Raw genomic sequence first — 288,358 nt, 5'->3', positions numbered from 1 at the left:
ATCATACAGATAGTATCATAAAGATAGTATCATACAGATAGTATTATCGAGGGAGCATTTTGTTACAATGCGATACGTATCATAGAAATAGTACCATAGAGATAGTATCAATAGAGACAGTAGCATAGAGATAGTATCATAGAAATAGTACCATAGAGATAGTATCATAGAGTTAGTATCATAGAGATAGAATTTTGATACAATGCGATACTTATCATGAGATAGTATCATAGATATAGTATCATATATATAGTATCATAGAGATAGTATCATAGAGATAGTATCATAGAGTTAGTATCATAGAGATAATATCATAGAGATAGTATCATAGAGATAATATCATAGAGATAGTATCATAGAGTTAGTATCATAGAGATAATATCATAGAGATAGTATCATAGAGATAATATCATAGAGATAGTATCATAGAGATATAATCATAGAGATAGTATCATAGAGATAATATCATAGAGATAGTATCATAGAGATAGTATCATAGAGATAATATCATAGAGATAATATCAAAGAGATAGTATCATAGAGATAGTATCATAGAGATAATATCATAGAGATAGTATCATAGAGATAGTATCATGGAGATAATATCATACAGATAGTATCATACAGATAATATCATACAGATAATATCATACAGATAGTATCATACAGATAGTATTATCGAGAGAGTATGTTGTAACAATGCGATACGTATCATAGAGAAAGTATCATAGAGATAGTATCAATAGAGATAGTATCATACAGATAGTATCATACAGATAGTATCATAAAGATAGTATCATACAGATAGTATTATCGAGGGAGCATTTTGTTACAATGCGATACGTATCATAGAAATAGTACCATAGAGATAGTATCAATAGAGACAGTAGCATAGAGATAGTATCATAGAAATAGTACCATAGAGATAGTATCATAGAGTTAGTATCATAGAGATAGAATTTTGATACAATGCGATACTTATCATGAGATAGTATCATAGATATAGTATCATATATATAGTATCATAGAGATAGTATCATAGAGATAGTATCAATAGAGATAGTATCATAGAGATAGTATCATAGAGTTAGTATCATAGAGATAGAATTTTGTTACAATGCGATACGTATCATGAGATAGTATCATAGATATAGTATCATAGTTAGAGTATCATAGAGATAGTATCATAGAGATAGTATCAAAGAGATAGTATCAAAGAGTTAGTATCATAGAGATAGAATTTTGTTACAATGCGATACGTATCATGAGATAGTATCATAGATATAGTATCATAGATAGAGTATCATAGAGATAGTATCATAGAGATAGTATCATAGAGATAGTATTTTGTTACAATGCGATACGTTTCATAGAGATAGTATTCCGTTATAATGTTATTGATGTAACTTGAAGTTTAACGGCTTGCTTATATATATCAACTTCTTCGGTGATCGTCATTTACCGTACACAACACTTTTAAAACAAATGGATGTATTTCAAAAAAATCAGAAACCATGGCAATATGCGTAAACGCATGGATTTTTCAACTCTAGACTAATCTAAACAATAAATCTTCCAGAAAATCCTTAATGAGAGACATTGTTGGCTCTGCATTCCAAAAACTAGCCACCATAACTATCTTGTCGAACACAACAAATCACATCTCTCATGGCAAGCAAACCCTTTCCGTGACAGCAGACATTAATCTATCCGAAAAAAACCTCAACATGTATAGTACATATATTATAATTATATAATTAAAAAAATAATCCCACCAACGTCTGTTTTGTTATTTCATTTGTTTGTTTTGTAGATTACTCCAGAAATAAATCCTATTTTGGCAAAGAAGTGAATTTTGTCCCGCAGAACGTCGGTATAGTATTCACATCAACGTATATAACGCTGCGTTGCGTTCTTGTTCATTTATACCAACTATTAAAGTAGAATGCTATCACTGTAACGCTGTCAGAGCGGTTGGTTCCGCATACGCACCAATACCCATCAGCTCTCAACAATAAAGCTGGTAGTAACAATTAAGAACACATTTAGTGTTAATGCCCTGGGTTTGTTGTAATCATAACATATTTTTAAAATTCGATTGTTTACGAAAGAGCCTGTAGTTGTGGTCGAGATGGAAAAGGCGCCTAGGACGATGTCATATTCACACGTATTATTACAAATGATTCCAATAAATAAATATCAATATCATCTAACGACTGACTGTTTTCTTCCTCAAATTATGTTTCCAGCGGAATATTGTGTGAGGAAGGAGTCCAAACAATCATTCACGGAATGCTGGTCTCGACTTTGATGGAAATTGAGACTAACCTTAATCTAAAAAGGTTACAGATATAGCGACTTGCACGAAATATGACCCCTAGTGTTGATATTGAATGAATATCGTATCTGAATCCATGTAACATCAATCGTTGTGGATTTTGTTTCTGATGGACCAATGAAGCTTCATTTTGCACATTCATTTCAGAAATGAAGACGCTATCTGTTATTAATGCTCGAATTACTTTTGATTAATCGGATACTCGTGTTTCAATCTCATACCAAGATACACCGTGATAAATGCAATAAGTTTTAAGATACGATTCATTTAGATGTGTTGATGACGGAAACGATGTACTTGAATGGCTGATTGTGCATGTTTACTTTGTGGCCTGCTTATGACAGTGTCCTTGTACGCAAGACTACACACAGCAGTGTGCCTCTAAAAGAAATGAATAACTGTGAAATGAATTACTTTTGTTGTTTTTGTTGACGCTTGTGAATCAGCAAATGAGATCACTGACCGGAATCTGATTGAGTCATTTAAATACAACAAAACGAACACGTCGGCGAATGTTCATTAAGTCATTAATTGGCTAATGAAATGGATAATTCAGCGTTTACTCTGGCCTGAACATTAATAAGTTGGTATTGTTGAGCAAAAACTGCAAGACTATCTTTCCTTTAATTAGTGGTCTTGTGTTTTGACGGATATACATCAACATAATTATGCAGTAATTTATATAATTTTTATTGAACTATTTATTTATGTGATATATTGAGTTGTTTTTAAAACAATTGAAGGAAAAGCAGCATTTAAAATCTTTTCCTTCAGTTGTGATATTATACATTGTAAATTGGTCGATTTTTAACAACATTTTATTAACGAATTATTGTCTGACGTTTGCTGCTAATCTGTAAATTTATTAATAACCTGAAATATTGTCTTCAAAGCGGTCTTCGAAAACTGATGTCTCGTGTAAACGGGAGATTAGTTGATAAGAGATCATTTCGAAGGAAAGGGTAAAATAGTTGAACATTAAATTTCTATTTTTTGAGAATAGGTCTGGAAAAATGCATTGGAAAATAACTTAAATTGTGTGCCCAAGTTAAGCTTGCAGGGTGCATAACTTCAAATCACTATCAATCTATGTTTCAAGTTCCAATTCCTTCAAGGGGTTTCTGGACAAAGTTTGCATTATAAAAACAATCAAGATAACTCTGAAATTGAGTGACCCAGTGTTATAATTCTTGCAAGGTGCACGACTTCACATCGCTATCGTTCTATGTTCAAAGTTTCAATCAATTTCTTCAAATATATTTTGTGCGAGGACAAAATTTGCATTATAAAAAACAAAGAGAGATAACTCTGTCATAACGTGTTCAAGACTTATAAATCCTGCAATGTGAACAACTTCACATCACTATCTATATATGTTCAAATTTTTAATCAATTCTTTCAAACAGCTTTAGGGCTGTAAGCAGATAGACCTGCATACTTTTATAACCGTAAATCGGAATCTAGCATCGGTAGGTCCACAAAATATTTTCTAACATTTGACGAATTAATGACCGCACGGGCATATCAATCCCAGCGCTGTTAGAACTGCGGTGGTCAACGACCTTATTTACATTATGAATCTGCTCTAATACGAGTTCGTAAATATGGTATGCATTTTGCATGAGTAGCTTGCTAAAAGTAGCGCTATAGTGAGTATAAATAATTTGTTAGATTAACAAGTGCGAATAAGCTGCGTTTTATGCGAAATTACGCGTTAAAATTCATCGAAACGCAATATGTTAATACCGACGAATAAAAAAAGCAAAATAAAAAGTAGAATACGCAAATAGTTTGAAGATGAACGCGCATATGACTAAAAATAAATATAGATTTATAAAAGTGTTAAGATTTTGGCCGCGGTCGGGGAGCTAGATACTTTCGGTTAAAAAATGAATCTAGGTCAACGGATTCGGACAGGTTTACTTCCCGGATATTAACCAGACAAACTCGGTAAAACCCGGAAAAAAACATGGATCCTTTTGAAAATTCTAAAGTATAGTCATGTTATGCCGAGTGGAACGGAAGGTATGTGAAGATTTCTCAGTTTGTCTAAGTAATTTCAGCCCAGAGTTTTGAGCGTGTTGCACATGTTTCATTTTGTCCACGAGTGGCCTAGATTGAAGGCAATGATAAGTTACATCAATACATACAGAGAAACCGTAGTTTGTTGTTGATTCATCCAATTAGAAATTTTGTGCGAGGATTCTGTCGTTGTAAAAAGAGACCTTCAATATTAACATAATTAACATGTCCAATACTTTTTGGGATGCATTTGGTTTAGGGGACATACGATGGTAGTAAATTGAATACGACTCAGTCATGTTTGAAGTGATTTTACTAAAAATGCTTAGTATTCAGTTTATCCGTGACAATGCATTCATTATGAAACAAAGGTTCTAGATAAGGTTTCGTATGCAATAGAATATATCTCCATACTTTTGTAATTATTTGGGTATTCCACATATTAAGTAAGCATTTCAAGTGACTGTAAGGCCAAGGATTTGCGAGGGAACTCAAGAGCATGCGTATGCGTATGCTATCTTTAGATTTGTTTTACAGTTACATGACTTACTCACAAAACGTAGCAGACCGAAATCTTTTCAGCGCTTTAAGCGTTTTGGTTTGAGTAAGTGCCAGGATGACATTAACATGAACTAATGAACAAGGTGGGATGACTGTTATGAAGTCCCCAAAAGTTAAAAATGCATACGATTTGAATTTGCTATCTATATTTTGACTTTGCTATCTATATATGTACCAAGTTAAAAACAAGTGCTTCAATCAGTTGTTTTTTTGTAAATGCCTGGACTATGTTTGCATTATTACAAATTTGAATAAGGGAAATCAATTTGCAATTTGCACATCTTCACATCGGTTGCAAACTATGTTCATAATTTCATTCATCTCCGTCAAGTACTTTATTTCAAGTTCTGCTCCTCCATTCTGCATTTGGTTGAATGAAAGTATAATAACAAGAAAATAATTGATGCATAGCATCAAGTCGGCATGATAAAAATAGAAGAAGAAAAAACATGCATGAAGGTCACCAAAAAGTTGTTATTTACTTCAATGATAAAATGTAAACATATTTTCGAAAGGTTTTATTGTCGATGATATTGTCGGTAATATTGTAACAATTGAGTGAATCATCAGGATTTTTTTTCTTTTGAGTGGCATTTTCAAAACAAAAAATAAAGCTTAATGTTAGTTTTTCAAAACTCCTTTTGTAGCTACTCGCCAAAACCATTACTGCGTAGCAGATTGAGAAACATATAGGTTATTGTTATAGTACCGTGTAACCTTCATCTATTCGGGGAAAAGTTGGTATAAAAAGAATAAATATTTTCAATAAAAAAACATTCAGGTTCGTAATTAAAATTTAAGACGTCTATATCAATGAACATAGACGTTTTTAAAACATGTTAAGTTTCATTTAGGACAATATCAAATAAAGTAGGTCCTCTCTGGACGCCGACTAAGAGGACAAGGAGAAAGAGAAGAAGAAGAAGAAGAAGAAGAAGAAGAAGAAGAAGAAGAAGAAGAAGAAGAAGAAGAAGAAGAAGAAGAAGAAGAAGAAGAAGAAAAAGAAGAAGATGAAGAATGCTAAATACAGAATATCATCGGGAGACATAACATATTGAATGAAATAAGTTTACAGCAAAATGAAAAAAAAAAATGAAATGCTATTCATTTAGATGAAATTTAGTTTCAGTTACTACTCTTGCAAAATCGTTTTTTTATGTAAGTAGGGTAAAAGATTCACATGATTAATTGGAATATGAAGCCAAAAATAAAGTTAAATGTTTACAATAAAGTTGTGGTTCCAATCACAAATTGTTCTGACCTTGACTATAGAATGCATCATTTTATTGGCGACAGAACTGTGAGAATACAATACACGTCTGTCATTTTCAATTCCAACTTGATATATCATAATCCTCGTCTTGCAAGATACGTACAAAATTACTACAATTTGTTGTAACACAGCAGAACAAATGCACGGGGTTGGAAAAGGAAGAAACGGTTTGCATTCATCATCGATCGCAATATATCACTTTGTGTTGATCTTATAAGGAATAATTTCTAAAGAATGGGCCTTCCTGGAAGGGTGATTACTCAAATAGGAATAAATCGTCAAAGCAGACTAAGCAAAATATATCGGCAATCGAATTCCTCGTTAAGGGTGATAATAATAGGCAATAAATCCCTGCTGATGATTAAAATCACATGTACAGATAGCAACATCAATGTTGTGCATTACTGTCATCATTGACATCAATGTTGTGCATGACTGTCATCATTGACATCAATGTTGTGCATATCTGTCAATGAATGTGCATGACTGTCATCATTGACATCCATGTCGTGTATTACTGACATCATTGACATCAATGTTGGGCATGACTGTCATCATTGACACCAATGTTGTGCATATCTGTCATCATTGACATCAATGTCGTGCATGACTGTCATCATTGACATCAATGTTGTGCATATCTGTCATCATTGACATCAATGTCGTGCATGACTGTCATCATTGACATCAATGTTGTGCATATCTGTCATCATTGACATCAATGTCGTGCATGACTGTCATCATTGACATCAATGTTGTGCATATCTGTCATCATTGACATCAATGTTGTGAATATCTGTCATCATTGACATCAATGTCGTGCATGACTGTAATCATTGACATCAATGTCGTGCATGACTGTCATCATTGACACCAATGATGTGCATATCTATCATCATTGACATCAATGTTCTGAATATCTGTCATCATTGACATCAATATCGTGCATGACTGTCATCATTGACATCCATGTCGTGTATGACTGACATCATTGACATCAATGTTTGGCATGACTGTCATCATTGACATCAATGTTGTGCATGGCTGTCAGCATTGACATCAATGTCGTGCATGGCTGTCATCATTGACATCAATGTTTTGCATGGCTGTCATCATTGACATCAATGTCGTGCATTGTCGTCATCATTGAAATCAATGTTGTGCATATCTGTCATCATTGACATCAATGTCGTTATCTGTCATCATTGACATCAATGTCGTTATATGTCATCAATGACATCAATGTCGTACATGGCTGTCGTCATTGACATTAGTGTCGCGTATGGCTGTCATCATTGACTTCAATGTCGTACATGGCTGACGTCTGCTGCGAATTCATTAACATTGTGGTTTTGAAACCATGAACTTCATAGAAAAGTAGAAAAGCACTGTGTAAAAACGAACGCTGCGCAGAAGTATAGCAAAACAATATATGCCTACCGGAAAACAATATATGCCTACCGGAAAACAATATAAGCCTACCGGAAAATAATATTTGCTTACCGTATTTTATGATCATTTTTGTTTAAAAGATACTCTTGAAGAATTGTATCAGATGTCATGTATAACTAAATACATTATTTAATGAAAACGAATAATTTCCATTCTTAATGGCATTTGTCGTTTGCGATTTTGTTGTGTAACACCCGACCTCATTGCTCCATATCATTACATTCACAAATAATGCATAGTTTCTACACGTATCGCCATTTTAGCAGCTAAAGAAATTCAGAATAAGCCAAGGTCTGAAATAACACTTCCTGTCGGCCCGGTCAGCTGCTCTCACCAACATTCATCACACTTGGACGGAGGTCGGCAAATAAGCCATTCTGGGAGTTGATTAAATCAGTTGCACTAGCAAATAGCTTCATCTGTACCAACTTCTCTTACAAACTTTATATAATCATCTAGAAACTTTCTTATTTATGGTAAAGTTGAACGTAAATGGTTTTCCTACTTCTAAGATTCAATATAACAATCAATGAAATTAGTTTCGAACTTTAGCACCAATGCTAAGTTTATTGAACATTGCATGTTTGTTTTTTAAATAACCACGATGTACCAGCTAGAATTTGGGATGTAAAAACTGTGTAAAATACTTGCAACATATGGATACATCATCATTATTATCGTTGACATGTTCATTGCGCATCATTATTATCGTTGACCTGTTCATTGTGCATGCTTTTTCTGCTTGTTTCTGAAAGATTCCAAACTCTACATGTCTTATTAATCTCAGATATTGGAGTATTAAACGACAAAATATTTCAAATATCTTTAAACAAAGCCGCCCAGGTTTTCACCTGAAACTTTTAAAAACATACCACGAAAACACTAAACCTGGCAAATGAAAACGATGATAGATTACTTGGAACGAACCAATTCAGTTGTGTCGAAACAAACAATTGGTAGATGGGCTAAAAGCCCCGCAACTCAGAAACATTCAACCTCATAGTACTCGAACAGCATCCACATCTGATTATCATTATTATAATTGCGTGTGCTTTTGAACTATTTTATAAACATATTTATCGAACGAAAAACACAAGATTAAATTGAGAAATGTAAATTAGCATTAAATGTATCTTCATGGTTTGCCTTTTTCTATTTCTACTTTTGTGAGTATTGTCATGTAATTGTAAAACAAATTAACAGAAAGATCTTAAGATAATATATGTTATGAATTCCTTCGCAAATTGTTTTGTTATTGTTTGTGTATACTCAGTTAAATCTAAACTATGTAGTATGAGTCACTTGAAATACTACATTTAATATGCGGAATACCCAAATAATTACTTAGGCATGGAGTAATACTCAATTGCATATAAAACCTTGTCTGGAACTTATGATGGTTTCATAAACAATGCACTGCAACGGATAAAGCATTTAGGCATTTTCTTAGTAAAATTTATTCTATACTTCAAACATGACTGAGTCGTATCTAATTCACTACAAAGGTATGACCCTTAAATCATCCAACACAATGCATTAGATGTGTTAATTAAGCTTATGTTTGTTTTTTTCTACAATTACAGGATCTTCTCGCGAAGTTTCTCTGGATCAAATCACCCACACTTTATTATTCCCTGTATGTATTGATGTATATTAACATTGTCCTCAACTATTGTCACTTGTAGATAAAATGAACAAATTTATATTAGTGGTTTATAAATATGCATATGATACATGCTCAAGACTTTCGGCTTAAATTACCGTGATAAACTGAGCATTCAAACACTTTCTGTTCCTATCGGTAATACATGACTATACTCACATATCATTGCAGGTCGAAAGCCTGTCAACGCTTTACGAGCTTTGATTTTGAATGTAAAAGTGTATACTATGCATTTAAGAAGTTCAAGGTTGTATTTGATTACACAAAGAAATGGTTTGATGCTACACAGTCGCACAACCTTAATCATATATTGTCGAGAAATAGCCGTCAAGACAATAACTTATTCTTACAGGATAAAATGAACTGCTATAATTTAATTTAAACATTTTGGCTTCACAGCTTACGTCAAATGAGCATTTAATTGCATCTACATCACGATCCATGATTTTTCCGGGTTTTAAAGAGTTCTCCAGGTTAATTTCCGAGGAATAAACCTGTCTAAATCCGATGACCCAAATTCTTTTTTTAACTTTTACTATCTAGTTCCCCGGCCGCGGCCAAAATCTAAACACAGATACATATACGTATAAAAATGTACATGTATTTATTTTGATTAAGTGTACGCTCATTTTGAAACTGTTTGGGTATAATGCTTTTTATAAATGCGTTTTGTAATTCGTCGATATTAAAAAATGTCTTTTCAATGATTTCAATTGCGTAATTACGCAATAACGCAGCTTATTCGCACTTGTTAAATGCATAACATATCATCAGTAGGCGTAACATTGCTACTTTTAGTAAGCTGCTTTATATGCAGAACGCAGGCCGTAGCTTATAGAAAAGATTGGTTAATGCGAAAAATAGATGTAAATGTTTATGTAAAGTATGTCGTTGACAGTTCTAACAACACTGGGGTTGATACGTCCGTGCACAAAACGGCAATTGTAGTCATGGCAACAGGGATGCATGTTTACAATTTTTAATGGACAAGGATACATTTATAAATTGCAAGAAAATATAATTATTATTAATAACACATTTCTTTCATCTTTCCCCTATCTATGTTGTGTAGGAACCGTTTTGATGTCTGTATATAGTTAAACAATCGATTTAACAAGTTTTACAAAGAAATATTATCAAGACGCCTATAACGATTGTCTACATATTCGCTACCTTTTAATTTAGACTGGTCGCTGGTCAGACGTAGTGGTTATTTCCCTTTGTCAAGGGAAAGCACTGCGCTATGAAAATCCTTATATTTTCACCCGCATACATGTCAAAAATCTTAACCATATCAAACACAGGATTTATTAACACCCTCTCAAATGTTTAAACTTATGTTTACTCTTATTCGAAAAAAAATAATATTGTTGGTGCCTTGCAATAGAATTCGTCTGGTTGATAGTTCGATTTTCCGCCAAGAGCATTGTTTTCGGTCATTGTGCTCCGAACCAACAGACAACTTAAACAACAACACTACAATGAAATAGCATGTTCCTGTAATCATTTAACAATTATACATTAAACAATTTTTTTTTCATGCTTTTTGGTGATATTTCGTGTTTTATCAGTGAAGTAACATGAATGATAATATATGTGAACGCAGTGAAGACATCTTTAAGAACAACTTTAAAAATAAATAGTGTTAACTTCGCTTTGATCAAAACTGAAGACATCACTTTTGTAACAGCCAATAAATCGTCGAAATGATGATTTGACATTTAAAAAACTGTATACATCTTTTTGAAATAATGCGGTTCCTGGCCTGAAACAGCTCCTGTAAAACACAATTTACCGGTCGATGATGGTTATCGTTTCTATGAAAAACATTTGCTTCGACAAAGTACAAAACTATTACAAACAAAAAAATGCTGGAACATTAATTCAATGTAAGATCATCTATTTAATAATCTAAGCTGTTTTGTCTTTTGTATATGTAAAATTTAAGGGATAAGAATTTTGGAGTCTATTATAAGACCAGAACAAATGTCGAGATAAGAATGTTAGAACACATGTTACAAGCATATATTCGGAATAAGAATGTTGGAACAGATGTAGCCAGCAAATATGTCGGGAAAAGAATGTTGAACTATTATTTATGTAACCTTTATTTATGTCTTGGCATAATAATGAGGCGTTAGAGAAATATTGTATTGTATTAACTATATCTGAGTTTCAAAGCCATCGATCTATTATATGACAGCCTATTTCAGTCTAAAATCACTCTTAATATGTGTACAATAGTAGTGCAAATTTAATTTAATAAGCTCTTGTTCATGGAAATGGAAAACTGCAAAGTCCTTTCGATTTACACGGAGAGATAACCACGATTCGGGTTTTTTTTAGAAAATAGTTAACATTTATCGTGTGTGTCATAGTACATATATTTAAACCTATCACATATATTTTTAAATAAATTCATCTTCTCGCTGATAATTATCATCCTTAACAGATATACAATTTGCTTACCTTAATGATGATAGCGTGTTTCTAATTCCGTGGTGTTAAACAAATAGAAGAATAACACCGTACTTCTTTCTTGAATTCGTTATACCTGCCCGTGTGATAGTTAATAGTTATCTCTTCGAAATCATTGAAATACCACCGAGTCCGAAGTTTGTACGTGAAACCCACTGTGACACAGCTCAGATACGTCCTTCAGATGCCGACAGCAAAATGCGAAGAATTCTCATGAACAAGTATAAACGAGGCAATACGTTTTTCTGACTTAAGCACAAATACTCATGTTGGAAACAATTTTGAGTTCCTAACGAAAACGAATTAACAGAGCGCGGTTCCGAAATCAAACTCTTCTTTACATGCAGAGATTATGAGCTGTCTTCCTCCACAAAATTTTCCCGGCAACAATATGCAATGATCACGCCGACAACGCAACGTTTTGTTAAACTGGAAGACGGTCTCCGATACACCGTGAAATAAAGCATCAGTGTTCTGTCAGATAGCTCGCAATGGAATAATTGTACCAATACCGTTCTATAGCTTTTTGACCGATGAAGACGTGTATTGGGTTTTGATTGGCTGCAAAGAAAAGCTATCGTCGGAAAGCGCTCCAAACAAGCTACTGATGGACAGAAGAACCCGGTGTTAACTTAATAACGCGCTGCTGTCGCTGAGGTATCTCGCAGACCTGATGATGTGCTGAACAGTTTCTGCTTTTAATATATAAGTATCAGAAGTTGTATGTGATTGAAAATTTACTCTTGACTAATTAGACCGTCTTTAGATAGGAGACAAGGGCAATGGAGTGTTCAGTGATAGATTCCGTCGGTAAATAATACATTACAGCCAATTAACTTCTGAAAATATTTCTTAAGTAGATAAATTGTACTACAATAAATAAATTAAGAGAGTTCTTCAAAAACGTGTGACAACAACTGATAAACAATTACATGCAAGTTATTTATACAGAGAAAAAATACCATTTCTGTGCATGATGCACTCGGTGACATTATGTAAGGCCACAACAAATACATTATTTGTTCGTCGGATTTGCCACATTAAAATCGAATAACGAACAAAATAAAACAAAAAATAAAATCGCTTGCTAGCTCCTACTTTTTTCTGGCAAAATCCGTAGAAAAAATGATCAATTTGATCAAATGACCAAAAAGGTTAGTAGTTTGGACCCTTTTTTAAGTTTCAATGTTGACATATTGACGTTTTTAAAAAACATGCAAAATCTTAACCAAACTGTTTTATTCGAACATTAAAGGCTCATAATTTCATTTATATGTAAAATAAGGTTATCTTCCTTGATTGATAAAGTATGTTCGATAGTTGGAAACACTTGTATAAAGCTACATTGCAAAACGTGAAGTATTTGCTTGAATATTGACTTAAGGATGTTTATATGAAAACTCTTAACTAGAATTTCTAAGTCGAAAAAAGGACAATAATTTAATTCGCACTTTTTTTTATCTAACTTGGTTATTCATGTATTCGTGTAGGTGGGATGGTTGAGCACCGTTGTAAAAAAGTCTCATTGTAATACACCAAGAAGTTGATTTATAAACCTATGTGTACTTACATGCAAAACCTTAACAAAAATGTCTAATGACAATATTTTGCATTATGTGCAAAAAAGAGTTATACTACGTAACTTGATTAATGAAGTAGGTAACACATCTCTAAAGTTAAAATACAATACATGATGTATTTGTTGCGATAATGATTAAAATGTGGTTACATGCAAAACCTAATCTAGAATTTCGAAAAGTCGAATAATAAAGGCCCATATATTATGCATTGAACGTTAAATTGAGCTTTTTAACTTAGTTTTTCAAGTATGTTTGATGGTTGAGCACCATTGTCAGTCCAGTATGTTCCTCGGCTTCATTTCACATGTATCAAATCACAAACACTGACACTGTAACCGACTGACCGCGGATTCGAACCCTGGACATTTGGATTGGTAGACTTGCGTTTTACCATATGTACTATCTTGGCCGGTGTAACGTTGTAAAGTGACTCCCATAGAATAATGATCCCCCGATCATTATTTTATATAAAATAGTGACTCCCCGGTTATAATATTATGACCGGGGGTCCTTATATTATGACTCCCCCACACGTAGAAAAATGACCCTCACATAGAATTGTGACCCCCTATAGAATAACGACCCCCTAACCCAAACCCTCACCCTAACCCATCTAAGGTACACTTATAACATAACTATCCCCAGCGGTAGGCATAGGAGGAGAATATGTCATACAGAAAGAAGATGTTGAATGTAGAATCAAGAAGCTTTCTTTTCAGGCACTCCAAATTGAATAGTACTGTAACATTTGGAGTGCCAAGAATTTGTTGGATTCCTAGGCAACAGGTATCAGGTGTTGCAGTACATTTGGAAAATACTTTTCACCCGTCCTTGTAAATCTAAAAAAGCTTTCATTTCGCAAAAGAAGTTCATATAACTAAATTAAGGTTGCTAAATCAGAGTTTGAATAATTCTGAAAACTAGATGTGCCTTTAATTGCAGCAATTTGAACTCTAACTCATAATGTCAATTAAGCTGGTTATGCAATACTGCAGTTCCTTGGTGTTGGGATTGCTTTATTTACTTGAATAAACAAACAGTTCTTGTGTTGGAAAGTACAATGTATTAACATGCATTTTTCTTGCCCTGACTCCATCCAAGCCTTAAATCTTAGATCAACATGTACTTGGGGCTATGTGTAATATCAATGAGAACTATTAATTATGTTCAATTTAGTGCCACTTATGATATTTCATTCCACATACAAAAACACTAACATGTTCAAACCAATATCCTATGTTATGATAAAACCATTGCCAAGTTTGTAATTTGAAAAGACAAGAAATTATATCTGGTCAGGGTTTGACATAGTCGTTCTAGACAGCTGGACTTGTTTTGCAGTTACTTTGAAAATCTTCAAAAGCCAAACTGAACAAGACTTGAGCAAAAAACTCACAATACCAAAAGGGGTTTTAAAGACTTATGAGCTCATTCTCACATCACCTATACCATTAGTTCTTCTCTACAAACTTAAGTCAACATAATAATTGATGTTTTACATAAATATTGCAATGAATAAAACATATTGCAATAAGTGCCAATAACATAGCAATTAAGTATGATCACTATAGGCCTAAACATGAGATTTCAACATTTTCCTGATAAACAATAAATAATGTTACTTAACAATTTTCTCATTTTTTACACAAGCTGAAAAAATGGTCTCTTTTTGAATACATATTTCATGGCTTTCATCATTCAAACTAACATTTCGCTTGTTATTTCAATATTCAATGATTGTGTAAACATTCATAAATGATGGTTAAAATTAACATTCATGCTAATCATTCCTACCAAGAGCACCTGACTGACCAATCAGTATCCAATTTTGGCGCTGAATACACGCTGAAAACTATAAAATATATAAACTTTGCTTAACATAAGATTTTTTTATGAATTATTTACGGCTTACATGAAGTAAAGCGATAGATTTGTCAAAAGCCGTGTACTTTGCCTTAGATTTCAACTCTGAGAAATCAGTTGGTCAAGATTTTTAGGAAAACTTTAGGATATTAGAGAAAGTTCTTTATTACCGTGGATAGAACTCTTAAATGCGGGATTTATGGTCTTTATTTCACAAAAATTCTCCAAATATTAAGAAAGTTATCTTTAAAAACCTTACCTGAATCGAGACTTGTTGACATTTGTTGCCGTGCACTTTACCAAATATGTCACGTGGGTTCTCCACCGTGATTTAAGTGCAAGAAAAGTCACTGATTTGAATAAATTCATTATAATGTAAGGTCACATAAAAGATATATTGTGCTTTTTAAAAATATTTTTTTTTCATCTGTTTAAAATTATGTCAACTGAAGTGCATTGACATTTTATTATGAGTTTAAAGCTGCACTCTCATTTTGACAACTTTTTACTTTTTTGTCTTGGAACGACAATACCTAGTAATCTTTTTTAATGGAAAAACACGAAATAACTGCTATTAATAAATCATTTGTAAACTATTGGGATCATCAGAAGTAAGTTTCAATGCATTAATTGTACACATTGATACCAAGTTGATGTCAATTTTCTACAATTTTCTTTAAATTTTTGCTTTTTCATCATTAACTTAGTACAGCCCCTTTAAACTGTACCTTTTAATGTCTGTGACTTATCAAATATTTAATAGTAATGGTTTACAACCAAGATTTGTTTTAATTATTCAGGTTTCAAACTGCATTGTGTATGCGATTGGAAATGTAATCTTAAAAGCTCACCTAGTATATTTTTTTACAAATAACATTCACCCTGCAAGGTACTCATATTTGGATGATACAAAAAGATTTGCACAGTCATTTATGTATATTTGCATTTATTGATAAAGGATACCTTTTTCAAATCTTTGAATTAGATTACAAAGTATAAGTTATATAAATAAATATTTATTCTTAACTTTATCTGAATACATCCTGAATCTGAATGTATACGCAAGCTAATGCATCAGTCAATTGTAACCATGCCCCCCGCCCCCCGGTCCCGGTATAGCAGGGACTTTTACTTTCGGTCCAGCCAAACCCAGCTAAAGTCCACGACCTGCGGAGATAATCTGATGGTAAAGTCCCCACCAAATGCCCCGCACCCAAAGGACATTAGGTTAAGCCCAATCCACACTGTATTTTCCGGGAAGACCTGGCACTGCGGGGCCACCTGAAAGGTAAAAAATGGCCCATTTCGCCGGCTATCCCCGGTATACCCCCGGATGTGAGAGCCGTGGTTACAATTGACTGGTGGATAATGATATATAGTAATCCAAGCTCATGCCAAGATGATTTCTGGTCTGACATCGCGAGGTTAGATATTCCTAAGCATAAAAAAGCCTTGACAGCATTTGAGAAAGACTGTTGTGAGATTAAATCTTCATTATAATAATAATAATAATAATAATAATAACTTTATTTAAAGAAGGTAACACATTAAGACATAGGCATCATATTATAAACAAACATAACACACGACTTATTTACAATGTGGCCTTCTGAAAGAACATACACACGCACACACACATAAATGCTTAGAATGAAAACGCAAGCATAAATTTATGTTATTTCAAAAGGGTACGTATTAAAATGTTATACGAAAACATAAAGAAACATGAATATAATACATTAATTATAAGATCAATGCCGAACAATACATCAATTTGTACCTAAAGGTTAACAAATCGTATCATTAAAATTTATTAACTGAGTAAGTAGGACAGTCACACATGTATTTAACACCTTAATCGAGATATATATAATGTAAAAACAATAGTCATGGAATTATGCGTACAATTCTTACAACGGTTTTTGCAATTGATGATGTAAAAAGAACTTCTTGCAGCAGGCTTTAAATGTATTTTCCGTGTTCGATTTACGTATTCGTTCTGGTAAAGAGTTCCAAACTGTCCCGCTGTAGCATGCAAACGAGTGTTTCTTGTATTGAGTTTTATGTCGAATGTGGGCAATGTCTTGTCGCGTAGAAGATCGTAATCCATATCTTGTATTGTTTGATAACTTAATAATGTCTCTTATATAACTCGGTGTAAGATTGTTAATAGATTTATATACCATAACAGCCGTTTGATATTTGCAACGGTATTCAAATTGAAGCCATTCTAATTGTTTAAATAATTCATGCGATGGCGTTCTAATAGGCTTAAAGAGAATAATTTTAGCAGCTCTTTTTTGAAGCATGGTTATTCGTTTCGTGTGCGTTTGCTTGCTTTTCCCCCAAACACTACAACAATAGTCAAACATAGGAAGTATATACGATTTATAAAACAAATGTCTCGTTTGATCCGTTAAAAAGTAATTAAGTCTTTTTAAAAGAGCTATCTTTGCAGTTACTTTCTTGCAGACAAAGTCAACTTGCAGGTTCCATGACAATGATGAATCAATAACAATTCCAAGCAATTTCTTCGAAGTTACATTTTCAATAAGTACATTGTCTACGAATAATTTGAGTGCACATGCATTTCTTAACTTTGCATTTGAACCCAGCAACATGCAATTCGTTTTCAATGGATGTATTGCCATGTTGTTTATTTTGCACCACTCCGATATTATATCTAAATTTATTTGCAACGTACGTTCAATTTCCTGCGTATTTGAACTTTTTGCATATAGTGTAGTATCATCAGCATATAAGTCAATCAAGGAATTTTCTATTTCAAAGGTAATGTCATTAATATATAAAAGAAAAAGAATAGGTCCAAGAATGGATCCTTGAGGAACTCCAGACCTTATACATCTTCGTGAAGATTGGAAACCCCCAAACTTTACAATTTGGTGTCTATCTTTCAAATACGAAGTTATCAGTTGAACGGTATTATCACTGAAATTGTATAATTTCAATTTATGTAAAAGTATTTGGTGATCTACTAGATCAAAAGCCTTTCGTAAATCAAGGAAGAGAGCACCTACATAGTTTCCATTGTCAATTCCATCAATCCAATCATCAATTATTCTTATCAACGCTGTGTGACAAGAATGATTTTCTCGAAACCCAGATTGAAATTCATGTATGATTTTCGTATTTTTTAAAAATGTTTTGATTTGATCTGCCATGTGCCGTTCAAACACCTTTGACAGTGTTGGAAGGATAGAAATTGGTCTATAATTATTTGGATCATTGCGACCAGAAGATTTATATATAGGCAAAACCTTAGCCTCTTTAAATGAGTCTGGGAATATTCCTAGCCGTATGCTATTATTTATAATGGACGTTAGTGGTATAACAATACAATCACCACATTGTTTTAGGATATTAGGCCCTATTCCATCTAATCCTGTAGCTTTCGCCGTATTAAGCTTATCAATATACATTTTTACCTCTAATGGGGTGATGTAAGATATATCAAAGTACTGACCCTTTAGCAAACTATTTAATTTAGTACCAAGTTTTGAAAAATGTGTTTCATCGAACACTGATTTACTGATACAATCGGATATGTCAGTAAAATGCTTATTGAACACGTCTAATATTTGTGCATCGCCAACAACATTTATTCCGTTTGAAAGAAGGTATTGTGGTAATATTATACTATTATTGTTTGTAGTGTCATTATTATTATCATTCAACTCTCTGAGGTTCTTCCATAACACCCTAGAATCTTTACAGTTTTTAACAGCTTTATTGTAATAATCTTTCTTGGTTTGCCGTACTAATCGAGTAACTTTATTTCTTGAAAGTCTATATTCCGACCAATGTTGACGTTTTTTCAATCGATTTCTTTCTTTTATAGCCAACCTTATTTCGTCAGTAAACCAGGTTGGTTGTGTTTCTAATTTTATTCGTTTTTCTTTCAGTGGCGCATGGTGCGACAACACCTCATTCAGTCGCTTATATAAAACTTCCATGGCTTCATTAGGGTCTTGAATTTGTTCAACCTCATTAATATTTACCTTGTTAAGATCAATGCAGAAGGAAATATCATTAAAGTTTCTGAACGACCTATATTTTAATGTATGATGTCGATGCGTGTTTTCTGAAATCTTTTGTAAACGGGCAGCTCTAGTGAAACAAACAGGAAAGTGGTCACTTATACTTAAATTTGATACGAATGCTTCACATACTCGATCCACTGAGTTCGTATATACATGATCTATAATAGAAGATGTTTTCTCTGATACTCTTGTAGGAACATCTATAAGCTGATTTAATCCGTATTTCATAATACAATCCTGCCATGCAGTAATTTTAAATGTCTTACATTCGGCATTATAATTTATATTAATGTCTCCGACGATATGATACTCTAAATTTATTCCTCAACATTCTTTAACTGATTATTGAACATATTAATCCATTCTGACTTACTATCAGGTGGTCGATAAATGAAACACATTAGAAATGGTTTGGTATTGCAAAAAGATACTTCAATCCACATTGCTTCAATGTGTTCAGACTCAAGTTCTTTTCTGCGAATAAATGGTATATTTTCCCTAATGTACACCAATATTCCACCGCCCTTTTTAGTTTTTCTATCTTTACGTTCAAAAATATAACCAGGAACGTTTATTATTTTGTCTGATATTCTGTCAGTCAAAAATGTTTCACTGAACCCAAAAATATCAAAAGTTTTGCGCGATGACATAAAAATAATATTTGATTTCATCAAACTTTGGCAATTAATGTTGGATATTCAAGCACGCAACGTGTAAACCTTTGCAACGAAAAGGAAAAGGGTCATCGTGCTCATTTATAAATACTTGTCTTGATATTGTTTCATTAGTGCTATACTTGTGGTTGCATTTTAGGTTGTTGCTTTTAGCAGAAATATTATGTCTAACACATGCACAATTATAAAAATTACACTCTGAACAAATATTAAGCAAATTTTCAAACCTGTTCTTGCTAGCAAAATTGATTGTGTGACTGTCAGTAAATGCCTAATAGAAACGTCGTCGACATGCTTCTGTTGCATGATTATCCATATTGCAGTTCATTACTTTACTATTCCACAACATAAGGACCTTTATTGAATATTTTGATTTTGTTCCCTAAACGCCACAAGTCAACTGATTAATTAATACAAATTCAATTATATCTCCACAATTTTCGGCACTGCATTGTTAAATAAAACTCAAAAGGTACACTTGTAAATTATTTAACCAAATACCTTTCCCTCAAATACTTCACAAATTTATATTGATCTATCAACAACAATGCATCACCATACTGTATCTCTGACTGATTTTTGATTTTCATTCTTGGCTAGAAAACAAAAAGTGAGCACAAAGCGTCTTCAGAAAAAGAACTTGTAAAGTATGCACCTGACAATTGTAACCACGCCCCCCCCCCCCGGATTTTCATCCAGCCAATCCCCGGTAAAATCCCTGCCCTGCGAGAACGAACTGGTGGTAAAATCCCGTGAATAACCCCACACCCCGGGAATCTAAGGTAAGAGCAATTTCCTGATATATTTTGAGGAGAGACAAAACCACCACAATCACCCAGCATTGCGAGGACACTAGTTCTGGCTTCCATAACTGTATTGTTGATATTTATTTTTTTGATGTTTACAACACGTCCAAAAAGGTAATATATAATGTGTTCGCTGAAGTTCTTTAGCTACGAGGGCACCTGAAAGGTAAAAACACAGCCCTTTTCCCTGGTATATCCTCGAGGGGGCCGTGGTAACAATTGACTGGTGCATTATGTAAGAGAGGAAATCAAAATTGAGCATGCAAGATTGTTTTATCAATGCCATGGCGATGGTTTATCACAATGTCATGTACTAACACTGAGAGTGGCTCCAAGATTTTTCTATGCACATAGGTAAACAATCATCTTATTCACAGATGCTGTGCACATATCCATATATTTGGCTTCATTTAGAATGAAACTTCATCAATAAGTATGCGCATATTTGATCTTTTTTTATCTCCATTTTGCAAAATTGAAATCACATGAGTTTTTCAAACGAACTTGTATTGCTTGAAAATTAACGTGTCAAATTAAAAATGCTACCCTCGGTAAGATGAAAATAAATCCGTTTGATGGTGGTAAGCATTCAATGGCAGCTTTATTGATAAATTTCCTCAATGAAACACTATGAAATTCACATCATCAACATCCGGAAATAGTGATAACATACATGTCTGAATCATTCGGCCGCTCTGATCAGAGTAAATTTTGAGGTCAATAAGTAGACTGGTACCCCGATTTACTTTTCCTCAAAAATATAAAGTTATACAGGTACGCGGCATATGGTTTTTAGTTAACATTAATAGTATTTGAACAATAAATACCAAAAATCATGTTGCATTTAAAAAAAATGCTAAGTGCCATGCGATGATTAGTTAAAAAAACTTTGTATCGAAAAGAAAAAATCACGGAAACATGCAAATTATGTCGAAAAAAAGATCAGGGACCGACTTCGGAATACTAACATTGTATACAAAGGATAACACTACTTTTTTTAAACCAACTTTCCTGGTTGTTTTCTACTTAGACCGCACGCTTTATTCGCTTTTAATACGTATGAATTCACAAGACATTTCGAATGCGCGACGGGCACCACGGTTAGCTGATACTTATTTCTTTTCGGATAAAAGCGAAAGAGGGTACCAGTATATCAATACAGAGCATTGAACGGAAAAACCTCGATGCGTACTTTTCCAATATGTTCATATTCTTATTGCATATAATCTGACCGTATGCAAGAACATTCATGTGGTTAACCCGATTAACTCACTCGCTACGTATGCATTTATTGTGCTTCATTAAAAGAACATACAGTTAGCTTTAATTGTTAGGATAACTATTTTTATTGGATGTTGTGATTGTAATCAGTTCTGGTACTACTTTGATTATTCAAATTCGCTAACGGCAATCCAATCAAAATACAGCGTATGAATACATTACGTCAGTGAACCCTCAGATGCGGCTTGAAAATGCAGACATCGCGGTTATGGCTATGAACTAGGCCACAAGTGCCCTAGTCCAAAAACCGAAGTATCTGAAGCAAAATGGCTTATTTTTTTGGTTGCATTTATTTCAAAAACAACATTCGTATACTCTTGACAAGGGAAACAGAATGATATAAGTCAGTGTTGTCAATCGGAAATTTCATGAAAAGTCACTATGATGGGCGTTACATGTTTTTAAAAAATGCGCGATTCTTTTGACCTTAGAGTACTACCATATGAGCTTCGGTGAACGATTTGGTCGACGAAAAACGATTCAATTTACTAACGACTTAAGCAGTCTTTTTGCGAGGAAAATTCCGAACAAGTTTATGAAGTGAAAAAGGGGGTCTTTCCGTGAAATATTTCACACACCTCCTTCATTTTGTACAATTCAGATCTTTTATATTCCTGTTTGGTTTAGCAAAGGGTTGTTTCGTACAATTAATGAAAAATTGAAGTATCTGGAGTAAAAAATGGCCTAATTTTTTCGCTGCATTAATTTCAAAAACAACATTCGGATGCTCTTGACAAGGGAAACAGAATTATATATTCAGTTTTTTGTTGTTGTTTTTTGTTTTATTTATATATTTATTTAATCACTAAGAGGTGATCCTTTTATTCATAAAAACATGTACAAATCATAAAGATGACAAATAATGAACAAGAAGATCATGATATACAACTATTTCATCTTAGAACATTGCATTTTTACTAAATTAATAAAACTTGTTGTTTTTAACAGAATATTCTTAGTTGCTTTTAAATTTCATAATGAACTTGTTGAGAATAGGACAATGAATTCCTTTATTTTTATATAATGTTTGAATAATCAAAAGGTCGGCATTTAATAATGCACAGTAGTTAACAAATTTCTGCCTTCTTTCAGATAAAAAGTACGATTTGTAATTACAGTAACCTATTTGAGATAGAATAGTATTGATAATATTATATTCTTTGTAATCAATTTTATATCCAATTATGAGTATCTCGAGGCTTTTCATCTGTTTATATATATTACAATGTTTAAAGGTGTCATTTATCTTCGACCAAATATGAGAAAGGACCGGGCAATTAATAAGAAAGTGGTCATAGTCATCGACTTGGTTGCAGTGATTACAAAGAGGACTTGCTGAAATATTGCAGCGGAATAGGTTTAGATTTGTAGCCATTTATGTGAGTTTGTATCTTTATTTACATCTCATCATTGCACATACCATAAAACACATACAATGTACAATAACATTAAAAACAGTGCAATGCCATTCCATTCGGAATTATAATAGTATTATATTATGTAGTAGTTTGAACTTAAACTGTTTAACTTTATTTTCTGATATTATCCAATGCAAAATAAAATACCATGATCACCAGTTGATTGGTTTGTTGAAAGTTTCTTGCCAGTATTTATGTATAAAGGGGTTTTCAAATACAGCGTTACAAAAAATATGATAAATATCTTTATTGGTGAGATCGTCTAACTGCTTTTGACTGTATTTAAGATTTAAACTCGTTTTAACCTTTGTTTTTACAGACTGAGTCGATTTAATTGCATTTTCCAGTCGTTTGGGATAGCTTTTATTATTGTGTTTACCTCTAAAATCCAGTAACATTTCACTTTTAAAGTTTGCACAATTCTTTTCACGTCTATCTCACCTGATAATGAAATTATATCGTTTAGAAACATAAATCCGGAGTCAATCCAATGTTTGAATAGTAGACATTTGAGCCGCAACGCGCGATTTTGGGCCTTCGGACATAACTAGTACAAATGAAATAATCATAGATAAAAATGCCAAAAATAGTGATTTTTGTATGTTAATTATTTTCTTTCAAACACTTTTTTAAGGATTGTCATTGGCGAATTATTTTCTTGTCGATTTATGACCATTATTTTTCTCATTTTCTCCATAGCAACCACAAATTTCGTCCCAGCTTAATTTAACTGCATGCATTGTCTGTAGTTAAAATGATCCAATGGATTAAAAATACAAAAATGAATCAGTATTTTTTCCTGGATTAATGTTTCAGAAAGATTCTGTGTTTGGAAAATTAGATGAAAAATAGATGAATTATAAAGTAGTTGCAATATTGATACGTTATATGTGCAAGTAATTTCAGTAATGTACTTTCGTAATAACGTATGTGTGACGTCAAATTTGGCATTCAAAATGCGCAGTACATGGTTTCACATATAAATACGTATCTAACGCAATTTAAGTGATATTGTCATGAAATTTTCAATATAACTACCTGAAATGCCATTTAATTCTAATCCCCAATAAAATAATGAAAGCAAATTTATGTCCGAAGGCCCAAAATCGCGCGATGCGGCTCATTTATTATTGAATTTAATATATTTATTTCCCCATAAAACTTGAGTTCGAATTGAATAAAAGTCATTCTTAATATTGTTTGACCTTGAAATTGTTTTAAATTCTAACCACGTGTTGATCAAGTCTCAGTAGAAAACAGAGAGTTTTACGTTTTGTCCAGATAGGGATTTAAGTGAGTCTAAATTCATATGAAGACAAGATAATTTGGTCCAAACTGATAAAGAAAATATGATGCGATTATTTTCCAATTTGCATTTGATTTTGATTTTAAGAAATTTACCCATTTAAGTTTCATGCTTTTAGAATAGGATTTAAAGTCAGGAACTTCCAGACAACCTTCGAGTTTATTTCCTATTAAGGTTGTACGCTTCATTTTATCTCTTTTGTCATTCCAAATAAAATTAAATATTAAAGAGTTAACCGTTTTAATTACATGATTGGGAGTAAAAATATTTTGCGCTAGATATGTGATTTTATAACAGTGGTTTTGCCAAAAATGTTTAAGTTTCGTTTCTTCCAAATGCTTATCAGCTTTTGACATTGTTCATTTTTTTGCGCCAAGTATAAATTAATGCATTCAGTTTGTTGTTTCCAAAATAAATATCTAAGTATTTTTATATATTTTGACGTGAAATTGACATTGTACATTTTATCCATGCCATTGTAATTTGAAGAACCTATCCATAGACCTTGTGTTTTAAGTATGTTGAGCTTCAGCCCGGAAAAATTGCCGAATGTATTAATAATCTCTAGGGCTACTGGGATTTCAGTTTCATTTTTAAAAAAAATAGGGTTGTGTCGTCTGCGAGATGAGTGATTTTTAAATGAGTGTTTTTACATTCACGCCTTTAATCGCGCCATATGTTCTTATTTTAAATGCAAGGACTTCTACAATTGTTATAAAAGCTATCAGATATCCAACCATTTTCAGAAATTCTAGAGGAAATATTTATGTATAGTGTTTTTACCAATTGCAAAAAAGAATTTTTGGAACCAAACTTAGCAAGAATGTCGAACATAAAAGGCCATTTAATGGTATCAAACGCCTTTTTAAAATCTAAAAACAAAATGGCTCATTGCAATTGATATAAATCAGCGAAATCGATGATTCCTTTAATTTGTCTTATATTGAAGTTAATGTTTCTACCTTTTATGTACCCCAGTTGGTCATTATTAATTATTGTCGGTAAAGCAGATTGTAAACGTTTTGCAAGTATTTTCGCGGCATTTTTATAGTCTAAATTAAGTTAGGAGATTGGTATCCAATTATCTAGATTTTCGGGATCTCCCTTCTTATATAGTAAAGAAAAAAACGCCTTGTTTTTGAATATAAGAAAGTCCACCTTTATCATATCCTTCATTTAGAGAATCAATTACAAGATTGCCAATTAAATACCAAAATCGTTTATAAAACTCAGCTGTTAGACCATCTTACCCGGGGCTTTTATTTAGTTGCATTTCTAGAAGTGCGTTTTTGCCTTCATCGTATGTAAACCGACCTTCACATGTATTTGCCATTTTATCACCTATTGTATTTTCTAAACCAATGTTGTTAACATAATTTAAATAGTTCGTGTTAATCTCTAAGTGTGACGTATAAAGGTCTTTAAAGAATGCCTTTTCTGCTTTTAGAATTTCGTCTTTATCGGTAACTCTTGTATTACCAACTTTCAGCGAATTTATAACTTTTTTAGTTTGCCTCGACTTTTCTAATCCTAGAAAATATTTGGTATTTTTTCACCTTGTTCAATGAAATCGACCTTGGGGAGAATTTGTGCTCCAATGGTTTTAATTTGATAAATATCATTTATCTCTGTTTCCATGTTTTGAATAGGTATCAATAGACTTTCGTCTTGATCTTCATCAAAGGTTTTTTGAAGATGTTAAAGGGTTTTTTCTTATTGATTCAACCGATTATTTCGTTCTCTCCCTATTTTTCTTGAAAAATCTATAGTAGTATTACTTATTTCAATCTTACATAGTTCCCATTTTGTTTTACTTGTTATATTTGATTGAATGATTTTTCTTAAAACATTTTCCATATGTTTTATATATTTTGCATTTTCAAGAAGAGAATTGTTAAATTTCCAGTAACCTGGTCCACGTTAAGACTGCGCTTTAAGTTTAAGAGAAATGGCCATGTGGTCTGTAAATTGAATTATTGCTGGCCTTATATCTGTCGAATACACCTGTGGTACTAAGTTTTTTTCTATCAACCAAAAATCTTTTCTACTTTTATCCGTTTGATGTTTTCGTCGCCAAGTAAATTTTTTTTTTGTTCATTATACAGCTTCCAAATATCACATAAGTCATTTCTTGAAATTGATGTCTTTAAATTTTAACCGGACATTAATCGCGTTCGTAATTGTTTGAGTTTGATCTTTTATCATTTTTGTTCCAAGTTTTATTTCAAACAACTCAGTTCATGTAACATGACAGCATGAGCATGTGAAAAAGAAATACATAATAACAACGAGGCTGTTGTAAAAAGTTAACATTCCATATTCAAAGGTACAAAGCAAATAGAACGAGAGAGACATATGTTATACAATGACTTATATGAATATGTCGAGAGTGATATTCGTCTCCAATGCTATTGTTTGCTTGACACAAAGGACACTTCCTTGATGACATATCAAGTCCAATCCAGCTTCCTGTCTCGATAGGGAGACGATGGTTTCTGGTTCGAAATTTAATCATAAACTTTAACAATTTGTAAGGTGAAGTTTTTAGATAGTTCTCAATTCCGAACTCGTTCTTAAACAATTTATAGTTGTTGCATTTACTGGAAGTGTTAACAATGCTATACCATTCATTTAAAAACAAATCTATGAGTTTCTGTTTAACATTGCAAGTCAACCATTTATGATTTGGAAATATATGTGAATCCCATATATTATTAAGACCACATTTTATGAATATTTTTTGACAAAAGAAATTCATAAAAAAGTATTTCTACGTATGTTTACATCACAAATATAATTACTTAACATTATCGTATACATAGTTGTTGCTAATTTTGGGTACAAGTTTTGTCCAATATGAAATCATTCTAGTCTCTATGTCATTTGATAACGGTTTGACGCCCGTTTCACCGTATACTATGCAAGACTTAACACATAAAATATATTTCAAAAATTTAATTTGAACTCTTTCTAAAATTTCATTATTGCCATATCCCCAGCATTCACAACCATATAGAAGTATAGGTTTAATCATTTTATTGAACAGATCTATTTGCATATCAATCGGCAGGGCTAAATGCTTACATTTGCTTAGGAGGCAGTGCATAGCTTTAAGTGCCTGCTTTGATATTTCAACCTTAGCTTTATAAAAAGAGCCACTGTTGCTAAATACTAATCCTAAATATTTAAAACTATCAACCACGTCCAATTGATTGCCTTTATACAGAAATTGATAATTACGTCTTCTGCCTTTCTGAATAACAAGAATTTTGGTTTTAGAAGTGTTGACAGTCAGTTTCCATAGGTCACAGTATTGTTCATAAAGGTCAATAGCATTTTGAAGATCATCAGCTGATTCAGATATGATGACAGTGTCATCTGCATACAAAAGTACAAATAATTTCAGATAGGCGATCAAATTATTATCTAATGGGTGAGTATTACTACTGACACCGTGCAAAACTGTACTATTTCGAAAATATTCATGCAGATCATCTAAATAATAAGAAAACAATAATGGCGATAAATTCTCGCCCTGGCGTTAACCAATGGAGCACGGAAAGTAGGTTGAATTATTTCCATTAACAGACACACACGATTTTGCATGATTATATATCGATTTCACAACATCCAAAAACAGGCCGTTGATATTGTATGACATTAGCTTGAACCATAGTAAAGATCTATTTATAGTATCAAATGCACCTTTGAGGTCTATAAAAGCACAGAATATATTTTTTTATGCTTTTGTAACAGTTCAATTATACAATTTAACACAAACATGTTATCAACAGTAGAATAACCCTGCCTAAAGCCAGCCTGGTATTGATTAATTAGATCGTATTTGTCACCGAATTTCTGTAATCTCAAATTTGAGACGGAGGTAAAAAGTTTTCCTTTACAGCTTAGTAAAGTAATTGGTCTATAATTCGTAGGATCATGTATTGATCCTTTATTCTTGTATATAGGGTTAATAACACCAATAGTCCAATTTCGAGGCACAATACCAGACTTAAAAACAATATTAAACAGTTTTACATAAATATCTTTCATAAGTGAAAATGAATGAATAATATGCTCATTCAAAATATTATCAATTCCACTAGCTTTATTGTTTTTCAAAGATTTTACAGCATTTCTAATTTCTTCTTCGGAAATATCACAATTCAGTATGTCATTATTTGCATCAAAATGGATATTTTGTACATTATTTTGGATACCTGTAATATTATTGGTATCGTCCGCATTGACATTTCTAAAATGTGTTTCTAAATCGCTTAAGCTAGCAACAATATTTGCTTTCTTTTTACCGTTTAAAATTTTCCAAAATTTTCTAGGATTTGAGGTTTTCAACGACTTTAACTTTGTAACATTATAATTTTGAAACGTTTTGTAAGAACTTCTTAGTGACTTTTTGTAACATTTGCTTGCTTGTTTTAACACACTCTTGTTCTCATCACATTTTCGTAACTTGTATTGATATTTTGCTTTAATACGCAAATTCTTTCGTGCATGACTACAGTTCTTATTAAACCACTTTGGCACCTTTTGACTATTATCACTATATACACGTTTTGATTTCCTAACAGCAAAACTTTTACTGCAACTCGTATGATATACATCACAAATACTTTCTACAATACTATCAACAGCTTCAACTGAGTACATATTAGTTTCATCTAAGGCACATACATTATTGTAAATGTCATTAATTTTGTCTACATCAATATTTGAAACGAAAATATTTTCTTTCCCTTCATCCCAGTAGTTCACTTTGAGGATATTTACAATAAAATGGGTATTAATAACTCTTCCAAAATCAAACACAACTTCGATAGGGCAATGTACATCTGAAAGAAGTGAACAAAAATCTAAAACTTTTAAGCTTATAACATTATGAAATAAAGACGGCGAACACATGAAATAGTCCACTGTGCTGCTACCTTTACATGTAACATTACCAGAGTTATCTCCCTTCACTCCGCCGTAAAGTATATATAATCTATTTTGATTCAAAAAGTCTATCAGCTTATAGCCGTGATTGTTAGTCATATTATCATGATTATTTAAAATGTTCGTCACTAATTAATTCGTCATAAACGTCTAAAAGATTATTTTCACGGAAAATATCATAGTCTGGCCTAACATAGTCTTGTAATTGTTTTGTCCTCGAGTTCCAGTCACCAAACAAACAAACATTTGAAAATCTATGAGAAAACGAGTCAATTTCGTTCTGAATTTCAATAAATGCATCGTCGTTACAATAAATAGAGCCCTCTGGCGGCAAGTAGACTACGCCATATAATACATCACCACACTTTGTTAATTTGTTATGTAGTTTAAACCATAATATATATCTACTGGGTGTATCAATTACAGAAACAAGAGTGTCTAAACGTTTTTTGACAGCTAAGCATAAACCGCCTGATTTTCTAGACGCAATAGTTTTCCTATGTTTGAAATGTAAATTGAAATTCTTAAATTCTCAAATGTCTAAGCTATCACTTTTTGTTTCCTGAAAGCCAATGATATCATAATTATCAATAAAACTACAAAACTCCGGATTGATATGTTTTGATTTAAAGCCGCAAACATTCAATGAAATAAATTTGAGACCATGGCGCTGTAAACACACATTTTCACTGTGGTATATAGTATCATTTAGGTCACTATTCACGGTCAAGTGCTCTCCCTGTACGTCCTATTGTGTTTGTCCACGAGGACCGTTGGCTGACTGGTCAGGACCGGACTGGGTTAAATCCATAATATTTTCCTGAGGCCCGTCCTCACTGTGAGAAATGATGGGAGTTTCGTTTTCGTCACGAATGCGTTTCAACTCCGTGTTGTCAAGGGGGGATCGTGGGGATCGTGGGGATCGTTCGTATACAGGTCTTCTGCGCGGGGGGTTATCGGTTAGTTGCTCGTCACCAAGAGTCGCAAATCTATTTGGTGTTCGAAAGTCTAGCACTTGTGTTTGCTGCGGTGGCCGCCGGTCAGTATCACGCGCCCAGTTGTTCTGGCGTGGTGGCGGTCGTGGTTCATATGCTGTGCGAGATGATGTCCGAGGCCTAGGGTATTCTAGCTGGTCTGTATCAAGGTTATAGATTCTGTTCCCTACGTATAACTGATCACGGACTAAATTACATTTATCTTTGACAAAGGGGTCATTTCTGAACTGTCTTAGAATAGGGATCAGCTTGCGGCGCCGTTCGTCCATTTCCGGGGGAAAGTGTTCGTTGATATAGTGGCCAGACCTTTTCTGATTTAACATAATTCCGGCCTTGCGGATAATTTCTCTGTCACTGTATTTTTCAAATTTTGCGATCATTGTTCTAGTCTTGCCGGTTGGGTTGGGGCCTCCTGGATTGTGATGTACTATGGCAAACTGAATATCGGCAACATGTATGTCACTGTTTTGATTTATAGTAGGGTCATTTTCTAGGTGTTCGGTTAAGAACTTGTGTTAAGAGTATCGTTATGGTCACCACCAATTAATTTTATGCCTTGGCCTCTTTCGGATATTATATTTAGGATACGATTATAAAATGCGTTACGTATTCTTTTATCGTTAGGAGCATATATATATATATGTTAAGTAAAGTATATATATTTTCATTTATTTCAATGTTAAGGAGAATATATCGTCCATCCCCATCAGAAAAATGATATATACTACTATGTGTAAGTTTCTTATTGACAAGAAATGAACAACCTCTGCTTAAATTATTTCCAAAGCTATGCCACGTATTCCAACTACTTAACTCGTTGTCAATGGAATAAATTATATTCTCAGTAAAATGAGTCTCTTGGATAAATGCTATGTCAGCTCGTTTATTATTGAACCATTGTATAAATCTAAGACGTTTATTTTTTTATCTCTTAGTCCTTGGACATTTAAAGAGACAATATGTAAAATATTTAATTTAATTTGTGTCATTGTATTGTTGTAGTTCTTATTTGAGATACATTTTCACACCTATCAGATAGGAAAAAAGTATATATACGAGCAATGCAAGCTCGTAATATATAAATCTGCTTACTCGAAATCGAAAAGCAAGAATATTTCTAGTACAATTACGGTTAAATAGACTTTTAGTAAAAAAGTACATGTTGTTTTGTATAGAAAATGTAAAAAAATAAATAAATATTTATATAAACATTGAAGCCAGACTTCACACTATACTAAACAAAGTGTGTTATGCATGATTACCTTTCCGGTACTGATAAAGGACAAACATATTTTGAAACAGACAATAGTCCCCCGCGGCGAACAATGACCGTTATGTTCACGGGTAATAACAGTATGATCATGTTGATTGATAATTTAAAAGGCCGTACGATATTTCCTAATACACATTGCAATGCAATATAGTTTAAACACTAACAGTGCAACATTTTCTAGTACTACAATCTTTTAAAATGTAAAGTGCAATATTTTCTCATTTCTTTTGAAATAAAATATTTTCTAGTACCATATACAAAACGATGCAATATGTTAAAACACAGTGCAATATTTTCTATTTTTACCAACGTTAAATTGTGCAGTATACAACCATCATTTACGTCTTTGGAAAAGCAATAAAACCGTTCAATATTTCTTAATCTCACATGAAAATGCAATATGTTTAGACACTGTGCAATCTTTTCTAAACAGTACTTATTCTTATATTATATATTTTTCTTTAGTGTATTTATTATTTAATATATCTTATAATTAGTATCAGCATCAACTATGGTTCTGATATAACCATCACTAATAAGAGTCAGGTTTAGCGTTTCTGCTTCGATTTTTTCTTCGCTGTTGATCGTTCATGCAAGACTTTAACAGGTGTTGGAGGTGACCTGTCTTGTGACGTAGTCTTGTCTAATTTAACTGGGGTCCCCGCGTTCTCCTGTTGAATAAACCGCTCCATTGACGGTTGTCGGCTATCTACACTCGAGATCCTCGTGTGGTTATGTTTAGTGGTAGTCTAGTCTGGCAGCCGGTGAACGACAACGTGGTGTTTTACTTTCTATGCTCTCGACTTTTGTCGGGCTAGTACGAGGTGTTTCGTCGTCGCTTAAATCGCTCTCCTCACTTGGACAATTCGGTTGTTTATGGCCTGATGTATTGCAGTAATTGCACACCCAATCATTAGAACAACCTTTGAAACGATGTCCTTGTTGTGGACATTTTGAGCACTTCTCATCCCGGGTACACCTGTCAACTTGTTTTTGGCCGAAATACTGATTATTTTCAATTATTTTGGACCGCAAGAAAAAACACTGTCTTGAGAGGGCCGCTTACGTCCATCTCAAAAGTCAGATATGAGTCAGTGTTGTCAATCGGAAATTTCATGAAAAGTCACTATGATGGGCGTTACATGTTTTTAAAAAATGCGCGATTCTTTTGACCTTAGAGTACTACCATACGAGCTTCGGTGAACGATTTGGTCGACGAAAAACGATTCAATTTACTAACGACTTAAGCAGTCTTTTTGCGAGAAAATTCCGAACAAGTTTATGAAGTGAAAAAGGGGGTCTTTCCGTGAAATATTTCACAAAATGCGGTAGAAGTAAATATTTGCATCGCCTGCATCATTGAAGTAGCCTAAGCGTCATTCGACGCAACACAAGTTTCAACGTAACAAATTCTTAATTTAATTGATGTTTGTAAAAAAAAATGACGGTAATACCCCTTTTTCTATTCCATTTATTAATTCTTTTATTCCACTTCTCAGTGATTTAACATATTATATAAGTGACATGGCATGTAATGCAATTAATAATATAAATAAAACAGGTTAAAAAAATACATAACGTATAACCCAGAAAAAGAGTATAAACATGCTTATTTCGGTAAACAGGCGGTCATTTTTATTCCCGACAAAATAAAAACACTCAATAATACTGTTTTATCTTAAATGTAAGCCTCTTGAGTGAAATTCAGCTGAAAATTGGTGAAAATGTTCTACTTTCGTTTGTAAACATGCGTTTGTCTGATGGGAGAATCGGTTGTATAACTCCACAAACAATATGTTTACAAAATAACCGAAATACGTGTGAAGATTAAACATATTTATATGGCACTGCATTCCCCGATTTCTCAAATAAGCCCTCATAATTGTGATATTAGATAAAATAACGAGTCATACTTACGTTTTACGATGATATCCGTTCTTTTGCTCTAGCTCGGAAGTGTCATTGGATCTTTTTATACACAGCTCCTAAAAGAGCTGGACCCACTGTTTCGCATCCGTGTGGATGTCGTATTCCATTGTGTACCAGCCTAGCATGCTTTAGGCCATATCCGTGGGTGTCGATGTCGGTAAATGTTAAATTTGTTTAGCTGCAAGGCGTTTGAACCTCTCTAATCGCAGCATTGATGTAGCGGAAACGTCGAACCATAATTCTGCGCCGTACAGTGCTGTGGGGATGCTAACTTTTGTCACGAAAGAGGCTATTGTCAAAGGGTTAACATCGCCATCGGATTTTTCAATTGATAGTACACTTTAAAAGGATGAGTATGATTTTTCTTAAGCGATTGTGGATATTATCACTGCAGTTTCAAGTTCACACCGAATTGTTTAGCAGAGTGTAGGTTGACCAGTGTTTGCTGCCCAAAAGGTACTGTATTACCTACTTATCTGAGGTGGGAGAAAAGAATTTCTAGCATGGTTAAATTATTGGATCTACTTATCTGAGGTGGGAGAAAAAGTTTTCTCCCACCTCAGATAAGTAGATCCAACAATTTATTCATGCTAGATATTCTTATCTTGCCCACGGGCGAAGATAAAATGCCCGTATGGAACTCCTTTTTAACGGTCACCACATTATAATAACCTTCCTTGTTTAAGACTGTCGTCAGTAGCATCAAGGAAACCTTCTCTTATGGTAATATGTAGAACGCTTATTAATTATTTCTCGCTTCAAATGTCACCATAAAACAGTGTTCATGCACCATTCAAGAAATAATGCTTCATTTTCCTTAGAACTATTTAAAAAGACCGACTTGACTATTAACATTAACTGGATCACTTCGCGCGTATCCATGACAACCATGTGCTATCGCATATCCATACGCAATTATTTTCACTAAGCACAAAAGAGTTCCACCAAAAAAAAATACATTTTTAATTAACTTTGTTTATCAGAGGTGGGAGAAAAAGCATCTACCATAGCCGCTCGTGTCAGATAGTTTCATCCCGACCCTCGCTCGGGGTGTTTTGCGGAGACTCGGTAAACCTCGTTTCCGCAAAACACCCTACGCTCGGGTCGGAATGAACCTATCTTACACTCTCGGCCATGGAAGATACTTATATTCCTTGACATTTTTTTAGTTTGTTACATACTGTGTCAGTGCAAACCTTTTATAAACTTTATTAATGCATCTATGTTCCAAATCATAACAGTTCATACAAATTGTGAAAAAAATGTTATTTCACTGATAAAAATCCATATTTCGTAGAGAAACATGGAAGAAAACTCCATATTTCACCGAAAAACATGTAGAAACTTTTGTATTGTCATTGGGCCGATTGTTTAGAACGTTGATAACGGAATACTGTAGATGTGAATTGTTAAAAGTAAAATACTCTACAATGTGCTGTTATATTTACTTAAAACAAGCATAGCGTAAACAGTTGTTTCACATGTGTGTCCATGAAAGTATTGAATATTTTATAGTTATCAGCGACCCAGTTAAAAACATTGTTGACTTTAACAGTGTTGTGAACAATCGGCCCAATGGTTTATATATTTGTTATGCTTCGTCTATTGGGGCTATTGTCGACAGCAGGTCGAGTGCAAAAGCATTGTTTTTATGCTCTTCGACTTATATATTTTCATTTGAACTTCACAATAGGTGAGTACGTATGTTTATTATTCTGACTAAGTACTGAAATAGTGTACATGTTAAATCGTATATGTTGTGGAAATTCAACATAGTGGAGACAAATGTACATTGAAGATGCTAGGTTTGTCAATTAATTAGTTTTCCTATTTTATTTGCGTTTTAAAAATAAAAAAAAAATGATGATTTAGTGACAGAACTTCAACGTGGCTAAACATCCGATTTAAAAAAAACAACTCGAAAAACAAGAGTTAGATAAATTATAAAAGTAGCAACATACTGTGAATTTCAATGAGAGCTGGCAAAACAATTATATCCACTGCATATGTTTAATCAATTTCCATTAACGGAGAAAGGGTGTTATTCTTTTGTAGTTTTCTCTGAGAAAATGATGCCTTTCTGTTTCAACAACAACAATGAATGTTTATTCGGAAATATAATAAAGATCTTGTTTTTCAATGAACTGTTACGCTCATCAGCAAGCATATGAAGCTTTCTGACTGCTTGAAAATGCAATTATGTTAAAAGTACCCGGTATTACCTTTGCATGGCAGCACTGGGTTTTCATTAATATATATTGTATTAAGAGTAAACCCATCAACACATTTTGAGGAGCGTTTCAAGGGTTATGTTACGTTTTTAGATGCAGTTTAGAAATGCGACAAAATGATACTTAGTACCTTCTTATCTAAGTAATCTATGCAGGAAACATCATTATTACACAATTCCTTCAATGCGACGTAAAATATTGTTTACTTTTATTTCGGCACTTATAGCGGTTGTTCGATCTTTTTTTTCGAAATAGTCAGTACGGTTGTTATTTTTTGTAAAATTGTCAATTACTTATTCTTCTGTTTAATACCGATATTTTAGTTAAAAAAATTGGCTCTGTTCGTAAGTTCAAAAATGTATGCGAAAGCGACTAATAAATAAGTCGCTTTCGCATATTTCTTTATATTCTTCATATTTCAAAAATATACCTTATTTCTACAAATATATAGGGTCCCAATAAAGAGATTTATATAGAAAATCAGAAATAATTGTTTTCAATTAAACAACCGTTGAATTTTATTGCATTTAATTAAGAAATTTGATGAAAAAATGTATAGCTTGTAAATGCATCATGCTTATAAAATAATACCCACATATTTTCTGTAGGCATGTAATGCTCTTTTGCTTAACGTTCCTCCTTGAAACTAATGAACAGGTGCTTCAAATGTTTCAAATGCACATCTCGATTGGCTTCAGGTAAGGCCACACCAAATTAATCTTTTGTTCCTCGATCTTTTACCAAAAAAAGTTGGAACGAGCGAGCGAAAAAAAATAAAAATATTCTGTCAGTTTTCATAAATCCCGAAGCGAGCGAAGAGCGAAAAATATTTTTTCTTATAATCAATATAAATAAGAAAGATTGTTCAATATAATTACCCTTTAACCTATTTTAATGCAATCTTGAAATGAACCTCTACAGGACATATTGTTCGAATAAATACTATTATTCTTACGTTTTTAGTAAACGCATGATATGGATAACCCAAATTTCTAATAAAATTAAAACATATTTTAATAAGACGATCATTCATAATAAAAAATAACCTTGCTTTTAGGAAATTTGAACCGACTGACAAAACACTACCTGAATCACTTTTACATCATATGCAACTGTATTTAAGCATTTATTAGGCCACACCAAATTAATGTTTAGTTCCTCTGATTTTTGCCAAATAAAATTGGAGCGAGCGAGCGAAAAAAAAAAAAAAAAATTTTTTGTCACTATTCATAAAAACCGAAGCGAGCGAAGAGCGAAAAATATATTTTTCCTTATATTCAATATAAATAAGAAAGACTGTTCAATATAATTACCCTTAAACCTATTTTAATGCCATCTTGGACTGAACCTCTAATGGACATTGGGAAAATGTCGGAATACATACTATTTATTCATCCGTGTTTAGTACAAACATTATATGGATAAATCTAATTTCTTTTATAATTAGACGTACTTTAATATGACGATCATTCATAATAAGAAATAACCCTGCTTTTAGTAAAAAGTTTGAAACGACTTATATAAATCTACCTGAATCATTTTAACATCATATGCAACTGTATTTAGACATACTAAGGATTGATTTTGGATTTGTAAATAATGATCACTTACACAGGCATCATCAAACATCAGACTCCATATAACATAGACTAAATTTTGTTTTTATTATCACAGGAAATGCAATGACATGTGCTTATTAAAACCAAAAGAACAAGGGTATTTTTCAGAGTACTTTTTTTGGTTATTTAGATGTTTTTATGCACCAGCCAATTGTATATGCCCCCCACATCCGGAATAGCGGGGATTTTGACTTCCGGTCCCTCAAAACCCGGGTAAAATAGCCGACCTGCAGGGACACACTAAAATCCCAGCCAAATGGCCCCGCAACCCCGGATACCTATGTGAGGCCCATTCCCGACTATTTTCAATATGAAGTCAAAACCACATTCACTAGGCACTGCGGGCCACCTGAAAGGTAAAAACACAGCCCGTTGCCTCCGCTGTCCCCGCTATACCCCTGAAACGAGGGCGAGGGCAGTGGTTTCAATTGACAAGTGCATTAGTATGATTACAATCCCGGATTATGCTGCAAATAAAAACAAAATATAAGATGATAAACTTAGGCTTACTTATGTTGAGGTATATCCAGACCATTGTTTATATCGCTATTTGTGAAAAATTATTTGTTCAAAACTGTTGTTGTGTCAGAATTTGATCAAAAATGAGCTTGATACATCAATATGGACCAAACAATGACTCATGTTCCAGTTAAGTTGACATGTCATCTTCAGCATCGCCGTAAGGAGGAAAAATGTTGGTCCCTTGTATTATGACTTGAATAAAATAGTACTAAGTTGGATCATTCCGATTTCCATTCAAAACGAGTCAATAATTACGCAATATAATCGCTACCAGTCTCAGATACACATGTTTTATTGCATAATGATTGCTTTAATTAATGATCCTTTAGTGCATGAGACAATCAACAATGACTTCAATCATGCTCAAAACACATTTATTGTCAAAAATAAGATTTAATTTTCAAACTTCGAGCCACATTGTTTATACCGGAAGCCGCCATTTTGATTGAATTTATTGAAACCCATGCTAAACCGATCGATATACAGTATAAAACACTACGCATCGGTAACTTCCCTTTACAAAAACACGAAAACTAGAGTAGAAAAATTATACTTGATTATTTTTAGCCTTTTAATAAACTATTACCTGAAAAAATCTGCTTGGCGATCAAAATGGAGGTGCGAGCTTTTTTTTACATTTTCAAATAAATAGGAGCGGTAAATCCGCGGAACGAAATACCAATTTGGTGTGGCCTTAGGATTGATTTCGGATGTTTAAAAAATGATGTTTTACACAGGCAGCGTCAAACATCAGATTCCATATACATTTTAATTTCTGTCTAAATTTCGTTTTGAATTTCATAGTTAATGCAATGGCATGTGCTTATCGAAATAAAAAGGACAAGGATATATAAGACTTGTAAAAAGTACAAGGATATATCAGACTTATAAAAAGTACAAGGATATATCAGACTTATAAAAAGCACAAGGATATATCAGACTTGTAAAAAGTACAAGGATATATCAGACTTATAAAAAGCACAAGGATATATCAGACTTATATAAAGTACAAGGGTATATCAGACTTATATAAAGTACAAGGGTATATCAGACTTGTAAAAAGTACAAGGATATATCAGACTTATAAAAAGTACAAGGGTATATCAGACTTATATAAAGTACAAGGGTATATCAGACTTGTAAAAAGTACAAGGATATATCAGACTTATAAAAAGCACAAGGATATATCAGACTTATATAAAGTACAAGGGTATATCAGACTTATATAAAGTACAAGGGTATATCAGACTTATATAAAGTACAAGGATATATCAGACTTATATAAAGTACAAGGGTATATCAGACTTATATAAAGTACAAGGGTATATCAGACTTATAAAAAGCACAAGGATATATCAGACTTATATAAAGTACAAGGGTATATCAGACTTATATAAAGGACAAGGATATATCAGACTTGTAAAAAGTACAAGGATATATCAGACTTGTAAAAAGTACAAGGATATATCAGACTTATAAAAAGCACAAGGATATATCAGACTTATATAAAGTACAAGGGTATATCAGACTTATATAAAGTACAAGGGTATATCAGACTTATAAAAAGCACAAGGATATATCAGACTTATATAAAGTACAAGGGTATATCAGACTTATATAAAGGACAAGGATATATCAGACTTGTAAAAAGTACAAGGATATATCAGACTTGTAAAAAGTACAAGGGTATATCAGACTTATATAAAGTACAAGGGTATATCAGACTTATATAAAGTACAAGGGTATATCAGACTTATAAAAAGTACAAGGATATATCAGACTTATTAAAAGTACAAGGGTATATCAGACTTATAAAAAGTACAAGGGTATATCAGACTTATAAAAAGTACAAGGGTATATCAGACTTATATAAAGTACAAGGGTATATCAGACTTATATAAAGTACAAGGGTATATCAGACTTATAAAAAGTACAAGGATATATCAGACTTATTAAAAGTACAAGGGTATATCAGACTTATTAAAAGTACAAGGGTATATCAGACTTATTAAAAGTACAAGGGTATATCAGACTTATAAAAAGTACAAGGGTATATCAGACTTCTTTTATGGTCAGGGGGTTGTTTTTATAATCCCAGATTATGCTGTGAAAGAAAACAGAGTGTTTATATCCCTGTTCGTGAAAAGATGTTTGATTGAAACTGTTGTGTTTTGTTAGAATTTGACGTTCTATGGTCAAATTCTGGTCACGTGCATCATGACTTGAATCAAATAATACTAAATTGAGTCATTGTTCATCATTCCGATTTCCATCCAAAAAAACAAACAATTATAACAATGACTTCCAGCATAGTCATAACATATTTATTGTCAGTATACTTATTAGTATTTTATGGCAATGAAATATTTCCTAAACTAATGAAAGTAATTAGAATTTAAAACGTTGCGTACACGTATAAGGAAAATAAATGCAACATTTCAAAATATTGCATTAAAAACGGTTGAAAAAAACCCAGTATCGCAAACAAATGTTTTTGCTCTTCTCTCTAAACTCTATACATGAAAACATAGAATAAAGAATTTTGATTTGTCTCATGAGATAAACTCTAAATGATATTTCATAGATTGACGTCATGATAAACTTTATTAATTGTTGTTAATAAGTTATATCAGACAATCGGAATGTAATAAAACACCAGCATCCTTATTCTTATGTAGACCATTATCATATTACCCCGAACATACTGTCAGTCCGAACTGGAAAAGATGGCACGCGACAATCTTGTTTACGAAACTAGTCCTAATTACATTCTGTGGTAGGGTTATATGTTGTTGTGCCTTACCAGCACAGTTAGCTGTACAACCTATTTTATTGAAGAAAACAGTCCAGAGCGGTTTAAGTGAGAATTTTCAGTCCAATTTTGAAGATGGTGGCGAACATGTTGATGCAGTTTCGACTCTTCTACCTCATGCTTCTTTCGGAGGGTTTTCAAGTCCGCAGGTATTGAAACAAAAATTAATGGAGGAAAACCTCCGACAAATCTATATAAACAAATGTAGTAAGCGACAGTTTGAGACTTTTTGCTCAAAAATACATACTTAATTGCAATATATTCTCGTTCTTTGCATGTACAATTTCCTGATCCTCTGTTTGTTGTTGTAGAACCTTCCCAGTAAAACAAATGTTGGTTTAAGCACCTCATTGTTCACCTGGTGCTTCTTCATGCACATTTTGAGACCTCATTCTGATTGACATTGATAGGCACGTATGAAGAATGACACATTGTACGACAAAGTGCAAAACAAATAAGTAATACATGTCTCAGTCCATAAATTGGGTCGTCTGCCTTCCTGTCCGTATAATACCACTATCTACATCTGAAAGCCTTTTTTTCTTTGTTTCATATTGAAACTTAATAATCTAAATATATTTTAGATTATTAAGTTTCAATATGAAACAAAGAAAAAAAGGCTTTCAGATGTAGATAGTGGTATATTTAAACATTCCATTCATTTGAGGAATGAATTGCGGAACTGATGTAATTATCGGGGTATGAAGGCTTTTTGGGTGGTTAAAGTTAAAGGACTCCACGCGTACTTTGACAAACCCAATTGCGTTCATATCCCCTATAATGACATCACTTACGCTTTTTGGGTGGTTAAAGTGTGTGGGGTCCGAAAGACTCCACGCGTACTTTGACCAGCCCAATTGCGTTCATATCCCCGATAATGACACCAACCCCGCAATTCATTACTTATATTTACACCAATAATTAAAACATGACGTCACAATAACGCGGGAAATGATCAACTACTTAAATTACCTTTGTAGTTATTAAACGTAAAATTGAAACTCTAATAGCAACAAAACATTTAACATATCATTAATAAACACTTTCTAAGATGTTGTTATTTTTTTACGGAACTCGCTGACACAATAACAAGATAAACAATTTCCATGTATATTGTAATGCGATGATTCGCGATCCGAACATATCTGAAGATATTGCGTTCATTGGATGATAACCACCGCGATTGCCGAAAGACAGTTCATTTAAGGAATGGAAGCTGAGGTGTAAATATTTAAAAGTATACCTTCAAACTGTTGAAATATCGCTTATGTTTAAGCAACAATGACTCCAATGTATAAACATGATTTCCAGAGACCCCCCCAAAAAAAAAACAAAAAAAAACAACAAACAAAACACACACACACACACAAACACACACACACAGACACACACATGCGCACACGCACACGCACACACACACACGCACACACACCTAGACACACTAGACCACCCCCGCACTCACTTCTGCGCCGGATTTAGGAACATTAAGTTAAAAAAATGTTCGATTGCAAACAAAATAGCGGAATTGTAAAAGAATAAGTACCGATTCTGGTACCAACGTTTGCCTGGTTAGTGGACGTTTTCTGTAAACGTATTCTTTGATCGTCTTCTTAGTTGGGATAATCACGTTAACGATAAAATTTAAGTTATTGAACAGATTAAGGCGTGCGATGCAATGTTTACAAATAAACGTGTTGATTTTATTCACAATTTTACGCATTTTCTGAGCAAATATAGCATTTCTATGCATGTTGTAACTTGCTGAACACGTGATACAGGTGTAACAGGTTTTTGTGACAGTTTTTATGGAATAATTGGATATTTAATAGATTTGTGTTCAATTAAAATAGTTTAAATGGGTTATATTTTTGATAATCAATATAAATTTCGGTTTTGATGGATAAAAGAGAGGATAAAAGTCAAAAACGGAAAGATTGTGACAGTTCAAAAACATCATGAAAAGCTCTTAAGGCACTAAATCTATTATTGGCAAATTGCAATAAGATTAATATCAAGCAGTTAGTTGTCGAGGTGCTTGAAAGGAAAGTGACGGACTTCGAGAAAGAATTAAGGAAAGTGTGGGTCGCACTTGAAGATCGGGCGAAGAGAACGGACAAACGTGTGATGAGGTCGGAGGATCGTGTGGAGTCGGTGGACATGGGGACGGGGCTGCTCTCCATTAGGGTGGTAGCACTGGAGAAGCAGCGAGAGGAGCTACGTGACGATCTTACATACATGAAGTCACAATCGATGAGAAACAATCTGGTTTTCACTAACATCACAGAGGACAACAAAATGGAAATGAGGCGGTCGATGTCACGGAGAGGAAGCTGCGAAAACATCTGCAGGACGCCCTTAAGATTGCTAAAGAGACGGTGGAATCCATCCGGTTTGAACGCGTTCACAGAACGCCGCGGGAAAAGTTAGAAACATTGTGGCCAAGTTCACGTTCTTCCAAGAGCGTGAACTGGTACGTAGAGAATGGAAACACCTAAAGGGGACGCAGTTTCACATGTTTGAACAATTCCCGAAGGAGGTTACCGATAAGCGGCGGGGTCTAGTGAAGAAGATGAAGGAGTTCAGGGAGAAGGGGAAGAAGGCGTGGCTCGCGTACGATACGCTCTACGTGGACGGACGACCGATGAGGGACTAGGGGCACGCCGGGGGTGAACTTTCTATTACCTCTTGGAATGTGCACGGACTTACTCATGAAAAACAACAATCTTCTGGTTTTTTAAATATTATTTCTAGTTCTGATTATTTTTTTGTATGAATCATGGACCAATTCTTCTAGCAATGCATCTTTAAATGATGTACTTGAAGTTAGCGGCCTAGCGGCGTGAAGTTAGCGGCCTAGCGGCCTAGCGGCGTGAAGTTAGCGGCCTGGCGGCCTAGCGGTCTAGCGGCCTAGCGGCGTGAAGTTGGCGGCCTAGCGGCCTAGCGGCCCGGCGGCCTAATTATTTTTTTCTATTTCCAAGCAATTGTTTATGCGTTTTTTTTTTTAAAACAATGATAAATCAAGGTTTTTTTATTCATATAGTTACATAGCGGCCTTAAATTGTAATCTATTCAGAATATTTTTCTTTACCTTTTATTCTAAAACAATTTTAAATTAACTGTTTTATGCACAAATTATCACTCTGAAGCGTTTTTCAACTTTTTTTCAAAAAAGTCGATCGAGCACTTTAGCGGCATCGCGGCCTAGCGGCGTGAAGTTAGCGGCCTGGCGGCCTAGCGGCCTAGCGGCCTAAAATGGTATCCTATTTCAAAACATGTATACATGCATTTTCTTCTAAAACAATGACATATTAACTGTTTTAATGCACAAATTAACACTTTGAAGCTATTAGCGATTATCAACAGTTTTCTTCAAAAGCGTCGATAAAGCAGTCAGCTATTTCAAAGCATTAAACATGGCTGTTCTTCTAAAACAATGATATATTTAACTTTTTATGCACAAACTATCACTCTAAAGCGTTTTTTTTAAATTTTTTTCAAAAATGTTGATCGAGCACTTCAGCGGCTTAGCGGCCTAGCGGCGTGAAGTTAGCGGCCTGGCGGCCTAGCGGCCTAGCGGCCTGAAATGGTTTCCTATTTCAAACCATGTATACATGCATTTTCTTCTAAAACAATGACATATTAACTGTTTTTATGCACAAATTAACACTTTGAAGCTATTAGCGATTATCAACAGTTTTTTTTTCAAAAGCGTCGATAAAGCAGTCAGCTATTTCAAAGCATTAAACATGCCTGTTCTTCTAAAACAATGATGTATTTACTGTTTTTATGCACAAATCATCACTCTAAAGCGTTTTTTTGTTGTGTTTTTTTTTTTCCAAAAAAATTCGATCGAGCGCTTCAGCCGCCTAGCGGCGTGAAGTTAGCGGCCTAGCGGCCTAAAATGGTTTCCTATTTCAAACCATGTGTACATGCATTTTCTTCTAAAACAATGACATATTAACTGTTTAAATGCAAAAATTAACACTTTGAAGCTATTAGCGATAATCAACATATTTTTTTCAAAAAAATCAATTAAGAAGTCAGCTATTTTAAAGCATTAAACATGGATGTTCTTCTAAAACAATGATATATTTACTGTTTTATGCACAAATTATCACTCTAAAGCGTTTTTTTTTCAAAAAAGTTGATCAAGCACTTCAGCGGCCTAGCGGCCTAGCGGCCTAGCGGCGTGAAGTTAGCGGCCTGGCGGCCTAGCGGCCTAGCGGCCTAAAATGGTTTCCTATTTCAAACCATGTATACATGCATTTTCTTCTAAAACAATGACATATTAACTGTTTTTATGCACAAATTAACCTTCTCCCTCGAACAAGCGGTCAATTTTTAAAGCATGTGAACATGCCTATCCTTCTCAAAAATATGTTGATAATCGCCTCAGAAGGATAGTCTGTGCATAAAAACAGTAAACATATCATTGTTGATGATCGCTTCAATTTGTTAATTTGTGCATAAAAACAGTTAAAATGTCATTGTTTTAGAAGAAAATGCATGTATACATGCTTTGAAATAGGATTCAATTGAGGCCGCTAGGCCGCTAGGCCGCTAATTTCATGCCGATATGCCGCTAGGTCGCTGAAGTGCTCGATCGACTTTTTTGAAAAAAAGTTGAAAAACGCTTCAGAGTGATAATTTGTGCATAAAACAGTTAATTTAAAATTGTTTTAGAATAAAAGGTAAAGAAAAATATTCTGAATATATAACAATTTAAGGCCGCTATGTAACTATATGAATAAAAAACCTTGATTTATCATTGTTTTAAAAAAAACGCATTAACAATTGCTTGGAAATAGAAAAAATAATTAGGCCGCCAGGCCGCTAGGCCGCCAACTTCACGCCGCTAGGCCGCTAGCCCGCCAGGCCGCTTACTTCACGCCGCTAGGCCGCTAGGCCGCTTACTTCACGCCGCTAGGCCGCTAGGCCGCTAGGCCGCTAACTTCACGCCGCTAGGCCGCTAGGCCGCTAACTTCAAGTACATCTTTAAATGGCTTTGTCTCTCATAACTTTTATCGAAAATTTCAACATAGAAATGCACGTAGATGTAGTGGAGGAATCGTATTGTTTTATAAAGAACACCTGAAAGATGGGATTGAAATAGTAAAAAATCATCATGATACTATTATATGGTTCAGGCTAGACTATAATTTTTTTAAACTGAGGAAGATATTTATTTGTGTGGAGTCTATTTATGGGGTGAAGAATCGCCACCAAACAATAATTTTAATAACGTTGATCTATTTGATACGCTTGAGAATGATATATATATATATGTATAGCAATTTAGGCTGTGTAACAATATGTGGCGATTTAAACAGTAATTGGCAAAAAACATGATTTTATCATACATGATGATGTTAATTTTTCGTTCAACGATACTGATTATGAACCTGACAGTACCCCCGTGCGGGCCTCTGTAGACACTGTACATAATAGCCACGATGTTAACTTATTAGATTTGTGTAAATCCTCATCTATGCGCATTGTTAATGGTAGAGTAGGCCAGTCAAATAATGTGAAGTTGGCTTGTACATTGTACATAGAAATTCAACTTGTAGTTCGCCAATTACAAGTTTGTAGTTGGGTATTCAGCTTGTAGTTCGGCTTGTATATTGTACATAGTAATTCAACTTGTAGTTCGCCAATTACAAGTTTGTAGTTGGGTATTCAGCTTGTAGTTCGGCTTGTATATTGTACATAGTAATTCAACTTGTAGTTCGCCAATTACAAGCTTGTAGTTGGATATTCAGCTTGTAGTTCGGCTTGTATATTGTACATAGTAATTCAACTTGTAGTTCGCCAATTACAAGCTTGTAGTTGGGTATTCAGCTTTTAGATCGGCTTGTACATTGTACATCGTAATTTAACATGTAGTTCGCCAATTACAAGCTTGTATATCGGTATTCAGCTTGTAGTTCGGACCAAATACATCAGCACACATTATATTTGAATTACAAGCTAGTAGTTGGGTATTCATCTTGTAGTTCGGACAAATACATTAGCATACATTATATATGAATTACAAGCTAGTAGTTGGGTATTCATCTTGTAGTTCGGACCAAAAACATCAGCACACATTATATTTGAATTACAAGCTAGTAGTTGGGTATTCATCTTGTAGTTCGGACCAAATACATTAGCATACATTATATTTGAATTACAAGCTAGTAGTTGGGTATTCATCTTGTAGTTCGGACAAATACATTAGCATACATGATATTTGAATTACAAGCTAGTAGTTCGGTATTCATCTTGTAGTTCGGACCAAATACATCAGCAAACATTATATTCATCTTGTAGTTCGGACAAATACATTAGCATACATTATATTTGAATTACAAGCTAGTAGTTGGGTATTCATCTTGTAGTTCGGACCAAATACATCAGCATACGTTGTATTTGAATTACAAGCTAGTAGTTGGGTATTCATTTTGTAGTTCGGACCAAATACATCAGCACACATTATATTTGAATTACAAGCTAGTAGTTGGGTATTCATCTTGTAGTTCGGACAAATACATTAGCATACATTATATTTGAATTACAAGCTAGTAGTTGGGTATTCATCTTGTAGTTCGGACCAAATACATCAGCACATATTATATTTGAATTACAAGCTAGTAGTTGGGTATTCATCTTGTAGTTCGGACAAATACATTAGCATACATTATATTTGAATTACAAGCTAGTAGTTGGGTATTCATCTTGTAGTTCGGACCAAATACATCAGCATACGTTGTATTTGAATTACAAGCTAGTAGTTGGGTATTCATCTTGTAGTTCGGACCAAATACATCAGCACACATTATATTTGAATTACAAGCTAGTAGTTGGATATTCATCTTGTAGTTCGGACCAAATACATCAGCATACGTTGTATTTGAATTACAAGCTTATTACATAAGCCTCAATATTGCGGTCATGGTTGAGCGCTTTTTTGCATGTAACTCCTCAAGTATTCGGTTTAGAGCTTCGATTCCTATCCCAATTTGTTTGAGAGGTCTTACTCCCTGAATCGGGAGAGGTCACATATTGGGCGCATCTAGTATAAATTAGAACCGAGTCTAAAGCGTTCGAATGTTATTTAAGCCAAGTCAAAAGTTTATTTTCATATCATGTTATTATAGAACAAAACTTTACTCAAAATTGAACATATTGACATGGCATGCAAGTAAACATAATCAAAAGCATATGAAGAAAAGTATAAAAAACGACGATTGAAACTAATACATATAAATAAGTAAATATAATTATGTGACTAGCTTCGTCTAACCTTAGTAAACGATAAAAAAACATAGCCATATCATACAAAATTAACTTTTATTACAAGCCATCGGAAAATTAAATGTTAACATAGTATCTAGGAATATATTGAGTACGTTAATCTCTATATTAAGGACATATCAAATAGTGATTATATTATTTCAACCACATTAATGTTACATTTAGTACAAATTGTGTCTTCTCGAAATATTGGAGATGTCATCAGACGACTACACGGTATTGTGTTTAAATGCTGTGGAGGGAAATAGACTGGTCAGCTTTTTTAAGAACATGTAATGATCTATTTTTTAGAGAAATGTTTACAAACCAGTCTTACAATTATAGTTGACTGCGCATGCGCCAAAATGTTGGCGATTATATCTGCAGACCGTCGGGACCCGGGATCCGGGACCTAAATTTCAAAATTAGTTTTGTTATGTTTTATAAGCGATGCAATGTTTTAACTGCCCTGTGAATCGTTTGAAACTGATTAGTTTTGGAAGGAATTGAATAATATGCTGCATGCATATGATTTAATGATCATTACATACGTATAATTATAACTTGCTGCCACTTGAGTTCTCATGTGAAAATACTCAATGTTATATTTTAAAATGTGCATATTTTGGTAAAAGTTGTTGTTTGAGCAACCGTGTAAGAGGAACAATAGATGACACCACATGTTAAATCGACCATGAGTTCTTGTAGTGTCATATAAGATCTGGACACCAGGATGTGGTTTATCAAGTAAATCATGTTTTCACATAGGCCCGGCCAAATTTGACACAAAGACCATAATGAAACGTTCTTATTTTAAATCCACAGGATGATGCCACATGACAACAGTCAAAGGCCTGAAGTTTTCAATTTATGCTTTCAGTGAACACTAACCGTAAAATGAAGCGTACGGAGTAAATTTAGAATCATTTCCATTAAACAGTTTATTTACTTGATAAACCACATCCTGGACGATCTTATATGACACTACAAGAACTCATGGTCGATTTAACATGTGGTGTCATCTATTGTTCCTCTAACACGGTTGCTCAAACAACAACTTTTACCAAAATATGCACATTTTGAAATAAAATATTGAGTATTTTCACATGAGACCTCAAGTGGCAGCAAGTTATAATTATACGTATGTAATGATCATTAAATCATATGCATGCAGCATATTATTTAATTCCTTCCAAAACTAATCAGTTTCAAACGATTCACAGGGCAGTTAAAACATTGCATCGCTTATAAAACATAACAAAACTAATTTTGAAATTTAGGTCCCGGATCCCGGGTCCCGACGGTCTGCAGATATAATCGCCAACATTTTGGCGCATGCGCAGTCAACTATAATTGTAAGACTGGTTTGTAAACATTTCTCTAAAAATAGATCATTACATGTTCTTAAAAAAGCTGACCAGTCTATTTCCCCCACAGCATTTAAACACAATACCGTGTAGTCGTCTGATGACATCTCCAATATTTCGAGAAGACACAATTTGTACTAAATGTAACATTAATGTGGTTGAAATAATATAATCACTATTTGATATGTCCTTAATATAGAGATTAACGTACTCAATATATTCCTAGATAATATGTTAATTGGCCCAAATTGACAACATTTAATTTTCCGATGGCTTGTAATAAAAGTCAATTTTGTATGATATGGCTATGTTTTTTATCGTTTACTAAGGTTAGATAAAGCTAGTCACATAATTATATTAACTTATTTATATGTATTAGTTTCAATCGTCGTTTTTTATACTTTTCTTCATATGCTTTTGATAATGTTTACTTGCATGCCATGTCAATATGTTCAATTTTGAGTAAAGTTATGTTCTGTAATAACATGATATGAAAATAAACTTTTGGCTTGGCTTAAATAACATTCGAACGCTTTAGACTCGGTTCTAATTTATACTAGATGCGCCCAATATGTGACCTCTCCCGATTCAGGGAGTAAGACCTCTCAAACAAATTGGGATAGGAACCGAAGCTCTAAACCGAATACTTGAGGAGTTACATGCAAAAAAGCGCTCAACCACGACCTCAAGATTTGAGGCTTATGTAATAAGCTTGTAATTCAAATACAACGTATGCTGATGTATTTGGTCCGAACTACAAGATGAATACCCAACTACTAGCTTGTAATTCAAATATAATGTGTGCTGATGTATTTGGTCCGAACTACAAGATGAATACCCAACTACTAGCTTGTAATTCAAATACAACGTATGCTGATGTATTTGGTCCGAACTACAAGATGAATACCCAACTACTAGCTTGTAATTCAAATATAATGTATGCTAATGTATTTGTCCGAACTACAAGATGAATACCCAACTACTAGCTTGTAATTCAAATATCATGTGTGCTGATGTATTTGGTCCGAACTACAAGATGCATACACAACTACTAGCTTGTAAGTCATATAAACGTATGCTGATGTATTTGGTCCGAACTACAAGATGAATACCCAACTACTAGCTTGTAATTCAAATATCATGTGTGCTGATGCATTTGGTCCGAACTACAAGATGAATACCCAACTACTAGCTTGTAAGTCAAATAAACGTATGCTGATGTATTTGGTCCGAACTACAAGATGAATACCCAACTACTAGCTTGTAATTCAAATATAATGTGTGCTAATGTATTTGTCCGAACTACAAGATGAATACCCAACTACTAGCTTGTAATTCAAATATAATGTGTGCTGATGTATTTGGTCCGAACTACAAGATGAATACCCAACTACTAGCTTGTAATTCAAATATAATGTGTGCTAATGTATTTGTCCGAACTACAAGATGAATACCCAACTACTAGCTTGTAATTCAAATATAATGTGTGCTGATGTTTTTGGTCCGAACTACAAGATGAATACCCAACTACTAGCTTGTAATTCAAATATAATGTGTGCTGATGTATTTGGTCCGAACTACAAGATGAATACCCAACTACTAGCTTGTAATTCAAATACAACGTATGCTGATGTATTTGGTCCGAACTACAAGATGAATACCCAACTACTAGCTTGTAATTCAAATACAATGTATGCTAATGTATTTGTCCGAACTACAAGATGAATACCCAACTACTAGCTTGTAATTCAAATATAATGTGTGCTGATGTATTTGGTCCGAACTACAAGATGAATACCCAACTTCTAGCTTGTAATTCAAATACAACGTATGCTGATGTATTTGGTCCGAACTACAAGTTGAATACCCAACTACTAGCTTGTAATTCAAATATAATGTATGCTAATGTATTTGTCCGAACTACAAGATGAATACACAACTACTAGCTTGTAATTCAAATACCATGTGTGCTGATGTATTTGGTCCGAACTACAAGATGGATACCCAACTACTAGCCTGTAGTTCAAATACAACGTATGCTGATGTATTTGGTCCGAACTACAAGATGAATACCCAACTACTAGCTTGTAATTCAAATATATTGTATGCTAATGTATTTGTCCTAACTACAAGATGAATACCCAACTACTAGCTTGTAATTCAAATATAATGTGTGCTGATGTTTTTGGTCCGAACTACAAGATGAATACCCAACTACTAGCTTGTAATTCAAATATAATGTATGCTAATGTATTTGTCCGAACTACAAGATGAATACCCAACTACCAGCTTGTTATTCAAATATAATGTGTGCTGATGTATTTGGTCCAAACTACAAGATGAATACCCAACTACTAGCTTGTAATTCAAATACAACGTATGCTGATGTATTTGGTCCGAACTACAAGATGAATACCCAACTACTAGCTTGTAATTCAAATTTAATGTATGCTAATGTATTTGTCCGAACTACAAGATGAATACCAAACTACTAGCTTGTTATTCAAATATAATGTGTGCTGATGTATTTGGTCCAAACTACAAGATGAATACCCAACTACTAGCTTGTAATTCAAATACAACGTATGCTGATGTATTTGGTCCGAACTACAAGATGAAAACCCAACTACTAGCTTGTAATTCAAATATAATGTATGCTAATGTATTTGTCCGAACTACAAGATGAATACCCAACTACTAGCTTGTTATTCAAATATAATGTGTGCTGATGTATTTGGTCCAAACTACAAGATGAATACCCAACTACTAGCTTGTAATTCAAATACAACGTATGCTGATGTATTTGGTCCGAACTACAAGATGAATACCCAACTACTAGCTTGTAATTCAAATTTAATGTATGCTAATGTATTTGTCCGAACTACAAGATGAATACCCAACTACTAGCTTGTAATTCAAATATAATGTGTGCTGATGTATTTGGTCCGAACTACAAGATGAATACCCAACTACTAGCTTGTAATTCAAATATAATGTATGCTAATGTATTTGTCCGAACTACAAGATGAATACCCAACTACTAGCTTGTAATTCAAATGTAATGTATGCTGATGTATTTGGTCCGAACTACAAGATGAATACCCAACTACAAGCTTGTAATTCAAATATAATGTATGCTAATGTATTTGTCCGAACTACAAGATGAATACCCAACTACTAGCTTGTAATTCAATGACAACGTATGCTGATGTATTTGGTCCGAACTACAAGATGAATACCCAACTACTAGCTTGTAATTCAAATATAATGTATGCTAATGTATTTGTCCGAACTGCAAGATGAATACCCAACTACTAGCTTGTAATTCAAATATAATGTGTTCTGATGCATTTGGTCCGAACTACAAGATGAATACCCAACTACTAGCTTGTAATTCAAATATAATGTGTGCTGATGCTTTTGGTCCGAACTACAAGGTGAATACCAAACTACTAGCTTGTAATTCAAATATAATGTGTGCTAATGTATTTGTCCGAACTACAAGATGAATACCCAACCACTAGCTTGTAATTCAAATATAATGTAGGCTAATGTATTTGTCCGAACTACAAGATGAATACCCAACTACTAGCTTGTAATTCAAATATAATGTGTGCTGATGTATTTGGTCCGAACTACAAGATGAATACCCAACTACTAGCTTGTAATTCAAATATAAGGTATGCTAATGTATTTGTCCGATCTACAAGATGAATACCCAACTACTAGCTTGTAATTCAAATACAACGTATGCTGATGTATTTGGTCCGAACTACAAGCTGAATACCGATATACAAGCTTGTAATTGGCGAACTACATGTTAAATTACGATGTACAATGTACAAGCCGATCTACAACCTGAATACCCAACTACAAGCTTGTTATTGGCGCACTACAAGTTGAATTGCTATGTACAATATACAAGCCGAACGACAAGCTGAATACCAAACTACAAGCTTGTAATTGGCGAATTACAAACTGAACTACGATGTACAATGTACAAGCCAACTTCACATACCTAATTAAAATAGTTATACATATTTTTCCTACAATGGATGTTCCGTTATAGATTATTTATTTATGCATGAGCGAAACTTTTCAATGATTAGTGACTTCAATGTTTGTGCATTCAATCAATGGAGTGACCACTCTCCCTTGCAATTTAAGCTATTATGTAATTATGTCACCCATGATGATCAAGAAAGATCAGAGATGAAATATAGATGGAGTAATGCCTCCTTCAAGGGGAAGTTATGTCTCCTTTACTATTTTCTCTCTTTGTTGAAGACTTAGAATTATTTTTACAGAATGGTGTAGATTCTGGACTTCTAATTGATGATATTGTCCTTATATTGTTGTTATTTGCAGATGACATGGCTATCGTAGGAAAATCACCTAAAGAAATACAACAACATTTGGATAGACTTTTAAAATACTGTAATAATTGGGGTTTATCTGTAAATATACTTAAAACAAAAATTATGGTTTTTCGTAAAAGGGGAGGGCTATTGCCATCAGAACATTGGACCTACAATGGCCAGTCTATTTAAGTTGTGAATGATTTTAATTACTTAGGAACTGTTTTCAACTATACTGGTAATTATGCTTTAAACCAAGAACATTTAACTGGTAAAGCTTTAAAAGCACTAAATGTATTATAATGTAAATGTAGGGAATATGACCTGAAACCAAAGATTCTATGTCAACTATTTGATGCTTTTGTAGCTCCTGTTCTAAATTATGCTTCGGAAATATGGAGTTATACCAAGTCTAAAGAAATTGAAAGAATTCATTGAAAATTTTGTAAACGTCTATTAAATGTTAGAAAAAATACATGTACAGCAAGTGTTTACGGTGAGCTTGGCAGATATCCTCTTTATGTACATAGATTTGTTAGAATTATACAATATTGCCTTAAGGTTGTAAGAAGTGATAATATCATAATGCGCACTGTATATAGGTATGCATTATCAGACTGTGTAATAGGAAAGAATAATTAGGTATCAAATGTTAGAAAGCTTTTGAGCGAGTTTTGCTTTGGGTATGTATTTGATAATGCCAGTGTACCAAATGAAAAGTATTTTTTGTGTGAGTTAAAAACTAGAATAATTGATTGTTTTAGGCAAGAAATTGTTTTAGGCAAGAGTGGTATCGCTCTCTTGATAGTCCAGTCTTGTTTTTGTATAAAGACTTTAAAACCACTTTTGGTTATGAACATTATTTAGACATTTTACCTAAAAGCTTACGCCTATTCTTTTGTAGACTTAGACTTTCTGTTCACCCTTTAAGAATTCAAACGGGTAGATGTAACCGTAATCGAATTCAACGTGATGAAAGATATTGTTTACGTTGTAATAGAAGAGATATAGAAGACGAGTTCCATTTTATTCTTATTTGTCCATGTTTTAATCTTATTAGAAAGAAATACATCAAACGTAATTATTATATACGTCCGTCTGTACTAAAATTTATTGAACTGTTAAATTCAACAAATAGACAAGAACTTATAAAACTATCTTTATTTGTCAAAGAAGCGTTATGTATAAGACGAACAACTCTTTAATATTGAATTATAACAATGATTCATTTTTTGTTATATTTTTTGTTCATCCTCACCTAATTTGAATATGCCCATACATCTGTATTCTAATTTACTCATTATTGTATTACCTGTGTTCTCACCATGTGTTCAATTATTATATGTATATGGTTAAGAAGATGATGTACTTTGTACAAGTCTTAATAAATTATCTGTTCTGTTCTGTTCTGTTCTGTCAATTAGTTGATGCCCTCGTTGGCTCAATACTAGGTTTTGTGTCTGAGATTTGGGGATTCGGAAAATCAAAAGAAATCGTGCGCATTTATTTAAAGTTTTGTAAAGAATCTTAAATGTACTTAAATGCACGCACTAATACTTCAAATTGTGCGATTTACGGGGGACTGGGCCGTTATCCCATATGTGTATTGCGATATATTATAATTTTAATGTATTGGTTCAAAGTTATTGAAACAGATTATGTTATAATTCAGGAAATATATAAGTCTGTTAAAGACTGTCAAAATGGTAAACATAATTGGGTTACTGATGTTAAAGATATTTTAAGCAATCATGGCTGTGCATATGTGTTCGATAATCCACAGTCCTTGAATTTCTTGAACTAATCAAATAGTTGAAATACTCTTTAAAGTTTACCTCTCTTCACAATTCTGTATATTTAACAATTAAGACTAATTGCACCAATGAATATAGTCTAATGGTGTAGAGTTGTACTCGAATATAATTTGTTTACTAACGCTATATAACATTCAAAAGTGTCTGGATCATCGGAAATATTCGAGTTTTGTTTTGAGAATAAGTGTCATTTATGTTCGTTGGATTGAATGTATTGTAACTACTCGGAACGAAACAGAATTTGAAACTTGGGCCGTTTTGTAATATGAAACTTATCCAAAGATGTGAACATTTCGTATCAATCATACCAATACGTTAATCATCATCATATATAATGATATATCCCCTACATGGTATATTCCAATCATCCTCTCCAGACAACATCACATATAATGATATGTCCCCTACATGATATATTCCAATCTTCCTCTCCAGACATCATCATATATAATGATATGTCCCCTACATGATATATTCCAAACTTCCTCTCCAGACAACATCATATATATAATGATATGTCCCCTACATGATATATTCCAATCTTCCTCTCCAGACATCATGATATGTCCCCTACATGGTATATTCCAATCTTCCTCTCCAGACAATATCATATATAATGAAATGTCCCCTACATGATATATTCCAATCTTCCTCTCCAGACATCATGATATGTCCCCTACATGGTATATTCCAATCTTCCTCTCCAGACATCATCATATATAATGATATGTCCCCTAAATGATATATTCCAATCTTCCTCTCCAGACAACATCATATATATAATGACATGTCCCCTACATGATATATTCCAATCTTCCTCTCCAGACAACATCATATATATAATGATATGTCCCCTACATGATATATTCCAATCTTCCTCTCCAGACATTATGATATGTCCCCTACATGATATATTCCAATCTTCCTCTCCAGACAACATCATATATAATGATATGTCCTCTACATGATATATTCCAATCTTCCTCTCCAGACAACATCATATATAATGATATGTCCCCTACATGATATATTCCAATCTTCCTCATCAGACATTATGATATGTCCCCTACATGGTATATTCCAATATTCCTCTCCAGACAACATCTTGCCCAACAGTCATTTGCAGTTTTAACAGTACTTTGATTAAATTTGCAATAAGTTTTGCAATTATTGACGAATGTGTGCTTACAAAGTATAACCCCTTTTTGTTGACCTTTGCAAGGCAGTGGCCACAACATTTTATTATCCATGTGTGTTCTGTTTGTCGCATTAATGTTTACTATGGCCTGTCGCAAATCATGTTGGAAATGTTGACATTCTATGAAAACAATTTATATCCCGTCGTGCTGGTAACTAAGCATTTTAGCATGTAGGAGAATAGTATGAATAATGGTTTACGTATTTATAAAAAAGGTATTGCCAAAAAAGAAAATAATTGACTATTTCAAATTCAAGTGATGTTATAGTAAGAGTCAAAGCTTAATTCACACGATTTAATACGATCATTAAATGATAAAGTTGACTCAGTTTTATCGGTGTGAAATGCACTTGTTTAATAAATTCGATATAAACACTCATCTGAGATCCCCTTTATAGTGTAAAAGGGTACATTTTTTTATCTTTATTAATTGTTGATTTTTTCAAACATTTTATAATATCAATGATGTGCCTCCTTTTGTATATTCCCTTAGATTTGTATAGTGGTTGCTTCCCTTCAGTTGCCACTTGATAAAATGCGTCTGATCCTGGGGTTGTTTTGATCTCATATCAACAATGATTTTTATGCATTTATTCATCATTGATAAAAACATAAATAACATATGTAGAGTAATATGTTTCCTTGCACATTGAAAAACTGCATATTAATATACACATGTGAATTATATTCAAAACAGACAGTTGGATAATCAATAAACATTCTCATATAGCAAGTAAATATAACAACATCCTAGTACAGATATATGATATTTATCGTTGGTATACACATTCATTATTATCATTAACAAGTAGTATCAAACATTGCAATATCAAACTATTCTCTCAGCACATATTTACAAGAGACATGTACTAAATTAAAGACCCAAACGAAAAGGCACACAGACGTTGTGAGCAAAGTTTAAACAAGACATTAGACCCAAGGAGAATCAATGGAAACCTGGTGTTAGTCTTTCGCTATCCAGGCCTTTATTCCATTGGTGCGGGGTTCAACAAAATTTACCAACTATTTGTTAGTCCTATCTGACTTGAACCTGTTATACAGATTGGATCGCTGAAAAACAGTGAATTCCAGTCAGCCTTTGAAAATTTGAATTGCTATAGGCAAGGTGAAACTCCAATATACAATTGTTTGCAACAATGTTAAGATTCCTAGACCATTTTATCGCTGTTTTATTAGTTGATACGGTAAACGATACGGTATACAATACATCAAATAGTAACATTTCACTATACATTTTTAAATGGTCATTGAGTAAAACAGTAAAATTAAAACCTTTAAATCACGATTTTTTCATTATCAAATTGCCTAGGGAAGGCCACAAACCAGGGAATATAATACTAAGTAATACATAGTTTCGTATGTATTCCGTAATGACGTATACGTGATTGTCATAATATTTTGTACGCATGCAATGTCATTTGATGTCCATTGTCTTTTTAATGATTAGAGCAATAATTTCAAAGGAAAACAAAATAAGTTAGCCCGTTGATTAAAGGTTGAATTTAAAGATTCAAGAGAGGCACTCGAACATATATAAAACATACATGATATTTTGTACCTAAGATCATACGATATATAGTAAAATTTGCAACATTGTTTCGTATGTTCAGATATTATCCGCTGTTAAGAATGTAACCATCGTTTCGTCAAGTGGTAAATCCGTCATAGTTCAGATATTCACTTGTTTATTTGGAATATTTACAAAATAATACGAGTATATGTTATAATTCAATACAACTTATTCAGTCTTGCATCAAGCGCAATTAGTTATTTATTTCAGACTATCAATCAAGGCTGTTACTGGTATGCAAATATTTTCCACAACATTCATTTACGAGTTCAAAGGTCGTGACCTGATTTATAAATAAAGACCCAGTAGAAAAAATATACATGTAAAATAACAATACAACGTCGAGACAAAGAATCAAGTCAGACTGTAAAAAAGGCCCTTTTAAATGCTGGAAAAGTGTGTGTGTGTGGGGGGGGGGGTGTGCGTGCGTGCGTGCGTGCGTGCACGCACGGCTCAGAATGATGAAATGTTTTAATTTTCATCCATTTCATTGGAAACTAAGAGTCAATTTAACACGAGAACAATTTCCAACACATAAGTGCGATTACTCATGAAAGTAATTAAAAATAGAAGTAGTAATGCACATCATATAAACACAGTAGACATGCACATAAAACAAACACAGTTGACATGCACATCATACAAACACAGTGGACTTGCACATCATACAAACACAGTAGTCATGCACATCTTACAAACCATAAGACAGCATACAAACACAGTTGACATGAATATCATACAAACACAGTAGACATGCACATCATACAGACACAGTTGACATGACAGCATACTAACACAGTAAACATGCACATCATACAAACCATAAGACATGCACAGCATACAAACACAGTTGACATGCACATCATACAAACACAATAGACATGCACAGCATACAAACACAATAGACATGCACATCATACATGGACATCAAACAAACACAGTTGACATGCACATCACACAAACACAGTAGACATGCACATCATACAAACACAGTTGACATGCACAGCATACACAGACAGTATACATGCACAGCATACAAACACAATAGACATGCACATCATACATGGACATCAAACAAACACAGTTGACATGAACATCACACAAACACAGTTGACATGCACATCACACAAACACAGTTGACATGCACATCACACAAACACAGTTGACATGCACATCACACAAACACAGTAGACATGCACATCATACAAACACAGTAGACTTGCACAGCATACAAACACAATAGACATGCACATCATACACAGACAGTATACATGCACAGCATACACACACAGTATACATGCACATCATACACACACAGTATACATGCACATCATACACACACAGTATACATGCACATCATACACACACAGTAGACATGCACATCATACAAACACAGTAGACATTATTATTTCTTTTATTATTATATCCCCATTTATATAGCACTTTTATCATAAAAAAACATACGTTCAAAAGTGCTTAATAAACAAATATACGTATATATACAAAAACATATATAAAAAGAAAAATATAGATAGAAGGCAGATACATTGTTTTATAACAAGAGAACCATGATGGCCCTAAATCGCTCACCTGAGTAAAAGAGTTTAACCTTATTTATCAATATAGCTTGTTTCTCAAAGATTATTGAACAAGAGCCGTCAGACGAATGCCCCCGAATGTGACATTGACATATGAACAAGTACATAAACAGTTGCTCTTGCATTTACGTGTCAAATACATATGGCAAGTTATTTTAAATTGCCTCTGAACATAAACAAGAGCTGTCACAGTATGTGACGAATGCCCCCGAAGGTAAACAAGGTCAGTACATGAAAAATTGATCTTGACTTTACGTGTCTAATACATATGCCAAGTTATTTTAAATTGCCTCTAAAAATACCACCCATATTTGACAACCTACACTCTTATGACCTTATATTCAGCATTCCATTGTGAATAAACACTTAGTGTATCTTTCACCTTAGAGGTAGGGACATGGGTCTTGAACGCGACACGTCGTCTTGGTATGTCGAACACATGTGGCAAGTTATTTTAAAATCTGTCCATACAAGAAAAAGTTACAGCCCGGACACGACAACCTATACCCTATGTCCTTATATGCTGCATTTCATTGTGAATAAACACCTAAGTGTGACTTTGACCTTAGAGGTAAGGACTCGGGTCTTGCACGCAACACGTTGTCTTTGAATGTAAAACGCACGTGGCAAGTTATTTTAAAATATGTCCATACAATAGGAAGTTTCAGCCCGGACATGACAACTTATACTCTATGTACTTATATGCAGCATTCCATTGTGAACAAACAAACACTAAGTGGAATCTCCAACAAAAAGAGAGACCATATAACAAGACTTGCTGCCCTTGCTTCAAGAGTAAACTTTACATAACTATCAGATTTTAACAAAATGTATTTATAATGAACTTGTAGCCCAAGGGCCGAGGCCAATTTTTCTCCTGGGGCATAATTTGAATAAACATGGTAGATAACCAGTCGACAATGTTACACACCAAATATTTAAGCACTAGGCTTCATAGTATTTGCCAAAAAAGCTTTGTATTTTATCCTTTAGATTGCCATGGCAACCAGAGTTCCGCCCGGAATTCATTTCTTTGAACAAATTTGAAAAACACCAACCGAGGATCATTCCTATGAAGTTTCATCAAAATTGTCCAAGCGGTTTAGGAGAAGAAGATGATTATAACCAATTGTTGACATTTTGCTTTAGGTTGCCATGGCAACCGGAGTTCTGCATGGAATTCATTTCTTTGAACAATTTAGAAAAAGCACCAGCCAAGGATCATTCCTATGGAGTTTAATCAAAATTGTCCAAACGGTTTAGGAGAAGAAGATGATTATAATCAATTATTGACGACGGACGACAGAAGACGGACGACAGACGCCGGACATAGACCGATCACAAAAGCTCACCTTGAGCACTTTGTGCTCAGGTGAGCTAAAAATAAACACTACGGTACACACAAACAATCTTTAAAAGTCCTCAGATGGTATTAAAAAGTATAAAAGATAAGAAGCGATCTTAAAACAGTACTTAAAAGACACAGGCCGAGTACACACATCATAATCCGTTCTTAAAAATGATATAAAAAGTACAAATACTTTTGATGTGATAGATCGTGTACAATTTACAAAACCAGTGGAATAAAACTTAACGCAACATTAATACAACCAGTAAAATGGACATACGAAACAATGGTACTAGAATAACTACAGAATGATAAAAAAAATAATAATAAAAAAAAAAAAATAAGCAAACGTGAAAAATGAAAAGTTAAGGATAACTGTGAATATGACAATTAGTTCCCATAAATTTCAATAAAGAAGTGTGTCTTCAGGGCTCTTTTAAAAGAAGCATACGTGTCACAGTTCCTAATTCCTTTTGGAAGAGAATTCCACAGCTTTGAGGCAGCAGTCACGTAACTTCTGTCACCATACATAGCAGTCCGACTTCTTGGTACGCGTAGTGTTATAGAGTTCTTGCTTGATCTTAGGTCTCGTAGGGGTCTATATAATACGGGCTGCTGTGTTCTGAACATTTTGAATTTTGTTCATCACGGTCTTAGGTATGCCATTCAGCAGCACATTAGTTTAGTCGAGTCTTATTGTGATTAGAGAGTTCACAAGAGATTTCGTGGCGTCATTAGTCAGGTATGGTCTGATGTGACCTATTTGCCGTGAGTGACCATAGCAAAATCGACAGACCGAGTTCACATGCTGTTCTTTGTCCATCCTTGAATCCAGCATTGCTCCAAGACTTCTGACGCATGTGGTTGGCTCAGAAACTCCAATATTAACAGAGATATCCGAAACGAGATTAGCATTGCGTTTTGATGTAAAAAGTATTACTTCTGTCTTGTCTGAGTTCAGTTTTAACATGTTGTCAAGCATCCAAGACACAATATCATTGAGACAGGCCTCAACATGACGCAATGCCTCGACCTGGGAACCCGTATCTGTTGGTTCAAAAGATAAGTACAGTACATAATAATCATCGGCATAAAAATGATGCTTAAATCTATGATTTTTACAAATGTCACCAACTGGCTTGGTGTACATGATATAGTTTTTGGGTCCTAAAACCGATCCTTGCGGTACGCTATAATTCATCAGTACTGGTCTTGACAGTTAACCATCAATACACACAGTTTGGTAGCGATCTCTACGATATGAGGACATCCATGCGAGCGGTTTTCCTGCAATTCCGAATTGATGCTCCAAGCGATTTAAAAGATTGTTGTGATCAATGGTGTCAAAAGCTGCAGACAGGTCGAGTAGAACAAGTACTGTGACTTTGTTTTTGTTAAGGGATTGGAGAATGTCATTCTGGACTTTGATTAAAGCGGTCTCAGTGGAGTGGAGCTTTCTATAGGCAGACTGGTGTTCCTCGTGTAGGTTGTTCAGTGCAAGATACTACGATTTATTTGGAGATCGTAAAATGATCTTCTTTACCTCTTCTTCTGGAGCTGCCGTAAATTCTACAAGCTGGCATACAGTTGATGGTTGATCAACAACTTGCGTACCTGAAAAAAGAGTCAGACTGATCGGTGTGTGTAGTTATTTCACTATGTATACTTTCAATTTTATCGATAAAAAAGTCACTAAAGTCCTGAGCCAGTTCTTTCGACTCTTTGTTAGAAGGCAAGACAATCTCATTCGACCCTCTCATTAAATGTTTGGTTATCTTAAATAAACTCTTGTGATCTCGCCCACATGATTCTACCTTGTCCGAGTAATAACTAACCCTAGCCCGTCTGAGTAACTTATTCACATAGGCACATTGTTTTCTCTATATTTCATGGTCAATCGTGAGTTTAGTTTTGAGCCATTTACGTTCTAACTTTCGTCTTAAATGTTTGGCATCGTGAAGGTCTTCTGTATACCAAATACATGTAGGTCGTAAAACGATCGTTTTAGTCCGTAGTGGAGCAGGTTTATCAATTAAAGATGATAGTTCATTTGTGTATGCATTCACAAGCTCTTCGGCATCAATGGATTCCAAAATGGCACTGAGAATGTCTGAATACAAAATGTCATTCCTGAAAGAATCCACGTCGATTGAGCGTAGTTCTATATAGGAAACTGTTTTTCTTACAGGGGCTGGCTTAGCAGCCTGAACGGTAAAGGTAACAGCATAATGGTCTCGTGCCACTTTACCCGTGTTGTCAGAACGTCCAGGATCTGTGATCGCTACATTTGATACTATTGCGTCTCTATCCCTGGTGATGACAACATCCAGTGTGTGGCCGCCGACATGTGTTGGTCCATTAACATGTTGCTGCATGCCACATTATTCAAGAGTGCTGGTAAACTTTGCAGCATCCCGGTCTGTTGGAATATCAAGATGGAAGTTTAGATCTCCAACTATCATAATGTTCTTGTCTACCGTTGCATATCTGGCCAGAAAAATTGGCCATTCCTCTTCAAGGAATATATTCGTCTTAAGACCGTTTTGCCTTGTTGGGGGTGGCCTATATACTACCGCTCGGTGTAGAGAGTAGCCGTTGACGACTAAATTACAGTCCATATATTCAAAGTTTGAGAAGTCATTATCACGGCTTGATGCAACAATGCGAATGTCTACTGCAGTTTTTTATATGAGAGCGATGTCCCCACCACGCCTACTGCCACAACGAGGGTCGTGTTTGACTTTATAGCCACTCGGTACAAGTTTACTGATGCATGCTTTATAAACCGACGTACCTAGCCACGTTTCAGTCACAGCAACAATGTCAAAGTTAGTTGACATAATATAATCACAGATAGACACTGTTTTGTTTTTAACTGATCTTGGATTGATACAGCATATCGACAAATAAGTCTTCAATTTCGTTGCATTGCCAGGTTCACATTTTATCATAATAATGTCTGATTTTATTTTCCGGCCCTTATCTTCAGTTACAGTGATTGGTAAAGTTTTCATATTCCGAGTGTGTAAAACAGTGGAAATAGCTTGAGGCAGAGTTTGTAGGTTATTTACATTGACATCCTGATTAGTGTCAAAAGCACGTCGGACTCTATCCTGTCCCCCTCGGGTGCCTCTATATCTTTAAATACCTAACTGTTTTAGTCGTGACAAAACGGGAGGATTAGGTCTACCCATTGTTAATTTTCCAATAATATTGAAATTACTACTATCATACTATGTAATCCGTGATACGTGTTCACCCTGCATTGCTGGAGGCAAAATACACTGTGATAAGAATCTATTTAAATATCTAATATCGTTATTAAAACTTAATTTTAAATAAAACCACAATGTAAAACAACATAAAAAAGTATAAAACTATTCAATGCATGAACTATTTCTTTTGTTATGATCAAATAACAGAGAGCTCAAAGAAATGCAGCCTACACCTGGCGCACGCATCGTTATATATCATATATCGACATGCGCATCATACAATCACGGTAGACATGCACAGCATAAAACACAGTAGACATGCACAGAAGACAAACCCAGTTGACATGCACATCATACAAACACAGTAGACATGCACATCATACAAACAGAATAAACATGAACATCATACAAACACAGTAGACATGCACATCATACAAACACCGTAGACGCGCACAACATACAAACACAGTTGACATGCATATCATACAATCACAGTAGACATGCACAGCATAAAACACAGTAGACATGCACAGAAGACAAACCCAGTAAACATGCACATCATACAAACACAGTTGACATGCACATCATACAAACACAGTAGACATGCACATCATACAAACAGAATAAACATGCACATCATACAAACACAGTAGACACGCACATCATACAAACACCGTATACACGCAAGGCATACAACACAGTTGACATGCACATCATACAAACACAGTAGACAGGCACATAATACAAACACAGTTGACATGTACATCATATAAACACAGTAGACATGTACATCATACAAACACAGTTGACATGCTAATCATTCAAACACAGTAGACATGCACATCATACAAACACATTTGACATGCACATCATACAAACGCAGTTGACATGCACATCATACAAACACAGCAGACATGCACATCACACAAACACAGTTGACATGCACATCATACATGCACATCATACAAACACAATTGACATGTACAGCATACAAACACAGTTGACATTCACATCATACATGCACATCATACAAACACAATTGACATGCACAGCATACAGACACAGTAGACATGCACATCATACAAACACAGTAGACATGCACATCATACAAACATAGTTGACATGCACATAATACATATGCACATTATACAAACACAGTTGACAAACACAGTTGACAAACACAGTAGACAAACATAGTAGACAAGCATAGTAGACAAACACAGAAGACAAACACAGTAGACAAGCACAGTAGACAAGCATAGTAGACAAACACAGTAGACAAGCATAGTAGACAAGCACAGTAGACAGGCACAGTAGACAAACATAGTAGACAAGCATAGTAGACAAGCATAGTAGACAAGCACAGTAGACAAGCATAGTAGACAAACACAGTAGACAAGCATAGTAGACAAGCACAGTAGACAAGCATAGTAGACAAACACAGTAGACAAGCATAGTAGACAAGCACAGTAGACAGGCACAGTAGACAAACATAGTAGACAAATACAGTAGACAAGCATAGTAGACAAGCACAGTAGACAAACACAGTAGACAAACACAGTAGACAAGCATAGTAGACAAACACAGTAGACAAGCATAGTAGACAAGCACAGTAGACAGGCACTGTAGACAAACATAGTAGACAAATACAGTAGACAAGCATAGTAGACAAGCACAGTAGACAAACATAGTAGACAAACACAGTAGACAAGCATAGTAGACAAGCATAGTAGACAGGCACAGTAGACAAACATAGTAGACAAACACAGAAGACAAACATAGTAGACAAGCACAGTAGACAAACATAGTAGACAAACACAGTAGACAAGCATAGTAGACAAACACAGTAGACAGGCATAGTAGACAAGCACAGTAGACAGGCACAGTAGACAGGCACAGTAGACAGGCACAGTAGACAAACATAGTAGACAAACACAGAAGACAAACATAGTAGACAAGCACAGTAGACAAACAGAGTAGACAAACACAGTAGACAAGCATAGTAGACAAGCACAGTAGACAGGCACAGTAGACAAACATAGTAGACAAATACAGTAGACAAACATAGTAGACAAGCACAGTAGACACACACAATAGACAAACATAGTGGACAAACACAATAGACAAAAGCAATAGACAAACACAGTAGACAAATTCAGTAGATAAGCAAAGAATACAAGCACAATAAACAAACACAGAAGACAAACATAGTAGTCAAGTATAGTAGACAAACGCCGTAGATAAGCATAGTAGGCAATCACAGTAGACAAACACAGTTGTTAAGCACACATGACTAGCATAGTAAATAAACAAAGTTGACAAACTCAGTATATAAGCACTCTACACAAATTCAGTATTCAAAAACAGAATACAAACAAAGCATATAAACACGTAAATAAAAACAGAACAGAAACACAGTATAGAAGCATGGCAGACAGACAGAGACAACAAACACAGTAGACAAACACAGAAGACAAACACAGTAGACAAACATAGGAGACAAGCGCAGTAGACAATCACAGTAGACAAACATATTAGATAAGCCCAGTAGACACAAACAGTAGATAAACGTAGTAGACAAACATAGTAGACAAACATAGTAAACAAACATAGTAGACAAACATAGTAGACAAACATAGTAAACAAGCACAGTAGACAAACATAGTAGACAAACATAGTAAACAAACACAGTAGACAAACATGGTAGACAAACATAGTAAACAAGCACAGTAGACAAACATAGTAGACAAACATAGTAAACAAACACAGTAGACAAGCATAGTAGACACACGTAGTAGACAAACATAGTAGACAAACATAGTAGACAAACATAGTAGACAAACATAGTAAACAAACACAGTAGACAAGCATAGTAGACAAGCACAGTAGAAAAACACAGTAGACAAAAATAGTAGACAAACATAGCAGACAAGCCCAGTAGACACCCACAGTAGACACACATAGTAGACAAACATAGTAGACAAACATAGTAGACAAGCATAGTAGATAAGCCCAGTAGACACAAACAGTAGATAAACGTAGTACACAAACATAGTAGACAAACATAGGAGAACACATAGTAGACAAACATAGTAGACAAACACAGTAGACAAGCATAGTAGACAAGCACAGTAGACAAACACAGTAGACAAAAATAGTAGACAAACACAGTAGACAAGCATAGCAGACAAGCCCAGTAGACAACCACAGTAGACACACATAGTAGACAAACATAGTAGACAAACACAGAAGACAAGCATAGTAGACAAGCGCAGTTGACAAACACAGTAGACGAACATAGTAGACAAACATAGTGGACAAACATAATAGACAATCCCAGTAGACACACACAGTAGACAAACACAGTATACAAGCATTGTAGACAGACACAGAAGACAAACACAGAAGACAAACACAAAATACAAACACAGTAGAGAAGCATAGCAGCCAAACATAGTAGACATACACAGAAGACATACACAGTAGACAAACACAGGAGACAAGCATAGTAGACAAGCGCAGTTGACAAACACAGTAGACGAACATAGTAGACAAACATAGTGGACAAACATAATAGACAATCCCAGTAGACACACACAGTAGACAAACACAGTATACAAGCATTGTAGACAGACACAGAAGACAAACACAGAAGACAAACACAAAATACAAACACAGTAGAGAAGCATAGCAGCCAAACATAGTAGACATACACAGAAGACATACACAGTAGACAAACACAGGAGACAAGCATAGTAGACAAGCGCAGTTGACAAACACAGTAGACGAACATAGTAGACAAACATAGTGGACAAACATAATAGACAATCCCAGTAGACACACACAGTAGACAAACACAGTATACAAGCATTGTAGACAGACACAGAAGACAAACACAGAAGACAAACACAAAATACAAACACAGTAGAGAAGCATAGCAGCCAAACATAGTAGACATACACAGAAGACATACACAGTAGACAAACACAGGAGACATACACAGGAGACAAAAACAGAAGACAAACATAGAAGACATACACAGTAGACAATGCCAGTAGACAAAGATATTAGACAAACACAGTAGACAAACACAGTAGACAATCGCAGTAGACAAACACAGTAGACAATCGCAGTAGACAAACACAGTAGACAAACAGGGTAAACAAACATAATAGACAAACACAGTAGACAAACATAGTAGAAAAATATATCAGAACACACAGTAGACAAACACAGAAGACAAACACAATAGACAAAACAATATACAAACATAAGAGACAAGCATAGTAGACAAACACCGTTGACAAGCATAGTATAAAAACACAGTAGACAAACACAGTTCATAAGCACAGCATAAAAGCAAAGTATACAAACGCAGTAGACAAACAGAGTTGACAAACACAGTATACAAGCACACTACACAAACAAAGTATTCAAAAACACTATACAAACAAAGCATACAAACACGAAAGATAATACAATAGACAAACACAGTATACTAGCATAGTAGCCAGACACCGAAGACAAAAAAACAGACAAGCACAGTAGACAAACACAGTAGACAAACACAGTAGACAAACACAGAAGACAAGCATAGTAGACAAGCACAGTAGATAAACACAGTAGACAAAGCCAGTAGACAAAGACAGTATACAAGCACAGTAGACAAGCACAGTAGACAAGATTATACTATACAAGCCTCAATTCTTCTACCGGCATCCGGCGATAATGTGAGTTTCTTATTTCAAATAAAGCTTATGCGTACTAACACATTATATGATGGTTTGAGATCGACTTTAATCATTACATAAATATATTAGTCTAATGAATTGCATGAATGTATTAATTGTAAAATATAACTCATTTGTAGTATCAAGCTATACCATACACATTTTATAGTTTTAAAATAGACTCAACGACGTCGGTTGATTTATTTAAGTGAAGTGCGGTATTTTAATTGCCGCTTTTTGCCGTTATCAAGTTCCCCTCATTTCCAATGTTTAACATGAAACCATAAATCATAATTCAACTAAAATTTAGCTGCATAAAACAGCTGCTGTACAATTACCCAAGCTATTAAACTAAACTAGGAGCGGTGATTATATCGGCACATCGGTTTCTAACGGCTCCCCATGACTGAAGCACCAAACGGCTGTTCTGGTTTTGGTAGATTGAGGTCACACTCATTAACATACACGTCAATGTCACCGTCAGCGACAACCTGTCAGTAGCATTGGTTCGATTAACATGTCCTTTACATGTTTGATTTTGACATTGTATCTAACTAACTAATATACCACTCACAAGTATGTGGATATGTTGATTTGTTTTGTTTAGCTAGATGGCCGATTGCTTAACTTGTCGAACACGAGTTTATAGGATTAATCAAATATATTAAATTTTGACTTTCGTTGTCGCAAGTATTTATTCATACCATAGGGTCATTCCAACACAGTAGACATGCACATCATACATACTCAACATACAAACAAAGTAGACATGCAAAGCATACTAACACAGTAGACATGACTGAGAAACAGTGAATTCCAGTCAGCCTTTGAAAATTTGAATTGCTATAATAGCTTGAATAGGCAAGGTGAAACTCCAATATACAATTGTTTGCAACAATGTTAAGATTCCTAGACCATTTTACCGCTGTTTTATTAGTTGATACGGTAAACGATACGGTATACAATACATCAAATAGTAACATTTCACTATACATTTTTAAATGGTCATTGAGTAAAATAGTAAAATTAAAACCTTTAAATCACGATTTTTTCATTATCAAATTGCCTAGGGAAGGCCACAAACCAGGGAATATAATACTAAGTAATACATAGTTTCGTATGTATTCCGTAATGACGTATACGTGATTGTCATAATATTTTGTACGCATGCAATGTCATTTGATGTCCATTGTCTTTTTAATGATTAGAGCAATAATTTCAAAGGAAAACAAAATAAGTTAGCCCGTTGATTAAAGGTTGAATTTAAAGATTCAAGAGAGGCACTCGAACATATATAAAACATATGTGTTGAGACCACTATATACTCAAAACATATGTGTTGAGACCACTATATACTCAAAACAGAGTTGTTAAACCGTAAATGATATTTTGTATCTAAAATCATACGATTGAGTAAAATTTGCAACATTATTTCGTATGTTCAGATATTATCCGCTGTTAAGAATGTAACAATCGTTTCGTCATGTGGTAAATCCGTCATAGTTCAGATATTAACTTGTTTATTTGGAATATTTACAAAACAATACGAGTATATGTTATAATTCAAAACAACTTATTCAGTCTTGCATCAAGCGCAATTAGTTATTTATTTTAGACAGTCAATAAAGGTTGTTACTGGTATGCAAATAGTATCCGCAACATTCATTTACGAGTTCAAAGATCATGACCGGCTTTAGAAATAAAGACCAAGTAGAACAAATTATACCTGTAAAATAACAATAAAACATCGATACAAAGAATCAAGTCAGACTGTAAAATAGACCCTTTAAAATGCTAGAAAAGTGTGTGTGTGTGGGGGGGGGGGGGGGGGGGGGAAGAATACGAATTTTTACAGTATGCGATATATTAATTATTTCAGCCATTTTATTCGATACTAAGAGTCATTAAACACGAGAAAAGTTTCAAAGACAAAAGTGCGATTACTCATGACAGTAATACAAAAACGAAGTAGTAATGTACATCATACAGACACAGTAGACATGCACATAATACAAACAGAGTTGACATGCACATAATACAAACACAGTAGACATGCACATAATACAAACACAATAGACATGCACATAATACAGACACAGTTGACATGCACATAATACAAACACAATAGACATGCACATAATACAAACACAGTTGAGATGCACATAATACAAACACAGTTGACATGCACATCATACAAACACAGTAGACATGCACATAATACAAACACAGTTGACATGCACATAATACAAACACAGTTGACATGCACATAATACAAACACAGTTGACATGCACATAATACAAACACAATAGACATGCACATAATACAAACACAGTTGACATGCACATAATACAAACACAGTAGACATGCACATAATACAAACACAGTAGACATGCACATCATACAAACACAGTAGACATGCACATAATACAAACACAGTAGACATGCACATAATACAAACACAGTAGACATGCACATAATACAAACACAGTAGACATGCACATCATACAAACACAGTTGACATGCACATCATACAAACACAGTAGACATGCACATAATACAAACACAGTAGACATGCACATAATACAAACACAGTAGACATGCACATAATACAAACACAGTAGACATGCACATAATACAAACACAGTTGACATGCACATAATACAAACACAGTTGAGATGCACATAATACAAACACAGTTGACATGCACATAATACAAACACAGTAGACATGCACATAATACAAACACAGTAGACATGCACATAATACAAACACAATAGACATGCACATAATACAAACACAATAGACATGCACATAATACAAACACAGTAGACATGCACATAATACAAACACAGTTGACATGCACATAATACAAACACAGTTGACATGCACATAATACAAACACAGTTGACATGCACATAATACAAACACAGTTGACATGCACATAATACAAACACAGTAGACATGCACATAATACAAACACAGTAGACATGCACATAATACAAACACAATAGACATGCACATAATACAAACACAATAGACATGCACATAATATAAACACAGTTGACATGCACATAATACAGACACAATAGACATGCACATAATACAGACACAATAGACATGCACATAATACAAACACAATAGACATGCACATAATATAAACACAGTTGACATGCACATAATACAAACACAGTTGAGATGCACATCATACAAACACAATAGACATGCACATAATATAAACACAGTAGACATGCACATAATACAAACACAGTTGACATGCACATCATACAAACACAATAGACATGCACATAATACAAACACAGTTGACATGCACATCATACAAACACAATAGACATGCACATAATACAAACACAGTTGACATGCACATCATACAAACACAATAGACATGCACATAATACAGACACAGTTGACATGCACATAATACAAACACAATAGACATGCACATAATACAAACACAGTTGAGATGCACATCATACAAACACAGTTGAGATGCACATAATACAAACACAGTAGACATGCACATAATACAAACACAGTTGACATGCACATAATACAAACACAGTAGACATGCACATAATACAAACACAGTTGACATGCACATAATACAAACACAGTTGAGATGCACATCATACAAACACAGTAGACATGCACATACTACAAACACAATAGACATGCACATAATACAAACACAGTAGACATGCACATAATACAAACACAATAGACATGCACATAATACAAACACAGTTGAGATGCACATCATACAAACACAGTTGACATGCACATAATACAAACACAGTAGACATGCACATAATACAAACACAGTAGACATGCACATAATACAAACACAGTTGACATGCACATAATACAAACACAGTAGACATGCACATAATACAAACACAGTAGACATGCACATAATACAAACACAGTTGACATGCAATTATACAAACACAGTAGACATGCACATCATACAAACACAGTTGACATGCACATCATACAAACACAGTAGACATGCACATAATACAAACACAGTTGACATGCACATAATACAAACACAGTTGACATGCACATAATACAAACACAATAGACATGCACATAATACAAACACAGTTGAGATGCACATCATACAAACACAGTTGACATGCACATAATACAAACACAGTAGACATGCACATAATACAAACACAGTAGACATGCACATAATACAAACACAATAGACATGCACATAATACAAACACAGTAGACATGCACATCATACAAACACAGTAGACATGCACATAATACAAACACAGTTGACATGCACATAATACAAACACAGTAGACATGCACATCATACAAACACAGTAGACATGCACATAATACAAACACAGTTGACATGCACATCATACAAACACAGTAGACATGCACATAATACAAACACAGTAGTAATGTACATCATACAGACACAGTAGACATGCACATAATACAAACACAGTAGACATGCACATAATACAAACACAGTAGACATGCACATAATACATACACAGTAGACATGCACATCATACAAACACAGTAGTAATGTACATCATACAGACACAGTAGACATGCACATAATACAAACACAGTTGACATGCACATCATACAAACACAGTAGTAATGTACATCATACAGACACAGTAGACATGCACATAATACAAACACAGTTGACATGCACATCATACAAACACAGTAGACATGCACATAATACAAACACAGTTGACATGCACATCATACAAACACAGTAGACATGCACATAATACAAACACAGTAGTAATGTACATCATACAGACACAGTAGACATGCACATAATACAAACACAGTAGACATGCACATAATACAAACACAGTAGACATGCACATAATACAAACACAGTAGACATGCACATCATACAAACACAGTAGACATGCACATCATACATACAAAGTAGACATGCACATCATACAAACACAGTAGACATGCACATAATACAAACACAGTAGTAATGTACATCATACAGACACAGTAGTAATGCACATCATACAAACACAGTTGACATGCACATCATACAAACACAGTAGACATGCACATAATACAAACACAGTAGACATGCACATCATACAAACACAGTAGTAATGTACATCATACAGACACAGTAGTAATGCACATCATACAAACACAGTTGACATGCACATCATACAAACACAGTTGACATGCACATAATACAAACACAGTAGACATGCACATCATACAAACACAGTAGTAATGTACATCATACAGACACAGTAGACATGCACATAATACAAACACAGTTGACATGCACATCATACAAACACAGTAGTAATGTACATCATACAGACACAGTAGACATGCACATAATACAAACACAGTTGACATGCACATAATACAAACACAGTTGACATGCACATAATACAAACACAGTTGACATGCACATAATACAAACACAGTAGACATGCACATCATACAAACACAGTAGTAATGTACATCATACAGACACAGTAGACATGCACATAATACAAACACAGTTGACATGCACATAATACAAACACAGTTGACATGCACAGCATACAAACACAGTAGACATGCACATAATACAAACACAGTTGACATGCACATAATACAAACACAGTTGACATGCACATAATACAAACACAGTAGACATGCACATCATACAAACACAGTTGACATGCACATAATACAAACACAGTTGACATGCACATAATACAAACACAGTAGACATGCACATCATACAAACACAGTTGACATGCACATAATACAAACACAGTTGACATGCACATCATACAAACACAGTAGTAATGTACATCATACAGACACAGTAGACATGCACATAATACAAACACAGTTGACATGCACATCATACAAACACAGTTGACATGCACATAATACAAACACAGTTGACATGCACATAATACAAACACAGTTGACATGCACATCATACAAACACAGTAGACATGCACATAATACAAACACAGTTGACATGCACATCATACAAACACAGTAGTAATGTACATCATACAGACACAGTAGACATGCACATCATACAAACACAGTTGACATGCACATAATACAAACACAGTTGACATGCACATCATACAAACACAGTAGTAATGTACATCATACAGACACAGTAGACATGCACATAATACAAACACAGTTGACATGCACATCATACAAACACAGTTGACATGCACATAATACAAACACAGTTGACATGCACATAATACAAACACAGTTGACATGCACATCATACAAACACAGTAGACATGCACATAATACAAACACAGTTGACATGCACATCATACAAACACAGTAGTAATGTACATCATACAGACACAGTAGACATGCACATAATACAAACACAGTTGACATGCACATCATACAAACACAGTAGACATGCACATAATACAAACACAGTTGACATGCACATAATACAAACACAGTTGACATGCACATAATACAAACACAGTAGACATGCACATCATACAAACACAGTTGACATGCACATAATACAAACACAGTTGACATGCACATAATACAAACACAGTTGACATGCACATCATACAGGCACAGTAGACATGCACATAATACAAACACAGTAGACATGCACATAATACAAACACAGTTGACATGCACATAATACAAACACAGTAGACATGCACATAATACAAACACAGTAGACATGCACATAATACAAACACAGTAGACATGCACATCATACAAACACAGTTGACATGCACATAATACAAACACAGATGACATGCACATAATACAAACACAGTTGACATGCACATCATACAAACACAGTAGACATGCACATAATACAAACACAGTAGACATGCACATCATACAAACACAGTAGACATGCACATCATACAAACACAGTTGACATGCACATCATACAAACACAGTTGACATGCACATAATACAAACACAGATGACATGCACATAATACAAACACAGTTGACATGCACATAATACAAACACAATAGACATGCACATAATACAAACACAGTTGACATGCACATAATACAAACACAATAGACATGCACATAATACAAACACAGTTGACATGCACATAATACAAACACAGTTGACATGCACATAATACAAACACAGTTGACATGCACATAATACAAACACAGTAGACATGCACATAATACAAACACAGTTGACATGCACATAATACAAACACAGTAGACATGCACATAATACAAACACAGTAGACATGCACATCATACAAACACAGTAGACATGCACATAATACAAACACAGTAGACATGCACATAATACAAACACAGTAGACATGCACATAATACATACACAGTAGACATGCACATAATACAAACACAGCAGACATGCACATCACACAAACACAGTAGTAATGTATATCATACAGACACAGTAGACATGCACATAATACAAACACAGTTGACATGCACATCATACAAACACAGTAGTAATGTACATCATACAGACAAAGTAGACATGCACATAATACAAACACAGTTGACATGCACATCATACAGACACAGTTGACATGCACATCATACAAACACAGTTGACATGCACATAATACAAACACAGTAGACATGCACATCATACAAACACAGTAGACATGCACATAATACAAACACAGTAGACATGCACATCATACAAACACAGTTGACATGCACATAATACAAACACAGTTGACATGCACATAATACAAACACAGTTGACATGCACATCATACAAACACAGTAGACATGCACATAATACAAACACAGTTGACATGCACATAATACAAACACAGTATACATGCACATCATACAAACACAGTAGACATGCACATAATACAAACACAGTAGACATGCACATCATACAAACACAGTAGACATGCACATAATACAAACACAGTTGACATGCACATAATACATACACAGTAGACATGCACATAATACAAACACAGTAGACATGCACATAATACATACACAGTAGACATGCACATAATACAAACACAGTAGACATGCACATAATACAAACACAGTAGACATGCACATAATACAAACACAGTAGACATGCACATAATACAAACACAATAGACATGCACATAATACAAACACAGTTGACATGCACATAATACAAACACAGTAGACATGCACATCATACAAACACAGTTAACATGCACATAATACAAACACAGTAGACATGCACATAATACAAACACAGTTGACATGCACATCATACAAACACAGTTGACATGCACATCATACAAACACAGTTGACATGCACATAATACAAACACAGTTGACATGCACATAATACAAACACAGTTGACATGCACATAATACAAACACAGTTGACATGCACATAATACAAACACAGTAGACATGCACATCATACAAACACAGTTGACATGCACATAATACAAACACAGTTGACATGCACATAATACAAACACAGTAGACATGCACATAATACAAACACAGTAGACATGCACATCATACAAACACCGTAGACATGCACATAATACAAACACAGTTGACATGCACATAATACAAACACAGTTGACATGCACATAATACAAACACAGTAGACATGCACATAATACAAACACAGTTGACATGCACATCATACAAACACAGTAGACATGCACATAATACAAACACAGTTGACATGCACATCATACAAACACAGTTGACATGCACATAATACAAACACAGTAGACATGCACATAATACAAACACAGTTGACATGCACATAATACAAACACAGTAGACATGCACATAATACAAACACAGTAGACATGCACATAATACAAACACAGTAGACATGCACATCATACAAACACAGTTGACATGCACATAATACAAACACAGTTGACATGCACATCATACAAACACAGTAGACATGCACATAATACAAACACAGTTGACATGCACATCATACAAACACAGTTGACATGCACATAATACAAACACAGTAGACATGCACATAATACAAACACAGTTGGCATGCACATCATACAAACACAGTTGACATGCACATAATACAAACACAGTTGACATGCACATAATACAAACACAGTTGACATGCACATAATACAAACACAGTTGACATGCACATAATACAAACACAGTTGACATGCACATAATACAAACACAGTTGACATGCACATAATACAAACACAGATGACATGCACATAATACAAACACAGTAGACATGCACAGCATACAAACACAGTTGACATGCACATAATACATACACAGTTGACATGCACATAATACAAACACAGTAGACATGCACATAATACAAACACAGTTGACATGCACATCATACAAACACAGTAGACATGCACATAATACAAACACAGTAGACATGCACATAATACATACACAGTTGACATGCACATAATACAAACACAGTTGACAAGCACATAATACATACACAGTTGACATGCACATAATACAAACACAGTAGACATGCACATAATACAAACACAGTTGACATGCACATAATACAAACACAGTAGACATGCACAGCATACAAACACAGTTGACATGCACATAATACAAACACAGTAGACATGCACATCATACAAACACAGTTGACATGCACATAATACAAACACAGTTGACATGCACATAATACAAACACAGTAGACATGCACATAATACAAACACAGTTGACATGCACATAATACATACACAGTAGACATGCACATCATACAAACACAGTTGACATGCACATCATACAGACACAGTAGACATGCACATAATACATACACAGTTGACATGCACATAATACAGACACAGTAGACATGCACATAATACAAACACAGTAGTAATGTACATCATACAGACACAGTTGACATGCACATCATACAAACACAGTAGACATGCACATAATACAAACACAGTAGACATGCACATAATACAAACACAGTAGACATGCACATAATACAAACACAGTTGACATGCACATAATACAAACACAGTAGACATGCACATAATACAAACACAGTAGACATGCACATAATACAAACACAGTTGACATGCACATAATACAAACACAGTTGACATGCACATAATACAAACACAGTTGACATGCACATAATACAAACACAGTAGACATGCACATAATACAAACACAGTAGACATGCACATAATACAAACACAGTAGACATGCACATAATACAAACACAGTAGACATGCACATAATACAAACACAGTTGACATGCACATAATACAAACACAGATGACATGCACATAATACAAACACAGTAGACATGCACAGCATACAAACACAGTTGACATGCACATAATACATACACAGTTGACATGCACATAATACAAACACAGTAGACATGCACATAATACAAACACAGTTGACATGCACATCATACAAACACAGTAGACATGCACATAATACAAACACAGTAGACATGCACATAATACATACACAGTTGACATGCACATAATACAAACACAGTTGACATGCACATAATACATACACAGTTGACATGCACATAATACAAACACAGTAGACATGCACATAATACAAACACAGTTGACATGCACATAATACAAACACAGTAGACATGCACAGCATACAAACACAGTTGACATGCACATAATACAAACACAGTAGACATGCACATCATACAAACACAGTTGACATGCACATAATACAAACACAGTTGACATGCACATAATACAAACACAGTAGACATGCACATAATACAAACACAGTTGACATGCACATAATACATACACAGTAGACATGCACATCATACAAACACAGTTGACATGCACATCATACAGACACAGTAGACATGCACATAATACATACACAGTTGACATGCACATAATACAGACACAGTAGACATGCACATAATACAAACACAGTAGTAATGTACATCATACAGACACAGTTGACATGCACATCATACACACACAGTAGACATGCACATAATACAAACACAGTAGACATGCACATAATACAAACACAGTTGACATGCACATAATACAAACACAGTTGACATGCACATAATACAAACACAGTAGACATGCACATAATACAAACACAGTAGACATGCACATAATACAAACACAGTTGACATGCACATAATACAAACACAGTAGTAATGCACATCATACAAACACAGTAGACATGTACATCATACAAACACAGTTGACATGCACATAATACAAACACAGTAGACATGCACATAATACAAACACAGTAGACATGCACATAATACAAACACAGTAGACATGCACATAATACAAACACAGTTGACATGCACATAATACAAATACAGTTGACATGCACATAATACAAACACAGTAGACATGCACATCATACAAACACAGTAGACATGCATATAATACAAACACAGTTGACATGCACATAATACAAACACAGTAGACATGCACATAATACAAACACAGTAGACATGCACATAATACAAACACAGTAGACATGCACATAATACAAACACAGTAGACATGCACATAATACAAACACAGTAGACATGCACATAATACAAACACAGTTGACATGCACATAATACAAACACAGTTGACATGCACATAATACAAACACAGTAGACATGCACATAATACAAACACAATTGACATGCACATCATACAAACACAGTAGACATGCACATAATACAAACACAGTAGACATGCACATCATACAAACACAGTAGACATGCACATAATACAAACACAGTTGACATGCACATAATATAAACACAGTAGACATGCACATAATACAAACACAGTAGACATGCACATAATACAAACACAGTTGACATGCACATCATACAAACACAGTTGACATGCACATCATACAAACACAGTAGACATGCACATAATACAAACACAGTTGACATGCACATCATACAAACACAGTAGACATGCACATAATACAAACACAGTAGACATGCACATCATACAAACACAGTAGACATGCACATAATACAAACACAGTAGACATGCACATAATACAAACACAGTAGACATACACATAATACAAACACAGTAGACATGCACATAATACAAACACAGTTGACATGCACATCATACAAACACAATAGACATGCACATAATACAAACACAATAGACATGCACATAATACAAACACAATAGACATGCACATAATACAAACACAGTTGACATGCACATAATACAAACACAGTTGACATGCACATCATACAAACACAATAGACATGCACATAATACAAACACAGTTGACATGCACATCATACAAACACAATAGACATGCACATAATACAAACACAGTTGACATGCACATCATACAAACACAATAGACATGCACATAATACAGACACAGTTGACATGCACATAATACAAACACAGTAGACATGCACATAATACTAACACAGTAGACATGCACATAATACAAACACAGATGACATGCACATAATACAAACACAGTTGACATGCACATAATACAAACACAGTTGACATGCACATAATACAAACACAGTTGACATGCACATCATACAAACACAGATGACATGCACATAATACAGACACAGTTGACATGCACATAATACAAACACAGTTGACATGCACATAATACAAACACAGTAGACATGCACATAATACAAACACAGATGACATGCACATAATACAAACACAGTTGACATGCACATCATACAAACACAATAGACATGCACATAATACAAACACAGTTGACATGCACATCATACAAACACAATAGACATGCACATGATACAAACACAGTTGACATGCACATAATACAAACACAGTAGACATGCACATAATACAAACACAGTAGACATGCACATAATACAAACACAGTTGAGATGCACATAATATAAACACAGTAGACATGCACATACTACAAACATAGTTGACATGCACATCATACAAACATAGTAGACATTCACATCATACAAACACAGTTGACATACACAGCATACAAACACAGTTGACATGCACATAATACAAACACAGTTGACTTGCCCATACTTTAAACACAGTAGACATGCACATAATACAAACACAGTTGACATGCACATCATACAACCACAGTAGACATGCACATAATACAAACACAGTAGACATGCACATCATACAAATACAGTTGACATGCACATCATACAAACACAGTAGACATGCACATCATACAAACACAGTAGACATGCATATCATACAAACACAGTAGACATACACAGCGTACAAACCCAGTTGACATGCACATCATACAAACACAGTTGACATGCACATCATACAAACACAGTTGACATTCACATCATACAAACACAGTTGACATGCATATCATACAAACACAGATGACATGCACATCATATAAACACAGTTGACATGCACATCATAAATGCACGTCATACAAACAAAGTTGAAATGCACATCACACAAACACAGTTGACATGCATATCATACAAACACAGTTGACATGCACATCATACAAACACAGTATACATGCACATCATACAAACACAGTAGACATGCACATCATACAAACACAGTTGACATGCACATAATATAAACACAGTAGGTATGCATATAATACAAACACAGTAGACATGCACATCATACAAACATAGTTGACATGCACATAATACATATGCACATCATACAAACACAGTAGACATGCACATAATACAAACACAGTTGACATGCACAGCATACAAACACAGTAGACATGCACATAATACAAACACAGTTGACATGCACATAATACAAACACAGTAGACATGCACATCATACAAACACAGTTGACATGCACATAATACATACACAGTAGACATGCACATAATACAAACACAGTAGTAATGTACATAATACAAACACAGTTGACATGCACATAATACAAACACAGTTGACATGCACATCATACAAACACAGTTGACATGCACATCATACAAACACAGTAGACATGCACATAATACAAACACAGTTGACATGCACATCATACAAACACAGTAGACATGCACATAATACAAACACAGTTGACATGCACATAATACAAACACAGTAGACATGCACATAATACAAACACAGTAGACATGCACATAATACAAACACAGTAGACATGCACATCATACAAACACAGTTGACATGCACATAATACAAACACAATAGACATGCACATAATACATACACAGTAGACATGCACATCATACAAACACAGTAGACATGCACATAATACAAACACAGTAGACATGCACATAATACAAACACAGTAGACATGCACATAATACAGACACAGTAGACATGCACATAATACAAACACAGTAGACATGCACATAATACAGACACAGTTGACATGCACATAATACAAACACAGTAGACATGCACATAATACAAACACAGTAGACATGCACATAATACAAACACAGTAGACATGCACATAATACAAACACAGTAGACATGCACATCATACAAACACAGTAGACATGCACATAATACAAACACAGTAGACATGCACATAATACAAACACAGTAGACATGCACATAATACAGACACAGTTGACATGCACATAATACAAACACAGTAGACATGCACATAATACAAACACAGTAGACATGCACATCATACAAACACAGTAGACATGCACATAATACAAACACAGTAGACATGCACATAATACAAACACAGTTGACATGCACATCATACAAACACAGTAGACATGCACATCATACAAACACAGTAGACATGCACATCATACAAACACAGTAGACATGCACATCATACAAACACAGTAGACATGCACATAATACAAACACAGTTGACATGCACATAATACAAACACAGTAGTAATGTACATAATACAAACACAGTTGACATGCACATCATACAAACACAGTTGACATGCACATCATACAAACACAGTTGACATGCACATCATACAAACACAGTTGACATGCACATCATACAAACACAGTTGACATGCACATCATACAAACACAGTTGACATGCACATCATACAAACACAGTTGACATGCACATCATACAAACACAGTTGACATGCACATCATACAAACACAGTAGACATGCACATAATACAAACACAGTAGACATGCACATAATACAAACACAGTAGACATGCACATAATACAAACACAATAGACATGCACATCATACAAACACAGTAGACATGCACATAATACAAACACAGTAGACATGCACATAATACAAACACAGTAGACATGCACATCATACAAACACAGTAGACATGCACATAATACAAACACAGTAGACATGCACATAATACAAACACAGTAGACATGCACATAATACAAACACAGTAGACATGCACATAATACAAACACAGTAGACATGCACATAATACAAACACAGTAGACATGCACATAATACAAACACAGTAGACATGCACATAATACAAACACAGTAGACATGCACATAATACAAACACAGTTGACATGCACATAATACAAACACAGTTGACATGCACATAATACAAACACAGTAGACATGCACATAATACAAACACAGTAGACATGCACATCATACAAACACAGTTGACATGCACATCATACAAACACAGTAGACATGCACATAATACAAACACAGTTGACATGCACATCATACAAACACAGTAGACATGCACATAATACAAACACAGTAGACATGCACATAATACAAACACAGTAGACATGCACATAATACAAACACAGTTGACATGCACATCATACAAACACAGTTGACATGCACATCATACAAACACAGTTGACATGCACATCATACAAACACAGTTGACATGCACATCATACAAACACAGTTGACATGCACATCATACAAACACAGTAGACATGCACATAATACAAACACAGTTGACATGCACATCATACAAACACAGTTGACATGCACATCATACAAACACAGTAGACATGCACATAATACAAACACAGTAGACATGCACATAATACAAACACAGTAGACATGCACATAATACAAACACAGTAGACATGCACATAATACAAACACAGTTGACATGCACATAATACAAACACAGTAGACATGCACATAATACAAACACAGTAGACATGCACATAATACAAACACAGTAGACATGCACATAATACAAACACAGTTGACATGCACATCATACAAACACAATAGACATGCACATAATACAAACACAATAGACATGCACATAATACAAACACAATAGACATGCACATAATACAAACACAGTTGACATGCACATAATACAAACACAGTTGACATGCACATCATACAAACACAATAGACGTGCACATAATACAAACACAGTTGACATGCACATCATACAAACACAATAGACATGCACATAATACAAACACAGTTGACATGCACATCATACAAACACAATAGACATGCACATAATACAAACACAGTTGACATGCACATAATACAAACACAGTAGACATGCACATCATACAAACACAATAGACATGCACATAATACAAACACAGTTGACATGCACATCATACAAACACAATAGACATGCACATAATACAAACACAGTTGACATGCACATAATACAAACACAGTAGACATGCACATAATACAAACACAGTAGACATGCACATAATACAAACACAGTTGACATGCACATAATACAAACACAGTTGAGATGCACATAATATAAACACAGTAGACATTCACATCATACAAACACAGTTGACATACACAGCATACAAACACAGTAGACATGCACATAATACAAACACAGTTGACATGCACATCATACAACCACAGTAGACATGCACATAATACAAACACAGTAGACATGCACATCATACAAATACAGTTGACATGCACATCATACAAACACAGTAGACATGCACATCATACAAACACAGTAGACATGCATATCATACAAACACAGTAGACATACACAGCGTACAAACGCAGTTGACATGCACATCATACAAACACAGTTAACATGCACATCATACAAACACAGTTGACATTCACATCATACAAACACAGTTGACATGCATATCATACAAACACAGTTGACATGCACATCATATAAACACAGTTGACATGCACATCATAAATGCACGTCATACAAACAAAGTTGAAATGCACATCACACAAACACAGTTGACATGCATATCATACAAACACAGTTGACATGCACATCATACAAACACAGTATACATGCACATCATACAAACACAGTAGACATGCACATCATACAAACACAGTTGACATGCACATAATATAAACACAGTAGGCATGCACATAATACAAACACAGTAGACATGCACATCGTTTAAACACAGTTGACATGCACATCATACAAACACTGTAGACATGCATATCATACAAACACATTTGACATGCACAGCATACATGTACATCATACAAACACAGTATACATGTACATAATACAAACACAGTTGACATGCGCATCATACAAACACTGTTGACATGCACATCATACAAACACAGTTGACATGCACATCATACAAACACAGTAGACATGCTCATCATACAAACACAGTTGACGTGCACGTCATACAAACACAGTAGACATGCACATAATACAAACATAGTAGACATGCACATCATACAAACACAATAGACATGCACATAATACAAACACAGTTGACATGCAATAATACAAACACAGTTGACATGCACGTCATACAAACACAGTAGACATGCACATCATACAAACACAGTAGACATGCACATCATACAAACACAGTTGACATGCAATTATACAAACACAGTTGACATGCACATCATACAAACACAGTTGACATGAACATCATACAAACACACATCATACAAACACAGTAGATATGCACACAATACATACACAGTAGACATGCACATCATACAAACACAGTTGACATGCACATCATACAAACACAGTTGACATGCACAGCGTACAAACACAGGTGACATGCACATCATACAAACACAGTAGACATGCACATCATACAAACACAGTTGACATGCACATCATACAAACACAGTTGACATGTACATCATACAAACACAGTTGACATGCACAGCGTAGAAACACAGTTGACATGCACATCATACAAACACAGTAGACATGCACAACGTACAAACACAGTAGGCATGTACATCATACAAACACAGTCGACATGCACATCATACAAACACAGTAGACATGCACATCGTACTAAAACAGTAGACATGCACATCATACAAACATAGTAGACATGCACAGCATACAAACACAGTTGACATGCACATCATACAAACACAGTTGACATGCACATCATACAAACACAGTAGACATGCACATCATACAAACACAGTTGACATGCACATAATACATACACAGTAGACATGCACATCATACAAACACAGTAGACATGCACATCGTACAAACACAGTTGACATGCACATCATACAAAAACAGTTGACATGCACATAATACAAACACAGTAGACATGCACATAATACATTCACAGTTGACATGCACATAATACATACACAGTAGACATGCACATAATACAAACACAGTAGACATGCACATCATACAAACACAGTAGACATGCACATAATACAAACACAGTAGACATGCACATAATACAAACACAGTAGACATGCACATCATACAAACACAGTAGACATGCACATCATACAAACACAGTAGACATGCACATAATACAAACACAGTAGACATGCACATCATACAAACACAGTAGACATGCACATCATACAAACACAGTAGACATGCACATAATACAAACACAGTAGACATGCACATCATACAAACACAGTAGACATGCACATAATACAAAAACAGTTGACATGCACATAATACAAACACAGTAGACATGCACATAATACATACACAGTAGACATGCACATCATACAAACACAGTAGACATGCACATAATACATACACAGTAGACATGCACATCATACAAACACAGTAGACATGCACATCATACATACAAAGTAGACATGCACATCATACAAACACAGTAGACATGCACATAATACAAACACAGTAGACATGCACATCATACAAACACAGTAGACATGCACATAATACATACACAGTAGACATGCACATAATACAAACACAGTAGACATGCACATAATACAAACACAGTAGACATGCACATAATACATACACAGTAGACATGCACATCATACAAACACAGTAGACATGCACATAATACATACACAGTAGACATGCACATCATACAAACACAGTAGACATGCACATCGTACAAACACAGTTGACATGCACATCATACAAACACAGTAGACATGCACATCATACAAACACAGTAGACATGCACAGCGTACAAACACAGTAGACATGCGGAGAAAAATCCGAAGCCGTATGCGTAGTAAGTCTCAAAAAAAAATTGGAATTACATAAACAGTTTAAACGCTAGAAATAAGACCGGTGATGTTAACATTGATGTATTTTCTATTTCTTTAAAAACTTAAATGCTAATAACGTTGATGCAAATGAGCATGTTGAAGCTGAATTTCCAAATGTGAGCATAGACCATAATCTTAACAATGAAATTACAATTGATGAAATTATTGTTTGTACAAATAAATTAAAGTCTGGCAAGGCTACTGGTCTTGATAGGGTATCAAATGAATATATTTAAGCGTCTTGTGATCTGTTAATTCATTCGAACCTGAAGTTATTTAACATCGTCTTTGACAGGGGTTGTATCCCTGAATCTTGGCTAATTGGCTCAATTATACCAATTTATAAAAAAACGAAGGAGAAAACCTATAGACCTGGAAAATAATTTACTGCTGTGTTAAACAATAGGTTAACTAAATACTTAGAATGCTTTAATTTTCTTAATGAAAATCAAGCGGGCTTTAGAAAAGATCACTCTACTGTTGACCTCATTTTTGCATTACATACATAAGCTGAAATTTGTAAACGTAAAAATAAAAAGTTGTTTTATTTATTTCCAGAAAGCTTTTGACTCTGTGCGGAGAACCTTTGAAGTAAATTGATGTGTTATAGCATTAATTGGAAAAAAATGTTAAAAATTATGGATATATATATATATATATATAGTGTTATCAAATCTTGTATTACGGTTAATAATAAGATGTCAAACCTTTCCACCTGTGCTAGAGGTGAACGCCAAGGTGAAAATCCTTCACTGATACCTTTTTTCTGTTTTTAAAAGATCTAGAAAATTATTTATTGACAAAAACGACATAAGTTTAGTCCTAGCTGATGACAATTTCGACATCCATATAAAACTGATTGTTATATCAAATGCTGATGACACTGTAGTGTTTGCATACACAGAGGATATAAATATTGACAAAACTAAAATAATGGTATTTGGAGATCGGTTCCGTAGAAAAGGAAACTTTATCATAAATAATCGCAAAATCGAGGTGGTGGATACATTAAAATATCTTGGGAGTTTTTTTCTCTAAAAACAGACACATGGTAAGTTTTCTATAGTTCTTTTTGTATGTTATGGTTATATATTTATCAAAATCGAAATCTTTCGAAAAGCCTGGTCCTGTGCAATATACGACTATGATGGAAATGTGTCTCCTCTTTTGTATAATAGCACAATTCTCGCCGAAAGTTGCATGATCGCTCACAAATGTTCAGTAATGTGGTACGATTTCAAACATAAAACAACAGGTAGAAAATAAAAATAAAAACTGAATCGAGCGATTTCATTGAAATTACAGCATCTAGTATTGTGTAAAATATCATATTATATCAGATATTGTTACGGAGATATCCATACTTTTTGATGACCTGAATTAAGGTGTACTGGGGAGAGATGAAGCAAATAAATAACTGCACAGGGGATAGCTATTCGGTGTACTGAGGCTAGTAACCATATATTAAAAAAACGAGACTGTGATAATGATCTCGACTTTTAGCCTCTACGCAAACTCGGGGGGAAATTGTTCGATGGTGTCAATATCGAGGGACGAGACTGATGTACTTAAAACTGTTTATAACCAGATTTTCACATGTCAATCTCACCTATGAAACTGATATTTCAGTAAGGGTTGTCATATCTTGACCAAACTTGGTCTATAGGAAGAGTTTATGGATACCTTTCATGGGATTGCGTCATTGTTACTAAAAATAGAAAAACGGTTGAAACTGAATAACTTTAGTTAGGGTTGACATATCTTGACCCAACTTGGTATAAAGGAAGAGTTTATGGATACCTTTCATGGGATTGCATTGGGGTCCCTAAGGTCAAGGTCAAGGTCACTGTTACTAAAAATGGAAAAACGGTTGAAACTTAATTACTTTAGTTAGGGTTGACATATCTTGTCCAAACTTGGTATAAAGGAAGTGTTTATGGATACCGATTGCGTTTGGGTTCCCTAGGATCAAGGTCAAGGTCACTATTACTAAAAATAGAAAAAACGGTTGGAACTGAATAACTTTAGTCAGGGTTCACATATCTTGACCAAACTTGGTATAAAGGAAGAGTTTATGGAGACCTTTCATACGATTGCGTTAAAGGTCCCTAGGGTCAAGTTCACTGTTACTAAAAATAAAAGAATGGTTGAAACTGAATACTTTAGTCAGGGTTCACATATCTTGCATTCATATAGATTAGTTAACCATGATGTGTTTTTCACAAGCATCAACGTTCGAGTCGCAAATGTTTAAATATTTGAAATACACCGGTAATCTGATCTATTGAGGAGCACAAAACATATGGCTGAAGGATTTATGTGGTGTTTGCTATACATATATATGGTATTGCTCTGTAAATCAAGTTGTTGCACACAGAGTCATCAGTGAGGAGTGAGGTTTTGTGATCAAATTTGAAGCCAGTAAAGCTTTTTCAGACCTTGGGTCGTCGATGTTGGTATTACTTAGAACAGAATAATGGTTTCTGCTCGTTCACTTCAGTGAGAAATTATGTATTATGACCAACCTTGATATTTAAGCAGTCTCTGGTAAAATGTGATACGTCTTGCTACAACTTGCACACTACTTGGATACTTAATTAGTATTTAACGCACGAATGATAGATATTTATAAATATTTTAAGACAGGAGTAAACGAAAGTTTTCGAAATAGATATACATATATATTGTATATAAACAGTGTTTCTATCATTTTTGGCCCATTTTACCTTGACCTTAAAGGTACAGACATTGGTTTTGTGCGAAAGACACCACCTCTCATGGTGAACCTTCATTGCAAGTTGTTTTCTTAATCCTATAATACATGGCCATAGAACACACGGACTGGAGCCCGGACAAGGATCATTTCAATCTTTGACCTTTAACCTTGACATTGACTTTTAATGTACATAATCGTGACCTTGACCTTTGAGGTACATACCTGGGTCATGTGCGCAACAAACCACCTTATCATGGTGAACCTTCGTATGAAGATTTTTTAAAATCCTATTATGCATGGGTAATATACAGCAATGGCGACAATAATTTCTACTTTTGGACCTTTCACATTGACCTTACCTTTGAGGTACTGAATCGTGACCTTGACCGTTGAGGTTCAGACTAGGGTCTTGTGCGCGACAATCCACCTCATCATGGTGAACCTTCAAAGCAAGTACTTGTTTTTTATCATATAATGCATGGTTAAGATACAGTCCTGACAAGAATCATATCAACTTTTGTAGGAAGTTTTTTTTAAATCCTTTAATGCATGGTCAAGATACAGCATGGGCGACAAGCAATGACCTATACCTCTGATGTATAGACCTTGGTCTTGTGCACAACACGCCCCCTCATCATGGTGAATCTTCATGGCAAGTTTTGTTTTAATTCCTATTACGCATGGTCAAGATACAGCCCGGACAAGAATCATTTTAACCTTTTACCTTGACCTTTTACGTGTATGCAACACGTCACCTCACCATGGTGACTCTTTTTTGTTTTGGAAACTCCCATAATGTATGGTCAAGATACCTTGGTCTTGAGTGCGACATGAATCTTCATGGCATGTTGTTTTGAAATTCCTATATTGCATTGACAAGACGCAACCCGGAGATGGATTATTTTAATCTTTGACATTTAACCTTGATCATTGAAGACCTTAATCTTTGTGCGCGACACGCCACCATATCATAATGAACCTTTATGGCAAGTTTTTTTGTAATCCTATTATGCATATTCAAGATTCAGCCCGGACAACTTTGAGGTTCAGATATGGGCCGTGTGCGCGACATGCCACCTTATCATGGTGAACCCTAATGGCAAGTTTTGTTGAAAATCCTATATCATGCAAGAGCAAAGTTCAGCCCAGAGAAAGTTCAGTATAGACGCACGCACGCACGGACATACACGGAACCGCCATCGTGACAACTATGTCTCGTGCTCACTGCAAGCGGGCGGGCTTGACAAGAACTATTTCTCGAACCACCAACCAACACTCAATCTACCCGAGTCGCAAGAGGGTAAATAGAGACGTAATTGTTGTATTTTTTCATTTTTTCTTGATCGTTTTGATAGTCTTCTTCGGAATCTATAAGGCCACTTAAATTGATCAGCTGCTCGTCGGTTTACCTCTTTTTTCCTAAATGCAAAAATTCATTTAAATTTTTTGTGCTCGCACCTACTATGTTGGCGAGACTGACTTTCTCTCGAAGAAATTCTTGAAAAGTTTACAAAAAAGGTTAAATATATGCACTCAATTTTCTGATCCAAATTAAAAAATCATTTTCTTGGATAGAACATACTTATTTAACTGTCTGAAATGTGTTTAACACATACAGATCATGACACATCTCTTTGTCGATTACAGGCTTTCAAGTGACCCATAACAAAAAAGTAGGAGGATTTTGTTGAAATAGTAGTGTTAAATAGTGATGTTTAGAGCAAAAAATAGGGATAGTAGGGCTCTTTAAAAGAAACGAACCTCAAACGTTACAAGACCCATAACCCTGTCCGCTTTCCCATTTGAAGCTTTCATTGTATTCATTTGTTCGGTTAGAGATTCTATCAGTTTTTCTAACTTGTCATTTCTACTTTCATCGACCACATTGACTTGTACTTCATATGGCTTCCTTTTACGACGAACACCATACATGGCTTGAGTTGTATATTGAAACTCTTTGATTATAACTTATGCCTCTTCTATGGCACACAGCAAAAACTAAAATAATGATATTTGAGAGAGGTAGAAAAATAAATTACAAGTTTACCTTTGATTATACAAATTTAGAAATAGCTGAAACCTTCAAATATCTAGGTATAACTTTATTTAAGAATGGCGACTGGAATAGAACACAGAAACATGTAGCAGAACACTCCATGTATGCCTTACAAATTTGTTTATTATTTTTAATCAGTTAAACCTTAACATTAAAGAAGAATGTAAACTTTTTGACTGTCTTATTGGCACCATACTAAACTATGGTGCAGATATTTTCGGATACCACCCCTCAAAAGACATTGAATTAATTCATTGTAAATTCATGATGAAAATTCTTAATGTCAGAATTTTTTTTTTATCTGCATTATAAGGAGAATTAGGCAGACATCCAATGGTAGTAGAGCGTAAAATAAGGATTATCAAATACTGGATAAGAATATTGAATTCTGATAATAACTCTCTTTCCAAGCATACTTATACAATGCACGATATCGATAACAATAATAACTATAACGGATTAAGTTGGGCTTCCCATGTAAAAACTATATTAAATGAAAATGGAATGTCTGATATATGGTACACTCAAGATATACAAATAATCCCCATCCAGTTGATAAAGCAAAGAATCATTGATATATTAAAACAATCGTGGAATACAGATGTTAACGAATCAAACAGATTAGAAGCATACTGTTGGTATAAAAATGAACTTAAGCAAGCAAATTACCTAGGTGCAATCGAACGAACAAATTTAGGATAGCAAAATTTCGAGTTTCCTCACACGATTTATTGATTGAAACGGGTAGACATCATAATATACCGAGGGCAGATAGAATTTGTACTTATCGCAACATGAATGTCATTGTAAACGACTATCATTTTCTGCTAGTTTGTTCATATTATAATAATTTAAGGATAGAATACTTTTAACCTTATTTTTGCCATTGGCCTACAAAACAAAAGTTTATAACTTTGATGTCATCAGATTCAAGAAAAACTTTACGAAATATTAGTAAATTTATGTACTTTGCATTTATATTACGATCACGAAATTAACATGATGTGATAACAAAAACCATTGTTACAAATATGTTAGAAATTATGCAACTAGAGAGCTATTGACCATGTCTTTGCTTTTTACGACAAAGTCACATAATTTATGTTGGCTATGAATGTTGTAAACGTTTAATGCTAAATAAATTTTATGTTATTAAACGAATTGTTTGTAAAATGTCTTTTCGTTTTTTTTTAATGAATATCGATATTTCAAAAAAGGCTGTTGTTAACATGAATGTTATATATGCTGTTGTTAACGTGAATTCTTCTCATTACATGCTTATTTTATTTAATAAGTAGTTTGAACTACTCTCTCAACTGTGACGATAATGCATTCAACATTGTACTGTTATTCCAAATGATATTTCTTTCATGAAATGAATGTATATCCATCCATTTGATCGATTTTAAAAAATTCCTGGTATAGCAACATAAAAAAATGTTAAATTTATATTCAAGGTAGGCCGTCATGGTAATAAGTCAAAATTATCCATTGTACCCCTGTATGAGACGGAGTCAACCCTCATATCTTTCACCAAATGTTAATAAAACGTGGATAAATTCAATTGATGCAGTGATGAATACATTCGAATGGAAGACAAGATATACTTCAGCCAATTCCATTCCGTGTACATCCCCCGGTCAAAGAAAGTCAACAGTCAAGAAATGATTGAACGTATGTGAACTACGTGTTAATGTACAATGAATCATTAAACTATTGAACAGAAAAAATAAATAATTACATGTATGTATAAGTAAGAAATTGTGGCCGGTAGATGGGACAAACCTACTCCTATATCTGAATATGAAAGGAAAAGTCAAGTTTGCCATAATATAGTAGATGAATTTCATTTTTTTAATGTACTTTATTTAGTTATTTAAGAAGACAATACATACATAAATAAATATTATCTAAATAGACCAAATACAACCAAATTTGTACAACTTTTACAAATACAAATAAGACTATTCAAAGGAATTAGCAATGTTTATCCACGAGGCTTTTGAATTGAGAGACCGTGCTATATTTATAATGATGTTAAATACTCAATGATTTTTGTAACCACTGTCACCTCACTATGGTTTTCTTGCATATCGGACGTGTGTTTCCGGTCATGTGACCAGTGCTGGAAAACCCCATCTTACATACCCAATGTAAGATGAGTCACGCGCAACAACGCGCCACTTCTTATTTCATTTGTTGTATGGTTGATGAAAAATGTATTTTGGCAGTCTAATAAAGCGCAATCAAATATATATGTTAGCAAGACTTTTAATAATAATTGAAAACAAATAATCGTAAAAAACACTATTTTTAGTTATTTAAAATTACTGCGCTCTATGACGTCAGTAAACAACGTCGCACGCACTTTTTGGTGTAATTGTACAAAAGTTCGTTTTCAACGTGTTATTTCCACAAATTGATAAATTTAGATATGCAAGAAAAAATATCAAGCATGTTTTTTTCCGGTCCAGATGGGAAAAGCCGAGTTAGCGGCCACGCAGAGTGCCCGAGGGTCGGATTTTTCCATCCGTACCGGTATGTAAAAATAAGTAAGTGTACGTGTATTAATATATATTGTGACCTACGATCGATTGATAAAAATGCATTTAATTATATATATTATGAATTCCATTGATGTATGCCCATGGGTCTATGGCCTATATGCATTTGAATAAACTATGAAATTTTATTATCACAATTCCAGGCTTATGATTCCACTTACGGTGTCTGGTTGGTGATATATTCTTCTATGGCGTCAAAGCTATCATCCCCCCCCCCCCATAACCCTGTCCGCTTTCCCAATTGAAGCTTTCATTGTATTCATTTGTTCGGTTAGAGATTCTATCAGTTTTTCTAACTTGTCATTTCTACTTTCATCGACCACATTGACTTGTACTTCATATGGCTTCCTTTTACGACGAACACCATACATGGCTTGAGTTGTATATTGAAACTCTTTGATTATAACTTATGCCTCTTCTATGGCACACAGCAAAAACTAAAATAATGATATTTGAGAGAGGTAGAAAAATAAATTACAAGTTTACCTTTGATTATACAAATTTAGAAATAGCTGAAACCTTCAAATATCTAGGTATAACTTTATTTAAGAATGGCGACTGGAATAGAACACAGAAACATGTAGCAGAACACTCCATGTATGCCTTACAAATTTGTTTATTATTTTTAATCAGTTAAACCTTAACATTAAAGAAGAATGTAAACTTTTTGACTGTCTTATTGGCACCATACTAAACTATGGTGCAGATATTTTCGGATACCACCCCTCAAAAGACATTGAATTAATTCATTGTAAATTTATGAGGAAAATTCTTAATGTCAGAATTTTTTTTTTTTATCTGCATTATAAGGAGAATTAGGCAGACATCCAATGGTAGTAGAGCGTAAAATAAGGATTATCAAATACTGGATAAGAATATTGAATTCTGATAATAACTCTCTTTCCAAGCATACTTATACAATGCACGATATCGATAACAATAATAACTATAACGGATTAAGTTGGGCTTCCCATGTAAAAACTATATTAAATGAAAATGGAATGTCTGATATATGGTACACTCAAGATATACAAATAATCCCCATCCAGTTGATAAAGCAAAGAATCATTGATATATTAAAACAATCGTGGAATACAGATGTTAACGAATCAAACAGATTAGAAGCATACTGTTGGTATAAAAATGAACTTAAGCAAGCAAATTACCTAGGTGCAATCGAACGAACAAATTTAGGATAGCAAAATTTCGAGTTTCCTCACACGATTTATTGATTGAAACGGGTAGACATCATAATATACCGAGGGCAGATAGAATTTGTACTTATCGCAACATGAATGTCATTGTAAACGAATATCATTTTCTGCTAGTTTGTTCATATTATAATAATTTAAGGAAAGAATACTTTTAACCTTATTTTTGCCATTGGCCTACAAAACAAAAGTTTATAACTTTGATGTCATCAGATTCAAGAAAAACTTTACGAAATATTAGTAAATTTATGTACTTTGCATTTATATTACGATCACGAAATTAACATGATGTGATAACAAAAACCATTGTTACAAATATGTTAGAAATTATGCAACTAGAGAGCTATTGACCATGTCTTTGCTTTTTACGACAAAGTCACATAATTTATGTTGGCTATGAATGTTGTAAACGTTTAATGCTAAATAATTTTTATGTTATTAAACGAATTGTTTGTAAAATGTCTTTTCGTTTTTTTTAATGAATATCGATATTTCAAAAAAGGCTGTTGTTAACATGAATGTTATATATGCTGTTGTTAACGTGAATTCTTCTCATTACATGCTTATTTTATTTAATAAGTAGTTTGAACTACTCTCTCAACTGTGACGATAATGCATTCAACATTGTACTGTTATTCCAAATGATATTTCTTTCATGAAATGAATGTATATCCATCCATTTGATCGATTTTAAAAAATTCCTGGTATAGCAACATAAAAAAATGTTAAATTTATATTCAAGGTAGGCCGTCATGGTAATAAGTCAAAATTATCCATTGTACCCCTGTATGAGACGGAGTCAACCCTCATATCTTTCACCAAATGTTAATAAAACGTGGATAAATTCAATTGATGCAGTGATGAATACATTCAAATGGAAGACAAGATATACTTCAGCCAATTCCATTCCGTGTACATCCCCCGGTCAAAGAAAGTCAACAGTCAAGAAATGATTGAACGTATGTGAACTACGTGTTAATGTACAATGAATCATTAAACTATTGAACAGAAAAAATAAATAATTACATGTATGTATAAGTAAGAAATTGTGGCCGGTAGATGGGACAAACCTACTCCTATATCTGAATATGAAAGGAAAAGTCAAGTTTGCCATAATATAGTAGATGAATTTCATTTTTTTAATGTACTTTATTTAGTTATTTAAGAAGACAATACATACATAAATAAATATTATCTAAATAGACCAAATACAACCAAATTTGTACAACTTTTACAAATACAAATAAGACTATTCAAAGGAATTAGCAATGTTTATCCACGAGGCTTTTGAATTGAGAGACCCTGCTATATTTATAATGATGTTAAATACTCAATGATTTTTGTAACCACTGTCACCTCACTATGGTTTTCTTGCATATCGGACGTGTGTTTCCGGTCATGTGACCAGTGCTGGAAAAACCCATCTTACATACCCAATGTAAGATGAGTCACGCGCAACAACGCGCCACTTCTTATTTCATTTGTTGTATGGTTGATGAAAAATATATTTTGGCAGTCTAATAAAGCGCAATCAAATATATATGTTAGCAAGACTTTTAATAATAATTGAAAACAAATAATCGTAAAAAACACTATTTTTAGTTATTTAAAATTACTGCGCTCTATGACGTCAGTAAACAACGTCGCACGCACTTTTTGGTGTAATTGTACAAAAGTTCGTTTTCAACGTGTTATTTCCACAAATTGATAAATTTAGATATGCAAGAAAAAATATCAAGCATGTTTTTTTCCGGTCCAGATGGGAAAAGCCGAGTTAGCGGCCACGCAGAGTGCCCGAGGGTCGGATTTTTCCATCCGTACCGGTATGTATAAATAAGTAAGTGTACGTGTATTAATATATATTGTGACCTACGATCGATTGATAAAAATGCATTTAATTATATATATTATGAATTCCATTGATGTATGCCCATGGGTCTATGGCCTATATGCATTTGAATAAACTATGAAATTTTATTATCACAATTCCAGGCTTATGATTCCACTTACGGTGTCTGGTTGGTGATATATTCTTCTATGGCGTCAAAGCTATCATCCCCCCCTCCCCCCCCCGATAAGTAGATTCAAATATTTGGCCACGCTGGACATCCTTAACGTGCTCATGGCTAAAGATAAAAAAAACTCCTAATGAATAACTCTCCTATTGTCATTACATAATTGCCTCCCTTCCCGTACGAAATTTTTCAAGTTACGGGCGGAGATTTTTTCAAGGCGTAGTTTGAATAATATAATGTTTAGTGTTAGAGGCGGAATATGTAAATGAGGTGGGACGGAATTCAAATTCAGGTTTGAATTTCAGGTTACGGGCGGATTTTCAGATTTAGCTTGATTTTTAGTTACGGGCGGAATTTCAGATTACGGGCGAAAATTTAGAATGAGACGGAATTTCGGTCGTGGGCGGAATTTCAGATTACAGGCGGAATCTCAGATTCAGACGGAATTTCAGTTACTGGCAGAATTTTAGTTTACGGGAGGATATTCATACATATGTCACATGGAGTTAAAAACTTTTAATTGTATGTGCGCAATAATTTACATGCGAAAACTGAGTTAAATTAAAGGAATTAATAAGAGCTGTCACAGTATGTGACGAATGCCCCCAAATGTGACATTGACCTATGAACAAGGTCAGTACATGAAAAGTTAAAGATCAAACAAATACATATGGCAAGTTATTTTAAATTGCCTCTGAACATAAAAAAATACCACCCATACGTGACAACCTACATTCTTATGTCCTTATATTCAGGTGTGACCTTGACCTTAGAGGTAGGGACACGGTTCTTGCACGCGAAACGTCGTCTTGGTACGTCGAACACATGTGGCAAGTTATTTTAAGATCTGTCCTTACAAGGGAAAGTTACAGCCCGGACACGATAACCTATACTCTATGTCCTTACATGCAGCATTCCATTGTGAAAAAACACCCAAGTGTGACCTTGACCTAAGAGGTAGGGACACAAGTTTTGCACACGACACGTTTTCTTGGTATGCCGAACACATGTGGCAAGTTATTTTAAAATCTGTCCATACAAGGGAAAGTTACAGCCGGGACACGACAACCAATACTCTGTATCCTTATATGCAACACTCCATTGTGAATAAACACCTAAGTGTGACCTTGACCTTAGAGGTAGGGACACGGTTCTTGCACGCGACACGTCGTCTTGGTATGCCGAACACATGGGGCAAGTTATTTTAAAATCTGTCCATAATATTCTGAGTTATTGAGTCGGACGGACGGACGGACGGTGCGATTTTAATATGCCCACCTTCGGGGGCATAAAAACAATGTGAATAACCACACTAAAGCTTACTCAATTTATTCTGCATTTCAAATATAAAATCGCAAAATATTAAAAGTTAAATTATCATATTGGCTATAAAAAGTAATTCCAGTCTCACTTCACAGTAGAATTAGTACTTCCTTATTGTTCATCAATCAGGTATTTATCGCCCATACGTGTTCCTCTTAGTGGTGGCCAGATTTAAATCTACTTCAGGCAGCATTTTCCGTCATATCACATACTCTGAAAATAAGACATTATCTTTTTTTTATTAAACCGAAAGTATAAACTTTCTTATCATAAGAGAAACTAAAGCGCCTTTTTAAAAAACAACAACACAAAACAACAACAACACACTTATAAAAGTGGTATAAGACGAGTGCTATATTGCTCAACTCGTAGGATACCTTAGTCTTCGGTAGATAATTTTGCACAATGATTTGAAAAAGGGTAACCATGAGCCTTTACTTCTGTTTAATGTTTATATTTTAGGCAGTCTACTTGTAATTCAGTACCTATCTTCGAGTATTGCCAGTGGCCAAGCATATATATGCTCTCTTGCCTCACCAGGGCGAGGTTTCCCAATACCAGTTCCCCATGGAGTTCGCCAGTTTGGTAATGGTGAACATCTTGTCAATGAGGTCATACATCAAGTTGTCTCCTTTTGCCCCCTTTCGGATAGCAGTGGTACATGTTTCGATCTATAAACCTCACTGTGAGGTAATAGCCTCACCTGTAAATAAGTTGAAACTTGGGAAAGTTTTCTTATACATGTACTGTATAATGTAAAAAAAGTTTAAATGATTTCCTTTTATTGAAATTGTTTATTTCAGGTTTATTTGATAGTATTGTATAATTTACACACCTGAATTGAAACATGATCTATGGATAACCCTGTAACACATGTCAACAATTACAGAAATTAAGTCATACGTAACATGCCATTTAAATTGCATGCCATAGTACAAGGCTGGTTGAATTGTATTTCAAATAAATGGTTATTAAAGTCAGTTTAGTTAAGAAAATGTTATTTATATTTTTCAAAGTCACGAACTTCTGAGCGTGAGGTTTTATTTGCCATTATAATATCATAACATTATGACTAAACAAACAGTTATAACTAAATTTGTAGTGTTTCTTGCAGCACACACACATTTAAAACGAAAGCTTTAAATGCGGGGTTCCTTTTTTCTGATTAATATCGTTAATTACACATTTTGTTAGTATTTAAACTGGAATTTCAAAGATGGACTCATTAAAGTAGCAAACGACTCCTGAAATAACAGTTTGATCAACATTCTGATATTTGAATGAACATTTTTTTTTTTGGGGGGGGGGGGGTGAGGGGGCAGACGACGTGATGACTGACGGTGTAGAAAAATTGAAATGTATTCTTACCACAACAGAGTTGCCTGGGGTTACAGGAGTGGAGATGGTTGGCATGCCATGAGTTTTCTTGCGAAGATGACCTTCTAAGTTGCTCCGATAACTGTAAAAGATGTTTGATTAATTGCAACAATCACCTTATAACAATTAAATGATGACTTATTTTACCTGTGTACACAATCCATATTATCTTAATATAACTGCTCTCATTTTTACCCTTATTTTATCAAGAATTTCATCTTTATAAAATATATTTGGTACATTATTTAATTAAGCACTTTAAAGGTTTAATCGGGAAAGCCATTAACTTCGCTGTGAAATTTGTTAATGGAGATGCAGTCTAATTCTGCGTGTGAAAGTGGCTGCTGAAATATCAAGAACATATGTATATGCAGTTATTTCTGTTTAATAAGTTTATTAATTTGAAGATTGTTTTTAAAATTAAGACGGAAACCGTTATTCTAGCATAATGCAGAACTTAATTAACATTTTGTTGTCTAAACGAACATATTAAAATGAATATATGTGAACTCGGTAGATTCCGGCAAGCTTCATTATGATAACACCGACAGCATTTGTAATAACTCGAAAACTTTCGCGGAAAGCCGAGGGTTTCAAAATGCTGATATTTTTTTTTCGTTGCACATATGAACTTCTTTGTGTAGTTTAATGATTGCGAGAATGCTTTCCGGGTGAAAATTATGTAACAAGGCAAATATAAGGTGATATGGTTGCAGTAGACACATTATTGATACCCAACCAAATATTTTGTAAAGCATAAACTAAGCATTCTAAATCGCATCGATGTAAATCAAACATAATAGTTTTAAAAGTGAGAACAGGAATACGCAATTTCAAAACCAGGACTGGTAAAACGAGAAATAGAAAAGTTACCTCCATCTTTCAAGTCCACGTACCCCTATGAATTGTTGCTTTTAAATATCCGCCAGCCTCACACAGCATATATAAAAATATTGCATTTTATATCGCGATTCAAAATTTGTAAGACTCTTCATGTCCGCGTCGTTCTTATCAATCACGGCTTATGTTCCATCTGTTGGTCAATACACACAACCATACGTTTTAACTATAACGTTACTCACGCAAGTTCAAATGTTTTCTTGGTAAAAGTCTAGTTATCCGTTATTAATGACGGATCAAAAGCGCGGTACAAACAGGCTCAAGACCACAGTTATCTGCCCCCGCCCCCCGTTGATCCGGATGTTAATACAGAAAAAAGAGTACTGGTGTTCAAGTATCAATATTTTATTAAAATTGAATGAAAAAAAGCAAAAACTGTTCTTTTTGCAGAGAACTTGACTGAATTTGACACTCTATTGCAGAAATGGATAGTTTTCAGTGTAAATATTGGAAAAATCATAGCTTGTGGAAGTCTGAAAATTAGTTGTTTATAGCCGATTGACTCCTTGAGGGAAGGGTTCTGTATTTGAACTCAATTTTGACAGTCGGGTCAATGGTCAACATGGTGTTTTCTTGTGATTATATTTTGTGTCTTGAATTGTTCTAGAGATGCCATGTCCTTGTTTTTCAATTGGGATGTGTATAAAGTCAAAAGCCAGGTTAGTGTCTATATGAAACATATAGTAAAAATAACTGTGGTCTCACGCCATGTATGTCTATCAGTAATGGTTTCTGAGTGGGCATCTTGTGAAACACATGACCGGAATAAATAGGTTAAGGTTCACAAAGGGCAATTCGACCTGATTTTCGCAAGATAAGGCGAGTTTTATAAACAGCTGGATCGTGTACCCTATTGACAGCCCATGAGGCTTATCGGTGAGTCAAATATTGTAGCACAGTATTGTACATGATGACCTGGAATCGAGTGAAAGTCAATAATTTATTGGCGCCGCACTGAAGTGCGCGCCTATTATGGAATGGGAATTTATTTTAGTTAGTGGTAGGAGCGGTTTTTAAGTTGATTGACAGTTGGGTTTTACTGTTGTTTTATTATGATTAAAAATGCAAATGGGTGGCGATTGCATGGGTGTTAAAAATGCTATTTATGGTTGAATAGATTGTCTTCAATTTATCTTTAAAATATTATATCGGAAGAACGACAAATAAGTTTAATAACTGCTCCCGATTCGTTTACGTTTTCCGATTGGTTACCTGTAATGTCAGGTGCCGGAAATATAAACATTAGGAGGAGTTCCGAATGAAATGTAAAATGTGTTGACCGGTATTTATGTGAATGGGAATAATTATGTTTCATGTTGTTTTGTTATGTTTACTGCATTGATAAACCATGAGGTAAACTGTTTTCTTTAATTTAATCGATATTGGAATTAAATGTTCACCTAACTTTATTTGTTAATATGTTGAAGGTGACATTAGTAAAAATTTATTACGATTGCCCCCCGATTTGTTTTATTTTTTAGAACACTACACATATCCGGATGTTGCTATTTTTAGAACCAGAAGGTATTTCCCCGCTACTGTATAGTTGGAAACTAGGTGATGTTTTCTCATGAATATACGTTTAATATAAGTAAACACTAAAAGTGCACACTGAAAGCTGATTACGATACATCTAACAATTTGAGTCATTACAGTAAAACATGGATTATAAGTGAATTATACGCGTAAGAGAAGATTTTCTGTCGAAAAAACGAATGTCAACAATCAGCATGGAACTGGGATATTCGTATCAAAGTGCTATTCGTGTAAGTATCCTTGAGTAGTTGTGTACGTTTATGTGTTCAAAAATGTTTGTTTTTTAATTTATCTTTGGAAATCTTAAATCATTTTTATTTGCCAAATGTTAAGACAGCGTGTTAATATTTTTACATGTACTATAAATACCAGGTATACATGTTACATACTTTACATCTACTTATAATGCACCAGTCAATTGAAACCACGCCCCCCCCCCCCCGCACCCAGGTCGAGGAATAGCTGGGACTTTGACTTTCGGTCCAGCCAACCCCAGGTAAAATCCTCGTCCTGCGGGGATGAACTGATGGTTAAATCCCCGCCATATGCCCCCGTACCACAGGGAGCCTAGGTAAGGCATATGCTCTGCTATATTTTGCTCAAAGACAAAACCACCGCATTCACCCGGCGCTGCGAGGTCACCTGAAAGGTAAAAACACAGCCCATTTCCGCGGCTATCCCCGGCATATCCCCAGGCCTGGGGGGCTGTGGTTACAATTGACTGGTGCATTATACAGGTTACATATTTTTAAATGTACTTATGTACATCATTTATGTATATGATATGAGTATGTTATTTTTTATTTGATTGTTTTATCTTAGAAAAATATTAGACTTAAAATTTTGTTTAAAAATGATGTGTTTTGGTATGTGACCTATTTCTAACATACCATAATACATGAACATACCCATTATTTGTTTACAAACTGCATATTTTCAAAATAAACCTGTAAGAAAAGATGTTTCGGGCTGGAAGCCACGACAGCTTGGACAGAAGCGACATTCATTTGCTTGGTGTAGGTCTCGTTGAACGCCATACTGTTGTGAATCATTATCAACCATATGCACAACAACTACACATTTGTGCCTACCAACCCTCACTCTTGGCTAAAACGGATATTAGTGCAGAATGTATAATTAATACATGTACATTTGTATTTTACGGTTGTAGTTTCTGTTGGTTGATAATCAGAAGTCTAATTTCTTTCAGGCAGAAAAATGACTGAATATTACTAAGTCAACAAATCGGGGTTATATGAAGAATTCCATCCTGCATTAAATACTTTGTTGGATCATTGAGACAAGGCAGTCACATCTAAAAGAGATGATAGCCGACTGGGCTTAGTTTAGTTCACTTGCTATAAGTGATTTGTACGTGAAGTTAGCGGCCTAGCGGCGTGAAGTTAGCGGCCTAGCGGCGTGAAGTTAGCGGCCTGGCGGCCTAGCGGCGTGAAGTTGGCGGCCTAGCGGCCTGGCGGCCTAATTATTTTTTCTATTTCCAAGCAATTGTTAATGCGTTTTTTTTAAAACAATGATAAATCAAAGTTTTGTATTCATATAGTTACATAGCGGCCTTAAATTGTTATCTATTCAGAACATATTTCTTTACCTTTTATTCTAAAACAATTTTAAATTAACTGTTTTATGCACAAATTATCACTCTGAAGCGTTTTTCAACTTTAAAAAAAAAAATCGATCAAGCACTTCAGCGACCTAGCGGCGTGAAATTAGCGGCCTGCCGGTGTAACGTTGTAAAGTGACCCCCATAGAATAATGACCCCCCGGTCATTATTTTATATAAAATAATGACCCCCGGTCATTATTTTATATAAAATATTGACCGGGGGGTCATTATATTATGACTGGGGGGTCATTATATTATGACTCCTCACACGTAGAAAAATGACCCCTCACGTAGAAATGTGACCCCCTATAGAATAAGGACCCCCCCCCCAATCCAAACCTTGACCTAACCTATCTAAGGTACACTTGCACAACATAATTATCTTCATCCATAGACATCGGAGGAGAGATGGCACCCGTCCGTGCATGCGTCCATACTGCACGTTTTTTTTTGACCGCAGTTAGATGGAATTGATCCAAGCTTCAGGGATTACCACTACCGATGCCTATTTGTGTGGAAAGAAAAAATGGTTAAAGTCTCCGACCGAGAATCACTTGCCCCTCACCGTTGTGAGTTCGACGCCTACCAGGGTCGTGTATGGGTGACAGGCATACAAACTGTGCGCTGCTCAGTTTATCATTTAAAACATAGGCGATGGACTGCATAGGAACGTTCCATCAACAAAATACGCAACTACTTGTTGTAATTTACGGCCTGTTTGAATATCAACAATCAAAAATATTTATAATCACAGAACTAGCTAGTTTTCAGGGGGCGAGGGTGGCTGGATTTCAATCTAGTATCGTTGGACTTCTTACCAGAACTCGTCTAATCCTGATCTGATGTAACATACTTCGATAGCTTCCTCGCCTAAGAATCGAATCTGTGCAACTGGATTAGGAGTCAACTATATAAACCTCTCTGCGATTGAAATTAAATAATTATTAATTATACAAGCAGAATCACTGTAAGTGCACTGTAAGTGACAAGTGTTTGTTAGTGATTTGAATCATTTTCGTAGTCATCAAAGTTGTATAGTGATTAAACGTCCCACACAGATTAATGGAACTAGCAATGATGAATGACTTAAAAATATTATCCCTTTTTTCTTTTCATGACCATTCGAAAAGTGGTTTTAGAAATCATTTAGCACAAAAAGGATAAGCAATTCATGCAAAAGATCTGAGTTACAGGTTAATTACAGCAACCTCTTATTATCATAAATGTTCTTTCTTCCCCAGGACTGTGTACCATTGGAACAACCTACCACTTACTGTTGCCCTCCTCCCTACCCCTGAGCAGTTCAGTGCAGCTATATTTAAGAAATGAACGCCTTCTCGCGTCGGTTCACGATTATATGAATACAACAAGTCTCGTGCATAGTTCGTAAACCCCGAAGGGGTTTACGTTAACTATGCACGCTACTTGTTGTATTCATATACCCGTTGAACTATAGCGAGAAGGCGTTCATTTCTTATATTTATATTATCATTTATATTATTTCTACTTATATCAAAAGAATAATAGTCGATTTATTGGATTATCTTCTAAGAAAATCGATTGCATCTTATTAACACGACGATCGCGTCCGTTATTCGGAAGAGCGGTGGCCAGCCCATATGACGTCACGGAGACTTGTTTATTTCGTATGTGCCAATCAGATTGCGTGACGAAATATCTCGCTCATTTTTTGAAGGAATTTAACATTAACTTGAGATATATTTTAACCTTAATTAGAAGACGTGTCGCGCACACCACCCAGATCCGCTCGTCAAAGGTCAAGGTCACACTTGGAGTCGGCGCAAAATCCGTGTCCGGAGCATAACTTCTATATGGATGGAGGGATTTTAATATAATTTGGCATAAATGTTCTCCATGGCAAGGCGGTGTGTCGCGCGAAAAAATTATGTCTCTGTGGCAAAGGTCAAGGTCACACTTAGAGGTCAAATGTCAAATAACAAGTTCAAGGTTACATAGACCTTAAAACTGAAAACGGTTTCCGCTCAATAACTTAATTATTGTTCAACCTTCAGCTGCCAAACCTGATAGGATGATCACCCATATTGAGTAAATGACCCCTATTGTTTTTGGGGTCACAATATCAAAGGTCAAGGTCATTATCATTCTTTCATCTTCACAAATGTCCATTATGAATCTTTCTGTGAAAATTTAAACCTACAAAGCGGGCTCGACATCTGCCCGTGGGCATGCAGAATGTATTTCTAGTTAACCCTTTTAAACATTCTTTTAAATCTTTTTAAACTACTCTTTAAACCTTCTTGCGATTTTGACGCGCAACCATGTCTACGTCCCCGGGGGTGTTTGACATTACCGGAAGACAGACAGACAGACGGACGGACGGACAAACGGACAGACGGACGGACATACTTCTAATTTTGACCTAATATGACTCAGTTTTAAACTCACTCGAATTAACTAGCATTCTGACCAAATTTTATAAAGATTCATATAAAAATGTGGCCTCTAGAGTGTTTTTACTTTTGTGTGAATATAGATACGGGTCTTGGTAGCATTATCGTTGAATTTGCTAGATCTGATTTTATCACATGACATCGCTTGTTTTTCATGTAATATAATCATTACGAATTTCTTTATATTTAACACGTGTAATATAACTTTGACGTGACTCATTTCCGCCAATACATTCCATATAGAAAAAAGGCGTGAAAAGCGTGCGTACTCATAGCGTTAAAAAGGGTTTATTTTATATGTTTTATTTTTATGTTTTAAGTCATGTGATAAAACGAATCTCACATTCGTTGTCAAAAAATATAATATTTTATTAAACTCGTTCAAGAAAATGTTATAAAGCTCGCCCGAGGCTCGCTATGTAACATTTTCTTGAGCTCGTTTAATAAAATCTTATATCATATGACAACTCATGTGAGATCCTATATATCCGTGGTTCGGGAGTGTTGTTCGGTATATAATAAGGACAATTTCATAAACGAAAGGACTTTTTATTTAAAACTGTATGGAATATAGAGGCGAATCCAACAAAACGTCCCAGGGTGTTGACCTGTGCTTTGGTAAAACTACATGTCACATATGTTTATATCTTAAGCTATTATTTTAGTTAGTAAATCACACAAGGTATATTTAGCACGCATTGTTATGCTCATCAGATGCAATATGTTAAACCAAATTTAGCATAAATTGTATCGTTCTCCACTGAGTTGTTGATTTATTCTTGCACGTGTCACTTATCAATTAAGTATGTTTTCGACATCGCTCCAGTCACATACTATATTGAAAATATTTGCATCCACCTCGTCAGATAACCCACGCAGCCCTTCTACATTGTAAGGCGTGTTAGTAAAAGCCTTCACATATACAGTCTTTACACTTTTGTCAAGTTTTAATAGCAAGGCTTCGTCTGCGTAACAATTCACTAAAGCAGCATCTAATATGTCATCACTTATAAGGGCGTGGTATCTTTCTGGAATGTGGTTCCGAATTCGTTTGTATGGCTTTCTTGAGAACTCTTCGCCATCTACCTCTAGCACCGGGACAAAATGGTCGCTGGAATTCTGAATGTACACTGCTCGACCCCTTAAATTACCACCAATGAGGCCTAACGGTTTGTATTCTAACCAACGCCACTGTTCCTTACTGCCATACTGTGAATAAACATACACAACGCTTCTGGTGAGAGTTGCAAAAGCAAATATCTCCACTTCTGTTCCCCAAGTGTTTTCGGAGGCCATCATTGACGTGTCTAGATATCTGGAAACCGAATCACGTGTAATGCCTTTCATTAGAGTTTCGTTTTCTTTCATGAAGTCAACAATCGCTTGCCTTATCAAGCTATGGTGTGTTTGTACGCCAAAAACTAAATAACTGAATGTTCTAAACAAACAATTGCCATCCCCACGCATGTTTACAGTTTTAGTAGGTTTGGCGTCTCGTCGTATATATTTGTCTGGACCGGATGCATACGTGTTTTTGACTGCCGACTTAAATACACTCGAGATTTGTTCCTGCCATTCTTGATTAGATGGTCTGAATTGAAATGGTTGGGGTTCTTGATTAGTAGATTCTGTAGAATTGGTAGGTTGTGTTGCAACATCTTCTCGCGATACTCTTCTCTTTTTTGGAGGGAGATTGCAGTCGTCAGATTTATCGTTTCTTTTTGCAGGTCTTTCAAACGCTTTCTCGTTTGCTTGGGTTCCTGTTTCTTTGTTTATTAGACTGTGGTCATCTTTTGGACCTTCAGTTGGTCGCTTTTCTGTGTTATCTGTAGCAGCATCGTCATTACTCTGCCTATAGCGATTCAGTCTGTTCCCACTTACACTTGTTTTCATTCCTTCTAGGAAATAAGTGCCTTTTCCAGTTACTTTTGTTATTTTGAATGGTCCTTTCCATTTTAGACCCAATTTCCCTCCTTTTCTCGTCAATTTTCTGGTGTTATGAAGAAGGACTTGGTCGCCGACTTCAAAACCTGCTGTATCGTCTTTAGGTAGTGAAGAATCGTAATATTTCTTCTGCTTCGATTGTGCCGTTTTAATATTGGACGATGCTTCTTTTCTGTTGCACGACAGTTTAATGAACGAGTCTATTCTTTCCTTTAGTGACAATTCAGAGTCTTGGTTATCATCCGATTGCATTGCTAAGTCTAGTTCTATTGGTAAGCGTGCGTGCCTTCCAAACACAAGATAGAATGGTGTTTGTTTCGTCGACTCATGTTTAGACGTTCTATAGGCAAACAGTACGTATGGTAACTTAATGTCCCAATTTTTCTGCGACAAATCTACACTGTGCACAAGCATATCGCACAAAGTCCTGTTAAATCTTTCAGTATGTCCTCCTGTTTGTGGGTGATATGCTGATGCAATTCTATGTTCTATCCCAAACTGCTTGCAAAACTTTTCATTCAAGTCGTTGCAGAATTCTCTCCCCTGATCCGTTATTAATACGCTGGGGCAACCATGTGTCGTGACAAACTTTGTGAATACTGATAGTACAGTTTCAGATGACTTGTCTGGAATCCCTTCTGCCTCTACCCATTTTGTCAAATATTCTGTTATAACGACAATGTACTTGTTTCCTGAAATGTATAAATGTAAGCATTTTACAATACTTATTTTAATCAACGATGCATTGTCAAAGACAATACTAGTATATCCCCAGCCGATAGATGTTTCTTTTCAAGTTTGAGTTTGCATAGAAACTAGAATTTCATTCTGCATGTCTACGGGCCAGCATCGCAGTTTTAAGATGTTGCATAAAAATTCCCTCATGCATATAGGATATCCTCTAGAAAAGCACTTCTAATGACCTCTGTTATCTTTACCTTTAACTGGAGACCTGGTTGATGCGTGCGACACTAGATCTCATGGTAGTTAACATTTGTGTGAAGTTATAGTAAAAAAAATCTCTTCATGCAGTTACCAGATATGCCCTGCACAAGCATTTATCAGTGATCTCTAAGAAGACCTTTACCTTTGACCCATAAACCCAGTTCATGCGCGCAGAACTAGAACTCATGGAGGTGATCACTTGTGTGAAGTTTTTACAGAAATTCCTCCATTTTCATTCAAATTGGAGTTATGGTCCGTAAAAATCAGGACGGACACATGCACGCACATATAGCGAACATCAAAACCTGGCGACTAAGGGTCGAGTTCACCGAAGGTGGGCTCGACAAAAATGGAAGGAAAATAAAAAAGCACTACTCTGTTTCTTAATAATATCTTTCTCAAGTTTACAGTTGATATGTTCTATACAAACTACTTTAAGAAAAAAATCCCCCATTCATTTCGCTTGAAAATTGCAAATTGCTAGTCAAATGCTATAACTCTTAAAAAAAATAATTGAAATCTGGCCAATAGTCTTCAAGAAATAGCCCGGAAACAAAATTTGGACGGACGGACAGACGGGACAGACGGACGGAGGGCAATCCTATCTCGGTTACACCGGTAGGGGAGTTCCATAAAAAAATTCAATGTACTTTTGGAGATATAGTGGAATCCAGTTAGGTTAAAGATGTGTTGAATGTTTTTTAAAGCAGACAGACAGACGGACGCAAAAACGAAAAAAATAAATAAATAAAAAGACGTGCATAATCTCCATATTGCCCTTTATCACTATTCCAAGTTTCATGAATTTTTTTTAAGTATTTTGAAGATATCGCGGGATCCAGATTTTCGGACGGACGGACGGACAGACGGACGGACGGACAGACTGACGGAGGGCATTCCTATAGTCCTCGTAGGGGACTAATAAGCCTGATCATATTTGACTGACAGGTCATAAACAGCTGGTACATTGACATATCAGCTGGCAACCGTCGACGGCGTTTAAGTTACAGAACTATCAAAATTTAATTTAATAAACTATGGTTTTCCCGTAAAAATACAGAACTATCAAAATTTAATTTAATAAACTATGGTTTTCCCGTAAAAATACGACATATATTTACAGTGCTTAAAAAGAAATGCAGTTGCTTTCGCACATGGCCCTGTTTCACATGGGCGGTCGCTTTGCTTGTAACTAATCGTAAACTGCGTAAAATCTATTTCAGTTTACCACCACTCAACAGGTGCATTACCGATACGTCTCTACCGCTCCAGTAACTAAAAATCTCAAGTTAAACTGACTACAATGTATTACAACGTTTCAAATGAGTACGGTGGTACAGAGGTGAAATACCCAGTAGGTTGTTTTCCACCATCATTTAGCATTAACTTCACCGTCAAACCACGTGAAGACTGGACATGGTGATTTTATCAATATAAGTATATTGTAACTTAGCAAACTGATCCTTATAGAAATATGAGTCGCATCATTACTTTTATGCATAATAGTGACTAAAAATGAGCAGTGCAACCGTTGGTACTATGTGAAGGGCGTTTTCTATGTGTAGGGGAGATGTAAAATTATGACCCCCAGTCACAGTTTATGACCGGGGGCACAATATTATGACTCTGCCTCACACAGAAAATAACCCTCATATAGTGGTTTGTGTGAGACTCATTTTCCTATGTGTGGAGGAGTCGTAATATTATGACCCCCGGTCACAGTATTATGACCCCCCGGTCATAGTATTATGACCCCCGGTCACAGTATTATGACCCCCGGTCATAGTATTATGACCCCCGGTCATAGTATTATGACCCCCAGTCATAGTATTATTACGGGGGTCATAACATTATTATGCCCTGTGGTGCCGCATAGCGGTGTTGCCGCATAAAGGTGGTCGGACTCGTTTATGCGGTGATTTTCAACGCATATAGAGGGTGACCACCTTTATGCGGCGACATGCCACGCATAAAACAACTAGATATGTGTCCATAGGACACTGGTGCACCCCTACATGATGCTTAGTAACATGTTATATCATTTGATCTTTAGCGCATATTAAGTTTGTCTTAAAAAGGTTGTTGTGCTCAAGCATGAAGAAAACTAATAAATAAATAGCAAAGTTTTAGTCACTTTTGGGAAATTTCAAACTTTAAAGTCCCATAAGGCTTTTATTTTTATGTTAAAAATGGGTTTAACATTTGTCTAAATAGGGAATGTCAACAATAAAACGTAAAGAAACACTCACTTTTAATTATCCTACATGTAAACATATAGTAAAAAGAATTAAGGGAGGTAATAAAATATTTTGTTTTCCTTATAATGCTTATTGGATATACAAATCTGTTAAAAAGCTTTAAGAAAACAGTTATTTCTTATATAATTTAACTTGAAAAATATATAATTTCTTTAGTATACTTTAGTCACAAAAATAGTGGCAGCCACTCCAAACACAAAGGCCTTATGAGGCTTTAAATTTGAAGGTCAAGGTCATTCAGAGGCCAAGGTTATCTTCATATTAATTTTTTGAAGGTCCAGTTCAAAGCTTTGTTGTGTTCAAATATGAAATTAATAAGTATATTAATACCAAAATTATTACTTCACAAATATTTCCTTATATAATGTATAGTGAATAAAACAACAAAGGGCCATAATTCTGCTAAGACTAAACGCAGCAAAAATTCCTGTCTGTACGATCATCAACATATTAAGGTTGATCATCTGTGAAAGTTTGAACAAAATCCCCCAAGCGGTGTAGGAGGAGTTGCGTTCACAATTTTTTTTCCATATATAATGTATAGTGAATAAAACATCAAAAGGCCATAATTTTGCTAAAACCAATCACAGCCAAAATTCCTGTCTTTACGATCATCTACACATTAAGGTTGATCATCTGTGAAAGTTTGAACAAAATCCACCAAGCGGTGTAGGAGAAGTTGCGTTCACAATTTTTTTCCCTATATAATGTATAGTGAATAAAATATGCCCCCACTTAAGATGGAATGACCTTCGGAACTTAAGACTTTTTCAGAGGAAGAGAGAGTGAGTACATAAAACTAGATCCTGGTCTGGTTGAAACTTCATAGAAGTAACTAGTAATTATCGTTTATGTTTTAATGGGTTTCTTTATGCGGCGAAAGGGGGCCTTTCTGCCGCCTAAACATGCCCTCTGCATGCGTTGAAAATCGCCGCATAATTTTGTTTGACCATCTTTATGCAGCAACACCGCTATGCGGCACCACAATGCCCCGACATATATTGTCTACGAGTCAAAGTCACCAGGGTCTACCAAAGCAGCCCAACAAACCGACAGACAAAACTTACCCTGATAAGAGGTTTCTAGAGGACCTATAAGGTCCATGCCCACTTGCTTGAAAGCCTCGGCGGGAACTGTGATAGGTCGCAGTGGCTTCTTTGCTTTCTTCAGGTTCACCTTTCTTTGACAGTTGTCGCAGTTCTGTATAAACGTGTGTACATCTTCGAAACATCCTTTCCAGTAAAACCTAGTCGAAATCTTTTCCCATCTGAAACAAAGCAAACATAACTATTAGTCCAGATAAGTTACCAAAATACAGTCAACCTTGCCTTAGCGACTCACTGATTTAGACAACTTCCTGCCGTATACGACCCTGTTTACGACCGCCTGACGTAAAAAAATCTATATAAAGTCACTGACTGAATTAAAAGACTCCCTGTCTGACGCCACAAACGACCGTAATGTTTGCACCCCGTGATGATAATATGGCTTAATTAAACGAATTTCATGCATTTTTCAGTCATTAACATATAGCGCTTCGGATCTTGGATTTCTTACCAGCGTGTTAACTTTACTGTGTGCTATGGCAAAAATGTTTATTTTTCTCTTTTATTATCTGAGTTAAGTCAATTTAACCATAACTTCTAATATGTCCAAAATTGGACGATCTGTGGATGCACGAGTTCATTTTATATAATCCGTACGAACAACTTTTCTTGTGAGAAAATCGAATTGGAGCTACCAACCTAATTAAAATTTCGAAATTTCAAAATCCCTGCTCCTTTTAGTATTACCAAACAATAATAAAATATGATGGAAATATAATCTCATATAAACCTATCCATTACCCGATGAATAAACGCGGGATTTGAAAACTCAACCGATGTGCAGTAATATGATATCACGGCAGACAAAATGGCTTGCAAAACAAGTAAAAAGGAATTAGACAAATAATAATGCAAATACGTATACATATTCTAAATAGGGAATATCTTATATCAATTTAAATACCATAATCCAAGAAAAAGACAGGCATCAGGATTTACAAGAACAAATAATAAATTGAAACACTTGACGTTAGTGGACCTGAATTAAAAGACTCCCAGTCATACGTGACCTTTTTGTTAAGGTCTCACGGAAAGTCACCTATTACAAGTTTCACTGTAGTATCATTACTAAAAATAAAGCTAGCCATGGATGCACCTGAGACAAGTTGAAATCCAATACATGTTGTTCTAAATGTTCTAAATGACGATAGAATTATTAGAATTAGTTTTGAGTTTACATAAGCAACTTTCAATGACTGTGGCGTAGTGGTATAATGGAAGAATGCGGAACACTACACATGTTATGATCATGGGTTCGATCCTCATAAGTGCACAGATACAACCTTTTCCTTTTCGGCGGAATTCAAATACTTTCCTGGCATTCTTATAGTTTACTTGGAGGATACTGTCTACTTATTATGTGTACTCGGACCTTATTTGAATTATACATGCAAAATCGAGATAAGTGAGGTTCTCGTGATTTAGATTTTTACATAACATTACTAAATACAAACTATGTAATTCTTTCCAAAAATGAAATAACAAGAGCTGTCACTGTAAGAGACAAATGCCCCCCTAGCACATTGACCTTAATTTGACCTTTGACCTTGAAGGATGACCTTGACCTTGAAATGTTTGAACTCAAAATTTGCAATTCTGTGAAGTTTGATTCAAATCCATTCAATAGTAAAGAAGTTATGGCTGAGACACGAAAAAATTGAACTTTGACCTTTAAGTGTGACCTTGACCTTGGACCTGGGGGACCCGAGAGTTGGATGCGACACACCGTCTCATGGTGCTTTACAATTCTGTGAAGTTTGATTCAAATCCATTCAATAGTAAAGAAGTTATGGCCAAGACACGAAAGATTTGAACTTTGACCTTTAAGTGTGACCTTGACCTTGGACCTGGGGAACTGAGAGTTGGACGCGACACACCTTCTCATGGTGCTTTACAATTCTGTGAAGTTTGATTCGAATCCATTCAACAGTTAAGAAGTTATGACGAAGACACGAAACGGGACGGACGGACGGACGAACGAACGAACGGACGAACGGACAGACAGTGCAATCACTATATGCCTCCCACTTTGTGGGGGGGGGGGGGGGGCATAAAAAAAACTTCCTCACTTGAGGTTCGAACCCACAACCGCTATCGTCATAGATCTGAACGATACCACTGGGCCAGCGACTCTATATGAGAAATTAATATCTGTAATTTCATTAAGTACAGAGCATTTTAGAGGACAATTAAATTAAAGTGAATATGCTAATGCATCAAGTAAATAAAATACTTATCAAAACAATAACATTTACCTGGAGTCATCCGATCATTACACCCCTATTTATTGACAATAAACTCGTATCTCATAATCAGCTTTTTTAAACGGACTATACTTTAATATTGCACACTGCATATCAAAATAAACCAGTATCATTTACTATTGGCATGAAAAGCGGACAATATATAGACAAAACACTTTATTTCAGTTTTATCTAATAATGGAATGATCCAAAGACCTGTTCACCTATATTATAAACTTTAAAATCAAGTACCGTTATATATTCTTTACCTTTTTCAGTATAATGGTTTTGTCAGCGAAAACCAAAATATTGCGTTCGGACTGTTCTCACAATATATTTACAGTTATTATAATCGAAAATTAATCATAACTGATACAAAGATCTAGAGCTTAATGTTAGTTTGTAAAACGACTCATCTGATACGCCTTATTTATACATACATGACTGTTTTAAAGCATGAAATAACTTTGAGAGTATCCCCTGCCTGTCGGTTGTTCGCTCTCAGTGTCCGTGTCCGTCATAATCCGTACAAGTCTAATAACAAGATAGTTGTCTCGTTATAACGAGATACTTAGTCGTTTTTACGAGATATTTATCTCGTTATTACGAGTTCAGTCACGTTTTGACGCTTTTGTTATTCAGCTTTCGTACTAATTTAAATAATCTTAAATGTCATATCTAACACAGGCTCACAGGAATCACAAGTTCCTTTTTGGTCATGATAATGAAATCATTATATCAAACTTACGTTTTTGAAACTCCCAAATGTCCTCCGTGATCTGATGCATGCATGCTCTGAATGATGTCATCTGTCTTCCCTTTCTTAACAACTTGCAAACGTTTTGATGAGCTGGTTTTCTTATAATACAACCCGTCATCAAAAATAAAAGGTTTGCACTTTCTACGAAAATTCCTCTTTTTGTTCTTGTCTTTTACAGAAACGGGATACTTCCCATTTTTTACAAACTCTACAACATCTGTGTAATCTTTCTCGTCCATGCTGCAAGGTTGGACTGACTGCTTACCACAGACCTTTATATATACACGCGTTTACGTAGAACTGCTTTCGGTGTCGCTGTCGTTTTCTTTGATGTTGAACGAGCGGCTTTTCTGAGGTAAATCAAAGGAACTATTTTTAGAAATGATGCAGTCTGCATAAAACATAAAAAACACCGCTCAGTGACATCATGGACTTTGATGTAAGTCATGGCACGAACAGTGACTGCTTAAATAGCTCCTCAAAGCCTTGCATTTTTAACACATTCGTTTTAAGCAATGCCTCCACGGTATGAACAAAGGCTATCTAACGTCAGATGAAGTAGAACAATGTTGTCTTTGAAGTTGAATCATATACAGCTACGTTAAAGCGACTTATGTATATTGTATTACATTGATGATAATTTAAATGAAATTCAAATGGAAGCAATTTTATATTTCATTTCAATAGATGTAGACACAGCAGCTTCTGCAGCAGTAACATGCAGCGGCTCCAGAAGCAAAAACAACAACAACAAATATAAAAGCCATAGAAACACGACAGTGACTTGAATTGATATAGATATGTTAGTAACAGGCTAAGTGGGGGGGGGGGGGTCAATATTTTACAGATAAAATCGGGGGGTCATTATTTTATAAGGGGAGTCAGTATTTTATAGAAAATGGTCATTATTTTATATAAAATAATGACCGGGGGGTCATTATTCTATGGGGGTCACTTTACAACGTTACACCGGCCTAGCGGCCTAAATTGAATCCTATTTCAAAGCATGGATACATGCATTTTCTTCTAAAACAATATTTTAACTGTTTTTATTCACACATTTACACATCGAAGAGATAATCAACATTTTTAAGCATATTTTATATTACAAGGAGTATGCGGTGTTCAGATGAAAGCATGGAAGATGTTTATCTTTTAACTCGCTATGCGAAATGTAAATGATAAAGGGAACAAAAACAATTCAATAATTTTGGATTTTTTGGCTGAAAGTATAAGGCTAAGTTCGAAATTACGCTCCACTAACATGTTTAAGTAGAATATTCCGTCCCAAAGGTTTCGTAGAAAAAACAAAGTACGAAATTCCGTGTAACACAAATGTTAAAGTATATAATACGCCCGTAATTTGTTTACGCCTGGAACTTCAAATATGTTTACGCCCAGAATCCACAAGAAACTTGTAGGGATATCGGGCGGAATAATGATTCCGTCCATACTCCAGGCGGAACTCACCGATTCCGTGCCAATTCCGCCCCTTTATTTCGTATGAGTTGTTAAAGACCGTCGTCTGTAGCACAATTTAAACATTGTCATATGGTAGTATTTGAAATGTGAAAACTTTGTAATCCTTGTTTCCGCATAACGCGATAGGTTCGGGTTGGACAGGAAAGGCCATGCAAGATACAAATGATCATCTTACGAGGGAAGGTCATTTTCATGGTAGTCAATGATTGGATAGTGAAACAATTATCTTTCAATCAATGATAAATCAACAAAGATTGGAATATTTACAGTTTTCATGGACGCACATATTAAATTATCTTACTTTTTCGATATCCCTAGCTTTCCACTTAAAAACTGTTCTAGTAGTATTATGTCAATGTACGGTAAGGACTTTTGAGTTTACTTTCATCACTACTATTGTTAAGGAGGCGCTTTTCTATTTAATATTCTCAGGTTCACAGTTTATACCATACTTATATCTATATTTAATATAGATAGTTCGGTATAAACCCCTAGGGAATTAACATGTATATTTGCCGCTAGGACAAATAGTGTTTAACCCCTATTAGAGATAATAAATATATTTACACCTTGTCTTATCTAGTTGTTGCTCTCGCAGAAGCAAGGACAAGAATGAATAAAATCCGCTGGTTTGCTGTATTTATACTCACGATATCACGTGACCACATTGGACGGTCCTAACCGGTTGGAATAGTCCATTTTCAACGTTAAGTCTTTTTCCGTAGGGGTATTGCCTTATATTTTCATATTTTCAGAAAACAACAGTATAAGTATAAATCGCTGTCCGCATCATGATTGTTAATTTTCAACCATCTCATTTCAATTTACGATCATGTTGTATCAATAGCTGTTGTTTTTATTGAGTAATTCACTCTCTAAACTATTTCATACCCCATATCAAAAGTTAAGCATTAAGCGCATATTAAAGATATCCAAATAGTAATCCAAATAATAGTTGATAATGAATATTTACTATTTACTATTCCCTCTTGTTCTTTTAAAGAATACTTGCTACAGAAATATATTACTTTTATAACAATTGAAAAACAGCGGTTTTCTAACTATTCAAACAAAAGTGAAAGTTTACAATTGCAAAAATATATACCTTACTGTAAAAGCAGCAGACAACAGTTTAACAATGTATCGCGTCTACGTGTCTTCCAATATTGATCACGGTAGATAGATTTTAAGCGAATTGAACCCAAAATATAGTAATCCAAATACATGTAGTAAATTGGTGGTAAGTAGAAAAACGAAATAAATCGCCTTGCATCTTACCTACAACCCGGCGGGTAGTCATTGGAGCCACAATTTCGTTATGCTTTGAAAACTCTCAAGCGCGTCCTTCGCTATGGTGACAATTAGTTGAAGTAAACGGCCAGTACAGTCCGTTGTTTTCCTTTTTCGCGAAATAAAACTGATTTATAGTGCTTCACGAACCCCAACACCATATATGGGGAGAAAGTTTCACATGTGCGCTAAAAATGAACAACGTTAAAAAATAAAGAACTTGCACGTTACCACTGAATATTCGATAGAGTGAAGAGCAATGCGAAGAAAATATTAACAAACAAGAGCTGTCGTAAGAGAGCGCATTCGACTACGCCGCTTTGACTTAGAAGTGAATACAATAATGACGTATGTGCCTGTCAAAAGCAATAACAATCAAATTAAAAGTAAACAGTGGCCATAACTCTGGGGGGCCCAAAACATAATCTCATGAAAATTCTCTATAAAATCTTTATATATACCAAGTTTGCTCGCAATATGTCGACCCTTACTTAAGTAATGCAATACCAACCATTTTTCTATTCATAGTAGCTTTGACCTTGACCTTGATAATATGGGCCTCAAAACGCAATCCCATGAAAGGTCTCAATAAACTCTTCCTATATACCAAGTTTGGTCACTAGATGTCAAACCAGCCCGACCAAACAATGACACAAGTAATTAATTCTTATAACTTGTTTTCCCTTTGAGAAAATCTGGTTACGAATATAAAAATGTGCTTGTCAAAAGAAATAAAAAGAAAATTTAAAAATAAATCAATCAAGGGCCATAAAAATCAACAATAGCCATAATTGCTATTTATGGTTTTAATGGTGTTATGTAACCTTATTGTAAATTGGTCGTCATTAATTGTGCGAAGTATTAAGTCAGTTGAATGAAAGGTATAGAAGTTTTTTTAAGTAAAATCCAAACTTGCCCTTGAACTTTAACCTAAGTTCGTAAGTCAATCAGGGGCCATAACTTGTATTAAGGATAAAATGGAGTTATGTAACCTCATTGTGTGATGGTCCTTAACAACTGTGTGAAGTATTAATTCAACTGAATGAAGGGTATAGAAGTTATTTATACATATCCCAACCTGCCCTAAAACTTAGACCTAAGTTCCAAAGTCAATCAGGGGCCATATTTGTATAAAGGATACTATGGAGTTATCTAACCTCATTATGTGATGGCCCCGAACAACTGTGTGAAGTATTAAGTCAATTGAGTGAAGGGTATTGAAGTTATAAGTGAAGATCCCAACTTGCCCTAAAACTTTAATCGGACGCCGACGCTGGTGCGAATAGTATAGCCCTCCTATTCTTCGAATAGTCGAGCTAAAAAGGAGATCAAGTAGACCCAGCATGTTTAGCACAAACCATTCAGCTTCATAACCTATAAATGTAGCCAATGGTCGGAGATTGTATAACCATGCTTTGATTCACTGCCATGTGTCAATTAAAAGAAATTAGGCATGTAATTAATAATGAGTAGGCACTTCCAAATTTATGTCATTTGCCCTATATTAACGAATAATTTGAAGATCGGGAAATGCACTTCACTTGGCAGAAATACGTTCAATACGCAATCAATATAGAGGAAACCACTCACAATAATAGGCCTCTTTGGGGTCATGCATTGACTGAAGGTAAATAACTGCCGTCTATATAGCATTATAAAGCAAGTAATTCAATTTTGTTCTCTCTGATAAAACACTAGATATGATCTATATGTAAAATATCTTTACGAACCATGGGAACTGTGGCGAGCTAGCATATTGTCATCGTGGGCATTTTGTCCTGGGACTGCACTTTCCTACAATTTGTTAACCCAAACTAAACAAATCTTGTATTAAACCTGACCAATGGAAATAAAACATTTCTAATTATACACAATAGGACAGACATAAACCAATGAATTTTCTCTATAAGCCGATGGGAGCAACGACCTACGTACTAACCGTGTATTATACATATACCCAACATGGGTGTGAATACACATTCAACTCTCATTATAAAATCCAATACATGGACATGAAATCATATAACTATATACAACAGCGATACCGCAAGAGTATAATTCATACACATTCTAAATATCAATCTTACGCCATAGCCCTAAATTTGTAGTTTTCGGTCGTAAACATTAAATGCGGTTGTTACCGCCGACAAATCCCAAGGCTGAATGAAATACGCGGCTACAGCGAGCAAGAAAACCTCGTGCAAGTAATAACTCACCTATTGGCGAATAAATAACCATGGGAAATTAATGTTCGTCTGTTCACCACATTCAAAAGCCGAAAATTACATTTCATTCTGTCTGAATGTACTATTTATTGCTCATTGACACACATACATTTGCACAAGGTGCATAAAGTGGTTATGTTTTTCGTTTCCGTTAAGATCGCAATTCATTTTAGCGGTGGATACTTATATCGTATGAAGAGCACAGATGGTTAATAAGTCACCGAACATAATACTTTGACTGTAAAAGTCATTATCGTAAGTGGTGAGCTCATTGCGAAGAAAGACCCATTCGTCAATGTTCGAAACGGCCTGAATTATCGTTCATGCGTCAGGACGCAACTTATAGAGCACCTATGAAAGCTCTATGCGCCAGGACATACCGCATGTTTAGAGCTCCGCGTGAAGCTCTATGCGCCAGGACATACCGCATGTTTAGAGCTCCGCGTGAAGCTCTATGCGCCAGGACATACCGCATGTTTAGAGCTCCGCGTGAAGCTCTATGCGCCAGGACATACCGCATGTTTAGAGCTCCGCGTGAAGCTCTATGAATTAGGAGTTCTACGCAGCATAACCTATAAACATACGTTACTTAGAATGTATTGGTGGAATGGAGTCGATGTGCGTTCTGACACAAAAGTATTGCATCAATTCACTGTTTCCGTGTAAAATCAACTACGATCATTGATCAAAATTTAGGTGCTGTTGGGGTAAAAAGATGTTGATTTCCCCATAAATGCAAGTTATTTGTTTTGTTTTTATACAATATTCATTTACTCCGAGCAATTGAATTTCTGTAAAAAAAGGATTATTCGTGACCGATTTGGTATACGTAAGCGATTGACATTATTAAAATCAAGACAAGTACAGTTACGTTTGAAGTGAAATAATAAATAAAAACTAAAATGATATACTACTTAATACGATAATTCAATATTGAAAGAACAAATGCAAAACTGTGCTTAGATTTTAGTAAAAATGCAGAATATATATGATTGTAAAAAACTGGCTTTAAGGTTATTGCTAGCAAAACTTACAGTTGTATTGCTTTAAATCCGAAAATAAATACCTTTTGCATTATAGCATTACGTTCACAATATTTCACCTGCAGCTAGAATCGTGCTGTAAATTTAATTAGAACCATGTTTCAGTTTGAAAAATCGTCAAAGGTTCTAAGGTACGATCTACATGTATTTATTAAACATACTAGTTGGGTACCACAGATGACAAAAATAAGAAAAAGGGTGTTCACAGTGACATACGTTTCACATTATTTTAAACATTTGATGCATCAAGATATTCAACCAGGTCGTTGAGCTATGCTGTTCTTAGACGATCTCAACAATTTGCTAATCAAGAGAGCAAAACCTATATTGCTCACCTGATTAGAATGAACAACAAGTCAGAGGTTTTTAAGAATGTTGCAACTTGCTAAGGACAGGGACGTCATTGATTTTTAAGGATGTCATTGGCTGCTTAAGAAGTAAATGGTTGCTAAGTAAGTCAATGTTCTTGGTTGCTCTAGAATTATGTGGTTGCTAAGGAAATTATTGGTTGCTAATGAAATCTTTGGATGCTTAGGAGGAAAATGGTTGCTAAGGAAGTCATTGTTTGCTTAGGTACGAGTTTTTTTTACATATATACTCCTAATTAGCTCTGCAAATTGAAGGTAACATATAATGAAGTTATTCCGGAATTCTACTGGACGTCCACGACGTCATTTCCAGTGTGCACGGTATACAAGTAGAGGCATTTAGTGACTTCATGACGAAGAGTGCCATTGGATAGTCCTGAAGTGTTCCTGCCTGGGATGTCCTTATATAGCTCCAGAGTGTCATTGGGTAGTCCTGAGGTATTCCTGCCTGGGATGCCCTTATATAGCTCCAGAGTATCATTGGATAGTCTTGAGGTGTTCCTACCTGGGAAGTCCTTGTGAAGTTCCAAAGTGTCATTGGATAGTCCTGAGGTGCTCCTGCCTGGGATGTCCTTGTGTAGTTCTGGACAGTCATTGGATAGTCCTGAGGTGTTCCTGCCTGGGATGTCCTTGTGTAGTTCTGGACAGTCATTGGATAGTCCTGAGGTGTTCCTGCCTGGGATGTCCTTATATAGCTCCAGAGTGTCATTGGATAGTCCTGAGGTGTTCCTGACTGGGATGTCCTTATATAGCTCCGGAGTGTCATTGGATAGTCCTGTGGTGTTCCTGCCTGGGAAGTCCTTGTGAAGTTCCAGAGTGTCATTGGGTAGTCCTGGGAAGTTCCTGCCTGGGATGTCCTTGTGTAGTTACAGAGCGTCATTGGGTAGTCACGGGTGTTCCTGCCTGGAATGTCCTTGTGTAGTTCCAAAGTGTCATTGGGTAGTCTTGGGGTGTTCCTGCCTGGGATGTCCGTGTGTAGTTCCAAAGTGTCATTGGGTAGTCTTGGGGTGTTCCTGCCTGGGATGTCCTTGTGTAGTTCCAAAGTGTCATTGGGTAGTCTTGGGGTGTTCCTGCCTGGGATGTCCTTGTGTAGTTCCAAAGTGTCATTGGGTAGTCTTGGGGTGTTCCTGCCTGGGATGTCCTTGTGTAGTAATAAAGTGTCATTGGGTAGTCTTGGGGTGTTCCTGCCTGGGATGTCCTTGTGTAGTTCCAGAGTGTCATTGGGTAGTCTTGGGGTGTTCCTGCCTGGGATCTCCTTGTGTAGTTCCAAAGTGTCATTGGGTAGTCTTGGGGTGTTCCTGCCTGGGATGTCCTTGTGTAGTAATAAAGTGTCATTGGGTAGTCTTGGGGTGTTCATGCCTGGGATCTCCTTGTGTAGTTCCAAAGTGTCATTGGGTAGTCTTGGGGTGTTCCTGCCTGGGATGTCCTTGTGTAGTAATAAAGTGTCATTGGGTAGTCTTGGGGTGTTCCTGCCTGGGATGTCCTTGTGTAGTAATAAAGTGTCATTGGGTAGTCTTGGGGTGTTCCTGCCTGGGATCTCCTTGTGTAGTTCCAAAGTGTCATTGGGTAGTCTTGGGGTGTTCCTGCCTGGGATGTCCTTGTGTAGTAATAAAGTGTCATTGGGTAGTCTTGGGGTGTTCCTGCCTGGGATGTCCTTTTTATAGTTCCATTGTGTCATTGGGTAGTCCTGGGGTGTTCCTACCTGGGATGTCCTTGTGAATATCAGACTGTCATTGGGTAGTCCTTGGGTGTTCCTGCCTGGGATGTCCTTGTGTAGTTCGAGAGTGTCATTGGGTAGTGATGGCGTAATCCTACCTGGGATGTCCGTGTGTAGTTCCAGAGTGTCATTTGGTAGTCCTGGGGTGTTCTTGCCTGGGATGTCCTTGTGTAGTTCTGGATAGTCATTGGGAAGTCCTGGGGTGTTCTTGCCTGTGATGTTCGTGTGTAGTTCTAGAGTTTCATTGTGTAGTCTTGGAGTGTTACTGCCTGGGATGTCCTTTTTATATTTCCAGAGTGTCATTGGGAAGTCCTGGGGTGTTCCTGCCTGTGATGTTTGTGTGTAGTTCTAGTGTTTCATTGTGTAGTCTTGGGGTGTTACTGCCTGGGATGTCCTCTTTATATTTCCAGAATGTCATTGGGTTGTCCTGGGGTGTTCCTTCCTGGGTTGCCCTTGTGAATATCTGAGTGTCATTGGGTAGTCCTGGGGTGTTCCTGCCTGGGATGTCTGTGTGTAGTTCTAGCATTTCATTGGGTAGTCCTTGGGTGTTCCTGCCTGGGTCGTCTGTGTGTAGTTCTAGCATTTCATTGGGTAGTCCTTGGGTGTTCCTGCCTGGAATGTCCTTGTGTAGTTACAGAGTGTCATTGGGTAGTCACGGGTGTTCCTGCCTGGAATGTCCTTGTGTACTTCAAGAGTATCTTTTGGTAGTCTTGGGGTGTTCCTGCCTGGGATGTCCTTTTTATAGTTCCAGAGTGACATTGGGTAGTTCTTAGGTGTCCCTACCTGGTATGTCCTTGTGAATATCAGAGTGTCATAGGGTAGTCCTGGGGTGTTCCTGGCTGGAATGTCCTTGTGTAGTTCAAGAGTATATTTGGGAAGTCCTGGGGTGTTCCTGCCTGGGATGTCCTTGTGTAGTTCCAGAGTGGCATTGCGTAGTCCTGGGGTGTTCCTGCCTGGAATCTCCTAGTGTAGTTCCAGAGTGTCATTGTGTAGTCCTGGGGTGTTCCTGCCTTAGATGTCCTTGCGTAGTTCTGGATTGTTATTGGGTAGCCCTGGGGTGTTCCTGCCTTGGATGTCCTTGTGTAGTTCTGGATAGTCATTGTGTAGTGCTGGGGTGTTCCTGCCTGGGATGTCCGTGTGTAGTTCCAGAGTGTCATTGGGTAGTCCTGGGGTGTTCCTGCCTTGGATGTCCTTGTGAAGTTCTGGATAGTCATTGGTTAGTCCTTAGGTGTTCCTGCCTGGGATGTCTGTGTGTAGTTTCAGAGTGTCATTTGGTAGTCCTGGGGTGCTCCTGCCTGGGATGTCCTTGTGTAGTTCTGGACAGTCATTAGGTAGTCCTTGGGTGTTCCTGCCTGGGATGTCCTTGTGTAGCTTCAGAGTGTCATTGGATAGCCCTTGGGTGTTCTTGCCTGGGATGTCATTGTGTAGTTCCAGATTGTCATTGGGTAGTCCTGGGGTGATCCTACCTGGGATGTCCTTGTGTAGATCTGGGCAGTCATTTGGTAGTCCTGGGGTGTTCCTGCCTCGGATGTTCTTGTGTAGTTCCAGAGTGTCATTGGGTAGTCCTGGGTTTTTTCTGCCTGGGACGTCCCTGTGAAGTTCCAAAGTGTCAGTTGGTAGTCCTGAGAGTTCATGCCTGGGATGTCCTTGTGTAGTTCCTGAGTGTCATTTGGTAGTCCTGGGGTGTTCCTGCCTGGGATCTCCTAGTGTAGTACGTACCACAGTGTCATTGGGTAGTCCTGGGGTTTTCCTGCCTGGGATGTCCTTGTGAAGTTCCAAAGTGTCATTTGGTAGTCCTGGGATGTTCCTGCCTGGGATGTCCTTGTGTAGTTCCGGAGTGTCATTGGGTAGTCCTGGGGAGTTCCTGCCTGGGATGTCCGTGTGTAGTTCCAGAGTGTCATTGGGTAGTCCTGGGGAGTTCCTGCCTGGGATGTCCGTGTGTAGTTCCAGAGTGTCATTGGGTAGTCCTGAGGTGTTCCTGCCTGGGATGTCCCTTTGTAGTACCAGAGTGTCATTGGGTAGTCCTGAGGTGTTCCTACCTGGGATGTCCCTTTGTAGTACCAGAGTGTCATTGGGTAGTCCTGAGGTGTTTCTGTCTGGGATGTCCTTATGTAGTACCAGAGTGTCATTGGGTAGTCCTGAGGTGTTCCTGCCTGGGATGTCCCTTTGTAGTACCAGAGTGTCATTGGGTAGTCCTGAGGTGTTCCTGCCTGGGATGTCCCTTTGTAGTACCAGAGTGTCATTGGGTAGTCCTGAGGTGTTCCTGCCTGGGATGTCCCTTTGTAGTACCAGAGTGTCATTGGGTAGTCCTGAGGTGTTTCTGTCTGGGATGTCCTTATGTAGTCCAGGAGTGTCTTGGTGTCCTTGTGTAGGTCTTGATGAAATGATTAAAGTCTATTAAATGTTATTTTTTCTTTCCGGTAAATTGTAGTTGAATTTATCTTACAAGGAATGTCACTATCTTAGATAATGGCGGCACCTTCTGATGACGCCGTGACCTCAGAGAAGGATGTATTTCTCCAGTAAGGCAATGTGAGGTCGATTGCTTTTCAGGTTTTAAAGAGCAGGGTTCTCAACGAAAGACAACCTAGACATGCGAATTGTGATAATGAAATTAACATGTTTTTACTAATTCATCACTTTAACATGTTATTGAAGGTTTACAACTATCAAATATTCTTTTACTTAAATAAAACGCTTAGATTACTTCATACAGTGTGCCTCATTTAGCAACTGTTGTGCAATTTTTATATTTGCGGTTTGTTATTTTGTTCTTTCGATAAGTTTTTAAATACCATAACATGTTAAGGAATTTATTTAACTGTGACAAAAGGCATAACTTTAATATCACATGAACTGATTCAAGGTTGAGCCATTCAACTGATTATGGTGCTACTATGTTTAACAAATGTATTTCCAAATGATAATATGAACTTTCGATTACTGTCCAATAGAAAATCGAAATGCTTGGGTCGAATCGATTCGCTTATCGAAAGCAAATTGAGTCCGATTTTCAAACACTAGTAGCTCTGGCGTGTATATATTTTGATAAGTCCTGGAGTGTTCTTTGGTCCTTTTAGATTGACATTGGGAAGACCTTGGACGTCTTTGGTTAGTCGTTGGATGTCCTTGGGTAGTTCTTGTTTGTCCTGGGTAGTTCTGGAGTATCCTTGGGAACTTATGGAGCATCCTTTTAATTCCTGGGACGTCCTTGGGTAGAAATAGAGTATTTTTGGATAGACCTTCATTGTGCTTGGGTAGTTCCTTTAATAGTCAATGTGTAACCTTTATGTAGTTTTGCCTGTGTTTTGTGTAGTTTTGAGTGCCCTTGAGCAGTTCAATTTCTTAAGGGTATTCTTGCAAATTTCTCGAATGCTCTAGAGTAAAACTTGAGTTTCTTAAGTTTTGTTTTAAGGGTATTCTAGGTTAATTATAAAATAGCATGGTCGTTGTGGGGTGTGCAGTCAAGGGATAGTCTAAATGTCTAAAAGACATTAGTATTTTAAGGGTGTCAATTCTTTGGTGTCAAAGAAAAATGATGACACCCTTGAGTATTCCTGGTGTTCTGTCTTGTCATTGGCTAGCTTAATTCTGTTCTTTCATATGGTAGTGTCCTTTTGTTCTGGGTTACCTAAGGTAGATCTTGGGTGTAAGCGGGATGTCGAGGTGTAGCCCTACTAGTAACTAGATACTTGTTGTCTGGGATGTCTTGGAGTGGTCCTGGCATGGCCTATGGTAGTTAAGGGAAGCAAAACATTTTGTTGAATCAAGCTTCAAGAATATTTGGTTGAAAACATTAATATCATCAAGTGCTAACAATGTTGTATGAACATTACATACAGTGACCTTTGTGTAACTCGTTTGGTGTCATTTTGGGCCCGTGTGTCTCTAAACATGGTAGGTTTCATTGTACAGTTGAAATTGAATTTGATTTCTGGAAGGAAAAACCTTTAAACTAAATGCAATATTTCAGAAAATGTTGTCAAGCATTTGAATTTATTTCAGATTTAGCTACTTGAACTTGACATTAACATAAGTGATCTGTTGTTTTTTTCCATCAAAAGTGGGTTGCAATTGTGGCCTCTAATAGTTGCAAAAGTTTATTTCAAATATTTCACCTTGTGATCTATACTTTTTGACATTACCCATATTATCAAAATGGACTTAAAATAATTTCAAAGGCTCACGTCTAATGTTTGTGAAATTTTTATGACGATTAGTGTTAACGAAGAACAACATCCAATCGAAATTGCACAGGGGAATTAGAAACAAAAGTCGGGTAAAAGATATATTTTTGGACCTTTAAACTGTTAAAAATGTATGTTTTGCGTTATGTTGGTCTAATATAAATAAGTTCTTGAAATATATAGGATGTAAGGTGAAGAAAAAATTTCAATCCTGAGGTCCACACGATGCTTTATTAAAAAGAAACTTATTGGAACTATCAACAAAATCTACTTCGGCCACTTACTCGTTATATGCTATGTGGTTACGTGGATGGAGCAATTAAGCGCTTTGCCTGTGCAGTTGTTGGACTCTTTTTGAGGTTTTAGACTGGAATCTCTAGAAACTCTAAACATTTTCAAATGAAATTTCATACAAAGAAAATTAAGCTTCTGTTTCCCAATAAATGTGATACAAGAATCATCGAATGAAAAATAATCAATGTTGTCACCAACATATAAACCGCAATGTTGTTTTAAGTGGAAAATCGCCACTTAAATGTGTCAATTTTAATTGTTGCATTACCTCCCTTTTCTGCGGTTGAATATTTTTTAGCTTAACAGTGTAATTATGATTATTTTGTTTAAAACTAGAGCTATCACTGAAGGTGATTAATACCCCCGAACGCCGCCTCTCATTATGATTTATCATTGTATGTAAGTTTTATGCTATTACATCTAGTGGTTTTCAAGTTACTGTCTGGACAAAAGTTTGACAAAAAAAACACACAGAAAAAGGCAATAACTCTGTAAGTTGCTAAAATAGTGTAGTGATTCATGTACACTGAACTCCTTCTCATTGTGCTGTACCATTGTATAAAGATTTATTACATTCCATCCGGTAGTTTTCAAGTTATGCTCTGGACAAGAAAAAGTAACAAAGGGCAGTAACTCTGTAATTGGCTGAAATAGAATTGCAGTTCCTGTACACTACACTTTCTCATTATGATCTATCACTGTATGAAGATTTATTAAATTCCATCCAATAGTTTTCAAGTTATGCTCCGGACAAGAAAAAGTAACAAAGGGCAGTAACTCTGTAATTAGCTGAAATAGATTGTGGTTCTTGTACACTGCACTACCTCTCATTATGATCTATCACTGTATGAAGTTTTATTATATTCCATCCAATAGTTTTCAAGTTATGCTCTGGACAAGAAAAAAGTAACAAATTGCAGTCACTCTGTAATTAGCTGAAATAGAATTGCGGTTCCTGTACACTGCACTCCCTCTCATTATGATCTATCACTGTATGAAGTTTTATTAAATTCCATCCAATAGTTTTCAAGTTATGCTCCGGACAAGAAAAAAGTAACAAAGGGCAGTAACTCTGTAATAAGCTGAAATAAAGTTATGGTTATTGTGCACTGCACTTCCTCTCATTGTGCTTTACCATTGTATGAAGTAAATTCCATCTAGTAGTTTGCAAGTTAATTTCAGGAAAAAAAATTGACAGCAAAAAAATAAAATAAAGGGCAATAACTCAGTAATAAGCTAAAGTAGTGTTATGGTTCTTGAACATTGCACTTCCTCCCATTGTGCTTTACCATTGTATGAAGTTTTAATGAATTCCATCCAGTACTTTTCAAGTTATACTCCGGACTAAAAAAAGTAACAAAGGTAATAACTCAGTAATAAGCAAGAATAGAGTTATGGTTATTGTACACTGCACTTCCTCTCATTATGCTCTATCATTGTATGAAGTTTAATCCAATTCCATCCAGTAGTTTTTAAGTTATGCTCCAGACAAGGTAAATTGCAACAGACCGACCGACAAACCGACCGACCGACTGACCAAACGCCCGACCACAGGGTGACTCCAATATACCCCCTTCAAACTTCGTTTGTCGGGGGTATAAATATTTAAACCAATAACTTCTTAGTTAAAAAATGAAAACAATTTGTATATAAAGCAACATATAATTTTTGGCATTAAGAAAGTCATGTGATATGCAAATTTTGTAATGAGAAGTCATTTGGATATACATAAAAAAGTAAGTTTGTATTACTAAAACAAACAGTCACTTAACTTCATTAATTTTGTTGAATGACACTTAATGCATACATGGTACCTGTATATTCATTTTAGATATTGTACAATCAAAATGAAAGGAGATTCAAAAAAAAGAAGAAAAAAAGACTTATTCTAATTATTGTTTGTCTCTTTTATGTTTTAAAGTACTATTTATAAAGACTTCGAAATAATTAAAATGTTTTATTCGACTAATTTAAAATAACTCATTTAATGTATCTAATATATTTACATTTAACATTTGTACTATCACTAAACCACTTAAAAATTGATGACAACCATTTTTTTAGGTAGTGTTTTTTTTCAAGTTAAAGAAATTCTAAAGACTTGGCCCATTCACAACGATACACAACTTCAAAATTTTTGTTTCAAATGGGAGGGTAGTATGTTCAGTATTCTATGATTTCAGCACAATCTATGGAATTACTTATACAGAAACTGCCTGATTTTGGCTTAAAAATACTGAATGCACAAACATGCTCATGAGACTAAAGAGTTTGTTTAATAAAACATGAAAAAAGAACAAGAGGGCCATAATGGCCCTAAATCGCTCACCTGAGTAACAGAGTTTAACCTTTGTAATCAATATAGCTTGATTTTTGTCATCAAAGAATATTGAAAAAACATACTGGTCAAACATGTTGCCTGGATAATCACTGACAGGACTTGTCACATGTGCCTGCACACTGACAGGACTTGTCACAGTTTTCTGCACACTGACAGGACTTGATGATTGACTGCACACTGACAGAATTTGATTCTCATACACTGACAGGACTTTTTTCAGTTGCCTGCACACTGACAGGACTTTGTTCAATAGCCTACACACTGACAGAACGTCGTTTATTTGCCTGCATACTGACAAAACTATGCTTAATTGCTTGCACACTGATAGAACTTTAAGTATAGACACACAAACAACAAACAGTGCACCATCCAATAAAACCTTGCTTCAAGAGTAAACTTTACATAACTATCAGATTTTAACAAAATGTATTTATAATGAACTTGTAACCCACGGGGTGAGGCCAATTTTTCTCCCTGGATAATACAGTGTCTGGCAGGCAACCAGAGTTCTGCATGGGATTAATTTCTTTGAACAATTTTGAAAAAGCAACAACCATGGATCATTCCTATGAAGTTTCATTAAAATTGACCAAGCGGTTAAGGAGAAGATGATGATTATAACCAATTGTTGATGCTTTTACTTTAGGTTGCCATGGCAACCAGAGTTCTCTGCATGTGATTCATTTCTTTGAACAATTTTGAAAAAGCACCAACAAAGGATCATCCCTATGAAGTCTCATTAAAATTGTCCAAGTGGTTAAGGAGATGATGATTATAACCAATTGTTGACGCCGCACAAGGGACGCCGGACATAGACCAATCACAATAGCCAACCTTCAGCAATTTGTGCTCAGGTGAGCTAACAAAAGGGTCATGATGGCCCTTAATCAAAACTTTTTCAAAACTGTACATATGGTCCAAATTGGTCCAAATTTCATTATTGATATCAAAATATGAAATTAGGTCAAAAGGTCACAGTATACATGTACCTCATCCGAGGACAACATTGATCATTTCAAAACTGCACACATGGTATATATTTCATTCCCATAGCCTAGGTCCAAAAATAAGAAATCGGCTCAAAAGGTCATCGTCAAGGTCATCTAAGTACAACATTGATATTTGTACACATGGTCAAAATTGTATTGCTGTCGCTTCAAAAATAAGTAACCAGGTCAAAATGTCATAGTAGAGGTAATCCAAGGACAACAATTATATTTTTTTTTGAAACAATACACATGGTACAAATTTCATTGCTGAAATTTAAAAAAAAAATAAGACAAGAAACGCCGCAATGCGACGAAACCAGGTTTTCAATGATTGACAGAAGAGCTTCAGTCTGTGTCTGTTTTTCTATTTTAAGTCACAGTAACCTTGACCCTAGGGAACCCAAACGCAATCCTATGAAAGGTCTCCATAAACTCTTCCTTTATACCAAGTTCGGTCAAGATATGTGAATCGTAACTAAAGTTATTCAGTTTCAACTGTTTTTCTATTTTTTGTAACAGTGACCTTGACCTTGAACCTAGGCACCCCAAATGCAATCCCATGAATGGTCTCCATAAGCTCTTCCTTTATACCAAGTTGGGTCAAGACATGTCAACCCTAACTAAAGTTATTCAGTTTCAACCATTTTTCTATTTTTAGTAACAGTGACCTTGACTTTGACCCTAAAGGACCCCAAATACAATCCCATGAAAGGTCTCCATAAACTCTTCCTTTATACACAGTTCGGTCAAGATATGTCAACCCTAACTAAAAAAATTCAGTTTCAACCATTTTTCTATTTTTAGTAACAGTGACCTTGGCCTTGACCCATGGCCCCAAGCGCAATCCCATGAATGGTCTCCATAAACTCTTCCCCTGCCAACCCAATCTAAAGTTATTCAGTTTCAACCATTTTTCTATTTTAAGAAACAGTGACCTTGACCTTGACCCTAGGGACCCAAAACACAACCCATGAAAGGTCTCATAAACTCTTCCTTTATACCAAGTTGGGTCAAGATATGTCAACCCTAACTAAAATTATGCAGTTCCAACCATTTTTCTATTTTTATTAACAGTGACCTTGGCCTTGACCCAAGGGACCCAAAATGCAATCCCATGGAAGGTCTCGATAAACTCTTCCTTTAAACCAAGTCAGGTCAAGATATGTCAATCCTGACTAAAGTTATTCAGTTTCATAGGTGAGTTTGACGCAGCCGGCCGCCTGCCTGCCTGGCCGCCCGCCCGAACAACGACGTTCGTCATTCTTATAACCAGGTTTAACTATGTGAAAACCTGGTTAACAAGAGCTGTTACAGAGACAGCGCACTCGACTATTCCGCCGCTTTTCAGTGTAAGGATTGAAAAGTTTTGGCGAAACATGCATGGATCACTGTTAGATTAGATTTTAATGCAATTCATGATGTGCTGAGATATTTATATAAATGTGGTTACATGCAAAACCTTTACCACAATTTCTAAGTCGAATAAAAAAGGGCCATTATTTGAATTTAATGCAAACTAGAGACATCTTACTTGGTTATTTAAGTAGATCGGATGGTTGAGTACCATTGTATAAAGTCTCAATGCAACACATCAAGTAGTTGCTGAAATATTAACCTATGTGTGCTGTAACATGCAAAACCTTATACCGTAAATGACTGGTTATAAGACGATAGGGGGTATTAGACGCAGGGAAAAAAATATGTGCTCGTCATCGTCGTCACTCTCGAAGAAACGCTCCATTTCATCTTCCGTCATGTCTTTGGTCGTCTTGTCCGTGTAGTAACCGCCATTAATTCGTGCTTCTGTTTTCGCCACTTGCGTACGTTAACCTCATTCATCGTGTACTGGCGACCCGCTGCATGATTGCCGTGCTCTTCAGCATAGCTGATAACAGCTAGCTTTTCTCGTGCTGTGTACGATGTACGCACTTTCCCCATGATGGCACTAAAAAGTACCTAGTGTGACAATTTGTTGTTGGATGGCACTAAAAAGTACCTTTTATGACAATTTGTAAGATTCTTTCTGACAGTATATCGTAAACAAAATACGTCAAGAATGATAAGTTAAGTTTTGCAAAGACCTTACATTGTACGAGTTTGTTCTCAAAATGTCAACACCTACAGAAAAGAATAAAGAACGTGACAAAGTGCGAATAAACAAGACCATTATCGCAACAGTTTGTAGTATTGGTATGTTAACAGGTTAAAGGCAGTCGAGTTTTTCACACCTTATCGTACAACTGACAAAAAATATTTTGACAGTGCCCAACTTTGCTTTCTTATATGCAAGTTTAATTATTGTTCAATTCAATTTATTATTCAAAATTAAATTGAATAACTTTAATCGAAAAACATTTAATCCAAAAATATTTTTGTTAAAATTATAAACGTCTTACGATATACCGTATACCGATCTTTAACTTGCCGTTTTAACCCGTATATAATCGATCAATATGACGCGAGTAACTTCCCTTTCTACATAAATGTAAACAAACTCTCAGCTTAAAAATCGACCTCAGAAAAAAACTTTGAAAAATTGTTACGGGTTATTATACGCAGGCATTTTTTTGCATCGAAATCTGAGGAAAAAAAGGGCGTCTAATACCCAGTCATTTACGGTAACCTGAATTTCTAAGTCAAATAATAAAGGCCCATAATTTGCATTTAATTCAAAAAAGTGTTATGGACTGGCAATGGTGCTCGACTCCACGACTTATTCAGGTTTCGATCCAGCGCCAGTATGCTTTATATGAAAATAGAAGGAATGATGGACAGGACTAAGCTTCAACCTTGAGTGATCGCCAGTTCTTGAACGACCACCTGTTCAAACGACCTCAGTTTTACTACACTTAATATCCAGAAATCTGGACGGCGTTGAAGTTGAAGATCATGATCAATGTTGATAGATCTACTGGTGCAAAAGACATGTTAAAACATTCCTTTTATATTTAATGTCTATTTCATCATTTAAAGTTTGCTATCAATTGTTTTCTACAGGTATACAAGTCATGTTACTGCCTTAAATGATGAAAAATATATTTCTTGACATTAACTAAAACAATTTTCTGTTATTTATAAAGCAGTCATATTTCACCATTTAGAATAAGATAAATTTGTTGCACTTTTTTATCACAAATTTCAGCCACAAATTTAAAACCCACTTTTGTATAAAAGTCCGCAGCTGATATAAGCCATTATTACATCACAGTTTCTGTGTTGACGCCGACATTTTCTGGCATGTTGACATGGGAAACATCAGACGGAAGAACATCATAGCCAAGTTTTTTCATGTCCTTCATGACAACGTTAAACATCACTGTAACAAACCCCTGGGTACGTACACGTGTAACTGTAACAGAAACAAAGAAAGGGTTTAATTAAACACTTGAATCAACATCACCAGTCTGGGTTTTATGGATATTATCAGTGTGGGTCAATGGATATCATTAGTCTGTGAAGATGGATTTCATCAGTCTGGGTGGATGTATATAATGGGTCGGGAAAGATGGATATCATCAGTCTGGGAAGATTGATATCATCAGTCTGGGTTATTCAGGATATCATCAGTCTGGGTAGATGTATATCATCAGTCTGGGAAGATGGGTATCATCAGTCTGGGTGGATGGATATTATGAGTCTGGGAAGATGGGTATCAACAGTCTGAGTTGATGGATATTATGAGTCTGGGAAGATGGGTATCATCAGTCTGGTTGGATGGATATAATGAGTCTGGGAAGATGGATATCATCAGTCTGGGTGGATGTATAGTATGAGTCTGGGAAGATGGATATCATCAGTCTGGGTGGATGCATATTATGAGTCTGGAAAGATGGGTATCATCAGTCAGGGTGGATGGATATTATGAGTCTGGGAAGATGGATATCATCAGTCTGGGTGGATGGATATTATGAGTCTGGGAAGATGGATATCATCAGTCTGGGAAGATGGATATCATCAGTCTGGGTTATTGGATATCATCAGTCTGGTTAGATGTAGATCATCAGTCTGGGTAGATGTATATCATCAGTCTGGGAAGATGTGTATCATCAGTCTGTGTGGATGGATATTGTGAGTTTATGGAAGATGGATATCATCAGTCTGGGAAGATGAATGTTATCAGTCTGGGTAAATGGATATCATCGGTCTGGGAAGATAGATGTTATCAGTCTGGGTAAATGGATATCATCAGTCTGGGTAGATGGATGTTATCAGTCTGGGTAAATGGGTATCATCAGTCTGGGTAGATGGATGTTATCAGTCTGGGTAAATGGATATCATCAGTCTGGGTAGATGGATGTTATCAGTCTGGGTAAATGGATATCATCAGTCTGGGAAGATGGATGTTATCAGTCTGGGTAAATGGATATCATCAGTCTGGGAAGATGGATGTTACCAGTCTGGGTAAATGGATATCATCAGTCTGGGTAGATAGATATTATCAGTGTTGCATTTAAAGGGTGGAATATCAAAAGAACACCAACTGCCACAAATTTTCCACCCCATTTTCACCAGCTGCACATGGGTTTTGGTGAAAATTTGAACTCAGTTTTTGAAAGGTGATTATTTTCAATAATCGCCTCCCTTAGTCGTTACTTATGTGCCTATCAATCATGAAGTCATTATTGCATCACTCAAATATGCTATAGCATAATAGTTCCACACTTGAATGTGTACATTTTCTACATAACTGTTATTTGTAATCGCTGTTTGTGTCAACAAATGTTTTATTCCTATTAAAAAAGATATTTGTATCCATTAAAATTAATGAATATATCGCATATTGTGAAAAAGCACTTGCTAAAAACATATACTTTTTTGCATTTTAAAGGGCCCATTTACAATCTGGTGAGTGATATATATATATGGTTGTTTTGCATATGATGTTATGTACAGTTTACTGGTAAAACCATTTTCTGATTCTTGGCCTTTAGGTCAGGTCGTAACCTTGAAACCGCAATGAAAGGCTGCAAATTATTTTCATACTACATGTATTTAAGTCTAGTTTTCAGATAAAAATAGATTACAATCATGTTTAACAAAATCTTCCATTCTCATTGATAATGACAAAATCTAACACCTAAGATTTATGTGTTGTATGCATTGCTCTGGTGTAGAGTCTAAATGCCATGAATTATCACAATATGTTACAAAATGGAATAAAACATGTAAAGTTTATATCTTAATTTATACAATTCACCATAGATATACACTTACATGCAGTGACAAAAAAGTTTGCATTTTTTGCTGTTAGTTGCCCATTTAATGCTATTGGGTTTTATAAAACATATTATATGAAATTTGAGGATTCGGCAAGTATATATTGAAGTATAGTATCTGAAAAGTGTCTTTATTAAATTGTGTTTAAATCATGTTTCAAGCTTAGCCTATAATGTTCTTCCACTTAAATTAAAACAAACATTACAGAGTTTAAGCTGTGTTGAGTTGAGTTGAGTTGAAAAAGCAGGTCCAGCTATGTGGATAATTGACAAACCACATCAGGTTTGAAACTGGTAAGCTACGGTTCAATTTCCAGTGCAAAAACTAAGCACACCTTCGTGAAAAGCACAGCTTAAGCTTAGCATTGACAAACGACATCAGGTTTGAAACTGGTAAGCTACGGTTCAATTTCCAGTGCAAAAACTAAGCACACCTTCCTGAAAAGCACAGCTTAAGCTTAGCTAAAGCTGTGCTTTTCAAAAGGTGAGCTTTTCTAAGCTATCTTGTTCTTTAAAAAGCTTAGCGATAGCTGAGCTTTCAAAGAATGGTTAGCAAAAGCTGTGCTTTTTTATAAAAAAAAAATCTCTAAAAAGCTGTGCTTTTCTTTTGAAATATAATACATAATATATAGCTGTGTATATAGACTATTCACGAGTAAATTAAAATTATAATATCTCATATTAAGGAAGGATATTGTTGTTAAGACAACCCATATAGCGCTTCCCTGAGCAACTTGAAAATGACGTTTTCTGAAAATTGTTCACAAATCTATATACTACTCTGTCTTTAAGGGGCTGCACTCCGTATGATGAAATAGCGGGAAAAAAGAAGAAAATTGTCAAAAATTGACATAAACTTGGTATCGATGTGTACAATGCATTGAAACTTACTAACTAAAGTACCACATAGTTTACAATTAATTTATTTTTCGCAGTATTTTCGTATTTTTTCATTAAAAAAGATTACTACGAATGCCTACCTAGTAGAATTTATTCATTATGCTTGATTTGCTAGTCGATGTTATCAAGTGATATTACCAAGTTAGATATAATTAGCTTAAATATTCCATCTGTTTAGGGTAAGCCTTGGTAGTCCATTGGATAAAACGCTTAACTGCAATTTTGGCGACCGGTTCGAACCTGGTCTCTGACACAATTTTTATTTTACATTTTGGTATTTTTTTTACAATCATGTTATTAAAGAGTAAAACATTTTATAAAATAATTGTCCTGAGATTCGTTACAGAAAAAAAACATTTGTCTTAATTAGTCCCTTTAATAATAGTTGCCAAAACATCATGTTAAAACATATGATGACAGTATGACATCAGCTGCAACACTGCGCAAATTATTGACATCATCTAACTGTAAACAAGTTAATAACGATCAACGGAAGCAGAAAGGTATTTTCAAGATGTCGGAAAAAGCTCCAATGTTCACACTTCACACTTGTAACAGCGCGCTGTGATCAATCCCTGTGTTCGCAACAGAATGACTGCTACAAATACGTTTCTAACAAAGGATAAATCAAAGCCAACATGTTCAAGGCTGGCATGGATGTTTTAGTGAAGTGCATGAAAATGTGTGTGATTTAAAGCAGAGTTCTGGCAGCCTGTCAGTCCCGAGTGAAAGTGACGTAAATTCAGTGCAGAACATGTTACAAGAAGACCGGCGGAGGACAGGGAAATTGGTGACTCCATTCAGCTAAAAAGGACAGTTGTTCATGAAAGGACATTTCAATTTATCAAAAGTAAGTGCCAGATGGGTCCAAAGGTTGCTCTCTACAGAGGAAAAGGTGGTCCGTTAACGCCCTCCCAAGAGTTTATCCGTAAATACAAACGAGAGGTAAACAGGTTCTTACAGAAAATAATAACCACGGACAAGATCTACATTAGCCTATACAAACCAGAAACAAAGTCAGCCTCTATGGTTTGGAAACATCCAATTTCTCCTCTCCCAACCAAAATGATCCAGATCAACAACAGGGTACATGTTCATTTTCTTCATGAATGTTGCACAAGCACGCTGTACCAAAGAGGATGACCGTGAATGCAGAATACTATCAGAGGGTTAGTTCAATAAATTAAAAGTTGTGCTATGTACAGTTTAACATGTATATACACTACGGCGAATTTCTTATTGGCCACCAAGTTTTTATCATATTTTAGGAAAAGTGTTTGGAGAAAAATGCAAATAACCAAATTTTATATAAGTTTTATCTGATATATTACTAATACAAAATTTCATTGAAATTTGATCACGGGAACATTCTTAACAGAAAAGTTGACAATTGACACCCTTAAAACAAAAACTGCAAGATCAAAACATGTCATATTTGATTTTGTTTTAATACTTTGTATTAGGGATGCAAACGAATGGCAAAATTGATATTCAAATATTCAAAAAACACAATACATTATAAACATACAAACAACACAATCAAATAATTTCAATTCCGCTGTCTTTATTTCTGTAAACAATGTGAAATTATATGGATTCCTAGGCAAATGGCGTTTTGCGCCAATGGATAGTCTTTCCGCATGACAAGCAGCCTCGTTCTGATATTGACTTCTAAATTGACTAAATATAACTATAGAAAATCCAAATCAACTCGGGAACTAGTGAAATAATAAAGCAAAAACATATGTGGATTTGACTCATTTATTGTACAACAAAAGAGGAAATATATCATAAAACGCTATACTGTACATTTGCATTTTAAAGCACGAACATTGTATTGAAACATGGAAAACATTTTTAAGCACATATATCATATGTAACAACATTATTGTAACACATGGCATTCACACAGCTTAAATTTTAGCCAAGACAACACATTGGTGTTAAAGCTGAATACTAGCCAGTTACTGTAAGAGTAGGGGGACTTTTTATAGTACCCGACGATATGTCCCTAAATGACATATGACGCATGTTTATTGTATTGTCGTCTCATTCATACCTCTGGCATTAGGGTCGTTGTAAAAACAAGACAAACAAACTTTATAAACAACAACTGTGTTGTAGGCAAACAGTTTTTTATTCTCTTTGGCCCGATGACCCCCAAAAACAATAGGGGTCTTCTACTAGTCAGGCCCAACCTCCAATTCAATTATGAGGGTCATGGGTGCAGGCATTGTCGAATTATCACTCGGACAACCTTTTACCATTCAAGGTCACTGTGACCTTGACCTTTGGCCAGATGACCCCCAAAAACAAAAGGGGTCATGTACTGGTCAGGCCCAATTCCAAGTCAAGTTTGAGGGCCATGGGTCCAGGCATTGTCAAGTTATCACAATGAAAACCTTTAACCATTCAAGGTGACTGTGACCTTGACCTTTGGCCCGATGACCCCCAAAAACAATAGGGGTCTTCTACTAGTCAGGCCCAACCTCCAATTCAATTATGAGGGCCATGGGTGCAGGCATTGTCGAATTATCACTCGGACAACCTTTTACCATTCAAGGTCACTGTGACCTTGACCTTTGGCCAGATGACCCCCAAAAACAAAAGGGGTCATGTACTGGTCAGGCCCAATTCCAAGTCAAGTTTGAGGGCCATGGGTCCAGGCATTGTCAAGTTATCACAATGAAAACCTTTAACCATTCAAGGTGACTGTGACCTTGACCTTTGGCCCGATGACCCCCAAAAACAATAGGGGTCTTCTACTGGTCAGGCCCAACCTCCAATTCAATTATGAGGGCCATGGGTGCAGGCATTGTCGAATTATCACTCGGACAACCTTTTACCATTCAAGGTCACTGTGACCTTGACCTTTGGCCAGATGACCCCCAAAAACAATAGGGGTCTTCTACTGGTCAGGCCCAACCTCCAATTCAATTATGAGGGCCATGGGTGCAGGCATTGTCGAATTATCACTCGGACAACCTTTTACCATTCAAGGTCACTGTGACCTTGACCTTTGGCCAGATGACCCCCAAAAACAATAGGGGTCATCTCCTGGTCAGGCCCAACCTCCAACTCAATTATGAGGGCCATGGGTGCCGGCATTGTTGAGTTATCACTCGGACAACCTTTTACCATTCAAGGTCACTGTGAACTTGACCTTTGACCCGATGAGCCCCAAAAACAATAGGGGTCAGCTACTGGTCAGGCCCAACCTCCAAGTCAAGTTTGAGGGCCATGGGTGCAGGCATTGTCAAGTTATCACTCGGACGACCTTTTACCATTCAAGGTCACTGTGACCTTGACCTTTGGCCTGATGACCCCCCAAAACAATAGGGGTTATCTACTGGTCAGGCCCAACCTCCATGTCAAGTTTGAGGGCCATTGGTGCAGGCATTGTTGAGTTATCACTCGGACAAGCTTTAAAATTATTTTACCATTAAAAGTCACTGTGGCCTTGACCTTTGACCCGATGACCCCCAAAATCAATAGGGGTCATCTATTGGTCAGACCCAACCTTCATGTGAAGTTTGATGACCATACGTCCAGGAATTGTTGAGTTATCACTCGGACAAGCTTTGGTCTACCGACGGACCGACGGACCGACCGACCGACCGACATACCGACATGCCTGTGCAAAGCAATATACCCCTCTTCTTCGAAGGGGGGCATAAAAACTATCATTCGTAAGACCAAACAAATCCGTATGCAAACAATGAATTTGTATACAAGAACCCTCCCCGACTCGTTATGCACAACAATAGGCCAATAGATAAATTATCGGGTGATTGACGATAACTGAACACTGTATCATGTTCACAAGCAATTGTTTACACAATAGCATTTTTTTATACTATCAAGGCCCATAATCAAGGCATGTATAGGCTGATCTGGTTGGTTTACGAAAGGAACCAAGCTCTAATGGATATCTAGATACTGTACAAGTTTCATTGAGATACAATCAAAACTGAAGACTGTATCATGTTCAAAAGCAATTGTTTACAGACGCACTGATTTTTTATACTTTCAAGGCCCATAATCTAGGCATGCATGGGTGGATCTGGCTGGTTTTCAAAAGGAACCGAGCTCTAATGGATATCTAACTACTGTACAAGTTTCATCGAGATACAATCAGAACTGAAGACTGTATCATGTTAACAAGAAATTGTTTAAAGACACACTGATTTTTTATACTTTCAAGGCCCATAATCTAGGCATGCATGGCTGGATCTGGCTGGTTTTCGAAAGGAACCGAGCTCTAATGGATATCTAACTACTGTACAAGTTTCATCCAGATACAATCAAAACTGAAGACTGTATCATGTTAACAAGAAATTGTTAACAGAGCCACAGACGCACATACTACGTACACATTACCATCGCATATGCTATTCTGGCCTTTGGCTAAAAATAACCAAAAATTAGATTTATTGATTAATTTCCGTGTTTTAATTTTGTTTTTTTACTCATTTTGTCACTTTCTTTGAACTTACCTTCATGCTCGTTTGTCGGTAAAATGTGTGAAAAATATCAATTCATCAATTAAAAACTATCATTCGTAAGACCAAACAAATCCGTATGCAAACAATGAATTTGTATACAAGAACCCTCCCCGACTCGTTATGCACAACAATAGGCCAATAGATAAATTATCGGGTGATTGACGATGACCTCGACGACACACATACCAATTAACGAATTATTGTCAACATGTCCTGTGTTTTACGACCAGTGTCCCAGACAGGCAAAATAGATGAATTACATTGGTAAAATTAAGATAATGAATTCCGAGATTTTTTTATTTTTTTCATTTTATGAATTTCCGGGACAAACATGCACCCTCCGTGACTCCATGACAGAGATACGATTTCCAGGACAATCCTGGAAGTCCGGGACGTTATCACATGTATGGATTAAATATGTCGCATAGCATCATATTTCATATGGTGGTCAATTAGAAATTCCTCCAACTGTATTCAGTTCCAGACATGATTATTGAGATATTTGACGTAGTGATCTAGTTTCTGTCCCATGTTACCTAAGAAAATATTTAAATTTAGTTTAATAAATATTGGACTTGGTCGATTGCCCTTTGACTGTTCCAAGATTTTTTCTAAGATTTGACCTAGTGACCTAGTCTTTGATCCAATGTGACCAACTTATAAAATGAAGTGAGATTTCATCAAGGAAAAACATAGTTTAAACATAATCTGACCAATCACTACCATGATGTGTTTCCCGACAAAACAAATCAAAGATTTGACCTAGTACTCCAATTTTTGATCACATGTAATCCACAGAAGTGTGAATTCTACCTGTGGTAGACAAAATCTACTGCTTTAAGACCCTTCTACCGCTATCCACACCAAATCTAATCCTTTAAAACAAAATAAATAACTTTTTTTTTTGAAAAAATACTTATATTTGCATTTTACATAAGGTCATAAGTTTGTCATAATGTAACTGACCCTGTCCCTATTGTACCAAAATAAGATTCGGCCTTGCACTGATTTTTAACAGTAGTGGTATTTAGGCCATTCTGATTGTTTCAAATGCTTAGCTGACTTTGTTTCTTTTATGTTTTCTTCTTCAGTTTTATGAGAAAATGCCCCTCAGGGCCCGTCCTAAGTAGGCACATCAGCCGAGCAAACTACAAGCCAAAGAACGCCAGTGCGCTCAGTAAATAGTTCTCATCATTGTTTTGAATACACAGCTGATTTAAAGTGGCTGTTACATAGTTTTTTTCTAAAATGACTGGGCGAATAGTGAGAGAAGTGGGTCATGTATAATTTATTGACAATTGGTACTGAAATCAAATTCTTATATTGATAAATCATTTCGCCAATATTGACTACTACATGGAAATAGTTCCACTACATTGCTACAAAAATGCTAAATGTTTCGAACTGAATACTGAAGTACATTGTTGCTAAACATAATTAATTCAATACTTTGAACTATCGAAATATTTTAAAATATATATCATACTGTAGACTCTTTAAGTAGAATCATCAAAATATGATGTGTTAATGGCATGACCCAAAATGACCCGGTTTATCCAAGATGGCAGATGAATCAACACATGTCCGTGGAATTTCCGATGTCAAATCGGATTTAAGGCATCACACTCGAGTTTTACAATGGATTGTTAGTGCTAACTAGAAATGTGTCCATAGGACACGGATGCCCCCACTTCGATTTTTTGTCACATAAAATAAGCCATAATGATTATTCAGGATAATCTGAGGGCCCTAACTCCTAAATGATTAAGGCGATTTCCATGGCTATCGAACTTGATCAAGATATTATGGTCACAAACATGTGTTAAAAGTTTGGTGAGGATTGGACAAACAGTTTTCAAGAATTAGATCGGAAACAATCTTCGGGACGTATTTTTCAAGTCTTTTTTTGCAAATAAAGGGCCGTAACTCCTAAATGACAAAAGCGATTTCCATGGCTATCGAACTTGATCAAGATATTATGGTCACAATCATGTATGTAAAGTTTGGTGTGGATTGGACACATACTTTTCAAGAATTAGATTGGAAACATATATTTTTGAAGTATTTTTGGCAAAAAAGGGCCGTAACTCCTAAATGACTAAAGCGATTTCCATGACTATCGAACTTGATCAAGATATTATGGTCACAAACATGTGTTTAAAGTTTGGTGAGGATTGGACAAACGGTTTTCAAGAATTAGATCGGAAACAATCTTCGGGAATTTTTGGCAAAAAAGGGCCGTAACTCCTAAATGACTAAAGCGATTTCCATGACTATCGAACTTGATCAAGATATTATGGTCACAAACATGTGTTTAAAGTTTGGTGAGGATTGGACAAACGGTTTTCAAGAATTAGATCGGAAACAATCTTCGGGACGTACGTACGTACGTACGTACGTACGGACGGACAAGGGCAACCCTATATGCCGCCACTTTGTGGGGGCATAAAAAGGAGAATTAAAAATAATTAATTGAATAACATCATCACCTTGTGGTAAAATTGGCTGAATTTAACGCAATACAATTAATGACTGATATACATCTGGTGAAAGGTCACCCACGACTAAAAGTAAGTTGCAGTAAAACACGGAAATACAAACTTAGTGAAAATCCAAAAAACAATGACGTCGTTTTGCCTCGTGCCAATAATTGTTGCGAATATTGATGTGAAAAATAATGATAATATAAATAACTCGAAACAACTTGCATCTGCGTCACAGTTGTCATCTCAGATTTTCTTTAAAATTGTGATATTAATGCACCAGTCAATTGTAACCACGGCCAACCCAGGTCCGGGGATATACGGGGAATAGCGGGTGAAATGGGTCGTGTTTATGCTTGTCAGGTGGCCCCACATTGCCTAGTCCAACTACACATTGCCGGGTGAATGCGGTGGTTTTGTCTGTTTTAAATACAGCGGGTAATTGGCCTTGCCTAGAGTCCCCGGGGTGCAGGGACTTTGGTGGGGATTTTACCAACTGTTCGTCTCCGCATGGCATGGAATCTAGCCGGTGTTGGCTGTACTGAAAGTCCAAGTCCCCGCTATTCCCAAGATCTGGGGGTGGGGGGTGGGCGTGGTTACAATTGACTGACCAGTGCATAATTTGGTTCCCTTTATGCCATGTTGATCTGATTCCTACCATAGTAAAATATTTTCTTCAACTGTAACAACACTTCAATATTAAACATTGCATTGCAAAATAGGAACACGAAAGTTTCACATAATTGATCTTGAGCCAATATCATTGTTTAATCACACAAGTGTGTATAATTACACAAGTGTTTCATTAAACACTTAAATTCCTATCAGCTTCTGTCAACATAGCATTGCCATTTTGGAACTATCTAGCTGATGCGCGTCATCTTGAAGCTCAATATACATCAAGTCGAAAATTATAGATGTGTTCACTATGTGACGTGCCATATCAAAAATGGTAAAAAATCATTCAATGTACAATTATTTGAACTAAATAAACTTAGTGCTTGAAATGTCATTCTTAGCTAGGAGAAAAAGTTGGATGTGGACATGAAGACTCGCCAAAACAAAACTTGTCCAAGACTCCGAAGTTGCTGTTTATTTGGACTAGTCAAGTATTAAACTTTTCAACAAGATAAAGTTACTATAAATGATCCTGGCATTAGGACATGGAGCTAGCCTGTCTGTATTATCGGGATGGTGCTAAGCCCCTGGTGAGCCTTAAATGCCTTGATTTGAAATCTGCCACTTATTATTCTCTATCATTGTCTACACATTTTTTAGGTAAGTGTAAAATACAGTATCTTCTTGTATGTTAAAATTAACAATGGTAAAAGATAATGCATAACTTAATTGTGCATGCTGGGGATATCGATATTGTATACATGCTTATAGCTTTACGGATATTTACAGTGTTTAAATAGCCCAAAAGGGTCTTACTCAATGAAAAAAAAAATCAAAATACTAGAATGTAGACAGGATTTTGACATTTTTTGGCAATTAATTAAATTCAAGGGTGTAGCCAGGCTGTACTAAATGTGAGAGGCTATGGGATGGGGAATCCCTGTAACCGTAGGAGTTTAGGGGGGGGGGGGCTGCTCCCCACGGAATTTTTTTTAAGTGATTTTTAAGGCTGTGTTAGCTATCTAGCACAGAGAAACAATGCTTTCTATAGCTGATCTACCCTTTAAGGTTTTATTCTGATGTCAAAACATAACCCTCGACTTTGATGCCATGTTTGACCATTTTTTTCATTTTTCAAATTGATGTTACGCATGTGCGTAAGTGTGTAACGCTGGCTACGCCCCTGAAATTGTTCTGTTGCAATTTTGGGCAAATCATTCTCATTGGTATGCCTATCAAGCATCAAACATGTATGTCTTAAAAAGATCAATAAAAACAAGCCATATTACTGAAATGTTCAAGGCCAACAGATCCCTTCAGAGAAAATCATGCATAACCCTTTTATCTTCATATATTCTCCCTCCAAACAGAGACCTGGTATGTTAATTTGCATATTTAATCCAGGACATCCACATACTATGAATGCACTTCCCCCTTTGGCAGAATGTTACATTACCCTTATTCGTAACTTCAATTTATTTCTGAAGACAGCATGAACTTTTATAGAAAAGGAGTGTCAGTAATTTAGTCTGACAGTCTGTGATTTTTTTTTCAATCAGAAGGAAATTTTGCAATTTTAACATGGCCATGTTTTGACATGCTTGCACAGTGTGCGAATTGTGATCAAAATTGTGCTTGATTAATTTTGTGCTAATGCGTATATCATGGACTTGACATATTTCTTAGTTACCAAATGGCTTGTTCCAAAGGGTAAAGCATTTGGAAATGTCAGTTCAAACCTGATAAATATGAAATTCTTTTCCTTAATTCAATTTTGATATTTTCAAAACACCCTCTTTTTTAAAAACTTGTTTTATTATAGATGTTTATAGATAAGAAGACTCTTAATTTGAACATCAACTTGTTAAGACTAAGAAATAATGAGCCCTTAAAGCTGCACTCCCACAGATTGACTATTTTAACAGCTTCTTTTATTTTTTGTTTTGGAAAGAGCAAATTATTGCATAAATATATATGTGCAAACCAATAATAAGATATCTGATAAAACATAGTATGATCTGATTTTTTGTCAGCTAAAAAATAAAGAAGTTGTCAATACTTTCAATCTGTGTGAGTGCAGCTTTTAAACAACAAAAATAGAATAAACCTACAATTAAGCAAATGAAATTTCAGATAGGTATAAATGAAGTGCTATCCTTAATCATTAACAATTTCATTCTTCAAGTTGGGTTTTACCTCAGCCTACTGTCACTCACCTGATGCACAATCCCTGCATAAGATTTTACGTCAACAATGAATTAGACAATGAGGTTGTTTTCTAAGTCAATTAAATGACCTAAAGTAACTAGCTTAATGATTAAGAAGGGCTCATTATCATCAATCACTCCACCCATTCTGAATAATGTTTATTCATAAAGATTTTTTTTTTCGTGTTTTTTATTTACTTGTATACTTTATATCCAGTTAAATACAGCCATCACACATTTTTTCTCTCCTAAATACACATGGGGATATCAATATAACATTGGTCTATTTCTATTGGTCAAAAAAATGTCACGACTCCCAAGGCAGACTAAATCACAAAATTACGGAGGCCCCCGGAAGCTCCATGAATTAAGCATTTTAAAACACATTTCAAAGCCTTTCCTGTCTTTTAATCAATCAAATCTATGTTGTATATTTATAATATTTCTGGCAGCTTTTGTCAACATACATATACATAAGGCCCCTGACAGAAACATCCCTCAATACTTCAATTCTTGCTCATTAATCAAGAATTCATTTAACTCTGTAACTCATTCAATATAAGTTAAAAAATGAAAAACAGAATACAATTAAAGATTTATATTGAATAGTGTTTTGTATTTTTTTATCAAGTTACCAATCGGACCATTTCACACCCTTCGAATCAACTTTTGACAGCCATTGCCACCTCCATTTGTTTTTCGCAGGCTGTTCAAGCTCTTTAGTATTATTCCCTGGGGGTACAAACTTCATTGTTCAATTTCGACAGCAGTATTTCGATTTTATTTCATTGATTATTTTTGCTTCCAATGTGCGGTATATCGTTAAAGTCGTAAAGGATACTGACCGTAAATATTCGACGAAAACCTGCGGTTCCGCCATCCAAGTTTTTGTTGGCGCGAAAACTGCCGTGGTTGTTCGGAGAACATTGGAATGACAATGCTTTTTTACGAAAAGAAACGACTATTTTCGGAAACGTTCGGCTGATATGGCCGACAGAATTTTACCACTTATGGCAACGCTATTTATAGAACGAAATTGGGAAACCAGAAAATTTAACTTTGTTTTATCTTCGATTTTGAGTAGATTGCGATGTTGATGATCGGGTTTGGGGTACCCCCCCCCCCCCCCGCCCCCCGAAAAACTCCCCGGATTTACAAGATTTAGAAAAATGACCCATGAGAAGACCTAAAATACGGAATACCGTATTAATACGGAAAACTTTCACCCATGTAAATACTGTACAAGTTTCATCGAGATACAATCAAAACTGAAGACTGTATCGTGTTAACAAGAAATTGTTTACAGACGCAAGGACACATGGACGCACATACTACGTACACATTACCATCGCATAAGCTCTTCTGGCCTTTGGCCAGTAGAGTTAAAAATTAAAGATAATTTGCTTGATTGTGATGAAAGTTGATAACTTAACAGCCTATGTCTGTTTGGTAGGTAGAAACCAGGCACGTAACTGCCTATATGCGAAATAAACGGCTGAATCCACATGATTCTGACAAAAAATAAAACAGTTCAGCCAAAGCTAGACAATCACTATGCTTACTTGACTACATGATGTAACAGACATATGGACATTGTCTTGAGTATGTTATAATACAGTTCAATGGCAAAAAGGACAGACAATTAAACTTCTGTAAGACAATCTGGGTGTTTATCACATTATTGAACCTTATTTGTTTGATATTTTGTAGAAAAAAACTGCAGAGAAAAAAAAAGTTGATTCGTTTTCCTAAAAATGTCCATTTTCAGATTGCTCCATTGTTTCCAAATTTTCATACCCCCTCCCCTCCAGCACAATTATGAACCACATGAATAGAGGGCTAGCTACGCCCCTTGAAACCAGTACTGTGTACATTCAAGAGGTCATCAGAAAGTTCCATTTGTCACCAGGTAAATTATAACCAAATAACTCATGGATTGGAGGCAGACATCTTAATCCACCAAACCACTCTCACCCTTTTTGACTAGTACATTGGAAAAGACATCAGAGGATGATTCTCTCGATTTTTTTTATCCTTTTACAGAAATAGGTATTTATTTTTATTTTATTTACATATTTTTTGTATTTATTTATTATATTTTTATTTTTAATTTATTTATTTTAATATTTTTATTTATTCATTATATATATATTTTTTTTATTGGGGGGGGGGGGGGAAGGCTGCCCTGGGTGCGTTCCCCTATAGCTGTTAGTGGTTAGTCACTTAAATACCAAGAACAACAGAGTTTCTTCATTATATTTATTGATTTTACTTCTTTTTGAACAGTAAGAATGTAGCAATATATTAGAAATGTATTGTTATGTTGAGTGCAAAGTTAACGTTGTTTTCTGTTATAAATATGCCTTAATCAGTATAACCATTGTATTGCTTCATTGCAACTTCACATTTCATGTGGACTTTCATTCATGATTTGCTTGTTAACGGAGTAGAAGGGCCAAAATATTGGAATCAAAATTTGTTAGTGATTTTAGATTTTAAATACGCCGCCAAGGAGGACTTTTTGTTCGACCAATCAAATTGCATGTTACAAACTGGACAAAAAACAGTAATAAAACCAGAAGTCAAGGGTGGTAGAAAAACTAGGAAAACAAAAAAATGGGAATAAAGTAAAAAAAACCTATGATCGGCAAATTTCTTCGCGGGCTAAGGTGGGGTGTTTGGAAGATGGATATCATGTCCATAAATTCCGATGGCTTTTAATCTGCAGAAGTTATTCTGAACTGAGTAATTAGATGGTTACGTGACCCGGGTAGCGAAACGTTCAATACCATGTTAGTATATTATACAGTACAAAGTGCATAATTAAAAAAAAAATAGTATTCAATATTTTTTCACATTTTCGGTATTATAATTTTTAGTTCGGAATTATAAGATTTTTTTTTTTTTTTTGGTGCCTGAGTGTTTAAAACTGATTTTTCCTAGCAAGTTTGTCTGATGTTCAGAATTTTTCTTTTTTTAAACATGAATGAACAGAAAAATTTCATTTCAAAAGGAGCTATAAAATGTGAAATGAAAGCAAAAATAAAACAGGAACTTGATGTTCCATATAGGAGACTTAAAATGTAACTTCATGCAGTGAAATTAAACCACTGGTGCAGATATTAACCGTCTTAATAACAGTAAATCTTAAAAGGCACCAAGTATGGCCCATTTAACAATATAATTCTAAGGTACGCACGATGGTTAGATTGTTTTTAAATATCTGAGACTTCGAAAAATATGAAATGCTGGCAAGGATTACAAAATCTCTCAAATTTCAAAGAAATTTCTGTTCTGACTAGAGTTCACATTATGTATCTTTACATCTTTATTTTGTATTTTTATGTGGAATCATCCTGAAAATCAAGGCAAAACACAAACATCAATGGGAAGCCAGGTTCATATGTAATGTTATTGACCTTGCTACAGTATCAAATTATGTGTGAGGCAGGAAATACTTACATTTTTAAACAAGAGGGCCAAGATGGCTCACCTGAGTAAAACTTTGTACTATAGACTTGTTGATTATTAAAGGGCAATAACAGTGATTTGGCTTCTCTGATATTGTATGCCCATTTTCACCAAATTTTGAGATGATTGGACAAATGCTTAAAAAGTTATTGATAAGACAAGAGTAATTTTAGGTATTTTCTATGATTAAAGCGCAATAACTCTTGGGTAACTACAGCAATTTTGCTAATTATAAAACACGTTCATACACATTCTGACCAAATTTGGTCATGATTGGACAAAGGGTTCAAAAGTAAATGATCAGACTACAAACTGGATGTTGCATGTCTGCCCCTCCATACACCATGGTGGAACTATTTAATATATCATTTATATGTCCATTTTTTTTAAACACATGACAAATATGTAGTGTTGTGCCGATGATCGATTATTGATCGGAAAGGCCTACGTTTGCGACAATCGATAGTGAAATTTGAACAATCGATTATAGAAACAAGGGACGTAACCGCTACCGACTATGGTTAATGCTAGTTTATGTTCAAATGTTAAGGTATTACCACAGGTGCTCGTCACATTGCCTGGATACTTTAATACTTACTTATTTCATATTTTCTTATTTTTATTTATTTATTTATATATTTTTTTTAATTATTTATTTCGGTCAAGATAGTGAATACATGTCATTTAAAAAATCATTCCACAATTGTTCATGAAAGAAAATAAGTACACACGTGCCCTCGGGTCGGATTTTTCTATCCGTACCGGAAACACATGATAGATACTTATATGCTTTCACGGATAAACAATGACATCCTTTAACTGCTATGTCTATTATTAGCAAACAATTTGAATATTTAGCTCAACAGCTTTGTAGTTGCGAAATTATCGAATTAGTTTTAAAAATGCAAATCATAGAATTTTATGCTGTCGGAATGTCACATGATATGTAAATTTTGTGATGAAGTTTATGCGCTAAAAATAGATTTGCTTTCGGTTCTGTCGCAATTTGTAATTGCTATAAATGCAGCATTCTAAGGGTTCAAAAAGTGTCAAAAAGATTAACAGAAATCATTGGGTATGCTTACAAATAAATATAATTAAACCCCATTTGATCAGGCTTCTAATAATTGACTGGAGTAGAGAGTAGGTTGACAAATTTCAATTAGGAAAGTTATGGCCCTAATTAGACAATGTATATATCTTTGAGTTTCCATTTATTTTGAATTTATTTCATAATTTCACAATTGTTTTCTTTAATGCTATGACACTATTGTATGCAGGCATTAGACTGAAAACATCAATTTGATGTTTATGTCATATATTTTGGAATAATTTGCATATTTTTTTATTTATATACTAGTCCATATACAATGTATTTTGTCAATAGAATAACAATTTGCTAAGATCTTGTGCTTCATGTACAACAAAATGCTATATTTTTGCATGACAATGTGCTAATTAAATGCAAATTAAGGCTCTTAAAATGCTTATACCCCATGAGCTTCAAGGGGCTTCGCCCCCTTGGCCCCTACAAGGGCGCTGCCCTGGACCCGTAAGGGAGCCTTTCGCGGCCCACTTTACCCCCCGCGAAAAAGAGACGACAACTTTTTAGAAGCCAGGGGGAACCCTGAACAATCAATTTAAATAACAGCTTCTCACAACATAATTTTTTGTTATGTTTTAGAAAACATACTATAAACACACTTCAGTAATGAAATTGCATTTGAAAAAACATTTCATTAGTTTACAGTAGGAAATAAATAGGATTTTCCCCAACAAAGAGAACCTCTTAACCTGAAAATACATGAAATTTAACTTCAATAACATTATTTCTAAAAACTGGAAATATTCAATATTACTATGTGTTTTGAAATTTGTTTGTACAAATTGCTGCAAGTATATCAACTGATATTGTTCTTTTAATTGTTTTGTGTATATTTAATTGTTTGCACATAACTAAACCACTAATGATTAAGTTTTGATCTCATTCCATGTTTCTCTTGTCTAATACAAATGTTACTCAATAGATTATTATGATGGGTATACTTTCTCGTTTTTCATGTAGTATGTGATAATTGTCAGCTGCATGACTTTTAATTCAGAAAAATATGTATCTAAATTTCTTTGCAAGCCACCGACCCATTCTTTGCCTCATATGTAATGATACATGTATGTTTTATGTGGTTGCAGTCAGAACAGGTATTAATATTTATAAACCCGATAGTCAGTACACGAAGTGCTCAAGGTGAGCTATTGTGATCGCCCTGTGTCCGTCGTCAACAATTTGACTGTTAACACTCTAGAGGTCACAATTTGGGCACAATCTTAATGAAACTTGGTCAGAATGTTTCCCTCAATAAAATCTTGGACGAGCTTGATATTGAGTCATCTGGGGTTAAAAATAAGTCAACAGGTTAAATTAAAGGAAAAGCTTGTTAACACTATAGAGGTCACATTTATGACTGTATATTCAGGAAACTTGGTCAGAATGTTAATATTAATAATTTCTAGGGCAAGTTCGAATCTGGGTCATGTGCAGTCAAAAACTAGGTCACCAGGTCAAATTGAAGAAAAAGCTTGTTAACACTCAGTCTCTAGAGGTCACATTTATGACTGTATGTTCAGTAAACTTAGTCAGAATGTTTATATTGATGAGCTCTAGGCCAAGTTCGAATCTGGGTCATGTGCGGTCAAAAACTACTGCACCTCATGAAACAGAAAGTCTGAAGTTTGTCTGAATTAAGCTGAATTAAGGTGAATAAAGGCTGAATTCAGTCTTACTGCAAAATTGGTGACTGAATCATTGCTGAACAACCAAATCTAGCATCTGAATGACTTCTGAATAAAAGCTGAACAGTGCTGACAAGATTCAGACCTGTTTCAGGTTCAAAGAATATGTCTGAAAAAGTACTGAAAAGAAACTGACATGTTCAGAACAAAGGTTCACTCTTCTTTCAGCTTCAATGGATGTCTGAAGAAAGACTGAAAATAGATGCAACCAGTTTCAATTCTGATTGTTTCAGACTTTTTAAATCACCTAAAATGAAACTTGTCTGAGATGTTTCTGACATATTCAAGACTCATTTTCTGCATGTTAATTAAGTTATAACACTAAAAAATGTCAAAAACACAGTAAAACAATTGTGACTTTAAACAAGGAACCTCACCAGGTCCTTTAATGTCCACTACAACTTAATTTAGACAAGACATTCTAAAATAATTGGTCAGAACAGACAATATATGGGCATCATTCTTCAATATAATAACCATTATCAATGCGTAAAGTTTGAATGATTTACATTCACTTCTTTTGTAGTTATGTTCCAGATAAAACATGAGCAATGGTTAGAAAATATTTAATAATCAACAAATCATACAACATGTCATGACAAATGTAATTTAAATGTCTGAAAAATTCAGACTTTGAATTATCATACTGGACTTTTAAAAGTATCATACTGAACAATTCAGACTTTTAAAATGACAAGTACTTTAAGAGTTCTATACACATTACTTTAAGGTGTGGTTAAAAAAACCCTGCTAAAAATGTTCTAGAATTTTGTTCAGTTTTAGAATAATTCTAGAAGTTCTAGAATCATTCAAGAATCACCTTACACATTCAAGAACATACGTTCTAGAACCCCAGCAATTCTAGAATATTAATTCTTAATGATGCTTATTCTAAAAACTTGAAGAACACTAGTTCAAGATCCCACACAATTCTAGAATATCAGTTCTTAACAATTAAATTCTGGAACTTTGCTCAATTTCTAGAATCAGAATTCTGGACACGTTAAGGTTCTTAAATATATTTATTCTACTTCTAACAAAATTCTTCAACATAGTCCAATTTAAAATTAAAAATCATCAATTTTCTTGCACATATTTCATCAATACATTCCAAGTCCATGAAACTGTTCATGAACCTAAGTTCATGAACCTGAATCATTAAAGTTTAATGAATTTGATGAACTGTTAAACCATTCAAAATATTAGACGTCCAGCAAAAGGGTGCGGCAGCAAAAGGCAGGCTGTTGAGATAATTCAAGGGCAATAGCCTATAAATGCGTGGGGTTTCCATGCGTATCTATCAACTGGAGTAAAAAATCCAGCAAATTGCAGGTTTGAAACATTTGTTTAAATAAACAATTAAATATTATTACCTGCTTTTTTATCAGATCGTCCAAGATAGAGATAATCACAATAGGAGCTGGTATTGATCTCACTATCAGACAGTGTTATAAAAAATAACACTTCAACTAATAGAATTGAAGACCATTAAGGGTACAGTATTAAACTAATCAAGGAAAAACATGCTGATGGTCCAATTGAACACGTATTCGTGGCTGTCCAAATTTGATGGTTGACGCAATATATAGAGATATCCTGAATTGCCCTATTTGCTAAAATACTTGAATTTACAAAACATCTTTGCCAGCACTGGTTAATTATTTGTCAAACAGGTTTAAGGTATATTGTTTACAGGTTCACTAAACTTAAAACGACTCTACAATCATTGAAAATGACACAATCCGATGTCCGGTGTTGATGTTTTTTTTCTCACCCACTTCCGGTATCGCTTACGGATCGCTTACGTCTTTATTATTTATAAATAAAATCAAAATAAAATTGAAAGGATAACGATCTCTATGAATGTGAAAATATTGCAATTAATTTGACAACTTGTTATCGATTGCCTCACATATATTACAAAATAGTCTTATTCTTTTACGGTTACGCGTTTTAGAGAACGCTCTTCACTGGCGGAGGTAATTTCGAACTAAAGCCGTGTTCGACGGGAGCAAGACAAATCGGCCCCTTACCAAATCGGCCTACTACCAAATCGCCCCCTAAGACGTTTTGGCCCTGCCATTTCGTCCCCTTAATTAAAATGACTCGAGACGTTTCGGCCCCTTAGTGATTTTCAACAGAGACATTTCGGCCCCGTAATTTTATTTTATTTTTTGTCTTGAGTTTAAAGGAAAACATTGTAATTTGTCTTATAAATGTAAATGAGATCTGTAAATACGTTGTAAATAACATCTTTAAATTGACAAATAGACAAATATGCATGCAAACATTGATATGACTGATATAAAAAATATAATTAAAATCTAAATACGTAACTATTAACCCTGATTTTTAATATAAAATGTTAGAAAATCTAAGAAAGTTTATATGCGGTGTATGTGACCGTTGGCAGCCTCGAGTCTGCGATACATGTAGGTGCAAGTAATATGTTTTATAGACACAAAACACGTAAAGAAATGTATAACACTTTCCAGGTATGGCTATGTTTACCGCCGAGTACTCCCATAACTCATGTTATTTAGACTAAAATGCACGTACTGCCAAAGGTATATCAAAGCTGTTGTCATTGACACTGGACTGGCTTTCGTGGTTTTTATTTTGCTATCATTCCCGATTACACATGTGTCTGACTTGTGATTCCCTAGTATAAAATTTTTGCTATGTTTCTTTGTTATGTTTATTGTATCATAAACGGGTGTTTAAACATAATTCTGTAGATCCTACAGACATGCGTGATGTACATATTCTTTTTTTTTGTGTTGTATGTACCACGCAGCATGAACCTTGCGGTATATATAACGCCGAAATCATTACCTTTTCATATTATACCTGAGTAATGTTTGTTTTAGATATGAATTGCAAACAAGTGACAACTTGATAGTTCTACAGATATTCTACAACAAATATGCATTTTAAAAAGAGTAAAACAATATATCCGTAATAAAAGAGTGAAATAATATTCTGTTTGAGGTGCGAAGAGATAATTGGTATTATTCTGTAAGTGTGAGTATTAGCAGTTGGGAAAGTCGGAACAAACCTTGTAGACGTATTTATAAGCTTGTAAACACAAAGTGTCACAATTCCAACGCCAGATACCTCTGTGGAATGTGACAATTCGCCATAAGACCGTCTGTCTAAAAACACCTTTTAACCCAGTATGGTTTTGCATACGTATTCAATATAAGATTAATAGTTTTAATCATGTTTTCAAGTGTACAGATATTTTCTTTAAATCTATTTTTATCTATACCTTTGTATGCATGTATATAGCTTTGTCTATTAAAATAAAAAAAAATGAAATTACATGTTTTTTACTTATATTTACAAATAAAATAAAAATATGTTTTCAAGTGTACAGATATTTTCTTTAAATCTATTTTTATCTATACCTTTGTATGCATGTATATAGCTTTGTCTATTAAAATAAAAAAATGAAATTACATGTCTTTTACTTATATTTAGAAATAAAAGAATAAAATAAAAATGAGGGCCGAAACGTCTCGGTAATCAGGGGCCGAAACGTCTACGGGATGGGGACGATTTGGTAAGGGGCCGAAAAGGTAACCGTTTGAGCTAGGGGCCGATTTGGTAAGGGGCCGATTTGTCTGGTAGCCTGTTCGACAATGCGCCAAATAAATTAAGTGTTATTTCGTCGATTTTAAGTAAGTTAAAACAAAGTAATTCAATAACTTTGATACATATCTTTTACACTAATATTATTGTTTAAAACGACATTATAACATTTAAAAGTTGTGAGCAAATATGTTCTTTGTTATGTTTTCGCGACAAATGTACGAAATACGTTTGTGTAGAAACACAGTTTAGCGAGTGTTTCTGAGTATGATACAGCTAATTCTTCATTGTTATATATTTTTTAACAACTATTATATATGTTTCTTAATGTAATTGTTAATGAAACTTCTGTTAAGCTAGTTTTTGTCTAGAAGTAGGAACAGTTGTCAGTTATCTTTCATAGTTTATGATAGTTATTATTTTCAATATTTTTACCATATCATCACATTTTTCATGATCTCATTTATCCTGTGTTGCCAATTAATAAATCTGTCTATTCAGAAACTTGATGCTTAGTTAACGAGCCGTGTTTGTCTTTTATTTTCACATTCTTGTTAACCTGTTCAGCCAAATAAACTGAAGTGTTGCTTCATCTATTTTAGCCAGCCTATAGGAGCTTGCAAAAACAAATAGTCAGTCCACACAAGAATCAACTAGACTACTCACAGTGAAGGTGATCTCATTAAACAGAGAATGAGAAAAACATTCTAAGCCATAAATTGCCAAATCCCTCAGTAAGTTGATGTTTTTTTTAAGCACATTGAAAGATTCTCATCCTGATTTAAAAACAAATATGGCATATGTGTGGAACTTATTTACTATGCACATAGGTGACACCCTATGAATGTACTGTCCATGACAAAATCAAATTCAATAAAATTAAACATGATTATTGTGTATAGTTTGGTTATTTTTCCCTATCCTTTTTTTGCAGTTACCATTATTTATCAAATAAAACATTTTGGAGTGGGGGGTGACAGACAGGAATGAGAATCTTTTTAAAAAAAAGATTAGACTCAATAAAAATGAGCTTTTTGGTTCGAAAGAATATAGTAAGCGATCATTAATTAATATACCTGTGACATTGAAATTCGCACTGATTTAATAACCAACTCACCTTAAGTTATTGGCATTTTTTTGCAGTAAAAAATAATATTAGAAATATTTTTCAGGTTGGAAGATGGATGTCAAAGTCTCAGACATAAGCCTCAACAGTTAAGAAAACGTCATGGTCGAATCATCTTTGTCATCAAATGTATTAAGGAAACGGACTGCAGTCTTCAGAGACTAATTGTGAATGTCAAGGACTGAATAAAGCAATATAAAGGGACCTTACTAATTGTGTAAGACAACCGCCATTTGAGAAAGAAAATGAGGAAATAGGAGGAACAAATTACCGCACTGCAGTATAGAATCAACCCTGTCTTACAACCTCCATGTGAGTTGCTGTCGGCATCGACATTGATACAGATGCCTTTTTGGAAACTGTTAAAAAAGTTATCCCGTCTTAATAAAAGAAGAAATGAAAAACAGTTCCTGTAAAGGGTAGGTTAACCTAAACTAGATGCTTAAAAAGTTTGTCATGTTGCAGTGATAAATAAATTTGGAACTTACAAAAGAACCCTAAAGAAGAAGAATCATCTTCAATGATTGCATCACCTGGCAAGGAGTATACATAAAAAGTGAAAACTGTTATACATGGACTCTGGACTTCCTGACAAAACCATAGAAATGTCATATTTTGTAATGATTGGTATTGTTTCATTTTAAATTCTTAAACCATTATAAAACATTTAGTGAAGTGGTGTTATATATTTGTGTATGTTCAATTGCATAACTTATTTTTATTTTATCTTTCAAATGTTTTTGTTTTGTAAGATTTTGTTCTGTAAATCTGTTGTTTTAACTGACCTGGAAGTAAATAAGTTGTAACATGGATATTGTTTCTAATTAATGTCACAGATCTTGTCCAACGCAAACATATAGAGCTATAAAAAAATGTGTTGTGACTTGTGCTATTAGCAGTCAATATTAAAACGGAAATATTTTAGAACTTTAAGAAATATGTTTTGACTCAATTATTTTCCTGACTAAATATTTTTCCATATAAGTCAACAAATGTTAATGAATTTCCTACTATATCTGCTCTTAATTTTGGAATGATTTTGTATTTTTAGCTACTTTATTCCAGGGGTAAACCATGGATATATTTTGGTGGTATTCCTCGAAAAGTTTACGGCTGGTATTCCAATGGTATTGTGGAGTACCAGCCTTAAACCTTAAGTGGAAGACCACCAAAATTCACCGCTGATATACCAGTGAAATTCCAGTGGTATACTGCCAAATTTTTTACTGGGGACCTCACCTGAACAATGTCTGAATATTTCTCTGAATACTGTCTGAGAAACTTGTCTGAACAACCCTCTGAATATTGTCTTACCAGTCTGAATTATGTCTGGATTGTTCCATTTTCAGCCATTTTTCAGCAGCTTAGCCAATATTCAGAAATAAAAGTCTGAATAAAAAGTCTGAAATTTAACTGAGCAGTGTTGTCAGACATAATTCAGAAACATATAACAACGCTGATTTTTTCTGAATTAGTGTTACAGACTTGATTCAGCTTTTGCAATTTCAGGTTATCAGCACACATTCAGCAATGATTCAGATGGTATTCAGACAAATTTTCAGCAAAATTCAGCTAAATTCAGATGATATTCAGACCATACTTTTTCATGAGGCTTAAAGGTCACCAGGTCAAATAATAGGAAAAGCAAGTTAACACAAGAGGCCACATTTATGACCATATATTCATGGTACTTGATCAGAATGTTATTCTTGATGATCTTTAGGTAGAGTTTGAAACTGGGTAATCAGAGGTCAGAAACCAGGCCACTTAAGGGTCAAATCATAGAAAAACTTTGCAAACCCTGTAGAGGTTACATTCTCTCTTTGATCACGATGAAACTATGTCAGAATGTTAGTGTTTATGAAGTCTATGTCACACTTGAATTGGATCAGGTGAGCGATACAGGGCCTTCAGTGCCCTCTTGTTAAAAATAAATTTTGCATTTGCTCAATTGCTATGGTAAAATATTTTTTAAGTTTAAAGTCTTGTGATATAGCTTTCGTGTTGCATCCACCATGACCCCAAGCCTTACCTTTTCTTAAACATCTGAATATTCAAGTAACAAGAGGCCCAAAAGGGCCTATGCTCTACTGGCATGGCTCTTGTGGTCATTTTCAATCCAGAGCATGTACGTTTGAGTAATAGGCAACAAATATATAGTTCACTTTTAGTGTTTGGGTTAGCTGAAAACGCTGCACGTTCAACATCAGAGGACAGGAAGTGTTGTAAGCAGATTAGTTGCATGAACTATTTTAATATGTGCCAAGTAAAAGTAATCTGAGGGTAAAAAATATTTGCTTTTAAAACTGTACTCATCATCAAAATTTCATTTCTGTAGCTTTAAAAATAAAAAGTCGGTCAAAGGTCAAAGTCAAGGACATCCGAGGACAACATTAATGCTTGTTTGCAAAACTGTTCACATGGTCAAAATTTCATTATTGTAGCTTTAAAAATTAATAAGTAAGTCAAAAGGGGTGGGGCCAGCTTTTGCCCAAGGGGCATTATTTCAAATGTTTTCAATTGCATCATATGATGCTCCACAACAAATATCAAAGGTATGGGCCATGTGGATTGGAACAAGAAGATTTTGAAAATATTTATAAGTCTCTAGGAAAATTGTGACACCCAGGGCAGTGCCAGTTTTGACCCAAGGGGCATAATTTGAACAACCATGGTGGAGGACCACCAAATAAAACCTTGTTCAAAATAGCAAGGATTTGCATAGTGAAGTGAAAAAAGGTTTTTAACATTTCCCAATTTAAGGGGGGGGGGGGGGGAGTCTGTCCCCCAATATCCGTGTGGGGGGGGGGGGGGGGGGGAGAGCAGTAATGACCCCAGGGGCATAATTTAAACAAACCTTCACAAGCAATTGTGACTTTACATGTAAACTTGGCTAAAAATAGACTTCGCTCATGTAGTCTTGGCAAAAAATAGACTTAGCTTAAAATAACATTTTTTATAACTTCAAGACCCATAATCCAGGCATGCATGGGCAAATCTGGCTGGTTTTCAAATGGAATAGAGTTCTAATGGATATCTAAATACTGTACAAGTTTCATCGAAATACAATCAAAACTGAAGACTGTATCATGTTCACAAGCAATTGTTTACAGGCAAACTGATTTTTTAATACTTTCAAGGCCCATAATCTAGGCATGCATGGTCGGATCTGGCTGGTTTTCAAAAGGAACCGAGCACTAATGGATATCTAGATACTGTACAAGTTTCATCGAGAAACAATCAACAAGAGGGCCATGATGGCCCTGTATCGCTCACCTGTAGCTTTGCTAAATAAAGTGAACATTCTGACCTATTATCATAAAGATCCAATGAAAAGTATGGCCCCTAGAGGCCACTCTTTTATTTGTCCCACTGACCTAGTTTTTTACCCCACATGACCCTATCAGTAGGCAATGCTTCAAACCAAATATTTAAGACCTAGTCCTTGTGGCTTCAGACAAGAAAATTTTAAAGTTTTTTCCTATATAAGCCTATGTAAAACTTGTGACACCCAGGGTGAGGCCTCTTTTCACCACAGGTGCACAAATTGAACAATCTTGGTAGCGGGCCACTAGGTTATGCCGCATATAAAATGCCAATGTCTTGTTGGTTTAGACAAGAAGTTTTTTGTTCTATATAAGCCTATGCAAAACTTGTGACTCCCCCCAGGATAGGGCCTCTTCTCCCCAGGGGCATAAATTGAACAATCTTGGTAGAGGACCACTTGGTTATGATACATACCAAATATTGAATGCGTAGGCCTTGCATTTTCAGACAAGAAGATTTTTAAACACTTTCCTTATATAAGCCTATGTAAAACTTGTGACCCCCTAGGTGGGGCCTCTTATCACTTCAGGGGCATAATTTGAATAATCTCGGTAGAGAACCACAAGGTAAAGCTACATACCATATATCAAATGCCTAGGCCTTGTGGTTTTAGACAAGATTTTAAGTTTTCACTAAATAAGCCTATGTAAAACTTGCGACCCCCGGGCAGGGCCTCTTATCACTCCAGAGGCATAATTAGAACAATCTTGGTAGATGTCCATAAAGTAATTATACATGCCAAATATCAAAGCCCTAGGACTTCTAGTTTTGGAGAAGATTTGTTAAGTTTTCCATATCTAAGTCTATGTAAACCACGTGATCCGGGGCGCGGATGACCCAATATCGAACTTGACCTAGATTTTATAGAGATGATCATTCTGACCAAGTTGCATTGAGATTAGGCTAAAATTGTGACCTCTAATGTGTTCACAAGGTATTTCTACTAATTGACCTACTGACCTAGTTTTTGACCCCAGATGACCCAATATCGAACTTGACCTAGATTTCATAGAGATGATCAGTCTGACCAAGTTTCATAAAGATTAGGTCAAAATTGTGACCTCTGTTGTGTTCACAAGGTTTTTCTAATAATTGACCTAGTGACCTAGTTATTGACTGCGGATGACCCAATATCGAACTTGACCTAGATTTTATAGAGATGATTATTCTGACCAACTTGCATTGAGATTAGGCTAAAATTGTGACCTCTATTGTGTTCACAAGGTTTTTGTACTAATTGACCTAGTGACCTAGTTGTTGACCGCGGATGACCCAATATCGAATTTGACCTACATTTTATAGAGATGATCATTCTGACCAAGTTGCATTGAGATTAGGCTAAAATTGTGACCTCTATTGTGTTCACAAGGTTTTTCTACTAATTGACCTAGTGACCTAGTTTTTGACCTGGGTTGACCCAATATGGAACTTGACCTAGCTTATGTTAAGATGATCATTCTGACCAAGTTTCATTAAGATAAGGCTAAAATTGTGACCTCTATTTTGTTCACAAGGTTTTTCTAATAATTGACCTAATGACCTAGTTATTGACTGCGTATGACCCAATATCGAACTTGACCCAGATTTTATAGAGATGATCATTCTGACCAAGTTGCATTAAGATTAGCCTAAAATTGTGACCTCTATTGTGTTCACAAGGTTTTTGTACTAATTGACCTAGTGACCTAGTTATTGACCGCGGATGACTCAATATTGAACTTGACCTAGATTTTATAGAGATGATCATTCTGACCAAGTTGCATTGAGATTAGGCTAAAATTGTGACCTCTATTGTGTTCACAAGGTTTTTGTACTAATTGACCTAGTGACCTAGTTATTGACCGTGAATGACCCAATATCAAACTCGACCTACATTTTACAGCGATGATCATTCTGACCAATTTGCATTGAGATTAGGCTAAAATTGTGACCTCTATTGTGTTCACAAGGTTTTTCTACTAATTGACCTAGTGACCTAGTTATTGACCGCGGATGACCCAATATCGAACTTAACCTAGATTTTATAGAGATGATCATTCTGACCAAGTTGCATTGAGATTAGGCTAAAATTGTGACCTCTATTGTGTTCACAAGGTTTTTCTACTAATTGACCTAGTGACCTAGTTATTGACCGCGGATGACCCAATATCGAACTTGACCTAGATTTTATAGAGATGATCATTCTGACCAAGTTGCATTGAGATTAGGCTAAAATTGTGACCTCTAATGTGTTCACAAGGTATTTCTACTAATTGACCTACTGACCTAGTTTTTGACCCCAGATGACCCAATATCGAACTTGACCTAGATTTCATAGAGATGATCAGTCTGACCAAGTTTCATAAAGATTAGGTCAACATTGTGACCTCTGTTGTGTTCACAAGGTTTTTCTAATAATTGACCTAGTGACCTAGTTATTGACTGCGGATGACCCAATATAGATCTTGACCTAGATTTTATAGAGATGATTATTCTGACCAAGATGCATTGAGATTAGGCTAAAATTGTGACCTCTATTGTGTTCACAAGGTTTTTGTACTAATTGACCTAGTGACCTAGTTGTTGACCGCGGATGACCCAATATCGAACTTGACCTACATTTTATAGAGATGATCATTCTGACCAAGTTGCATTGAGATTAGGCTAAAATTGTGACCTCTATTGTGTTCACAAGGTTTTTCTACTAATTGACCTAGTGACCTAATTATTGACCGCGGATGACCCAATATCGAACTTGACCTAGATTTTATAGAGATGACCATTCTGACCAAGTTGCATTGAGATTAGGCTAAAATTGTGACCTCTATTGTGTTCACAAGGTTTTTCTACTAATTGACCTAGTGACCTAGTTTTTGACCCCAGATGACCCAATATCGAACTTGACCTAGATTTTATAGAGATGATCAGTCTGACCAAGTTTCATAAAGATTAGGTCAAAATTGTGACCTCTATTGTGTTCACAAGCAATTGTGAACGGACGGACGGACGGACGGACGGACGGACGGACGGACGGACGGACGGACGGACGGACGGACGGACGGACGAAGAGTTATCACAAAAGCTCACCTTGTCACTACGTGACAGGTGAGCTAAAAATAAAGACTGTATCGTGTTCACAACCAATTGTTTACACAATAGCATTTTTTATACTATCAAGGGCCATAATCTAGGCATGCATGGGCGGCTCTGCCTGGTTTTCGAAAGGAACCGAGCTCTAATGGATATCTAGATACTGTACAAGTTTCATCGAGATACAATCAAAACTAAAGACTGTATCATGTTCACAACCAATTGTTTACACAATAGCATTTTTTAATACTATCAAGGGCCATAATCTAGGCATGCATGGGTGGATCTGGCTGGTTTTCGAAAGGAACCGAGCTCTAATGAATATCTAGATACTGTACAAGTTTCATTGAGATACAATCAAAACTGAAGACTGTATCGTGTTCACAAGCAATTGTTTACAGACGCACGGATGCACATACATACTACGTACACATTACCATCACATAAGCTCTTCTGGCCTTTGGCCAGTAGAGCTAAAAACTACTAGAAATCATTATTTTCTGTTTTGTCAATTCACAAAAGATAAACAGACAAGGGCTGATATCCAAATGGTACTCATTGTGTAATGCCAGTAATGAATAATTTTATGTCAATAACTTGAGCACACATCAGCTGTCAACAGTCATTTATTCTTTAATAATTACTTCATTGTTGATTTACATTCAAGTAAGCCTTCCATTCAACTGCAAATAATCTAATAAACACTGGTATGATTGTTTGTTAAAAATGTCTCTTTTCTAGCAGTTGTGAATTGACTCATTTTCAATCCCATAATAGATCAATAAACAAACACCAGAGTCCAATTGAGATTTTAGTTTCTTAACCCTTTAGCGCATGTATACGAGATAGGCCGACATATCTTATTAGCAGATGTAAACGCATCTGGCCGACCCTATACACTACTGGATGTATACGCATCTCCCGCATATTTCAATAGGGTCATTTCAATACTTCCATTTTGCATCTTTCTTTTTGTAAACAATATCCCGGATGTTTAAAAATCTGAAGCTTAACCTTTTGTGTATTGATTTTCCCTCGGAAATGTCTGCTAAAACTTGAAGGTCATTATTTATACTGCCAATCACAGGTGTGAGATCCCACTGTTAGTAATAAAACCTCGAGGAATAGCAGTACTGTACAGTATGGAAATTCCCCCAAAACATTGATGCGTAAATCATTGACTATATTATGTCAGTTTAATTTACCATTAAAATCAATATAGATTATAATTATTTGTAGATAAAATTTTGTGTTACAAACAATAGAAACAATAAGTAGCTGAGAAAATGATGAGTAAATTTTCTACTGAGCTAATCGATGGCCAGCATGGTTCCGGTCGTAAAATAGGTCAAGTAAACAAATTAGTGCAAGCGTTTGGTGATTAAGCTAATTTTATTCATTACTTAGAAAACATTTATTGGCATTCTTTTTGTAAAGAATTTTATGAGGGGGTAATAAAGTTAAACAGACACTCTGGACTGGATCTCTCAGCTGGACGACACCGGATATTCCTGCCACATTTTTGTGTATTATAAACAAGAACATCAATTGTCGGCTTTTTAATCCAGATGGGTCTTTTTTATGATGGGGTAATAAAATTTAGATCGATCCCAGCATTTTATTACCCTTTGATTTAATGCTATTATGACATTTCAAAGAAATGTTACAAATTCCATCTTGGAAATGCATTCACAGATGAAATAAAAGAATTTTATATTTCATCATTGACACCATTTATTAGATAATTTAATTATCTATAAAAAACGTATTCACATAAAAAAGATTTGGAAACAATTATTTGGAGTAATATTGATTTTAAGGTCATACTACTGTATTCATTTGCTCATTTTCAAATATCCTGAAAAGTACCTATAGAGATAAGGACTGCTTATCAGTAAGATGGCTATTGACTGGGAGGTGTAATCTGGCCACTTGTCTATGTGCTAAAGGGTTAAAATGCTTCAACAAACCTTTTCACATTATGGCCTTCTGACAGAGGATAGAGCACTGTCAAAACATTATTTTGGAAACAGGTTTGTCATTGTTTGATGAACCATATTGCCTTATCTGCCTTTGGTAATGAAACGAAGGAAGGGCTCCTTAAGCGGCATAGACTGTTCTTTGTTTTATTTACAATGATGTAGTGAAAGAAGTTATCTTTGATTTAAGTCTTCATTTTAAACAAAATGTTGCTTCCGACATAGCATAAATTACGTTATTTATCACTGTATTATACACACACTGTAAATTATGCTTTGTGTGAATTTGTTAATGTTGTTTTACAAATTGAACTGGTCTCTGTTTGTTGAGGCACTGGTCTATCACAGTGGTCTATGTGTTTGCCTGTTATGTTTTGAATTGTTCTGGAAATCATTTTTCCAATAAATTCATAAAGGTATGCACTTTCATATTTCTTGTTTTTATTTTATTATAAAAACGAACATTTAAGTTGTTTTTTGAGCCTTTGTGTAAAAGTTATCGTTCCAGATTTTTAATATTGCCATACAACATCCATTGATGCTACAAAACAAGACTTGTATTTGTGTATGGTTCAAATCCCTATTACATATATTTACACTACCAATTGTTACATTGATGCTGCCAGCATTCAGCAGTACTGTCCCTCAGCACTTTCAGTGCTTTGATTAAAACATGTTACCGTTGACTACTAACAATGAAAGAATTTAGTTTTCTCAGTTTTCTGAAAGAAACTGTTCCTGTAAAACAGAAACTGTTCTTGTAAAACATATAGAATATTCAACTGCTTGTTGTCCTTACTGAATGATTATTAAAAAGAAATTAATATCTTTCTTTGTGTTTATTTTACACATGTATACAATGCTAAATGTAAGACAATCATGAATTAGAGGGGTGGTCTCATGTTCTGTAATAGTAACTTGTAAACACTAAAAGATAGTCGCTTTCTGAATAAATAATGTAATTTATATAAAGAAATCTACAAACAATATTGTAAGGGAACATTGGTGAGTAAAACTGGTGCATGCACTGTATCTGTTTGCCTTAAATATGATAAGCAAAGATAATTAAATAATAATGATTGATTAATAATCGCTCATTGACCGGTTTCATAAACCGATTATCGATGGCAATTTTTCTGTCCGATTTCAAAAGTACTAAATTATATGTACTAAAATATGTATTTGTTTAAAAAGATACAAAGGGCAATAACTTTTACAATATTTAGGTTGGATTTATATAACTTGTCACAAAAAAATCACAATTTGCTGTGAATAAGTTAATGAAGTTTGAAGTTGGTATCTTCAATGATTTTAAAATAATAAAATAACAATAAAACAAGAAACGCCACTATGAGATGAAACCAGGTTTTCAATGCTTGACAGAAGAACTTAGGCCTGTGTCTGTTTTTCTATTTTAAGCAACAGTAACCTTGACCCTAAGGACTCTAAATGGAATCACATGAAAGGTCTTCATAAACTCTTCCTATAGACCAAGTTGGGTCAAGATATTTTAACCATAACTTAAGTTATTCAGTTTCAACTGTTTTTCTTTTTTAGTAACAGTGACCTTGACTTTAACCCTCTGGACCCCAAACGCAATCCCATGAAAGGTATCCATAAACTCTTCGTATTGACCAAGCTTGGTCAAGATATGTCAACCCTATCTTAAGTTATTTAGTTTCAACCGTTTTTCTATTTTTAGTGACAGTGACCTTGACCTTGACCCTAGGGACCCCAAACGCAATCCTATGAAATGTCTCCATAAACTCTTCCTATTGACCAAGTTTAGTCAGGATATGTCATCCCTAACTAAAGTTATTCAGTTTCAACCATTTTTCTATTTTTAGTAACAGTGACCTTGACCTTGACCCTAGGGACCCCAAACGCAATCCCATGAAAGGTCTCCATAAACTCTTCCTATTGACCAAGTTTAGTCAAGATATGTCATCCCTAACTAAAGTTATTCAGTTTCAACCGTTTTTCTATTTTTAGTAACAGTTACCTTGACCTTGACCCTAGGGACCCCAAAAGCAATCCCATGAAAGGTCTCCATAAACTCTTCCTATAGACCAAGTTTAGTCAAGATGTGTCATCCCTAACTAAAGTTATTCAGTTTCAATCGTTTTTCTATTTTTAGTAACAGTGACCTTGACCTTGACCCTAGGGACCCCTAATGCAATCCAATGAAAGGTACCCATAAACTCTTTCTATAGACCAAGTTTGGTCAAGATATGTCAACCCTTACTAAAGATATTCAGTTTCAACCGTTTTTCTATTTTTTGTTAAAAGTGACCATGACCTTGACCCTAGGGACCCCAAACGCAATCCCATGAAAGGTCTCCATAAACTCTTCCTATTGACCACGTTTAGTCAAGATATGTCATCCCTAACTAAAGATATTCAGTTTCAACCGTTTTTCTATTTTTTGTTAAAAGTGACCTTGACCTTGACCCTAGGGACCCCAAACGCAATCCCATGAAAGGTCTCCATAAACTCTTCATATTGACCAAGTTTAGTCAAGATATGTCATCCCTTACTAAAGTTATTCAGTTTCAACCGTTTTTCTATTTTTAGTATCAGTGACCTTGACCTTGACCCTAGGGACCCCAAATGCAATCCCATGAAAGGTCTTTCTACACTCTTTCTATAGACCAAGTTTAGTCAAGATATATCATCCCTAACTAAAGTTATTCAGTTTCAACTGTTTTTCTATTTTTTGTAGCAGTGACCTTGACCTTGACCCTAGGGACCCCAAAAGCAATCCCATGAAAGGTACCCATAAACTCTTTCTATAGACCAAGTTTGGTCAAGATATGTCAACCCTCATTAAAGTTATTCTGTTTCATAGGTGAGTCTGACGCCGCTGGACGCCCGCCCGCCTGACCACCCGCCCGCCTGAACAACGACGTTCGCCATTCTAATAACCAGGTTTCACTATGTGAAAACCTGGTTAATAACAGTAAGTACCTGAATGACTTGTGTTCAAAATGTCAAGCGCTGAAAATGATATTTGCTACGAAAACTCATATTTGCATAAAACAGAGTGTTTAATAAACTTTACAATATTAATGAGAAAAAAAAACTAGCGGCAAAACAGCGTATCGATTGCCAGTGATCCATAGTTTAGTATGCTTTAAGTAATGAGCCTTTTGATTGGAGGATGATGACATCAGGTAAAATAATCTATTTATAGTTTTGCAATCGATTTGGCAGTGATTAAATCAGAGGTTACATTTATCACGATCGAACCTCTGATGAATGAGAATGTGAAAAAATGACAGCCAAGAACCTTTATGACAACAACAATGAAGTAATGACAAAATTTGTCATCTGAACTGTTCAAAATAACTTGTAAAAGATCCAACCTACCTTCTCTTCCCTCACCCTGAGCTATAACTCGCGGGTCCACATACTCTGGCCGTCTGCTCAGGAACCATGAAGTAAATTTCTGGAGCAGCGAGGAAGACTCGGGCACAAACATTGGCAGTCGTAATTTGTGTCTGAAGTTTAGAGGGAGTATTAAAAATGTTTGCATTGAATGGGTAGTATACAAGACAACCGCATAGCAATGCCAACAATCATCCCCTTTTTATAGCACATAGCTGCACAGCATATTGCAGCTGACACGCTATTCCAGATACAAGTGTTCTTCCAAAGAATTTTAAAAAAATGTAAACTTACATTTTTTTGACAATTGTGTAGACCATAAATCATATTGTAATTGCATTGGACTATTTACAAAGTATTTAAACTAATAATAAAAGTATGTTTAGGTTTATTTATGCTTAATAATTCTTATTGCAATGTCATTCAAAGAATTAATTCTAGGTTTTTAGTTCCAGGTAATTTCCTCATAATGTATTAAGTGTTTCATCCCATTCATTTACTCTTACAGGAAAGGGTGTTCCCAGAAACAAATATAATTGTAACAGTATTGTCAACTGACAACAGTATGTTGTTTAAATACATGTATACATACTAAATAATTTATCATTGAGGTACACAACAAGAGCTTTCACAGTATGACTGACAAATGCCCCCTGATTGTGATAATGACCTTTGAACAGCAATGAAATGTCAATTATCTCTAACCAATACCAATTGCAAGACCACAGTCATGGTATTATGTCTAACCAACATGGCTGGTGCATTTGGAAGACCCTACTGCATTATGTCTAACCAACATGGCTGGTGCATTTGGAAGACCACAGTCATGGTATTATGTCTAACCAACATGGCTGGTGCATTTGGAAGACCACAGTCATGGTATTATGTCTAACCAACATGGCTGGTGCATTTGGAAGACCACAGTCATGGTATTATGTCTAACCAACATGGCTGGTGCATTTGCAAGACCACAGTCATGGTATTATGTCTAACCAACATGGCTGGTGCATTTGGAAGACCACAGTCATGGTATTATGTCTAACCAACATGGCTGGTGCATTTGGAAGACCACAGTCATGGTATTATGTCTAACCAACATGGCTGGTGCATTTGGAAGACCCTACTGCATTATGTCTAACCAACATGGCTGGCACATTTGCAAGACCACATGGCATTATCCCATTATGTCTAACCAACATGGCTGGTGCATATTAAGACTACATGGCAAGTCTTGGTATGTGGAACACATGTGGCAAATTATTTTAAATCTGTCCATACAAGAGAAATCTACAGCCCGGACACAACCACCTATACTCTATGTCCTTATATGCAGCATTCCATAGTATTCAAACACTAAGTGTGACCTAGACACTAGAAATAGGGACAGGGGTCTTGCACACAGCATGTCGTCTTTGTATGTCAAACACATTCGGCAAGTTTTTTTTAAAATCTATCCATACATGAACAAGTTACAGCCCAGACACAACCACCTATACTATATGTCTCATTTGTTGCATTCCATAGTAGTCAAACACTAAGTGTAACCTTGATCTTAGCACAGGACAAGCAGTCTTGGTATATCAAACACATGTGGCATGTTATTTTAAAATCTGTCCATACATGAGAAAGTTACAGTCCGGACACAACCACCTATGCTCTTATAATGTCCTAATGCAGCATTCCTTGTATTCTGCATTCCTTGTATTCTAACTCCATGTGTGACCTTGACTTTCAAGGTAGGAGCACAGGTTTTGTACGCAACAAACACATCGGCTTATATATGACAAACACATGTGGCAAGTTATTTAAAATCTGTCCATACAAGAGAAAGTAACAGCCCGAACACCAGTTACTAAGTTAAGCCGTCCTCAGGAACAGACAGTGCAATTTTAATATCCTTTCGAATACCGCTACCAAACATCGGCGCGCTACCGTAACTGCCTAATGCAGACAGATTTTTCAAGGGTGCTGATTACTGCTACTGTTTTACTGTAGGAATACTGTAGACGACTGTAACGTACCGAAATAATAGGTACATCCAGTTCCACAGCCGCAAAATGCACATTTTCCACAAAATTGTGGTGTGTTTTTCATTATAATAAGAAGGATTGTGTTTTTGAAAAAAGCATTAGTTTGCTATGGTACTTTGTCTTAGAAACAGTTACTACACTACGGAATTTCTTTCCAATACAATAACCATACAAAACTTAGCAACGGTAGTTCTTTTAAAATCGTCATTCAACATTATTCGGCTCTGGCTTTTGAATACTTGCTTTAATAAAACAGTAACATAATATGTTTTTCTCTTGTATCAATAGTGCGCTATGGTAGCACTGTCAAACTAAAGAAATTAGCAAAACTGCGCAGTAGTATTACTGTGGGATAAAGACTTGTTTTACAGACCTGTGTGTGAACTTCGATAAGGTAGACATTTCATGATTGAACTAAACAATACTTGGTCACTTAAGTGCACTTTTGTAGCGCTCTCGAATCAAGTAGTATGCAAAACTACGCAGCAGTATTTTCGGTATAAACATAATACGTTATCAGCATAACACAACTAATTTTGTAGGCGAATGAAATTGCCTTTGAAGGTCATTTAGCACTAGTTACGCTTCCTTAAACTGTTGAAATATTAGCTGGTTCTTATAAACCCAACCTGACATCTATTACCTGATTGCTATAGAGTTATCATGGAAACCATAGTGACTGTAAATGTATTAACAGAACATCCATTACCAAATAGCTGTACAGTTGGCATGGAAATCACTGCAATAGAAAATAAACTAACCGGCAAATGTCACAAGGTCACTATAAAGGTTACATGGAACCACAGTGACCCATCTTATTGACGCTGTATGGGAAAGCAGCATGACCTAATACAACATGCATCAATGCATATCTGTTGATGAAGGAATGATCAAATGTCACGGTCACCATTCAAATATCTTTGGAACTCCTAACAAGCCCACAAAAGAGGATTTACATTTTTCGTCTGTCCTGATGCTGACACGGGGTTTCTCTGGAATTTTCAGGTGAAATACGAAATACCTTAAATTGGAAAGGAAGCTTATCTCCACTGCATGAGAATAATCTAAACATGTGTGCAACCTGGTAACATTTTCAATCTTATAATAAATAGCCGACAAGGTTTTGAGGGGAAAAGTAAATATAAAAGAAACGTGGGAAAAATCATTTATCAACTCCGCAAGTTATTGTTGAATGAAATAAGTACATGGGTGTTGTGATTAGTCATGACTATCTCAAAATCAATAACAGACTGTACAAACGAAAAGCGTTCGTTGGTGGACCTATTTTGTGTGTTTTGCCATGGACATCACGCTTGTGAACAGTTTCATCATGTTCAAGGCAGTCAACCCTCGGGCTACCCATAAACTGTTCCAGAGAATGGTAAAGCCTTCTTTTACAGTAAATAACATCCTGCTGAATGTTAAGTCATAATTAGCAATTAGCACACATATAAGGAAATCTATTGCCATTGCCGAAACTTGACTTAGAGCTAATGCTGCCTCTTTGGCTACATGTATGTGCAGTGCAGACTCGGATGCAGCACAAAGTTTTGATAAGAGTAATATTTTGAAATTCAGAATAATGCTGAACAGTTTCTACCATTCTAATGTTTATAAGATAAAATTTAAATGAAATTGTTTTTTTTAAAGGAACATTTTATTCCGTATCATAATATTGCCTCTAGAAAAGGCTGAAAGTGAGGTCACGTCACCCAAGTGTTTGGCTCCAGAAACACCGGGGAAAGAAAAAAAAACTAAAGTAAAACATTTTCAATAATGTATGTATTTATGTTATTGCATTTTAAAATGTCCCTTAAATCAAACCGATGAACGGTATGTCTGTATCTTAAATTTAAGAAAATGCATACAATAAATTATTTCTACTGTTTAATGGCGCACCTTTCATTTCAGAGTCTGGTACAAGAAAGCGCCGTTTAGATAAATCAGGTATTAAAATAAATTTTCAATAAAGTATTATAATAATGACAAAATATTGTTCAGGTGTCAGCTTTTAGTTCCTGATACACCATTGCGAAGGTCTACGCAAAAAAGCGGCCACGAATAGCGACATATCCTCTTACAAGTATTTTTTTCAAGGGACAAATTATGTTTGTTTTAAATTTTGTAATAGTATTAAACATTTTGCGTTTAACATGGGGACAATATTTACAAAAGTAAACGCAAAGAAGGTCTACGCAAAAAAGCGGCCACGAATAGCGACATATCCTCTTACAAGTATTTTTTTCAAGGGACAAATTATGTTTGTTTTAAATTTTGTAATAGTATTAAACATTTTGCGTTTAACATGGGGACAATATTTACAAAAGTATGCACGCATATACAATGTAATTGTCGCTAGCAACGTGTCTTTATAACAAATATTCATTAATATGTGTTTTCTTTTTATAGACTGATGTCATTGCATGGAATCAGAAACTCCACTAGACTTTGTTGCCGTCTCGTTAATCGCATGCTGTGACTAGACTGGTGTTGTTTCCGGTGACATATCTTGGGATGTTTTTGCAAGAGAAGAGTTACCTAAGAGTCAAATACCTTGATTTTTGTTTCGATGTATGCGTTTCGTTTATGTTATTATGTACATGTGTTCTTTGTTGGTATAGAGGATCTTTACTACCTACCAGTGAATCATATCATTATTGATGACCATCATTAATTTTATCCCTATGTTTTCCCTAAGTTCCTATAATGTAAATAAATGAATGAAATTCAATCCATGCTGTTAACATTTTATTACCATTATGTATGAATGGACTGTGAATCTGTATTTGGATTTTATTCATATAATTATACATTTATATGGGAAATGAAAAGCATATGTGTAAAGTATCATAATAGTGGATTGTTATCTTAATTCCTTTCTGATTTAGTTAATATAAACATATTGTCACCATTCTATGCATGTGCAAATAATAAAAGAAACAGAAATATGTATAATATAATGAAAACTACAGGGACAAACCCATTAGTTTAACATTCAAACATAAACCCTGTTTAGGGGCACGCGTCAAGGACCCAAACAACAATGAACTAGTGACACAAACATATTAACACCACTTCTTAAATCATAACAATAATTATGCAAAAAAACTACAGATGCAAGCTGCAAAGGAAATTTGAAAAATCTTCGGACTTCACACACTACGACCAACCCAATTGCGTTCATACCCCGATAATGACATCATCCCCGCAATTCATTCCTTAAATGAGTGCATCCTTACAATGAAATTTATTATGCAAAGATGTGGCTTCTAAGTCATCTAATCAGTAATGTATATAATAAAAGGGTTATTAGTACTGCGTTTTGATCCGGATATGGCGGAATGTCATATTTGATTCTGGTAGTTTTTTGTAGATTTTGATTTTACTCGGCTTGTGCCTTGTGGTGTCCGAATCTGCAAAAATCTACTTGAGTCGAATACAACCTCCTGCATCAAAACGCAGTACTTATAACCCTATTATGTACAAAACCTGTTACCCCGTGGACAAAGCATCTTTAACCCACAGGGCCATTGTAACTTTGAACAATCATTGTAAAAGACAACTACATACATGTACAAGATGCTTAAGGAAGTAGTTTGGAAAAATTTAGAATTATTTTCTCCGTCTTAATTTGTATGCATTAGATAACTCAATAAATGCAGCAGTTGGCCATTCTTATATTGTCCTCTGTCACTGTCCTGATAGCTCCCTATCTCAATAGATGCAAAAGGTTGTAGGTTCATGATTCTCCTGGTCCAATATGTCATACAGAAAGAAGATGTTGAATGTAGAATCAAGAAGCTTTCTTTTCAGGCACTCCAAATTGAATAGTACTGTAACATTTGGAGTGCCAAGAATTTGTTGGATTCCTAGGCAACAGGTATCAGGTGTTGCAGTACATATGGCAAATACTTTTCAGTGACTGAAAAGTATTTGCCAAATGTACTGCAACACCTGATACCTGTTGCCTAGGGCTTCTAAAATTTTGGAACCTCAATCGGTCCGGACCCAGCCACAATCGGTGGCCGCATAGCCGATTCAGATAGTTATTGATACAAGCTTAATTCAAATGAGATTCTCATCGAGTTCTGCGGCTTTTCTAATAAGAACGATTGCGATCGTAAATAACTGTGGCTGTCGTGAAGCGGTCAGACGACAAAAAGTGAAACAGTATTATGTTTTATTTGCTTAATGCATCTACAGTGGGTCAACATTCAACTGATACTCTTGAATAATAATATCCATCTAGATTTATAATCGGGACTTCAAGCTATAAGTGTGATATCGACAACGATTTTTTTCATTACTGCGAATTAAAATGAAGTAAGCGGCGCACTCAGCTTCCAGACTATGTAGTTAATCAAGCGTGTGGCTGTTGATATCCTATATATGACTAGGTTCGGATTAACAATGACATATGCAATTTAAAAGAACAATTTAAATTTAACAGTTTGGTAATCAACAAACGGATATATCATGTAGTGATCGACGACGACATAGCATATTCATATTGCCATGTGAAAATATGGATCGATTTTAACACTTCATCAGGATAGCTGCAAGCACTTAGTTAACACATAGTTTGTTTAATTGTGTCTTCTGTCAATACCAAAACACGTGATTGGACTGATTGCAAGCGTCTACTAATTAACAGATAGGCTTTTGAGTGTTCAGCGTAGCGGAAAAAGCAGCTGGTAGCATCGGTCTCATGGTAACTAAGACACTTTTATGACCTATTGGGGGTAGTTTTGAATGTGTGAATGACCCGTAAATGTTGGTGTATTACAATTTCTACAACTTTGACTGACTTAGTCGTTTTGGACCGAAATTCTAAAAAAAATGAGAAAATTTCGGACCGATTTTTTTTACACTTTTTTAAATTGAAATCGGTCTGGCTTGGCCAAAATCGGTCCAGACCAGCAAATTGCCGGTTTTTAGAAGCCTACTTTTCAAACGTGACAAATGGACATAACTGCAAATATAACATTGGACAGGAACCTTCTTTTTTTATAAAACACATAATTATTTATGTTTTAATTTTTGTGATGCATTGTATGCTTTTGATACAAGCTTAACTGTTTAATACTTAATCTCAATTTGATTAAGTAAACCAAATGCTTATGTGATAATTTGGACAGAAATATGTTTGCTAATGTGACAAAAGGACTTTTCCCCTAATGTTACATAGGACAGAATCAGAGTTTGACATCAACAAGAGAGAATGCTTGAGATGAAAGTCAATATTTGTATGCTCATTTTGTGATTCATTGTGTTTCTTATTAGACAAATCTTATTTTTGACACAAACTTGTGTTATATATTTTATCTTTACCTTATTTTAGTCACCTAGTGAATGCTAGTGTTACATTTTGGACAGAACAATGTGTGCTATTGCATGACAAAAGGATGTCTCCCCTGGTGTTACTTTTGGATTCGTGTTTGCCCCCCCCCCCCCCCCCCCCGAGCATATTAAAGTTGAAGAACATTATTTCTGTGCTCTAAAACTGTTAAATCTTGTGACTGTTTTTTTATTCAATTTTAAACTGTCCCAGATTAAATTAACTGAATGCCAGTGTTACATATATACAATAAAAAATACGATTAATTAGTTAAAGGCCTAGTTTAGGTCCATTTTTATAATAAAGCATTGAAAACTGCACAGCAGGATACTTAGATTGGAGATCTGATAAGACCTATTCTATTTTCCCTGAACCCCACCCCTGGAGATCTGATAAGACCTTTTCTATTTTCCCTGAACCCCACCCCTGGACCTAGGATGTGTGGTTACAATTGACTGGTGCATTATGGCCAGTGGTATTGTGGCGCAAGTTGACGAACTAAATGTTGTTCCATGTGGAAGGAGTCTGATGAATAGATTTACAGATAATAAATTGACATTGTATTCTTGTAGTATTTCAAACAAAACTGTTTTTTGAATATAGCGAAACAATAAGAAGTGTTAGTAAAAATGTATCTAAAATGATCTGTTGCTAAAAATTTAAAATGTTTGAATTCATGGCATTTACGTTTGTGTAATTTGTTTTAGTTTGTAAGATTGTGAAGACAGCTCTGTGATTTTAAACGCTCAAATCTGCTCCCTTGGTAGAAAACATTACATATTGTATTAGTTTTGTGAGGCAATGAGAAAGTACCCCTGTTGGGGATCAAAACAAACCCATGACTTGTTGTGTTAGAGGCAGACATATATAACTTAGAACACTCTCATATCTTAACAGAAAGTATGTAATAATTTAATTTATTTTTCAGAACCTGTCAGCTAAATACCCTTGAAGACAAGAAGATGATGTGTAAATCGTCTGAATTGTTTGACTGTTGCAATTTACTTACATTAAACATTATTTTATAAGATTTGTCTTTCGCTGTGTCCGGTTGGATTATATGCAAGGTTACTGCAGGTGGGTGGTTCTTGTTTCAGGTTTTAAAGTTCTGGATGTTTCTTTGCCTTTTTATGATATGCACCAGTCAATTGTAACCACGCCCCCCCCCCCAAGGTCCGGGGAGTTGCAGGGGGCTTTGAATTTCGGTCCAGCTAACCCCGGGTAAAATCCCCGCCCTGCGGGGATGAACTGATGCCCCAGCACCCCAGAGACTCTATGTAAGATCCTATCTCTGCTAAATTTGGCACTAAGACAAAACCACCGCACTCACACGGCCCTGCGGGGCCACCTGGAAAGTAAAAAACATGATCCTTTTCCCCGGCATACCCCCAAACCGGGGGGGGGGGGGGCGTGGTTACAATTGACTGGTGCATAATTGCCTAATTGTCTTAGCAGATCTCCGATCTGAGTTTCCTGCTGCGCAATATGGGATATTTTAAGATAGAAATGGACCCTAAATGGCCCTATACACAAGAAATTGGCCCCTACTGTCAAACCAGTGTGATTAGGAGGAGATGTACAGCAGGGGATTATCATGCTAAATATTCCTTAAACTAGGCCTTAAAAGGAGAGGATCACTTTTAAAAGGCTTAAACTATGCCTTGAAGACACACAACAGTCTGATATTTGGTTCTAATTGTTGGTTTTTCGTATTGGAAGTTATTCTATCCAGGTTGGTATATTTTTTTACAAGATTGTTTAATCAAACTGCTGCGGGAACAGTGTTTCCAGGATTCATCATTCAGACTGAAACCATATAAACTTAGGTCAACAGTGTATTTATAAATCAACATGAACAAAACTAGTAGGAACTTTATGAGATTAGCAATAGAATTATATTGTAACTACAGGTTATTAAAATCTCAAATAAGCAAAACATTAAAACAACATTTAAACTAAATGAAGAGTCAAAGAAACTATTTTCAACTGTAGAAGCTCATAAAATGAGTATGTCTGTCACACTGCAACTTTGTCAAATCTTATATGATTATTATGATTTTTATGTGATTATCAATTGCCTGTGTTTATAATCAATCATTTATATCGTTTGTTTTATACTGTATCAAGCTCAAAGAGTCTGTGGTAGGTCTGTATTTTATTTTGTTGTGAAACATTCTGTCCAACTGCTAATGTGACATAGTGCTAATGTTACTCATTCTGTCTTGTGGTAACACTAGCACATACTCGCAATTAGCAATTTATAATAAATATGTTTAATATCAAAGGTAATAATAATTGCACCATACTAGAGACATTTATATCACCACAACAAAACATTTATGTTTATAGCTTATCTGATCTGATATAAAAAGAAAACCTATGATTGCAGAAAATATTTTCTGTCTTGTTGTCCAATTTGGGTTTGTTTCAATAAATTTATTTGAGAAAAACAAAGCAATCTTTATTTTTTGGCTGTACAATCTGTTTAATAGATTAATGAACCATTTAGTGCAAGACAAAATACTTCATTGGACCAAAATATAAAAAAAACAAGTTTTTACCGGCAATATTGTAACACTAGCACAAATGGTATGGTAATATAACATTCTTTTTTATTATAAAAATGCATGAATAAATCATTGCAAATGTTTTAAAATATGATAGATAAGAAATTGCTGTAAAAGATTATGTTGAAATCACTAATTTGCAATAAATTTAAAAAAAAAACAATATTTGCTGGGAACTTTATGGTCAACCAGTTATGAAATCTGCCAAATGCCTATATTTATTAAATGTGAGGTTTATTTTAATACAGAATTATTTTTAACCAAGTTATCCTAAGGAAAAGTGGAAAACCTAGATTTGGATATGCCATTGGGCAGGCAGGTGGCTGTGACCATTGGTGCTTGTGTCCAGACTTTAACTTAGCCTTGCGTAGGGTATTTTTTTAAAAAAATTCAAAAAGGTTTAAAGAACTGGAAAACTGTGGTTTTGAGTTCTCTCATTTATTAAATATTTTAAAGAAATACATTTGCTTGATCTCAAATAGCATTTGTGTGATCTCAGAACTAATATTTGTATAGAATTATCTTTTAGTGTTGATCATTCTTTCACTGGATGTTATCCTTTTACTGTTTACAATATCATTGTTTAGTTAATAAGTGAATAAAATGTGAGCAAAAGTGAGTTAAATGACTATATATATTTGTTCACTCTTCGCTCGCTCCTCTTTGGTGTGGCCTTAGTATGTTAAAATGCTTAAAGGCAGTGCGAATTTTTCACACCTTATCATACCACCAATAAAAATTATTTCGACAGTGCACAGCTATGATTCTTTAAATATGCATGTTGAATTATTGTGTTATACAAAATAATATTGAATAATTTTATTCGTACATTAATGAAAAATTAAGATTAATTATAAATAAGCATTTTAAGATACACTTCAACTTCATTAAGATCTTTGTTTTAACCTGAATAAACACAATCGGGATGATGTGAGTGACATTCTTTTCTACATAAATCTCAACAAACTAGTTTTTTCACCATTTATTTTTCTGAAATCGACCTCAAAAAATGTCAAAAGCTTGTTACTGTTTTTAAGACGCAGACATATTTTTACATCAAATCTGAGGGAAAAAAGTGTGTCTTATATATGACAATAACCAGTCATTTACAGTAGTTTGTCCAGACAAGGTTCAAGTCAGAATGGACTGCTATTTAGGACACACACACATCCACTGAACTGCTATTGTGACAACTATATGTGTTCACCGCAAGTGGACTGTAACATTGATCAAGTTACAGGACCACATCTCCTGTAACAGTTTAAAACTTTTGCAATGACACTGTGAAGGTGGTTTAGTCCTCAAGGCAGTTGGAAGCTGCCAGTTGAATGCAATTGTCAGCTCAGAGACAATTGAGTCAAGACACATTGCTTCAGAGCCATCAAGAGCTTTATTGTTAGCAAACATGAAATCTGTAACAAAATGTGAAAGAAAATGTGTGTACTTTCAGCCCTTTGCAATCTTCAAAGGCCATCATTGATCAAAGATGACATATCTGAGGACAAGTCCTTACTTCAAAATCTTTGAGTAACTGAATTTTGCTATGTATTAAGAAAAGTTCCATTGTATGAATAACATATTGGCGAAATCGCAAGTCAAAAATATAATTTAAATGAAACAAATCAACTAGTGTATCATACTGATGAGATGTGTTCATAAATGCATATACAATATGAAAAAGTGACATTTTGGGCAAGAAATGTTATTGCATTTCACTATTTCAGGCAAATTTGTACTGTTAAATGCATTTATCTTGTCAGGTTCGTTGATAAAAAATTGCCATTTCTTGGTTTTCACAAGTAAATTTGCCTTTTTTTTTAAATACAGTTGTATGCATCCCACAAAATTAAATTTAGTGAAATTTTGATGGCAAGAAAGATTGAATTTTTTGCAAAAAAATCTATAACCTCACAATTTGATGCTTAAAAAGCCATTTGAGTCCAGGTTCAGTTGAAATTGCTGGAAGATATACAGTTAAACTGGAAAAAAACTGAGACAAACTGATCAAATTGAGCTAGTTTTGAATGTATTTATGTATGGAGGACTAGTCAAAGGTGTTTTGTCACACAAAAAAAACTGGGTTTACTTGACTGTTCTCCTAAAATTCCAGCTAAAAGGGTGCTGGAAGACTTGGGGATGGTATTGTGGATACTGAGAGTAATGCAGAGGTTCACTTAATCTACATAATTATGGTATCCATATAATTTCATATGTTATTAACATTCACAACTGCCTTATTTGAATTTTAAAATGAGAACTCCGTCTCATTTTTACTTGGTTATTGAGTGTAAACAAAATATACCTTTAAATCTTTAATATGAAGAGGTAATATAAATTGCAGTGTACGAAAGTGAAGATAGGCAAAAAATTGCCTGAAAATGTTGTTGAAATTGACATGTTCTATAATAGATGTCATCAGTGCATTGCTGTCTACATATTCCTGATTGTTATCCATAATTCAGAGCATTGAAAGTGCTAAGAGACTTGGGGGATAGTAAAGTGGTTGTGGAGAATTGATTTTAAATGACGTCAAGCATTGAAGAGGTGATTATGATATGCACTAACAACTTGCGCTATGCAGATGGAAGAGTGCATAACAATGGATAGCATGGTTACAAGTTTGTATGAGTGGATGATGTATATATTATTTGTAAGTCAAGACATGTTGCAACAACTTTTTCCATACTGTATTATTACTTTCATATCATGCATCATTCAGAGCTTGATACCTGCAACATCAATTGACAGATTGTTAGTAAATATTTCTTATTGTTTGCAGATTTCACAAACCAATTGTTTTTACAACACCTTTCGTTAAATATTTTTTATTGTTTGCAGAATTCACAAACAAATTGTTTTTACAACACCTTTCGTTAAGTATTTTTTATTGTTTGCAGAATTCACAAACAAATTGTTTTTACAACACCTTTCGTTAAGTATTTTTTATTGTTTGCAGAATTCACAAACTAATTGTCTTTACAACATCTTTAGTAACGATATACAGTTGATCAACGCTATTTCGAAACACCATTTATCCGAAATTATCGCTATTTCAAAAATAAATAAAAATAGATAATTATTACTCCTTTTTTGTTTAACTAAATTTTCAATCTTTAATTTAAAATCGCTAGTCCGAAATAATCACTATTCCGAAGTAAAAATTACAGTCCCAATTTGGTATTTCACACCTTTTTATCAATTCTTATTTCAAACTCGATATTGTCATAGTTTTTCACACCGTACTTCGAATGCACTCAGCCATCAGCTTGAGGTGTCAAGGGATCACAAGTAGCCCTCGTTAAAGAATGACATTGAGCACACGTATGTTACAAACATCAATGTCAGAAAATGAGCGATTCATTTGGGATACCGAGTTCACATATATTCATTTTAATATTTTAAAACAACAAAATGTTAAATAAGTCCTGCATTATGCCGGAATAACGGTTTTAGTCTTAATTTTAAAAACAATCTTTAAATTAATAAATTTATTAGACAGAAATAACTGCATTATACATGTGTTCTTCTTGATATTTCAGCAGCCACTTTCACACACATAATTTGACTGCATCTCCATCAACAAATTTCACAGCAAAGGTAATGGCTTTCTCGATAAAACCTCTTAAGTGCTTAATTAATTAATGTACCATATATATGTTATAAAGATGTAAATCATGATAAAATATGGGTATAGATGTGAACAGTTATATTAAAATAATAATTTATGGATTGTGTCAACAGCTAAAATAAGTCATCATTTAATTGTTATAAGGTTATTGTTGCAATTAATCAAACAACTTTTACAGTTATCGGAGCAACTAAGAAAAAACATTCATGCCATTACCATCTCCACTCCTGTAACCCCAGGCAACTCTTTTGTGGTAAGAATACATTTCAATTTTGCTCAGTCATCACGTCTTCTGGCTTGCCGAAACATAATCATGTTCTCTACTTATTTTGTTCATACAAATATCAGAATGTTTATCAAACGGTTATTTCAGGAGTCGTTGCTACCTTAATAAGTGTGCTGCAAGAAACACTACAAATTTAGTTAAACCTGTTTGTTTAATCATAATGTTATGATACTATAATGGCAAATAAAACCTTACGCTCAGAAGTTTATGACTTTGTAAAAGAAACATTTTCTTAACTAAACTGACTTTGATAACCATTTATTAATTCAACCAGCCTTGTACTATGGCATGCAACTTAAATGGCATGTTACGTATGACTTAATTTCTGTAATTGTTGACATGTGTTACAGGGTTATCCATGGATCATGTTTCAATTCAGGAGTGTAAATTATACAATACTATCAAATAAACCTGAAATACACAACTTCAATAGAAGGAAATCGTTAAAACTTTATTCAGAAGATACAGTATAAGAAAACTTTCCCAAGCTTCAACTTATTTACAGGTGAGGCAAGAAAACATAATTATGCTTGGCCACTGGCAATGCTCGAAGGTAGATACTGTATAATACAAGTAGACTGCCTAAAATATAAACATAAGGCAGAAGAAAAGGCTCATGGTTACCCTTTAACAAATCATTGTGCACAATTATCTACCGAATACTTAGGAATCCATACACAGAGTTAGGCAAATTATAGCACTGTCTTATATCACTTTTGTAAGTATGTTGTTGTTGTTTTGAGAAAAAAAAGCTTTCGGTTCTCTTATGATAAGAAAGTTTATACTTTCGGTTTATTAAAACAATATAATGTCTTATTTTCAGAGTATGTGATATGACGGAAAATGCTGCCATGACGTTCCCTGAAGTAGATTTAAATCTGGCCACCACTAAGAGGAACACGTATGCGCGATAAAAGTTGACAAATACTAGATTGATGAACAATAAGGAAGTATTCATTCTACTGTGATGTGTACTAATGACTGGATTTATATTTTATAGCCAATATGATAATTTGACTTTTATCATTATGCGTATTTATATTTGAAATGCAGAATAAATTGAGTAAACTTTAGTATGGTTACCGTATTTTCTCGACTATAAGACGGGGAAATTGGGTCCCGATTTTTATCCCCAAAGTAGGGGGCCCGTCTTATAAGCGAGTCGATAAAATATTAAAAAAAGATTCAAGTCAAAATCAGTAAAATTTTACATAGGGTAATCATCTATCCAGTATATCGTCTGCTGATACAAGTATGGGGCAATAAAGTAAACAACAACACGAAATCTCTTCACTGCGCGTGCTCTGACGTGTGACACAGTGTACCGTTATATCTGCACCCCATTTTTTCTCATGGCGCGTGTCAGTATAATAAGTTTGACAGATATATCAAATCAATAAATTGGAATCTTAATATGATGTAGGTACCTAACTGTCAATTTGATTAAGCAAACAAATGACAATGCGAATATGAATCCTTTATGTTCGTCGCCAATCAAGGGACAATATTGCCTAAAGCATTATTGCTAAACAAACACCTATTCAGTTTGGCTTTTCGCAGTTATGTTACTGAAGCCATATATTTTGCCGAAGAACTTCATTGGTGTCTTCAGTAAAACAAGAGGGCCAAATGGTCCTGAATCGCTCACTTGTCATATATTGCACATTGGTTTGATAAGAAATCTGGATGGTTCAAAGTAGTTAAGGTTTTTTAAAAGTCTGGGTCATTTTTTACCCCAATGCCAAAGTTTGGACAATAAAGGTAGAGGTCCACTTAATGATGTATTATGCCAAATAGCTCTAGTCCTTGTGAATTCGGAGAGAATTTTTTTTTATGCTTCTATTATATACAAATATTGAAAACCTAAGCCTATGAACACGGGGCGTGGCCAATTTTGACCCCAGGGCTAAAGTTTGAACAATCTTAATAGTGGTTCAATAAACGATGCTTCATACCAAATATCTAAGGCCTTCGCCTTTTGGTTTCGGAGAAGAAGATTTTTTAAGTTTTCATCATATACATATATAAGGAAACCCATGACCGCCCGGGTGGGGCCATTTTTTGACCCCAGGGCCAAAGATTGAACAATATTGGTACAAGTCAACTAGATGATATATGATGCCAAATATCTAAGCTCTTGTCACTACTTGATTATACGTATTATCTATATATGTATATTTGTTATTAATTGTTGTATGTGGCCCATATTGAAAATTGGTATGTGTACTAAATATGTTATCCAGTTTAAATTAAGACGTTACTTGTCTTTGTGAGTTCGGAGAAGATTTTTTAAGTTTTCACGATAACACATATAGAGAAAACCCATCAGCCCCGGAGTGTGGCCAATTTTGACCCCAGGGCCATAATTTGAACAAATTTTGTAGAGGTCCACTAGACGATGAATCATGCCAAATATCTAAGCTCTAAGCCACGTAAGTTCAGAGGAGATGATTTTTGAAGTTTTCACTATAAACATATAGAGAAAACCCATGACCCCCCAAGGGGGCGGGGCCAATTTTGATCCCAAGGCCATAATTTGAACAATCTTTGTAAAGGTCCACTAGACGATGAATCATGCCAAATATCTAAGCTCTAGTCCAAGTAAGTTAAGAGGAGAAGATTTTTGAAGTTTTAACTATAAACATATCAAGTATACCCATGACCCCCCGGGGCGGGGCCAATTTTGACCCCAAGGCCATAATTTGAACAATCTTTGTAGAAGTCCACTAGACGATGAATCATGCCAAATATCTAAGCTCTAGTCCAAGTAAGTTCAAAGGAGAAGATTTTTGAAGTTTTCACTATAAACATATAGAGAAAACCCATGACCCCCCGGGGCGGGGCCAATTTTGACCCCAAGGCCATAATTTGAACAATCTTTGTAAAGGTCCACTAGACGATGAATCATGCCAAATATCTAAGCTCTAGTCCAAGTAAGTTCAAAGGAGAAGATTTTTGAAGTTTTAACTATAAACATATAGAGAATACCCATGACCCCCCCCCCCCCCGGGGCGGGGCCAATTTTGACCCCAAGGCCATAATTTGAACAATCTTTGTAAAGGTCCACTAGACGATGAATCATGCCAAATATTTAAGCTCTAGTCCAAGTAAGTTAAGAGGAGAAGATTTTTGAAGTTTTAACTATAAACATATAGAGAAAACCCATGACCCCCCGGGGCGGGGCCAATTTTGACCCCAAGGCCATAATTTGAACAATCTTTGTAAAGGTCCACTAGACGATGAATCATGCCAAATATTTAAGCTCTAGTCCAAGTAAGTTAAGAGAAGAAGATTTTTGAAGTTTTAACTATAAACATATAGAGAAAACCCATGACCCCCCGGGGCGGGGCCAATTTTGACCCCAGGGCCATAATTTGAACAAACTTTGTAGAGGTCCACTAGACGATGAATCATGCCAAATATCTAAGCTCTATGCCAAGTGAGTTCAGAGGAGAAGATTTTTGAAGTTTTCACTATTAACATATAGAGAAAACCCATGACCCCCCGGGGCGGGGCCAATTTTGACCCAAGGGCCATAATTTGAACAAACTTTGTAGAGGTCCACTAGACGATGAATCATGCCAAATATCTAAGCTCTAGGCCAAGTAAGTTCAGAGGAGAAGATTTTTTTAAGGTTTTCACTATAAACATAAAAAGGAAACCCATGACCCCCCTTGGGTCAAAATTGGCCCCAGGGCCATAATTTGAACAAACTTTGTAGAAGTCCACTAGACGATGAATCATGCCAAATATCTAAGCTCTAGGCCATGTAAGTTCAGAGGAGAAGATTTTTTAAGTTTTCACTATAAACATAAAAAGGAAACCCATGACCCCCCGGGGCGGGGCCAATTTTGACCCAAGGGCCATAATTTGAACAAACTTTGTAGAGGTCCACTAGACGATGAATCATGCCAAATATCTAAGCTCTAGGCAAAGTAAGTTCAGAGGAGAAGATTTTTTAAGTTTTCACTATAAACATATAGAGAAAACCCATGACCCCCGGGGCGGGGCCAATTTTGACCCAAGGGCCATAATTTGGTAGAGGACCATTTGGTGATCCTACCTACCATATATCAACGGCCTAAGCCTTGTGGTTTGGGAGAAGAAGATTTTTAAAGTTTTTCCTTTTGGTTGCCATGGCAACCAGAGTTCTGCATGGAATTGAATTCTTTGAACAACTTTGATAGAAGACCACCCAAGGAACATCCCTATGAAGTTTTATTAATATTGGCCCAGCGGTTAAGGAGGAGATGTCTTTTACGTAAATTGTTGACGGACGACGCACGACGGACGCCGGACAAAAGGCAATCACAAAAGCTCACCTTGTCACAAAGTGAAAAAAAAAATAAACTAAAACAAACATATGTTGTTATTGATTAATTATTACAATTCCGATAAGTAACGACCTGTCCTGCAAACTTAAACGCGTAACCATGTACTCATTTTTAACCTACCTCCAAATAGAGAGCTCACACTGTTGACCACCATTTTCTTTGAGTAAAACAAAAACAGTTAAGGCGAAAGTCGATAATTGTCCATTGAGCTTGAACATTTTTACACATTAAGAAGAATTTTAGCATTTTAGATTTGCTTAAAAATTGACCCGTCTTATTAGCGAGTCGAAACAAAAAGCACCAGATTTCATGGGCAAAGTTAGGGGGCCGTCTTATAAGCGAATCGCCTTATAGTCGAGAAAATACAGTATTTACTTGGTTTTTTAGTCAGTTAATTTATCATAGTTTTCTCATGTAAATTATTGCGCGCATAAAATTAAAATTAATTAAACTCCATGTGACATATGTATGAGTATCCCCCCGCTAAATTCTGCCAATAACTAAAATTTTGTCTGATCTGAAATTCCGCATGTAATCTGAAATTCCACCCACAGCCGAAATTCCGTCTCATTCTGAATTTCCGCCTGTAATCTGAAATTCCACCATTAACTAAGAATCAAGCTAAATCTGAAAATCCGCCCGTAACCTGAAATTCCGCCCAGAATTTGAATTCCGTCCCACCTCATTTACATATTTTGCCCCACAAACCCGGCCGGAACCTGGCCGGGTTTCGCCCTCTAACACTAAACATAATGTTATTCAAACTTCGCCTGGAAAATATCTCCGCCCGGAACTTATAGTTAAATTACGTGTCAATTCTGGGCGAAAAATTTCGTACCTCTGAATGAGCCTCATATGACCTGCCTGGCTGCAATATGTATAATTTTATGATAATTGAGAGCCCAATTATAATTCAATATAGTTACCTGTAGTTATTTTTCATTAATTTTAGGGTTAGCAATAATGCTAGCGTCACAATTGCTAAATTCCGCCGGCCAATTTTAGACATCGGCAGAGTCGTGATGTTGGCTGCCGCCGGTCGATATTTTACACATCCCTGAGAACAGTCACATATAACTGCCAACAAAATGCCGCCTGTCGGCGGCAGTTGGTTTCAAAGGCTCGCGGGAAACGTGACACCCCAAAATATCCGGCAAGTGGCAGTTAGGTGGCAGGGCGGCGGCAGCTAGAATTAAACTGCCACCGCCCTGCGACCTGGCGGGGGACAGCCCATTTACAACTGCCGCCGGCCGGCGATTGAGCGATCTAGCTGCCACCGCTCTGCGCCCGCCCGATAATTCATTATAAACTAATGTCTGGTAGTCTGAAATCGGCAGATCGCAGTCCTGCCACCTACCGACATTGACTGCCGCCTCCCAGCCTCCGCGCTGCCACCGGCCGATACATTGAAATCGGGCGGTGGCATGTCGGTGGCAGAGCGGTGGCAGGCCGGGTGCTGGAGAGTGGGAGTTAGTTTCTAGCAGTCACCGGCCGATTTTTGTAGACTCTTGAGGTCTCGATCGCGGAGGAAAAATCGCCCAGCGCCCCGCCTGCCACCGCGCGAACAAAAAATGCGCCCGCCCTGCCACCTGCCGATTTGCAAAAATAGAAAAAATCGCCACGACGTCGCCAGAAATTTAACTTTTTCTTAAAATCTCAGCTGCTTGCTGGCAACGTCTAAAATGCCGACTGCCGATCGTAACTGCCGCAGTCCTGCCACCGGCCGATATTTAGTGAAAACTGGCATTTACAACGTCGGCCGGCGGCATTTAGTGATTTGTGACGACAGCATAAACCATATTTTGATGCGATTTTAATGTTGTGCACTATACTTGAAAATGATAGGGCATAGGTGTTAGGCTCTGGTAGAATCTGGCAAACAAAAACAACATGATTTTAAATAAGTATTTTACACATGAAATCATTCTAAATGAAGGGTTTAATTTGGTATTAATTAAAAATGACTGGTGTTGTTTCAAGTAAAACTGAAGTTTTTTTAACTCTAGCATTCCCATTCTTCTTCAAATGAAGTTTTATGACTGTTATAGTTAACAATTTGAGATTATTTTTACCGGAAGTGTCACAAAATAGACGATAATGGTTATAAGATGCAGGCAAAAAATCCATGAAAAACTTGAGAAAAAAACTTTTAATCTATGTTATGGGTTTATATATAGGATGCATTGAAAAAAATGTTAAATCGTCTCCCACCATTGGCCACCATGTTTGTTGAGTGATGAAAAAAAAATCGTGAAAATGGCAATTGTTATTTAAAACCATGCAATACTAATACAAAGCAAAATATTCTTTCTGACAGTTTATCATAAACGATAACCTGTTAAGAATGAAACGTTTTGTAAAGCAAAAACATTATATTGTATGTGTTTGTTCTCAAAATGTTAAAACCTACATCTATAATCGCAAGAGTTTGTACTACTGGTATGTTAAACTGCTTAAAGTCAGTGCGATTTTTTCACACCTTATCAATTACCACTGACAAAAAATATTTCGACAGTGCACAGCTATGCTTCTTTATATGCATGTTTAACTATTCAATAGTATTGTCTTATACAAAATAATATTGAATAATTTTATTCGTACAATAATGAAAAATAAAAATAACAAGAGATGTTTATCAAACATTATGCCCCACCCCCCCCCCCCCCCCCCCTGAGCGCCATGTTGTCAGGATTATATGGACAATTGAATGAAATATGCATGGACCCAAATGACAGCTGATTTGTTTTAAGATTATGACCATTCAAGTGCGAGGATAGAGTGTGTTATGACCATGACCTTTGACCTCCAAATCCATAGGAGTCATCAGCTGGTCACCTAAATGTCAAGTTTGAGGGCCATGGGTGCAGGCATTGTCAAGTTATCACACAGACAAGCTTCTTTCGCTTAAGGTCGCTGTGACCTTGACCTTTGACGCCATGACGCTTAAAATCATAAGGGGTCATCAACAGGTCAGACGCAAGTCCAAGAAATGTTTAAGGGCCATGGGTGCAGGCATTGTCGAGTTATCACTCAAAACATTTTCGCATTCAAGGTCACTGTGACCTTGACCTTTGACCCGATGACTCCTTAAATCAATAAGGGTCATCTATGGGTCAGACCCAACTTCCATGTCAAGTGTGATGATCAAAGGTTCAGGCATTGTTGAGATATCACTGGGAGAAGATTTGTTAACTTATTAGCGTTAAAGGTTACTGTGACCTTGACTTTGGCCCGATGACCCCCAAAAACTATAGGAGTCATCTACTGGTCAGGTCCAACCTCCAAGTCAAGTTTGAGGGCCATGGGTGCAGGCATTGTTGAGTTATCACTCGGACAACCTTTTACCATTCAAGGTCACTTTGACCTTGTCCTTTGGCCAAATGACCCCTAAACTCAATAAGGGCCATCTACCAGCCAGGCCCAACCTCCAAGTCAAGTTTGAGGGCCATGAGTGCAGGCATTGTCAAGTTATTACTCGGACAACCTTTGACCATTCAAGGTCACTGTGACCTTGACCTTTGGCCTGATGACCCCCAAAAACATAAGGGGTAATCTACTGGTCAGGCCCAACCTGCTAGTCAAATATGAGGGCCATGGGTGCAGGCATTGTCAAGTTATCACTCGGACAACCTTTAACCATTCTAGGTCACCGTGATCTTGACCTTTGGCCCGATGACCCGAAAAAACGAAAGGGGTCATCTACTTGTCAGGCCCAAACTCCAAGTCAAGTTTGAGGGTCATGGGTGCAGGCATTGTCAAGTTATTACTCTGACAACCTTTATTCATTCAAGGTCACAATGACCTAGACCTTTGGCCTGATGACCCCCAAAAACAATAGGGGTCCTCTACTGGTCAGGCCCAACCTCCAAGTCAAGTATGAGGGTCCTGCTAGTCAAATATGAGGGCTATGGGTGCAGGCATTGTCAAGTTATCACTCGGACAACCTTTTACCATTCTAGGTCACTGTGATCTTGACCTTTGGCCCGATGACCAAAAAAAACAAAAGGGGTCATCTACTTGTCAGGCCCAACCTCCAAGTCAAGTTTGAGGGTCATGGGTGCAGGCATTGTCAAGTTATCACTCTGACAACCTTTATTCATTCAAGGTCACTCTGACCTTGACCTTTGGCCTGATGACCCCCAAAAACAATAGGGGTCCTCTACTGGTCAGGCCCAACTTCAAAGTCAAGTATGAGGGTAATGGGTCCAGGCATTGTTGAGTTATCACTCGGACAACCTTTATTCATTCAAGGTCACTGTGACCTTGACCTTTGGCTTCATGACCACCAAAAACAATAGGGATCATCTACTGGTCAGGCCCAAATTCCATATCAAGTTTGATGACCATAGGTCTAGGTACAGGGAAGTGATTGACCTGGCAGCTGGAGGGCTGAAACCATTTCGGCCATGGGTTCTCGGGGCACTTTTGGGGTCAAAAGCATGTTGCCATAGAAGAAAAACTGGCTTTTTAGAAGCTCTTTTGACTTTAAATTTGAATCAAACTGGGATATCAACTCTAACAACCAAAATCACACTAGAGTCTTTTTTAATCAGCTAAAAATAATAATAATTTTTTTTATACTTTTTAAAAAAAAAAAAAAAAAATTTGGGGGGGGGGGGGGTCCCTGGGGCCATTAGATCCGCGGACAAATCACATCCCTGAGGTATTGTCGAGTTATCACTCGCACTAGCTTTAAAATTATTTTCCCATTAAAGGTCACTGTGACCTTGACCTTTGACCCGATGAGCCCTAAAATCAATAGGGGTCATCTACTGGCCTGGGCCAACTTTCATGTCAAGTTTGATGACCATAAGTCCTGGAATTGTTCAGTTATCACTCGGACAAGCTTTGGTCTACCGACGGACCGACCGACCTACCGACCTTCAGACTGACCGACATGTGCAAAGCAAATACCCCTCTTCTTCGAAGGGGGGCATAATAAACATGTTACGATACACTGTATCCCAATCTTCAACTGCCTTTTTAACTCGTATAAGCTCAATTGAGATGATGTGAGTTACATCCCTTTCTACATAAATGTATATAAACTAGTTATTTCACCATTTATTTCTCTGAAGAGCCAATTTTGGACTGAAATCAACCTAAAAAAAAATGTCAAAAGCTTGTTACTGTTTGTAACAGCAGGCATTTTTTACATCGAAATCATAGGGGAAAAAGTGGGTCTTATAACTAGTCATTTACAGTATACCCTTTTACATAGCCAGTATGACTTCAGAATTCAAGGTCAAATTTTCATTGGGAGCTTGAATTCGTGGATAAGCGAACCTAATAAATCCACGAAAATTAATGTTCCAAAAATATTTATGATTTCACAGTAGACCATTATCAAAACTTCGCTAATTGATATCAGTGCTAATTGCCGGGCCTTTAATGACAGTTTGTATTACTCACACAACAACTGTCATTTAATTTTAGGGTCAATTGTGTATGTAGAGGGGATTAGAGAGACCCTACATTGTCTTGTTAGCAACCTGCCAGTCCTGTTACATCGTCTGTATATCGTGTATTTCAAAATTTTAAACATTAAACTGAAAGCTTGAGCCAATTTTATTGGTACAGTATATGTACATAATTAAGGCTGTTGCGAAATTTAGTAATCAAGTTGTACGAGCAAGTACATGTATATCAAATAATGAAATTAGTTTACATCGAGTCGTACAAGCAAGTTATATCCAATTATTCTAAAATCAGATTTTGATATACATGTATTGATGTCAGTTTTCTCTTGCCTTTGATGTAGGAGTTGACGTAGGTAGGCTCTTTCTTCAAGCCCCGGCATGTTGTGGTGCATGCGATGATCAAGTGTTCTTTTTGTTTTCTTTGACAACATTTTAGAAGTTTTCTTAATGTCTCAAAGTGCGCTTCCATAGTGATACAACCTTTTCCTGATACTATGACAAGCCTCTTGAAAAAAAATGGTAATTCCTTCCAGGATGTTGTTATACAATAAACAGGCGCTAAGTTTGAGAAAACTTCCGTTGTTTTCTTTCAAATTAATGTTGTTTCCTTATTAACGTATCATGATTGTCACTACTGTTAACGTAGTCTGTATGAGTTTGTGCAAGTCATTTTTACTTACGTTGAAATCTTATTTGATTCCAGAAATAGTTTGACGTAATAGAATTCCCCCTAACAAACAAAACTTTCCTTACGGTAAGTTGATGTTGGGTTGGAATTTTATATAGTCATATTCCTATTGAGGGGATCAAATTTACCTTAAAGTTAATGCTAATAGCACAAAACAATGTAATCATATCAATTGATATGGTAAACAGACTGGAGGCCTTACACCTTCAGTATATGAGTTTGTCTGGAAAGCCTCTGTTGTTTGAATGAACACTGACTTGCCATCTTCCAGAAAATTCCAAGTACAAGACCCAAACTTTTATTGGCAGAAATGTCCAGGGAAATTACCTCCAGCATTATTAAGGCCTAATTAATTGTGGTAATTTTATGACCATTTTGAGCCTTTTTACTTACAAATGGAAAGTAACAAACAGTACATTTTATTTTCCTAGCCTAGTCCCTTAATACATCAAGTCTTCTTTTTTTCGGTATTCAATTAAAATCCTGATGTCATATTAAGTAGTTGACTGGAAAACATCAAAGATAAGGGCAATGTCTTGTTTTCAATTATTCCAGAGAATATTAAACTGCAATAATGTAGCATTAAAATAAACTAAGCATTATCTTTAATGTCTGTCTAATAATTAAAGTGCAATACCTTAAATCACATAAGAAAAGACATTGCTAGTGGATCCAGGTCCAAAGAAGAAATTTATATTTAGTAATAAAAGAGTTTTAAATGTGATGTTCAATTAAATGGATTCATGTAAAATCAAGCCAATAAATCTGTGTGCATCTGCTGCATTTAAATTCAACTATGATGTACCTTATTAGATAAATTAAACAGCTCCAAATCCAAACAAATGTATGTTGTATATGTAATAAAAGAAAATCTTTATAATAGAATCCCGGTTGATAATTTGTTCATGAACTGATGAGCAATCAAGTTCTTAAAAAAAAACATCAACATAGTTCATCAACAGTTCATGAACCAAAGTTGATGATTTTTTATAAACTGTTCATCAAGTTCATCAATAGAAGTTCATGAACCTTAAAAATGCTATAATGATAAAAATCATAAATTTTCTTGCACAGAATTCATCAAAACATTAGTCCATAAAACTGTTCATGAACCTAAGTTCATGAACTTGAATCATCGCAGTTTAATGAATTTGATGAACTGTTTAACCATTCAAAAGATGAGACATCCAGCAGAAGGGTGCGGCAGCAACAGGCAGGTAGTTGAGGAGTGAGGAAGTGGTGACTATTTGGTGAAGATCGAAGGAACACTTAAAAAGCCATTTTTGATAATTCAAGGGCAATAACCTATAAATGCATGGGGTTTCCATGTGTATCTACCAACTGGCATGTAAAAATTCCAGCAAGTTGCAGATTTGAAACATTTGTTTAAATAAACAATTAAATATTATTACCTGCTTTTTTATCAGATCGTCCAAGAAAGAGATCATCACTTTGGGAGCTGGTACTGATCTCACAATTAGACAGAGTTATAAAAAACAAGCAAATTCGTTAAATTTATATCCCCCCGCCTGATTGGGCTGTCAAGGAATGGAAATCAATTGTTGATGAAATATATATATGAGTTTGAGTTTGATTGCAACTGTTTGAAAAAATAAAAAAAATATATTGTATATAATGTAACATTTAGAATTGCCCAAGACACCTAGTATATAACTCCATGTTACCCAGTTCCAAACTAATCTAAGATTTCATCAAGGCAAACATTCTGATCAAGTTTCATGAAGATTGGTCCAGATATATTGCAAAAAAATATAGCCTCTAGAGTTTCCACAAGGTTTTTCAAGATTTGACCCAGTGATCTCATTTTTGACCCCACTTGACCTACTAGAATAAAACTATTCCAAGATTTCATCGAGGCATTCAGATAAGGTTTCATGGAAATTAGAGCAGATGTATTGCCTTTAGAGTGTTCCCAAGATCTCTGTAAGATATGTTCTAGTGACCTAGTTTTTGACCCATATGACCCACTTTTAAATATGGTCGAAATTTAACCCAAGAGAACATTCTGACCATGTTTGAACTTAATCAGACCAATCACCACCATAAAATAGTTTCGGACAATATTTTTGAACCATTTGACCTAGTGACCTTATTTCTTACCACATGTGACCCAGTTTAAAACATGTCCAAGAGTTCATCAAGGAAAACATTCTGATTAAGTTTCATGAATATTAGACCATACATATTGCCTCTAATGTGTTTCAAAGATTTTTCTAAGATTTGACCTAGTGACCTAAGTTTTGACCCCATGTGCCCCACTTTTACAAGCGGTCCATATTTCATCAAGGGGTACACCATGACCAAGTTTACCCGTCCAATCATTTCCATTCCGAACAAAAAAAATCTAAGATTTGACCATGTGACCTAATTTTTGATCATATGTGATTCAGTTTTCAGCAAGTGCAAGGTTTCATCAAGGAATACATTCTGATTAAGTTTTATAAATATTTGACCATGTTTAATGCCTCTAGTATGTTCCCAAGATTGTTCTAAGATTTGACCTACTGGCCTAGTTTTTGACCCCATGTGGTCCATATTTCGTCAAGGGGTACATCATGACCAATATTGAACATAATTTAACCAATCATTACCATGATCTGGACAAGATTTTTTCTAAGACTTGACCTAGTGACCTAATTTTATATCATATGTGACCCAGTTTTATTTATATTCAAGAGTTCATCAAGGAACACATTCTGATTAAGTTTCATGAATATTTTACATTGTATCACGCCTCTAGTATGTTCCAAAGATTTTTCTAAGTTTTGACCTAGTGACCTAGTTTTTGACCCCATGTGACCTACTTTTACAAGCGGTCAAGATTTAATCAAGGGGAACATTCTGACCAAGTTTGAACATTTTCTGATCTATGCCTACCAATATATGGTACTGGACGGACGAATGGATGGACGGACTGACAACGCCAAAACAATATCCCCCTCCTGAAATCTTGGATTCGGTGGGGGATAATAACACTTCCACTTATAGCATTGAAGACCATTGAGGGTATTAAATTCATAAAAAAACACATGCTGATGGTCTAATAGAACAAGTACTTGTGGCTGTCCAAATTTGATGGTTGACGTAATATGTAGAGATATCCAGAATTACCATATTTGCTAAAATACTTTTATTTACAAAGAATATCTTTGCCAGCACTGGTTAATTAGGTCAAACAGGTTTAAGGTATATTCTTTACAGGTTCACTTAACTAAAAACGACTCTACAAACATTGAAAATGACACAATCCAATGTCCGGAGTTTTTTTTTTTTTTTTTTTCCCAATTCCGGTATCGCTTACATCTTTATTAATTATAAATAGAATAAAAAATAAAAATGAAAGGATCACAATCTTTATGAATGTGTAAATATTGCAATTAATTTGACAACTTGCTATCGATTACCTCACATATATTAACAAAATAGTCATATTCTTTTAGGGTTACCCATTTTAGATGACACTCTTCACTAGCGGAGATAATTTAAAACTTTCGCCATGTTTGTCGACAATGCGCCAAATAAATCAAGCGTTGATTCTAGGTAAGTTTAAATGAAGTTATTGGTGTTATTTAATAACTTTCATAACTATCTTTTACCCTAATATTATTGTTTAAAACGACATTATAACATTTTAAAGTAATGAGCAAATATGTTCTTTGTAATATGTTTTCGCGACAAATGTAGGAAATACGTTTGTGTAGAAACACAGTTTAGCGAGAGTTTTTGAGTAGCATACAACTAATACTTTATTGTTATACAATTTTTAACAACTATTATATATCTTTTTTAATGTAATTGTTAATGACACATCTGTTAAGCTAGTTTTTGTCTAGAAGTAGGAACAATTGTCATTTATCTTTTAAATTGTTCAAGCAAATTATAGTTTATGATTGTTATTATTTTCAATATTTTTACTGTACCATCACATTTTTTTATGATCTCAAATCACTTATCCTGAGTTGCCAATTAATAAATCTGTCTATTCAGAAACTTGATGCTAAGTTAATAAGCCATGTTCTGTCTTTTATTTTCACATTCTTGTTAACCTGTTTAGCCAAATAAAATGAAGTGTTGTTTCATCTATTTTAGCTGGCCTATAGGAGCTTTCAACATCAAATCGTCAGTCCACAAAAGAATCAACCAGACTACTGTGAAGGAGATCTCATTAAAAGCAGAGAATGAGAAAAACATTCTGAGCCATAAATTGCCAAATCCCTCAGTAAGTTGACTATTTTTTTAAGCACATTGAAAGATTCTCATCCTGATTTTAAAAACAGTATGGCAATTGTGTGGAATTTATTTGCAACGCACAAAGGTGACACCCTATGAATGTAAAGTCCATAACAAAATCAAATTCAATAAAATTAAACATGATTATTGTGTATAGTTTGGTTATTTTTCCCTATCATTTTTTTTGCAGTTACCATTAATCATGAAATAAAACATTTTGGAATGGGGTGGGTGGGGTGGGGGTGGGGGGTGATGGACAGGAATAAGAATCTTTTAAAAAAAATCAGACTCTCAATAAAAATTAAGCTTTTTGGTTCGAAAGAATAAGCTATCATTAATTAAAATACCTGTGACATTGATATTCGCAATGATTTGATAAGCAACTCACCCTAAGTTATTAGCAAATGTTGGCAGTAAGAAATAATATTATAAAAAAAATTCAGGTTGGAAAATGGATGTCAAAGTCTCAGACATAAGCCTCAACAGTTAAAAAATGTCATGGTCGGACTTCCAACCAAAACAAACACGAGAAAAATGATCACATAAAATCATTTCGCAGATAAATTGTAGTTTTTGTCATAAAGTGTATTAAGAAAAACAAACCTGTATTCAGAAACTAATTGTGAATGTCAAGAACTGAAATAAGCAATATAAAGGGACCTTACTTAAATTGTGTTATGTGTAATAAAATGTGAAATCTGTTATAAATGGACATGTAGTAATGATGATATTATCATCCTGTTGAGAATAACATGAACCTAGTTCATGAACTACAGTCGAACCTCGCTATGTCGACGTCGGATAAGTCGACTTTCCGGTTATGTCGACTTTTTTTTTTCGGTCCCGAATTTATTCCTTCTTATTCTATATAAAATAAATCTGTTTGTGTCAATTTTTTTATCTCGACTTTTTCGCTATGTCGACCTCGTTATTCAGTCCCAGTGGTCGAATTTCACACATTTCCTATGTTCTTAATGTTGAACTGTAGATCGAGATGTAGGTGTGAAAATATTCAGGACGGTTTGCGGCATGTCGCAAAATACCGTGCGTGTCAATATAACAAACTGTCATAATTGGGGGATACAAAAATGTTATTGGTAAGTGCGAATAATTAAAGTTGTGTGTTTATGTATTTAATTAAAGAGACATTTATTTATTGCTCAAGCTCTTTGGTATTGTATAAAACATTACCATTTTATTGATAAGATATCAATCCCGATTGGGAACAGTAGGAATAACTTCAAAATGTCAAATGTTAGTTCCACTGCTCTGGTCGACCAATTCAGAGAAGGACCCGGTATAAAATCTTACAATGTACAAATGTATGCAATTGTGGTTTTATATGTGTATTGAGTGATCCATAAACGCAAAAGAAATAATTTTGACACACATAATTCTTCTTTTGTTTCACTTTATTTTTCAATAATAAGTTTGCTGTTTTCACGACGAAAATATTTAACAAGACCGTTCAATTGTGGATGTAAACATCGGACAATCCAACTCAAACGTGTTGGGATTGGTGATACCTTTTGTAATTTGGATGAGTCGACTTCTTTATCTCGACTTTTTTCACTAGGTCCCGAAAAAGTTGACATAGCGAGGTTTGACTGTATTCATGATCTTAGTTCATGAACTATTCATGATTTTTGTTCATGAACTATTCATGAATGACAATTTAGACAAATCTAGTTCATGAACTAAGTGGGAGTAAATGAACTTATAGAGATCATGAACTCCCACTTAGTTCATGAACTTTTTATTCATAAACCCATTTAGTTCGTGAACTTGATTTGTCCAAATTGTCATTCATAAATAGTTCATGAACTATTCATGAATAAAGTTCATGAATTAAGTTCATGAATAGTTCATGAATTAAGTTCATGAATAGTTCATTAATTAAGTTCATGTTATTCTCAACAGGGATATGTTACTCTAAATTGATTGTCCATTTATCTCTGATCATGATTGTTCACGTTGACAGGCTTTCAGTAACATAGTTTACTTATTTTTACTACAGAAATTTAAGATTCAGCCACAACAGATTAAATTTTCTTTCCTCAGAATTTTGCCTAAAAAAATTTATGCAGCAAGCCCCAAAAAAACTAGAGCTATCACTGAACATGATTAATACCCCTGAATGCCGCCTCTCATTATGATTTATCATTGTATGAAGTTTTATGCTATTCCATCTAGTAGTTTTCAAGTTACTGTCCGGACAAAAGTTTGACAAAAAAAACACAGAAAAAGGCAATAACTCTGTAATTTGCTAAAAAAGTGTAGTGATTCATGTACATTGAACTCCTTCTCATTGTGCTGTACCATTGTATAAAGTTTTATTACATTCCATCCGGTAGTTTTCAAGTTATGCTCCGGACAAGAAAAAGTAACAAAGGGCAGTAACTCTGTAATTAGCTGAAATAGAATTGCGGTTCCTGAACACTGCACTCCCTCTCATTATGATCTATCACTGTATGAAGTTTGATTAAATTCCATTCAATACTATTCAAGTTATGCTCCGGACAAGAAAAAAGTAACAAAGGACAGTAACTCTGCAATAAGCTAAAAAAGAATTGCGGTTCCTGAACACTGCACTCCCTCTCATTATGATCTATCACTGTATGAAGTTTCATTAAATTCCATCAAATAGTTTTCAAGTTATGCTCTGGACAAGAAAAAGTAACAAAGGGCAGTAACTCTGTAATTAGCTGAAATAAAATTGCGGTTCCTGTACACTGCACTCCCTCTCATTAGGATCTATCACTGTATGAAGTTTCATTAAATTCCATCCAATAGTTTTCAAGTTATGCTCCGGACAAGAAAAAGTAAGAAGGGCAGTAACTCTGTAATTAGCTGAAATAGAATTGGGGTTCCTGTACACTGCACTCCCTCTCATTATGATCTATCACTGTATGAAGTTTTATTAAATTCCATCCAATTGTTTTCAAGTTATGCTCCGGACAAGAAAAAAGTAACAAAGGGCAGTAACACTGTTATTAGCTGAAATAGAATTGCAGTTCCTGTACACTGCACTCCCTCCCATAAGGATCTATCACTGTATGAAGTTTTATTAAATTCCATCCAATAGTTTTCAAGTTAAGCTCCGGAAAAGAAAAAAGTAACAAAGAGCAGTAACTCTGTAATAAGCTGAAATAGAGTTATGGTTCTTGTGCACTGCACTTCCTCTCGTTGTGCTTTACCATTTTATGAAGTTTTAATAAATTCCATCTAGCAGTTTGCAAGTTAATGACTGGGAAAAAAAATGACAGCAAAAAAACAACAAAAAAGGGCAATAACTCAGTAATAAGCTAAGTAGAGTTATGGTTTTTAAACACTGCACTTCCTCTCATTGTGCTTTACTATTGTATGAAGTTTCAATGAATTTCATCCAGTACTTTTCAAGTTATACTCCGGATAAAAAAAGTAAAAAAGTAAAAAAGAGCAATAACTCAGTAATAAGCAAGAATAGAGTTATGGTTATTGCGCACTGCACTTCCTCTCATTATTCTCTATCATTATATGAAGTTTATTCCAATTCCATCCAGTAGTTTTTAAGTCATTCTCCGGACAAGGAAATTGCAACGGACCGACGAGAAACCGACCGACCACAGGGTGACTCCAATATACCCCCTTCAAACGTCGTTTGTCGGGGGTATAAAAATACAATTTTGTCAGCTTTCATTAAACCTAAAGCGAGTGAAGAGCAAAAAATATTTGTTTCCTTATTATATTGATAAATAAGAAAGACTGCCCTTACAATATTCCCCTAAACACATTTAAACGCAATCTTGAACTGAACCTCAAATGGATGTTGGGAAAATGTTGGAATACATACTAACATACTATTTATCATCCGTATTTAGTACAAACATTATATGGATAAAACAAATTCCTAATAAAATTAAATCCTATTTTAAATATGGCGATCATTCATAATAAACAAGAGTTGTCAAAAGACAGCGCGCTCGACTACGCCGCTTTGACTTAGAAGTGAATACAATAATGATGTGATATGTGCCTGTCAAAAGCAATAAAACAATCAAATTAAGAAGTGAACAAGAATCGCAATGTGACAGTTTCAACTGCTTCCTTCTATTTCTGTAACAGTGACCTTGATCCTAAGGGCCCCAAACACAATCAAATGAAAGTCCTCCATAAACTCTTCCTATATATCAAGTTACATCTATCGGGGCCGAAAACACAATCTCAGAAAAGGTCTCTATAAACTCTTCCTATATATATGTATATGCGTAATAAATAAGTTTAGAACCATTGATAACTACGGATAAATTAATAAGTCAGGTAAAATGCAAATTAAGAAATAATGACCGAAAAATATTCACACTTACAAAGTTCTCAACACCTTCATTACTCCAATCTAATTAAGTTCTCAACACCTTAATATAGTAAGAGAAAGATGACAATAACAAACACAAACGCACGCTATGGTATATCTTTTAATTACATAATGTGAAAAACAACAGTTGTTAGACGATGCTGATGAAAATTGATATGGAAATTTTCGGTAATTGTTTTTAAAAAGAAACTTACTGTACTTTGAAAAATTAATTATCTAATTATTTAATACTGTTTTAACAGAAGCAATGTACTGTAGGAGCTATGCACAAAACGCGGAGTTCCGCGATTAGGTCAATAAATCGAAACGATCACCGGCGCTACCGGCAATAAAACCCTCTGTAGAAAACGATTAACTCGGTGCAACTCCGCGATATTTAGCGAGGAAAAAGGTTGCGTACTCAGCGGAAATCCGCATTTAAAAACGCCTCTGAGTCACCGAGGAAAGTGGTAGTTCTGCCTGGAGTGTACTGTACCACGTTTGGTCACAATATGTAAACCCTTACTTAAGTTATTCTATACCAACCCTTTTTCTATGACCTTGATCCTTGGGGCCTAAAATGCATTCCTATAAAAGTCCTCCATAAACTCTTAGTATATACCAAGTTTAGTCTCTTTATGTCAAACCTGGCTTAAATTATTATATACATAAGGTGACTTTGATGCTCCCCTCCGACTGTGCCCCGGCGAAATAATGACCATGGTCGACCATGGTCCCCACGGTTTTTGACAGTTTTTGACGGTCAACCATGTTTTATCATGGTTAACCATCAAGTACCGTGGGAAAATCATTGCCTGGACCACGGTCGACCATGGTCGACCGTGGTCGACCATGGTACAAAAAAAGATCACCATGGTATACCATGGTTTGACCATGGTCGACCATGGTCTACCATGGTACAAAAAAAGATCACCATGGTATACCATGGTTTTTGAAGGTCAACCATCAAGTACCGTGAAAAAACCCACAGTAGACCATGGTACAAAAGTTTTACTCCGAGAGTCACCATTTCAACCATGGTCTACCATGGTACACCAAGGTTGACCATGGTCAGCCACTGTGACAGTTTACCATAGTCTACCATCATCCTTTTTTATCTGATTCTTTACTTTGGATAAGTCTAAAAATGATTTGTTGATTTTGGTAAATAACAGAAATAGCAACTTAATAAATGTGGTCTTATTCTTTACTGATATTTAGTAAACACACAACTTGTCAACAACAGAAGTTGTGTTTCAGTATTAACCCTTTACCAGCTGTTCTGCTAATTTTAGACTCATCCACAACGAAAGCATCTGATGGAAAGGAAGAATATCTATTGGAAAGGAAGAATGCCAAATTTGAAAACCTTTGAAAACATTGTGGGAAATAGAGCATTTGCTCATTACCGAGCATCTATGCTCCATAATAAAAATTGCTCACATTTTTATCAATGGTCATGTTCTTATATGTCCTCGGTTTTAGTTCATTATAGAAGTCATACTGGGATATTACTGTGATGATCTTTCCATGTCATTAAAAAGGGTAGCGTGAACAAACCATCAACATTGTAATCAGGCTTAAATATAATATTTATTTTCTACTTTTCTTTCTATCAGAGTAAATGCTGTAGTCTTTAATTTAGTTCATGATATATCATGGTAGTTCATGATATATCATGGTATACCATGTAACGTCAAATGGCCGCCCCACGGTTTATGACCATGGTCTACCATGGTGTGCTACCATGGTCTACCATGGTGTGCTACCATGGTATCAAACCATGGTAGACCATGGTGTGATACCGTGGGGCGGCCATTTGACGTAACATGGTAGTCCATGGTAGTCCATGGTCATATGACCATGAACTACCATGGTAGTCCATGGTAGTCCATGGTTATTGGCCATCATTTTCGCAGGGGTCAAGCCCGCCCGAACAATGACGCAAGTCATTCAAAAAACTTGTTTTCCCTTAATGAAAATTTGGTTAAGAACATGAAAATGTGCCTGTCAAAAGAAATTAAAAGAAAATTTTAAAAAATTAAGGGACATAATTTGTATTTAGGGTTAAAATAGAGTTATGTGACCTTATTGTAAGATGGTCGTCATTAAATGTGCGAAGTATTCAGTGCATTGAATGATGGGAATAGAAGTTTTTTTTATTAAAATCCAACTTGCCCTAATATTTTAACCTGCCCTAAAACTTTAACCTAAGTCAATCAGGGGCCAACTTGTATAAAGGATTATATGGAGTTATGTTACCTAATTGTGGGATGGTCCTGAATAATTGTATGAAAGATAAAGTCAATTGAATGAAGAATATTTGACTTATAAGTGAAAATCCCAACTTGCCCTAAAACTTGAACCTGCCCTAAAACTTTAACCTAAGTCAATCACCATAACTTGTATTAAGGATAATATGGAGTTATGAAACCTCATTGTGTGATGGTCCTGAACAATTGTGTGAAGTATTAAGTCAATTAAATGAAGGGTATAGAAGTTATATATAAATATCCCAACCTGCCCTAAAACTTTAACCTAAGTTCCAGAGTCAATCAGGGGCCATATTTTGTATAAAGGATAATATGCAGTTATCTAACCTCAGTTTGTGATGGCCCTAAACAACTGGGTGAAGTATTAGGTCAATTGAATGAAAGGTACTTATAAGTGAAAATCCCAACTTGCCCTAAAACTTTAACTGGACGTCGACGCCGGGGCGAGTAGTATGAGCCCTCCTTATTCTTCGAATAGTCAAGCTAAAAATAACCCTGCTATTAGTAAAAAGTTTGAAAGGACTTATGATTTTTAAAAATCTAACTTAATCACTTTAACATCATTTGCAACTGTATTTAGACATACTTAGGATTGATTTTGGATTTGTAAAAGAATATTTTTTACACAGGCATCAACAAACATCAGACTCCATATGCATTTAAATTTCTAGACTAAGCTTTGTTTTTAAACACAGGAAATGCAATGGCATGTGCTTAATATTAAAACAAAACGAACAAGGGTATGTTCAGAGTATTTTTATGGTCATTTAGATGCACCAGCCAATTATATATGGCCTCCCTAAGTCCGGAAAAGCGGGAACTTTGACTTTCAGTCCATCCAATCCCGGGACAAACTGTTGGTAAATCCCCCCCCCCCACCCCATATACCTAGGCAAGTTGATAAATTTAGGCTTAGGTCACAACAAATTGATCATGTGTTCGTCGGATTTGCCGCACGTAAAATTTGAAAAACGAATTTTTAAAAATTTGGCCGCGCGGATTATTTTTTTGTATACTTCTAAATTTCCACTATTTTCTGAATTTCTTTTACTTAAAACTTAAACCTGCAACGTCGACTTTGTCATTTTTTTTTAAGGTATTTCCATGCTTTACATTCTTCGCAAGCAAACTTTCCTCAGGCCAAAATCAGGTCTGGGTAATCTAAAAACAGCTGATATTTGTTGACAGTCTTTTTTCACGGGCATATTTTGCAGTACGCACCGTTGTTATTTATTTCTGGTATTAATTTTCAGTATACTAAATCAGTTTTTGTAATGTAAAATACACGTTTTAAGTTAAAATCAGTGTCACAGTCAATGGATTATAGTCTTTAGTAAACAACAGAAGTTTCACTGAGCGTCGAAGGCAATAATTATCTATATCTGTTTTAAGTAATTTATTGTTTTGTACTCAAAATTTAGTGCTAAATAATAACTAAATCAGATTTTGAGTGCAAAACTTCTATTCAAATACACGCCGGACACACGACTTACTACCATTGAACATGTTTTCGTGAGTTATTTTTTTAAATTATAAAATACATTTCTCATTATTCATATACTCATAAGTGTTATAAACAGATAAAAAAAAGTAGAACTTGTAAATGTATTGTAATAACATCAGTAAAATCAGAAAATAAAACCTTTTAAAAGTATAATGACTGTTTTAATTTTTAAATTCTTTGTTCTTATGCATCAGTCAATTGTGGCCCCCCCCCCCCCCCCCCGGTCCAGGGGTATAACGGGGATAGCCAGGGAATTGGGCCGTGTTTTTACTTTCGAGGTGGCCCCGCAGTGCCAGCTGAAGGGGGTGGTTTTGTCTTCCAGCCAAATATAGCGCGGAATGGGCCTTACCTAGAGTCCCTTGGTTGCATGGGCATTTGGCGGGGGGTTCACTAGCAGTTTGTCCCCGCAGGGCAGGGACTTTGCCCGGGCTTGGCTGGACCGAACATAAAAGCCCCCGCTATTCCACGGACCTGAGGGGGCTGTGGTTACAATTGACTGGTGCATTATTGCACTTATTTTCTTTGATCAATTAGTAATAAAGTGGCCTGTTTCTTAAAGGCATTGAAACTATGGAGGCTGTCATGTTATTCTTTTTCAAGGCACGGACCTATAAACTATAGGTTCGTGGTCAAGGCAAGGTTTTGAAACGGAAACATCTGTAATCCAACACCTGCACTTAATGTAATGACTAGTGCCACATTTGCAGAGTTGTTTGCTACTGCTTCAATTATATTGTCCCATAATTCAGTTCACAGTGTATTTTTTTTTCAGAAATGTTCTCGGTGTTATTTACATTTTCGATATTCTGCCATGTATGGGTGAAAGTTTTCCGGTTTATACCGGATTTCCGCTTTTTTAAAGTCTCCAAGGGTCATTTTGGAAAAATGAGTTTTCCAGGGGGGGGGTACCCCTTTTTGGACTAGGGCACTTGTTGCCTAGTTCATAGCCATAAATCTGCATTTTCAAGCCGCATCTGGGGGTTCACTGACGTAATGTATTCATACGCTGTATTTTGATTGGATTGCTGTTAGCAATTTGAATAATCAAAGTAGTACCAGAACTGATTACAATGAAAACATCCAATAAAAATAGTTCTCCTAACAATTCAAGCTAACTGTATGTTCTTTTAATGAAGCACAAGAATTTCATACGTAGCGAGTGAGTTAATCGGGTTAACTACATGAATGTTCTTGCATACGGTCAGATTATATGCAATAAGAATATGAACATATTGGAAAAGTACGCAACGAAATTGTTCCGTTCAATGCTCTGTATTGATAGACTGGTACCCTCTTTCTCTTTTATCCGAAAAGAAACCATTATCAGCTAACTGCGGTGCCCGTTGCGCATTCGAAATATCTTGTGAATTCATACGTATTAAAGCGAATAAATTGTGCGGTCTAAGTAGAAAACAACCAGGAAAGTTGGTTTAAAAAAAGTATTGTTAACCTTTGTATACAATGTTGGTATTCCGAAGTCGGTCCCTGTTCTTTTTTTTTCGACATAATTTGCATGTTTCCGTGATATTTTCTTTTCCATACAAAGTTTTTTAACTAATCATCGCATGGCACTTAGCACTTTTTGAAATACAACATGATTTTTGGTATTTATTGTTCAAATACTATTAATGTTAACTAATCAAAGCGCTGATAGCGCTGTATGAACAGGGTTTAATACGGGTTTTCACCATTATGATTTACGATCATGTGTGTATTAATAAGGTGCTGATATGTTGCACAGTGAATCTAAGAGTCCCCTTGTAAAACAACCACAGGGGCCGCTCCAGGTTTATTGAAGCATGATAGTAAATGAAAAGATAATATTTTATTGACAATTAAATTAATGTCGCTGTGTAAGAAGGCAAACAAGGAGGAAAAATGTAACCAATCCAAGCAGAACTCCATCATATGGTGTTACATATGAGTATATATATATATATATATATATATATATATATATATATATATATATATACTAATCAAACTGTACTCATTAGAAAGAGTTTGCCTTGTTATTCACAAAAATACTTCTAAAATACAACAGATTAAAGAGAAATAGTTTCTTAATTTAAATGATGAAAATTTAAATAATTTCAAACAGTTGTAGATGAAACATCTAAATAAGTTATTAACCCTTTAGCGCATGTATACGAGATAGGCCGACATAGCTCATTAGCAGATGTATACGCATCTGGCCGACTGTATCCATTACTGGATGTAAACGCATGGCCCGCATATTTCAATAGGGTCATTTCAATATTTCAATTTTGCATCTTTCTTTTTGTAAACAATATCCCGGATGTTTATAAAATTAAAGTTTAACCTTTTGTGTATTGATTTTCCCTTGAAAATATCATCTGCTAAATTGAGAAGGTGTTTATACTCCCAATCGCAGGTGTGATATCCCATTGTGACGTAATAAGACCACGAGCTGAGTACTGTATGGAATTTCCCCCGAATTCATTGATGCGTAAATCATTAAATATATTACGTCAGTTCAGTTTACCATTAAAATCAATTGAGATTATATTTATACAATATTTTGTTTACAAACAAAAGAAACAATAAGTAAATGAGAAAATGATGGGTAAATTTTCTGTGAAGCTGATATAATGTCCATCATAGTTTTGGCTGTAAAATAGGTCATGTGCAAGAGTTTTGTTTGATCTAGATCTTTTTATTCATAACGGAAAATCATTTATCGGCTTTCTTTTTTGTAAACAATTTTATGAGGGGGTAATAAAGTTAAACAGACACCTTGGACTGGATCTCTCAGCTGGATGACACCGGATATTCCTGACATATTTCTGTGTATTATACACAAGAACATAAATTGTCGGCTTTTTAATCCAGATGGGTCTTTTTTATGATAGGGGTAATAAAATTTAGATCGATCCCAGCATTTTATTACCCTTTGATTTAATGCAATTATGACATTTCAAAGAAATGTTACAATTCCATCTTGAAAATACATTCACAGCTGAAATAAAATAATTTAATATTTCATCATTGACACCATTTATTAGATAATTTAATTATCTATAAAAAATGTATTCACATAAAAAAGATTTGGACACAATTATTTGGAGTAACATTGATTTTAAGGTCATACTGCTGTATTCATTTTCTCATTTTCAAATATCCAGAAAAGTACCTGTACAGATAAGGACTGCTTATCAGTAAGTTGGCTATTGACTGGGATGTGTAATCTGGCCACTTGTCTATGTGCTAAAGGGTTAAATCCTCGATATTTTCTCATATTTACACTAAATCAGCAACAATAGAAATCGATTCATTTCAATAAATTTCCATTTTCAAAAATAATTGCACAAACATCCGTCTATACGTACACTTTGTATATATATTTATACATCATCAAGTTAGCATAAAATCTTTATTTCAAAACTTTTTTTTCCTTATTGTCTATAATGTCACCAACTCTCTTCTATTTTTATATCGTCAGGTAAGTCATCAGCACTTTAGCACGTTTGTAATTCCCACGTTATCACGGCTATCACGTGATGTTTTAAGCAGGGAAACTGTTATGATCATTGAGATCAATGAGACAATTGTTGCTTTCTAGGTCATTCCAGGTTTTAAGGTACATGACCACGTTTCTCCGAATGTCGGCCGATTTTAATGAAACTTGGAACAAACAATTGTCAATGACTCAACTTTAACGAGGTGTATTTATTATTTTTTTAAATCCCGTTGTTTGTTGATTTACAGCGCCACCTAGCCGACATGTGCTATTTGGCGCAAACGTTGCTGAAACCGTAAACAAATATGATTTTACGGCTTTTTTTATAAAAAAAAATCGGAGTATAATGTATTGTATGCTGAATATTATTAATTTTAAGTTTTATGACGAAAAGCCTTTTATAAGGAATCGCCAAAAATAGATACCCATCGGCGAATGTGACATATTTATTTCGAAAACGAACTCGGGTAGGGTATGTTTTTATTATTTCATAGGAAATGGAATAGAATAATGAATATAATTATGTAAAAAAAAAAAAAAATGAAGGTGAGGTAAATTGCTGAAAGATATAAGTATTATAAGAAAATCGATAGAGTTAGCGTGATTTCTACGCCACAGTCAACGTCAATATAAAACACCTCAAGTAAGTGACGGCATGGGTTTGTTTGATGCATGAGAATAGTTGAGGAGTGAAACGTTATATTCGTCCATAAATGATGGAATATGTATCTTTTTATTGTTTAAGGTAATATTTGCCAGTATCAGAACTAAGTAGAATATCAGAAAATAGTAAGATTATCAAATTCTTGTTACCTGAAAAATATCTACAGAATTGAAACACTAGTTTACGGCTTGTATGAACCTATTAAAACTGGGATAAAATCATAAGCCATGATCGATTCTTAGTTAAATTAATATTATTCTCGCTAAAAAACGAGAACGTCACAAAACAAATCTGGCGCTTGAATTGAAATTAATTTCATTGTAGAAATGAGATTAAATATTTCAGTATTGTTTGAGCCTATTATTCTCACATTCATATCAAATGTATTAGTTTACATACATTTTATACAACAAAAACATCAAACATCAAGATATCAGCATCATATATTATCCTATTGTACACACGATCGGGGATATAATAAAACGGATTAAACGAAAGCACGGCTTATAATGATGTACGTGAAGTTAGCGGCCTAGCGGCGTGAAGTTAGCGGCCTAGCGGCCTAGCAGCGTAAAGCTAGCGGTATAGCGGCGTGAAGTCAGCTAGGCCGCTGAATCGCTTCATCGACTTTTTAAAATAAATGTTGAAATTGCTTCAAATTGATAATTTATGAATAAAAACAGCAAATATATCATTGTTTTAGAAGAGCGGGCATGTTTGCATGCTTTAAAATAGATAAAATTTTATTTAATTTGCAAGCTAAGACAAAAATTGCGGTATAAATTACAGACTGCTTCTAACATCCATGCAGTTTTGCTGAAATTATTTTGAAATGTTGCAGGGGCGGCTCCAGGATTACACGTAAGAGGTGTCGTAACTGGGGGTGTAATCTTTTGAATTGCGCCCCTCTCTCATAATCGACTTTGTTTTGTTTTATGTGTGGCAGTGGTGTTTTGTGGTATTACCTCTTGAACATGTCATTTCTTGTTCCCTCCAATATTGACATAAAAGTTTGAGCTGGGGAAAGGGGGGCGACGGGTGCCCCCCCCCCCGCCACTTGAATCAGCGATTGTGTTGTAATTATTTGCATCATCTTTACAACATGTTGACATGGTGGGATTAAGGGGCGGGAAGTGCCAATACAGTTATTATAACCGTTTTTCTCCGCTACCGCAACGGACACCCGGAAGTCGAGGCTCTCTGACTCTAAATACGTGACATATTTTGGCGCATTCCTTGCAACCATGTAATTCATGTTCTCGTTTGCGTTAGTACTTTGCAAATGGGCTAGATTTTCCAGCATACACTCATTTGTGTACCTGAAAATTTAATCATTGCAGGCATATTGTAATTTGATATTTAGTCATCAATGCGACTTTAAGTGACTCGCTCATTTTTATTCGACAAAAAGTTAGTTTTCCCGGTATAGCATCTGAAAACACTTTTGTTATCATTATTTTACTCTATGATATCGATATTGCAGAAAAAATACATTTATAGCATAAACAAGTACTGTGAAATCATTAATGTTCGTGGGGCATTAATGTTCGTGGTTTTCGTGGATTGGGTGATCCACGAATTCAAGATCCCACGAAATATAAACCCTTTATTCACTTTTTCAATTGCCTTGTTACGTACATACTCTAGTATACTCTTTACAGAGGTCGCAGTATACAGTGTTAAAACCTGTCTCACTGTATAACTTACGATCATTATTCTGTTAATATATTATAACTGCCTTTAACAAATAATCAACCAAATCAATTAAATGTGTTTTATGCAGCAAATGACAGTTATAAGCACGTGTTTAAACGTGTGCTGTTAATGAAAATCTCCAAGTTTACAAGATGTGCGTGATGAGTGTCCATACTCGATTTTTTTATTTAATAAAATAATAAATCGATTACTAGTATATTGAAGGTTACTAAGCACCGAACGTGACAATATACGCACCTTTTCGGTGTTTTCACAGTTTGCAAAATTCTTAATTGGCATTCAATGGCTTCCCCTATCTGTATTTATGATCAGGGTACATCTTCTTTTATTACCTTTAGTCCCAATTAAATCGATAAGTGACATGGGTATATGCACTAATTGGCATGTCGTACCACATTAGCGAGTGTCATAAACCGAGTGACGTAGAAGAGGGAAATCACGGGCCAGCGCGTGGATATTATGCAGACGATCTAGGACGATAGCATCTTCGATTTTTTTTTTCAAAAATGAAAATCCACGAATTCAAGTACCCACGAAATTGTTTTTTTTCGGCAAACCACGAAATTTCATGCCCACGAACATTAATGATTTCACAGTATTTTGGTTTAGTGGGGTTCGAACCCACGCCAGATTAGTCAAGAAGAAAATAGAAAACATACGCTTAGTCCACACGGCCACCGGAACCTTAACAAATGGTGGATATGTTGACCTGTTAAGAATACATTGATAACATCACGTGACCAAGCGTCAATCACGCAACACCACAGTCGTTAGAATTCTTCAATCGCGTTATTAACGCTACTGAAAACTGTGGTCTTCAAAGACAATATTTGAGCGAGTCACTTTAATTATTAGATTAAATACTGTCAATTCAAAATATTAATCTTTTTTCACGAGTCTTGATGGCTAAAATTAACATAAAACATTTCATGTTTAAATAAACTTCGTTTTACGAAACTAATTTTCATTATAACTATGACCCTTGCTACAAAAATGGACAGTACGTGTAAAATATGTAAGACATTTATAGTGCGTACCCGTGCATCACGTTCTGGAAATCTTTTTTCAATTCAGTACCCTGCAGTATGTGAGCATGTGGGCGGACAGGGCGTTTAAACTGGTCTTTATTCCATGTGTGTTGCCCTTATTTTGACTTATTCCACAGGAAAAGCATTTCTGAATATGGGCACTGTTATTGTTTGATAATAATTTGTGTTTTGATTTCAGCTTATATAATTTCCGAAATTTTTGACAATATGATTTTTATCATTTGATTTTTTAAGATCTTGAAATAAAGACCGCTTGACGCGAGTAAAAGTGGTTGAATCCCCGTTCATTGTTAACCGTTCGATGTTCAACCCCTTTTGTTTCACTTCCTGTAAACTGGTAGAAAGGGTTCCATCGCTTTTGATGAACCATTCCATACAAGCCATAAATTATTGTTTCAATTCTGTAGATAGTTTTCAGGTAGCAAGAATTTGATTTTCTTACAATTTTTCTTACTATTTTCTGATATTCTACTTAGTTATGATACTGGCAAATATTAGATTAAACAATAAAAAGATACAGATGCCATCATTCATGGACGAATATAACGTTTCACTCCACAACTATTCTCATGCATCAAACAAACCCATGGCGTCACTAACTTGAAGTGTTTTATATTGACGTTGACTGTGGCGTTGAAATCACGCTAACTCTATTAATTTTCTTATAATACTTATATCTTTCAGCAATTTACCTCAGCGTCATTTTTTTTTGTTTTTACATAATTATATTCATTATTCTATTCCAATTCCTATGAAATAATAAAAACATACCCTACCCGAGTTCGTTTTCGAAATAAATATGTCACATTCACCGATGGGTATCTATTTTTGGCGATTCCTTATAAAAGACTTTTCGTCATAAAACTTAAAATTAATAATTTTCTTCTTAAATATTAGTACTAAAATTAGAAGATTATTTATTTAGCATACAATACATTATATTCTGATTTTTTTTTTATAAAAAAGCCGTAAAATTATATTTTTTTACGGTTTCAGCAACGTTTGCGCCAAATAGCACATGTCCGCTAGGTGGCGCTGTAAATCAACAAACAACGGGATTTAAAAAAAAAAAATACACCTCGTTAAAGTTGAGTCATTGACGATTGTTTGTTCCAAGTTTCATTAAAATCGGCCCACATTCATATTTTTCGGAGAAACGTGTTCATGTACCTTAAGATGAGAATACATAATATGTAATTCCTAAGCGAGGGTGGCTCTATATGTCCAGGTTACCATATGTAGCAGTTTAATAGTTCAAACAACAAACACAGTGTTCCTCAATATCTCTATATTCAACATTATCGAATGTAGATATAATATCGGAGCGTCCTGAAAATATAAATATAAACAAACATAAGATAATGAATAATAACATGTTTATAAGTTAACATCGTAAACAGTCTAATATCTTATATTATTTAATCGTGTGCAGTGGCAGATTATATTATTAAATGGCTAAAGCATATAAAACACACATATAATACAAGCGATTACAACAACAACAACACAGTACATCATAAAACAAATCATTGCCATGGAACTTACTGATTTATGGAATCAAACACTCCTACTCCCTCGTACTCCCATGGTGACTTCTGTTATCCATGCATGTTATCATCTGTAACCAAACCCATATATATTAGTATATGGAAAGAGGCTAAAAGAAAATCACGGAACTGCCATTCTCAGTTTAAATACAAAATCTGCTGATGTCGTAAAAATACATGACAAAACTAAATAAATGCAGCTGAATGAAATAATGATCATTTCAATCCATTGCTAACCCAAAACAAACACAAAAGACTACAAATGCAAATCAATACTAACCATCAGAACATCAGATTCCAAGTGAAACAATCAAGTTTTCTAAAACAAAGTAAAACAAACATCTCTGTAGACTTCAGATGTGCACGACTTGGATTTCCCGCTTCTTCTTTACAAAGGCAAGGGAGAGAAACCTGATTAACTTACTGCATTATTACAGGATTATCTCTCTTCGACTGTAAATTCACTTGGCTTCATCATTGTGTCACGTGATTGAATGATGCGCTTAGAGTGGATAGTACATGCTTTGTTTACGTTTCGATGTTCATTCATTTTTTTGGTGCAGGGATACAACTTTAATGTTATCTTTATCTAAGTTCAACAGATAAAATTATTTGAATAGATATTGCGTTATGATTGCTTCTTGCTTTGTCAAATCTACCGCGGTTTCAATTGACTGGTGCATACTTTACAAGTTCTTTTTCTAAAGACGCTTTGTGCTCACTTTTTGTTATATAGCCAAGAATGAATATCAAAAATCAGTCAGAGATACAGTATGGTGATGCATTGTTGTTGATAGGTCAATATAATTTTGTGAAATATTTGAGGGAAAGGTATTTGGTTAAATAATTTACAAGTGTAACCTTTGAGTTTTATTTAACAATGCAGTGCTGAATATTGTGGAGATAGAATTGAATTTGTATTAATTAATCAGTTGACTTGTGGCGTTTAGGGAACAAAATTAAAAATCAAAATATTCAATAAAGTTCCCTTACGTATCAACCAAGGTTGTGGAATAGTAAAGTAATGAAGATTTAACCTCACAACAGTCTTTCTCAAATGCTGTCCAGGCTTTTTTATGCTTAAGAATAACTAACCTCGCGATGTCAGACCAGAAATCATCTTGGCATGAATTTGGATCACTATGGATCATTATGCACCAGTCAATTGTAACCACGGCTCCCACATCCGGGGGTATACCGGGGATAGCCGGCGAAATGGGCCATGTTGTTACCTTACAGGTGGCCCCACAGTGCCAGGTCTTCCCAGAAAATACAGATGGGGCTTAACCTAATGTCCCTTGGGTGTGGGGCATTTGGTGGGGACTTTACCATCAGATTATCTCCACTGGGCGGGGATTTTAGCTGGGGTTGGCTGGACCGAAAGTAAAAGTCCCCGCTATTCCGGGACCCGGGGGGGATTTTAGCTGGGGTTGGCTGGACCGAAAGTAAAAGTCCCCGCTATTCCGGGACCCGGGGGGGGGGGGCATGGTTACAATTGAATGATGCATTAGCTTGTGTATTCAGATAAAGTTAAGAATATATATTTATTTATAGAAGTTATACTTTGAAATCTAAATCAAAGATATCCATTATCAATAAATGCAAGTATACATAATTGACTGTGCAAATCTTTATGTATCATCCAAATATGAGTACCTTGCAGGGTGAATGTTATTTGTAAAAATTATACTAAGTGAGCTTTCAAGATTACCTTTCCAATCGCATACACAATGCAGTTTGAAACCTGGATAATTAAAACAAATCTTGGTTGTAGACCATTATTATTAAATATTTGATAAGTCACAGACATTATAAGGTACAGTTTAAAGGGGCTGTACTCAGTTAATGATGAAAAAGCCAAAATTTAATTGTAGAAAATTGACATAAACTTGGTATCGATGTGTACAATTAATGCATTGAAACTTACTGATGATCCCCATAGTTTACAAATGATTTATTAATAGCAGTTAGTTCGTGTTTTTCCATTAAAAACAGATGACTAGGTATGTCTACCGATTAGAATTCATTCCTTATGCGTGATCTGCCGTTGATGTTATTACATGATATTAGCAAGTTAGGTATACATCTGGAAAATTCCACCCAGTAAAAGTAAGTCTTCATAGCATAGTGGATACGACACTTTTTATTTCATTTTGGTATTTTATTTACAATAACGATATCAAAGAGTAAAATATTTTATTAAAAAAGTGTCCTTAGATTCGTTACAGGAAAAAAAAACTTTTTGGTGCCAAACTGGTGTACAGTCTCTTTCATAAACACCAAGTGAACCAATGCTGTATTAATTTGAGACAAACAAAAAGAAGACAGCACAAAGTTCAAAAAGTGTGACCAATGTCAGAATACCTTACATAATTTATAAATTTTCATGCGATTCAGACAATTTTAATGCTAGAAATCACAAAAATTCATTCCCTTGAATTATTCCTGTCATAGTTTAAAGCTACACTCTCTCAGATTTACCGTTTTTACAACTTTTTTTTTGGTCTTGGAAAGAGCATTTTTTTGCGTTAACATCTTCAAACCAATGATATCAGATTGCTGACAAACAATCAGCTCGTAGTTTGTCATATTTCCGTTCGAAAATAATGTTTTATGGCTTAAACCGTTACTAACAGTTTAAGAATAATGCTTAAAACATCATATTTTAACTTTAATATAAAAATCTGCCATCTAAATTTTGGTCAGCAGTCTTATATAACTGGTTTCCATGGATTTTCGCAAAAATGACTCGTTCCAAGACAAAAAAATTAAAAAAAGTTGTCAAAATGAGAGTGCAGCTTTAAACTCATAATAAAATTTCAATGCACTACATTTGACATAATTTTAAACAGATGAAAAAATGTTATTTTTAAAAAGCACAATATATCCTTTATGTGACCTTACATTATAATGAATTTATTCAGATCATAATTAAGTGACTTTTCTTGCACTTAAATGTGAACAAGAAAGCTAATGGGATTGAACACTAAATGAAACAAGAATGAAATTAAATGAATCACAAAATTTCATCAAAATTATACACACAAATGTTCTTTGATATACAAAAAATGAAACTTTTTAGACAAATTGTTGGCACTCCAAATGTTACAGTACTATTCAATTTGGAGTGCCTGAAAAGAAAGCTTCTTGATTCTACATTCAACATCTTCTTTCTGTATGACATATTGGACCAGCAGAATCATGAACCTACAACCTTTTGCATCTATTGAGATAGGGAGCTATCAGGACAGTGACAGAGGACAATACAAGAATGGCCAACTGCTGCATTTATTGAGTTATCTAATGCATACAAATTAAGACGAAGAAAATAGTTCTTAATTCTTCCAAACTACTTCCTTAAGCATCTTGTATGTAGTCTGACATGTAGTTGTCTTTTACAATGATTGTTCAAAGTTACAATGGCCCTGTGGGTTAAAGATGCTCTGTCCACAGGGTAAGAGGTTTTGTACATAATAGGGTTATAAGTACTGCGTTTTGATCCAGGAGGTTGTATTCAACTCAAGTAGATTTTTGCAGATTCGGATTTCACAAGGCACAAGCCGAGTAAAATCAAAATCTACAAAAAACTACCAGAATCAAATATGACATTCTGCCATATCCGGATCAAAACACAGTACTAATAACTCTTTCATTATATACATCACTGATTAGATCACTTAGAAGCCACATCTTTGCATAATAAATTTATTGTAAGGATGCACTCACTGGTTTAATAATGTCAATTTAATATTGCGCAACATACTTGTTATGACGTGACGTCACAAGAGTGGTATCGATATGGCCGTATCTGGAGCGGAATATGGGTTAAAGTATTTTGTGGTATGTATTGCATGTGGATTGATGATCAGGGTATATAATAAAGAAAAATAAATGTTTGGTATTCCATTCTCACTAGCAGTGTGATGAACTGCTGACACCATGTTATGAAATTTGATGGTCAAAGTATTTAAAAGACGTTTCAATATTTCAAATTTTAAAAAACGATATTCATCTCATCTTAGTCTACTCAACTTGCTTTGCTATGTACAAAAGTCTGCAGCAGTAAAATGAATAGCATTAGACAGAAGGCAGTGCCTAATATTTATCAACAGCACTAAGTTATCATGGTAACATGTTATATGAATTGAATACCAAGCACAAAATAAGAGGGACAAAATAATTCTTCACTTTTTAAATAAAAACTCCCCTCTAATTAGGCTAATAGCACTGTGTATGCAGTAGGATGTACAATGTAGATGTCTTTTACAAAGATTGTTCAAAGTATGGCCCTATGGTTTAAAGCTCCCCTGAAAAAGAGGTGACAGATTTTCTATATAGAATATAATTACATCATTGAAAATCTTCTCTGAAACTGCAAATAACAGTCCTTTGATATAAAAGGATTTGAACAAATTAACCCATTTCATTCTGAGACCCAGTTAGATATGATACCTTGAATATCTGGGCATTTTCCAATAACTGATAAGCCATCTGCCTTTTTATGACCATTGTGTTGTATAAACACTAATAACTTCTTTATTATTGGTACAAGACCCAATAAAGATTACATATTTGGAAAGGAAATAAAAATATGAACAAGTTTATGTAAGTTTTATTAGCAAATGATTTTAAATAAATTATTTTTTGCAAGTTAACCAGGTGATGATGAAAAAAAAAAACACCAAAAAATAAATATGCACAAATTGAAAGCAAAAAAAGCACACATAATTTTTTTCAAATGTCACATAATCCAATGTATGAAAGTTTCTAAATTAATCTGTCTTTAAAATGCAGAAAGAATTATGCATATATTTCAAATCTATAAAAAGTTATAACAGTTTATATCATCCCATGTCCACTTCGGAGCAAATCGGGCGGGTGGATGTTCATCGCGATGTTGGTTGGAATAGCAGTTTGAATCCTCGACCAGTAAGGTCAAGAAGTCTTGCCCCCATAACAGTTTTATTGATAAATGACAGTAATGCAATATCCTGGCTTTCTTGGGTCATATTGTTCTTTAGGACCACCATTCTTTGTATTCCCACTTGGAAACCTTGGGGTGATCCTCTTTGTCATTCAATCATTCTAGAACTCCTCAAGATCGTCATAAAAACTCCACCAAATAATGCAAATGTCATAGTTTGTGATTTCTATCGATGTTTTAATATGTCTTCTGTTTGTATCAAACAAATTCACATAAACTTCGTCATTATAACCATCCCAATATCACTATCGTCACTGTGGTCGAGAGTCCTATCCATTTCAACCAAAATTTGCATCAAAATCGCAATAAAAAGCTTAAATTTAACTCGATTTTTGAGTTTTAACATTATTTCTTCATTAAAATTTTCTGCGCATCTATCTGCGCATAACATCCGGTCATTCCGGAAAACGTATAAACCGGAAACAATACAGTCAAAACGAAAGTAAATAAAGTGAAAGTTCAGTACGTCAAAAACTACACCTTTTGGTGTATCCCGCATGTAAAGGGTAACTACACCAAAAGGTGTATCCCGAATGAAATGGGTTAAGGAAGTATGTGTGCCAACCACGTAAATTAATTTGTACAAGTCTGATTTAACGACTTTGAGAAATTCAAAAGAACTATGACTTCCTCTGATTTAACGCTTAAGCCCAACACCCCCCCCCGCCATCCGCTCCCTCACTCTACACGCACTTAACTAGATTTTTCAAATTTCCTTTGCAGCTTGCAAGCAGTTTTAGTCTAAAGTTTAAGCTAGCCCATTAAACAGTGACCCCTTGTGATGTGATCCAATTGTTTCAATGCTTAGAACATGGTTGTCAACAATGTTGACACGAATGAAGCCCTAGTCCATCAGTGCTTTCAGCACTTTGATTTATTACAATTATTACGAGCTCTGCCTGTAATTGAACCATTCGGTCAGGGGACGTAACAATCGCAACTACTCGTTCAATTCCGGCAAACTTATTCAACTTTAAGCCGAATATTTTCCGAAAACAGATGGAAAATTTACGTCATAGTAATGTAACAGGTGCGCTTTTGTTACAGTTAGGGTTCGTTACATTAAAACTCGCATCAAAATGAAGGGAATTAATATTTTTCGAAATTGAAGAATACTTTACGGCAGACAAATTGTAAACAAACGACAAAGACAAAGAAATGAAGTTTCTTGCTAAAGGAACTGACACAAAAGTGTCTGAAAAGAATATCAAGAACAAATGGAGGTGGGAATGGTTAAATGAAAAAGACGAAGCTGGCAATGATTTCGGAAAATGGTTGAAGAAACAAGATGTCCCTGGGGTTTGTTTCTGTTCCACCTGCAGAAGAACAATCAGCTACAAGTCTGCAGGAAAAAAAGCAGTAAAGCAGCATGCGAGTGACAAGGTTCATAAGAAAAATCTCGAGACTGTGCTTACTAACCAGGTAAGACCTCTGCAGTGTTGAAACTGACTTATTTTCATAACAGCCTTTGCCCAATCTTTAAAAAAATGTTAATGCTTGGAAAATATCTTGGTTACTTAATGTTGTTTTTTCCTTTCAATTCAAAGGTTTTGCCGGGATTATCCAAGGCTACGGACCCCCGTACAGAATCAATGCAGGACAGGATTGCTAAACAGAGGGTGATAACAGCTGCATTCATCAGTGAGCATTGTCTGCCGTTCTCCTTGGCTGAGGATTTACTTAATTTTGCCAAACGATTGAGTGCAGATAAAAATGCCCTGGACAAAACAACAATCTCGCGGACAAGTGCAACCTACATAAGTACACATGGCTTGGCAAAATCATTCAAAGACGAACTGAAAAACAAATTGAAAAACAGGATGATGTCCCTCAACATGGATGAAGCCACAAACAATAACAATGATAAAATCTTAAATGTCATTGTTCAACATTATGATGAAGAGCAGGGTGAGAAGGTAATTGATCATTTAGGCTCCAGGATACAAAATGTGGCTACAGCACAAGACATTCTTCACTTGATTGAAAGCATACTGGGGGAGTATGACATCAAATGGGAACAAATTGTCAGTGTCTTGATGGACAATTGTAATACAATGAGGGGGGTGAAAGGAGGTGTTGAGAGTCAAATAAGGAAAAAAAACCCCAAACCTTTTGGACATAAGTGGAGATACCGTGCACATGATCAACAATGTTGCTAAAACGCTTCTGCAGTACGTGGATAGCAATACCACTAGTGTGTGTTCAGATATCTATTATGACATAGAGGAATCTCCGAAAGTCAAACAAATCTTCCATGAGATTCAGTCACTTATAAATGCCAAAACATCTGATACGTCCGTCCGATATCTAGCAGATTCCTACAGATGCTTGATGTGTCTTTGAGAGCTGTCGAGGTCTTGGACTACCTGTCGATCTACTATGCTGGCTTCCTTTCTGATGAGGAAAAGACTCTTTACAGGTGATTATGAATGTGATTCGACTGTGGTTCTACTAGAAATTATTTAAAATGATTTAGATTTATTATATATTTAAACATTGTTTTGAAAGTTAATGCTCTATGAATTATTAATAGTATTGAATTTGAATTTTTGTAATATTTTATCTTGTTTTAGGCATTTGCTAAATATTTATGGTGAATATTTGGTGTTGTCCAACAGTGTTCTGGTGTAAAGCTTTTATGTCTAGAAAATATATATGTATTGGTAGTTTGTCACAAAGTTCTATAGCTTTATTGCCTTTTAATAATGGCAGAATAGCACTATTACTAAATAGATACCGTATTTGGTTTTGGTTTTTTATATCACTGTATACATGTATTTTATAATCTTTCCATCCATGCATTTCTGTTTATTTCATGCTTATTTCTTTCTTTAATAATCATTGCTTTCTATTTCTGCTAAACTTCTAAATAGTCTACCTTAGATAGTTTTTGTATACATGCATTTTTTTTAAAGTAGTTAAGGCCACACCAAATTAATGTTTAGTTCCTCGGATTTTTGCCAAAAAAAATTGGAGCGAGCGAGCGAAAAAAAAATAAAAAAATGTTTTTGTCAGTTTTCATAAAAACCGAAGCGAGCGAAGGGCGAAAAATATATTTTTCCTTATATTCAATATAAATAAGAAAGATTGTTCAAAATAATTGCCGTTAAACCCATTTTAATGCCATCTTGAACTGAACCTCTAATGGACATTGGGAAAATGTCGGAATACATACTATTTATTCATCCGTGTTTAGTACAAACATTATAATTGATAAATATAATTTCTTATATAATTAAAACATACTTTAATATGACGATCATTCATAATAATAAATAACCCCGCTTTTAGTAAAAAGTTTGAAACGACTTATATAAATCTACCTGAATCAGTTTAACATCATATGCAACTGTATTTAGAAATAACTTAAGATTGATTTGGGATTTGTAAAAAATGATCACTTACACAGGCATCATCAAACATCAGACTCCATATAACATAGACTAAATTTTGATTTTATCATCACAGGAAATGACATGTGCTTATTAAAACAAAAAGAACATGGGTATTTTTCAGAGTACTTTTTTTGGTTATTTAGATGTTTTTATGCTTCCCCCCCTAAGTCCGGAATAGCGGGGACTTTGACTTTCGGTCTCTCAAAACCCGGGTAAAATACCCGACCTGCAGGGACACACTGCTGGTAAAATCCCTGCCAAATGGCCCCGCAACCCCGAATACCTATGTGAGGCCCATTCCCGACTATTTTCAATATGAAGACAAAACCACATTTACTAGGCACTGCTGGGCCACCTGAAAGGTAAAAACACAGCCCATTGCCTCTGCTGTCCCCGGTATAAACCTGGACAAGGGCGAGGGGTGGGCGCGGCAGTGGTTACAATTGACAAGTGCATTAAAATCCCGGATTATGCTGCAAATAAAAACAAAATATAAGGTGATAAACTTAGGCTTACTTATGTTGAAGTATATCCAGACCAGTGTTTATATCGCTATTTGTGAAAAGATATTTGTTCAAAACCGTTGTTTTGTCAGATTTTGATCAAAAATGAGATTCAGATACATCAATTTGGACCAAACAATGACTCATGTTCCTGTTAAGTTGGCCTGTCCGATTTCCATTCAAAACGAGTCACTAATTACGCAATATAATCGCTACACATGCTTTATTGCATAATGATTGCTTTAAATAATGATCCTTTAGTGCATGAGACGATCAACAATGACTTCAAGCATGCTCAAAACATATTCATTGTCAAAAATAAGATTTAATTTCCAAACTTCGAGCCACATTGTTTATATCGGAAGCCGCCATTTTGATTGAATTTATTGAAACCCATGCTAAACCGATCGATATACAGTATAAAAACACTACGCATCGGTAACTTCCCTTTACAAAAACACGAAAACTAGCGTAGAAAAATTATACTTGATTATTTTTAGCCTTTTAATAAATTATTACCTAAAAAACAGCTTGGCGATCAAAATGGAGGTGCGGGAGCCCAAAAAAAATAAAAACGAAATATCAATTTGGTGTGGCCTAAGATAACTGTTAATTCCATGAATTAATTACATTGAAAATTTATTAATTGCACCTTTCAGAGGGTTTTTTAACGAATCATTTAAGTTAATTAAATGCCTATTGCATAAAACAATTTTGATGATATGAATAAAACATATGTATTCACAAACTACCACTTATGTGGAATTTAAACTCAAATTATTCAAAAGTAAATAACGTGACCATATTTTCATTAGTGGTCTGATGGAGCAGATCTTCAAGCAGCATGAGGTGTCAGAACCGGCCCAGGCAGCAATTGAACTCCTGCAAATGTCGCAGTCACAACAACCGAAGTCAGCTACCAGCAATGACAGGAAGGACCGAATTCTAGATGCTCTGTTCACTCAGAGAACCGAGACCATCACCAAGTTAAACCTGTTGAGAGGATTACTGTCTGTTTTCCAGGTATTGATGAGCTATTGTCCTTTCAATATTTCTAGCAGTGTATGAAACCTATGTTGTTTGGATTTCAATACTTTCAAGTCTTTCAAGAAACAAGGTTTTCTCTGAAATAAGCTATGATTGATTACAAAAGTATTTGAACTGAATGTACATGTACACACATCTACTGTTTAACCTTATTACAAAAAACATATGGACCTTTGCTTTAACAAAAACTACAAAAATATTTTCAGGGATATGTGAAACAGTTCCAGACAGAGTGTCCACTGATTCACAGTCTGCATGATCGAATGATGTGTATCACGAAGGAAATGCTCAGTATGTTTATAAGGCCAGAGCACATACCAGAATGAGTGTCTGCCATTGTGGCGCAAGATGTCACTGACCGCAACATACAAAAAGCAGACAAAGACCTGTCAGTGGGAAGGTATGCCCATGTTGATTTCAACAAAGCCAGGATAAACAAGGCCCATCAGTACTGGGTTTCAGACCTTTACAACAGTCTGCGTTCCGGATTTGTTATGGCAGCCAAAAAGCTGCTGCAGCTGCCATTAAAAAACAAAACCCTGAGGCAGTTGTCTGTGCTGGATCCAGCCCTGGCAGGTCACAATCTGACAACAGTATGTTTCAAAGCTCTGACTCAAGCACTGCCCAATGTCATCAGCAAAGCAGTTGAAGGTGAACTTGCCATGGAGCTAAATAGTTTTTCTGTTGACAGTAATGTCAAAGCTCTGGCCGATGCATTTGAGGCAAAACAGAGAGTAGATTTACAGTTTTGGACAAAAGTTTCAAATTTGAAAACATTTGACCGGGCCAGGTACCCTCGGTTGACCAAGCTAGTTACATCACTGCTTACAATCTTCAGTGGGCCTCTGATAGAGTCAACATTTAACATTATGGACGACATAGTAGAGAAGGACCAGACGAAGCTGATATTAGAGAATTATGAAGCAGTGGCCATTAACAAAACCGCACTAAAAAGGAAAAAAATAAAGGCAACGGAAATGAAAGTGACCACCAATATAAAAAAATGTTGCATTAGTGCATATGACAGCTATCAAAAGCATTTGAAACTCAAAAAGGAAATGATGGACCAAAAGAAACAGGAAAAGCTTAATGTCTCAGTACAGCTTCTGAAGAAAAAATTTAGCGCTTGGCAAAGCTTATGAAACTTCAAGCACAGAGACTGGCAAAGAGTGGCAAAGACAAATTGAAAAGAAAGCGCAGTGTAGGAGACAATAGTGGTTCAGGAACTGGGAAAGCATGGAAAAGAATTAAACTACTGTAAATTTAAGTCAAGCTAAAGTTATAAACATACCAAGTGACCAGATGTGATGTGAAATGTTGCTATGTTTTTCAATAGTGCTTTATAGATGTAAATTCATGGTATAATTTTTTCACAAGTATTACCTTTAAGTTGAGATTGCAATCTATACTTGTCCAAATGCTGTTATTTTCATGACCTCTTATCTAAAGAGCTTCCATTGTTTTGAAATTATATGCAGTATAACATGCTTGATATTTCTTTCTGAAAAAATGATGTTGTATATGTTTGGAGACATTCTAAAGCTGGTATTATTTAAGATTCTATAGAATGACAAGATTGTATACTGAAAGGGTAAAATTAGAATATGCATTTCATGTGTACATACTGTTTAGCTATTGAGGTTCCTTCTGGAAATCTGTTTTGATAAAATTATTTGAAAATGAATTTGATATGAATACTAATTTGAAACTGTATCAACTTGTTTAATTAATGACATGTTAGGTCCTTTTGAGAGATAATGAATCTCAAAGTTACCTACTGTATCATAGCAGTCCTGCACTTTTCTCATATTCAAATCCTGGTAAAGAAACCTGACTTTTAACTGCAATTTTTGTTTCATTGCACACTGGGACAGAGAAAACTATCATAAATGATTTACTCAGAAATTGTTCACTTAAAACACTAAGAAAATGCAGGTCCAGGCCTTTCAAAATCTGCTTTTTCAGGAGCTTCCCCCTGGACCCACAGGGGGCCCTGGCGCCCCCCTGACCCCCTGCTAAATTTTCAGTTTTTCAATTCCCCTAGCTTTCACCCATGTGCCATGTAAATGTCACTACAATTTTATGTGTGATTCAAGAGGATCAAATTTAGACCTGACCCAATATTTAGAAATGCTCAAATGATGAATTACTCTTACTTGTGTAAAATGTTTTTTGTGATAGTAAGTTAGATTACTATGGAATGAATACAATAGTTGTTCTTTTTGGTCTTCAAATCATTACACGTTACTGTGAGGAATGCTGTCTTTACAATAATATCCACATTTAAATTGCTGATGCAATGAAAGTTAATAGTAAAGCACAGGATCTTATTGCCATTTGTTAAATATTGAGACAGATTGTCATGTAATACAATCAAAACCTTTTCATTTATAACTGAGAACCTTTTTTGCAATTAAAAAGCATTTCTTAACATAGTTGTATGATAAATTTGGTAAGAAATATGCATTTTTTAATATTTTTTTATTTTTTCGCTCTTCGCTCACCTCTGATTTGCCTTAAATTTTAAAAAAAATATTTGTGTTTTTTATTCGCTCGCTCGCTCCTACTTTTTTTAACAAAATTCGTAGAACAAATGATCAATTTGTTGTGGCCTTTCCAATGTTTTGGTCAATCCAGACCAGTGTTTATATCCCATTGGTGAAAAGATATTTGTTCAAAACTGTTGTTTTGTCAGAATTAGGTCAAGATGAGCTTGATTCATCAATTTGGACCAAACAATGACTCATGTTCCTGTTAAGTTGAGCTGTCATCTCCAGCATTGTTGTAACAAGGTAAAAATTTGGTCCCTTGTAATATGACTTGAATAAAATAATACTTAGTTTATCATTTCTATTTCCATCCAAATCGAGTCTCTATATAACAACACAATATAAGCTACCAGTCTCAGATACACCTGCTTTATTGCATAATTATTGCTTCAATTTATGTTCCTTTGAAGTGCATGAGACAATAAACAATGACTTCAAGCATGCTCAAAACATGTTTTAATTGTCAAAAATAAGATTTAATTTCCAAAATTCGAGCCACATTGTTTATACCGGAAGCCGCCATTTTGATTGAATTGTTTGGAACCAATGCCAAACTGATCGATATACAGTATAAAACACCACACATTGGTAACTTCCCTTTACAATAATACACAATCTAGCGTAGAAAAATTATAATTGATTATTTTTCAGACTTTTGAAAAACTATTACCTGAAAAAATCTGGTTGGGGATGAAAATGTAGGTGCGGGCGCACAATTTTTACATTTTCAAAAAATAGGAGTGGTAAATCCACAGAACAAAACATCAATTTGGTGTGGCCTTTGCAATACTTTGATTTTTGCAATTTCTACACATTCTGTATAACTTTTACCATTTACCAAACATGTAAGTCAGTATAAGGCCTTTTTTTAATTGATTGGCTAAAGGATCTGCCGCCCAAAAACTAAAAAAAAAAAAATCAAAAATCCTGCTCCCCCCCCCCAGACGTAAAAATTGTTTCTCTGCTCCTGTAAACTGTAAAACCATTTAATTGCTCCTTTGTAACAGTATAGTGCAGCTTTATAATTGTTTTTAAAATGGTGGCCTTAATGAAGCAGAGGTCGTACATAAAATTCATTCTCAATTTAATTTCAACAAACCACCTTCATTCAAACAATTTTGAAAGAACTGACAACAAATTGTAGAAAATGAAATTGCCTCAGCATCAGGTGAGTCAAAATAAGGCATAACATTTAGGCATCAACTGATGAAAAAGATTGCACGAAGATTATCACCAGAAATGATATGCCATGATGGCCTCGACTTCAGAAACCTGTTCATAAAAGCTGATGTCTATATCATTGGTAAGAAAATGCATATAAACCAGTGTTATTGTTAAAATATTCTAGCCTGTGTTGTTTAAATATGCTATATATGCACATTCGTGGTTCGAGTGTTTTCTTGTACCGAAGTATTTAAGATTGGCCAGATCCAGTGTATAGCTTTATCACACAGAACTTCAATTGAAAATACCTGTCAAAACAATATTGTTTTATTCGCAAAGTTCGAAACAAATGACCAAAGGATTGATAGTCATTGTGTGTTATTACTGGACCACATGCCACTTGTAGCACCCCTACTTCTTTGAAATTAGGATTGAGCTTTATAAATGAGTATAATTTAATTGGCTTCAGGTGCACAAACCCACGATTATGACGCAACAAGCTAGAACCGAGCATTCCCAGCATCCACTAGCCATATATAACTCCCTAAAAGTGTTTAAAGTATCAAATTTTTAAAATTGAAGAGTCTAACGCTTGTGAAGCCAAAGAAAAGGGATCTACAACTGATGCCTTCACAACCCTGATGTCCGTTCAGAAGATTTACAACTAATTGCCAAGTGAAGGGTACATTCACTCACTACTCATTTTAGCAGTTTTTTATAATAATAGTTTAATTCTTTGAACTCATTATTAACTCGGATATTGTTATCTACTTTTGATATTTTTTTTACTTTGGATGATCAGTTGAATTTGAAACCAGATGAAAAAAAAAAACATAAACAAAGGTATATATATTTGAATACTAATTCTAACAGTTATGACAATTCTAAGCCGGCAGTTGGGAAAACGCTAGTACTATATACAGATTCAAATGTCTCAGGTTCGAACCCATAGTCTGCTGGCTAGGGTCACTGTCATGCTTTGATTAAAATAAAGTGAAGCCAAGGAATGTACTGGTTGTGTAGCTGAATTTTGCAGGTAGATCCTGTATTATAAGACTGACAACACAGGAACATGACATTTTTTTTTATTGTGTATGTACTTAAAACTTTTAAAGTCTTGTGGCAATTAATTTATTAACTACTTTCTATGTATAAATCTGTTCTTTAATTTGTAGCCTAGGTTTCAATCTTTATACACAGTCTCTGTTCTGAATGTTGGATAAATTGTGTTGTTCATTGTCCTTAACATGAACCACATGGAGATGCTGGTTGATGTTGAAGAAGAATAAACCTATTCGTGTGGATCTACCCTATTCCCACAAAACTGTGTTTGTCCGAAGGCGCATTAATTGTCGAAAATATATGGAGACCACCTACTATTCAAGTAATCAAAATTATGGTTTAATTAAATTTTGCTTAAGATGCAGAAAAAATAACTTCACTTCAAAAGAGCATTGCTGAATATAAATTTATTTCAAGATTAAAACTAAGACATTTTCTTATTCCATTTAAAAAATATTTGAGTTTGGGAGCAAAGTAAAGTTTTAAATAATATTTTTATAATGCAGGTGTGAAATTTGCACCAATGTGCTTTTTCTGTGTAAATGAAGAAAAAGTGCCCAGCAATTAAAGGAGCCAATTGACTGTCCGACATAGACCTATTCCATTGTTAGGCCAATATGTGGCAAATGTGTTGCAGAAGGGAAAACTGTAGCAGTCATGAATGCTCTTAAATTAAACATCAACAAAAAGTGACACTTAAACTGAAATTTTGTAAAAATATTGATTAAATGTGACATCATTCCTGGGTGAAGTAAACAAAATCGTTACATCATGATTACATTAATTTAAAATTGAAATTGGTAGGAGGGAACATCAATTGTAAAGTCAAGCCCAATTTGTGTATGACAAAATGAGCATTTTAACATATATCAATATTTATTATAATATTGAGGCATTACAAACATGTTTCACAAAAAATATTTTAGCATCTATTCATTTTCAAATGACATTCATATGTGATTTTGAACATGTCTTTTCAGTTTGTTGACATTTTGACCTTTGGGTTTTGCCATCAGCACTATGATTTATACATGTATGGTTAAAAGTTTAATAACTTGTCTCGATTCCTTTCTTTTCTTTTTTCCCACCACCCATCAGACATTTTTTTTAAAAAAATCTGTAAACCAATAACAAAAAAATGGCCAAAAGCATAAAAGCAAAGAGAAGAGACATACTTTCCTGGAGTGATTGGAATATGGCATACTCCATATCCCCGATTCACCTCCTGCCCAAACACATCTGCGCCATAACAGTGCACAATCAGCTGGGGCCCTGGAATTTTAGCAAAGTTAGTGGAATAAATTACCAATGAACATATGGGGTAACCTATATATTATGGAAAAAATATAATATGTACCAGCAGGATTGGTTTAAAAAGATGTTTGCTGTTATATTTTATTCTAAAATATTCAAGAATCAAACACTGACACTAAATATTTCAAACAGAAAGATATTGACATCATATATCAGTTTTGTTTATCTTTTATTTTCTTATTCCCAAAACATAGGGAAGCTTTTTGCTCAGGAATCTTATTTGTGTTTGGTTAATTTCCGCAAATTTTCTCTTATACATTTAGAAATGTTCACTTGAAATTATTTACAATGGCCAACACAGAGGACACAATTTGAAGGTATGTTAAAGACAAGTTGGGTGACTAAGTTAATATGGCCTAGGAATAAAATTTAAAAATGCTGCTCTGACACAAACAATAAACATTTTCTGTAAAATTTATTTTTTGCATTTATACATAATAGTTATGGAGGGAAGTAGAAAATATAGTATAACATAGGCAGCCACCCGCCTAATTTAAAGAACAAAATCAACTTCACCTTACAACAAAGTATTTAAACAATGGAAAATAACTCAAAATACACTGCACCCAGAGAAATGGCTCTTGTGCACTGGGTTCCATTTAGTCCTCATTTTTGAGAAACAAGAGGGCCATGATGGCCCTAAATCGCTCACCTGAGAAAAAGAGTTTAACCTTTGTTATCAAAATAGCTTGTTTCTCAAAGAATATTGAACAAGAGCTGTCACAGTATGTGACAAATGCCCCCGAATGTGACATTGACCTATGAACAAGTACATAAAAAGTTGATCTTGCCTTTATGTGTCTAATACATATGGCAAACTATTTTAAATTGCCTCTGAACATAAAAAATACCACCCATACTTGACAGCCTACACTCTTATGTCCTAATATCCAGCATTCCATTGTGAATAAACACTTAGAGGTAGGGACATGGGTCTTGAAAACGACATGTCGTCTTGGTATGTCAAATACATGTGGCAAGTCATTTAAAAAATCTATCCATACAAGAGAAAGTTACAGCCCGGACACGACAACCTATACTCTATGTCCTTATATGCTGCATTCCATTGTGAATAAACACCTCAGTGTGACCTTGACCTTAGAGAGATGGACACAGGTCTTGCACGCGACACGTCGTCTTCGTATGTCAAACACACGTGGCAAGTTATTTTAAAATATGTCCATACAAGAGAAAGTTATAGCCCGGACATGACAACTTATTCTCTATGTACTTATATGCAGCATTCCATTGTGAATAATCACCAAGTGTGACCTTGACCTTAGAGGTAAGGACATGGGTCTTGCACATGACACATCGTCTTGGTATGTCGCACCATGTGGCAAGTTAATAACTGTCCATACAAGAGAAAGTTACAGCACGGACATGAGTTATTGAGCCAGACACACGGACCTTCGGGGGCATAAAAACATACTGGTCAAACATGTTGCCTGGATAATCACTGACAGGACTTGTCACAGTTGCCTGCACACTGGCAGGACTTGTCACAGTTTCCTGCACACTGACAGGACTTGGTGATTGACTGCACACTGACAGGATTTTGTTCAGTTGCCTGCACACTGACAGGACTTGATGATTGACTGCTCACTGACAGAATTTGATTCTCACCTGCACACTGACAGGACTTTGTTCAGTTGCCTGCGCACCACACTGACAGGACTTGATAATTGACTGCACACTGACAGCACTTGGTACAGATACCTGCACACTTACAGGACTTCTTTCATTTGCCTGCACACTGACAGGACTTTGTTCAATTGCCTGCACAGTGACAGGACTTTGTTCAATTGCCTGCACAGTGACAGGACTTTGTTCAATTGCCTACACACTGACAAAACTACAGTTGAACACCGTTAATCTGAAGTTGTAGGGACCCAACTAATTACTTCAGAATAGCAGTGTTTCGAATTAACAATTTTCCGCAAATGACAGCGTTTGCGAATTATAGATGACGTGAAATACTAAGTCGTGAAGGTTGCAATGTCGGTTACACTCTACCAATACGATACACTAGGTTTGAGTTATCTTTCGTATATAAAAATATTTGTTGATTTATTGTTTAATAATTGACAAATAATTAGTTATTATACTTCTTAAAACAACATAAAACATTTAATACAAAATGACAGCACATGTATGAATCTGACATTTTCAAATGATATTCAGATTGGGTTAACCAGCAATTATAAACTACATCACCGAAATGAATCGCTCATTTTCTGACATTGATGTTTGTAACATACGCATGCTCAATGTCATTCTTGAAAAAGCGCTAATTGTGCTCCATTGTCATCACAAGCCAATGCCCTGAGTAAGGTGTGAAAAACTATGACACGATCAGGTTCAAATAAAGAATTGATAAAATATATATATAATAGTGATTTCGGATTAAAGACCAAAAATTTAGTTAAACAAAAAAGGAGTAAAATCGGGACCGAAAAATAAAACACTGCAAATATTGTCAGAAACCTATGAATAGCTTTATAATAAACACCACTATACAGAATGAATTACTTTTCTAGCAATTCTCAACTCAGTTATCAACTCAAATTACAGTACACAAAGTTTGTACAGTTCACTGCCAGTACACAAATTTTGCGTGGTAAGCACGGAAGCATGGCGAATAACACAGGGCTGGTTTTGAAGGGCAGTCTGGGCAGTAATGGCGCACCTCCCTTCCCTTTAGGCCTAGAAACTGCTTCATTTCATCATTGCGGATATCAGTCCAATCATGAACTCTAGAAAATCGCTTGAGATTGGTAACCGCCTGATAATGTTCGGCATATAAGTTTGTTTGAATGCACAAATGATTTATAAGATCTTCGTCCAAAAACAGTTCTAAATAATCAACCGGCTGAAAATTAGTAGTATCTTGTGTAATTCCTGGATTCACAGTGAAGGGAATGTCATTTGGTGGCTGTATTCCTGCATTTGTCCATGCAGAAATTAACGTATTCCTCTGTATAGCACCTTGGCCGCGTCCCCTACAACACACCCTAGTGCCACGCCCCCTCGACGGTGTACCCGATGTACCTGGTGTAGGTTGACCCCTGCCCCTGCCCAATCACTCCAATGAAGTTTCATTAAAATTGTCCAAGCAGTTTAGGAGAAGATGATGATTATAACCAATTGTAGACACTATTCCTTTAGGTTGCCATGGCAACCAGAGTTCTGCATGGAATTCATTTCTTTGAAAAAAATTGAAAAAGCACCAACCAAGGATCATTCCTATGAAGTTTCATTAAAATTGTCCAAGTGGTTTAGGAGAAGATGATATTTATAACCAATTGTTGACACTTTTCCTTTAGGTTGCCATGGCAACCAGAGTTTCACATGGAATTAATTTCTTAGAACAATTTTGAAAAAGCACCAAGCAAAGATCATTCCTATGAAATTTCATTAAAATTGTCCAAGGGGTTTTGGAGAAGATGTCGATAATAACTAATTGTTGATGCCGCACGACGGACGAGGGACAACAGACGCCGGACATAGACTGATCACAATAGCCCACCTTGAGCACTTTGAGAAATGAAAAAACATTGGACTGGCTTCTTTCTTTTAATATTTAACAAGAGCTGTCACAGAGACAGCGCGCTCGACTATTCCGCCGCTTTTCAGTGTAAGGATTGAAAAGTTCTGGCAAAACATGCATGGATCACTGTTAGATTAGATTTCAATGCAATACATGATGTGCGGAGATATTAACATAAATGTGGTTACATGTAAAATTTTAACTAGAATTTTTAAGTGTAATAATAAAGGGCAATTATTTGCAGAACACAGTTATCTAACTTAAAAGTGGTTACATGCAAAACCTTAACCAGAATTTCTACGTTGAATAAAAAAGGGGCCATTATTTGAATATAATGCAAACTAGAGTTATCTTACTTGGTTATTTAAGTAGATTGGATGGTTGAGTCTCAATGCAATTCATCCAGTAGTTGCTGAGATATTAACCTATGTATGCTTACATGCGAAACCTTAACCAGAATTTCTGAGTCGAATAATAAAGGGCAATAATATGCATTAAATGCAAACTAGAGTTATCTAACCTGGTAAATTAAGTAGGTTGGATGGTTGAGTACCATTGTATCAAGTCTCAATACAATACCTTAAGCAGTTGCTGAGATATTAACCTATGTGTGCTTGCACGCAAAACCTTAACCAGAATTTCTAAGTCAAATAATAAAGGCCTTTTATTTGCATTAAATGCAAACTAGAGTTATCTAACTTGGTTAATTAAGTAGGTTGGATGGTTAGGTACCATTGTATAAAGTCTCAATGCAATACCTCAAGTAGTTGCTGAGATATTAACCTATGTGTGCTTGCACGCAAAACCTTAACCAGAATTTCTAAGTCAAATAATAAAGGCCTATTATTGGCATTAAATGCAAAGTAGAGTTATCAAACTTGGTTAATTAAGTAAGTTGGCTGGTTGAGTACCATTGTATAAAGTTTCTATGCAATACCTCAAGTAGTTCATGAGATATTAACCTATGTGTGCTTGCACGCAAAACCTTAACCAAGGGGTGACGCCGACGCAGACGCCGGCGTGAGTAGTATAGCTCTCCTTATTCTTCGAATAGTCGAGCTAAAAATGATAATGTGTATCAAGCTTATATATGTACCAAAATGAACTGTTTCTTAAGTTCTTTCAATTTTGTGTTTTGAATGCACCCTATATGCTGTTTATATGGAGATATTCAAAATGGCGTACTAACAGTCAATATTCAGAATAAGCTCTATATATATATATATATATATATATAAAATGATAAAAACAGATGGCTGTTATAAATTGCCAATTAAGTAAAAATATTATGTTTGAATATAAGGAGGAACATTCTCATATGGATATGACTTTTCTAATGTTTTTCAAATTGACATATAATCTTAACTACTTCAAGGGTAAGGTCAAGTTTATTTCAAGGTCAGAAAATGACATTTACTCTGAACAATTGATTTTGCCTGTAATACTGTTCATTTTTTTAATTTATGTGTAGTTTGTGTCAAAAGGAGGCACTAGAATTACAAACTGTATGGTCCTTCATTGTAAACAAAATTTTAATGTAAAGTTTTTTTTATAACAAGCGCATACGGTATACATGTTTAACTGGGTATTTAGTAACATGGGGCTATAGTAAATACTGCTCAAGTAGAAAAAATAAATAAAAGTTATATAATTTATTAATTTACATCATAAATTATTTAAAGAATAACATGTATTAAAACTACACAGTATCAATGTCTTGTAATTATATGTTCACAGTAAGCCTTCCCAAAATTCCATTCAAAAGCATCACATCAATCAACAAGAGGGCCATGATGGCCCTAAAACATTCACCAAAGCAAAGGGCCACGACTATGTGATAAAGCATTAATAAAAATGTTGCAATTTTAACATATCTTTACTGATGACGATGCCTTGTTTTAAAGCAAAAACAGTAAGTCGGCCATTTTGTTGTAGTTGTTGTTGATCTATCTCAATGCCTTGTTGTAATTTTGTAGAGGGTCATGCAATGAAGCTTCCTGTAAAGTTTCATTGAATTTGTCCTGGTAGTTTCAGAGGAGATGTCTTTTAAAGAAAAACAGGAAGTTGTTCATTTTGTTGTTGTTGTTGTTGATAATTCATGACCCCTTGTTATATTTTTGTAGAGGGTCACCCAAGGAATCTTCCTGTAAAGTCTAATTGCATTTGGCCAGGTAGTTTCAGAGGAGATGTTTTTAAAGCAAAACAGGAAGTTGGCCAGATTGTTGTTGTTGTTGTTGTTGTTAATCGATCGCGACCCCTTGCTGTATTTTTGTACAAGATTACTCAAGGAAGCTTCCTGTAAATTTTCATTGACTTTGGACTGGTTGTTTCAGAGGAGATAAAAAAATTTAAAGCAAAACAGGAAGTCAGCCATTTTGTTGCTGTTGTTGTTGATGTTGTTGTTGTTGTTGATCAATTGTTATCCCTTGTTGTATTTTTGTAGAGGGTCACCCAAGGAAGCTTCCTGTAAAGTTTCATTGAATTTGGAGTAGTAGTTTCAGAAGAAATGTTTTTTATTGCAAAACAGGAAGTCAGCCATTTTGTTGTTGCTGCTGTTGTTGTTGTTGATCAATCGTGACCCCTTGTTAGATTTTTTCTAGAGGGTCACCCAAGGAAGCTTCCTATAAGTTTTATTGAATTTGGAGTGGTAGTTTTAGATGATATGTTTCTTTAAAGCAAAACATAAAGTTGGCTATTTTGTTTTTGTTGTTGTTGTTGTTGATCAATCGTGACCCCTTATTGTTTGTTTGTACAAGGTTACCCAAGGAAGCTTCCTGTAAAGTTTCATCAAATTTGGACTGGTAGTTTTAGAGGAGATGTTTTTATAAAGCAAAACAGGTAGTCAGCCATTTTGTTGTTGTTGTTGATCAATCATGACCCCTTATTGTAATTTTGTAGAGGGTCACCCAAGGAAGCTTCCTGTAAAGTTTCATTGAATTTGGAGTGGTAGTTTCAGAAGAAATGTTTTTTAATGCAAAACAGGAAGTCAGCCATTTTGTTGTTGCTGCTGTTGTTGTTGTTGATCAATTGGGACCCCTTGTTAGATTTTTTCTAGAGGGTCACCCAAGGAAGCTATCTGTAAGTTTCATTGAATTTGGAGTGGTAGTTTTAGAGGAGATGTTTCTTTAAAGCAAAACATAATGTTGGCTATTTTGTTGTTGTTGTTGTTGATCAATCGTGACCCCTTGTTGTTTTTTTTGTACAAGGTTACCCAAGGAAGCTTCCTGTAAGTTTCATTGAATTTGGAGTGGTAGTTTTAGAGGAGATGTTTCTTTAAAGCAAAACATTAAGTTGGCTATTTTGTTGTTGTTGTTGTTTTTGTTGTGATCAATCGTGACCCCATGTTGTTTTTTTGTACAAGGTTACCCAAGGAAGCTTCCTGTAAAGTTTCTTTGAATTTGGACTGGTAGTTTTAGAGAAAATGTTTTTATAAAGCAAAACAGGTAGTCAGCCATTTTGTTGTTGTTGTTGATCAATCATGACCCCTTGTTGTAATTTTGTAGAAGGTCACCCAAGGAAGCTTCCTGTAAAGTTTCATTGAATTTGGAGTGGTAGTTTCAGAAGAAATGTTTTTTAATGCAAAACATGAAGTCAGCCATTTTGTTTTTGCTGCTGTTGTTGTTGTTGATCAATCGTGACCCCTTGTTGTTTTTTTGTACAAGGTTAGTTTTAGAGGAGATTTTTTTTAAAGCAAAACATAAAGTTGGCTATTTTGTTGTTGTTGTTGTTTTTGTTGTTGATCAACCGTGACCCCATGTTGTTTTTTGTACAAGGTCACCCAAGGAAGCTTCCTGTAAAGTTTCATTGTATTTGGACTGGTAGTTTTAGAGAAAATGTTTTTATAAAGCAAAACAGGTAGTCAGCCATTTTGTTGTTGTTGTTGATCAATCATGACCCCTTGTTGTAATTTTGTAGAAGGTCACCCAAGGAAGCTTCCTGTAAAGTTTCATTGAATTTGGAGTGGTAGTTTCAGAAGAAATGTTTTTTAATGCAAAACAGGAAGTCAGCCATTTTGTTGTTGCCGCTGTTGTTGTTGTTGATCAATCGTGACCCCTTGTTGTTGTTTTTGTACAAGGTTACCCAAGGAAGCTTCCTGTAAGTTTCATTGAATTTGGAGTGGTAGTTTTAGAGGAGATGTTTCTTTAAAGCAAAACATAAAGTTGGCTATTTTGTTGTTGTTGTTGCTGTTGTTGTTGATCCATCGTGACCCCTTGTTGGGTTTTTGTAGAGGGTCACCCAAGGAAGCTTCCTGTAAAGTTTCATTGAATTTGGAGTGGTAGTTTCAGAGGAGATGTTTTTAAAGCAAAACAGGAAGTCAGCCATTTTGTTGCTGTTGTTGTTGATCCATCGTGACCCCTTGTTGTATTTTTGTAGAGGGACACCCAAGGAAGCTTCCTGTGAAGTTTCATCGGACTTGGCCAGGTTGTTTCAGAGGAGATGTTTTTTAAGCAATTGTTGACGGACGGACTGACAGACGGATGGAATGACGGACGGACGACGGACAAAGACCGATCACAATAGCTCACCTTGAGCACAAATGAGCACTTTGTGCTCTGGTGAGCCCTGTGTTTTTCACTCATATCTTGACCTCTATCATAAAACAGCTCCTTGTTGTCGTAAAGTGGTTGGTGATTATCCTTAAACCAGACACATGTTGTAAAACATTTTTGTATTGCATGTCAAGGTGTGAACACAAACATGTAGAGTACCTAGTATCAACAAATTGCCTGCGGATGGCATTTAGGGATCAACTTAACATGTGATTTCATCCAACACATAAACTCCCTTATGGGCCCCATGCCGACGCAGTCTCCAGCGACTGAGTTTTTTCATAAAACCTTTGGAAAAACATCAGAATAAACAACTAACAAAAAATGTATGGAGCATACAACAAAACTAACAAATTAAAAACAAATGGTTTTTGGTCTTTAGAAGAACAAAACATACATATAAATTAGGTATGCAAACAAATATTCGAATATTCGATCGAACGTTTGGTATTTGAATGTCAAAATCGGTATTCGAATATTCAATGCTTTTGTTGAATTATTAAATTAATACACTTTTTGCCGACAACTGTGTTCTTCGTATGTCTTGTTTTTACAACGATTGGCCTTTAATGCCAGAAGTGTGAACTTGATGACACTATACACACATCATATCGGATATATCATCGGGAACTATAAACAGTCGGCGTAATTTTGCATTTACTGGCTGTCAGACAAGTGACATTAAACACATTCCAATTATTTTTGGTACATCTAAATGACCATGCCAATTAAGGGTTTAAGAGATTGGCCTTTATACCAGTGTGTTGTTTTCACTGCTAATCAAGCTTGGCGACATTGCTCAAATCGCCTTGATGATATGAAGGACATGTGCTTTAAACAGTTTTCCATGTTTCGATAAAACGTTCTTGCCTTGAAAGGTAACTGTATGGTTTAAACGTTTAAGGATGTATGTCCTGTATTGTTGTACAATACATAAGTCAAAATTGACGTTTGGCCATTGTGTATATTTTTCGCAAACATTTATACCAGAGCGAGGCTGCAAGTCATTATATGTTGGCGCATATCGTCATTTAACATGACCGGGGTTAAATGACTGGGAAAATACCTAATTCCCACATCTTATTTTGCATTGTTTACAAAAATGGAATTGAAATAATTCGACTTTTTTGTTAAAGATGTATCCTTTTTCTTGAAATATATTCTGAAAATGGGGAAATTCAGAGGCAAATTTGTGGAACAATAAGTGTCTGTCACGTGTAAACGATACGACAAAGAAGGGTAACACTCTGGGCCCCAACTTAGTTACTACAGTTAATAATAGTTTACTGCAATTCTAAAAGGTTCATTTTGGTATTATTCGATCGAAAAATTACCGAATATTTGAATATCAATTTTGCCATTCATTGCATCCCTAATATAAATGTTTTGGAGACTGAGGGCTTGTGAGATAGGTTTACAAACATTTTGCAAGAACATTGTGACACATGTGTAATTGCAATTATATACAGATAACACCGCTAGTTCCGCCTATATCAATAAATATTGGGGACAAATTCCTGCTCTTGACACGATCACTAGGCGCCTATGGTTTTGGGCCATTGAAAGGAAAATGCAGATATCCGCTCAACATATGGCAGGATCATCAAATAAACAAGCCGATACACTGGAACTGGGCATGATGATTTAGAATGGTCTTTAGACAAAAATGTATTTAACAAAATATTGTTAAAATTCCCAGATATGCGTACAGATTTATTTGCATCTCGTTTAAATACAAAACTTACATCATATGTATCGAAAAATCTAGAACCTGATGCGGTTGCAGTGGATGCATTTTGGTTTTCATGGAGTGATAACCTATTGTATTAAATTTTTCCACCTTTCAGCATTTGATGGCTTGGATTTTACAGAAAATAGAATTTGATTGTTCACAAGCTGTATTAGTAGCACCAATATGGCCAACTCAAGCATGGTGGCCAAATTTAATGGGCCTGATCCGGGGAAACTGTTATCTTTTTCCAAAACAAAACATTCTGAGACTAATGCACAAGCCGGAAAAAAAACATCCGTTAAGAAAGATGAGAATAGCCTTTTTCCTACATCATGGAAGTGTTGCGAAAGCAAGGAATACCAAGAGATGCTGAAGATCTCATCATTAAGTCCTGGCGAGGTAGTACACAAAAACAGTATGATTCATATATTAAGAGATGGAACAATTTCATTACCTCTGTCCAAATTGTGATGAAATTTCTTGTTGACCTTTATCAGAAAGGATCATTAAGTTACAGTGCAATTAATACAGCTCGTTCTGCCATAAGTAGTTTTGTTCCTATAACGGAGAATGCAAATATTCATGATAAAAAACTCATTTTAAGATTTATGAAAGGTGTATTCAATGCCAGACCACAGATGCCACGATATACCAAATCTTGGGATGAGCAAACTGAGTTTACAATACTTGGAACATATGGATACAACATCATTATTAATTATTGTCTTGTAAATCGTGCATGCTTTTTCTACTAATTTTTACTCGGAGATGTCAAACTCTACATGTTCTAAAACTCTCTGATATGGAAGTGTTACAGGACATAATTGTGATTAATGTTTCAAGCATATTGAAACAAACACTACCAGGATTTCACCTGAAACCAATTATTTTACAAGCATACCCCGAGAACGATAAACTTTGCATTGTGAAATTGGTAAGAAATTACTTGGAACGAACCAGTTGCCTTAGAACTGGAGATTATCTATTAATTTCCTCAGTTAAACCTCATAAACATGTAACAAAACAAACAGTTGGTAGATTTGTCAAGATTATCATGTATAAGGCAGGCAATTATCAACTAAGTTTAAGCCGCACAGTACTAGGTCAGAATCTACACCTTTCTATTATTATAATGGAGTGCCATTGGCTGACATCACTAAAGCCCCTGTGTCACACTGTAGCGAGTTTTGGCTACAAGTTTTTGCGAGATTCAACTCGCTTAAACTATTCAGGTGTCATTTGGCGAGAACTTTAAACGGTTTAAAATTGTACCAGTTTTTGTCTCGTATACATATCAAATTCATGTGGTATGGGTGTTGAACAATCTCTAACATTTGTGGTAGACATGTCTTCACTCGTTGCCGCTTCTCGCTGTGTCAAAAAGTTGTGGACAATAAACGAGTTCAGCAGCAACTCAGGGGGACATTATTACGATCTCTGCTCGACATTTGTTCGAGTTGTTGTGTTTTTGTACGTACCCCTTCGACATGTTCTGGAGACCGTTGCGATTTCCGGCGATTTCATAAATATGAGTGATCATATCAATAAAAAGCACTGCATCGTTTCACCTGAAGATTTCAACCAGTAAAAATCACCGTTTTACAAGAGATAAACCATTGTTAGACTATTTATGCCATGACTAGTCATGCTTAGTCATAATCTATGGCCTCACCCTCTATCTTCTGCGGGCTCTCCTTCTTCTGTTTTGCCTGTACTGTTAAAGCTGAGCAATCTTCTTCATCTTCTGCATCACCTTCTTCCATCTGGGCAAGAACTTCGAGGTTTCTAATTCTATCTGCCATTGCTATAAAGCTTCACTAATGCTGATCAACTGGTATTTTGTCCAGATGTGCAGCACCATTTGTATGTATACCCAGTTCGCCATGTGTCGTCCTTTCTCGTACATTCTCATAGCTCACTCTTAATAACTCGTCATGACATCGTGAACATATTGCCAGAACACGTAGAAGTCTCTGTGAAATTTCCTTATTTTTCACATTTTTCTGCCTTGGAACCAAGACTAGCACCTCACTTAAATGAGATCTATCTGTACATAAAGTTTGAAGTCAATACTTTCAAGTAGTGCTCCAGACAAAAAATAAGTGTGAATATTAAAAAAGGGCAATTACTCAAACATATTGCAGACAGAGTTATGGTTTATGTGCACTGCCCTTCTCATCAATGAAATTTATCTGTATATGATGTTTGAAGTCAATACCTAGCTCAGTCATGCTCCTGACAAAAAGTATAAAAGTTTACAAAGGGCAATTACACAAAATATACTGCACCCATAGTTATGATTCTTGTGCACTTGTTCTCAATGAGAACTACCTGTATATGAAGTTCAAAATTAATACCTTAAAAACTTTTCAAGTTATGCTCAGGACAAAGAATATGTATGAAAATTTACAAAGGGCAATAACTAAAAACTAATAACTAATGCACTTCTCCTCAGTGAGATCTATCTGTCTAAGATGAATTACAATATCCCATTCACCATTCGGAGAGGGCGGAGAGGGATAATAAATCAGTAACAAAAAATACCATTGATGCAAAGTATCTAACGGGGCCATGAATTAGTTTGTAAAATAAACAAGGTATCACAAGAGCTGTCGTAAGACAGCGTGTTCGACTACGCAGCTTTGACTTAGAAGTGAATACAATAATGATGTAATATGTTTTTAATGATTGGCAGAAGAGATTCAGTTCAAACTGCTTTTTTGTAACAGTCACCGTGATCATAGGGGCACCAATCCCATGAAAGTCCTCTATATACTCTTCCTACATTGAGTTCATTCACAGTATGTCAACTATAACTTAAGTTATTCAGTACCGAACAGTATTCTATTTTTAGTAACATTGACCTTGACACTAGTGGGCCAAAAGGCAATCCAATGAAAGCTCTCCATAAACTTGTCCTATATATCAAGTTTGGTCAACCCTTACTTAAGTTATTCAGTACTAACCATATTTCTATTTTTAGCAACAGTGACCTTGACCTAGACCATAATTCTTGGGGCTCAAAACACAATCTCCAGAAAGGTCTCTATAAAATCTATTTATATACCAAGTTTGCTCGCAATATGTTGACCCTTACTTAAGTTATTCAAAACCAAACATTTCTCTATTAATAGTAACTTTGACCATGACCTTAATCCTAGGGGCCTCAAACGCAATTCCATGAAAGGTCTCCATAAACTCTTTCAATCTACCAAGTGAGGTCACTATATATGTCAAATCTAGCTAAAATTAGTCGATACAGAAGGTGACTTTGACGCTGCCCTCCAACCAGCTCAACTAAACAATGATGCAAGTCATTCTAATGACTTTTTTTCCCTTTGTTAAAACCTGGTTAAGAAGATAAAAAATAGAAAGAAAAATTAACAAGAGCTGTCACAGTATGTGACAAATGCCCCTGAATGTGACATTGACCTATGAACAAGGTCAGTACATGAAAAGTTAAAGATCAAACAAATACATATGGCAAGTTATTTTAAATTGCCTCTGAACATAAAAAAATACCACCCATACTTGACAACCTACATTCTTATGTCCTTATATTCAGCATTCCATTGTGAATAAACACAAAGTGTATCTTTCACCTAAGAGGTAGGGACATGGGTCTTGCACGTGACACATCGTCTTGGTATGTCAAACACATGTGGCAAGTAATTTACATAACAACCAATACTCTGTATCCTTATATGCAGCACTCCATTGTGAATAAACACCTAAGTGTGACTTTGACCTTAGAGGTAGGGACATGATTCTTGCACGCGACACGTTGTCTTGGTATGTCGAACACATGTGGCAAGTTATTTTAAATTATGTCCATACAAGAGAAAGTTACAGCCTGGACACGACAACCTATACTCTATGTCCTTATATGCAGCATTCCATTGTGAATAAACACTAAGTGTGACCTTGACCTTAGAGGTAGGGACACGGGTGCTGCACCCGACACATGGTCTTGGTAATTCAAACACATGTGCCAAGTTATTTTATAATCTGTCCATACAAGGGAAAGTTACAGCTCGGACATGACAACCTATACTCTATGTCATTATATGCAGCATTCCATTGTGAATAAACACCTAAGTGTGACCTTGACCTAAGAGGTAGGGACACGGTTCTTGCACGTGACACGTTGTCTTGGTATGCCAAACACATGTGGCAAGTTATTTTAAAATCTGTCAATACAAGGGAAAGTTACAGCCCGGACACGACAACCTATACTCTATGTCCTTATATGCAGCATGCCATTGTGAATAAACACTAAGTGTGACCTTGACCTAACAGGTAGGGACACGGGTCTTGCACGCGACACGTCTTCTTGGTATGCCAAACACATGTGGCAAGTTATTTTAAAATCTGTTAATACAAGGGAAAGTTACAGCCCGGACACTACAACCAATACTCTATGTCGTTATATGCAGCATTCCATTGTGAATAAATACCTAAGTGTGACCTTGACCTTAGAGGTAGGGACATGGTTCTTGCACGCGACACGTCGTCTTGGTATGCCAAACACATGTGGCAAGTTATTTTAAAATTTGTCCATACAAGGGAAAGTTACAGCCCGGACACGACAACCTATACTCTATGTCCTTATATGCAGCATTCCATTGTGAATAAACACTAAGTGTGACCTTGACCTTAGAGGTAGGGACACGGGTGCTGCACCCGACACATCGTCTTGGTAATTCAAACACATGTGCAAAGTTATTTTATAATCTGTCCATACAAGGGAAAGTTACAGCCCGGACACGACAACCTATACTCTATGTCATTATATGCAGCATTCCATTGTGAATAAACACCTAAGTGTGACCTTGACCTAAGAGGTAGGGACACGGTTCTTGCACGTGACACGTTGTCTTGGTATGCCAAACACATGTGGCATGTTATTTTAAAATCTGTCCATACAAGGGAAAGTTACAGCCCGGACACGACAACCTATACTCTATGTCCTTATATGCAGCATGCCATTGCGAATAAACACTAAGTGTGACCTTGACCTAAGAGGTAGGGACACGGGTCTTGCACGTGACACGTTGTCTTGGTATGCCAAACACATGTGGCAAGTTATTTTAAAATCTGTCCATACATGGGAAAGTTACAGCCCGGACACGACAACCTACACTCTATGTCCTTATATGCAGCATGCCATTGCGAATAAACACTAATTGTGACCTTGACCTAACAGGTAGGGACACGGGGCTTGCACGCGACACATCGTCTTGGTATGCCGAACACATTTGGCAAGTTATTTTAAAATCTGTCAATACAAGGGAAAGTTACAGCCCGGACACTACAACCTACACTCTATGTCGTTATATGCAGCATTCCATTGTGAATAAACACCTAAGTGTGACCTTGACCTTAGAGGTAGGGACACAGTTCTTGCACGCGACATGTCGTCTTGGTATGCCGAACACATGTGGCAAGTTATTTTAAAATTTGTCCATACAAGGGAAAGTTACAGCCCGGACACGACAACCTATACTCTATGTCCTTATATGCAGCATTCCATTGGGAATAAACACCTAAGTGTGACCTTGACCTTAGAGGTAGGGACACGGTTTTTGCACATGACACGTCGTCTTGGTAAGCCAAACACATGTGGCAAGTTATTTTAAAATCTGTCCATAATATTCTGAGTTATTGAGTCGGACGGACGGACGGACAGATGGACGGACGGTGCGATTTTAATATGCCCATCTTCGGGGGCATAAAAAAGTCAATCATGGGCCATAATTTGTATTTAGGGTTAAAATGTCGTTACGTAATCTTATGTAAGATGGTTGCCATTAATTGTGCAAAGTATTTAGTCGCTTGAATGAAGGGTATAGAAGTTTTTTTATTAAAATCCCAACCAGCCCTAAAACTTTAATCTGCCCTAAAACTTTAACCTTAGTTCCTCAATCAATCAGGGGCCATAACTTGTATTAAGGATAATATGGAGTTAAGTAACCTCAATGTGAGATGGTCCTAAAGAACTGTGTGAAGTATTAAGTCAATTGATTGAAGGGTATAAAAGTTATGGTAATTAATTTCTTCCAACCTGCGCTAAAACTTTAACCTAAGTTCCATAGTCAATCAGAGGCCATAATTCGTATAAAGTGAAAATCCCAACTTGCCCTTAAAACTTTAACCAGACGCCAACCACCAGGGCATGTAGTATTATAAGGCCTCCTAATTCTTTGAATAGTCGGACTAAAAAATGAAAGACAAACGAAATTTAATAAAAAATATATAAATTATGTTATCAGTTTAAATTAAGTACAAGAATTCTTTAGTTATTGAGCAGAAACCATTTTTAAGCTTAAGGTCACTGCAAACATATCGTTTTTTACAAGAAGGTAACCTTGACCCTTGACCTTTTGATCTCAATATCAATAGGGGTCATCTTCTAGTCATGAACAACTAGCATACCAAGTATGAAGTTCCTGAACCCAAAGGATCTTTAGTTATTGAGCGGAAGCTGTTTCTTCACCCTAATGACAGTATGAAGTTCCTGGGTCTGAGCGTTCTATAGTTATTGCGCGGAAACGAAGTGTGATGTACAGACTGACTGACGGACTGATGGACTGACGGACTGACTGACGGACAGGGCAAAAACAATATGTCTCCCCATGAATTGGGGAGACATAATTATTTATGTGTGTTTTAAGTAATTCATTGTTTTGTACTCAAAATTAAGCGCTAAATAATAACTAAATCAGATTTTGAGTGCAAAACTTATATTCAAATACATGGACACACGACTTACAACCATTGAACATGTTTTCATGAGTTATTTTCTAAATTCTAAAATGCATTTCTCAATATTCATATACTCATAAGTGTTATATAAACAGATAAAAAAGCAGGGCATAAATGTTTTAGAAACAGTCTGTATTTACACATACAGTATTATAATAACATCAGTAAAATCAGAAAATAAACCTTTAATAAGTAAAATGACGGATACTGGACTTACCAAAATACGCTTTATTACCAAAAGACAGAGAAATTACCGAAATATGCAAGAAAGTTACCGAAAGAAATATTGAAATATGATGATATTGTAGGCATTTGAAATTTCATTTTTCAAGATCCAATTCCTTGTTCTGACTCGCCAACCGAAAGACAGATAAAAGGTACCAAAATACACAATTTATCCCATTAATGATAACCTCATGATATTTATATAACGAAAACACACAAATTAAAAAGAAAATATCAACTTATTCGTCAATTGGAATAAAAACAATATGTCAGTGTCAATTGTCTCCCTTCCCAACCGAAAGACGATTTTTGAAACGCGTCAGTTTAAAATAACTTCTTAGTTGTTTGACGATGAAAATGGCTTATAATTATGATTCAAGTGAGCGTCATCATATTTCATTATTATAGAAATGTTCGATCAATAAAGAGCAAATGAAAATATAAAGGAAAGTGTTCGAAACATTTTTGGGAAAAAGGTCAAAAGTCATTTTCTTATGTAAACTAACTTAGATCTATAGTTAAGGTCTTTCAAACTATTACATATTACAATGATATAGGGCAAAAAAGTTTTTAAATGGCGAAGTACTCTTCTTCAAATAATTTTCGTACTTATGGAAACTATGAACCTGACCACATCAAGTACACAAAATCAGGTGATGTTTAAAACAACATCATTATCACCCGATTGATGATAAAGGTGACAAAGTAGTGGCACGTGTTTCTTTACTATGTTCTTTAGTGATAGTTTGTTAATTGGGATAATCCCTTTACGGCAATGTGACACGTTAAGTAAATACAATAATAACGCATTAAAGGACCGCAGTACGTGTACATTTATAATTGCGGGTAATTTTTCACACAAATGGACGGCTGTCTTTAACCATATAATAATGTTGAAAAATTATTTGATTTAACATTACGAACAATATCTAAACATTTTACCCCAGTAATATAGAGTGTCCACTCATACATGAAGAATTAATACTTATAAATGTGCAAATAATTCTTATTCCAGATACCTGTAGATGGAACGTTATTGTACCTTTTTGTAATTGCAATGATCTATAAGGAGAATTTCATTATATATCAAAATGTCCTTTTGTTATGATATCAGAAGGAAATACATTAAGAAATGTACTTATTATGTATTTTTATCTAACGTTAGCAAAGCTTCTATTAAATAATTCAATTCAAAAATTTAATTTCTTTTACTTACTAGCCTTTGGCACTGGTGATCCCCCAATTTTCTTGGTATACATATATAAATTTGATTCAAGGCAATGCCAACATTCATGCAGGTATAAACTTAGGTAGTTACATTTTTTCTTCATGGTCATGTTTAAGCATGGTGCATTCAATGGTAAATTTTAATATTTTCTTAAAACTCAATGAGAATTTTATTTTGTGTGAATAGCATGAAACAATGTTCAATTTCAGTTCATAAGCATTGCCTTTAACAAGCGATCATTTTTCCATATCTTCTGTCATATGTCATATGTCCATGTCGTTGTCAATGATATTAATATACAAACAATCTCTTTTGTATTTGCAGCGTTCAATATGTTATGTTATTCAATCATGTTTATGTCTTGTACAGCCTTCCATATTCTATGTTATTCAGAATACTAGGAAATTTATTGGTCAATAAACTTACTATTTCTGAATATTTTTTTTGTAATTATATATAATAAATAGGATTATTAAAAAATATTTACATTAGAAGGCGTCTTTCGGTAACATTCTTGCATATTTACTTCAGTTAAACCATATCCATAAATTGCATTTCGGTTGACGATGGGAGATAACTCTTATTGGTTAAAATAAGGAAACTCTTTTGTCAATAAACTCATTATTTCTAAATATTTCTTTATAATTTTTGGCTACAATGCGTATAATTTATATATATATATAGGATTATTAAAAGATAAATATATTAGAAGGTGTCTTTCAGTAACTTTCTTGTTAATTTCGGTAATTTTATCCGTCTTTCGGTAAATAAGCGTATTTCGGTAAGTCCAGTATACTGTAAAATGACTGTTTTCATTTTCTCAATTCTTTGTTCTTATTGCAATTATTTTCTTGAATCAATTAGTATTAAAGTGGCCTGTTATTAAGTGGCCTGTTTCCTACAGGATTGAAGCTATGGAGGCTGTCAAGATAATTGTTATTCTTTTTCAAGGCACAGCCCTATAAACCATATGTTCGTGGTCAAGGCGAGGTCTTGAAACGGAAACATCTTTAAACCACCACCTGCACTTAATATAATGACCGGTGCCACATTTATAGATTTGTTTGATACTGCTTCAATTATATTGTCCCACAATTCAATCCACAGTGTCTTTTTTTAGAAATGTTCTCTGTGTTATTTACATTTTCGATCTTCTGCCATGTCAAAGTCACTACAATTTTAATTTTTATCATGTGCTTCAAGAGGTTCAAATTTAGACCTGACCCAATATTTTGAAATGCTCAAATGATTAATAACTTTTAAGAGTCTAAATTGTTTTTTGTGATAGTGAGTTAGATTAGTATGGAATGAATACAATAGTTGTTCTCAGGTCTTCGAATAATTGCATGTTACCTTGAGGAATGCTGTCTTGACAATATATCCACATTTAAATTGCTGATGCAGTGAAAGCACTTGATCTTATTGCCATTTATTAAATATTGAGACAGATTTTCATGTGATACAATCAAAACTGTTTCATTTATAACTGAGAACCTTTTATTGCAATTAAAGAGCATTTCTTGACATAATTCTATGATAAATTTGGTAAGAAATATTCATTTTTTCATTTTTTTTATTTTCACTTTGCGCTCACCTCTGATTTGCCTTAAATCTAAACATAAGTATTTTTAAAAAATATTCGCTCCCTCCCACTTTTTTTTTGCAAAATCCGTAGAAAAAATGATCAAATGTTGTGGCCTTAGAGTAAATTTTTGCAAATACCCTATTGAAGTTTATATATTATTTTTTGTCTAATCATACCGGTATTTGAAATTTACTATTACAATGAATTTTGTATTAGCAAATGAACATACATCCATGAGGGTTCGTGCTTTTGAAGGTGACATCAATTGGGAAGTTCCAGATCATCTGCTGTCTGTCATCCTGGCTCTTCTTGGCAATCTGGGATATACCCTCCTCCAGTCCCTGTGCACGTTAACATAAGAAAAAAAGCAATAACAGGAGTAAAACAAACAAAACAAGAGCTATCACAGAGACAGCGCGCTCGACTATTCCCCCGCTTTTTAGTGTAAGGATTGAAAAAGTATGGCAAAACATGCATGGATCACTGTTAGATTAGATTTCAATGCAATACATGATGTGCGGAGATATTAACATAAATGTGGTTACATGCAGAATTTTAACCAGAATGTGTAGTAATAAAGGGCAATTATTTGCAAAACACAGTTATCTAACTTGATTATTCAATTAGGTTGGGTGGTTGAATACCATTGTATAAAGTCTCAATGCAATACATAAAGTAGTTGTTGAGATATTATCCTATGTGTGCTAACATGCAAGACCTTAACCAGAATTTCTAAGTTGCATAATAAAGGGGCAAAAATTATATAATATGAAAGACAGAGTTATCTTACTTGATTAAATAAGAAGGTTAAATGTTTGGGCACCTGTGTGTAAAGTTTCAATGCAATACATGATGTATTTGCTGAAGCATTGACTTAAAAGTGGTTACATGCAAAACCTTAACCAGAATTTCTATGTTGAATAAAAAGGGGCCATTATTTTAATATAATGCAAACTAGAGTTATCTAACTTGGTTAATTTAGTAGGTTGGATGGTTGAGTACCATTGTATCAAGTCTCAATGCAATACCTCAAGTAGTTGCTGAGATATTAACCTATGTGTGCTTGCACGCAAAACCTTAACCAGAATTTCTAAGTCAAATAATAAAGGCCTATTATTGGCATTAAATGCAAACTAGAGTTATCTAACTTGGTTAATTGATTAGGTTGGATGGTTGAGTACCATTGTATTAAGTCTCAATGCAGTACCTCAAATAGTTGCTGAGATATTAACCTATGTGTGCTTGCACGCAAAACCTTAACCAGAATTTCTAAGTCAAATAATAAAGGCCTATTATTGGCATTAATTGCAAAGTAGTGTTATCAAACTTGGTTAATTAAGTAGGTTGCATGGTTGAGTACCATTGTATAACGTCTCAATGCAATACCTCAAGTAGTTCCTGAGATATTAACCTATGTGTGCTTGCACCCAAAACCTTAACCAAGGGGTGACGCCGACGCCGACGCTTGGGTGAGTAGTATAGCTCTCCTTATTCTTCGAATAGTCGAGCTAAAAATTGATGCATAGCATCAAGTCGGCGCAATAAAATTAGAAGAAAAACATGCATGTATATAACCAAAAAATGGTTATTATTTCAATGATAATATGTTGGGTATACATATGTTCGAAGGACATTATGGTTGATAAAATATCTACTGTTTTTTCCAAGCTAATTGTCCAGTACAAACTAAAATGTACGAAAAGTATACACACATTTCTTCGGAAGAAATAGTCAATGGTCTTATACATGGATTTCAATAGCATGTGTACCATGTTATGTGAATTCCTGGCTTTATATATTGTGTATGTTTTTGTAACACATTTAACTCTTATGAGTTAATAGAACTGGGATAAAAAATACTATACATTAAGAGGGGATTATCTGGATTTCATTCTTTCATTTCAATGACATTTTCAAAATAAACAATTAAGCTCAATGTTAATTTTTCAAAACTCGTCTTTATGTTGTCACCAAGGGATATTACTGCGTAGGGGGTTAAAAAACATAAAGGATATTGTAATGGTACCCTGTAATCTTCATTTATTTGGGAGGATTTAGTTGGTATCAATCGGAACACCTCAGCCTGTATCTATCTCGAAGCTTGCTGGAGATGGCAGAGTTGAAATGATTGAGTATGTATTTAAAATTAAAATTTTCAAAATGATAAGCAGGGCTATTATAATTAAGGTTTCATTATTAATTAAAGTGTATAAGTTTTTCTGGGTGCCGACAAATTATCAATTTCATTAAAAGCAGTAAGTTAAAGCTGCACTCTCACAGATTTACCATTTTGACAACTTTTTTATTTTTTGTCTTGAAAAGAGCAAATTTTTGCATAAATATCAGCAAACCAATAATATAAGATTGCTCAGACAAAAGATCAGATTGCAGTTTTTCATATTTCCATTTGAAAATTAATGTTTTATGGCTTAAACCGTTACTAATGGTTCCGTTACTAACGGTTTAATAACAAGAGCTGTCACAGAGACAGGGCGCTCGACTTTTCCGCTGCTTTTCAATGTAAGGATTGAAAAGTTTTGGCGAAACATGCATGGATCACTGTTAGATTAGATTTCAATATTTTGCCTGGAACCACATTTATGTTTATATCTCAGCACACCATGTATTGCATTAACGAGAATTTCTAAGTCTAATAATAAAGGGCCATTATTTGCAAAATACAGTTATCTAACTTGGTTATTCAATTAGGTTGGGTGGTTGAATACCATTGTATAAAGTCTCAATGCAATACATCAAATAGTTGCTGAGATATTATCCTATGTGTGCTAACATGCAAGACCTTAACCAGAATTTCTAAGTCACATAATAAAGGGCAAAAATTATATATTATAAAAGATAGAGTTATCTTACTTGATTAAATAAGAAGGTTAAATAGATGGGAGCCTATGTGTAAAGTTTCAATGCAATAAATGATGTATTCGCTGAGGTATTGACTTAAAAGTGGTTACATGCAAATTTTAACCGGAATTTTGATGTCGAATAAAAAAGGGGCCATTCTTTTAATTTAATGCAAACTGGAGTTATCTTACTTGGTTATTTAAGTAGATGGTTGAGTACCATTGTATAAAGTCTCAATGCAATCCATCAAGTAATTGCTGAGATATTAACCTATGTGTGCTTACATGCAAAACCTTAACCAGAATTTCAAAGACAAATAATAAAGGCCCATAATTTGCATTATATTAAAAAAAGTGGGAATACATATCTAATGTTTCAATGCAATACATGATATATTTGCTGAGATATTGACTTAAATGTGGTTACATGCAAAACCTTAACCAGAATTTTTTAGTCGAATAATAAAAGGCAATTCTTTTGCATTAAATGCAAACTAGAGTTATCTCACTTGGTTAATTAAGTAGGTTGGATGGTTGACTACCATTGTATAAAGTCTCAATGCAATACCTCAAGTAGTTGCTGAGATATTAACCTATGTGTGCTTACACGCAGATCCTTAACCAGAATTTCTAAGTCGAATAATAAAGGCCTATTATTTGCATTATATTAAAATAATTGTTATCTTACTTCATTAATTTAGTATGTAAGATAGTTGGGAATACATATCCAAAGTTTGAATGCAATAACTGATGTATTTACTGAGATAATGACTTAAAGGTGCTTACATGCAAAACCTTAACCAAGGTGTGACGCCAACGCCGACGCCAACGCCGACGCCAGGGTGAGTAGTATAGCTCTCCTTATTCTTTGAATAGTGGAGCTAAAAATGCATAAAACATCATTTTTTTTCACTTAAATATAAAAATCTGCGAACTTATTCTTTTGTCAGCAGTCTTATATAACTGGTTTCCATGGATTTTTGCAAAAATTGGCTTGTTCGAAAATAAAAAGTTAAAAAGTTGTCAAAACGTTCAATCTGTGTTCAAAGCTTTAAACAGAAACTTTAATCAAAGCATTCAAAGTGCTAATAGATTTGGGGAATGGTAAAGTGAATGTCTAGACTGATTTTGATAATGCAAATTGTAGGGTCATTTATTTACAACAACCACAACCAGTTAATCACCAACTGTTACCCCAAAACGTTTACTGACTGCCAACAACGTTTGTATGACCTCTGACAACAAACTGGCAACTGATGGTTGGCAGAATTTGGCTATCCATTGTGGCTCATGTGTGACTGGGACTGAAGAACATTTTATGTAAATCAAATAATTACCAACAATATCGCCAATTCACTTACAGATGTAACTAGCCAGTCCTGGCCGTATGACAAGTTGTATCGCAAGTATATATCATCAAACTCTGGAAACTGAAAAAGAACAACAACAAAGGTAAAAGAAAACAGTTGATAATGTCCAAATTGTTGAGAAGACAATGGAGGTCAATTTGGGCATTTTCTGTCCCTAAAAAGGCTATCATGCAATTTTTCAGTTCAAGGCCACTTTTTTGCTAAATCTGACATAGTTGGCTGGTTTTATTTAACTATAAGACAAGCCTCCAAATTTGAATCTTCGACTCAGCTTAAAAGCTATTGTCTATTGCCCATAAGGTAAAAACATTTTTATGGATAAACCCAACCTATGGACTACACTTTTTGAATAGTCAGTGGACACTGAACGAAATCCAGGCATGTGTTTGTTGATATCATGAGCAAGTATTTTTTTTTTTTTATTAATATGTATACAACAGCAATATCAATACAAAACACGGTACATCAGATACACAGGATATTTTCAATTATCATATGACTTAATGTTTCATCTATGTTAAATAAGCTTATTTCTTGTCACACCTTGCCATGTTAAATATTGAATTGGGGAGCTAAAATTTTAATGTTTTTGTTTATATAAAAAAGGGGGAGGGGGGTAAAAAGGGGGTTTCTGAGAGACATACTGGTATTTCATGTTTGGTTGTTGTTGTTTGTTTTATTTTTCATGATAAGAAAGTCCACTTATGTAAGTGAATATCTAATTTATTTTTCATGACGGCTATTTCGCATTTGATATTTATACGTATTTGCAAGTACCTTTCAAAATTACGAAAGTTTGGTATTGCTTGTCGGTATTTTGAACAGAAAATGAAATATTTCATCAATAGAATAATAAAGTTTGTGCTGCTATATTTGCTACGTGTAGATGTGTTTACTCCAAATAAAACTGTTAATAGATTAAGTTCAACAAGTATATTCTTAGTCTGGAGATAGGTCTTTAGTTTTTTCCAAAGATCTTGTATTATGGTGCACTCCCAAAACATGTGGCTAATTGTTTCTTCATTGCTTGAGCACAAGTCTATTAATTATTTTAAACTGAAAAGCTTGTATACATGTATCAATTGTAGCTATGTAAGGCATTATGTAGATTTCCTTCCAATTCAATTCTTTATGAAAAAGATTTTCCCATTTTTGTTTGTGCTTTAATTCTATATTGCTGTTTTTAATCTGTGTACTATAGAGAAACTTTGATGGGTTTTTTAGATTTTATTTCATCAAGCATCGTCGCATATTCTACTGGAATTGTTATACTCGAAGATTTCAGATCATTCTTCATATATTGTGGTATATTATTAGTCAGTTGTAGATATTTTAAAAAATCACCATTAGGAATTTGGTAAAGAAATTGCATGTTATCAAATGAGAAGAATTTCTTTTCTCTAAAGTCGAAAATGTGTTCGAGGTAAATTATTTCCTTGTTATGCCATTCTTTATAATATAAAATTTTATTATTGCATTTTATAGATGAATTGTTCCAGGTGATGAATTTTCTGATATCAATATTTCTTTGTTTCCTCTTAAGTATATGTGGAGAATATTATGAGTGTATACCATATGGCCACATATAATGTCATTTTCTTCAAGTTTACAATCAAATATAAAACTCCCACCGTTCTTTTCTAATACCTTGTTAACAAATATTTTCCATTTACCTAGATTATTTTTATCAATGAGTCTTTTTACCCAGCTTGCTTTAATAGCATGTAAGAAGTGTCTAACATTTGGAAGGTTAAGTCCACCATTTTCCCTAGAGCAATATATTTGTTCTCGTTTGATTTTATCAGGTTTATTATCCCAAATAAAGGTAAACATACATTTTGTGATATCATCTATCATTTGATCCGGTGGATTTGGTAGCACAGTGAAAGGGAAAACTAATTTTGGAAGAGCGAATGTTTTAATTACAGAGACCTTTCCAAGCAGGGTTAATTTTCTATGTTGCCACTGTTTTAGACTTTTATTGAATTCTTGTATTTTAGGTATAATATTATTGGTTAAAAATAATGAATTATTGTTTGTAAAAGTGATTCCTAGAGTTTTGCTGATGTAGAGGTCCATGTAAAATGACTTCTATCACTGAGTTTTATTTTCTTTCCTTTTAAAATTCCGACTTGAAGTACTACTGTTTTGGAATTGTTAAGTTTTAAGCCTGACGTCATACCAAACTAGTAAATTGAATGTATTAACTTCTTGTATTACGATTCACTTCCATTGTTGAAGAATGTAGCATCGTCTGCAAAAAGAGTTTGTATTATTTGAGTGTTTTTAACTGTAATCCCTTCAATTTCTGGGCAATAATCAATGTAATTTGACAGTATTTCGATACACATTAGAAACAAAAAAGAAGACAATGGACATCCTTGTCGTACTCCGGGTTCTATTACTTTCTGACAGATGACCATTATTTAGAATAATTCCTATCATTATAAAATAATTTTACCCAGTTAATAAGTTCATTTCCAAAATTGAATTTTTTAAGACATCTTATTATGAAGTTGTGATCAATGCTGTCAAAAGCCTTCTCAAAATCCACAAATATCCGAAGTCCTGGTTTGTTTGTGTTGTTTAAATGTTCAATTACTTCTTGTATAAGTCTTATGTTTTCACCAATGTATCTCCCTTTGATAAAACCCGTTTGATTGGGAGATATAATTGCATTTATTATTTTTTTTATTCTATTTGCAATTGCTTTTGTTGCAATTTTAGAGTCTATATTGAGAAGACTTATTGGACGCCAATTTGAAAGTAATTCAAGATCTTTGCCTGGCTTAGGTATAAGAGAAATAAGGCCTTGTTTTTACAGTTCAGTATGTGATTGAGTTTCGAAGAAGAAGTTTATAGATTTTACAAAATGCATTTTTAATACATCCCAAAATACATTATAAAATTCAACTGTTAGCCCATCTGAACCAGGACTTTTGTTTAAATTCATATCTTTTAATGCATCTGTGCATTCAGATTCAGTTAACAAACCTTCACATTTTAGTTTTTCTTCATTGTTTAATGATTTTAGAGGAGCATCAAAAAAGTTTATTTCACTATTGCTTTGCGTCTGTTTTTTGTATAACTTTTCATAAAAGTGTCGTTGTTCGGTTAAAATATCTTTAATATCATTTAATATAGTTTGGTTTGCTTTAAGTTTTGTAAAAAAAAATTGTTCATAGTGACGTTTTTCAAGATTTTCAGTATCATGCCATTTATTTGTTCTGTTGTAATAATATCTAATTCCTGATAAAGCAACATTATTTCTTCATCATCACTGTTATTGTTATTTGAGTGGGCGTTTTCTTAATTATTTTGAATTTTTTCAATAAGTTCATTTTCTTTTTTTTCTTTTTCTTTTTTAATGTAAGTGGAGTATTTAATAGAAATGTTTATTTGGTTTTGGTACTCTGTGTGATTGATGATATTATTGTTTATCTTAAAGTAACCTGGTCCTCTCTTTTGCTCAAGTGTGTTAAGGGTAAGTACTACAGTCGAAGGGTCTGTTTTATATCCTGGCTTGATGCCACATTTAGGTATTGTATTACGAAGATATTCGGAAATAATAAAATAAAGTAAATAATAGGCCTAGTATTTGAATGCCAGGTGTACTGGCACAAGTCTGGATTATTTTCGCGCCAAATATCAATCAAATTACAGTTTAAAATCATTTTATTTAATGTTGATTGACATTTTCTATTTGTATCTGTCCTTCCATTCTTCTTGTCGATAGAAGGATTAAGTACTGTGTTGAAATCCCCGCCTATTATTATATTTCGTTCATTATTGGTAGCCACAAAATTTTCTAATTGATCAAATAAAGATGTCTTATCATCGTTAGGCCCATAAACATTTATTATTGTTATATCTTTGTCATTCACTTTTATATCTAGAGTGATTAACCGTCCAGCTACTAACTCATTAAAATTTAAACATTCGATATTCGAAAATTTATTGACAAGGAATGCGACCCCTTCTTTATTTGATTTAAGTCTGCTAAAGAATGAACAACCATCCCATTCCCGTTTCCAGGATTGACTTGTTGATGCATCGGAATGAGTTTCTTGTAAAAAGATAACATCATACGATTTAACTTAAATACTTGTCAATGTTTTTGCTTATTGCCGATTCCTTTAGTGTTAAGAGTACAAAAAGTGACACTCATTATTTAAAAGGAACAAAGAAATTGGAATATTTGTTAAGAAAAATCCAGATGTCTCTCAGAAACGGGTGTTGAAATTTTTTTAGTGGCATAAGTTTTTTTTTTGTTCAGGCGAACAGAATATGGATAGTCTTGTAAATCGTGATGAGTACTTGGAAGTTGTTGATACAATTACAAAAGAAAGAATGAGAAAAAAATAATATATATTTTCGTTTATAAAAAGATGCCATGCCTACGCATAAGAGCCATTGATGTTACTGAATGACTTAATTCATACTATATTTTTTTCCTGTCACATTAAAGTTAAGCAGTATTAATTTAAATAGAAACATAAACAAAAACACATACCATGTTCTAACAGTATTGAATAAATAATAAGGGGTGTATTTTTTTGCGATAAGCGCCATCTTTTAACACAAGTTATAAATTTAAAACTCTAAATTTAATCATACATATGGAATATATGTTATTTTATGTGATTGAGAAACAACTTGTAATACAAAGAGGGAGTATCTCACGCTATATGCATATAACAGAAAATGTCCTTATAATATGTTGCATTTCATTCATTTGAAATATAGGTATGTGATCATAGTCTAAGGGTCCCTTTTATAGAGCATGGCAATGCAATATAAGATTCTGTTGATGTTGTTATAGGGATTTACTAAGAGTCAATAATATGAGATTATAATAAACTGTTCAAAAAAGAAATGGAAGTCTACTGTTGATGATATCTCTGAGGCCAAGGTAGTTCGAGCCATGGACTGTAGTCTTCAAATTCGACATAAGATGTACTCTCGTCATAGCGCCTGAGAATAATACGGCCATTTCTGGTCCAGACTGATTTGACCTCATCTTGCCCTTTCAGTCTAATCGCTGTAAAGACTTGCTGATTTAGACGTGTTAAGTCCTCGTTAATGACGACTTTCCTTTGCCCAAGTGATTTCTTGTTCCTCATCACATTATCTTTTGTCAGTCGTGATATAAATTTGATGATCATTGGTCTTGATTTATTTGTTTGAAAAAGGCCAAGGCGGTGTCCTGTATCTATTTCCATCTTATCAACATCAATAGGCAGGTCCTTCATTTCTTTCAAGAAAATGTCTATTGTCTTTGATGGAGGCTCGTGTTCGTCATTATCCGGGAGACCATACACTCTAATGCTGTTGTTCCTTGTATATTGCTCAAGGTCATTTAGGCGCTTTTTTGTTTGAGTTATGTCATAGTTTGATATTCTCCTTGTTTCAGTTGTTTCCTCCTGTTTCTTATTGACTTTATTAGTTAATGCATTAATCTCTTTTTTCAATTTTTCGTTTTCTTCTGCCTTTTCAAATAATTGCCCTTCTAAAACTTTGATGCGTTTTTCAAAACTTGCTTTTATTTTGTTTATTTTCTTTTCTACAAGCTTTTCAACAATTTCCTCTATAGCAACCTCGTCTTTTGAAGTAATTTTTTCTGTTCTGAGTTTTTTCTCGACACTTTTTTCGACTGTATCTTGAATGTATCTGTTGTCTTTTGTTAGTACATTTGATAACTTCTTGTTCATTGCTTCTAACTGTTTCATAATTGTTTTAATTGCATGTGTATTGTCAGTTAGTTCTTGTGTTTCTTCAGGAAAATATGTTTGTTCGGGTGAGTTTTTACTCTTTTTCTTTTTAGGTTTATTTTGTTTGTTTGTTCCATTCTGGTTTGATATGCTTAATTCATGCTCACTAACGCTGCTTAACTCATCGCATGTTCTTTTTCTTTGTTCACTTTCAATTGCTGTACTTGATTCGTTTATATCTGTGCCCTTTTTTGCATTGCCTTTTTCACTCATTATTGTATATGTTAGAGTTCAGTATCTTTTTTGAGAAGTATACTTTTAAATAGTTTGTGCAGCTGTTCTTTACTATGGGTATAATTCAATATGGTCACGCACGAGATGTTATGACACCACAGTGTACATGTGTATACATGATAATATACATGTAAGAAAATATCTATCTTTGCTTTAAAAGTCACTTTTCTGTATAATTGTTACATGGATACATCAGAAATTCATGAAGAAGCATCTCATTTTACTCACTCTGTTTCACAATACTATCCATATCCTTTTATTCCATTTAAAATTCACATTTTTATCAGAGAAGAAAAAACTGGACTGTCAAATACATAAAGTTGGCCGTAATTTTTTTGACCAGCCGAAAAAACTTGTATAGAATTTTTCACCCTTAATTCTATTTCTTTGCCTTCACCACAGCAGCTGCTGATGCAAGCATGCAATGCATTTATTTTCAAAAATTTTGTAAACCTCAGCCTGATAGGCATTGAAAATATGACTTTCTTTTTTCAGGTTGACTGCAGCTTCAAGCGTTCAAGAACCTCAGACTTGCCCATTTCAGATCACAAGCCATTTTTGCCAAAACAAAAAAATCCCATTTCACTGTTGCCTTTACTGCTCAGATTTAGGCCTAAGAACACTAGGGGATAAAAATGTAATCTTACTAATATTTGGTAATTAGTACCATTAATAAATTTTAATTCACATTTATCAACATTCAGTTTAATTTTTCATTTGATGATGTAGTCCAAAAAAAAGCTTTTTGTTAAATGTTACCATAAAAAAAATTGATAAACACAAAATCATGCATGCGGCAAGTAGCAAATTTCTGCTGTTTTATGTATCATTTTATAAATATCTACTATTTTAAGTTCTTCACAGACCTAGGGATTGCCTTGTCTATAGAAAATTTATCCTTTTTTTTCAACACAAAACAAGAGGCCATGCAAAGAGCCCCATTATAACCAGATTTTTCATTTTGACAATGGCACTTTTTCAATCAGAAATTGTAATATAGTGTGCTGGTAGAAGGCAAATTGTAGAAGCATCATTATACACAGTTTGAAGAATAACATGAAAAGATTTGGGCAGGTTTAAGAATTGAATTAATTAGTAATTTCTGCAGTTGTAATTTCCAAGATATGGCCAGAACAAGCACCAATCATGAAAAAATGGTTAAGGGAAGAAATTAAAGCAACTGTGCACCAAATGATCAATTTGCAAGAAAAACAGAAAATTGTCGAAAACTGTCATAAACTTGGTATTAAAGTGTTCAATACATTGAAACTTACTAACTGAAGTACCACATAGTTTACAATTTATTTAAGTTTAGCAGTTATTTCGTATTTTTCCATTAAAAAAGATTACTGAGTATGTCTACCTAGAAGAATTCATTCCTTATGCGTGATTGGCTAGTCGGTGTTATCACATGATATTTAACTGAGTTAGGTGTATAGCTAAATTATGTCACCCGATTTGAGTAAGCCGTCGTAGCTCAGGGAATACGACACTGCAGGGGTTTCAATAAGACTCAAAATTAGGAATTTCTTAAAATTCCATGTCTGATTTTTAGGAATTTTCAAAGAATTTTTAGGTAAAGTAGCGTGTTTGATGCACAATTAAAACTGTTTATATTTAAGTTTATTGTTTATATTCAACCATAACAAGAGTCTAGCCTAGAGGCGCAAGGGGATGGGAGTGGGAGGGTTCTTGTAGAATGTTTCGTTTTCATACTCAATAAAAATCATTTTCCATGATTTTCAGACTTGTACAAATTGTTGTTGCTTTTTCACAAAATTTAGAAGGGTGTGTTTAAATATCCAAATTAAAATTTGTCTTTTTGTCTGTGGTAATATGACTGTACTTGTCTGGACTCTTCTTTAGTGCAATGTCTCATTTTCCTCCTAAAATTTATGTAAAATAAAAAAGACAACAGTTAAGCATTTGAAACAATTTTACTGGCACAAATACACAAAAAAAAAAATATGTAGGGGACAAATTTTACTTGTTACGATCAGGATTGGGTACGAATGTTACATTCAACCTGGCTGTTATTTAATTGTCTTTGATAAAGTTATGCTTAATATGTTGATGTTTTAAAATAAAATGACAATAAAAATCACTGCCCTTGCTTAAAGAAACACTTATACAGCATAGAACATTGATAAAATAACTCCGAAAATCGTTCTGACAAAATGGCGGTTTTGACATGATCGTAGACGTGATAGGTTACCGCGATATAAAATATTTTTGGGGGTTACAAAGAAATGTTCATCATGAATATTTTACATATACACTTTCAAAACATTTACTGATAAATTGATATATTTTTGGTTGTGTTAACGCCAGCTTTCCTATGTCTACAAATCGGCAGTGACTGTCTGCTTCTAATCAACAATATTTAAAATAGCGAGTCTCGTCCATGCAATACAATTATCAATGATTATAAAAGTTTTAATAGTGTTTGACAACATTTTTCACCATCCCTACGCATTTGCTATAGCATTTTACGAACTTTCTCTGAATGAACGAGTTCTCATTGTATATTCTGATTGGCTGACATTCAATAGCTCCACCTCCTGGCGATGTTTCTCTTATTGGCTCTTCCTAATTATCGGATTAGAAGATGGCCGTTTATGAATACACAGGTCGTCTGCTCATTACCCACAAGAAGCTGTCATAAATTATGACATGTACAAGGCATATGGGAAGATGAAAGGGCAGTATGGCATATTTTAAGCAGTCACAGTGCACAGCGTCCGGACTCATTAAAAGAGGTGTACAAGGCAATTATAAAGAATTTTCAAAACGCCTTGGGTTAAATTCTTGGACGTCTTTGGCGATTTTCCGGATGTATAATATGTCTATGTCTGCTTATTGAAACCCCTGACACTGGACTGCAAATTTGGCGACACAGGTTCGAACCCGGTCTCTGACACAATTTGTTTTTTTTACATCTTGGTAGGGTTTTTTTACAATTATGATATCAAAGCGTAACACATTCTTTTAAATAATTGTCCTGAGATTTGTTACAGAAAAAAACTTTATTGGTGCCAATCTGGTGTACAGTCCCTTTAAGGAAGAAAGACCTTAATGGGCATAATTACTATGGTATGATCAACCAACTTCGTAATTTATTAATGTGTATCATTTACTGGATTAAAAAACAAATTTTAAAGCTGCACTCTCACAGATTGAACGCTCTGACAACTTTTTTTTTTTTTTGTCTTGGAACGAGCCAATTTTTGCAGAAATCCATGAATACCAGTTATATATGAATGTAACATTGCTGACAAAAGATCAAATTGCAGATTCTTATATTTAATTTCAACAATTAATGTTTTATGCATTTTTCTTAAACCGTTAGTAACTTGACTGACACAGACAACAATTATGCCAAGCGGAACAACTTGACCCACTCTTATACCCAGCAAGCAAGGCTAAATGGGTCCCATATGGGCTGAATCTGGGCAAAAAGCCCATATGGGGCCCATATAGGACCCATATGGTTGAGAATGCCCAGATGGGACCCAGATGGGACCCATATAGCTGCTCATCTATATTAATTGGATACACAAAGGGAAAGGAAGATCATCATATATGTTATATGAAAATATGTAAACATCGATACTATGTGAAAAAAGTTCATTATTTCATGAATCGGCTTCACATCTTTTGCCATGAAATGCCCCAGATAGATCCCATATGAGTCCTATATACTCGGCATTATCATTATAGTAGGGCAGTGTTAGATGGTAAGACACGATGTTGTGGCGATGATACATAAATACACAAGGAACAGATATTTTTCCGTATTTTAATTTTTTTTTTACTACTTCTTAAATATAAACCTTTTGCAATTGTGTTTTTAGTAGCAATTTAGTCACAAATAATTAAAACTAGAGACTGCTTTTTTGAAAAAGCGCATGTCTCCCCCATTGTGTGGTCGTAGGTGAGAAATAATCAATGATGGACATGAAATTTGTACTTCCTCCCTACCAAGTTTGGTGAACCTAGGTCAAACCATTCTCAAGATATTGAGCGGAAATGTTTTTTACATTGGGGGTCGCCGCGACCTTGACCTTTGACCTAGTGACCCCAAAAACAATAGGGATCTTCTACACCTCATGACCAACCTCCCTACCAAGTTTGGTGAACCTAGGTCAAACCGTTCTCAAGATTTTGAGCAGAAATGTTTTTTATATTGGGGGTCGCCGCGACCTTGACCTTTGACCTAGTGACCCCAAAAACAATAGGGATCCTCTACACCTCACGACCAACCTCCCTACCAAGTTTGGTGAACCTAGGTCAAACCGTTCTCAAGATTTTGAGCAGAAATGTTTTTTATATTGGGGTCGCCGCGACCTTGACCTTTGACCTAGTGACCCCAAAAACAATAGGGATCCTCTACACCTCACGACCAACCTCCCTACCAAGTTTGGTGATCCTAGGTCATGCAGTTTTCCAGTTATCGATCGGAAACGAACAAAGCATTCTCCTGATATTGCACGGAAATATTTTTTTACATTAGAGGTCACAGCGAAGTTGACCTTTGACCTTGTGACCCCCCAAAATATAGGAGTTTTCTAAACCTCATGATCAACCTCCCTACCAAGTTTGGTGAACCTAGGTCAAACCATTGTCAAGATATTGAGCGGAAATGTTTTTTACATTGGGGGTCGCCGCGACCTTGACCTTTGACCTAGTGACCCCAAAAACAATAGGGATCTTCTACACCTCATGACCAACCTCCCTACCAAGTTTGGTGAATCTAGGTCAAACCGTTCTCAAGATTTTGAGCAGAAATGTTTTTTATATTGGGGGTCGCCGCGACCTTGACCTTTGACCTAGTGACCCCAAAAACAATAGGGATCCTCTACACCTCACGACCAGCCTCCCTACCAAGTTTGGTGATCCTAGGTCATGCGGTTTTCCAGTTATCGATCGGAAACGAAGTGTGACGTACGGACTGACGGACTACCGGACTGACGGACAGGGCAAAAACAATATGTCTCCCCCAGAGAGGGGGAGACATAAATATGCGGAAAATTTGTCACCTGACATTTTATCGACGCGCGGATGATGAACGTGATTGAGTGAAAAAACAATGGTTAAATTCATCTTTAAAAGTAAGGTAATGGTTCTTATTTAACTTTTAAAGCAACTTGTATTTATAAAGTAATTTGATTTTAAACAAGTGAATTACTGATGACTTTCATGTAGAAGTATTGTTTGTGCTACGATTTTGTATTTTGTCATATAACTTTGCGATAATATATAAATTATAAAGTAAAGGCATTCGGGATGGCAGATGCCAAAACAAAACAAAACAAAAAAAAACAACGGCAAATTAATGGTTCATGCAGCTGTGGGGAACCTATTTACATATAGACCTCCAAAGAGGATTCTGACAATCATTAATTAATCTTTTATCCAATTTAAAAGTGCATCAAGGATGAGGCTGTATGAGGATATGAGCCAGGGTGAACAGCCTGCCACTGCTGCTAATGGTGATGATGAGGATGATGGCCCTGTTACAGCCAAGACAAAAACCCAACACTCCAGCTACCCGTTCATTATTCGATGCTCGGCAGAGCAGAATCCAAGAAAGTAAATAGGAAATTTTAATGGAATGTAAAATGGTTTTCATAATTGAACCTTGCATCTTTTTATTATTATAAACATTAACAAACAGCCAATCACATTATTGGTTTAATGGTTCACTGTATATTACCTGAAGTGTCTTGTTTCAATTTTGATTTTTGAATGTTATTTGTTCCAGATCGGGACACCTGGATCTTTGTGCTGTTTTAAAACCAGCAGGAGCAATTGCGACAGCATACGCAGCTCCTGCGTCTCATCCTGGCGAGAGGTTCAGCACAAGATGCAGTTCCAAGTGAGTTGCCAGAGGGAATATCTTTCCCCCTCAAAACTGTGGTGGATTTGGCAGCCTTCAAAGAGCGAAAGTCACAAGCAAATGCTGCAACATCCGTTGTAAGTTTCCCAAACATAGTTGACTGATTATTTTTTATGAGGTGTCTTTAAATTTAAAAATGCATAATTTGAGCTTTAAAATAACATTTTGAAGTGACATCATTCATTCAAGTTTGTTTTTGAAATGTGATCTGCTATGATCAATATAAGGGCAGGCACACAAACCGAGCCAGTGTAGGGGGCGCTGACAGTGCTTCAAATTTTAATATTTAATTGTACCACATGAGTGTGATACTATGGTTTTGCTTGAAAGTTTTTGCTGTTTTGCATTTATATGTGGATTTACAGGCATTTTCATGCACACCTTTTTGTTCAAGGTAAAATACTTGACAGAATATGGTGTGAGTGACACAGTGGACATGGTTTCCCGGATAATGTTGACAACAAATCCGGCCCGCCAATACAACCTAAAGGGAACCAAACAAAACTAGAGCTATCACTGAAGGTGATTAATACCCCCGAACGCCGCCTCTCATTATGATTTATCATTGTATGAAGTTTTATGCTATTCCATTTAGTAGTTTTCAAGTTACTGTCCTGACAAAAGTTTGACCAAAAAACAACACAGAAAAAGGGCAATAACTCTGTAATTTGCTAAAAAAAGAGTAGTGATTCATGTACACTGAACTCCTTCTCATTGTGCTGTACCATTGTATGAAGTTTAATTACATTCCATCCAGTAGTTTTTAAGTTATGCTCCGGACAAGAAAAAAGTAACAAAGGGCAGTAACTCTGCAATTAGCTGAAATAGAATTGCGGTTCCTGTACACTGCAATCCCTCTCATTATGATCTATCACTGTATGAAGTTTTATAAAATTCCATCCGATAGTTTTCAAGTTATGCTCCAGACAAGAAAAAAGTAACAAAGGGCAGTAACTCTGTAATTAGCTGAAATAGAATGCGGTTCCTGTACACTGCACTCCCTCTCATTATGATCTATCACTGTATGAAGTTTTATTAAATTCCATCCAGTAGTTTTCAAGTTATGCTCCGGACAAGAAAAAAGTAACAAAGGGCAGTAACTCTGTAATTAGCCGAAATAGAATTGCAGTTCCTGTACACTGCACTCCCTCTCATTATGATCTATCACTGTATGAAGTTTTATTGAATTCCATCCAATAGTTTTCAAGTTATGCTCCGGAAAAGAAAAAAGTAACAAAGAGCAGTAACTCTGTAATAAGCTGAAATAGAGTTATGGTTCTTGTGCACTGCACTTCCTCTCATTGTGCTTTACCATTGTATGAAGTTTTAATAAATTCCATCTAGTAGTTTGCAAGTTAATGTCAGGAAAAAAAATTGACAGCAAAAAACAAATAAAGGGCAATAACTCAGTAATAAGCTAAAGTATAGTTATGGTTCTTGAACACTACACTTCCTCTCATTGTGCTTTACTACTGTATGAAGTTTCAATGAATTCCATCCAGTACTTTTCAAGTAATACTCCGGACAAAAAAAAGTAACAAAGAGCAATAACTCAGTAATAAGCAAGAATAGAGTTATGGTTATTGTACACTGCATTTCATCTCATTATGCTCTATCATTGTATGAAGTTTAATCAAATTCCATCCAGTAGTTTTTAAGTTATGCTCCGGACAAGGAAATTGCAACGGACCGACCAACAAACCGATGGACCGACCACAGGGTGACTCCAATATTCCCCCTTCAAACTTCGTTTGTCGGGGGTATAAAAAGAAACTGGGCAGACTCCACTTGATAAACATCTTTTTCAGTAGGTGGTTTTGTTGTTGTATATATTAAGATGTGCTAAATGAAACTACCTATGCTGTGCATATACATCAATGGATTTAAAAAAAAATATAACTGAGTATTAGTGTTAAAAAATGACAAACTTTTTAAGATACCTATGTAAATTTATCTGCCCAGCTAAAATCACCATATATAGTTGACGATAAAATGCTGCTTATTTAATACTAAACATTTGATAATCACTTTGATGAAATAACCGTCTCAGATATTCATCTATCCACAAACACTATTTACAGAATGTCTACAATTGAACCCAGCAACACGCTTTAGAACCGCAAGGAAATGGAGGGGGCCATTTAGAAGTGGCTTTCCGAGTCTCGAGGTCGTGAGGTTGGCCGCAAAGACCAGGCAAGGGTCACCCCGATGCTTCCTGAGTAGAATGTTGACTTATTTACTTTAATACCAAAAAAATCGGATATACAACTCAGAATTAAACCAACAAAAATTGTCAGAATATTTTTCAAATTGATTATGTACAATATGTATGCTTCTATTGTTTTATCATAAACACATCAATGTCGTGTGACATGTAATGTAGTTTGTATGCAAAATGTATCACAATAATGTAATAATGAGATTTCTCCCTTTTTTCCTAAATTTTCATATCGTTAGGGTTGCAAGAAGAGCATTTCTTATCTATATTTATAGGCAAATCCATGTTGCTTTTACTTTTTTGTATAAACATATGACAAACTGTCCATGACAAATAAGAGACCCATCAACAAGACAAATATGTTTAGTTCACATTTGGATGATTGTTCTAAAGAAGACTCTTAATAAGCGAAACCTGTTGGCATTGAATAATTATCATAATATCTCGGAATAATGTTGGTTTTTGTTTTACTATAATATTTTCTTATCCTGGGTACACCATTTTAAACTTTGATACACTCACAATAAACTTATTTTAAGATGAAGTAACATTGGCTGAATGAAATAAGCTACTTAAGGGTGTTACGCTTAAGAACTTTTGAGAAATTGGGGCCAGATGACTTTAATTATATCAACCCCATTTATTTCCCTGGCGATAACAGTGATCCCTGATTTGTACATGGTAGATACATGTTTTTAACCTATGGATTGAGTGTGTATACTGTGAAATCATTAATGTTCGTGGGGCATTAATGTTCGTGGTTTTCGTGGGTTGGGTGATCCACGAATTCAAGATCCCACGAAATATAAACCATTTATTCACTTTTTCAATTGCCTTGTTACGTACATACTCTAGTATATTCTTTACAGAGGTCGCAGTTTACAGTTACGATCATTATTCTGTTAATATATTATAACTGCCTTTAACAAATAATGAACCAAATCAATTAAATGTGTTTTATGCAGCAAATGACAGTTATAAGCACGTGTTTAAACGTGTGCTGTTAATGAAAATCTCCAAGTTTACAAGCTCTGCGTGATGAGTGTCCATACTCGATTTTTTTATTTAATAAAATAATTAATCGATTACTAGTATATTGAAGGTTACTAAGCACCGAACGTGACAATACGAGTATACGCACCTATTCGGTGTTTTCACAGTTTGCAAAATTCTTAATTGGCATTCAATGGCTTCCCCTATCTGTACTTATGATCAGGGTACATCTTCTTTTATTACCTTTATTCCCAATTAAATCGATAAGTGACATGGGTATATGCACTAATTGGCATGTCGTATCACATTAGCGAGTGTCATAAACCGAGTGACGTAGAAGACGGAAATCACGGGCCAGCGCGTGGATATTATGCAGACGATCTAGGACGATCGCATCTTCGATTTTTTTTTCAAAAATGAAAATCCACGAATTCAAGTACCCACGAAATTGTTTTTTTTCGGCAAACCACGAAATTTCATGCCCACGAACATTAATGATTTCACAGTATATTAATTAATCCTTCTTGATAAACAACAATGAATCAGGTCCGGATCCATGGTCTAGTGGTAGCACACTTGGTTATCAATACAGGGGTCGTAGGTTCGATTCCCGGTCGCATCACTAAAAAAAACTAATCAACTTCCGGGAGGGACGTTAAATGGGGCTCCCTGTGTGACAGTGCTATTCACAGATGCATGTTAAAGAACCAGGTTAACATTCTGTCGCACTATGCTCCAAAAACCTAAATGATATAACTTTATTATGTAAATATTTGTTACAACTTATATGCTTTTGCTCTACTTTTGTTTCATATGTATTTTGTAATGTAACTCTTCATACATGGAGGAAATAAGATATATGTTTTAACATTCAGTCATGTCAGTTCACTAGTCAGTATTACAAGGTACATTAATCGTGTTAGTCAATAGCTCTGGTTTGTGTTTATTTTTTCTCCTTTTAAATTCTTTTTTATTTTACATGTATGATTTTTGTGATTAAATCCAATGTGCCAATTAACTTGAAACTGTTATTTCATTTCTGGTTTGAAACGCTGCTTTATATCTAAGCAATATTGTAAACTTGAATGTGTAGATGCACTCCATGCTCTGTTTATTAGAATTATGTGTCTTTCGATTTATGTTTTTTTAAAACACATTCGTTAAAGCATTCGGAGCTCCTTGGCCATTTTTATTGAAAACAACCTCGGATGTATGCCGGTACATCAGTTGAAGTAGTTTGTAAATTTCTTAATTATATCATTAATTAAATGTATGGTTTAAGAGTTGTATTTATTGATCTAAGTTTAAATTGATTGCCAGTGAAGTGTATTATTGCAAACATTAAGATTCCCAAGAGTTAAGTCATAAAGTTTAACTGCTAAAAAAATTACGACGCGATCTACTTGCAGCGGACTTAAACGTACCGCTTTTTGAGTGTGTAAACCGTCCAAATACATCAGAGGTTGTTTTTGATAAAGTGGCCGAGGAGCTCCGAATGTCGTTAAAACCTTTAAAAAGTGTGTTTGTTTACATGTAATTTTTGACACGCTTTTTCAGTTTAACAGCTTTAACTGACAGATACAATCAATAAAACAAAGTTTACACTTATTATTAAGTTATTAATCAAATTACCATATAAATGTAGTAGATCTTTTTAGCTTGGTAATGTCAAACTAAACTGAAAAAAATGTGTCATAATTCCAGTCACATTTTTCGTGTGTGCCACTTTTATATTGCCAGTATTACACAAAATCTTAACATTGTCAGTATGTAATTTTTGTTGACTTTTTTAGTTTGTACATCTTGTTTTACATTTCTAATGTTTTCATGTTAATAAACTTAATAAGATTATTGCTATCTTTGTTGTGTAATGAAATATTATGTTGACATTATGTCATTTGTACTTCTCAACATAGCTGTTTGTCTAGATAACCAATGAAAGGATAGTAATGCATCAGGTGAACACTTGAGATCAATATTTTTTTAGGTAATTGGAATCAATATATTATAACATGTAAAAACAAAAGTAACGGTTTACCCCAAATTAATTGCTAAGGTAGGGCATATATACAGCCCACATATACCATGTGGGGCCCACATGGGTCCCATATCAAGCCCTGTTCAAAAACCCATGTGGGGCCCATATGGGTCCTAAATCAAGCCCTGTTCCAAAACCCATGTGGGGCCATATGGGTCCCACATTCAGCCCATATGGGACCCACATGGAGCCCTGTTGCAAAACCCATGTGGGGCCCAGATGGGTATTCCACATGGGACCCATATGGTAACCCATGTAGGCCCATATGGGTCCTATAAGTTTTGCTGGCTTGGTAACTCGGCCACCTCCGACAAGCTTCGTGACAGACCTCGTAAATACAACCATAACAACTCGGCCATGACCCAAGTGCTCCGATTGTTGTATAACTTGCATTATGTGTTGTCAGAATGAAATAAAGAAAACCCCACTTTGGGTACAAAACAATTTGTACGTGAAGGATTTGCCACATCAAAAATCTTAAAAAAAAATCCGTCAACGTACAATTATTTGGACTACATTACAACCTGGCTTTTCCTGTTTCATATCATATATATGATATAACGTTTGTTTTATGCAAAATACTTCTGGAGTTACATGGCAAGATACGAATATAACCTTTTTTGAAATATTTCAAACATCAATTTACTTTTCTAAATTATTTTCAATATTTTTAAAACACCCACTCTTTATTCTTCAACCCGTGAAGACATTTAAGTATTACAGAGTAGTAAAAAAAAGACAAAGAAGGAAGTTCCCAATCCATGTTTGTATGTCCGTGGTTATAAGACTAAACATTGTTCACGAAAGTTGTTCAGTTCAACGAGTTTAAACGTGTTAACCACGAACAAAAAGTATCACATTGCTATGTTCTGCATATAACACAACACTTAAGTCTACCATTAGACAGAAAATACACACATTGAACATTTAACTATCTCTTAAAATAGCTGTATTACCTCAGCTGACTCTATTTGACCACTGACCATTACGAGAAATACCGAGCTCGACGCCATATTTGTTTACATATCAGCGGTGCCAGAAATGCATTAGTTGTATAATTCGCTTTGCGGCTTCCGGTGGGTCGCACTAAAATGCGGTCTTTAGGTTACACACCACCATTGTTATTCCCTATATAATTCAATGTAAAATTATAATTTTCAGACAACATTTAAAGGCATTTCGAGCGAATGCAGGCTATGATAACCACATATATTCCTAAAGTACAAGCTTTAAATTACCTTTTAAGCCAATAAAAAAGGGGGGTCAAGTTATTCCTAAGAAAAATCACTCCACTTGAAAAACAAACTCTAAAAATTGCACCGTCCGCCATGACAGATCTTCCAAAATGACCTTTCAACTATAGGGCAGCGTTTTATGCTTTAATCTATACTCTAAATGATAAATCAAGCAAGAATACAAACTTAAGGTATAAAAGTTTCAGGAATAATGATAGTTTTGATTTACAGTGTATTGAGCATGTGAAAACATGTCTATCAATCATAAGAACATGTTTTTTTTATTGAGAATTTTCCACACAACGGAAGTACATATGACGTAATGGTGACGTCATTCCTATATAGCGGACGATTTAGAAAGCGTTGAATAGTGCGGACGACATAAACAAAGAAGGGTTGCGTTGAATAGTGCGGACGACATAAACACAAAGAAGGAAATCTAATACTTGTGTTTTCTTTGATTCGCGTAAGCTGAATGTTTCAAACTGCTTTGTTTATGTCGTCCGCACTATTCAACGCTTTCTTTATCGACCGCTGTTCATTCGGAACTCCTCGGCCATTTTATCGAAAACAACCTCGGATGTATTTGGACGGTTTACATACTCAAAAAGTGGTACGTTTAAGTCCGCTGCAAATAGATCGCGTAGAAATCTTAATTAGTTGTTAAACTTAAGGACTTATCTCTTGGGAATCTTAATTATGTTTGCAATAATACACTTCACTGGCAATCAATTTAAAGTGAGAGCAATGAATACAACTCTTAAACACTACATTTAATTAATGATATTATTCAAAACTTTACGGACTACTTCTACTGATGTAACGGCATACATCCGAGGCATTCGGAGCTCCTCAGCCATTTTTTTCAAAAACAACCTCGGATGTATATAGACTGGTACCCTTATTCTCTTTTCTACAAAAAGGTTAGATTTTTATCAAAGTAACGAAGGGTACCAGTCTAGTCAAGACCGCATTTTAGTAATGTTCGCTTCCGGTTACACACTACTAATTAATTTCCTGATACACTTGAAATATCTCGGATCCGTGGTCTAGTGGTAGCACACTTGGTTATCAATACAGGGGTCGTAGGTTCGATTCCCGGTCGCATCACTCAAAAAAACTAATCAACTTCCGGGAGGGACGTTAAATGGGGCTCCCTGTGTGACAGTGCTATACACAGATGCACGTTAAAGAACCAGGTTAACATTCTGTCCAAAAACCTAAAATGACTAATGAACTTAACTGAGCTCTCGCCGAATGGGCAAGGCCCGAGTGCGAGTATAAAAACAATTATTCACGTTTTGAAAAATATAAACTTTATTGATTTCAGGAGATTGGTTCAAGTACTCGTAGTACTTCAGTACTTAGGTGGATTAGTTTGGCGGGACACTAGTAACATGATTTCCTCGTGTTTTTGTGGGTATATGGGGAAACGATTTCGTTTTCGTCACTCGAGGTTTTGTATTTGGTGAAATAAGAAGTTATTTTGAAATGTCCGAAAGCGACGATATAAATTTTATCAGTTCTTTGGTTAAACAATTTAAGTGGTATTTCGACAAGAATTTTGACCAGCTGAAAAGGACTTTGGAATCTGAAACAGAATGGGCGGCGGAGACTTCTGGGGAAAAACCTCCTTCTTTTTGAAGTTTTCGGGGAGGTCTAGGCGGTGTATCTCTGGCAAAAGGACGTTTTGTGCAGGTTGGAACAGTCATCTGTTTCAAATGCGGCTCAGAGGGGTATTTCGCTAGCGGATATGTGCCGCAGACCTGCAAGGAACCACCAACTTCATGGGTATTGGGCGTTAACAGACCGGTGGCAGCAACCGCCTCTCCACGGACGCAGCTGTTCTTCTCAGCCAATGGCGGACAGTGGTGATTATGATCAAAGTAGACTGAATTGCTGAATTATTTTTTCTGAATATTTTGAAAACTCGGTTCATTTATCAACATTCTGGAAAGATACTTTAAAGGCTGATAATGAAATTTTGTCTTTATAGAAAATGTATTCGTTTTATTTATCATTATCAGACCACTAAGCTTTATCCTGATAAACAATCAATCAACATTAAGAAATAATGAGTTTGTATCTTTAGCAATTCATGATTTGATTCAGAAAGTGTTCTTATGAAGTTTCATTTCATATAATGTCAATTTGTGTGATATATTTTCAAAGTGATTCTAAAGGCGTTTTATTAAAAGGTGTATTGATACATAGAAATAGGGTACACATACAGTTGTTGAACAGTACAGTCGTGTTTTTTGTGCTCTCACAAAAATTGGAATCTATTGTGGTTAACGTTGGATTTATGGTATAAAACTTATATGTGCGTATATGTCTAAATTATTGGAATTCGCTGGATTGAAATTAAAAGTTTATATAATATAATAAATAAGTTATTTGGGAAAATGAAATAAACAATAGGAAACAAAGACGCATAAAACGGTGTCCACTAACTTGAACGGTGGCTGAGAAGATCTCACCCAGCTGTAGTGATATTTATAAAGTCGGAGTCGGAGTGGTAATAATTAGGGATAATTGGATTTACCTTTGTGTGTAAAGGGGGTATTAAAGGTGCTTTAAATTGTATTTTTGAAAATATGGCTATGGGAAGCAATTTAATACAGTCATCTGATATAGGTAGTGGTGATGAAGTTGCAGCATTCGTTGAATCAGTGATGTTATCGCAGCGCGTGACGCGCGTTGGCTCACCAGATCTCACGAACAGTAAAAAGCGCCCAGCTAATAGCCCTGTAGAGCTCGTAGGTTCACCTGTTAAGAAGCCCCGGCAGTCAGCTAAACGGACGCTTTATGATATTCAGCCGACACCACCGACACCGCGTCGAACGAGCAATAAAGTGGTTATTACTCAGGCTGACATTCATGTGGACGGTGACGTCACTGTTGAACAGCTTGTGCGTAAGATGTCTGCTGATATGCATATGCTCTTCACATCACTCAGTGAGAGGGTAGACAAACTAGAAGTTACCCTCGAACAGCGAATATCTTCAAAAGTATCACAATTGCTGGATAAACGCATTAACAGTGAACTGAATCGTATACGCAGGGACGTGGACGACAGAATGGACGTTTTTTAGGAAACCATGCGTGTTGACGTCAGCGAGGAGATTACGGAGCTTAAGGCTAAAGTCGAACCTCAACAAACCAATATAATCCTGCTATTATAGTTGCCAGAATGAGGTCCATGGAAGATAAACGTAAAGTTATGTTGAAGAAACCCGAACTTCAGCGAAACCCACATTTCAATAAAGTGTTCATTGACCATGACCTTTCATATGCAGACCGTGTCATGTCCAGCAACTTTCGTGCAGTACTTAAAGCACTAAACAATCAGGGGCTTACCATGAAAGGCTCACGTGTCATACGTTCGCGTGATGGTTCCGTTGACATCAGTAGTCGGGATGGATCGCAACGCCCACCCCAGCAAGACCAGCGGTCAGATGATCGGGACTTCCGAGGAGGAAACTGGAGGCAAAACTCTGGAGGTCGAGGCTGCGCTGGTGGTCGTGATGGTCCTGGAAGTCACGGAGGTCGAGGTCGCAACAGCGGCTACGGATCCCAGGGTCAACGCGGAGGTAACAGGGGACGCAACTCCGGGCCTTACTAGATGTCCGCCGGGTTTTGGAACGTTCGTGGATGGAACATTAATGCTGACTCTGACAATTATATTTTAAGATCGGCTTGTGTTTTTAACCAAAATATTGATATTTTAGGTATAGCCGAATCGCACATTTTAGGTAGTAATATTTTGTCAGTTGATGATTATAAATGGTATGGTTTTAATCGTAATAATACTCATAGAAAGCTCGAAACGGCTCTGGCGGAGTCGGTTTCCTTGTTAAAACTAAATTTGCCCACGAGTTTAATATTTCAGTACTAGAGGCTGAACATGAAGGTATTTTATGGTTAAAACTTGTTCATAAGAGTAATAATTATACGTTATTGCCATGTGTCTGTTATTTACCGCCTGAAAACTCGTCAAGATATTTTGATGTTAACTCCTTTTATGATCATTTGTTAACCAATATTTATCAGTTTCAAAATGCTGGTTTAATATTTATTTGTGGAGATTTTAACAGTAGTTGCGGTGACCTTGAAGATTTTATAGCCGGGGTCGATTATTTACCAGAGCGTAACGTTGTTGATTTTACAGTTAATGCATATGGGGATTTGTTGATTGATTTTTTGATTAATACTAATCTCTGTATTCTTAATGGTCGAAAGTATACATCGAATGATTTTACCTCTGTTTCCACGAAGGGAAGATCGGTAGTAGACTACTGTATCGTCCCACACGAATGTATTGATTCATTTGAAAAGTTTTCAGTCATTCATGTTACAGATATGATTAATAATATACCAACACTGAATTCTTTAGCCAATTATGGTGTTCCTGATCACTCTTTACTGAGATGGAATATTATTTGTAATAGTGTTGAAGAGCGGGCTGATTCTTGTTCAGAAAATACGTCAAATACTTTTGATAAATTTGATCTTGATAAAATTTCATGTTATTTTATGTGTGACCATGAAACGCTTTGTAAGTTAAATGCATTAATTGACAAGTTAGAGCAAGGTATGCAGCGGCAATGTGATATCGATACTTTATATTGTGAATGGTGTGATTTAATCAATGATTCTATGTATAGTAAACTTCCATATAAGTCTATTAAGATAAGCTATGGTACTAGCAGATGTAACAAAAAGCATAGACCAGGCAAACCTTGGTGGAGTGAGAAATTGTCTGTTTTATGGTATAATATGTGTACTGCGGAGAAAGCTTGGCTTAGCTCTGTTAGTAAAAGTGAATCATGGGCATTAAAGACTGATTATATTTCTGCTAGAAAATGTTTTGACAGAGAGGTACAAAGAGCTAAACGGTTCTACTGGTACAATATGCAAAATGAAATCTTAAACGAGGCTGTTACAAATAATGACAGGTTTTGGAAATCTATTGGTAAAATAGGAATTAACCAAGAAAGGAAGAAGCGTATTCCAATGGAAATTAAACTTGATGATGGTTCTATATGTCATGATATTAACGTTGTACTGGATAAATGGAAATCAAGTTTTAGTACTTTATTCAATACGCATAATTATGATGTCTCCGCGCGTAACACTAATAATTTAAGAGATGATGCACATGTTTCATTTAATGCAAATATTTCTGTTATGGAAGTGAAAAAAGCTGTAGATAAAGCTAAAACTGGTAAAGCCATTGGTGCGGACAATATATATTGCGAAGCTTTAAAAAATGATTCTGCAATTTTGTTCATGCATTCCTTATTTAACATTTGTTTCAATTCTAGTACGGTGCCAAGTTTTTGGAATAAGTGTATAGTTAACCCAATACCGAAGTCATCAAGTACGGACCCTAGAGATCCGTCATCATATAGAGGAATTAGTCTTGCTTCCTCAGTGTATAAAATTTATTGTACTGTGTTAAATGATCGGCTTGGTTATTGGGTAGAAAATCAAAAGTTATTAGAGGACGAACAGGGCGGTTTTCGCAAAAACAGAAGTACAATAGACCAAATCTCTAGTCTTACTAGCATTATTGATACCAGGAAAAAACGCAAACTGTCGATATTTACCGCTTTTATTGTTTTTAAAAAAGCTTATGAATTTAATAATAGGGATAAGTTATGGACAAGGTTATTTGGATTGGGTTTATCTGGTAAAATGCTTAAGGCTGTTATGTCGCTCTATTCCCCTGTCAGTTCCTGTGTACGTGTTAACTCTCTTTGTACATACTGGTTTAATGTTTCTAGTGGCCTACGGCAAGGTTGCATCTTGTCGCCATTATTGTTTAATCTATTTTTAGATGACCTAGTTAAGTACTTAAAAAGTTTAGATGTTGGGATTTCTATTGAAGATGAGAAAATGTGTGTTTTATCATATGCAGATGACATTGCTCTACTAGCGTCAAGCGAAGCTGATTTACAAGTACATTTAAATGCTTTAGCTGACTGGTGTAATATTGATGACATGACTATTAATACAACAAAGAGTAATATAGTTCACTTTCGTCCTCAATCTGTACAACGCACAAATTTCAACTTTAGTGTGGCAATGACAGTTTATATGCAGTTGATAAGTATACTTACCTTGGCATTGTTATCAATGAATTTCTTGATTATAATGTGACTGCTAAAACCGTTGCTCAGAGTGCTAGCCCTGCGCTCGGGCTTCTTATTGCTAAATGTGAAATCGTTGGTGGTATACCGTATGACGCATACACTAAATTATATGATTCTATTGTTTGGCCGATTATAAGTTACGGTGCATCTATCTGGGGTGTAAAATCGTTTTCATGCATCAACGCCGTGCATAATAGAGCCATGCGTTTCTTTCTCGGCGCTGGGAAATATACACCTAGTGATGCTGTTTCAGGCGAAATGGCCTGGGTACCACCGATTATCCGTCAATGGAAATCTATAGTCGGACATTGGTCTAGGTTGTGTAATACACCTGTGTCTCGTATCAATAAACGAATAGCTCTTTGGACAAACGGCAAGGCATGTAATACATATAAATCTTGGTTTTATTATGTAAATGAGAAGATGGTAAGCCTTGACTTGGATATATATACTAATATGAATGACCATGTACCAAAATCCACCGTTGTTAGCCAAATATATGATAAAATGATGTCAGCGTATATCAATGAGTGGCACGATTCTATTAATAGACCAAAAGGTATACGTGGAAGGGGTGGAAATAAGTTAAGAAACTATTGCAAGTATAAAATTAACTATTCTGTTGAAAATTATTGTAAATTTGATTATGCCGCCAAAACATAGGGCAGCGTTAAGTAAATTTAGATGCGGGGTAGCCCCTATTCGAGTGGAAACGGGCCGATATGAAAATCTTGCCCTAAATGATCGTCTTTGCCCTTTTTGCAATTCTGTTGAATCAGAAATCTATGTGTTATTCTATTGAAAGTTGTATAATAATATAACAATGCCATTGTTAGAAAAGGCGAACACATTTAATCCATTATTTCAAAGTATGTCCGATATAGATAAGTTGTCTTTTAGTTTATCAAATAACATGTTGTTAAGACTTAGTGCCAAAACCTGCAACCATATTCTTAATTACAGGATGTTTTATTTGTGTAAGTAATGTTGTTGTTGTTTTTTAAACTTAAATTATTGTGTTATTTTACGTTAAGCTAGAAATGAGTGCTAATCAGTTCATCTACGGTCTGAACGGGGTGATATTCGATTTTTTACACCCATTTCGTAAGTATGCACGTTTGTGCGCGTTCATGTTTTCAGTATTTTATTTTGTTTGATTTAACTAAGTTTTAAAACAAGATTAGCATTGGTTTCTAGTTTCTTACTTTTGTATATATCGATTTTAGATGTTAAATAAGTAATATGTAGTTTTATGTTTTTTGTGTGTGTGCTATAGTCTCTTATAACTCATATACTGAGTGGCAATGCATATTTTAATGTATATTTAATAGGTGATGTATACATGTTGTATTGATGAGACTTTAATAAACTATCAAATAAACTATCTATCTATCTTATGAATAATACCGAGTTTAATTTGAAAACAAATGAGCATAACACATGGTATTTCTACTCTATGAGATGATAGGAGACCACAGTAAATCTTTAAGCATTCACCAATCATTTAATATCTTTGAGTTTAAAGCTATTTAATACACGGTTACACTCTTGTTCTCGTTATAATGTTTTCCATAAATGCATTATTTAGTAAGTAGTTAAAGGTTTATCACTTAAAAATTATGTTTATTATACAAGTGTATGTATTGATTTTGAACAATACCTTAATTAATGATACCACTCATAATTTGCCAAGATAATTCATTGTTTGGGATTCAGTTCACAGAGGCAGTTGATGCTTTTACCGTTTTGGGGGGAAAAGACAACTATCTGTCGGTACCTCCAGGTTATTAGATACCAAAAGTTTTGAATCATTATGCATATTGTAAAGGTGAAAATGCTTCATTTAAGAAATATAGTATGAAGTTTTGATGTTAAGAAAAGACAATATCAATGTTCAAGCTAGAAATACTTCTACAATGTTGGTACAGACGGATGTACAAGTGATGTTCTTGTAGTAAGATTGGATTGTGATCTGTAATGGAACTCCGATGGAATGCATTACTCTAGTTTACATGATATTGTTACTAATTCATTATTGATAATATTATATAGAAGTTGTTTTACTTGTATTAAGTAAGATTTATTTTTTGTATGTACGGGTTGTATATTCGGATCTGTTTGATGGCAGAAAACAGCTAGCATTTGTCAGACTGTCTCAAACAACCCAGAGGAACAGTTCTCAGAAGTTAAAGATGTGATTTTACCTGAGAGAGAACATTCTACTGTCTACTGTAACTGTTCTTTAGCTTTTAATCAAATTTAGGGCAGGTTGTAAGAAATCAAATTTAAAAAGTTTACTAGCTTCACCTGTATCTGTAGCCTTAAGTTTAGTGATTGTTATTCAAGGAGATAAAGTTAGTAAATCAAAACTGAAATCTATACTTTACGGTATCAATTGGGCAAATGTTGTTGTTTATGAAAATTATCTTTGTGGTGATACTTGGTTGAACTGACATTTGGGTTGCATTTGGAAAGTGGACACACCGCCCGGTTAATAAAAAAGGAGCCTATAAATAGTGGAATTTTAAAAAGAAAGATGGTTTCGAAAGACGCTTCAGTTTCTGAGAACAGTTCTTTGGGAGACTTTAGAGATATGACTAGTTTTGTGTTTGCAATTGCGATTTTTTTTTCAGGATTAAAGAAATTCTTTAAGTCGTTCCAAAACAGTATAAGACACATATTGTGTAATTTATATTAAAAAACCAATGACTGACGTTTAAAGAGAAGGAAATAACGTTGTTATTTGATACGCATACTGAATGTTGTCCTGTTCAAATGCTACGTACATATTTGATAAAATCTGGCATAGACAGTCATCCATCAGAATATATTTTAGAGCTTTGTGAATTTGTAGAAAAACTAATACGTATAAACTGAGAACTTTTGATAAAATAAAAAAAAATAGTTAGACAACTGTACATGATTTGTTTAAGACCAAATTAGTTGAAATAGGTTACGATGCTAGTCATTTTGGTTAACATTTGTTTTGTTCTGGTGGTGTCATAGCTTGTGCTGAAAAGAAAATATTTGAAAGAATATTACGAAACATGAAAGTTGGTATTGTGCTTCTTCCATGGACAATTATGTAAAAGAAACCTCAACAGAAAGGTTGTCAGTGACACTGATTTTAGACTTATGAAACGATTTATTTATGTTTAAAAGCATTTATTGACAGTTACTAAGATACTCATTAAGGTCTAATGAAGAGAGATATAAAGATTTGTTATGCTTTTTGGGGGGATGTAAAGTAAAAAGTTAGTTTGATTATCTTTTATTCAATTAAGGTTGTGATATTTGGCTTGGATAGCCAGGGCTAGCCGCCCTTTTGTGATATTTGGTTTGGATAGCCAGGGCTAGCTGCCTTTTTGTGATATTTGACTTGGATAGCCAGGGCTAGCTGCCCTTTTGTGATATTTGGCTTGGATAGCCAGGGCTAGCTGTCCTTTTGTGATATTTGGCTTGGATAGCCAGGGCTAGCTGGCCTTTTGTGATATTTGGCTTAGATAGCCAGGGCTAGCTGCCCTTTTGTGATATTTGAATTGGATAGCCAGGGCTAGCTGTCCTTTTGTGATATTTTGTTTGGGTAACCGGGGTTATAGACCCTTTAGTGACATTTAGTTTAGATAAAAAAGGGATAGAGGCCTATTTGTGAGAGTCGGTTTGGATAGCCGGGGCTAGAGTTATTTTTGGATATTTAGCTCAGATAGTTAGGGTTATATTTCCTTTTGTGGTATTTGGCTTGGATAGCCAAAATTTAAATCCTTTTGTGATATTTTGTTTGCATAGCCAGGGTCATAGGCCCATTAGTGGTATTTAGTTCAGATAACCAGGGATGGAGGCCCTTTTGTGATAGTTATTTTTGATAGCCGAAGCTAAAGGTTTTTGTGATAGTTGGCTTTGATAGTCAGGACTAGCTGCCCTTTTAGGATTTGTGACTTGGATAGCCAGGGCTAGTTACCCTTTGTGATATTTGACTAGGATAGCCAGCGCTAGCTGCCCTTTTGTGATATTTGCTTTAGATAAGTAGAGCTAGCTGCCTTTTTGTGTAAAATGGCTTGGATAACCAGGGCTAGCTGCCTTTTTGTGATATTTAGCTTTGATAGCCAGGGTTAGCTGCCCTTTTGTGATGTTTGGTTTGGATAGCCAGGGCTAGCTGCCCTTTTGTGATATATGGCTTGGATAGCCAGAGTTATGGACCCTTAGTTAGTGATAGTTAGGGCTAGATGCTCTTTTGAAAAAATGACTAAGATAGCCAGAGCTAGCTGCCCTTTTGTGATATATAGCTTGGATAGCCAGGGTTATGGACCCATAGTTAGTGATAGTTGGAGCTAGATGCTCTTTTGAAAAATTTGACTAAGATATTTGAAAACTGTGATATTTGAATTGGATATCCAGGGCTAGCTGCCTTTTTGTGATATTTGGCTAAAATAGCCAGGGCTAGCTGCCCTTTTGTGGTATTTGTCTTGGATCGCCAGGGCTAGCTGCCCCTTTGTGATATTTAGCTTAGATAGCTAAGGCTAGTTGCCCTTTTGTGATATTTTGTTTGGATAGCCAGGGTTATAGGCCCTTTATTGATATTGAACTTAGATAACTAGGGACAGAGGCCCCTTTGTAATAGTTGGCTTTGGTAACCGGGGTAAGAGTTCTTTTTAACCAGGTTTTCACATGGTGAAACCTGGTTATTAGAATGGCGAACGTCGTTGTTCGGGCGGGCGGGCGGGCGGCTGGCGTCAAACTCACCTATGAAACTGAATAACTTTAGTAAGGATTAACATATCTTGACCAAACTTGGTCTATAGAAAGCGTTTATGAAAACCTTTCATGGGATTGCGTTTGGGGTCTCTAGGGTCAAGGTCAAGGTCAATGTTACTAAAAATAGAAAAAGGGTTGAAACTGAATAACTTTAGTTAGGGATGACATATCTTGACTAAACTTGGTCTATAGGAAGAGTTTATGGAGACCTTTCATGGGATTGCGTTTGGGGTCCCTAGGGTCAAGGTCAAGGTCACTGTTACCAAAAATAGAAAAACAGTTGAAACTGAATAACTTTAGTTAGGGATGACATAATAATATTATCTTGACTAAACTTAATCTATAGGAAGGTTTATGGAGACCTTTCATGGGATTGCGTTTGGGGTCTCTAGGGTCAAGCTCAAGGTCACTGTTACTAAAAATAGAAAAACGGTTGAAACTGAATAACTTTAGTAAGGGTTGACATATCTTGACCAAACTTGGTCTATAGGAAGAGTTTATGGATACTTTCATGGGATTGCGTTTTGGGGTCCCTAGATTCAACGTCAAGGTCACTGTTACTAAAAATAGAAAAACAGTTGAAACTGAATAATTTTAGTCAGGGTCTACATATCTTGACCAAACCAGGTATAAAGGAAGAGTTTATGGATACCTTTCATGGGATTGCATTTGGGTCCCTAGATTCAAGGTCAAGGTCACTGTTACTAAAGATAGAAAAACGGTTGAAACTGAATAACCTTAGTTAGGGTTGACATATCTTGACACAACTTGGTATAAAGGAAGAGTTTATGGATACCTTTCAATGGATTGCATTTGGGGCCCCTAGATTCAAGGTCACTGTTACAAAAACTAGAAAACAGCCACAAGCTGAAGTTCTTCTGTCAATCATTAAAAACCTGGTTTCGTCGCATTGCGGCGTTTCTTGTCTGATATTTAGCTTAGATAGTAAGGGCTAGATAGCCAAGACATCAAGTCCTTTTGTAATATTTGGTTTGGATAGCCAGGGGATAAGGCCCTTTTATGATAGTTAGCTGATATAGCTAGGACTTGAGACACTTTTGTGATGTTTAGCTTAGGGCAAAATGCACTTTGTGAGCATAAGTTTAGATATCTTTTGATATAGGCCTTTTTGCGATATTAAGCTTGGATATCCAAGGATAAAGGCCCATTAGTGATATTTTGCTTCGTCTAGAGACCTTTTTGAACGGGGGCCCTTTAGGGCCACGTTCATAGTAGGCACATCAGATCGTTAAGTACTACAAATGATTACACGGCGATTCGGTCGAAATAATGCGCTCATTGAATGCTTGAATACACATGACATCTTTAAACTTCAACAAATCTGAATTGATGTATAGTAATGTACACTTGAACTCGTACATTTTGCATATCCCTGAA

The 288,358-nt window shown here is 35.2% G+C and overlaps 2 protein-coding genes and 1 long non-coding RNA gene across 3 annotated transcripts in view; all 3 read right to left on the bottom strand.

Moving 5' to 3' along the window:
* Positions 1-12,250, bottom strand: part of LOC128220576 (allatostatin-A receptor-like) — a 137,691-nt gene extending 125,441 nt beyond the window's left edge. The window contains exon 1 of the mRNA XM_052929027.1: positions 11,779-12,250. The gene's annotated coding sequence lies outside the window, so the exon portion shown is untranslated. The remainder of the gene's footprint in view (positions 1-11,778) is intronic.
* Positions 12,251-101,004: 88,754 nt separating this feature from the next.
* On the bottom strand, positions 101,005-102,420 carry LOC128242051 (uncharacterized). The gene is made up of 3 exons (XR_008262535.1): positions 102,308-102,420; positions 101,425-101,642; positions 101,005-101,152 (listed from the first exon to the last, which is right to left on the bottom strand). It is a non-coding gene; the product is annotated as an uncharacterized LOC128242051 (long non-coding RNA).
* Positions 102,421-136,932: 34,512 nt separating this feature from the next.
* LOC128211458 (B9 domain-containing protein 1-like) lies at positions 136,933-275,906 on the bottom strand. Its single transcript, XM_052916276.1, has 6 exons — positions 275,772-275,906; positions 257,654-257,722; positions 253,664-253,775; positions 233,661-233,757; positions 172,655-172,785; positions 136,933-137,349 (listed from the first exon to the last, which is right to left on the bottom strand). Exons 1-6 carry the CDS (start codon positions 275,826-275,828, stop codon positions 137,198-137,200), a joined length of 618 nt encoding a protein of 205 aa, XP_052772236.1. The 5' UTR covers positions 275,829-275,906; the 3' UTR covers positions 136,933-137,197.
* Positions 275,907-288,358: the final 12,452 nt, after the last annotated feature.

The sequence above is a fragment of the Mya arenaria genome, chromosome 2 (assembly GCF_026914265.1).
Source record: "Mya arenaria isolate MELC-2E11 chromosome 2, ASM2691426v1".
NCBI lineage: Eukaryota > Metazoa > Mollusca > Bivalvia > Myida > Myidae > Mya > Mya arenaria.
This window is presented reverse-complemented; position numbering and strand designations above follow the sequence as displayed.

Bases quoted from the DNA above. Each gene is read 5' to 3' on its own strand.
- LOC128211458 (XM_052916276.1), bottom strand. From the start codon at position 275,828: ATGGCGTCGAGCTCGGTATTTCTCGTAATGGTCAGTGGTCAAATAGAG. The intron at 253,776-257,653 runs GTAAGTGAATTG...TAACGTGCACAG, and splicing joins AGGACTGGCTAGTTACATCT to GGACTGGAGGAGGGTATATC. The intron at 172,786-233,660 runs GTATGTCTCTTC...TCTAAACTTCAG, and splicing joins ATTCCAATCACTCCAGGAAA to ACACAAATTACGACTGCCAA.